General features: G+C 51.3%; 7 protein-coding genes across 12 annotated transcripts; 6 read left to right on the plus strand and 1 right to left on the minus strand.

Moving 5' to 3' along the window:
- Window positions 1–19940: 19940 nt before the first annotated feature.
- LDB1 (LIM domain binding 1) lies at window positions 19941–25807 on the plus strand (the record flags this gene model as incomplete). The annotated part of the gene is made up of 11 exons (XM_084264632.1): window positions 19941–19992; window positions 20416–20518; window positions 20935–20979; window positions 21206–21281; window positions 21621–21723; window positions 21901–22073; window positions 22391–22513; window positions 22688–22771; window positions 23087–23210; window positions 23644–23792; window positions 24129–25807. The coding sequence occupies 11 exons, from the start codon at window positions 19941–19943 to the stop codon at window positions 24357–24359; spliced, it is 1263 nt and encodes a 420-aa protein (XP_084120758.1). The 3' UTR covers window positions 24360–25807.
- Window positions 25808–29933: 4126 nt separating this feature from the next.
- Window positions 29934–40295, plus strand: LOC311192209 (prominin-1-A-like; the record flags this gene model as incomplete). Its single annotated transcript, XM_084264633.1, has 24 exons — window positions 29934–30063; window positions 31330–31391; window positions 31598–31803; window positions 32245–32365; window positions 32499–32562; window positions 32934–33023; window positions 33291–33481; window positions 33562–33636; window positions 33920–33983; window positions 34239–34398; window positions 34665–34817; window positions 35300–35423; window positions 35582–35673; window positions 35888–35972; window positions 36088–36231; window positions 36491–36562; window positions 36780–36869; window positions 36986–37039; window positions 37374–37454; window positions 37772–37840; window positions 37930–38019; window positions 38278–38390; window positions 39567–39584; window positions 39948–40295. 24 exons carry the CDS (start codon window positions 29934–29936, stop codon window positions 39997–39999), a joined length of 2400 nt encoding a protein of 799 aa, XP_084120759.1. The 3' UTR covers window positions 40000–40295.
- A 3138-nt stretch (window positions 40296–43433) lies between these two features.
- On the minus strand, window positions 43434–46260 carry HPS6 (HPS6 biogenesis of lysosomal organelles complex 2 subunit 3; the record flags this gene model as incomplete). Its single annotated transcript, XM_084264820.1, has 1 exon — window positions 43434–46260. One exon carries the CDS (start codon window positions 46258–46260, stop codon window positions 43801–43803), a length of 2460 nt encoding a protein of 819 aa, XP_084120946.1. The 3' UTR covers window positions 43434–43800.
- Window positions 46261–47073: 813 nt separating this feature from the next.
- Window positions 47074–173986, plus strand: ARMH3 (armadillo like helical domain containing 3). The gene is made up of 26 exons (XM_084265144.1): window positions 47074–47086; window positions 53965–54076; window positions 54550–54606; window positions 54735–54881; window positions 57013–57120; window positions 58201–58293; window positions 59122–59196; window positions 59868–59954; window positions 65201–65257; window positions 66336–66379; window positions 67503–67563; window positions 68939–68985; window positions 69227–69302; window positions 71947–72040; window positions 77380–77481; window positions 81169–81227; window positions 82545–82610; window positions 83717–83786; window positions 85305–85365; window positions 88079–88167; window positions 102590–102672; window positions 103177–103303; window positions 105936–106011; window positions 139832–139910; window positions 165599–165715; window positions 171653–173986. Exons 2-26 carry the CDS (start codon window positions 53975–53977, stop codon window positions 171743–171745), a joined length of 2070 nt encoding a protein of 689 aa, XP_084121270.1. The 5' UTR covers window positions 47074–47086; window positions 53965–53974; the 3' UTR covers window positions 171746–173986.
- Window positions 173987–181943: 7957 nt separating this feature from the next.
- KCNIP2 (potassium voltage-gated channel interacting protein 2) lies at window positions 181944–225791 on the plus strand (the record flags this gene model as incomplete). 6 transcript variants are annotated; one of them, XM_084265646.1, is made up of 9 exons in its annotated part: window positions 181944–182016; window positions 221634–221751; window positions 222874–223045; window positions 223766–223835; window positions 223930–224000; window positions 224516–224623; window positions 224990–225094; window positions 225368–225430; window positions 225744–225791. In XM_084265646.1, the coding sequence occupies 9 exons, from the start codon at window positions 181944–181946 to the stop codon at window positions 225789–225791; spliced, it is 828 nt and encodes a 275-aa protein (XP_084121772.1). The 6 variants fall into 6 exon arrangements, with proteins under 6 accessions (XP_084121772.1, XP_084121773.1, XP_084121775.1 ...); XM_084265647.1 differs by having other exon boundaries at window positions 221634–221733; XM_084265649.1 differs by having other exon boundaries at window positions 221634–221733; window positions 222925–223045.
- A 5497-nt stretch (window positions 225792–231288) lies between these two features.
- OGA (O-GlcNAcase) lies at window positions 231289–255516 on the plus strand. The gene is made up of 16 exons (XM_084264385.1): window positions 231289–231522; window positions 235239–235290; window positions 235632–235729; window positions 236909–237039; window positions 237715–237886; window positions 238799–238897; window positions 239034–239318; window positions 239863–240021; window positions 240798–241408; window positions 241782–241956; window positions 245464–245549; window positions 246417–246521; window positions 248061–248146; window positions 249111–249303; window positions 252345–252504; window positions 253250–255516. Exons 1-16 carry the CDS (start codon window positions 231336–231338, stop codon window positions 253384–253386), a joined length of 2736 nt encoding a protein of 911 aa, XP_084120511.1. The 5' UTR covers window positions 231289–231335; the 3' UTR covers window positions 253387–255516.
- Window positions 255517–257958: 2442 nt separating this feature from the next.
- On the plus strand, window positions 257959–262586 carry NPM3 (nucleophosmin/nucleoplasmin 3; the record flags this gene model as incomplete). The annotated part of the gene is made up of 6 exons (XM_084265383.1): window positions 257959–257992; window positions 259527–259612; window positions 260860–260979; window positions 261237–261330; window positions 261736–261867; window positions 261981–262586. The coding sequence occupies 5 exons, from the start codon at window positions 257959–257961 to the stop codon at window positions 261834–261836; spliced, it is 435 nt and encodes a 144-aa protein (XP_084121509.1). The 3' UTR covers window positions 261837–261867; window positions 261981–262586.
- Between the last annotated feature and the right edge of the window lie 5966 nt (window positions 262587–268552).

Genomic DNA, 268552 nt, shown 5'->3' on the forward strand with positions numbered 1-268552 from the left:
GCAGGGGAGGCTCAGCGCCGCGCCGCCTCCGCAGGGAGGACAAGCCCGCAGGGGCTGCGCAGCCCCCGGCCCTGGCAGCTCTCGCTCGCGGGTGCTCAGGGAGCAGCGCTCCCCCGCGGGGCCTCCTCCCACAGCTGCACCCGAGGCCCGAGAGCCTCCTGAGTCCTCCCGTCCCGTCCCATCCCCTCGGACAGAGGGCGGGGTTGGGAGCCAGGGGTGGGGGGACGGGAACGGGACGGGGCCGCGGAACCGTGGGCGGGCGCCGGCGCCTGACATGGCGGCGCCCACCCACCCGGGGGGGGGGAGGGAGGGAGGGAGGGAGGGGGAAACGCGGGGAGGGGGTGACGCGCGCGTGCGCGGCGGCGGGAGGGGGGCGCGCACGCACGCACGCAGCACGCACGCGCCCGCGGGCGGGGGGGGGGAGAGGCGGGCATCCCGCGCACGCGCAGAGGCGCGCCCGCCCGCCCGCCGCCGCCGCCGCTGCCGCCGCCGGCGCAGCCGCCCCCGCTCCCGCTCCGCCGCCGCGGCCCCCGCCCCGCCCGCCCCCGTCGCCGCCGGTCCGCGGCGCGCCTGCCCGCCCCTGGCCGTGGCCGTGCCCGCGGCCGCGCGGGGCTGCCCGCCGCCCGCCGCGCCGGAGCCCGCGGCGCGCCGCCCATGCGAGACCCCCGCGGCCCGGGCAGCGCGCAGCGACCCCCGGCCGGGCCAGGCATGTGAAGATGTCAGTGGGCTGTGCATGCCCTGGTGAGTGCCGCGGCCACGGGGGGGTCGGGGGGTGTGGGGCTGAGGTCCCCGCGGCACTGGGGTTGGCTGCGGGGCTGGGACCGGTTATGAGGTTGGGGGACCCGCTGGTATTGGTGCTGGGAGCTGGCGGTGGGGCTGGCGTCCCCACGGCCTTGGGGTCTAGTCGTAGGTCTGGGGGCCCAAAACGTGGGGACTGGGGGCTGGCTGTGGGGCAGGGATCCCCACCGCGTTGATGCGGGTGTCTGGCTGTGGGGCTGGGGGCTGCCCCTGGGGCTGGGACCCCGTAGCGCGGGTGCTGGGTCTGGCTGTGGTGCCAGGGTCCCCGTGGAATGGCTGCCGTGAGCCAGCTATGGGGCTGGCGTGCCCACATGGCATCGGTGCTGGGGTCTGACTGTGGGGCTGGGTCCCTGGGCACAGCTGCCGAGAGCTGGCTGTGGGACTGGGGTCTCGCCAGAGTGGGTGCTGCGGTTTGGCTGTGGGGTTGGGGTGGCTGTGGCATTGGTGTTGGGGATCACCTATGGAGTGGGGGTCAGCAAAGAATGGAGATTGAGATGCCAGCACCATGGCATGGCTGATGGGTCCAGCCATGGAGATGGGGTCCCTACAGTGTGTCTGCCCCGGTCCGCAGGGCATGGAAGCTGGTGTCCAGCTATGGGGCTGGGACCCTACAGCATAGGTGCTGGGGTCTGGCTGTGATACTGGGGTCCTCATGGATTGGTTTCTGAGGTCTGCTCCTGGGACTGGTGCTTTATGGCATGGCTGCTGGTGCCCCATGGCACGGGTGCCAGCACCAGCCCCAGGGCTGGGACCTTGTGGGCTGGGTTTCACAGGGGTGCTGGCTGTGCATGTGGGTGCCACCATAAGGGGTGACCCCAAAGCAGCGCTCGTGGCTGTGGCAGTAGCTTTGTGGGGTGTCCCTGCACCCCACGTGGGTGTGGGGTCCCTGGAGAGGCTTGGATGTATAGTTGGTGGGTGTGGGTGCTGGGCACCCATCCATCCCAGCCCCTGCAGGCTGGCAGGGCTACTGGGGTACCCCAGGGGGTGTGACAAGTTGGCAGGGTCTCAGTGCCTGGCAGAGTGCTCCTGCAGGGATGCTGGCTGGGGTGCTCTGGGTCTGGGGCACACTGAGGGCAGCTGGTTTGGTCGCGTCACCAGCTGCTGGGTGCGGGATGTCGCTGTGCTGGGAGCAAAGCAAGGCAGAGGTCCCCCAGGGCCACCGGAGCCTGCTCCAGCACCTGGCGGTGGAAGTGGGGAGCCCTGCCTGGGGGCCATGGCTTCGGGGTTCTGCCACTTCCCTGGGCAGCAGGCACTTGGCATCCCTGTGGAGGGACAGCGGGGGACGCTCCTCTGCCCAGCTCCCACCTCAGCTTCCTGGTGCCCTGACTGTACAGCGGGAATCTTCTGACAGGCCAGGACCCCTGTGCTGGGGTGCTGGCAGGAGGGAAGGGGGGGGCGCAGCAATACGCTGTGACAGCACCTGGTCCCCACGCATCCTCCGGGGCTGCCTACACCGAAAGGTTTGTGGCTGGATCCTCAGGGCAGGGAAGGGGGGGTGCCCCTGCGTGGCGGCCCCCCGCCCCTGCGCTGCCTGCGCCTCTCCGCCGTGTTTCCATGAAGGCAGGCGGCCCCTTCCCCCATCCTCCTCCTCCATCTCCCACTGGAAGCTGCCAGAGCGCTGCTTCCTCAAGCAGAAAGTCACGTGAACCTCCCTGCGAGCCAGGCCAAGCAGCCACAGCACCCGCCCCGCAGGCACCCCACACCCGGGGGCTCGGACCCCCTCCTCCCCGACACAGTCCCCTGGCCTTGGTGAGGGTCCCACCTTGGTGGGGCAAAGGCAGAGCAGCAGCTAACGTTGGGGCCCTGGCACGTCCCCCCTGGGAGCTGGCCCTGTGCCACCGGGAATGTCATCGCCATGTTGGTGGGCGCAAAGCGGGGGTCCTCCTTCGGCACAGTGCGGTGGGGGGGGGGTGGCAGTGGGGTTGCCCCACGGCCACGAACATCCCTGTGGATGGCTTCATGTGTTGTCATATCCCCCCCCTCACTGTTCTCTCCCCCGTGGCTGGGAGGACACGCGGGTGTGTGCAGTGTGCGTGCACACACACACACACACACACACACACGTGTGCCCCCCCACCCCGGCTCACCCCCCCCCCCGCTGGGGCTGGGTGGCACATCCAGAGCCTGCGCCCCCTCCCCCTTCCCCTCCCCGGACTGTTTATCGGAATATAGAAAAAACAAGCTCTGCTGCTGGCCTCCCGCCAGCCAGAAACATTTAATGAGCCGCTCTGCCCAGGCTGCTCTTCGGGGCTGCGTTAACTTGGAGGAGTTTCCCGCCTGGGAGCTGCTGCCAGGGGGGTCTCAGCCACCCCCCCCTTAGAAACTGTGCCCTTCTAGGCGGGGTGACGCACACCCTGCCATCCCCGAGGGTGCATCCTGCCCCGCTGAAGCTCCTCTTGCATCCCTGGGGATGCTTCCCTGTTCCTTGCCTTCTCTGCAAGAACTTAGGGGTTTATGGGGCTCCTCAGCTGGGAACCTTGCACCTGAGGATGGTGGGGAGCTGCTGGGGTCAGTGGGGGGCTGGAGGGGCTTTGGCCCCTAGGCCAAAAATGGAGATGCGAGAAGGGAGATCATACCAGGCTCAGAGTGGGGCTCGTGGGAGCGAAAGTGGTGGCCACCCAGTGCTGGTGCCACTGTCCCTGGGGCTGCTCAGAGCAGGCACCGGCAGCCTGTCTGCTCAGCTCATCCCTTCGCACCAGGCAGGTCTTGGCATCCAGCCCCCCGTGGGGTCCTGACCCCCAGAGGCAGTGCTCTCCCAGCCTGCTCTGCGCTTTATTTTTTAATTATTTTTGTTATTATCATTATTTTTCCTCCTGTAGTGGCGGTGTTGGTGCGGAGAGGGGGAGGAGGGGAGTGGAGCTGTGCTCCCTCCCTGCGGGGCTGGCTCGGGCTCTGGCTGCACAGCAGGGAAGCGATGTTCCCGAGGTCAGCAGCTTCCCCGGGCTGCCTTGAGGGGAGCCTGCCTGTGCACCCCTCTGCAGGAGGCAGGACTTCCCGACCCACGCGCTTTGCATCCCAGGATGGATGTGCCCGGCTGGGGGACAGCCCATTGCCATTTCCCTCCCTTCTGCCAAGCTGGCGCCGTTCGTCCCCCACTGTCACGAGGCCGAGCCGTGCCACGTGCCTCCTGCGACAGATGCGCTGGGAGAGGAAAGGGATGGGGGAGCGGGGAGCCAGCTGAGCGCTGCAGTGGGGGGGATCGAGCAGATGACATGTGTGGGCTCCAGCTCCACACCCCCCCGGGGCTGCCTGGCACCTTGGCAGGGGGTCCCAAGGCCTCACCTTGCATGGCCACGTGCCCTCGCCCAGGCTCTGCTCTTGATGCCAGTGATGCCCACCTCCGTGCAGCAAAGTGCCCGCCCGGTAGCTGCCACATCACCTGCCCATGCCCGGCACACACCAGTGAAGGCAGGATGGGGTTGTGGCTACCCAGTGCTTGGCAAGGTGGTTCTTTGGGATTTGGGGTGCTGGCGTGAAGCTGGATGTGTGGCAGCACCCTTCGGGACCAGTGCAAGTTCATCTTGCTGTCAGCTCAGCTTCAGCCAGGAAAACACGGATGGGTTAGTGCCATGCCAGTGGGCTTGGTGTGGGGTGTCTGTGCTGGGCTGCAGGTTTTCTCCAGAAACCATGATATCTGGTCAACACAAAGCGCTGTGAAAGTTCCTCCCTTGGGGAGCGGGTGTGTACCAGCCGGCCTGATGGGACCCCCAGGGCAGGGAGGTGTCCCCACAACGTGGGAGCACTAGAGGCCAGCAATGCCCTAGCCCGGTGGCTGCGTGCCCCCAAGGCAGGGCAGGAGCTGCTGCCACACAGGTGTCCCCTTGTCTGTCCCATGGGGGTTCAGCTTGCTCCGTTTGTGCCACCCTCTCCTCCCCCACCTCTACCGTGGGATTCCCCAGCCACATCCGTGTTGCTTGTACACAGGCAGCGTGGGGCTGCGTGGTGCCTTGGCAGCACGCGTGCCCATGCACGATGGCTGCCCGCCTGTCCCGGGGTGTGCTGCACCGCCGGCACAGCCTGCTAGAGCCCCAGCTCCCAGCAGGGTGACACAGTTCCCGTGGGGCCACCATCAGACGGGAGCGGGTGCACCCCTTGTTTACCTCCTGCCTGGGGAGCAGCAGCGGGTGTCAGGGTGACTGGGCTGGGTGCCCCCTCCTCTGGGTGTCGGTGGGTGCAGGCAGGATGGGGCTGGGTGACCGTTATCGGCCTGCCTGCAGGCTGGGGCTGTGGTTTCCTGCCGGTGCCGGGGGCGGGGTGGGGGGAAGGAGGGTGCTGGGGAACTGGCAGGGCTGCGGGGCCCCACCTGCAGCAGGAATGATGTCAGCAGTCTGACTTGGGACCCCCTGTCTTGGGGGGTTCTGTGGGCAGGGATGGAGTGGCCACAGGTCTTTGGGAGGTTCGCTGCAACATGCTCACAGATGCTCAGGATCATGGGCTGCCCACCAATGCGGGGTGTCCCCCCTGGACAGGGGTGCTGGTGGGTGCCAGGAGGGATTGAATGTCTGCAGAACTGTCTGCCTGGCATACTCCCCCTCTCTCCCCCTGATGCCACTCAGCCCCTTCCCTCCCTGGCAGGTCGCTGCTCCAGGGTGAACGTTGGAGCGGGGTGTAATCTCCCCTGCTGCAGGGCCTGCCCGGCCCCAACCCCACCCTGCCCGTGAGGCAGCTGATAACGCCCTGCACGCACCCCTCTGTGGTCGCTTGCTCGGGGGCCCCGTGGGGTGCAGCTCCCACCCCCTTTTCAGGGTCTCGTTCCTCCTCTCTCCTCTCTCTCAGGTCTCGGAGGTCTCGCTGCACCAGGGTGGCAGTGCCTGCCCAACAGGACAGGCCCATGGTGTGGGGACAGCAGTCAGGAGCTGGCGGCGTGGGGAGCCCCCCTACTTTGGGCAGTCCTGCACCCCTCCTATGCACGAAGGGGCTGGTGCTGGGAGTGCAGCCAGATTTCTGGAGCTGCCGCCTGAGCCAAGCGGGGACGCCGGCCATGCTGGGCATGGAACTGAGCGAGGGCTGGCAGGGTGTCAGCCCCCCCGGGTGTCAGCTCCCCGTGGTGGGGACAGCTCCCTCGCCCCCTCCCTGCTCTGCAGCAGTTGCTTGTGCCAACTTCTGCTTTGCCACATTCACCCTCCTCCAGCCAGGATCATGCGCAGTGCTGGGGGCTGTGCTTGAGGGCAGGGGCTGCCCGCTGCAGGCAGCTGCCCACCCCCCCTCCTCTGCAGGGCAGTGGGTGTGAGCTCTTGCCCACCCTGGCTCCTGCCTCCCCACCGTCAGGAACAGATGGCAGGACGCTGCGTTGCAGGCACGCAGCTCCGCCGGGCACGGGGCAGGCCTGGGCACCCCAACCTGCCTGCGCCGACTGGCCCGGGGTGAGCCCGGGGCAGCTGCGGGCAAGGGCAGGCAGGAGCAAGGCAGTGGGAGCTCTCTCCCTGCCTGGGCCGGCAGCACTGGTGCAGTAGTGTGAAGCTGCTGGAGGAGCCTGGCGTGGGGCAGCGGTGCCTGGAGTCAGGAATGGAGGTGCTGCCTGGGAACTGAGGGGTACCAAGCTACTGAAAATCCTCGTGGAGGGACATTTCCTCACCGAGATGCTGTTGTGCTCCTCCCAGTTTGGTGGCCCCTGCCAAATCCTCTACACCTCCAGCCCTAGCATGCTGAGGTGCCCTGCCTGCTGCCAGCACGTGCGTGACAGGAGGCTTGGACTGTGGGCAAAGTTCCCCCTCAGCCCCAGGCTGCCCCCGAGTGAGGTAGATGAGGCTGGGTATCTGCTCTCAGCAGCTGCTGGACCTGGAGCTGTGGAAGCCATGTCCCCATTGCATGGTGGCCGTGTCCCTGCTTGGCCTAGCTGGTGGGGAGGAGGTGGCCACTAACAGGAGGGACACGCATGTTAGCAACGAAAACACGGCAGTGAGAGGAAGCAGGAGCGATGCATTATTGATGGAGCTATTTGATGCTGCTATATTCGGAGAGCCGCTCCGGAGCGCTCGGCAGCACCGCACAGGGGGGTGGCGGGGGGGGGTGGGGGTGGGCTCTGCCAGTGGAGACTTACCTGCTTTGAGTTAACCACGTGTGGTCATGGCCCCAGAAGATGTTCCCTGCCTTCTAACATGGGAGGGCGTAGTGATGTGTGGGTACCAGGAGGGATGCCAGCCCTGTGCTTATCCCCAGGGGCTGGGGGTCTTGGAGGGTGGCAGCTCCCAGCCATGCAGATCTCTGTGGAGCTGAGCCGGCGGTGGGGGGGGTGGAGGGGGGGGTGGTGGGGGTAGTCCTGCTGTGACTCAGGAGGCAGAGGGAAGGGGATGGAGATGGAGAGGAAGCAGCATGCCAAAGACTGGGGTGCTGTTCTGAGGTGAGAGTCCCTGGACCTGTGGGGCTGGGTGTCAGGGGCTGTGCCTTGATTTTACTTTCAAGCAGGGGTGTCTGTGCCTTAGGGGAAGTGAAGGTCTTCTGGGGGGATAGCAGGGAGATGCAGGGTGCTGGGTCTGTGCAGCCATGCTGTGCGTGTGTCCCTCTCCCCACCGCTGCGATCTCAGGCCCAGCTGGGCCGCGGGGACCAGCCCCAGACCAGGAAAGGGGCTGTAAAATGAACCATTCTTGTAACATGAGAGAATCCACCTGGAGACTCCAGAGGAGCCTTCCCTAAAACCCTGCAGCTCTGGCAGGCTGGCCAGGGGCTGCTGCCAGAGGGGCCGGGGCTCATTGCTGTGGGTCGCTGCACTGGGGCCGAGCTCTTGCAGGACACGCATTGCGATGTCTCAAGGACAGCCCGGGAACACTGCGGGGCATTTCTCTGGTGCTGGTGCCACGGGGAAACCCCTTGCCAGCAGGACCTGCCAAAGCCTGCCTGCAGACTGCGCCTTCCCCTCCGAGCTTGTGGCCAGCCAGGCAGTGCTGCGGCTGGCCCACCACGCTGGAGCGAGGTGTGGTGTGAGGGTGGGTACCCCGTATGGATCCCATCCGCTTTGGGGTCCTGTAATCCTCCTCCATCTCTTCTTGTTGTGGAAGGGATGAGCACAGATATGTGCACTTGGTTGCTGCTCATCCAGTGCTCGTGTACTCAGATCATTTTCTCTGTCCCCTGCGGGATGTTCAAGATGTGACCCTGTAACTTCCCGCCCTGCCCCAGCAGCCGGCTTTTCCCCAGCCCCTGGGCTTTCCTCCTGCCTCAGGGTGTCTGGAAGCAGTTTTGATTTGGAAGGGTTAATCCCAGGAGCCCCCAGGATCTGCCGCCTGCCCGGCATGACTCACCGTCGAGTTTCCAGCCTCCCCCAAGCCTCTCTCTGGGGGAACACTGGAGTCGTGCCTTCTCCAGCCAAAAAAAGGGGCCCATCCTGCCCCCAGACACCCCCTTGATCAGGGTGTACATGGCTTTAGAGGGGGAGAGAAGCCACAGGGAGTGAAGTATGTTACTTTTTGAAAGGCAGGAGGGTTTTGGGGGTGTTGGTGGCTGCTGCCTTATTGAAAGGGGTACTCTGGGGTTCATGCCGTGCTGCACCTCTGCAGGCTGTGTCTGTGTGTGTGCGACAGTGCCCCGGGTCTTGCAATGGTCTGGGCAAGTCCAGGAGATTTGGAAGTGCCAGGCCAGTCCACCCCCCTGTGCAGGCTGTGCTGTTTGCAGAGTGAGCTGATTTTTATTATTATTATTTTTTATGTAAGCATGCGTCCATGTCCCTGCTGTGTGCCTGCTGGGGCCTCAGCCGGGTGTCAGTGCGAGCCTGCCCTGCCCCTGCTGCCCAGCTTGCCTGGGATCCCTCACACGCGCTCTGCGGGCGCACCGAGCCCTGGACAGGGGGATCAGAGAGGCTCAGGCATCCCCTGGCTGCTGTGATCCCCACTGGGCTCTTCCTACCCACCTGTCTGGGATGTATCCCTCTGCTCACTCCTGTTCCTGAGCTGCTACCAGTTCCGTGGCCAAGACCTGCACTGGGTGTTGGGGCAGGCCTGGGCTTTGGGGAGTCTAGGCAGACATGGGGCCCTTGCTTGGGGGAGAGTGGAGGCTGGGATCCAGGGGATGCAGCGCCCCATCACAAAAGCCCAGGGAGCTGGAACCACCCTCCGCTCCCCCCATGCTGTGGGCATGAGCACGTTGTAAGGAAAGGGCTCCCCCCACCACCGTCGCCGCCACACACGCTTCCCAGCTGCATCCCAGCCCTTCTGCTCTCCATCCAGCATCTATTTAATTATTAACTCAGCTATAACCATAAACAGCTGGGGCTGCTGCAGCCACGTGGACCAGTCCAGCGCTGTCGTCAGAGCCGAGCAGGGACACGTGAGCAGTCCCGGAGGGCTGCTGAGCCGCGGGATAAATTGCTTGGGGGCATGTTTGCCGTGGATGCGCCCGGCTGTGGAGCCCAGGGACCGGTGGGGGCTCCTCTCTGATCCCCATGGCAATGGCACCAGCACCGGGAGTTGCTGGTACAGGGGCAAACCTCCCATTTTGGCAGTGTTTTGCAGTAACGGCAGTGTTGAGCGCTGGTGGCTGGCTGTTCCTCGTGCATCCTTGAGCCCCAGAGTGAGAGCTAGGTGAGGGCAGGCTGTGCTTAATGGCCTGCCTTGACCAGAAGGGCTGTGCCATCCCATAGCTCTCCCTGGCATTATATGGCCAGCATGATTTATTGGCCTAATGATGGTGGGTGGCAGCCCGCCGCAGCCTCATCTCACCCGGTGCCACACAGATGCGGGCTGGCAAGAGGATGGGCAGCAAAGGGGCAGTGCCCTCCCTGCCTGGTTCCCATGGCACCGAGAGTGTGGGTACCTCCAGCTGCACTTGCCTTTCTCCGAGTGGGGTTTCACTGAGGTTTTTGGGTTTACCGTGAATTTTTCTCTCTGTTTATCTGGGTTTTACAAAGAGTTTTGCTCTGCTGATCCACGTGACCCTGTAAAGCAGTGTGCCCTGCGGGTTCGGCTGTGAGGGGAAGGGGAGATTAGGCACAGCAACGTGATGGAGTGTGGAGACGGAGCCTTGCTCGGCCGATGGGTACGGAGAACAGGAGCGGGGGGCTGCTGCTGCAGAGCCTGTTTCTCTTCAGTGCTGGTCCCATCTGGCAGCACTCCGGGTTGGGGAGCAGAGGGCTGCCTCCAGTCCTCGGGTGCAGGGCTTTGGGGGTGCACAGTTATGGAGGGGAGGACCCCCCCCCCCCCCCCCAAAACCTGGTGGCTGAGGTTTTGTACCCAATATGCATGTGCCGTCGGGGGGATGAGCGTGCTTGGCGGGACCCAACCGGTTGTGCCTGCGTTACCCTGCGGCTGCTGTTTCGGGGAGGGGATGAGGTGCGAGCCTGGCCGTGCGAGTGAGGGGGTGTGGGAAGGTGTGCGTGCCCCAGGCGTGGGCTCACACCCGGCTGGGGGTGTGCTGGGAGGCGTTTGGGGAGACGTGCAAGTGCATGCCGGCCCATCAGCGTGCAGTGCACGCCAGCCCACGTGCGCAGGGTGAGATGCACCAGCGTGTGCTGTCACAGCCCCCGTGCTGAGCCTGGGTCTCCCACCCAGAGCTGGGGGTTCCTGGGGCTCTGGGGTCCTGGCTCGTGTCGTTGCTGCCTATGGGGCTCTCTAGCTGGGATGGGAGCGTAGGTCTGTGCCGGTCTGATTTGTCAGGGTGGGGAGCGGGGGCTTGCAGGGAGCAGGTGCGGGCGCAAGGGGAGGGATGGAGAAAATGGAATTTTAATATTTTTTTTTTTTGTGATGGAAATTTTCATAATGGAAGTTTTTTTTATCGAAATGGATTTTTTTTTTTTGTAAAAAAACTCCAAATTGGAAAAGGTTGGAATTTTGTTAAGGAAAGGACACCTTGGGGGTCTGAATGCAGTTGCAAAACAGCGCGTTTTATTTTCAATACCCCCTCCTAAAGGAAACAGTTGTATTTATTTCTTTTCCTCGCCAGAAAGTGGGGGAAAGGGAAACGAGTCTCAGGAAGAAAAATCCTGAAAAACTTCAAAGAAACCCCAAGCCAAACTGGGGGAAAAGTCTATTTTTATTTAAACTTTCGCAGGTGGGGAAGAAACCCTTCCCCGGCTGGTGCCGAGTTCCTCAGCGGGACCCGGCTCCCGCATCCCGGGAGCGCCGGTGCGCGGGGTGGGTGGATGTGGGGGAAAGAAGAGCTCTCCGGGGGACCCCCCCCCACCTTCTTTTGGCCGTCACCCCCGGTCCGTGGGCACCCACCTTCCCCCTAGCCCCCGGCAGAGAGGGGTCGGGGCGGCGTTGGGCGGAGCGGGGGGTGTCGGTGCGGGGGGAGCGGTCTCCGCCGCCGCCGCAGCCATTGTGGTCCCGGCCGCGGCGCAGACAAAGGAAGCGCCCCCGCCCCGCCCCGCGCCCCGCCCGCCCCGCCCCGCCCCCGCGGCGGCCCAGCGCCCGCCCGCCCGCCGCCCGCGCCGCCGCCGGACCCCCGCCCGCCGCCGCCGCCGTGAGTCACCCCGCCCCCCCAGCCCCCCATCCCCGCGGAAGTTTCCCGGTCCCGGCCTGGGTTCCCCCCCCCTACCCGTTTCTTTCCCCCCCCCCCAACCCCTCCCGCTCCCGGTGGTGGCCCCGCTTGGGCGGCGAAGGGGAGGGCCGGGGTCCCGCCCGCGCCGCCCCCGCGCCTGCGAAGTTGTGCGCGGCCGCACCGCGCCGCCGCTCCCCGCACGGCCCCCGTACAGCCCGGGATCCCCGCTGCAGCCCCCTGCCTGCCCCCCTCAGCTTCCCCCTGCTCGCCCGCCCCTTCTTCCCCCGCTCCAGCTCCATCCCTATCCCCAGCTCCCCTCTCCCTTCCCATCCCTGCCCAGCTTCCCCGTCCCTCTCCTCTTCCCCTCTGCATCCCTGGCCCCCTGGCTTGTTGCCTCCTCACCGGCTCCCTTGCCCACCCATTCCCCGCTCCCCTGCCGGATACCCCCCCCCTCCCTGCCCGTCCTCCCAGCTGCCCTCTCCATGTCCCGGGTCTCTGCTTTCCAAGAGGCACCCCCAGCCCCACGGGGTGCTGCCGGCAGCCCCCATGCCCTGTCGTGCCCTGCTTCATCCCAGCCCGCGGCTCCCTTTGTTCTTCCCCCAGCTCCTTCCCCTGCCCGAGCCCCCTGACAGCTGCCCCGCTCTCTCCCGGTCCCCCGGTGCGTGCTGTCACAGGGGCTGTGAGGCCGGTGCCCAGCTCGGGGGGCTGCACACCCAGCTCCCCTCCCTGCTCTCTGCAACTTCATCCTTGCCTGTGGCTCAGAGGGTCCCGCCAACCTCCCACGGGTGCCTCGAAGGGAATAAAAGGTCCAAGGGGTGCGAATGCAGGGGGGTCAAGCATCTTCTTGCAGGAGCTGCCCCACAAGGGGGTCCAGGCCCGGGGGGCTGTGGGCACAGTGGGCTCATCCTCCCTGGCAGACAAAGCACCAGCTCAGCCCGGGGCAGCTGGAGCAGGGGGCTGGGCGCAGCATCCTCGGGCCAGGGAAAACTCAGCGCTGCAGCTCCAACGCCAGAGTCAGTGTGCATGCTGGGGCTGCAGAAGGGTGCTTTATCCGAGGGGGGGTTGGAGCGTGTTCCCCTGAACCACCCCCTCTCAGGAACGTGTGCCGTGCCGAGCTGCACTGGGTCTTGGGTGCCTGGCTGGGCTCTGACCTCCTGCGATCCCTGCCAGCCTGCGCACCCAGGATGGGCGATAAGATAAGCACCCCAGGGAAGCACTGCCGGAAGCCGGTCCCCGTGCCGCCCCGCCGGGGCTGCCTCTGCTTGGGCAGCTCCTGATCCCCAGCTGGCAGTGGCAGGGGCCTGGGGAGGCAGCAGGAGCCTGAAGGAGAGGTGGTGGCTGGTCCCTGGATGAGGAGTGAGCAAAGGGTTGGAGGCTGCAAGGTTCCATGGGGAATCGCCTTTTGGGTCGCAGAGCTGTTCACCCTTCCTGCATTGCAACCTCCCAGCTGCTTCCTTCTCACCGGGAGGGTCTGAGCTGGCTCATGGGGGCTTGGCGGGTGAGGCAGGTGTGGGAGCAAGCACCCTTTCCTGGGGCCTCCCCAGATTGTTCTCCCTGTGCTTTTGATAGCACTTGGTCTTGGTTGTTTCTGCAGCGACCCTTCCAGCCCTGGTCAGGTATCAGCTCTTACCACTTCTGTTTATAAGCTTGGGAAAATTTGGCTGTCCTTATTCCTTCTTTAAAGCCTCAGGTTTTGGAGTGTTCTTGTTGTGGGAGAGTCGTGGGTGTTGCTGAAGGAGAACTGGACATGGTTTCTGCCCTCCTGATCTTGTAGAAATCCCAGGTCTGTGATCCGAGCACATCTTAAATGCTGGGGAGAGAAGCACCAAGCAGAACAGCACGTGAGCTGTGTGGCTTCCAAAAGGGAAAGAAGAGTTGCGATCTGAAGGGGAACAGGCTGATGTTGGAGGGTTTAGTGACACAGGGGCTTTGCTGCCATTCATGGGGGACTTTTCCCCTCACCCGCAGCAGGTCACAGACCATAAGAAATCAGAAGAGCCCAGTGAAAGGCCATAGAAGTTCACTTGTGAGCAGAAGTGCCGAGGACCTGGAGCTTCCTTCAGCTTCTTTTCAGAGAGTGGTGAAGCTGGCAGCCCTGAGCCTCCCCAGCCCCCCAAGATGTGGGAGTGGAGGGTGAGGTGGGCAGCCCAGCCCCGGAGCCTCTTCATGGCCCGAGTGGTCTCTCCCAGTGTGCCAGCCTTCCCTATGCTTGCAGCTCTGCACCGGTGTGAACTTAACAGTCTGTGTAAAAAAACATGAACCCCAGGTCCTGCGTGGTGGCAGAGCAGCACTTCTGGTCCTCTCCTTCAGAAACCTCCCATCCTTTGAGCGACCCAGCGACAGGACGCTCCCGCTGTTGTTTGCACTGCACGTGTGTGTGTGTGTGTTAGCGGGTGCAGCGCTTGCCAGGGTGAGGTTTGCTGTCCCACAAGTTGCTGTTGTGTCAGGCAGACTGGTATTGCGACCAGGGATGCCTGGCCAAGTGGGTTTCCCTGGGGCTGTGCTGTGATGGTGGGAGATGGTTTCTACGGCACTTTGGTGCTGGGGCTGGGAGCTTGGGCTGGGTTGCTTGTGCCTCCGGAGCACCAGGCAGGCATGCTCAGACGGACCCTGTCCCTTCACTCCCTGGGGATTTGGCCCCATCCAGCGCTGGTTGTCCAAAGCCCCGCTGCCAGCGGCAGCACGTGCTGCCAGCACAGCGGTGCAGTGCGAGTCCAGCGACTGCAAGCATTTGCTGTGTCCCAGTGCTGCCAGCAGCCAGGCCCGTCCTTGCTCAGCTGCTCCCGCGTCACCTCTTAAACCGCGTCCTAAAGAGAGGGAAGTTCATCCTGAGCCGGGCTGGGGGGCAGAGGTTTGCCCTGACACCTTGAAGTAGCGATGCAGCGACTTTGCAAGCTGCAACGGGCAGGTTCCCACCATCCCTGCACCATCCCTCCCCTCCACGGGCATCCCGGTGGAGGTGACTATGAACAGTCTGGCCCTTGGGGCAAGCGCTGCACCCCAGCGCCGAGGTTTGCCCCCCAGGCACATGCCGCTCCAGTGCGGCCAGCTGGAAGGCGCCAGCTCCCACCGCATCCTCGTCGAGGGAGTTATCCAGCCTTTTTTCCCCCCCACCCGGGAGCAGGCGGCTGGCCGGCTGCCAGGGCTGCGGGGCTCCACCTAGGATGCAACATGGAGCAAGGCGGCTGTCGGCAGTGGGGACCTGCCGTCTCCGGAGACTACGCGTCCCAGCGTGCAGCACTCGGCGCCGTTGGCAGCAACAGGGAGCGAGGTGGAGCGTTGCATCCCGGGATTGCGAATCTCCATGCGCCACGTGGGGGCTGACAGCCTCCTGCGCTCCGAGGTGGCCACGCTTGGGGGTCCCACGGGTCTGGGGGATCAGCCCAGGGATCCCCCTCAGCAGCCGGAGGGACAGACCTCAGCCTCTCGCTGCCTGCAGCTCCGAGCTCCAGCCCTCCCAGGCAGATCCCATACCTGTGGAGGGCTGCATGGAGCAGCAGCCCCACAACGCTGTGCAGAGCTGTGTGGTTTCACTCCAGCACGTGCATGGCAGGCAAGGAGCTGGGAGCAGGAGCGGAGATGCTGGCTCCAGGCTCCTCAGGGCCATCGCCGTGGTTGGGTACAGCTGTGATTTTTTTTCTTGCTGCTGCAGAGCCTAAAAACCCCGTGAAGATGAAAATCCTGGTTTGTCAGGAGGCTTTTTTTGGTGGGGTGCTGACAAGGTGGGGGTTTTTCCACCCCGTGTTTCCCACACCGTGTTGGTTGGGTGGTTGTTACCCCAGTGCCTGCTGCAAGAGGGACGGGAGCCTGGCTGCTGCCAGGACCCAGCAGGGTGGCAGGGCCCAGGGGTGGAGCCAGTGGATGAGAGGGCAAGCAGCCGTAAATGTGAAAGGTGCGTTCCTGGGGCTGAGCCTGGCAGTGTTTGATTATGGATCGTCTTTGAGATGACGAGCCGAAAGGAGTAATTAGGGACAGTGGGATATTTCCCCGAGAGTCGCAGGAAATGACTGCCTCGTGGTAAGTTGATAGTAGTGGAGCTGAAACTGGGTTATCTGTGGGATTGCATCTGGGGCTTGCAGCCTTGGATGTGATTCAATTTTCAGGCTGTTTTGCAATTGGCAGGGCGTGCTCGTCTCCCGTTTTCCCTCCCGCAGAAATCCCCATCCACGTGTTTGAATCATCTGAGGGCCTGAGCGGGAAGCAGGGGGAGACTCCTGTCATGCGTAGGCTTATGGCAGGGCAGTGGGGTCCCCCCAGATCCCTGCTGAGTACCCAGCTCCGCAGGATGGCTTCCCAGGATGCCCTGGGTTCTGGCAGGGCTGAGGCTGCAGGACCGCTCTGAGCCTAGACCTCCAGATGAATGTCCTGGCCAGGGCTCTCTTCACCAGGTGTTTTTTTGGGCAGTGCCACCTTGCAGTTTGCATACCGTTTGTTTGTCACTTTGTAGTGATTAACTGCAGCTAATTATTACTTCTCTGGCTGCTCCCTTGCTTTGTCTGCTGGGGAGGGGGGGGGACTTTCACGCTAATGTTGGAAAATGTGGCCTGGAGCTGGGCCACGTGTCCCTCCCACTGCCTTGTGCGCAGGGGACAGGTTCCTGGATGCTACCAGGTCTGTGGCTGGCATCATCCTGCAGTCTCCTGTTCCCTGGACAGTCTGGTCTCCTGGGAGCTTCAGCTGGGGTCAGTTCTGCATTTCCAAGGCACGCAGGAATGTTGCACAGTGAGCTTGTCACCCCGTGTGTCTCCGGCCGGGCTGTGGTGTGTGCTTCCCGGGGTCCTGCCAGCCCGGTCGCGGCACTGGGGTTTGCAGCTGGCCTCACTCCATCCCCGCTGCTCTGGAGAAGAGGAGAGAGAGAAAAGGTGAAGGCAGGTTTGTGGGACTGCTCTGCCCGCTTCTGCGTGTCCCAGTCACTTCGGATACTTCTCTGCGTTGCTGCTCCAGCCCTGCCAGCTTCCCCAGGCAGGCAGAGCCATGCGAGTTATTCCCGGCGCTGCCCTGCGCCCGGCTCCGGATAGCCCTCTCCTGGATAGCACCCTGCCAGCGGGGCCGGGCTGGGACGATGGATTTCCTGCCGCTATCACGGCTTCCACACCCCGGCGAGGCAGCCCTGCGAAACAATGCCGCTATTTACACTTTAAAGCCTCGTTAGGCAGCCAGGAAGCAGCAGGCACGGTGCATGCCGGGAGGCAGCGGCAGCCTGTGGCGAAGGCTAGCCCCCTCTTCTTCGCCGCCGGGCTGCTGGGAGGAGCAGGATGCTCCCCGGCTGAGCTGTAACCCTCCGGCCTCTTTCAAACCCTGGTTCTTTCTTTCTTTATTTATTTATTTATATTTTAAAGCCTCCGGAGGCCCTGCCTCGTTTCCCAGCCTTGCTGCTTGCACAGGCGGCGTTGGGGCTGCCTGGCTCCTCTCTGGGACAGGGAGCACCCATCCCTGCCGACGGCTGCAGGTGTAGGAGTGAGACGCTGGCGCTGCGCTGCCTTTGTCCTCTGCAGCTCTTTGCTGTCTGCGTGCGAGGTGGGGTGAGAGGAGTGCAGGGGAGGTGCTTTTCTCCCTGCCAGGCATCAGGGAAGGCTCCGCGTGTCCCCTGCCCGGGCAAGCAGTGCCCGGGCAAGCAGCTCCCCGGCTGGTGCTGGTCTCTGCTTACGGTGCTGTGCCATCTCCTGGCTGTGCAAGGTGCCCGCTGTGCTTTTGGGAAAGCTGACGTGTCCCAGCTCTGGGGGCTTGGTTTGGGTTTTAACTGTTCCCTCTGGGCAGTGCATAGGAACAACTTTCCCCATGGGGGCTGGCAGCTCACAGGCAGGGAAAGCAGGGGAGAAGGGAGGCGGAGGGTTGGGCAGCGCCAGGCTGTACCCAAAGTCACTGGCAGAGCACCCACCTTCCCTTCCCTGGGAGCCTGCCTGTCTAGAGCTGCTTCCTTGCCTGAGCTCTCCGGCAGCTCTCTCTGTGCAGCACTAGCCAGCTTCAGCCTGGCCTTGGCAGAGGGTGCTGAGCTGGGACACCCCTCCATGGGGTTCCCTTCTCCTGTGCCTCCCCGCCAAGGAGGATCTGTGGGGCTGCCCACCTGGCCGTGGGCATCTCACTTTGCCAGGACCTGCCCGGGCCAGTAGCTCACCAGTTGCAGTGTCAGCCTGATTTTTTCCCTTGTCTGTGTTTTTGTGGTGCTGGGTGAGCTCCCGGCGACAGCTGCGGGAAGCCTCTCCCCTTGGCTTGGGGTCTGCAGCATCTCTGCTTGCACCGAGACTGCCTGGATCCTGCCTGGATCCTCCATGCTCAAAGCAGGAGGCAGAGCAGGACTGTGGAGACACATAGGCTGGGATCAAGCACTGGACTTGGCTCAGGAAGGGCCGCATCCTGTGGCTCTGGGTCTCTGCACCCACCAGGACAGAGCTTGCAGGGAGCTGGGGCTGCATGAAGGGGAGAGGCGGTGTTGGAGGGATGGCCCGGGTAGCGTGACCCTTGTGTGGGTAAAAGTGGGTGCTGATGGTGCTGCTGTGAAGTAGTTGTGCTATTTTGTGTAGTGTGAGTGTGTGCCTTGAATGCAGAATTCAGACAGCCAGTACCGAATCCTAAGGCTGTCGTTAACGCTCTTTAAAACCACCGAATCCAGTAAGGTATTTTATGCTGCATTACAAATAATACTTGATCAGGAAGGTGGTGCTGCTGAGGCTGCGTGCCCAGCTCCTCTCCACTCCTCCATCCCAAAATCGGCCAGGCAGTGAAGCCCCCTGAGCAGGCGATGTCCATGTTAATCTGCTTGGAAAGGCCCATGACAGAAATGGATGCTTGGGTCTGGGCGGTGGGATGGCTCAGCTGATCTGTCCCATCTCCCTGAGCAGCGTGCTAGGGGAGAGTCCAAAAAGCAAAGTGGATGGAGAGTCATCTGTCCCCTGGTCACACCACCCCAGGAGACCTTTCTGCATCCCCGGAAGTGAGCTGGGGACCAAGGACATTGAGAAAACTCGGGGGCTCTTTCCCACTGTCTCTCCTTGGGTGAATAGAAACAAAGCGTTGGAGGATGAGACCTGCTGGATCTGATTCTTCTCTCTGCCCAAGGCCATGGTGACCAGAAACAAGCAGTGCAGCTCCCCATCTCTTGATGCAGCTTTCTCTGCCTAATGAGCTGGTTTGTTTTGGGTGGAAGATGTGCGCTTTTAGGAAGTTTCCTGTGCATCAGGCACACCAGGACATCGGGTCGTGTAACAGCAGCGTGGAGGAAATGGCAGTGACGTGTTTCCAGCGCAATGGCAGTTGAATTACGATTTCTGTTAGGGACAAGTTAACAGGGATTAAAGCAGAAAGCAACAGTTCCCCCACACCAGCACCAACCTCCCTATCCAAAAAACGTTTATCAGTGAAAGCATTAGGTCAGAGCAAGGGGCTGGTGTAGTTAGCAGTCCTATGAGAAATTGTGCCGTGCCCCACTTAGGCTTGCTGGAGGCAGGCAGGAGCCAGGAGCGGGACCGGCGAGCCCCGGCGGAGCAGCCAGGCTGGCTCCAGCCCTGCAGGACTGGTGCGTCCCGGGGGGTGCTGGGGAGAGGCTGGCTTTGGCTGCCATGGGCAATCACTGGGAGAAGGCACCGGGGCCTCAAGAAGACACATATCAAGTGAAACTCCCATTTCCCCATGTGCATGTCAGATTTAGCCCCTCTATTTTTGACCAGCCTTCACTTTCTCAGCTGGGCAGGCGATCTCTGTGACTGGGGTCTCGGGGTCCCGAGTGGGTGATGGCAAAGTCCCAGTCATTTTGTCTCCTGTCTTGGCCAGCAGGTCACAGCACGCTGGACATCTTGGGGTCCCAGTGCTGGTGGCTTCGTTTGCCCTGATGCTTTTTACTCCCTCCTGCATCCGTCGCAGCTGGGTGGCTGCTCCGATCCTGTCCCATGGCCGGGCTGTGCGGCGGCGCCGTGCCTGGCACTCCCAGGCACTTCCCTCTATCGCTGGGCTCACCGGGTGGCAATGCTGGCAGCTCGTGGGCGTTGGGAAGTGCCCAGCCCAGGGCTGTGTGCGGGCAGGCGGCCGAAGGGGATCCCGCCTTGGCCCTGGCTGCAGCCAGCAGCCCAGTGCAGCCGGCTTTGGGGCCCCTGCCTGCGGTGTGACGGGGGCAGACGTGCCCATGTGTGACGGGGCCGGCTGAGCCGGTGGAGCCGGAGCTGCCTGGCAGCCTGCCCGCCGCTGCGCCCCATCCAGGTCAGCCCATCTGCCCGCCGGGGGGGAGCCACATGCCTCAGCAGCACCCGGGCGCGGCGTGCCGGGTCCTGCCAGCCGCGGGGTGTGCCGGGGCTCCCGCGGGGCTCGGGGAGGGGTGCTGGCAGCCGCTGCTCCCAGAAACCTGCCCTGGCAGTGGAAGGGGGCTGGCGAGCGTGAGAGCCCCTGATCACTCCTCAGGAGCCCCGATGGGGCTGGCCGTGCTGGCGTGGCTGGATCTGCTGGGCACCCCTGTCTCCAGTCAGCGGGCCCTGAGGGATGCCCGGGTTCCTTTCAGAGATGGGTGCTGGCTTGCACACGTTGCACACCCCATCGCACCCCATGGACCCCTGTGGGCTCCTCATCCTTTGTCCCGGTGCTGCGGAGGGCAGCAGGGCTTTGGGGTGGTTTGATCGGGGCAGGGAGCTTCTGTGTGGGATCTCTCCATCCGCGTGGAGCCGGGTGGCCGCTGGCCTGCCCGAGCAGCAGATGGTGGCTGCCTGAGGACCCGCCATCCGTCCCTCCGGGCGATTATTCACCCGTCACCATGGCGATAGAAAGGTCAGCGAAAAGATCCCATGTGATTCCCGGTCGGGTCGGTGGGATTAGGAGCGGCATGGGAGGGAGGGCTGGGGGGAGGATAGGGCCCAGCCAGCACCCCCCTCCACTCTCAGCTTACCAGCTGGACTGTCCCCCTCAGGCACTGTCCCCTGAGTCAGCTGAGAACCGACAAACTCTGGGCACCATTGGGATCCCCCTGGGATGAGGCCAGGCCCCTCCAGCTGCCAGACCGGAGAGCTCAGCCCTGACCCTGTGGGTTCCATCCTGCACAGGGGATGCCAAGAGCCACGTGTGGGGTGAAGGGGCTGGGCTGGGATCAGAGGGGAGCGGAGTAGGAATGGGGCTGTGCTGTCAGGGGCTTGGCTGCTCCTGCATCCTTCCTCCTTATCCTCCTCCTTGCAGTAAGGTCTCTTTTTTTGTGGGGTGTCCCCAGCTAAGCCATGTCCCCCCTCTCTCTACAGGCTGTTCCTCTAAGTCATTCAAGCTGTACTCGCCAAAGGAGCCCCCAAACGGCAACGCCTTCCCCCCTTTCCACCCGGGCACCATGCTGGATCGAGATGTGGGGTGAGCTGTGGTCTGGGGAGGGGGTCTGTGAGGTTGGGGATTCTGTGCAGGGTCTCTCTGTTGGGCTTCCCAGCAGTGTATGGAGCCTGTGGCACATGCATTTGAGTTAGCTCCTGAGAGAGATGGGCTTGGAGCAGGCATGGGTGGAGAAAGGGTCATGTTTGGGGTGAAAGAAGTTTGGTGATGTTTGGCCTGTGGGGCCAAGCCCCTTGTCAGGCCAAGCCCCTGGGATAACCCAGGACATGGAGCACTCCCAGCTCCTGCCAAAACAGCCCCTTCTCCCACCTCCGTCCTGCTTGGCACCAGCCCAAACTGTAATCTTGCCAGGCACATCCCTGGAGAGCTGCTGGTGGGAACAGGGAGGGAGGGAGATGCCCACTGGCGCTGACCTGCCTGCATTTCTTTCCTCCCACCAGACCTACTCCCATGTACCCACCAACGTACCTGGAGCCTGGAATTGGGTAAGCATGGGGGGCTGGTGGGAACCCCACCAGGAGGGGAACTCATGCCTGCGGTGGGGATGCCTCAGCAGGGCTGGCACAGTGCTGGCTAGGATTTGGGAGGGGTGTTGCTGAGACTCGTGCCCAGCCTTGGAGGGGCTGTGCATCCCCTGCTGCGGGCTCAGGACCCTCCCCGTGCCGCCGTGGCTGCCTCCCCCTCTGACTGCTTGCTCTGTGCTCTGGGCAGGAGGCACACGCCGTATGGGAACCAGACTGACTACAGGATATTTGAGCTCAACAAGCGGCTGCAGAACTGGACAGAGGTGGGAAGCTGTGGGAGCGAGGGGCAGCAGGGTGGGGGGAGGGATGCTGCCAGGTGTGTGTGTGTGGATGGGGTCTCCTCTGTGCTGCCCTCCCTCGTGAGCTGCCTTGGCTCTAGGAGGATTCCCTTGGCAGCGGGGTCCCTCCCTGCTGTGCCGGTCCCTGAGTGCCATGCCCCTCATTGGCTGTGGGGCAGCGTTCACCATCACCATCTCCCGAGTGCTCAGCCAGGAGCACAGACCTCTGCAGGCCAAACATGTGGTGGCTGCGCCTGGCAGCCAGTGTCTGTCTGTCTGTCTGTCTCTCTTTCCTCCCTGTAACCTGGCATCTGTCGTCCCCAGGAATGTGACAATCTGTGGTGGGATGCCTTCACCACAGAGTTCTTTGAGGATGATGCCATGTTAACAATCACTTTCTGCTTGGAGGATGGACCAAAGAGATACAGTGAGTAGCAGCTTGAGCCCTCTGTCCCCAGGCCATTGCCTCTCCAGCAGGGGGATGCGGGCAGGGTGTCGGAGCTCAGCTCACAGGGACCGGGGGGACCCTCCCTGTGTGCAGCCCCGTGGCACGTCTGCGTGAGCCAGGTTTACTGATGCTGCTTTCCTCCTCCTCCCGCTCCAGCGATCGGCCGGACTCTGATTCCCCGTTACTTCCGCAGCATCTTTGAAGGGGGGGCCACAGAGCTCTACTACGTGCTCAAGCACCCCAAGGAGTCCTTCCACAACAACTTCGTCTCGCTGGACTGTGACCAGTGCACCATGGTCACCCAGCACGGCAAGCCCATGTTCACCCAGGTACTGTCTGCACCCCTGGCCTCTCCCACCCCTGGCACCTCAGTCCAGCATGCCCTTGCAGCACCTGCAGCCCCACGGGGGGAGGGACACTGATTTCCATGGCTTGTTGAGTGCCACGCTGTAATTCCACATGCCCCAGCCAGCCTGGGAGCACCCCCTTTTCTGCAGAGAACCCCGGGCCGTTGTGGGTTTGGCTTGCGCAGTCTCAGGGCAGGCAGAGGCAGCTGGCTGGGAGGGTGTCCCAGTGTGCAGCAGTGGGTTCCCCGGGGGATCTGGGAAGTGGGGGCAGCCTGTGCCTGACCCTGTGCCCTGTCCAGGTGTGTGTGGAGGGGCGGCTCTACCTGGAGTTCATGTTCGACGACATGATGAGGATAAAGACGTGGCATTTCAGTATCCGCCAGCATCGAGAGCTCATCCCCCGCAGCATCCTTGCCATGCATGTGAGTACTGCTCCAGGAGTTCCCCCAGAACATGGGTGACACGGGGCTGCTGAGCTCCTCTCCCTGCTGCGCAGGTTGAGGGGACCTCTGCCCTGTCCCTTGTCTCAGGCTGGGGCACGGGAGGGCCACCCCCAGCCTGGATGCAGCTGAGCTGTCTGTCTCTCTGGCTCCTAGGCACAGGATCCCCAGATGCTGGACCAGTTATCCAAGAACATCACCCGCTGTGGGCTCTCAAACTCCACACTCAACTACCTCCGAGTAAGCCTGCAAGAAGAGTGGGGGGACACAGGTCCACTCCTGGGGTGGGGGGATGGCTAGGATGGCCACGTCTTGGACTCTCAGGTGCATAACGCCTGGCTGCCCTGGGGTGTGAGGAGGCAGCAGGGCAGTCTCTGCAGGAGCGGTTCTGCAGACAGGCTGCAGAGAGCTGTGGGGCAGTGGGTCTGCTGGAGGGAGCCCACAGGCTCCCAGAACACCTTGGGTTGGCGCAGCGCAGATGGCTGCGTGGCAGAGGGGCTTTTGCTGAGGCCTGGAGTGTCACAGTCTAACCCCGTGTCTGTCTGCTCCCTGCAGCTCTGTGTAATCCTAGAACCAATGCAGGAGCTCATGTCACGGCACAAGACCTACAGCCTCAGTCCCCGGGACTGCCTCAAGACTTGCCTCTTCCAGAAGTGGCAGCGGATGGTCGCTCCGCCTGGTGAGTCTCACGCTGCCGGCTGTGCTGCCTGCGGGTCTCCAGCAGCGCCCGCTCAGGCTCTGCCCTTGGCACCAGCTTCTCCCAACCCCGAAGTCTGTCCCTGGCCTCGTCTTTTGAGGCTGGGGTTGGCAAGTCTGGCAGCTGGCTCCCTTCTCTGCTGGCCTGCCCTCCCGCTGGGGCAGGGCAGGCTGCTGGCAGCCAGCGCTCCCTGCGTGGGGGCTGCCAGCTGCTTGTGGAAAGCAAAGCAGGGGCAGAAATCTACCCTGCACCCTCTCCCGTGCCCTGCGCTGGGAACTCAGGGCAGCTGTGGAGGGGAGGAGGGCTGGCGATGCTGCTGTGGGGGGCACGGTCCTTGCAGGGAAGGTTGCAGAGAAGGGGGTGGGGGACACCTTACCTTCTTGTTGGGACTGACCGTGTCTCCCCCCTCCGCCAGCGGAGCCAGCGCGGCAGCAGCCCAGCAAGCGCCGGAAAAGGAAGATGTCGGGTGGCAGCACCATGAGCTCTGGTGGGGGAAACACCAACAACAGCAACAGCAAGAAGAAGAGCCCAGCCAGCACCTTTGCCCTGTCCAGTCAGGTACCTGTAAGCATCCCGTTTCCATTCTCTCTTCCTCCCCCGGGGTGGAGGGGAGGGCCCCCTGCCCCAGCCCCCTGGAGTGGCTAGGGGGAGACCCCTGGGGACTGCCCCCAGCGCTCTCTGGGTAGCGGGGAGGAGAAGGGGGTGTCCTAGCTGCCTTCCCTGACCTGCAAGGGGAAGAGGATGTGCCACCCTGTACGGTGCCCGAGCCTCTGGTCCCATGATGGAGATGAGGGAGGTGGCCCCGCAGCTGGGAAAAGGGGCTGCAGTGCTGGGGGGGGTGGTCTGGCGGCCCGGGCTCCCCCCACCTCGATTATGTTTCGGGACCGTCTCCCCTTTCAGGATGTGATGGTGGTAGGCGAGCCCACGCTGATGGGGGGGGAGTTTGGGGACGAGGATGAGCGGCTCATCACCCGGCTGGAGAACACGCAGTTCGACGCCGCCAACGGCATTGACGACGAGGACAGCTTCAACAACTCGCCGGCGCTGGGGGCCAACAGCCCCTGGAACAGCAAACCGCCCTCCAGCCAGGAGAGCAAGTCAGAGAACCCCACGTCGCAGGCGTCGCAGTAACGGCCCCCCCGCCGCCCCGTGGACTCAGTCCCAACCGATCTACCTGTACATTTACGACGGAGAGTGACTGGGAAGTGGCGAGGTACCGGAGGCAGATCGGCGCCGCGCAGCCGACGGGGTGCACGGCCTGGGGTGTGTGCCAGGCAGGCAGCCCCCAGCCCTCTCCCCCCACCACCTCCTGTAGCTTCGTTATTCCCCCTTCTCCCTCTTCATCCCCGCATCTTCCCCGGAGAGCTTCTCATCCCCGCCCCAATGTTCCCAGACCCTGTCTGCTGAGCAGGGGGAATTAGGAGGGAGGTGTCGGCAGCAGCTGGTGCGACCAGGAAGCCGTCGGCGTGCAGATGCCCTGCGCTGGGATCTGGTACAGGCCAGAGACCCTCCTGCTCCTCCTCCTCCTCCCCGGGTCCTACAGCCGGGGTTTGCCAGGCAGCCACCTGCAGAGGGGCTGCACGTCCCCAGCCCACCTGCGGCTGGGTAGGGGGTGGGGACGGTGATGGAAAGCCTTCCCTGTGCCACTGGCTCTGCCACGGAGCCTCCTCCGGCCAGGTTCGGATCCTGCTGCGCTGGGGTGGTGTCGGGGAAAGGGCCCCGTGGCATTTCCCTGCTCTCCTGCATCCTCCCCTTTCCCTTGCTCCCCAGGGGCGAGAGCGCAGCGGGGCCATGGGGGCACTCTGTATATACAAAGTGCAGGAGGGAGGGAAGGGGGGCTTGGGGGGCTGGGGAGGACACAGCGGACCCCTGGGTCTGCCAGAGCAGCCAGTGCCCTCACTCCCTGCCCCGCAGCCCCTGCGTTTCTCCCCTCCCTGCGTCAGTCTGCCTGGGGCCCCTTTGCAACCCCCAGCTCCTGGTACCTCCTACTTTTGTCTTTTTTTAAGAAAAAAAAAATAATATTATTAAAATTGTAAGTTTAAAAAAAAAAAGGAAAAAAAAAACGGGACAAGTCCGTGTCCCCCCTCCAGCCCCCTCGCCAGTTCCCCCCTCCCCACCCTGAGCCCCCTCCCCCTGTCCTGACTTTTGTACAGGCTTCTTCTCTTGGGAGTCTCGTTTTATATCCAGTTCGGAGAGCTTCAAACCAAGGAGAGACTTTGCAGACTTCCTTTCTAATCCCTCCAGGGGCCGGGGGGGGGCAGCCCCCCGCCTCCCTCCTCAATGTAAATCTTGTGTGCTGTTGTCCCTGCTCCCCCTCCTCGGGTTCGTGTACCTCGTGCTTGTACATTTCCGCGCTGTAGACAGTGTGTACGATACTGTTCTTTCAATGTGTTATCACTAGAGCAGGTGCCTCCATTGATGTTAGGGGAAACGATGAGAAAAATAATAATTTTTGGGGTTTTTTTGGTTTAAAAAAAAAAGAAGAAAAAAGAAAAAAAAAATAATCCCTTCCAAGGCTTCTTCTAAGGAGAAGATGGGAGGTGCGGGGGGAGGGTGTTTGTGCTCGCCAGCTCGCCCCAGCAGCCTCAGTGGGGGGTTTTGGGGGGAAGCTGGGGGTTGGGGCTGCCTGTGGGCACCCCCCAGCATGGCTCCAAGGTGGGGTTGCAGCGAGCGCTGCTGCCGTGGGAGTGGCTGGGGGGGGGGCTGCCCCAGAGGGGGGGTGTGGGGTGTGCAAGAGTGTGTGCGAGAGGTTTGTGCGTCTGTCTGTGTGTGTGTAAAGGAGCCTGGGGCAGGTGGAGCAGCCCTGCGGTTTGGGGGATTGGCGGGTACACCCCACTCTCTCCACCAGATCCCCTTCCCCTTCAGCTCCCTGCCAGGGATTCCACAGCATGTATCCCACTGTCCCGTGGGGCTGGGGGGGTGTCACTGTGGGGCTGCCCCTGCCCTGGAGTGTTGCCTGACTGGAGGGGGTGGCTGAGCTGGTGGGGCGACAGCCCCCCCCTCCCCCCACCTTTCTGCTGTCCATGGGGTGGGACAGGGAGATGGGAGCCCCTTGGGTCAGCCCTGGCCTCATCTCAAGCCCAAACTCCCCAAGAGATGCCCAGACCAGCTCCTGAGCCCCTCCCTGGGATGCCCAGAGATGGAGCGCTCAGTCTCATGGACCCCCAGCCGCAGGCACGGGGGTCCCCACAGCCCCCTTGGCAGGTGGGGGTAGGCTCCCAGGGTGGGAGGATGGCGGGGAGGGGGACTCTGCTTGGCAATTAAGGTACGATTCTCACCGCCATGCTGCTGGGCTCCTGTGGAGGGTGCGGAGCCCCCCGCTGCCCCTGCCCCCCCACCCCAGGCCCACTGTAATGCTTTTTTGTTTCTTTTTTGGTTTCTTTTTTGTTTCTTTTTTTGGTTTATCCCCCCCCTCCTTTCCCTTCCTCCCCTCCATAGTTTGTGCCATTTATGAGTCATGTATGGTACCAATAAAATGACTTTTCGGTTTGAGGCTGTCTCGAGCGCTTCTTTCCGAGCGTGGGGCCCAGCCGATGTGGGTAAGTCAGAGGGGGGTCCCTCCCCCTGTGCCCTGGCAGGGGGGTGCAGGCACAGGGCTCGCTGGGCTCCCGGGACGATGCTGGCTGGCCTCTAGCTGCTGGTTCCCAGCCAGGCCCCGGCCGACTCCCTGCTGCGCCGTGGAAAGCAGAAATCCCAGCAAGGACGGGGCACGGGGCTGCTGGGAAACGGGCTGTCCCTGAGCCAGAGCAAACAAGCAGGGCCTGCACAGACACCAAGGTGATGGGCATGACCCCTGGGGAGCCGTGGGGGCGGTGCGGTCCTGTGGGAACAACAGCTGCTGAGCAGCTCGGAGGTGTCCTGAGCGGGCAAAGGAGGGACAGGTAGCTCCACGGTTACCCCAATTTCCTCCTCCCAGAGGCTGGGAGGCCCCGTGCCAGCAGTGTGGGGGGGAAGATGCTGGTCCCCATTTCCCCCAGACCAGGGTAGATAGCTGCGTTTTGCTCTCCCCACTGCTGGGGGGTTTGGGGGCAGCTGGGTCCAGCCCCCAGCCATAGGGACACACCGGGCGTAAACTGTGGGTGCCTCATCCAACGTCACACCCCCACACCCCCCAGCCAAGCACATGGCCCGTGGCTGCGGGGACGAGGGCAGATCTGGCAGTAATGGGGGAGGAAAAAGGGATGTGGGTAAAACCAGGCTTTTAAAACGGGGCTGATGCAGCCAAGGGTGGGGGCAGGATCGAACCCACATCTTCAGAGCAGGGCTCAGGCCATCATCCACAGTGAGGAATGTCCTCCCTCCCTCCGAGGGGGCTGCTGACAGGGAGGCTGCAGGATGCTTGTGCCATAGTGGGTTGTGGCTGAGCAGGTGGGAACAGGGTGGCCTCAGTGAGCCCATGATGTGGTGGCACCCCAGGCTGGGGGTGTCAACACCCTCACTCCTGATGTACAGTGAGCTCTAGCAGCCTCAGCAGGATGTCCTGGGCTGAAGGTGAGCCATGTCCTGCAGAAGCAGATCCGATGCAGCTGTGCACCATCTGATGATCTGTGGTCCATGCCTGACTGGATCCTGCCCACATGCGGCCGTGGGAGCTGGGCACACACTGATGAGGGAGTGCAGCACCCAGGGCAGCTTGCCCTATCCCACACAGGGTCCCCAGTGTCTGGCTCTACAGGTTCCCCTGTTCCCAGGGGCTGGCAGGCCACCCAAGGCAACACTTGGGACTGAGGTCTGAGCTGGAAAGCCCAAGGATGCCCATGAGACCCTCAAACCTCCCTCGCCACATCAGCCCCAGCACTGTGAGAAACTTGCTTAGCTCCTGTTTTTCATTTCTTTTAACTTCTTTTTGGAGCTGCATCTGTGTTTTCTATTGCCCTACCCCGATGCCAGTGCAGACCCGGAGGGTCCCACACAGCTCTTGACGTGGGCCAGGCCCGGAGGAGACCCAGGGGCAGCACTGCATTCCTCACTGTGCCACCTTTGCCCAAGGTCACGGAGAGCAGTGATGCCTGCTCCTGCTGAGGAAAGTTAAGCAGTAACCTGGGAGGGGATGGCCAGTGAGCCATCGGCACTGGGGGCGGGGGGGATGGGGGGTGTGTTTGTATGGGTGTGCTGGGCCTGCAAAGGGTGTGCAGGTACAGCTCATCTGGGCTCCCACGGTGCCCCATGGAGAGACCTGGAGGGGAGGGAGGTGTGGGGCCCGTCTGAGGGGTGGGATGGGGCAAGGTGAGCAACGTGGGGGGCTATGGGCTGTGGCAGGACGGGCTGCTGGAGGTGCCAGCACGGGGTCTCTGGGGCAGGGAAGGAGCATCACCTGGGCAGGGCTCCGGGCTCTGGGCAACCGTCTCTCCCAGCTGGGACAGGGCAGGGGCTGAGGTCTCCGGGGGCAGATGCAGGATGTCAGGCTGGGATGGGGCAGGAGCGGCGGTTCCCCCGGGGCGCGTTGCCAAGGAGCAGCGGGGCGAACACAGGGGACTCCGTCCCGGTAAAGGCGGCTGCCGGGCCGACCGCGCGCCCCAGGGAGACCCCGGGGGGGACGGGGCGGAAGGGGCGGCTCCGTCCGGCCCGGCCCTGCCCTGCCCACCCCTCCCGGGGCCGCCCGCGCCGCGGTGCCGGTGCCGTGCCGCGGAGCTCCCGCCGCCGCCAGCCGGGACGCGACTCCGGAGGCACTCGCCCCGCGCCCGCCGGGTGCGTCCACCGCACAACCGGGGAGACTCCCGCGGGCCCTTCCTCTCCCCCGTCCCCGGCTGCAGGTCCCGGAGCTCCGGCGGGACCCCGGCGGGGTTAGGGACCACGGACGGGGGTTAGGGGCAGAGACACGCGTGGCTCCCGCGGCGTGGGGGATCGCTTTGGCGGGCGGGGAGGGGGCGATGGAGCAGGGCAGGGGCCGGCAGACCTCCAGTCTTGGAGGAAAAATCCCTTCCGGGGGCCCCGAGGCTGTCCCACCTCGGGGGCATCGCAGTGGGTGCGGGAAATGCCGGGTTTGGGAAGGGGTTTTAAATGCACAAGTTGATTCTGTGGCCAGAGCTGGTTTGTCCCGAAACCTCGGCCAGCCCAGTAAACCCCATCCCACTGGGATGCGGCTGGTGGAGCGGGCGGGATGGCTCCCCGGGAATCACCGTGGGTCACCCAGCTCCTGAGTGCCGGCTGCAGGAAACCAAAGGGGTATGGGGTGAGGACAGGGGTTTTCCCTGGTGCCTGCATTGGCATGGGTCTGGGATGACCCTTGACTTGGGCATGGAGAAGGATGTGGGGGTGGCAAAGGTGCCGGGAGTTGGCTTGGGCAGGGTGGGGCGGTCACAGCATTGCTGCCTTCCACAGCCAGCAGCTTTTCAACAATCACAACTGAAACTTAAACAAACCATAAAGCCCGAGTGCTGGCGCTGTGTGCCTGGGCCCTGCGGCTGATGCGAGGTGCCAGACAACAGGGTAAGTACTTTGTCTCTCTTTCATTCCCCAAAGCCCCTCTGGTCCTTTGTGGGCACCTCTTGCCTGCCCGCTCCCCCCCTGCCCCTGGTGCTTCTGGGGCCCCCCATCCCTCCTCGGTGCTTTCCCTCAGCACTGTCCTTCCGGGCAGGAGCTGACAGGTGCCTCTATTTTTCTTGCTGTGTTTCCTGCTCGGAGGCAGGGCAGGCTGGGTGGCCCTGTGCCCCAACAACACTAACAGCCCATCTCTGTGCCCAGGCACTGGCTGGGGCTGCCGTGATGGAGCTGGGGAACATCTCGCAGCCTTCGTATGGCTCCGGCCCCAAGGCGCCGGGGAGCAGCACACCAGGCCTGGTGCAGATGGCACTGGGCTTCCTGCAGCTGGTGCAGCCCAACGCCCTGCCCATAGGTAGGTGGATGGTAGCGAGGGGCTGGCGATGGGGTGGGGGGGCTGCTCGGAGCTACAGGGTCCCAGCTGTGCCTGAGTCCTCTGTCCATCCGGCATTTAAATGCCGAGGTACTGGGTTAGGAGTGGTATGTAGGGGAGGGGGGAACGGGATGTGGTCCCTGAGGACTGCTAGCTGTGTCCTGTTCATGTCCCGTCACAACTGTGGGGCAGTCTCAGGGGGGCTCCGGGACAAGCGTTGGTGACAGAGCCCCCTTGCAGAGTCCTGCCCCATCCTCCTTCCAGGTATCTTTGTCCCAGTCCCCAACAAAAGGTGCAGAACAGACCCTGCACTGCCTGTGAGCTTGTGGGGTCCTTGCCTGGCTTTGCAGCTCTCAGGTGACAAGTTGTGCTTGGGCAGGAGCCAGCTCAGGGCCACCACAGTGCGTCCCACAGTGTGTCCCGGTGTCCTCACAGCAGCACTGTGGGCACCCCATGCCTGCTCGCCCTTCTTCCTCCTTCACCTCCGAGGGGATGTGTCACTGGCACAGCTCTAGCCCAAAGTGGCTGCAGGTTGGTCGAGGTGCCTGTGTCTGCAGGCTGGCAGGGGTGATGCCAGCACCCTGTGGCTGCTCGATGCTCCTGGGGCGAGTGCTGCCCACCTGGGGAAGGGCTTTGCCACTCTGGCTGCCGGCACTTGTGCTTCATCCTTTGCTGGGTTCAGCTGCTGCACCAGCAGCTCGCAGGCAAATGTGTGGCAGGGAAACAGCACAAGGCTTTGTGGCTGCGTTCACGTCACACAGATAGCAGGGTGCGGTCACATGGCACCATGTGCCAGCATGGCTTTTAATCAGGCCATGGGGCATGGGCAGGGCAGACCTGGGGATGAAAAGAGATGGTTGGGGGGGGACTTTGACCCAGCACCCATCCATCCTGGCAGGGTTCACTGTGCCACACCATGGGTGTGAGAGGGCAGCCCAAGGGCAGCCAAGGTGGTTGTCAAAACATCCGCCCCCAAACCTGCCCCCGGTCCCTGCTGGGGTGAGGGGCCCGTTGCTCGGTGGATCCCTGATGGGGGCTGGCAGCACCTTTCCTGGGTGCAAAAGGGCTGTGTGATATGATGGGAGAGAGGAACATGCCGTGCCCTCACAGCCACTCTGAGCCACAGTGCTGGAGGTGATGCTGGTGCTGGGAGCCCTGCTCTGGCGTGAGCAGGGTGCGGCGCCTCTCTCGACAGCCCCCCCAGCACCCAGCACCTGCTCACAGCCCTCTTTGCTCCTTGTCCCCCAGAGCTGATCACAGAGTTTGGGAAGTCCCAGAGTGAAGAAGCTGGCAGGGAGCAGCTTCAGAAGGTGAGCAGGCAGCCAGGGCAGGGAGCCAGCAGCGCCAGGCCACCATGGGCTGGGGGAGGCTGGCGGGTGACTGCTCCAAAGCTGGCAAGATGCACAACCCCGTGGGGGAACCCATCCTGCCCTGTGGGGGTCTGGACAGGACCCTCAGAACCGGGGAGCCTTCCAGGGTATCAGTGTTATGCTGCCTCACGTTCTTCTTCTCCCAGCTGCTGCACTACGAACTGGGTTTCCTGGTCTGCATGGCCATTGGGCTCCTCTTCATCATCTTCGTGCCCCTGGTGGGATGCTGCTTCTCCTGCTGCCGCTGCTGTGGGAACTGTGGGGGCCGCATGTACCAGAAGCAGGGCCGGCGGATGGGCTGCAAGCGCCGGGCTCTCTGGGCCTCGGTCCTGCTGGTCTCTGTTCTCCTCCTGTGAGTGCTGGCTGGGAGGTTCCGGGTGGGACCCGGGAGCGGGTGGAAACACCGGCGCTTGGTGGCTGTGCCAGGAAGCTGCCATTGTTCACCGGAGCAGATCCCTGCACAGCAGGACAAAGGAGAGGAAGCAGCAGCTGTGGGGAGCTGGCCCTGGGGGGCCTTGTGTCAGCGTGTTGCAGACCCTTCCCAACAGCTCTGCTGCAGGGAAATGTGGGTGTGCCAGGCACTGGGCTCCCCGTGCCTCAGTTTCCTGTGCCTGTCACTCCTCTGTTCCCTTGGCTGTGTGCAGGCACTCACTGGGGTGCTCCAGAAGCAGGGCTCAGCTGCATGCTTTGGACCTTGCAGCCTGGGGTCAGTGTGGGTAGATTTGGGGGATCCTGGGGGAGACCATCAGTCCTGAGCCCTCTGCGTGCTGACCCTGCCGCCCTTCCCTTGCAGGGCTGGTGATGTCTGTGCCTTCGTCAGCAACACCCGTTTCTCCCAGGCTGTGCGTGACACCTTCCCAAACGTCAACAACACCATGGACAATGTTCACACCTACCTGGCCTCCATCAACCAGGCACGCCAAGTTCCCCTGTCCTGGCTGGGGTGCCTGTTGGGGGGCAAAGAGACCCCCTGTGGAAACGTGACAGTGGAGCTGGCGGTGGGGAAGGGTCCTCACCTGCACTGACACTGCATCTCTGTCCCTCCAGCAAATCAATTTTATCATCGACAGCAGTGATGTCCCGCTGGGCCAGGCCAACCGCAGCATCCAGGGTGAGGGTGTGCGGCAGAGGGGAAGCCGAGGGGTCCTGGGGGTGCTTGGGGAGTGGAGGTGGCTGAGGGTGCTGCAAATGTTTGCTGACCCCAGGGGGGTCGCTGAGCTGGTTCTCAAGGGGATGTCTAAAAGGAGTGGGTCTGGGGGCTCCTTCAGGCTCCTGCTCTGCTCCAGCTGCTGCTTTTGCCTATTCAGGTTCCACTCAGGAGGGTGATGCAGGTGGTGGCAGGGTGGGGGGTCCCTTCTACCCAGTCCTGTGAGGGGGACGTAGTGTTTTCAGCAGCTCTCCTGCAAGTCCTGGGCAGCTCAGGGCAGCCTGGTCCTGCTGCTGGGAGTCCTGTCATTGACACCATCTCTCCCATCTCCACAGACATTGGGCCCAACCTAGGTGGCATGATCATCTCGAGCATCAGGAGCAGCACAGATGGGGTTGTGGGATCCCTCCAGAGCCTCTTGCAAGGTAGCTGTCCCATCCCTGGGGGGCTGGCGGGATTCACAGGGATGCTGGGGCACATGCATGCCTGAAGGGCTCCAGCAGGTTTGGGTAAGTTCCCCAGGGAAGTGGATCCATCTGGCTGCTCCAGCCCCAGCCTGGGCAAAAGCTGGGATTTTGCGGGATGGTGCCTCTACGTTTCAGTTTTTGGATGAGTCCCAGAGGCTCAGCTGGGCGACGACAAGCCCCTGCTGTGCTGGTAGGATGAGGTGTTGAGCCCCACTATCTCCCCAGGGATGGAGGTGCTGCGGGTGGCCTTTGCTGGCATCACCAGCACTCACCCAGATCTTGAGGATCTGCAGAGCAACTACAGCCGGCAGCTGGCCAGCCTGCGGGACAACATCAACGGGACCCTGCAGCGCTGCGGCCACTCCTGTGACAGCGTGTCCCTGGATGGCCTTGCCTTCAGTGCCAACTTCAGCGTGGTGAGGAGGGGCAGGGTGTGGGCCCCAGCAGCCCCCTCCCCAGCCTCCTGCAGTCCTCTCACCCCAGCTCTTCCCCACAGATCCCCAGCGTGGAGCAGCAGCTGGAGGTGCTGCATGATGTGTCTGGCTCTGACATAGCAGCTAGTTTAGAGAAGGTAATGGGTTCCCCTCACACCCAGGCAGAGGGCTGGGTGCTCCTGGCACTCGGGGGCTGGTGACTTGGGAGAAGCTCCGTTGGGAGTCAATTGCTGTGATGTGGAGAGAAGGGCTGGCCAGAGGTCTGCCTTGGCTGGAGCCTGCCCGCTGTCCCTGCCAGCCCCCGGTGGTGGCATGGTCGGGTCTCAGTGTTGAGGGGAGCCCAGCTGTCCTGTGCCACTGGGATCTGGGGGTGGAGGGGATGTGGTGCCCAGCCCTGTGTCCTGTGCTGCCCGCATGCAGGTTAACAGCACGCTGAACATGACCACGGCCAAAGTGCAAGAGCAGTCCCAGGACGTGGTGACAGGTAAGCAGGGCTCCATACCCCATGTGCCGATGCGCCCCTCTCCCTGGGCTCCATACTCCCTCCTCATCCCATTCCTGCCTGGAGACCTCCTCAGCTGCCACCCCTTGCCTGCAGCCCTGGCTGTCCTTGAGTCCCCGTGCTGATGCCATCTTGACCAAAGTCACCCCTGTCCTATCCTCACCCTGTCCCCGGCACCCCAGGTGGGCAGGACCGGGGCAGCAGTTCACAGCACCACTGTGTCCCTGTCCCCTGCAGAGACCCAGAAACAGCTGGGCCGCATCAGGCGGGAGATCGGGAGCTTGCGGGAGCAGTTGCCACTCCTGGGTGTGGAGGAGAATGTCGGGGCCTTTGTGGACAATGCCGCGTCGGTGCTGGAGGAGTACAGGGAACCCATCATCAGCTTCGATCAGCAAAGGTAGGCGAGGCGCTGCTGCATCCCCCAGCTCCCTTGTCCAGAGAGGCTCTGGCTCTCAGTCCCCCAGTTGCTGGAGCTGGGGGCTTGCTCAGTGGTGGGGCTGTGGGTGCAGGGTAGCCAGAGTTGCGCCCTGCAGCCACCTGTGCCCCTCCTCTGCCAGGCTGCCTGCGGGCTTCTTCCTCCCCAGGCAGGCAGCTGGTGGCATGCCAAGCACTGCTGGGGAGGCAGGTCCCGCGGTTTGACTCCTGTCCCTCCTCTTGCCTCAGGTGGAGTGTGTGTGTCCTCCTGTGCTGCATGGTGCTGCTGGTGGTCCTCTGCAATGTCTTTGGGCTGCTGCTGGGGCCCCTGGGGCTGAAGGAAAGCGTGCTGCCCACGCAGCGCAGCAGCCTCTCCAATGCCGGCGGGAACTTCTTCATGGCGTGAGGCTCCCTTGGCTGCCAGGGACGCGTGTGGGAGCGGTGGGATGGGTGGGCAGGGCTGACCTGGGGATGCTCAAGCTCTTAAATCATCAAATTTCTGAGGCTTAATGGCCTGCCCCATGGCAACTCCCCTTGCAAACAGTAAACACAAGGGTAAGCCATGGTGCTGGTGAAAGGTGGTCGAGCAGAGCCCTTTTGCCCCTTGCCAGTGGGGCCCTGGCAGCTCTGTGGGTGGGTGGGGGCTTGCAAAGCTTGAGGAAGCTCTGCTGGGGTCTGAGCCCTGAGGCACAGCCTGGCCACACTCCAGGGGCCGAAGGCAGAGCGGAGATGTGCGTGTGGGAATGGTGGTGCTTCCTGGCATTGTGAGGGGTGGGGGGGGTGGCAGTGGGTGTGCAGGCATTGGCTCTGCAAGCTGGGACAATGCTAGCATCAGCACTGGGGCACGGGGCCTTGTGTGCTAATGATGTCACTGTCCCTGCAAGAGGGGTTGGCTTCAGCTTCATCTTTTCCTGGCTACTGATGCTGCTGGTGCTGATCATCTTTGTGCTCGGGGGGAACGTCTACATGCTGGTCTGCGAGTCCTGGCGCAGCCAGCAGCTCTTCCAGGTGAGCTCCCTGTGGGAAGACATCCTTGCCTAGAACCACTGCCACTTTTCCAAGGGCTGCTGGTGGAGCACAGACAGCACTGGCCAGTTTGAGATGCTTTTCCCAGGTGCCCTGCCCTGCACCATGTCTAGTTTCTCCGTCTCTTTCCTTGCTCTCAGCTCCTAGACACCCCTGGCCTGATCCCTGGCTTCAACTTGTCGGAGCTGCTGGGCCAGGAGGGTGGCACAACAAACTTCTCAGACATGTACAGGTGGGTCCTTCGCACCGCAGGGGCAGGTAGAGCTGCTTGGTGCCTTTAGATGCTCCCTGGGATGGGGACAGGTTGCTCGACCTGCCCCGGCTGTGGGCAGGCACTGATGCCAGGTAAGGAGCAAGGTGCGACTTGCCCGCATGGGTGAGGGCACGGTCCTGGGAGGGGGTGGCTCTTGCCTGCCCCTTTTCAGCCCTGTGCCCCCCTCCCACAGGCAGTGCCAGCAAGATGCTTCCCTGTGGCAAACGCTGCACCTGGATCAGAGCGTGTCCCTGGACGAGCTCTTGAACATCAGCCAGGTGAGTGCAGAGGTGCCAGGGTCCAGGGGGGCAGAGCTGGAAGTGCAGGACTGGTGCTGGGGTGACAGCGAGGGGCTGGCACTGTGGCCTATCATGGCTCCCCTTATCCTGGCAGTACACTGGAGAGATCTCCACAGCCTTCGAGGAGATGAACATCAGCTTGAGCTCCATCTTGCTGCTCAGCCAGAGGCAGAGAGAGTTGCTGCTGAGTGCCAGCCAGGCTGCACAGCCCCCTGACTTCACATCCACCCTGGAGCAGGTGAGTTGGGCTCAGCATGGTGTTGGGATGAAGGGGTCTGGATGTGCATTGAGGGTGTCCATTGCCCCCTCCCTTTTCCTGCCATGGGAGTCCCACCGCAGCTGCCAGGGTGTCCTCTGCCATCCACGTCACTGGGCAACTGGGCATCCCCTCCACCTGGGAGGCCCTGGCTCCACTCTGCTCAGCAGGGATGGGGTAGAGCCTCCCTGCCTCTGAGCCCCATTCCCCATCCTTATGGCTCTGTCTCTGCCCTTTCCAGCTGGATCGGAACTTGACCCAGAGAAACCTCCTGGATCTGGCTGCACAGCTGGAGCAACTGGCAGACAAAGTGGTGAGAGGTCCTGGCACCCTGGGGCCACGGCCACCCTGTCCCTAAAACACTGGCTGTGGGGGTCTCCTCTGCAGCCCCACCTGGCTGCTGAGGGGAGGCCAAGGCACTTCAGCCCTGCCCAGCCCTGTCCAGCTCCAGCCTGGCCCTGAATCAGGTGGCTGTGGTGGGGCAGGGACCCCCCCATGCTGGGGGGCACCACTGACTGCAGCTCCTCCAGGGCACTGACTTGACGGACGACCTGAAGACTGATGCTCGCAAGCTGAGGGACCTGGACAAGGAGATGCAGATGAGCTTCTCTGGGCCACTGGTGAGAGTTGCTGTGGTGGGGAAGGTCTCAGGGGTGATGGCTTGGGCCCCCCCAGAGCTCAGAGCCTGCTGGTGGGGTTTTGTCTGAGCCTCTGACCCTTCTCTCTCCACCCCCAGCAAAGCCTGAAGGAGAACATCCAGCTGGTGCAGAGCAGAGCTGTCCAGCTCGAGGTAAGCTGCACAAGGGGACTGACTTCCTGAGTGCACCCTGCAAGGTACCCTTGAGGTGCCACAGTGGAGGTGGTGGGGGATAACCTGCAGTCTTGGGGGGCTGGTGGCTGCTCCCCAAATGTGCACTGTAGGGGCTGCTTATGGGGCCCACGCCACGGACCCTGCCAGGCGCAGGCTCCCTGTACCCGAGGTACTTGGGCACTACCAGCTTGTGACTGCTGGGGACACCACAGCTCAGAGACACTGCACCCCAGCAATTGCTGCTGGGCAGGAGAGGGGAGATGTGGGGACCCCACTTAGCCCATCACACTGCTGAGAGCACCTTTCGCCCCAGGCACAAACTAAAGCTGCGGTGGACAAAGCCAGTGAAACCCAGGAGTTCCTGGAGAGGGAGATGACAAACATCATCAAGAACGTGAGCTTGCCTTGCCCTGCTTCCTGGCCACCCAGGGGGGTGTGCCTGGACCCCCACACCAAAACCTGCCTCTGCACAGGGATGCCAGGCAATGTCTGGCTGCTTGTCCCGTCCTGTTGTCCTCCCTGGGTTTCCCCTGCAACCCTGGGTGCCCCCTCCCCTTACGGCAGCCCAGGCAAAGGGCTGGGCTAGTGCTTGCAACCCCCATTGCTGCTGGGTTGAGGTACTCTGACAGCTCTGATCCTGACATGGAGGGGACATGGGGATGGAGTGGGCTGAGGGTGCAGCATCTCCATGCTCTGATTGCCCCTTCCCAGGAGACGTGGGCCTTCCTGGAGGAGCTGCTGGACTTCTTTGAGACCTACATCTCCTGGGCCAAGAGCAAGGTGAGTTCCTCGGTGGGGTGGAAGGAAGGGAAGGGTGGACTGCAGGGTATAGTGGACACTGACATGTCCTGTTCTGACCATGTCCCCAGCTGACGGGAGAGGTGGCACGTTGCAAGCCCATAGCTCAGACCCTGGATGATGTGGAGGCCATCACCTGCAACTACATCCTGGACTCTCTGGTGAGTGGGTCAGTGGTGTGTGGGGTGACACTTGTGTATGTGGTGGCAGTGAGATTTCCTTGTGCCCCTCACTCACAGGATGAGGGGTACCCACCTCTGTCCTGAGCAAGCACAGCTCAGCATCTCTCTGGCAGAGGGCTGTGGCTAGGAGCAAAGGCCTGACTGTGAGAAGGGATGGGTGGGTGGTCTTTGGAGAAGAAGGGTAAGAGGCTCTCCCAGTTGCTCTCTGAGCCCTGATGGCTCTCCCTCCACACCCAGAATGCCTTCTGGTTCAGCCTGGGCTGGTGTACCTTCTTCCTGCTGCCCAGCATCATCCTGGCTGTCAGACTTGCCAAGTTTTACCGCCGCATGAATATCGCTGATGTCTACAGGTGAGGAGCTGCCCACCCCCTGCAACCATGCTGGGTCTGGGGTCCCCCTCACACACTGCAAACTGCCCCTTCACACATCCTCTGGCAGCCCATGGTGCTGATCCTGAAGTAATGTGGGCTGGGGGGGTAGCCATGGTGGTGGCTTGGGACCTTCAGTCTCCAGAGATCACTTTTGAGAAGAGCCTGTCTCTCTCTCTGCTCTGAAACCCTGATTTGGGCTGTCAGAGGTGCATGCAACCCCCTTGGAGGAAGGAGCCTGGCTTGCATGGCATGGGCTGCAGCCCCCAGCCCAGCTGGGAGTCTGTCACTGGCACCATTTATTGTGCTGAGGCCCCGAAATAGGAGCATGGCTGGATACCACGTGGGCTGCAGCGCGCTGTGTGGTTGGTGTCATTGCCACGAGGGTGCAGTGCTTGCTCACATGTCCAGGGCTGCCAGCACCCCCAGGCTGCCCCCCAACCCTCTGGGGCCCTCTTCCCATCTCCCCAGGGCCCCCTGACTGGCAGCCCCAGCCCCACCACCAGTGCAGCCACCGACCCCTGAGGGTAGTGATTGGTTCCCACTTGGATTTCCAACTGCTGGGGGCTGTGGCTTGGCAGCTGGTTTGCCAGGGGTTCCCTGTGTGCCTGCCTGCCACCCCTTCACAGCCTCCTGGGGAGCCAGGGTGTGCAGCCGCCCCATGCCCCGGCTCTCCCAGGACCCATGCTGGGGGGGGGTACGTGGTGTGTGCGGGACGTGGTGCTGTGCCAGGCTGTGCCCTGCCTGCAGCTGCCCATGGTTCCCAGGGGTGGCTCTGACACCTTTCACTTCCCCCTGCAGCCAGCAGCTGAGCTGGCTGGAGACACGGACCCTGCTGCCAGGGAAACCTGGGGAACTGAAATCACAGCGGGGGGGGGACCGTGTGCCACTGAGCTGGCAAGTGCATGGCCTCACTCTGCCTTCCTGGGGAAGAAGCAGCCATGCTCTGGGAGCAGCAATGCTTGGCATGGGGTGGGGGGCAGTAGCAACCCAGGCTTGGTGTCCAGATGAGGCAGCTGGGATGCAGGGGACCACAGCATCCTGCAGCCCCCATGTCCTTGTGTGCCCCAAGGGCGACCCTGTCCCACCAGGAGATGCTGTCCAAGGAGGCATCTTCTTTCCCCACTGACACTGTCCCCTCTTCTTTTTCCTTTCCAGGAATGAAGCCTTGGAGATGTAAGTAGCAAGGTCCTGTGTGGGGTGGGGGGCAGGTCCTGTGGCATGAGGGGGGCACAGAGGGAGGGGGGATGAGGAGGGGAACAGGGCAAGTGCAGGCCAAGGAGGGTGCTGGTACCAGGGGATGGGCTGTGGGACCTGTGCAGCGTAGACTTTCCTGGGATCCTGCCATCATCATCCTACACGCCTAAGTCTGCTGCTCCCAGCCTTCCCCAAGCTGGTGGGGTGGGCGGTCTCTGTACCCTCTTTCCTGTGGGACTGGGCAATAAGGGTGGGATGACATTTGGCTGTCTCAGTGTATCCCAGCCTGTCCTTTGCTCCCCTTTCTGGCTGGGGGTGACACAGGTGACTTTGGTTTTGCAGGCCACCCACGTTCAACCTCTACAAAATCCCCCGGGCAGCCACGAGGCATTAGTCCCTGTTGCCTATGGCACAGGCATGGAGGAGATGGATGTGGCTGCCCTGTCTGCTTTGCCTTCTCCTTGGGTGCTGTGGAGCAGCTCGAGACTCCCCTGGCTGAAACCCCCCTCCCTGGTTCCCAAAATGTGACGATGCCCTGCTCTGTGTGTGTATAGGGGGGGCTGCTCCTTGCACCACCCCAGGTGGGACTTCCCACCCACCCTGTGGGCTCAGGGCAGCTTGCCCTGTCCACGTCACTGCAGCCGGTGCTGCTGGCCCACAGGAACCTGCTCACCCAGGCCCCTCACCTATAAAATGTGACTATTTATTTTTGTGGGTAGCCTGAGCTTTTCCAAGGCTGTGATGATTCCTCTGGTGTCAAACAATAAATGAGACATTTGTGTGCACTGCAGGCAGGCGGCTGCACTCTTCATGTCAGGCTGCAATGGAAGGGCACAAAGGTAGGGGCAGGGAGGGGTCCCCACTGCTGGCACAAGCTGGGGCCAGCCTGGGCTCTCTTGCTGCAATCCCCAACTGTGCCAGCTCTCGGAGCCCGGACCTGCCCACGGGTCAGTGCAGGACCACTGCTCTGTGTGACCAAGGCCAGGTGATGTTCCCCCCACCGGGCTGCCCCTTTCACAGGTATCTGGGTGGGTACCAAGTCCTCCCCGTGCAAAAGCCTCCTATCCATGAGGTGCCCCCCATCCCCACACATGGGAACCCTGCTATGTGTCATCTGTGTGTTTCCAGCTAGTGAATGGGGTGCCTGCAGCCCGCACCTCCCTCCCTCTGCTGGGGGCTGTCAGTGTCCCCCACCATGTCCCACAGCAGCAAGAGCTGCATGCACAGGTAAGCTGAGGGCTGCTTGGTCTGTGCCAGCGGTGGGGTGAGTGGAGGTGTTACTCCGTGCTGCTCCTTGGCGCAAGCACAGGGACCGTCCTGAGAGCTGGGCCAGGCAGGGGGGATGAATGAGAGCAGCTTGAGTCATTTCCTTCATTTCCAGGTCCAAGTGTCCCTGGAGTGAGCAGTGGGGCCGAGCTGGCCAGCTCACCCTGTGCTACACGCATCTGCTTTACTGCTTTTCCCACTTGCCTTCAGATCTCATCGCTGTGCTTTCCTTCAGGCGTTATCTGAAGGCTGCACTGGCCCTACCTCCCGCTATCTGCCCCAGCAGCCGGCCCGGCCAGAGCCCTGTGCTCGCCTGTCACCCTGCTGAACATGCCCTGTGCCGTGGCTCAGCCCCGGCTCGCCCCAGGGATGCCCATCCCTTCTGGCCCTTGGCTGGGATCTCCCAGCACCAGTGGATGGCCTTTATCTCAGTTACCTGTTCACTTGCCCTGCCTCTGCTCTGTCCCCTCACCCTCCCAGGCTGTGACTGTTTTGTGCTCGTCTAGGGGCCATGTGTGGAGGTTTCCATCTCTGAGCCCCAGACGGTCCCCACCGCAGAGCAATCCCCACTTCCTCTTCCCTCGCTGTGCCTGGAGAACAGCAGCCTGTGCAGGACCGCTGCTGCCTTCAGTTTCCGCTCGCTGGCTTTGCAGGCACTGCTCCCTCCCTGCTCAGCCTCCAGGCCTCTTCTTCTCTGCAGAGCTAGCACTAGGAGGCTGGGAGCTTGATCCTCCTTGTTCACTGCATCACTGGCCACCTGCCTCCAAACCCAGCCCTGGCGATGAATATCCCAAATTACAGCACAGCCTTTGCCAAGGCACCGGGCTTGCTCTCAGCAGCTCCCCAGGGCAACATCCTGGTCCCCAAGGTGAAGGGTCTGAGAGAGACCTAAATCTATCTTCCTCCTCTGAGAAGCCCTGGGAGGTGGGCAAGAGCAGCATGGGACAGGGCCAACAGCTGGTCTGGAAAGAGGTGAGGGTGGCTCATTGCAAAATACCCACAGCCCCTCCTTCAGGCCAGGCTGCCTTCCACAAAGGGCTGCTGCTAGAATCCACTTCTCTTGTGCGGGAGGGCAACTCACAGTGCCCCACAGCCACAGCACAGCGCCCATCATAAGGAAGGTCTCATCAATAGAGAGCCTCTAGAGAAGCGTTGCAGCAGTTCCTCTTCCCCTTTGCCAGACTTTCTTCCACCACAGGGACTTTCTGAGCCCTCAGCTGGGGGAGGCCCTGCTGCATCTTTAAAGTGGTTTCACAAACCAGGATCCCTCCAATGGCAGCTCTGCCATTGTGTGCCCAGGGCAGCAGGCTCCTGCTGGGGCCATCCTGGTGCTCCATAACTGGTTTTCCAGCCAGGAACAAAGGAATGAGTTGCAGCTCTTGAGAAAAAAATTCTTCCATCCTTAATCCTATCCTGGACCAGCCACAACTTGAGAAGCCCCAGTGGCCTTTGCAGGGGGGGGGAGGGGGGAGGGGGAATGCTTGTGCCATCGAGCAGCTGCAGAGGGGATGGGAGCCAGGTAGGCCTCCTTGTCCCCAGAAACATGCAGTCTTGCTTCTGTTGAAACATGCTGCTTGGGATGGCCCTTCTGGTGTGGTCACCTGCCTGCTGGTGCAGTCCTACCTCCAGGGCTTCAGAACAGCAAAGGATGAATGGGCTAGAGCTCTGAGCCCAGCACATACCAGTGGTGAGCCACACCAGGCAGTACCAAGCTGAGTTGGGCTTTGGCCACTTTTCACCAGACACCGAATGAAACTGCCCTCTTCCTGAGAGTGTGCATCCTCACAGCATCCACCACCACCCCAGCGCTGCTTTAGGAACCTTTATTTTTAGGAGTCTGTCTTCCACACTTAACCCCACTCTCAAGAGGACTAACACAGCCCACTGACCAGCCAGGCAAGAGACAGCTCCTTCCCACCCCAGCCCTGAAGGCACAGCCCCAGCCAAGGTCCCTCTCCGGGCGGAGGGAGACAGGCTGTAAGCACCAGGGAGAGACTGGGACCTGGATCTTCCTCCATGACTGCTCTCAAGTTACACTGACTTTGCAAACAGAGGCACAATATGAGCCAGACAACCCGGACAAAGCCCCTTTGTGTGCAAAGGGCAAAGGTAGAGGAGATGGGAACAGAGGGCCCTGGCCTCCTGCAGCATAATCTAAGCTTCCACAAAGGGAAGGGAGAGGCGAGGCCAGCCCCAAGCTTGCACAGGCTGCTGCCGGCTTCTCAGCTCAGAGGAGACTTTGGGTACGTCTGGGATAGAGAGATAAGGGAATTAGGCTGCTCTCTTCAGCTAAGTAGCTGCAATCAGTCACAGCTACAGGATTGATCCCAGAGGAATTGCAGCGAGACAGCGTGCAGAGCACTGCAGCTGCCAGTGGCGTGCTGGGAACCCCGTACTGCAGAGCTGCACCCCGCTCACTGGCATTTAGCATCTGACTGAGCCCAAAGCTACAGGACCCAGTGACTCCACTGCAAGAAACTTGCCCACAGGCAAAGCTTGGAGCACCACCCAACCCATGGAGCAGAGGATGAGGGGGAAAGACTGTGTTCCTGCCCACCGCTCCACCACCACCACTCCTAAAGGATCAGGGAAGTAAAAGTGAAGTTATGAAGAGCCAAGCAAACTGAAAACAAAGTGCTTTGGGCAGGGAGCAGTTCCGTAGCCCTGCAGTGCAGCCAGCGCTTTCAGCCGCACAGGCACCCAGCATTTGTTCCTCCACTGGGCCACACGCAATTGCACTTGCTAGAAATAGCCAGAAAGCCTGCCCTGGCTTCAGACCAGCCCCCCAGCCACAGCCACCAGCAAATTCTCTGAGATGCTGTTGCAGGGAGGCTTCAGAAAGGAGCAGGCTCCAGTACTGCCAGGCAGGGCAGGATTTCCTGGGGTGGATGCAGCTTTCCCATCCTTGTGCACCCAAGGCTTCCCCGCTTCACGCAGCGTCACCCTGTCCCAGGGCCGAGGGGGAGGAAGTCCTTGCTGTGGGGAGCTGAGGGGCATTATCAGCCGTGGCTTTTGAGGGGGTCTTGTGCTCTCGAGGTGGGGTGGGAGGGGGAAAGGTGGGGCTCTGCAAGGCATCTGAGTACATCTCGTCCTGGACACAGGGACGATGTACAACCCTTTGCAGCAGCGGCTTGAGCAAGCCTACAGTCAGCTGGTTCCCCTCGCTGGAGAAGGGCACTGGGTCCTCCTGGGAGCAAGGGAGGTGCTGCAGGACCACGGTGAGGATGTCTGAGGCAGTGAGGTCAGCAGGGCACAGCGGCCACAGTGTGTCCAGATAAGGGTCCAGCTCCCGGTGCTGGGCAAACTCTGCCAGCAGTGTGGTGAATATCTCCTTGTTAAGCAAGGGGCTGAGCTTGCAGAACTTCTCTGCCACCTCCACCACCCGCTGCCACTGCTTCAGGCAGATGAGAAGGTGCAGAGCTTGCAGCACAGCCTTAGGCCTCTTGCTGCAGAGCAGCAGTTCAAGCTCCATCTCCTTATCTGCCTCACTGCGCTTGTTCTTCCTGGCCAGGACTCCCAGAGCTCTCTTGTACAGTGGCACCCGGCCCTCTGGTCCCTCCTTGCTGCTGTAAGCCCAAGAGACGCTAACGTACTGCTGGGTCAGCTCCACAAAACTGGGCAGCCACTTGGGTTTGAACTTCAGGAAGGAGGCGCAGATGAGCTCGAAGAGTGGGACCACCCCATTCTGACCCACATCCTCCTGCTGTGGCCCTCCCAGGACCTTCTTCCATACCTCTGGGGTGGCCCTGGCTACCAAAAGGCCGTCCCTGTTCTGCTGCAGCTGCAGGCAGCTCCTTGTGGCTTTCCAGGCAGCCTTGGGGAAGGAGGCAAAGACAGAGTTCAGGTAGGCCAAGTTGTCCTTGTCCATGTCCGAATGCAGAACACGACTGACCTCCTGCTCCACCAGTTCCTCGCAGTAGCTCTCTACCTCACTCTCTGGGGCACACACCACACAGGTCTTGAGGAGCTCCAGGCTCATGTAGCTCTGCAGCTCCAGGCTCATTGTGCTCAACAGCTTGGCATAAGTGTCTTGGAGACCTCGGGCTGGCTTCTGCTTCTGGTGGAGGCTGTGCTGCAGGATGGCAGTGAGGGCTATGGGAGCCTGAAATGCACCACCTTTCTTCAACTTCTCCACTGTTAGCTTGGAGCTGCTGAGGCTTCTCCTCTGGTAGTACCGGCAGGCCTCCTCGAACACCATCTCCACTAGGCATGGCTCAGACCTGCTGTTGTCCTCAGGTTTGGAGAAGCTAAAGCTGTAGATGCCAGTATGAGTGAGGAGCTGGATGCTGTCCTCCTCTCCCGATGACTCCAGGACATGTACCTCTTTCATGCTCAGGATTTTCTTTTCTATGAGTCTCCCACTGCTTTGGTCGATGAGGTACAGGACCCCAGCCAGCAGGCAGGCCAGGATGCTGCCGAAGGTCTTCAGCTGGACAGGATTTCCTTGGTCAAAGGGACCTCCCTCCAGGTCAAAGATATGCCTCTGTGTCCCATCTGGCTCCACCATGTTCACAGCACCCTGCGTGCTCACCAGCAGCAAACCCCCACTGTTGGACACAGCAGAAGTGTGAATGTCCAGAGGTGCCAAACCTGAGAGAAGACCCACAGAGCCAAGCAGGAGCTTCCTGAAGTCTGACTCGTTGCTGGAGCGCAGCACCTTACTGTGGATGAAGCCTGCAGAGGGGGCTGTGATGGTGAGCTTTGCCTTCTCGGGATGCCAGATGAGGAGGAATTTGGAAGTGGTGGCAAAGCTGCCAGTGGCAGGCACCAGGAAGATGTGCTGAGGGGAGGCCAGGACCTGGTACTCGGGGCTGTTGTGCAGGACTATTTTCACAGCACCCAGCCACACGCCTTGCTCCCCCATCTCCAGAGCCCGGGTGCAGACGCAGTACCTGAAGGCACACTTGCTCATGTCCGAGTGAGCATCCAGGGGCGGCCTCTCCTCACACCACACCAGGCTGGCTCCCTGGCTGCACACAGAGACGATTCGGGCCCGGGCACCTTGGCAGAGCTCCAGCGTCTGCAGCAGCTGCCAGCCCATGGCCACCACAAAGTGCCAGACCTCGGTCCGGCCGTGCTCCCACACAAGGGCCAGCGCCCAGGAGCCCAATGCCACAGGGCTCTGCAGGAAGAGCAGTCCCACAAGAGCGGGCTGGGGCGGCTGCCAGTTCCTCTCCAGGTCGGCTCCTCCGATGCCATGACGCTGGAAGGCCACCACCCGAGGTAGAGGGGGTGGCCGGTTCTTCTTTAGGACCAAAAGGTGCTGCCCATCGGGGCTGAGCTGGACGTGGCTGGGCTCCTCTACCTGGCACAGCAGCTCCTGCAGCCAGTGCCCGCGGCTGAAGTCGCTGAAGTCGGAGACCTGCCGCAGCATCCCGGCCCGCTTCATGGTGGGGCGGCCGCCCTGCACACCGAGAGCATGCACCAGGCTGAGCAGGGGCACGGAGCTCCTGCTGCCACGGAGCCGCGTCGTCCCCACCGGCACCTCCCGTTGCCTCCCGCTCCCCAGGGTCTCCAGAGACCCTCCGACCGGGCACCCCCTCCCCCGGCCAGCCGCTTCCGCGGGCGCCAACCCCCCGCGATGTACCCCCGGACACCCACCCCCGCCCGAGGGGGCTCCCCGCCGCCCCGCCTCCCCAGGCACCCGCGGCACGCCCCTCCCGCCGGGACCCCGCGGCCCGTACCTGCGGAGGCGGCTGCCTGCCGGGGCGCCCCTCCGCCGGGGTCGGGCCGCTGGCGGCTCAGCCGGGCTGGGCGAGAAGCGGCCCTGCGCAATCACGAGGCGGCGGGCTTCCGGGCGGAGCCGCGCCGCGCCGGCCCCGGCCGCCCCGCTCCTACTTCCGTCGCCGCTGCGGGGAGGGCGGCGGGGCCGCGGCCCGGGGGCGGACTGGGTAGCTTCGCAGGCGGAGGGGCCATTTGCTACCGGTGGGGTGGGTGTGTCGGTCCCCCCAGGGAGTGGCGAGCTCCGTCCGACCCTGGGAGGAGTCTCCCTGCCGCTGCCCTTGCCCGCCCCGCCTGCGGCTGCCGCCGGGAGCCGGGGCTGCCCCGGGAACCGGCGGGCGGCGAAGCCCGGCACTGACAGCACAACCCCCGTGCCCCCCCCCCGCACCGAATGCCGGCGGCGCTAGGACCGCGCGGCGCCGAACCCCTAGGCGCGCATGCGCAGCGCGGCCGGCAGCGCTTGCGCATTGGGAAGGGGAACGGCTCGCCCGCAGGTAAGTTCGGGGGATCGGGGCGGTGCGGCCCCCCCACCCCCGGGGCCGGGCCACGCCCCCTGCCGCCCCTCCCCAGCCGCGGCCCGGGCCTGGGGGCGGGTCGGCGGCACTGGTAGCTGGGGGGCTCTGCCGCCCCGGGGGCTCTCAGCGGGGCGGGGACGCTGTCCCCCGCGAGGGGCCTCGCTGGGAGCCGTCTCCTGGCCAGCGGCGGGGCCCGCCGTGCCGAGGCGTCCCGCAGGTGCCGCTCTCGGGGGTGCTGGGCAGCCTGTCCCCGGCCTTTGGGCAGCCGGTGCTGGCAGCGCCGTGCCGGGGGCTCGGGGCCGGGCGGACCGAAGCCCGCCTCGCCGCCGCCTCTCTCGCGGGCCGGTGCCCCTGGGCTGTGCCAGCCGCCCCCCCCCCCCCCTCCGCCCCATGCCCTGCGCGACCTCCGGCCACCTCCTGGAAACTTGGGGCCTGGGGAGCAGCTCTACACGAGCCGGTCGCCGCAGAAGTTGCGGGTCCTTTCCCTGGCTGGCTGGAGCGATGCCGTTGCCAGTAACGTTGAGTTACCATTGCCAGTAACGTGGCCTTACCACTGCGCTGGCTGAGCGTGGGCCCCTGGGTGCCGTGCAGCGAGTGCTGTCTTCCCCGAGGAGGCCTCGAAGGTGCCTGGAGTTGCCCAATGCCTGGCTCTGCTGGTGCAGCTGCTCCTGGGCCGCAGCGTCAGCTGGCAGCTGAAAGGGTTTGAGTTCAAGATGCCTTCCTAGAATAAGAGCAAGCAGGGCCCGTTCTTTTATCGTTGATCATTCTAATTATCTGGCTTACCTCACAGTCCTACAAGCGCTTGGACCGGCAGAGCAAAGGGGAGCAGTGAACAGTGGTAAAGGAGTGGGAACTCGGTGTGTTTCTTCTACTGAAGGCAGGGGCAGCTTGCTACATAAGCAAGCTTGTGGCCTCAGTCAAAACCCTGTTGCGTACCTTGCTGTCAGAAAGTTTGCTCTTAAGCAGATACTGTGATCTGAATGTGCGATGAGAGCCAATTTGGGCAGAGCAGGTGGGTGGAATATGCAAAGCAATAAGATAATTTGGATCGTTGCGATATGCGGTGATTGCAGTTCACCAGCTGTTTGAGCTCTAGTAGGAAGTGTGACAGGAATTTCAGCGGGGGGAAAAGGACATCGCTTTGCCTTTCCAGTAATAATAGTGTAATCCTCTGTCTGTGTCACCAAGGGCACTTTTTGCTGTGTGCAGAGAGACTGCAGGCAGGGTATATACAACATCAAAATGTTAAAGAGTTATTGTCTAGCATGCACAAAAGAAACAGTGAGGCTTTAATGAGCTGCTCGGCCAAGTATTCATCTGCTCGCCACCCCTGCGGACACACCAGCCATGCAGACGTCCCTGAGGAGGGGAAGGGTCAGCCTCTATTGCTCGAAGTTGCTGAGTTGCTATATTCAGGCTCCCTGCTGGATTTTTGTTGTTGTTTTAGAATCTTAACACCTTTTTATATTCGTGTTTTTCTTCCTGAGTGCTTGTGCCGCTCGTGGTTCATGTCTCAAAAAATGTTACTTCTCTGCTGCTCTACCTTTCTTATCTTGGCATGGCTCTACTCTGCAGTTTCTTAGAACATAGGAGCTTCCTCAGAAGTCGGAGCCAAGGTCATGCAGCTGTGCTGTATTCAGCATGGGCCTTGAATCCACACCGACAGCGGAAGCCATGGGAAAAGGGCAGGGGAAGGTTACAGGGAGAGTGTTTTTCTTCAGAAGGGAGACATCTGAAAAGGTGTCCAAGTGGCAGGAGCTTTCAGGTGGGAGCATAGAGGCAGTGTGGAATATTTCACAGTAAACTAGGTGGGATGGATTCTGAAGGGCTTGAAAAGCGGAACCCCAACGAGACTTTGTGACACGAGAGAGCTGGATGTTGTAGCCAGGAATATGGGGAGGAAGCGTGATGAAATGAAAAAATTAATTGGGGAAAATGGTGTGAACAGATGGAGGTGGAAGCATGTGACGCTTGTCTGGATGGGCTTGACAGGAAGAAGCTTAACTAGTTGATGGTGTGAAGTTGATGGATTGGGTGTTACTTTAAGTGGACAGATAGAAATGAAAGGCAATTATGGATGAAGTGTTAAAAATATAGCTTAGATGTTATTGTTTCATATCATTGCTAAAGCAGGTGTAGTGAGAGGCTCTCCGTATCTGCATTGGGAAGCTGCTTTTCTTGGTTTTCAAGTGGGGAAGAATAGGTCAGTAGTGGTGTAACTTTAGGTTGTGCTGTGTAGAAGCACGTACATCCCTGCTGCTCCAAGTGGGATGGGAGGACCTGCTGGTAAAAATGCGTAGATGGGGACTGTGCTGTGTGTTATGTTCCTCAGTACTGCAGAAAGAGAAGTAGGATGTGTGGGGGTTTTTGTCATGAGCACACCCTCTAATGTGTTTCTCATGATGTACTGCATGGAGGCACCTGGAAATTCTGCCAGAGGGATCCAAGGCTTGTGTGCTGTGTTATGGCTTCCTGTGGTGCTGGGCTGGGAGCTGTGCAGTTGTGGAGGAAGGTACAGGCTGAGCAGTTTTCATTCCAATGGGCAATACACAAACAAGGTTGTAAAGAATGGATGAAATATAAAAGCAGTGTGGATGTACCAGCACAAACCATAACTGAGAAGAAGCTGCAGAAAGGAATATAGCAGGAATTTGGTCATGATGGACAAAATCTAGCCCAACGTGTTCTTCCTCTCTCTGTTTTCACTAGTGGTCTGCCAGGCTGCTGCTGGGTGGTCCCTGGGCTTTTAACACTGTAGCTCAAACTGGGTCAAGGTGCTGTCTGTGTGTTGGGATTCATAAACTCTTGTGCTGGGTGCAGATTGCCTATTGCGTCCAGCGATGGATGACTGCTGGGACCTGTAGTTTAACTCACTGGTGCTCAGGCCCAGTATTGACTCTGTAGATTCATGACATGGATTAAGTGTAAGATTTTCCTGGAACTTCACTGAAGAGTTTGTTGACTACTTGACTTATGAGGCATTGCTTATGAAAAGTGGTAGGTTAACTTTTAGGCAGGGCTTCATCCCTGTCTCTTGCATGATTGAGATAATTTTTGAGCAACTTTCCTTTGGACCTGAGCGATGTACTTGCAAAACTGCCTTGAAAGGCAAAGCGTGATCACGCTGGGTCCCAGGTACAGGCAATTGGTGGTGCAGACAGTGACTGAAATATTTAAATGCTCAGGTTTGTTAGCTGTGGCAATTAAATGCAAAATACAACTTGATGGGCTGCATGCAAGATTACAGAAGTTACAGGTTTTGGATGCTGATGTCGTTACAGGGTAGATGTGCATTAGTGTTCTGTTCGCTGCAGTAGTATTTTTGCTGTTACAAGGTGATCTGTGGAATGATAATAAGTCTGTACAGGAGCTGAGTGGCAGTGTGGAGCAGCCACAGTTTCCTATGTGCATGACTTAAAATGACAGGTTAACTTTTCCTGTGGATATTCTAACAAAAGGCTCACAGAGTTGTGTTCGTCAGAATGTCACATGTGTGCTTGGAATCTCTGCTGTGAGTCCTGGATTGAAATGGAAAGGAGGTGGATGGTTGGGTGTGCTCATCCCTTTCTTCCCCACTGGATCAGCTGATCCCAGGGTTGATGATAGATAAAGCAAGAATCTGCTTGAACTTCTGTCTGCCAAGGCTTTTTATCTTCCTGCCTTTGAGCTGCCAAGACCTGTGCTCTGTCGAGGTTTCTTTTAGTTTCAGATGAAGCATCTTAGATCTTCTGCTGCACAGCCAAGTACTTGCTGTTCTAAAAATGCACATGCCTGTGCATCCCTTGGGCCTGAGGGGCAGCTCTCCTGTGCAGGATTCACTCAGCAGCATGTGTTAATGGGACCGACCTATTGACAGAATAAATTATCTGTTTGAACCTACGATGTGGAAAATGCACTGATGCTTTTAAAATGTGATGTGCTTAAAGGATAATTGTTGACTAGATTTGGTGTCGTGGTTTTCATAAGCTGTCACAGCGTCCTGATTATCTGACACCTCTACAACTTACTTATACATGTTTTGTGCATTTAACTGTTGTTTTTCTGCAGCTAGCTAGAAGGTCCCCATTAGCAAAATGCAGCTTCCTGTTCCTGTCTTTATGACATCTAGAAAATGTAATTGGATAAAGTGAAAAGAAAAAGCCATTTGTACAGCCTGATCATCGTAGGTCGTGAAACATGCACAGCCTAATAAAGCGCTGGCATGAAAGGCGACTTTTGCTTTTCCCCCCTTGCTCCTCCATATGCTCGTTTGTAGAGTAGCAAATTATAAACAAGAACATTATTTAATCCTTGCCTCTAGCAGTTGTCTTTGTATGTGCTCTGCGCAGCTTTGGTTCAGAGAATGTGAATCCCAAGTCCCATTTTGACAGAGACTGGAATTTTCACATGATCGTGGGAGCCCTCTGATGCTCACCCAGCATCCAGCCTTGGTGCCTTGTGGGATTTAGATTGTGCTGTCTTTTGGGAAATGCAGGAAGAGCGTTAAAATGCAGCTCTCCAAGTTCAGGGACTGAGCAGAGTATATTGATCCCTTCCCATTCGCATACACAGTTGATGTGAGAACGCTGACCTAGAAGCACTGAGAGTTAGTTTATTAGCTTTGACACTGGGCTTCATTAGCTGTAATTCAATTAGAAGCACGCTGATGGGTGTGTTTGTATGCCGGGGCCGGTGGCCGCTTTAGGTTCAGAAACTTAAAATTCTAGTTGGGAAATTGTTTTGTGCAATCTTGGGTAAGATTTGTATTGCTAGGCTAAAAGTGACATCGTTCTTGATTTGGTTTTTAATAGATTTCTCTCTGTTTCCAATTATGCTTCTAATTAGAATAATGTCTTATTTCCCATGACAGTTTAAAAATAATGCAAAGTCTGTAAAAGCAAAGCTATCAAGATGATTGAATAATGTTTTCTTTTTCATTTGTTAGTCTGAAACCTTTTTCCATCTTAATTGGATACATAGACCTACTAGGCTACAGGAGTAATTTTGGTATTTACAGGAGTCTTTCTTCTGTTGACGTGTCACATGGGGCTGTTCCCAGTCTCACCCCAGCGCACACACCAGCCCTTATCCAGGCAGCTTTCTGATAGAAAGACAGCACCTCTCTGCCTTTCGTATAGACCTCAGCTTTTCAAGTGTGAGATCAGCTACTCCCTGTCCTACCCTCTGCTTTCCCATCCAGGCAAAGCTCCTTCTTGTCGCACATGGAGCATGGTCTTCTGCAGAAGCTTTCCTTCTCCAGGCCCAAAGATGTTATCCTGAGATTTATGGCTGAAGGGATGGACACCTGGGAGCCTTAGTTGAGAACACGGTTGTGCTTTGACAGCCAAAAGCTGTCTGCAGTGTGTGTAGAAGAGATCTGGAACTGGCATTCAGTAGCTGCTGGAATTTGGTCTTTGAGGGAAAGACAGATCTACATGTGCTGTGGTTGTGGAAGGGGTTCAGGCAGTCTGGGGTGGAGGCTAAATCCAAAGCTGTCTCCATGGCTGCTGGCTCAGAACACTCTGGGGTCTTGGATGCTGACTGCAGTGAACTTACCTCTCTATGCATAATTTAGCATGGCTGAGTGCAGCTACCTCAAGAGCCTGCCCATGTTTTTCTGGAGCATGACTTAAACCAAGCCCCTGCCTGAGGTATGCTGCTGCTGTGTGTGTAATTACCTTTGGAGGTGTGGGAGAAAGGTTGGGAGCTGAGGGATGCGTGAAGGGATGGCTTTCCCTTTCTGCTGAGTGCCTCTGCTGACAGAGCCGTGCAGCGATGGAGGTTAGAGCAGTGCTAAAGCTGTGAGGCTTGCCAGGAGAATCTGTGGTTGCAGATAAATATGTATTTGCAAGGTCAGAGTGGTGGTGTGCTTTGTGGTGTCAGGCGCGAGGCTGAGAGTGCGCAGCAAGTGGTACCTTCTGACTCTCAGCCCCTGGAATGGGCTGACTGGCACAGGAGGTTCAGGGCTGCAGCTCTGCCCGTTACTTGTAACGGCTCATTTTGTAATAATGATACTTCTTTTTTTCATTTAATAGGATAACCAGCAAGCATGAGGCACCAATTAATTACAGTAAAACCTGTTTGTGTTTCTAGAAACCCCTTTGCTGTCAAATAGATCAGGAAATTAATCTGGTTTTAAGAACAAAAAAACTGCAAAACTTCTCCCCTGTGCTCTCCCATTCTTCTCCCCAAACTGAAGCTCATGTCATGCTTCTGAGGCTGGGGTTCTTCTCTGGCTTGATTCGCAGAGCAGCTGGTGCAGCCGAGGGATGCCAAGGTGCCAAGGCAGGGATGGGCAAGGGTGGCAGGAATGCTTTAGGGAGACCTTGCAGCCAAATGTTTCCTAGTATTGGATGCCGCCTCAGAGTGCAGAAATATTTGAAGTGCTGTGGTAGGCACCAAATTAAACAGATAAGAGAAGCCTTTTTCAAATAGTTTCAAGGAGTATTTTTTTGTTACAAGATGACTTTGAGGTCTGACTGGCGTCAAAAAGGACTGGGTATCCATTTGATAACGAGTATCACAGTTCATGCAGTGACATTAAAAGATTGCATGCTTTTCTAGATGTAAACTGCACTGGTCTGGGATCATGAATCTGTTTCTAGCAGAGAAGAATTAAGAAAATTTATCCATAAGGAGCTTATTCTGTATCTGCCTGTGTCTGGGCTTTTGTATCTTTCTTTGAAAGTGGGTATAGGACTAGATGGGACCTTTGATCTGATTTCTTATCTGCTATAGTTATTAAAGCCCCTACTTTCAGCTTGTGAGGGACCACGAGTATTTCAGTGCAGTGAAAAAGTCTTTCATGGCTGAGGCAGGGCAGATATGCCTTGAAGAAAAGTTCAAGTTTTCTTATGCTTTTCTGTCTGTACCTTCAGGGGATACAGCATGGCCCAGACAGAGAAGAAAGGTGGGTTGCTCCGGAAATCTTCAGCCTCCAAGAAGCCATTGAAGGAGAAAGTTGTTTTAATGTATGATGAGATTTTCACGGTAAGGACTTGAGCATCTCTTCTTTTTCTAAGCCTTGTGCTTAATTTTCTTGGTTTAGTTTGTGCTGAGGGTTCTGCACGGTGCATTCTTTGCCTAAGGTAAGGACTGCACAGTGTAGGCACACACTTCAGGCTCTCCTGCTGTGATGCAGAGCTTTGTTCTGCTCTCTTCCTTAATGTCACCTTGTCTTGTTTTCTACCAGGACAATTTGTGATCTGTGGGAAGTCACAGCTTTTCAAGTATTTATAAAAAAATAATCCAGAAAATAACTCAGAGGCATTTCAAGTGAGAACTGCTTCAGTTTGTCCTTCTGTATCTGGGAAGCTGTGTAGACAGAATTCTTTACTGGGAGACCACTTGGTCATCTAGTGGGATGATGTTGACTCTGAGCTGCTCATTACAATAATTTTCTTTAAATTCTGCCTGAAGGGCTGCTGATTGTTGGCTTTCATGGCTGTTCCTTTTCCTTTCAGACAGAGGACCCCAGTAAATGCAACCCTAGGTTTTGGGAGGAGCTGTTTCTCATGAAGGTAATGGGAATTGAACATCATCTGACTTGCTGCTGCTGTTCTGTCTGTGAAGTGGCAGACTGCCAGTGCAATGTCTCCAAGGTGTCACTGGTTGTGTAACGTGCATGAACTGCTTCTTAACCTGACAGGTCAACTTGGAATATCTAGAAGGCAAGCTGGAAGCACTGGATGGGGAGGAGTTAATGAAGATAAAAGATAACATCAACTGCTTGTTTCAGCACTGCATCCAGGCGCTGGGTGAGGAGCACCCAATCAGAGTGGTCAATGCATTACAGGTACTGCACTGAGAAATAGGGGATGCTGTCTTTGCTTCTGAGGAGGCAGTGTATTTGCTCCTGGTAGCAAACATCTCGTGCTTGTTTCTTGGCTTCTGAGCAGAAGTGATATCTGCAGAGCAGTTGCTGCTTATTGTCTGTGGAGGTTACAAGCATTCCTAGTCTCTTTAGTCTGTGAAGAACAATAGCTTGTTTCAGAATTGGAGAGGATTTGGTGATGCAGGATGAAGCAGATGGCGGTGGGGGGGCAGGGGCAAGAGGAGCTTGTTCACATGGCAGGTTGTCAGTTTGGGGGCTCAAGAGTACTCTGTGTAGCTTTGTCTATATTCTACTTTCTCCTGTTCGCCCTCATTTCAACCTCATGTGAATTTCCATATGGATAGGAAGATGAGGTAGCACTCTGGAGAAGTTAGTGTGAAATTCATACAAGGGACTGCTGCTACTGGACTCTTCTTAATTGGAAGCTGTGAAGAATTGTCACCTAGAATTAAGAGACATTTTCCTGCAGGTTGCTCCTGGCCAAAGCTATGCTGTCCCATGTCTTGTGTGGGAGACTCCCCTCCTCAGTCTAGATGTTTGATGTTACTAGCTCCCAGGGTGATTCACACAGTTTGGTGAATGCATTTGTCTCAGCTGTGGTAATACAGGATATGAATTTCAGGTTTGGAGAATTCATCTGTTGGATACATTGAAGAGGCAGTAGGCTGGGAAAAGCTGATTTAGAACAGAATATTTACTGCTCTGGCATATAATTTTATATTATTTTAATTTTTTTAAATTAGATTGAAAGGATGTTATTTAATATTGTAGTTACAGCTACGTAGAAAGTCTAGCACGGCCCTGAATTCCCAAATTTGTATTCAGGCTTTTGGTGAAACTTAGGCCAGGGCTGAAGCCTGGAATTGAGCTGTGTGAGTGTAAATAGGAACCAGGTAACATATCCTGAGCTTGAGTTGGAGAGCATTCCCTCAGTCAGAATTTATTCAAGTGGAAAGTGGTTCTGAAGCCCAAACGTATTTAAGCGGTCGTTTCTTGAGCATGAGCCCAGCGGCCAAAGGTTTGTTTGGCCCAGTGTCCTGTCTCTGACAGTAATGAAAAAAAGGATTACCCTTTGGCCTCTGTACAGTTCTGGAGGTCTGCTGGTTCTGTGAGGTTTGCCAGTCTCCTCCAGCTTTACATTTTCTGAAACTAATTACTTCTCACAGGTGAATTTAAGCTGGAGTCTAACACTGCAGTGGTTATATTCCTCTGCATTCCCCTTTTCACAGACCTGACAAAAGTCACCACAGACATTTCCCTCTTCTGGGGCAAAGGAGACATTTGCTGTCCATAGTTTTTTCCAGAGTGTCTGCTGGAAGCACAGTGTACTGATACCTCTATCAGTCAAGTGGTGTCCAAGGACTCTCTGTGAATCAGCAGTCTGGTGCCTGCAACAAGAAAGGTGGAGCAGATTATATTTAGTGGGGAGGTTCTTGGAGCCTCAGGGTGAGGTAGGAAACTTCAGCCACCCAACAGCCTGGAGACATTTTTTCCTCTTTGACAAAGAGTTTTTTGGTCTGGCAGTGTGGTAGCCAAACAGAAGTCTGCACTCTCTGTAGCAAAAGCATCTACTGTATGGACAGGTATAACGTGATAAACTGTTGTTGGATGTTGTATGTTTTGGCATGATTGAAATAAATTACTCTGGAAGGTTCTAAGGCATCTCTATCTATATACTGGATGCTGCTGCTCCCTTGCAGTTTCCTGGTCAGTGTTTTTGCTGTAAAGCCATGTTTAGCTATTTTTCAAAGGTTGTGGCCCTGTCTGGTACAAACTGGGTCTGAGACAGAAGCAGCAGTAACATTTCCTTTCCTCGGAGTGCTGTGAAATGAGGAGGTGAAAAAACAGGAAAAATATGGACAAATCTGCTCTTCTCTAATATTTTTGAGTTTTCAGCACCCAAGATCCTTCTTAGTAACAAAAAATGTGGACGAGAGGTGAGAGAAAATGTATGGCTTCCAGGCTGGGGGCATTCAATTAAATATCTGTGCTTTGCCAGTGATAGGAGTAGGTCTTAGGGTGGGTTTTGCTATTGAGTTGTACCTGTTGCCTTGCATCTTACCCTCTGATTTATTTTTTTTCCCCTTTGCAGACTTTGTGTGCATTGATTCGGGGTGTCCATCAGAAGAACAAATCCACTTCTGGGTTTGACATCATCAACATGCTTGTGGGTTTCGATAAGGCAGAGCTGTGCATGAAGGTAAGGCCCTGGCACTGCACAGAAACAGCTGGCACAGCAGCTGCCTTGCAGTGGCAGTGATTTGTAAACAGCTGTCCTGAAGTCCTATACTTGTTAGTGGCACAAAGACACTTGGGGTCCCCATGTTTGTTACTAATATAGCAGGGGGCTTTTCTTTCTTCTCCTTTAGTTCTGTGCAGTCGGTGTGGTGAAGAGATCTTATGGTCAGAAAAGTCTGTCACAGGCCGTTAGTACCTAGTATTGAGCATCATACCTTGGGGTTAATTTTCAGCTGATGGACAAATCCTGTGTTCTTCCATTTCAGCTGATGGTCAAATCCTGAGTTCTCAGGTTTCCATCAGCACATGTACCTCTTTAAACGTATTTGATCCACTTTGCAGTAAAGATGTTGAGTTTGGGGAGATGACAAAGCAATCAGTGGTAAAGCTGAATATTCCTGTTGTGTCTTTCATTTCTCTACAAAAAGCAGTAATTTTTTTCTCTCTACAAATAGTAGTACATTAAGGGAAAATATTACATAGTAACTTGCCTATCAGGACTCCATTTTTCCTTTAAGAATAACTATTAGCTGTAACTTAGTAGTTGGGAAGCAATTATTTATGAATATCTGTCAAACAGCTATATAGTATCTATTTTTAATCATAACTAATACGTGTGCTGTTAAATCAGAGGTGGGCTGCTTAGAAAAAATCCCACAGTGCCTGTAAGTAAAATGGAATATTGAAAAAAAAAAAGCACTCCTATTACTGTCTTCCAAGAGAAAGGAAGATAATATTTGTAGAGCTCAGAATTACTTTCTGAAGAAAACCTATTGTTATATGTATATAAATCTCTTATGCATCTAGAGAAAGCTCTTGGAAAATGCTTATGGTGTTATATCTTCAGTCATTAAAATGTAGTTAACACAAAAGAGTGCTGAGAACCAGTAGTGTGAGTATGGCCTGTGTAACAGTTATTGATTCTGGAATAACATGGCTTTATAGTCAGTGCTTTTGTATTTGCATCTCCCAAGAAGCTTTTTATAACAAACATTTAAGATAATTTTAAATACTGGTTTAAAATTATGTGATTGTTCTTTAGAATCTGATGGAGAGTTTGGACTCGCTCCTCTGTGCAGAAGGTTCTGAAAGCCTCAAAAGCTTGTGTCTGAAGCTACTTCTCTGCTTGGTGACGGTAAGTAAATGCCAGCTGTATTATAACTCAGAGGCTTACATGAGCCACGTCTTGAGGGATGGAACTGTCTCAAAACTTGAGCAGAATGCTGCAGTTTGAAACTTAAGAAGGGGAAAGAAATTGTGAATGAGAACTCTGGTCACCCCAGAATGTGCCTTGCTGCTGTAACCACGGTGTTAATACAGACCAGTGGACCTTTGTTACTGCATAAAATAGGTGCCAACTAGGGCAGAAGTCAGTTGGGTTTTTTAGGGCAGATGATAGATAAATGGACAGAGAGCAGAGGAGAGGGGTTGAGGAAAGGCAGTAAGTGTGGAAGTAAACAAGAGCGGTGGTGATGTGAAGAATGAGGAAGCTGGTACAAGTGGCCACTCAGCATCTCTTGGAGATGGTCATCTGTGAAGTATTCTGGCTGTGATAAGCCATAATTGAGTGTGGGGGAGGTCTCCCCTGCCTTGTTTATGATGGGAAAGTGCTCAGTGGAGCATATGCACTCTGTTTTTTTAATTCTCTGCCTCCTGTGTAGCAGCCTGCTTCGGCTGCTGATGGCTTTTGTCATGAAGCTGTGTAAAATGCCAATCTGTACAGGAAAGGGGGAACTCTTAGTAGTGCTTCTTGCCGGAGGGAGGGGTGGGAGGCAGGACAGATTTCTTGTACTTCATGTCTAGCTCTAGTGCTACTCACACCTTGTCTTGCTGACTAAGTGTGAGATTCTGGATAAATGTGTCCATCTGGTAGTAGAAGTGTCTGTTCCCAGAGTGTGCCAGAGGCAGTTCCAGCATCATGGGAGGCTTTGGGTGAGATTTTAAAATTTGTGTTTGTACTCAGGTGACAGATAACATTAGCCAGAACACCATCCTGGAGTATGTGATGATTAACAGCATATTTGAAGCTATTTTACAGGTAAGGGTTCTTCCTTCTACTGCAGCGGCTCTTCTTCTGTCTGAGAGCTTTCAGTGATGTGTCTGCTTTTCAGCTCTTTCAGTGCAGTATTGCTACTGTGTGTTGGTTCCATTCATAGCTCAGTCACACAGACTTTATTTTTTTAAAGTGCTGTCTCCTTCTTACTCTAAGCTGCTGTTTTTAGTCACTACCAAGTATTTAAAGTATTTTCACTTGAGACATTTGTGCATAGATAGAAGCTGAACAGATTTCTGGGCTAATTTCATGGAGAATTCCTGTATCAGAGGCACTTTTTGCAGAAGGCAGTCTGGATATATTGATGTTTTTTGCTGCTATTTGATAAATTATACTTTCTAGAAGTGGAACTGGTCTTCAGGAAACCCAGACAGCTTGCACAGATAATGTTGGTGATGCACTGAGATACTGCCCAGAGCTCTTGAGAAATTTAGTTGTCTTTTATACCCAGAAAGCCTATGTGTGTCCTCTGTGATAAATAAGCTCTGTGTGCAGAATTCCTTGGAAGCATCAACACTCCCTCAACCTTAAATATCCTCTTTCAGTTAGCACATAGTTCGCCCTTACGCGTACGTTTCACGGCCACGCGCTGTCGGAGAGCCACCACAAGCTTCCTGAAGCAGGCCTGACCAGAACAGTGTGATTATTTATTCCAGATCCTGTCCAGCCCGCTCAGTCGCAGGGAACATGGCTATGATGCTGTTGTCCTCCTTGCCTTGCTGGTCAACTACAGAAAGTATGAGGTAGGTATTCTTCTGGATAACAGCAACCTCATTTCTCTCTGCTTTATGAATTTACACTGTCCTCTGGATTGTTAAGGCAGTACAGTACAGTTTTTAGCAGTGCACACTGTAATGATTATTAGGGTATCAGCATGGAGCTGCAGAAGCTTTGCAAGGCAATGGTATTATGCTAACTGTGTCTATCTCTGACATATGAGTATAATCATGATATTCCTACATGCTCATTTTGGGCAAACATGAAAGAAACTTACCCAGGGGATTTGCAACTCCTTCGTGAAAGCATTCTGAGGAAGGTCCTCTTAGATGAGTTACTGGTGTGCCAAACTTGCGTGTTTGCTCCTGTGCATGTGACTGTGTGGTTATACATAATGTCCAAAGTAAAATGAGCTGTCAGTCATCTTGGACTTCAGACTGAATGTGTGATTCAGGCCCCGACTAGCAGGCTGAAAGAGCGCACATCCCCAGAAGAGATGGTGAAGCTGTGACCAAAGAGTGAACTGAAACATCACAGCTAGTATTTCCAAGAGAAGCCTGTCTCTATCTCTTTGACTAATTCATCTCTGCGAAACTTTATTCATCTTCCTTTTTCTGAACTGGTTGTGCTACTTTGTGGTATGTTCCCATTTTTCCCCCTGTTATTCATCACCTTGAAAAAGAAACGTTTCAAGTGTCAAAAACCCACCTCATGTTGTTTTTTCTTTGCATGAGGCAAGATGCTTTAATGCTCAATCTTTTTTTTCCCATAATGAGGAATATCTTAATATACTTAAATTGGCAAAAAATGGGGAAGTGCTGAAATACCCCCTCCTCAACAGAATTACTGAGAGGAGGCAGGCTCCAAAACCTACCTGGTTTTATCAGAGATCTTGTTTTGAATTAAGAATAGACCTAGAGAATAGGCAAAGACAGGAGCTACACAGAGTCTCAAAGTAATCCCTGCTAATTTCTCATTCCTGAGAATGTCATTAGAATCCTGAATTACAGAAGAAAGAGCCCTCTGCTCTTTGCAGTAGCTTTCTGTTGAGCATTGAGTTGGGGTTGAGTTCTTTGGATAACGTTGTCCTGGAGGTCTTCAAACTGGGCACCCAAGAGAAATTGTGTTGATGTTTAAAACAAGTTCAAACCGACCTGCGGCAAATGTGTAGCAGGGGGAGTTTCAGCTTGAGTAGCTCTCCTGGCAAGGCTGAAAGCAACTTGAAGAAAGGTTTTATGATGGCTGCTTGACACTGCCCTTTGTAAGCAGCCTGCAAGCAAAGCCTGTAGTAATGCAGTCATAATCTTTGTCCTTAAGTAGAGTAGCTGCTTTCATTTGCTGTTCTTTGGCCCTTAGAGTCAGTTTGGTGGTTGCCTGGTTCTCAGTGTATTGTAGCATACTTTCATGCCTCAAATCCTTTAGAGTTCTCTTTTTAGTTAACTGCTGCAGTTGGTAGGTTCTCTTTTGTCCTGAACTTCAGTGGTTGCTAAATTGTGTTTCCAGTTGCTTAAGAAAATCTAATTAGGCTGAAAATTCATTAGGTGACTATGATTTTGTCTGTCATTAATGTGAATGCCAGTGGGTTTTGCATCAGGATGTTCTTTCATGTTTTTGGGATGTGAATTTTGTAGTCGGCCTTGAAATTCCCAGAAATTCTGTCTGTGTTTTCACTGTAGCTGAGATCCTGACTTGCTTGTTAGCTTCTGTTCTAGGAGTAAAAGTTATTGTTGTGTCTTTACATGGAGGTTTAAGGGGATGTCCCTGATCTGAAACCTAAACATTTTGAAAAGTTGTTACAAGTATATGCTTACTCATGTCTTCAGCTATACTTCATGGGTATTTTAATCCTAGTCCTGATTTCAGAGACAGTATTTTTACCTTGGTACTAGGGTAAACATATACTAAGGAGAAACATAAGAGTAACTAAATAATCGCCTGTATCAGGAAAATGGTGAAGCTGAGTACACAAAAGGCTGCCAAACAGAGAAAATGCTGTGAGGAGGAGTATTTGATCACTTTCTCAGTGTTTTAAAGGATGGCGACTGGAATAGCAAGTTAAAACATAAAATCAAGTAGTGACTTTCAAAGAGTTAGATTCCTTGATAACACCTAGGTGGAAATAAATGTCTTTGCATCATGTTCAAACTGCTGGAATTGCATATCATATCTTTTGCTAGGCAGAGCTGAAAGAAATTAGTCAAAACATGTTGGGTTTTTCTTCCCCTTTGTGTGCTGGCCTGGCAGAATATAACGTATCCACCATCCCCTCGTGCCCGTTATGTGCACTCACCTCTCCGTGATACTGTCAGCTACAGGTGCTGGAGAGACACGTAGAAAGTGGAAGAGCCAGAGAATGATCTTTTTTTTTTTTTAAAAAAAAAAAAGTCTCACACAAGTGAAATAATTGTAAATGAATCTCTGTAACAAAAAGGGTAATTATTCAAGCTCCAATTCCCTGCAAGATGGCCTGCCGGCAGAGGAGATGGCCTCATCAGGGCTGGCAGCAAAGCTGCTTGAATCATCCCTAATGAGCGCTCAGGGAAAAGTCTTGGGAGGGATAATCGAGTGGACTCTGGCCTTCGTTTGTGTTACAGATGTGAAGATAAGATAAGCACCTAACCAGGGATTATACATGGCCAGCTCAGGTTTTTTTTTTCCTTGCTTTCTTTTCCTACCAGAAAAATTGTTTCCCATAGGTTTGTGTCAGAGGCAGAGGGGGCATGCAGGAGAGATCCCTCTGCCAGCCCTGTGTGCTGCTTCAGATAATGCTCACTTTGTGTGGCATGTCTCACCTGGGGATGGCTTTAAAAATTACCTGGTAATGATCTCCCCCTGCAGCTTCCACCTTCCTTACACCTTCGTTTCTAAGAGATTGTTGGCATCTAATGGTGGGTGGTTTGTGGAGGACATGCTGAGTATTCCCAGGTACCCCATCACTGAGAAAAAGACCCTCATGCTATATAGTGTTTGTTATCAGATGGCAGTGATGGGAAAAGACCCGTGTTCTCTGGAGAGCCAGGAATCATATTTTTGAGCTCTTTCTGGAAGCAGGTGGAGGGAAAAGCTATTTCTAAGTTTGTGTAACTACTTCACTGAAACACTTTGAAGCTTTCAAAATGCTTATCAACCACTTTTTAAGGCTGTTGCATGTTTCTGCATGTTGTGGAGTGGCGGGTGCAGCTCAGACTTCTAAAACTTCTGCTGTGATTCCCAGTGAGAGGGGAGCTGGGCTCTGAACCAGCAGGATTAGAACAGGGAAGCTGTCAGGGTGTGTGGTAGGGGTGCTTGCACAACTTGCTAGCTGATGCTTACTGTAGATGTTCAGACCAATGCTCACAGACAGTAACTGGAACTGTTGGCCCTCAGGGAGGGGCAGGAGCAATCTACATGCCCCGTGGGCGTCACAGGAAGTATCTCATCACACTGGTACAGGCTTGTACACTGAAAGGCACTAGAAACTGCCTTGTCCCATATAGAGAAATATGGGGTGTGGATTGTGCTGGTTAGTCATCTGCCTGCTGCTTATACTTTGGGAAGCCTAAAGGAGGCACAGAGTGTGTCAGAGGAATGCAGTACTTCGGACAGGAATTGTTAAATGGACTTCTGCAGATACAGCAACAGCATTTGTGAAAAGAGAGAGGGCAGAGATCTGTAGCAGGCCAGGCCAGCTTTGTGACCCTGTCAGCCACACAGTGATGGCATCTTGCTGCCAAGAAGCAGGAGACGTGGAGCATGCATCTTGGAAAGTCAAGGGCAATGGGAGCACGATGAGTTGTTCATGGGCTGTACATGACAGAGAACCCATACCCCCTCCCGTAGACCTATGTAGGTCTCAGGGCAGCCTGGTGCTGTTGGTCAGTGTAGTATCTCACAGTTTGCTTCTTTCCTGCATTTGGGGCATTGGATAACCCTGCAGCCTCTAATCCAGCATAGCCCTGCTGCCCTGGAAAAGCCCCATGACTTTTTTTGGTGGTGAGTCACAGGCTGGCCTCTCTCTTCTGTGTGAGAGCTGAGGTGTGAGAGGTTCTCCCTGTTGTATAAGGAGAGTGAGAGAGCGACTGAAATTCACAAAGCTAGAGATGTATTTGTGAGGATGGGTTTTAATCTGTATTTAATTAAAAATATGTGAAGCTTGCTTCTGCTTTACTGACACTGACTAAATTTAATTTCTGAAGGGGGAGCATGGCTGTACAGAGAGGATCATATATTGTTACTCAATAGGAGCCTCTACTCCAGCCTCAAGGAAATGTCTGTGCGTGCTTTGTGCGCAGATGGGATCTGTGTGAGTCCTCTGTCTTTCTGAGACAGCAGAGAGGGCTGTGTGCTGCTGGAGCCGGGCTGACAGACTGGCTGAGCTCTGCTCTGTTCTGATCAGTTTCTTTTCTGAACCAAAGAGAAAGCCTGATCCTCCCAAATCATCAAAAAATCGTGAATGGGTTGTTTTCTGATCACCTTTAATTTTTAACTTGCTGTCAAGCTGTGGGCAAATCAATTGGATAACTGTAACTTGTAAGGCTGCAGCTGATACACGCTTTGTGTTTGATTCTTCCCATCCATTTTGGACTTCATGCATAGGTAAAGCCCTTTCTGCTCTGTCCTGTGTCGAAATCAACTTCATTAGTTTTGGGCTGACACACATAAACCAGGGAAATCAAGTGTATGTTGGTAATCTAAAGTGCTTCCTAAATTGCTAGGACTTATTTTTATAGATTGGAGCCTGTGTGCCTTGTTTAAATTCAAGGAATTTATATTCTTCAGAGACTTGTAGCTCTCAGTGGTGTAAACTGTTAAAGTGTTGATCTCTAACGCAGCAGGAGATGAGTCTGTGACATCGTCATGCCTTCCTGGGTCCTCCTTCCTCAAAGCAATCTTTGCAAGGTGTTGCAGAAGGGAGATACCAGAACGCCAGTGTTCAGTCCCAGCTTCACTGCTTGTTCCTGCTGCATAACAGTGTGTGTGTCACAGATAACAGACTTGCAGGACAGCTGCTCCACTTTTGAGGCTGACAGATGAGCCAGTGGAGGAGCAGAAGCTTCCTCTCATCTCAGTAAAATCAAGAAGGCTGCCTGGCTGATCCAGTAAAGAAGTGTCCCAGGCAAAGCAACCTTGGTGTGTGTTGTGACTCCTGTTTCTTTGTGTGCATTCTGCTTTATAGGACAGGAGATATTCTTCAGAGGTGATTGCATAAGCTTGGAAAAATAATAGTGTTTTTTTTCCTGAGGCTGAACTTAAACCCAGTTTTCTTTCCTCCTCCTTCTCCAATGCTGAGCAGTCAGTGAATCCCTACATTGTGAAGCTCTCCATTGTAGATGACGAGGCCACACTCAATGTGAGTATCTGACTTGATTCCTCTGCGCTGCTGGGGATGCTCTTTCTCCTGTGGTGTTAGTGTAATGAATTCAGTACTCAGGTCTTGAGTAGAAAGAAGGTTTAGGAACAGTGTAGAGAATCACTTACATGTAGTGAATTTCTGCCCTAATGCATGCTTGAAAAATAGGTTGGGCAGCTCATGATTTGGACAGTTTGATCACCAGTTACCTGGTGGGAGTGGTTAAAAAGCCAGGTAGCAAGGAACGTGCTGAAGTTGATCTATTATACATTTATGAATGAACTATATGATTAACTGCTGTCATGTGCCAAAGAGACACAAGATAGCTTATGCCAAAGAAGATCTCATTTCCAGTTCTGTGTCATCTGATTTTACCAGTCCACAAGTCACCTCTTGTAGCTCAGTGGACACTTGTTACCTGTCGAGAGTCTGGCAAAATATTGTGGGCTGTAGCCACTGCATCAGGTTTGTATCCAGGCCTGGATGGAAAGGGGCAGCATGCTATGAGCTGTGTGAGCTCTGGACTTAAAAGCTTGTTTTTAGGTATGAAGTGAAAGGTAATCTCTGTGCTGACTGAAGGGTGAGAAGTTCTGAGTTAGTTAAATTAGCTTGACAGAAGGGATGGTCAGTAGCCATGGCACGATTGAGGCTGTTTGCAAGAGCTGAAAAGATTACGACTGGTTTTGGCCTTTTGTTTAAATTCTGTCTTTCCTCAGACAGCAGCTTTCTTCTGAAGTTCTTGTAGCTTTATTGAGGCTTCTTGAGTGAGTAAGCTCTGTCTGCTGGTCCAAGGAGAGTAAATGTTCTCTGTTGAACTTAGTAATTAGGTATTCAGCTTTTAAATTCTTGTATCTTGATTTTTGGATAACGTTTTTGCACCCTAGCACGTCTTAATGGTTCAGACAGCTTCAGGGGAAATTCTTCATAGCATAAGAAGAATTCATAGCATAGCTAGGTTATCTTGGGGGAAGTGGGGGCAGCACTGCTATGTGTGCTCAGAGTGTGATTTCATGCACTGAGATTTGTAATGTTAAGATTATTTTTTTAATGTTTGTTTGGTTGTTTTTTTTTTTTTCAGGGGATGGGACTTGTAATTGCCCAGGCTTTATCAGAATATAACAGGTAAAACCTAATTGTCTTTTGGTTTTCAATGCATGATAGTTCCTGTACATTTCCACAAAACTTTTGTGTGTGTGAAAGCACTTATTTATCACCTAACAGCTGTGATGTACCTAGGGGCAGAGAATAGTCTTATGCTTCAAGGTACTTCAGCTCAGTTGTTGCTGTCATTGCAAGCGTAAATGCATCTGTAGCAGCTGTGCTGATGTGCTCCAGGAGAGGTCTTGCTGTAGGGGAAGATACCTATTGTATGTTTTGACTAGCGTGGGTTTTATGTCTGTATGAACCTTGTGTAAAATTTTAGTCCCAAGTGAAAAGAGAAATGATTTACTGAGTACTTCTCTGTCAGAAAAACTGATTTAAATGAAGCAAGATCTAAACCAACCAAATGTGTCCAGGACTATCCACATGCCAGAGCAGAGATAATTAAGATGGATGCTCCTGCAAATGGTGGAGGGCACTAACAGCATCTTAAGAAAGGCCAGAAAGCCAGCAGGTAGGGGTAGCATGTTCCCAGCCTCTGATTTGTAAGGAACAGCATAAAATGTGTGAGTTTTCCTAAGAAAAAAGCGCTTCAGAAAAAGTTGTAAACTTACAGCAATTTCACCTGAGCAACCCAGCACTTTTGTGTAGCAGGATTCTCAAAGTATCCAGAAAAATGTTTGAATTTCTTTGAAGGTCTGATACTGTAAGTTCACAGATGATTTGCAAGGTCAGCAAATCATGTAAATGTATTTAACAAGGGTAAATTATTAGAGTAAAGCAGGAAAAAACCTCACCCACCCAATTTACTTCATTCTGACAAAAGCTGTCTGAGACTATGGCCTGTCTTGCTTAGCTCTTTCTTTCCCCCTTCCCCACCCCCCAAAAAAAGGACTAATTTTCTTTGCATGTTGCATTATGTGTGATCAGATTCCTGTACTAAAGACACAATAAATGGCCATGTGAGCTTTGCTAGTCCATTTTAATGCCCAAGGAAGCAACTTAGCTTAACTCTGAGAGTGAATGTTGAAGCTTTCTCTGTCCTATATCCTTATCAGATAAGACTGTCTCATAGGGATTTAGATAAAATAATCCTAGATCCATTCCTAACTCTGAAGCTTCATCCTTATTCTTTTTTGTTCAGGCAATACAAAGATAAGGAAGAGGAGCACCAGAGTGGTTTCTTCTCAGCCCTAACTAATATGGTAAGCAAGGAGGCAGCATTTTTCTAGTCCTAAAATAGGTGCATTCGTGGGAGTTCAGCAGGAGGATGTTTCCAAAATCTGTGAGTTTGGGATATGGGTTCTGCTGGGAGGAGAGGCATTGATCAGATCCAAAGTAAATACAACTGAAATGGCTGGATTCTGAGGAGTGTATTGTTGTCTGGCTGGGAAAGCTCTTTCACAGGATGAGATGTCTGTTCTGGCACTGATAATTGTTTCCTCCTCCTTCTTCACTCAAGTTGTCTTTATTTTAGAAATCACAGTTACTTGTTGCGCACTTTTAAACAGCTACTGATTTTTAAAAACAAGTTGCTGCTCTGTTGGTGTATCCTAGAACAGAGAAGCTGAATATCTTTGGGCAAATTCTAGCCTGTCACTAGCTTTAGAGATCTGTTTTTTTCCTGTCTTGTTTCTCAAGCCTGGGTGCACTGTAGCTGTTCAGTGAGCTTGGATTCTGCAATGGACGGTGTGGGCATTTTCATAGGGCGAAGGCAGCTGTGAAGAGCATCCACTGTTCCCCTTGTTCAGTTTGGCTTTGCTTTAGTCTAAGATCCAACTGACAGCAAAATGTCCTTTAAGTAACTGTAGTTCAGTGTTGACAGCTCTTTGTCAGGAGTAACGTGGGTAAAACTGCTTCTGCTTTGGGGTAAGCAGGTAGGAGACAAGACAGTTGGGCTTGTTCACCCTGGAGAAGAGAAGGCTTCCAGGACACCTTATAGCACCTTCCAGTACCTAATGGGGCCTGCAGGAAAGCTGGAGAGGGACTGTTTTTCAGGGCATGGAGTGATAGGACAAGGGGGAATGGCCTTAAGCTGAAGGAGGGAAGATTTAGATTAGGTGTTAGGGAGAAACTCTTCTCTGTGAGGGCGGTGAGGCCCTGGCACAGGCTGTCCAGAGAAGCTGTGGCTGCCCCCTCCCTGGCAGTGTTCAAGGCCAGGCTGGATGGGGCTTTGGGCAACCTAGGCTAGTGGAAGGTGTCCCTGCCCATGGCAGAGGGGTGGGACTGGGTAATCTTTGGGGGTTCCGTCCAACCCAAACCAGTCTGTGATTCTGTGATCTGTGTTGACCTCTTACAGAACTGCAGACTGGTCCGGGTTGGGATTTGAGATACAGTCCTTTTTTCCTCTTTTGTGATTTGACAGGTGAAGCATTGGTCAGTGCCAGTAGTGCAAAATAAAAATGTGTTTGTAGATCATAGTCCTGTTCCCCATTTGTATTTCACTAGTATTAGAAAGTTGCATGTGTGCCTAGGATGAGAACACCTATCCCAGGGCACTTCTGATGTAGCTAAATCCACATCTTTCTTGTCTAATACCTTTCATTAATTCCTCCTGTGCAATGCTCTTTCTTTCCATAGGTGGGCAGCATGTTCATAGCAGATGCTGATGAGAAGATCTCAGTCCAGTAAGTGCACTATGTTGGTTACAGTATGAATGGCAGCTCAGCACACTGGTCAACACGGTCCTCTCCATCAGTGAGCTGTTCTATTGTAGCAAAGCAAACTAGAGAAAGTTCTCTTGTAACTAAAATGGTGCCGCACCCCTTGGCCTCCAAAGGGGCATGCTTCTGAAAAGCTTTGCTTCTGGGGTCCTCACCTGGTGTTAGTCCTTAACTCTCTGTGCTTTTGCCTGTGTCCTTGCCACAGAACCAATGAAGCAATCCTCCTGGCGCTCTATGAAGCTGTTCACTTAAACCGCAATTTCATCACAGTTCTGGCACAGGTACGTTTCAGTGTGATGTTTGCCCATTTCTTTGTAGTGGATGTCTTTGAAATTAGAGATTCAGAAGTGGAATCAGGGAAAAGGTGTCGTCTTTTTTCTTCTTTTTTAATTTTTTCCCCCTCCTGCACAGGTGCCATAGGTGTAGATGAGCGTGAAAGATCTAAAACAGGCCAGGGTTTATTAGACTTTGCTCATTATACTGTTAGGAAATGCTTCCTGCCTTGCCAGGGATAGAGTAGAGGTTTGAGGGCACTGGTCTTGTTGGAATGAGTTGTTTTCCCCACCAAATGGGAAGGGCTGTGTGGAGTGCCTTCTGTGCCCTGTTGATACTGCCTTGGGGGGATGGAGCGAGTGGACTGCTAAGGATAAGGTTGCTGCAGCTATCAAGAGCGTTTCATCCTCTTGTTAATTTAGCATTGAGGGAAAGAGGTTGATCCTGCTTGAAGTTGGGTGAATTGTCCTGCCTGGGTGTGTGCAGGCTGCATGTTGCTGTGTGTTTAGATGTGCTTTGCTCCAGCCTTAATCGACCTGTGACATTTGTTTCAAATACTGTTTGTTGTTGAGACTTCCTTGGCGAGCCCAAAGAGCCCATCCTCTTTTGCTTGGGAGACTCACTGGAGCATGGCATTGCTCCTTGTGCTGTTTGTGGTGAAGAAACAGCTATGGCAGCCTTCTGAGAAGCAGTGGGCTGCTTCATATCTCTGATCACAAACCTCTGGATTTATTTTTTCCTAAACTCTCATTGAGCTTGCAAAGGTGGTTATTACTTGGAGACAGATGACGAGTCTGATCTGGTGCTGTAGCTGACTGGAAGGGTAGCCTGATGTGTTTAGGAAAACCTTCAGGTTTAGGCTTTTAATTCTGGTTTGTAAGCACAGCTCATAGTCTGTGAGGAAAAAAAATTTACATTAACAAATGAGTTAACACCTTTCCCCAGTTACTTCAGGTCCTCAGAGTGCAGCCATACATCACAGGCTAGATGCTTTGGCATGATGGAAGAGACCTTTGGGGACTCCTGACAGTAGTGGTGATGGAAGAAGTCTGATAGGTAGATCTACTTCCTCTGAAGAAAGCTACTGTTCCATGGGTAGTTAATTGTCTGAGATTCCCTGCCTCTCTTTTCCCAGGTTATTCATTCCTACTACTTGTGAGAGATTTCTGCTCTTTCAGGTCTGTGTAGTACCAACTCAGATGCTTCTGTGGTCAAGATATCCTTGAGGGAGGAGAAACCTTTGACAGGGAAAAGAGTAGAGTGGGAAAAGAGCAGCTGGAGTAGAAGCTCTTAAATTAAAAATAAAAGGATAGATTAGTTAGTTATGAAAATGATAGCTGAAGCAGCTATCGATCAGTGGGTTTAATTGAAGTGCAGGCTGGTGCTCTTGGGGGCTGTAATCCATCATGTATGAGAGGGCAAGGTTGGTCGTGTGGTCCTTTGGAAAAAAACTCATAAAAGCTGGTGGATGCTCCTGTCTAAGTTGGTGCCCGTTGCTTGGACTGCTGCTGTGTGGGCACACAGGAAGAGCAGGGATACAGTAGTGTTGGTCCCTGAAGTGTTGAGGTTTTTGTATACTTAGCAGCTTGTTGCTCCGCGGTTTTTGCTGCTAGGTGGCACTGTTCTCTCTCCACTGATGGTTAGTGTTTGGGGAAAAGACAGGTAAACACCATAGCAAAATCTAGGGAAACAAACCTGGTTTATGTAAGATTTTTCAATGGAAAATTGTATTTTAAAGTTTAAGTCAGCACTTCCTCTAACATACTTGCACTTATAGCTGCTCATACAATGAAGTATTGAGAGACAATGTGTAGGATATCCACTTATGAAAAATCCCATGGAACTGATGTCAGATCAGCAGCTCTGTATCCCTTTCATTTATTTTGAAGTCGTGATCATATATTAAGGCGCGTGATACGTTTATGTAAAACTTGCCCTATGAAATGGACGCTTTCCTTGGCAGCCAGACTTAAAATAGCATGGCAGATTGCCTACAGTCTCACCAGCCTGGATGGATCCAGAAGCTTACAGAGTAAAGTCAAAGCAGTAATTAGGCAGGCAACTATTAGCAAAGATGAAATGGGGAGAGTAACTGACTGATGGAAGCTGAGAGGATCAATAATGATAGTGTTATTTATGTTAGGCACTCTTTTCCTGTGGTGCCTGGGCTTTATAGTGAGACAGGGAAGTAATAAATTGCCATCATCTTTGAATATGAGCAGGTGGAGGGCAGGAGGGAGGAGAATTTGCTTTTAGAAAGAGAAATGAAAGGATCTTGGAGGAAGACTTCAAATGCACATCCATGGGTTGTTTTTTGGGGGAATCGGAAGCTTATCAACAGTGTAGGCTTCTGTATACCTTTTCCCTTTCTGTGCTGGGGAAGGGCACAGTGTCTGTGTTTGAGACAGCCACCACTTTCTGGTGTATTTTTGTTTTGTGGAGTAAAAAAAATTGATGTCCAGTTTGATTGTAAGACATCCAAGATCAGGAAGTACAGCCTTGCTTTTTGAATGAGAGGTTGAAGTTGCTTGAGTGTTCATTAGTCGTGTCTGTTGTGTGAGACCGTGGAACAGTACAAGCAGCAATCTGTACAACTGGTGCTTAGGGAAGCTATTGACCTGTATGTGTCTGGGTGTTTGTGTTTTCTGTTAGAGCCATCCAGAAATGGGGCTGATGACAACACCAACAAGCCCAATTCCGACAACACCTGTCACTCCTCTTGGAACCACCCCGCCTTCTTCAGATGGTAAGAAATGTGGTGATGTCCTGGAGAAAAACAATTAGAAACTGTAAAGACAACTAACAAACATTCTCTCAAGATGGCAACTAATGAGGTCTGTCTGGAGCAGATGTAACCTGGGGGTCTCTTCCTGGAGTGATTTGCCTTACTGAACACGAGCAAGGCTTTTTCTCAAATGTATTTCTGTTTTGCTCTTGTTTATTGCTCAAGGAAATTATGCTGATACTCCTTCTGAAAATAGTACTGTCCCAGTATCTGTATGAAGATATACCCAGCCCATTAGTTATTCTATGTAGGCTTTTACTTAGGAGTTTTTCTAATGCCAGGTTCTTTGCCTGGGATTATTGGTCATTGGAGCAGATTTACAGAGAGTCACAGTGGATTCCTGCTTGGTGTTAATGCACTTGTCCCGATCTTTGAGTTAATTGGGATTTGAATCCAGCCTGGATGTGGAGATATTCCTCCCTTTCTTGTTGCCCTTTCTCTGACAGGCTTTGTGAATGACTGCTAGCCATAAGAGCTTTCATCTAAATGAGACATCATGTGTCCCTGTAAATGCACTTTGAAATCATTTAAAATAAAATCCTTTTCGTTTAAGGAAAGGAAAGATACAATGTAGTTCAAGAGAAGAAATCAAATGGCTGTTGCCATTTACTTTAATGGCATCTTCTAGATCTGCAGAAAGTGTTTAATGAAGGCACGGAGTCAGTTTGAATAGAGCACAGTTTGGAAATACTTCTGGGGAAAAGCAGCCTGTGTTACTCAGATATCAGCTATTCAGGTCATTTGATATCCTAGTTAAGGATGATCCTTCTTGTGGATGATTTGTCTGGTTACCATGGATATCAGAAGCTTCAGTTAAAAAGCCCCCTCTGTCTCGAGTCTCCCTGTGCACATAACATTAAATGTGGAGGGACGGGCATTTTGTGGGCTTCTGTTCAACGCGCTCGTCGCAAACGTATCCGCCCACACACCGCATTACACAACTGACAGAATTTATGCTTACCCTCATCTACAGCTTGCTTGCACTCTCCTGCTTTAATTTACTGGAAAACAAAAGCTCCATCCTGCTTTCAGCAGAGGCAGTGATCTCGTGAAGCTGGAGGCTCCTTGCTGCTTTTAAGGTTATACTAAGTTTAAGGAGAGGAGCTGATCTTGATGTGCAGCAATTACATGGGGAAGTGTTCTTTATTTCTGTTTTCTGTCACCTTGCTGATCCCAATTCTCATTGATAATTTCTTTGAGGACCTCGCCTTGATTTAGTTTGGTGCTTTAATATTGCTGTTATTTTCAAGGTATGTCAGAATTTCCCTCGTTTTCTAAGGTCTTGCAACTCAGCTGTAAAATTTGCCTGTGGCTGAAAGTTAGCAAGAGGCTTTTTGGCTTTGGAATGAAAAGATTGCTTCCTCCTTTTTTTCCTGCACCTAAAAAAAAAATGCATAGTTGAGCTATTTTCAAGTTTATAGCAACATGTAGAAATCCACCTATGGGTTTCAGGTGCTTTTTTTGAGAGTTCCTATTCTGGTTTGAAACTTCCCTGGCTGTTAGCTTACAGTGTGAATTAAGACTTTGTAAAGTTTCAAAATGTGTGTTTTAAAAAAAAAAATCAAGGTCTGTAGTTACAAACCAGGATAAGCAGTGATGCATTCTTCAGAGTGATTTTTTTTCTTTTTTTTTCTTTAAATGAGACTTTTGCTAGAAACTGTTGATCCATAATATGTAAATCAAGTGTGCCTGTCACCATAGTTATCTAAATGTCAGTTTGCTTACTGTTGTTAAATATTCATTCACTGCGTTCATTGTAACAGCTCCAGAAGGACCCACTAGGGATATAAATACATTTTTTCAGACTTTTAGCTAAATCTTTGAGCTATTCATAATATTGGGGGTGAAAAAGCTTCCAGTCTCATTGCACAGACTTTGCCAACAGACTGGGCACGTTAGTAACATGTCAGGAGCCCCAGAGCTTCAAGATTGAATGGACTAAAACAGCTCATGCTTGGGGATGTGCAGCCTTTAGAAGCTAAAAGCTCCATTATCATTTCTTTGATGTGATCTGAACAGCGAGGTTACATTGATCTATTTGGCCTGTTGTTTCCAAGGGCTACAATTTTGTATTCAAGGTGATTGTATAATCCTGAGCTCCATGAGAACCTCTGCTGTGCTCTGGGCTCTCTCAGTGTTCAGTTTAAAGAATATCTTGCGTTCTACTGTTTGCTTGACTCCTCTATCCTTCTGCTTGCCTCAGTTCCAGGGGTAGGTAAGCCTTCTGGCCTCACTACAGGGTTTTTAGATACAAGGCTTGAAATACAAGATGTTGTTTGTTAAAGTAGACCTTTCCCTGGAACAAAACACAGCTGTGTAGAGGATCAAATCGCTCCCCCTCGGAGCCCCAAACCTAGCAATCCAGAAACCAGATGTGAGTAATGCCTCCCTTCTTGCAAGGTACGACCTCCTCATAAATACCTTCTTTTTTCAAGAGTGAGAAAAGCCCTGAGCATTCCTGAGGATAGATGGAAAGAGATAACATAGTTCCTAAGATGTGTGTCCTAGTGGTCTGCAGGTCTGTTTCCAGTACTGAGAGCCCTGTTTTTGGCTGTCTTTATGGCTTGAGAAAAGAGAGTTGAGCCTTCTGGTGATCATAATTCAAGCCACCTATAACCTCCTACATGTGAAAACCTGAGAGATTGAGATTCAGCTCCTAGGCAGCCAGAACAGTAGTGTTACTGTCATGTCAGGACACGCACGTAGAGCTGGAAAACATGCACTGATCTCCTTAAATTTAGTGCCTTGAGCTTTGAGGCACATCTTAGAATCCCTTAAATTTAGCAAACTCTGTCTTAATTTGTTAAATTTGTTTCCCAATAATTCCTGTTGGGAGGTACATTCCACATCTTGTGCCTTGGTTAGAAATCTTCAACTTCCCAACCTGCATTTCTTGTCAGCTTATATCCATTCACTTGTTGACCTTACTTGGGAATGCAGGTAGCTCTTTTCACGTGTTGGGTCGCTCACCTGAGTGCTTTGCTGTCTGCCAAGAAGGACACTCTGTTTCTCTGATCAGTGTACCAGCCTTTATTTAATTTTTTCCAAGTATGAGTTCATCCTCCATGAAGATGGGATCAGTGTGATTATATGGTGCATGAGACGAAGTCTCACTAGCGCCCTGTGTGGGCCATGGCTGTGTTCCTGTCTCTGCTGGAAACGCATTCCTGGGTATGTTGTAGGTGCTTTGTCTTGGTAGCTTGTCGTCTCGTGATCTGATAGTGTACCATGGTATCGCAGCCTTTCGTCTGCAGCTGATGAGCTCTCAGCTTGCCATGGAAATAAATCCCCGAATTCCTGACCTTATGGCTTGCACTGTTGGATTTCATCTTGTGTTTATTGTCTGGTCCTTGTTTTTATCCTGTTCTTTGTGTGCGGTCTGATATTCCTCTGTGTTCACATACTCCCAACTTTCTGCCATTAGCAGATTCATTAGTGAACAACTATTTCTTGTGCCCATGTCACTCACAAAAAAAGAGAGAGATGTTCTCTAAACTGACACCTAAGGAATTCAAGTATTTACTTCTTCCCAGGCTAATAATTTCTCCAACTGCCAGATCTTTGATACACTTTAAATTTCTTTATTGGTTCCCACCTATCTGCTTTGCACTTAATATTTCATACAGAGCTGTATTAAATGCTTTCCTGTCTAGCTCCATCAGTTTTGGTCTGAGCTAATTTATCTTAAACGATATTAGACTTACCTGGCAGGATCTGTAGGTAAATTCATGCTGCATTTATCCCACTTATCTTCCTCCCCCCCTCGCTGCAATATTTCTTGTAAAGCATTTCTGAATGGGGAGGCTGAGAATGGCCTTTGAGGACAGCTCAGGCTCAGTCATCAGTAAAAATGTGGCTCAGACACATGATCAAGATTTGACAGCCCATAAACTCGGTGCTTCAGGTAGTACATGGGGAGTGAGCAGGAGCACATAGTGCAATTATCTGAGTAATTGAGATAGCTTCTTGTAAAGACTAAGGCAGATGATGTCCGGCATTAAGGTGTCAAAAGTACCGCTGGCGGTGAGGAGGAGTGTGTCCTAGAGAAATGCCAGCAAACTGCTGTTCTGCTGCAGGTATGGAAAGTACATCTCTCCTCCCTGCTGTGTTGTGATTTCTCTCGCGCCGAGCTATGATTGCTTCTGCTTCCTGATTTTTATAAAGCTGTTCTTTCTGCCTCTCTTTTCTACCATTTTGGTCGTGCAGTGATTGCTACGTTATTGTCCTGTGTGTTGTCTCCTGTCGTGGTTTCACCCCGGCTGAGAGCGGAGACCCACGCAGCTGCCTGCTCCTTAAAGGAAAAGAGCAGGGAAAAGGGAAGGGAGGGTGGGGTGGGTGAGAAGTAAGGGAAGGGAAAAGGAAGGGGCAAATAACCCCAAAACCCAGAAATTAAGAAGCCCTTGGGTTGGGATAACAGAAAGATAAAATATGACAATGCTAACAGGGCTTTAGAGCAAAAATATATGAAGCTGTTGATACACAATGCAGTTTCTCACCAAACCACACAACTCAGGCCGTGCCACCCAGAGCCGTCCCAGAACCCGACTGTCTCCCAAGAACCGCGCGTCCCGGAGCTGCCGTCAGCCTTCCTGCCGTCAGCCCCCGATATCCTGGGCAGGACGTAACTGGCGTGGAATACTCTCTTTGGTCAGTTGGGTCACCTGTCCTGGCTTCGCCCCTCCTTTCTCATGAAGAGCTGAGAAAGTCCTTGACTGTCTGACAGCAACTAGAAACATCAGGGTGTTATCAGCACTACTCCCATTTTAACTCCCAAACACAGCATTCCATCTGCTGTTACAAATGAATTTAACTCCATCCTGACCAGAACCAGGACACTCCACAAGAGAGGGGACTGTTGGAACTGAAATTCCAAAACTGCTGAAACTGTGAAGGGTCTTTGCTGGGCATGTTTCTTTCCAAACTAGGAAGGGTGTGGATGCTAGCTGTGTCAGTTGTAAGAATTAATTGGATATTGGTTGAGTATATCTTGAGCTCTCTGTTGGGAATGTCGATGAGTGCTAAAACATCAGGCTCATCTCCCTCCCTCGGGGTGGGGGGAGCAGGATGGAGAAGGGTATCACCACAGCTTATACTTTAGAGCAGGAGAAATGTTCTCTGGGGGAGTGGTATCAGTATTCAAAACAAAACCTTTGCTGGGTGGTCATGAAGGAGGAGGAAGTCATGCGACCCTGTAAATATGCCGATCCTGTCCCAGATCTGTGAATCTCTGACTTGGCTCTCTGTACAGCTATCTCTTGTATTTGTGGAGGGTAAAACGTGTCTTATCTGCTTTGTTCCAGTTATAAGCTCTGCAGAGCTGCCTTTGGATGCTGACGTGCAGACTAGCAACCTGCTGATAACCTTCTTGAAGTACAGCTCGATTGTGATGCAGGACACAAAAGGTAAATAAATTCTGTTGATGCAGCTGTGATGTAGCAAGCAGAGCTTCTTCAAGGCAGGAGGGCATAAGAATGCGTCTAGTGACTCCCAAAATAGAAGTTAACTGGAGTCCCTTTAGGGGACTGAAGATTCCACCTTTTGAGAAAATGAAATTATTTCTTACTGCAAGATAAGAGTTATGAGACTAGGAGAAACCTAATGCTGGCAGGAGAGAAGTCAAATATGGAAAGAATGTAATAATAATAATAGTACCTAATAACCAAGCCTGTCCCTGTGCAGGAGGTGTGAGCTTATCTGATTCCCAGAATCTGTCTGTTGGAGAGGGGAAGTCAGGTACCAGGGAGCTGTGCTGCAAAGAACATTTGGGAGCTGATACAGGAGGCAAAGCTCAGCATTAGGAGAAAATCCTTCCTTTGTCCTTTGGTACTGGCTGGTTAAACAGGCAGCTCTTTAATTATAAAGAGGAAAGCAGTGACTCACAGTAATTTGCTTGACAAGATATATTTCCATATTGTGCTTTTTGTTTCTCCTGGTAGTTTTGTGGGGGTTAATTTCAGCTTGTTAGAGTTGAAGTATTGCTCTTCTGCCCCGTGGCTGTATGGACAGGAACATGGGTGATCTCTGTACTGTGTTTCAGCCCGTTACCAACTTCTGCTGTTAAGTTAGGTGTAACAACTGAACAAAACCAGGAAGATAGCTGCAGGGCTACAGTGCATTGATTATTGAAGGTTTCCTTGTACCTGGTAGCTTGCACTGAAATTGTACCTGGCCGTTTTGTTCAGTATGCAAACTATGTCTGGATAAAGTGGATAATTGAGACTAGGAATAAAAGGGACTTCATGAAAATACCTAGCACACCCCTCATAAGCAAGGCAGAGTCAGGTTTACCTGTATCTTTTCTTAGAGATGTTGTGAACAGGTTGGATAGAGACACTCTGATAACAGACCACCATTTTCAGACTATCCATTCTAGTATTTAACTACCCTTATTGTGTGAGAGCTTCATGTGTATCCTGGATTCTTTGCTGTGATTTAATTACTAGTTATCTTCTCCAGGATAGCTACTGAGAATGGATTATTTCTTTCTTCTTTGTGACAGCCCTTATGTATTTGAAGTTTGCTTTCATGTTTCCTCTTGCTTTTGTCTTTAAGCTAAACCACCTCAATCTTTGCTCAGTCACTTCTTACAGATTGCACGCATGAGGAGGGCTTACCGGTGCTCTCATCATTCTCATTTGTTTTTCTCAGGGTCTCTCTTGCTGATGCAAGTCTCTGATGGAACCATTTTATGTTTTGCAATTTAACTTCTACACTTATTAGTCACTGTGCTATGGAAAGTCTGCATAAGGCCTTGGGAACTGCCAAACTGGATTAGTTTCAGATGGAGTGAAATCTGATAGAGGGAATTCCTTACTAATGAAGCCAGCAAGAGATGTGTTTATCCTGGTATGAGACAGGAGTTGATGTTTCTTTATTTACTTTGGTTCTAGCTTGTATGACATGTGAAATTTGCGTGGCTTATAGACTTAATCTCCTTGCTGCCATGGAGGTATGTGGCAATGAGCTCTGCTGACTGATTGTTTAGAAAAGTGTGCCTTCCACACCGGTGCTTATTAATTCTAGCGGGTATATTTCTGTCCTTAGATTTTGATGATAGTCAGGCCCTGCCTGACTTTTTTTTTCCTTTTTGTGTAAGACCAAGCATGTGACAGCAATACAGCAACAAGAGAAGAATGGCTAACTCTAATTTACTTCATGTGTCTTGAGACAGGAGACACTTAGAAGGGAGACTAGACAGTTGTTTTGGTCCTGTCCCAGAGAGCATAATTTAATAGATTGTGTTTGCTAGATCCTCCTCTTGTTTTCTCTCTTGTGTCTCTCAGAGGCAGCTGCCTTGGGAGAAACAAAAGCTCTGCATCATTTTTTCCAATCCGTAAAACAGGGTTCATACTGCTGAACCTCCTCAGAGGAAGTGGACTGCTTTGTTCCTGTGATGAAGGATGCTGTGAGAGTACCAAGTATCTGTACAAGTAGCTGCCTGCGTGGCTGCCCTGTAACTGCAGAAGATGGTGGGATGCTCATGGCACATGGGCTGAAGGCAGAGTCCTTGGTGTTAAACAGGAACCTTTACAGCACGATCCCGAGAGAGAGAGGGGTGGTAGCAGCACCTACAGAAATACACAGGGAGGCCTTAAAATAGGAAAATAACAAGGCTCAAGTGTATCAGAGTTCTTCGAGGCCATTTCTCCTGCTTTGCTGGAGTAGAAAACTTTTCACTTAAACATTTTAGCTGAGGTAAGGAGACAGAGGAGAGACTTTTAACTCTCCCATTCCAAAATTCCTCTTCATCTTACTTAGCGCAGCAGGATAAATTCAGCACACCTCAGGGCACATCTAGTTAGTAAATATCTGTCCCTCAGCAGCATAGAAAAGAAAACAAAGGAGGCAAAGAAGACAGAACAGCTAGCTAAGCCTGTTCTATCTATGTTTATAGATTGCCATATATACACTAACTAGCAAAGCGTTTGCAAAAGTGACCTTCAAAGAGGCAGGAAGTTTGGCTGATGTTTTCTGGTTTGTGTGAAAGTGGTCTGACAGTCTCAGATTTCCCTTTCCTCCAAGTGTAACTAAGGCAGATGTTTGGGCTGGCACGTTTAGTAGTCTTACGCTTTAGAGAAGCAGGCTTAGGAATCTGCATTTTTAAGCTTCCTCAGAATCCAGTTATGTTGTTGTGGTTGATTTTTGTTTGTTTGTTTTTGTGGTTTTGGGGGTGTGTGCTGCAAGTGGTTTGGTTTTTTAGAACAAAGATTTTTGGTTTTAATGGGCTTGATTGGATGATGTCTTGAACAACCTGGTCTTAGCTGGCCCTGCTTTGAGCAAGGATGAGACCAGAGGTTTCTTCCATGCTAAGTTACTCTCTGACTGTATGTATCTTGGTGGGATTTTTTTTGCTATTTCAAGGTTAAAATTGAGACAGAGTGTTAAATAATCCAAATAAAATGCACGTTTTTCTGTCTTAGTCCCTCTCTACTTGTAAGTCTTTCAGTCCTCCAATTGTCATTCAAGGCAAAAGCTGCTTGAAGTTGTAAGGTGAATAACAAGTTGTGGAACATGATCAGGGTGGAACTCCTTTGGCTTAAAATGCCAAGTCTTTGCAGACTTCCTTCTTTCATGACTTTGCACAGAGCAAACTAGGTCATGTCTTTCAGTATTGGGGTTAAAACTCAGGACTTTGAGTGTAATGTCGGGAGTTACTCTGCTACACTGTGCTGTGCCTCCACCAAAGCTTTGCTGCTTGTTTCCTAACCTACAGCAGAGGTGATCTTCTTTCCACCATGTCTAAAAGAGGGAAAAGTGTGTGTCTGGAAATACTACCCCTAGTATTTAGAACATCTGTGGAAGTAAAACTGAACTGACACTGAAATCCCACTGGTAGTTACAGTGTTGTCAGAAGTTCAAATCATAAACTTTGCTGTTGGCACAGACTGGTGAAAAATTGGTGGGATTTAGTGGTCAGGCTGGAGGGCGAGTGCTTAATGAGAGTGGTTAGACTCTTAGCTGTCATGGAGGAAGTAGGAGTGTGAAGAATCTCCAAGGCTGGGCTTTTCCCTCACCACAGCAGCCATCTCACTCTGCAGCATTGCTCAGCTTGTGTGGCTCATGCAGGACTTGTTTTTTCTTCTTTGCAGATGAGCACCGGCTACACAGTGGCAAGCTGTGTCTGATCATCCTGACGTGCATAGCAGAGGTGGGTTTCTTGTGTGACACTGTTCAGCAGCTGGTGTGTTACAGGGCTCTCTCTCTGCACTGTCGACCAGGAGCTGAAGGCGTAGAGTGGTACCGAGTTGTGAGGGGCTCAGGCATATAACTTTCTGTTAACAAATCTGATGCAGTACTGTTAAAATTGACTTGAAACTTGAAAATTGGATCATTTTATTTGGGTTAGCCAACTCCCAGGGATGAAGAAAGGGCTTAGGTTGATTCTTTCTCAGCTGTTAACTGACCTTGTGGTGTGGCTTTTAGGTGAGTAACCTGCTAATGGCTTTCACCTTCCAGCTGTTCATGCTAAACATGGGCAGTGCCATATTCCTCCTGCCTAAGAAGGATAGAGGCCAAAAGCAAGCTGCATGGCTGTAGGTCTCTGCAGGCAAGGCAAGTAGTAATTCTGGTGGTAGTGTGAGAAAGGGTTTCAGAGCTGTGTCAGCAGTCCTGGCTGAACCTGGCCCTGTCTCATGGGAAGTATGTACTAATGGCTTGACTGATGTCCTGAATGGTGATTGAGTTTGTGTGGCATTTGCATTTTGCTTGCTTGCAAGTAAAGACCTTTCATTCGTAACAAAGAATAAAAAGCAGTGATGTTGATAGCCAGTGTAAGGATTCTGAAGTAATGTATCTTAAGGGTGCAGTGTGCAAGTTAATAATCTGCATTTCAGTATTTGTAATTAAATGTGTTTGGCACTTGAGTTCTTCAGGTGGGTGCACAGATCATTCACAATAGGAAATTCTGTCTGTGTATAACAAGGGCATGCTTCATTCTGGTATTTATCATGAAAACTTGCTGTGCTGTTTCTGGAGGAATCACTTTGATTTAAAAGTAGTCTTAGAATGAGCTTTCCCTGAGGGGTGGGCAGCTGATAGACCTGCCTGCTAGTACTGCAGTAACTTCTGGTGTGATGGGTCCATCAAAATGTGAATATAAACCTTTGTCCATAAAGTCACAGGAACTTGTGTGCTGGAGAACCACCTCATGCATTTTACAGTACACGTTAAAATCTTGACACAGTGGTGTGTGGAGTCCAGAGTTTGGGTGAGCAAAGGAGGAGAATGGAAGACAAATTGCTAACAAAACCAGCAGTAGTGCAGATGTTAACTAAAGTGGAATTGGGATTGGGAAGAGTTGTTTTGTGTGGCTAGAGACGAGGGTGGGGACAAGAGGAGATGACAGGTGGCTTTCTAACCTTTACCTCTTTTGGGAGCTTTACATTGAAGCACAGGTGAGAGGCAAATGGGAGGTGTTGGGCAGTTGGTTGGCTATTCATATCTCTTTCCTTGCCCTTTTCAATAGGATCAGTACGCTAACGCTTTTCTCCATGATGACAACATGAATTTTCGAGTAAACCTACACAGAATGGTGAGTCTTTTCCTCCAGATGGTCTGTTTTCTTTTTGGGATGAGAACACCGAGGATTTGAGTTCCCTGTATGTTGAAAACTGTGTCACAGACATCTAACCTAGATTGCTAAGGCGTGTGGCAATACTGAGGGAAATGCAGTTGTTGGGAAATGATTTTGAAATCGCTTTCAGAATGTCTCACTCTTTCAAAGAACAAAGAGCTGGATGCCCTGTCGGTGAATTCAGAGGCTTGTGTAGCTGGGGAGGAGCTGTGTGTTACGAGGTCTCTGAGGAAATTGGTGGCAGAGAGAATGTTCTGCCTTAATCTTCAGCAAGCCTTAGCCCTCGTGTGATACATTAATAGCCAGCTGGAGTGACACCGAGTGCTCTGATTTGCCTTATGCTTCATCCCAGGTGGGGTGACTCACCTTCAGGAAGATTCTTCCTGTTGGTCCCTGAGGAGGAAGTATCCTTACTGACTCGTGATGCTCTAGTTAGGAGTTGCTTGAATGGTTGTCCAAACTTGATGTGTTCTGTCTTTGTGGTACTGGCAAGTTCTACCTCATCTGCCCCTGCAGCAGCACTTGCAAGTGTCACTGGTCCAAGACAGAAACCAGCATCTGTCTAGTGAGCATACAGCAAGGGTGGTCGTCGTTCCTGCTTAACAACAAGCTTGCCATTCAATTAGCCTTTCTGTCTAATTGACTAAAGGCATTAAATACGACACACGCTGTTAAAAATGCAGATCAGACTTCTGTGTGACAATCACTATGTCAACCAAGGAAGAGGAATCGCTGTGTAATTTTTCTTTTTGCTTTGGTTTGGTTATTTTTTTTACGGCAGGGGTGGGGTGGTGTGCCCTCTTTTGGCTCCTGCTCCCCAGTGCTATACCAGTGCCCTCCACTTACACAGCTAGAGAAACAAAACCCCAGTGGTCAGCGTGCTGAAAAGTAGGCACAATTCTGCACTAGCCACAGCCTTTGGGATTAATATAGGTGAGAGAGTGTTTGCAGCAAAAGACAAAGGGAATCTGTGCCTATGGCACGATTTGCATGAAAAATACAGCAATCCACAGAATGTCACTTCAGGCTTCTGCTGACTTCTTTTCATCTTTGTGTGTTTGAAGCCAATGAGACATAGGAAGAAAGCAGCAGACAAGAACCTGCCCTGTCGCCCGCTGGTGTGTGCGGTGCTCGGTGAGTATTGTTAGTGCCTGTGTGCTCGCGGCTCCCCAAGCTGCTTTTGTTCTGCTATAGGAACAGAGATTTGTGGATTAAGGGGAGGGGCATGTGGACTTGAAAGAAGGGAGGGTGGATGTGTGCTAAAGATCCAGCAAGGGAGCGTCTATCTCTACCTGGCTGCCTCACAGTGAAAACAAACCCAAGATTGCTGCTCTGTGCAAAAAATTCTATACACATTTACAGTAAGTTTTGCAGAAGCCTGTTGTCCCCTTTTACTTGAATAAATTACACCAGGGAGGATTAATACAGAGTTTTAGGTGACTGTAGCAACAAGGTCACTGGTACTTTCTAGAAGATATAATGAGGGAAAACCTAGAGAAAGGACAAGTGTTTGAGGGAAGGTGTTTGCTGGACGTTTAGCCTTTTCTGAGAAGAAAACCCAATAGCAATGTCAGTATCTAGGGTTGGTTTTGCCCATGGATACGAAGCCACAGTTGAAAGCTTTTCACGTAGCATATGATTGAGTTCTGACACTGATTGCTGTGGAGACCAAAAGCATAGATGGGTGCAGAAATGGATGAAGCCTGGATCCCTCAGTGACTCTTAAGGTGATGCAGAAGCAGGTTCAGACTTCAGTGTTTTCAGATTGTTGAAGCTGAGACACCACAGCTGCATGAAGAATCTTTCTAGACCTGTTGGACTCTATGTACTCTGTCCCTAGACTGTTTTTAGCCCCTAATGAGTTGTACAGCTGGGCTCTTAGTGCCTTGGAGGTTATATCTCACAAGCGTTACCACTAGTGTGGGTCAAGCCCTTTATGTTGAAGTTGTGTTGGGCAGAGAACATGGTCAGTGTTATTAGCTGAACATTTGGTTAGTGCTTATCAGCCGAACGGCAGTAACTTCTCTCTTTCAATTGTATTTCTACACTCTTTGCCTGTTACCTTCACACTGTGAGCCCTTAAATGCTAGAGACATTCTCCTCTTATTTTTATTTCCCAGAGTGAGTTAAACAGAAGCTTAGCCTATGTTAAGATCAAGCTAGGTTTGATTGCTTCAGAATTTATTGTAGAGAAAAAATAGGTGTTCTCTACAATATCTTCTCTTTAAGAAAACATCTAGGTTGTGCATCATTTCTGGTAAGAATGATTTTCTAAACTGTGCTTCTCAATGGAATTTTCCATTAGTGACAATGCTTGAAATGTAAGAGCAATTCTAAGCGCCAGAATTTGTCGGGTTTTCTTTATTTGACTAACAGTGGGAGAAAGCATATGGGGAAGCAGTGTCTCAAAGCATATTACATTATGTGCCCTCAGATTCCAGTAATAGTTATTTATTTATTTATTTGTTTATTTATTTTTAATTCCAGAGGAAGCTTAATTCTCTTTAAAACAAACAAAAGGGAAATTTCTCATTTAAGCAGGACTGTTGCCTGGTAGAAGTAGGTAGATGGGGTAGTTTGACTTCATTGTTGTCTAGTAGAAGTTAACTGCAGCTAGCTCAGTACTTACTTTATCATTTTCTTTTCTGTCAGATTTGATGGTGGAATTCATTGTAACACACATGATGAAAGAATTTCCTATGGACCTCTATGTGTAAGTGTCTGTGGGGTGACTCGTGACTTCCTTTGAAGTTTGAATTTGGGTGGAATTGTAGTCATGGAGCAATCTTCCGGCTGAAATAACACTTTGTGGCTAGTGGGGAGCAGGATGGCTTTTCATGAACTCTTCCAGCAACTTATTCCACGACTAAAATGTTCTGTGTGCCAGAAAATTGAAAGTGAATTGAATTTCCACCTTTCAGGCCAATTTCCTAATCTACTTGATCAAATACAAAGAGCTTTTCAATCTGAGAGATGTTTTATAATACACAGTTGTTGCAAGAATCCCTGCTTCTGAATCTTGGAGCTGAATCTTGGAGTAGGCACTGAAACAACCGTTTTGAAAAACCAAGGACAACTGACATGAGGCCTGAAAGGCAGCATGGGGAGTGGGGGAGAGATTTAAGCCTGAAATAGCCTGCTAGGCACTAAGGGGTAAAATTTAGCAATGGGGAAAAAAGGAGAGAAGAGGACTGGCTACAGGTGAGCACTCCTTGTGTCTCCCTTTGTCCCAGGAGGCCCCTGGAATGCTTTGTTCTGCCTTAGCCTGGAGGGCAGAAATAGGATTTAGGCAGAGCACTGGCTTTGCGCTGTTAGTACAGTACTGAATTTCCCCAAGGCTTGGAACAGCATTATATTCTGTAGAAGAGATTAAGATACATAGGCTGTTTTCCCTTAAGGTCTCTCTTCAGTGTGTTCTGATTTTGCCCAAATAACCCTGCAACTCCAGTGCTGCTGTGAGGGTTGCACAAGTCAGTTATGAGCTTGAGAGAAATGTTTTTGTAATGGCCATTACAGAGTTAGTTGTAACTGGGTGCAGGACACTGGGATTTCACCAGAGGGGTGTGAAATGCTTGGGCTCAGAAGCAAGGTCACAGCTAGAAACCCTGTGAGTCAAGGTAAGGAGCAGGAGCAGCCATTGGTAGACATCTGTATCCCTTGTTTTTGGCATGTTTGTGCAGTCCTTTCACTGCACTCCTGTCTGAAACCATCCCGTAGCAGACGCAGTTATTGCAGACGAAGTGGGTGTTCTGAATGCACAAACAGTGTCATACTTCTCTGCAATACATCTAAAAGGTGACAGTATGAAGCTGCTCAAGGGAGGGCATATTAACATTTTTAGAGGAAAACAGGTTGCTTTGACCAAGGGTCTGTTTTGGCCTCACACAAAGCTAAAAGCCAGACACCCCACCAGGATGGATGACTTCATGACTAAAGCAGTGTGGCTTGGGAGTCTAAAGGTGGGTAGCTGGTGCTCTGGCTCTTTGGGCCAGGGGTACTAGGACTGTCATGCCCCTCCTTATCCCTTTTCTCTCATGCCTCAGTTTCAGAAGGCTGTATGCTACTGTGTATAACCACAGAGTTTCAGTGCTGAAAGGTGTCTGCACACAGACTGGTATTTTACATTAACAGCTACTGCAGTTATAAAGAAAGGTTTTAGCCACTGCCAGATTCTCTCTGGTCAGTGCCTTAAATAACTCTTTTGTAAAGGCCAAGTTTAGTCTTGCAGCCAAGCATCAGAACTAGCAGGTCTGTCCCCAGAGCAATGGCTGTTCCTGATCAGAAGATGCCTGTCTCTCCTAGCAGGGTTGTTTCCTTTTCTTTGTTGAATTTATGAGAATCCAAACTGAAATACAGCACTTAGTGTGATGCTCAGCTGTTATAAATGGGTTTACATTTGTTCCTCTGAAGTTCGTTTTAGTCCTTACCCCATCGTAGTATTTTTGAAACCATCTAAGGGTCTGAAAAGAATAATGTATACCTTGTGCATGTTATTTCTTAAGGCTTTTTAAAGCCTTCTTTTGAATTCTTCACCCCATTTTGAATAGTGGCCATGCATTTTTTTTTTAAATTAAATTCCTCTGTGTTTGTCTGTGAAATGTCTTTCAGTAGAGTCTTTTCAGAGAGATGTGATATTAATCAGATAACATGGTTTTGAGAAAAAAGGATTTAGGTAAAAAAAAAAAGGATTTTTCCTTTTTGAAACCTTTCTCCTCCCTCCCCCCCCAAATGTCAATAACAAAAAATAGCTTAGTCTAACAAATTCAGATTTGTATATATTTTCTGTCTTGTCCTTAATGATAGCTAATGCTAGAGAATTTCCTAGGAAATTCCAGGCTTTGGAGACTTCACAAGGATGCTAACTGTATGTTGGAGGATTTCAGAGCTTGTAGGTGTATTGCTTGATCAAAATTTGACAGAAATGTGTTTCTCTTTTTTATATAATTAAACTGCATGTCTCAGACTAAAAATCCTGCAGCTTGACCCTGTCATTTTCTTTACCCTCATTATTTGGGCCAAAGGAACGGAAAAGCTCCATTGTGTCCAAATTGTATCAAATCTGAGCAGAATATCTCATACATATGGCGCCTGCTAGCTAAGTTATTCCTTTTGTAGAGCTTATGAAGTCCTCAGGTAAGAGCAGCAAAGAGTGGAAAGTATTAGATATCAAGAGCAAGCTTGCATCTGTAGTTGGTCCAATCATGTTGAGCTTAAACTGTTGTACAGGCCCCTTTCTCTTGCCTTGTTCTGGTTCTTTTTTGTGGGTATTGCTTCTCTTTAGGAGCCAAAACTCTGGAGCTCTGCCCCTCTCTGATAAGCTTTGAGTTTGTCTATTTCCCTGCTGCTGATTTCAGAGATGTTGCCATGTTCTATGTGGAACTGCTGGGAAATGCAGTGTGAGTAATTCTTTGCCCTCTCTTTTCCAGACGATGCATTCAGATTGTGCACAAGCTGCTGTGCTACCAGAAGAAATGCAGAGTGAGGCTTCATTACACCTGGAGGGAGCTCTGGTCAGGTACTTCTCATCTGCAGAGACACTCAGACATGAAAAGCCCAGAGTGGGTGATGTTTAGCTGTGACCACTTGTTCCACTGCTACAGGGTTAAACAGCCAGTAGCAGTTCTGTTCAAGCATCTTTATTTTTGCTTCTTAGTTGCTACATGCAAATTACCTCTTTTGGAAAGCCAGGTCATTATCATAATGGTAGCTAATTTACTTTCTTGTCTGGCCATGATCACCATGGTTTCAAAATGTCTTTGTTTTCCTGTTTCATTACCTGTGTCCCTTTTCACCTGATTGGAGAAATGGAGTAATGTTTTATGCAGTGGTGTTTCTTGGATGGTTTGAGTAGAAAGGAGGTAGGGCCTTGGGTGAATGGAAGTGGACCTTACTTCTCCTTTTTACTGTAAGAGATGGATACACATAAATAGTGTGTGTAGCTCCTGAAAAGAGCAGCCTAGAAATGTCAGTGGGAGGGAAAAGAGGCTTTTAACTCTGACCTTTGCATTAATGCTGGATAGTCTGGTTCATGCCACTGCTATCGTGAGATAGATAAGTATGATGGGGTTTGACTCATAATCTAGTGGACATAGCTTTGTAGGACTCTCATGATGCAATCATTGTGTGGGAGGGAGGTCTGAGGAAGGGAGTAGCAGAATGAGACCCAACAGGCTGCTTTCGTGGATACGGTGCGTGCTTCTGTTCTTACCTTGCAAGCAGTGAAGTAGCTCAGCTGGGAGAGTACAGTTAATCCCCTAGCTGTTGTGGCTTAAACAAGAGGTTTATGAAAATTCAAGGCAATGTAGTCCTAATTATGTATTCCTAGAGCTGTGCTTGAGGATCAGCGACTTGGCTGGTGTAATGCAACTCCCATCAGAAATCTGAGAGAGGGTGGCTATTGAGAAAGGTGGTGATGAGAGGTTTGTGAAGCTGTTCTCAATTAACACTGAGTGCTTCCCTTCAGTAGCTTTGTACAACTGAGTGTAGGGACAGAGAGACGAACCAACAATCAGAGTCACTTTCAGTTACTAAATTTTCACCTCGTGTGACATATGGCCCATTCAGACTTTCTAAATTATTCTTGTAGAAGGTGAAGTGGGTGCCCCTAATTAAGGGATTAACGATTTCTTTTCGGCTGTTTTCTTCAGAACAGAGCCCCTAGGGGCATGGCTTCAGTGTAGTGCTGGCTCAGGAGAAGAGCATGTACAATGTGGCTGTCTGTTGTGAATGGAAATCGCATCTGGCAGTGTGTGTGATACCTTCTCAGCAGTTACCAGTGAACCAGAGCCAGTCCTATTTGACCAGGTTGAGCTGGGTCTTTCCTGGATCCTGGCAGCATGAAACTCTTAAATATAATACCTTTTGCTTGGAGATACTGTTCCATAGTTCGGAGAGCACACTCTTAGGCATGTTTCAACCTTTTACTGTCTCTATTTTGGGGGGGATGGGGGTGTGTGATAAAAATCCTTTCTACACACGGAGATTCAGTATCTTGGGATATTCTTGTTAGCTGTCTCAAATTAGCTGGTGTTTGTATAGTGCTTCTGAAACGTGCCTCAGAAGTGTTAAGTCCTGCACATGCTTTGAAAGCAAAGCAATGAAGTAAAAAGCAGTCAGATTGATCAAATTTCTGTGGAGGGCCTGGAATGTCTGCACACCTGATGCAGCTGAAGAGCTCCATGCTTACTATAGATTTCTGCATGTTTAGGGAGATGCTCTCATGCAAGAGTACATAACAGTAAGAATGTTCCTAATTTTGTCTCTTGTGGGATATTGAGGGGAATGGAGAGATTCTTTGGTAGCTGCTGGGTGGTTTGTACAGGTTGGAAGGGCCTGGGTTGAATGGTTCATGTGCCTGTAAAAGGGCATGTGCTGGCTGCTCTGGGTGTTGCTTCTAGAGTGCTGTGTGTGGCAGACTAAATGCTAATTTCCATCCCTATCTTGATATCTATTTAATAATTAACGCTTATTCCTGTCAAGGCTGCTCATGGATTACCCAGAATGCTGGTGCCTTTGATGTAAAAGAATGGGTATTTTTCTGGTCTCTGTCTGACAGATGATTCCAAACCAGAGCACAGGGACTTCTGAATGAATTTCTGTCCTTTGTGTGGGCATATTCCACTTCAGGCTTTTAGTTTGGATCCAAAACTTGGTTATCACTGCTGTATGAACAGCTAAAATGGAGCAGCAACTCACTGTAAGGTCTGAGGTCTCAGCTTGCCCCATCAGGCGTGCTTTACAGAAGGTCTTCAAGCCCACACTTGTCTTTTTGAATGACAAGGTGTGTGATGACTGAAGCAATGCCCCTGTTGTGCAGTGTGGATAATAGCAGTGGAAACCCCCCCAACAGAGCCTGGTGGAATAAAGAAGCTGGAGGGAACTGGTGTAAGGAAGTGTTGAAAGAAAGGGAGAAAATTCTACCTGGCATGTAAAAGGAGGAGAGTTGTTTCAGGCAGAAAATCGAGTGGGAGAAGACAAAGGGAATACTGTGGGGTAGGTAGTGGTATGGGGTGCGGAGGAACTGAGATAAGGGTTGTAGGTGGCAGCAGTAGCGACGTGTATGGAGCCTTCTGTTCCATTGCTGATTCTAATGTTAGCTAGTCTCTGATTAAGAAAAGCTACTTGTGTGTCATCTGATGGATAGGTGCTCTTCCATTGTGGGTGCTTTGTCTTCAGTATGAAAGGCCAGCAGCACTTTTTGAAAGTTTCTGTGTTTCTTTTGTATGATTTTAAGTTGCAGTTGTTGCAGAGACAAAGCAATGGAGCTGGGTGCTTGGCATCTCTCAGGATATGAATGGGGCTGTTTGCACAGTGACTAATGCTGTTTTTTGGATGCACCATGATGTTACTTCCGTTGGACTTCCCTTTTCAACATCTGAGCTTGAGGAAAGGCAGTATTGGTACTGAGTCTCTGGTTGTGATCCAGCCTTAGTTTCCCTGTTTTATCCCTTGTATTGAAGGGCTGGGTCTCTGGCACAGCTGGAGATTTACACTGTATTGACCAGACAACCAAGAAGGTTTAGCTGACAGAGACTGATGCAGAAGTTTGAGAGCTGGAAGTAGGACTGCGAGAAAGGAAGATCTGTAGGTGGCAAAAGTAGTACATATAACCTGTCTCTCACTCAAAGTAGTGTGTAGATCCCTAGTGAAACTAGGTTCTGGAATATCTTGGAGAGTGCTGGAGAGCAAAAAGCAGTTGTAACTTGATTAGCCTATGCAAATGATTGCTAATTGCAGATATGTGGACCAGATTCTCAGATCCAGAGATGCATGTTGATCTTGGTTCCTCTTCAACAGACCTTTTCAGCAGATTGACTTCAGTTCAGTCATCTGTGGTTTGGATGTGCCTCTTCCCTTTGAGCGCTGAAGAAAGTCTTTAGGTTATTCTTCTGTGACAGTGTACCACTGCTGGTGATTCACCTACAGATTTGGCCAAGATCAGAATCCATAAGTGGATATGATTGAATTATCTGATCCCTAATGGACATTTTGAAATCTCAACTGTTATGCCAGGTGCCTTACACTTTTTAAACACTGATTTGTTGAATTCCAAGTGTGAGGTACTTTATGAAGCTGACAGGGAAACTTTACTCAGTAACAACAATTTCCTGTTCTCAGAAAAAGCACGTTGTGCCCTGTGTTTTTCTTAGATTCTGCTCCTTGACACATGAAAATGAGATTGATTTTTCTGGTCATAAAGGCAGGGTTTGGGTTTTAATTGTTGAACTCTACTAGTTTGTACAGTACTTGAGTGATGGAAGGTGCTAGGTATGTTGTTGTTGTCAAGCGTGTATAAGCTATGCCAAAAGAGTTTTCATGAGTCATTTAAGCTTTTTATATAAAAAGACCTAATTTCTTCAACTCCTCCCACCTCAAAATTAGTAATGCTTGAGCAATTCACTCTGAGCTTAGAGGGGTGCAGGTAACTTCTTTGCAGTTGCTATGGTTTGCTTTAACCGAAAGCCATGTTTAAAGAAACAGAAAAGCAATTCTAATAATATTCTTATAATAGCAAGAGTAGACAGTAAAAAAAAATCTTAAAGATAATAATGAATAATGGAAAAATAGCTATTTATTAGGGCAATTGAGTGTAAAGTAGGATTAAAAGTGAGCTTTCCCATTAGTAAGCACTGAAGATCAGTTTCCAAATTATTGTAACATGAGGGCTACAGTTTCTTATCTTGTAGTTTAGTTAATCTGATAGATGCTGAATGCACAGTTAAAATGAAGGTGCTTCGATTGTGTAGCACTATGAAGAAGCTAATTTTTCTGGTTTTATTTTATCAAAGCAGACTTCTACAATGCTGCTGGACAAAATATACTTTTTTCCTTTTTGCAGCCCCCTTAGATATTTTTGCCATGCTCTGTATTTATAACATGAGGGTGATGCTGCTTTCAGAGTATTTTTGGGTGAATACTAAAGAGGTGAAGGGTGGAACATTTAAAAATAAAGCAGCAGTATTTTGGAGGGGAGGAAAACCCCCCACTTCAAGTATGTATAACAAACACACCCCTACCCAGTGCACATTTAAGGTGGTATTGTTTAGTCACTTGTACTTTGCTGTTTTATTTCAGTGGCTGAAATTTATTACTCATCATATTTGTTACCTACAGCATTTCTGGTTGATCAGGTCTACTTGAGCCCTCTGATTTGTGATGTGGCATCACCCCTCTATCTCTAATCCCTCTATCACTGTCACATTGTGCAGCAGCTACCTGGCAAGGGAAGCTTGTCTTCTTGCAGCTCTTGGGGAGGCAGGATTCTTACACTGCTGTACCAGACAGTGGTTCATTGGTAAAATAGCTGATCCCTGAGTGCCAGGGGAGTGTTGAAAGGTGATAGAGCTGCTTGTCCAGTTAGCAAATGACTTAAAGATTTTAGGGAAAAGACTTAAATACTTAAACTTTTACCTTCTTACAGACTTGCAGAATGTCTTATGTGGCTTTAAAAAAATGCTACCAAGGTTCAAGATCCACCAGCACTGTCTTCTGCATGCTCTGAAGTCTGAAGAGTTCAGAGAAAGCAGCCATGGTATCTGGTGGTATAGATGGGGCTGCTGTGGTAACTTCTGCTCATTGAAGAATTCTATAATAGGGTAATAAAGCAAGAACTGTCTTTCAGCTTTGAAGGATTTTGCAAGCATAAGAGAATGGTCTCTTCAGCATAGCATCTTCAGAGGCAACTAGTAAAGGTCACGTGTAGGGATAGGCTAGGAGGAACAGCAGCTCGTGTGTTTAAAATGCTTTCATGAGATGAAATCTAGGGTGAGTACAAAGAAGGTTTGTCTGTTTGTTAAAGGGTTCTACTTGAACTTACTGTTTTGGGAAGAAAAAGAAGTCGTTATAAGACACTTGACCTTTCAAATACCTTCCAGCAGAAATGCTTTCTGATTTCTCTGCGCTGCTTGTAAACTTTGAAGAGAACTATAGAACAAATGCTGGAGTTTTAACACTTTTGTAGGTCAACATGCTTTACCTAATGCAGGTTTTACTTGGTGCTTACCCTCTTATTTCTCCATGCCTTTTGATAGTGGAAGGCTGGCCCAACTTTTCAAAGTTGGCTGGGAGTGGGAAGGATAGGTTCTCTCTGCAGGGCATAGTGATAGTTCAGCAGAGCATCAGGAGCAGAGGGAGGAAGTGCAAAATGTCCAGGCTGGTTAAAGGTGAGCAGCTGCAGCAGGAATATGAGAGTTCTGAGTTGATGCGGTAGGTCAGTCTTCAGAGCCAGAGGGGATCTTGATCTGGGAGGATGAGATGAATTGGAGATGATAGTGTGTTAGGAGGGATAGGAAGCCTGAGTGTAGGAGGGACTAGTTAGGATGAGGTCTGGGTTTAGGGAGGCTGTGACATGGTGCCAGGTAGAACCTTTTGCTTAGAAATCATTGCATGATCTTGAAAGGGAGCTATTCAGCATTTGTAACTGTTGGAGATGGAACTAAATAACCTTTTTTCTATTTTCTTAATTAAATATCTTCCTGGGACCATTTGTTGTGGAAAACCAGGGAACGAGAGCCAGTGCCTAGCTTAGGAGTGTATCCTAGGTATTTTTTTCCCAGTGCTTCGTAACGTATTGTGTGTTTGAAAGGCTTTTCTTTTCTCAGAATTACGTTTTGACCATTTCACCCGTGCCTATGACTTCTTTCTGTGCCAAGAAGGATGTGGGCAGGATTTTGCAGGTCTCGCCTTAAGGGCAGAGATGCTTAGCTCTAGGATTACAGAACACAGGGAGGTCCTTTAGTATTCTGACAAACTGTGTCATGAAGTTGAAGTTTTGGAATTGGTGTTTATTTCTAAGTGGCTCAGTAAAGCAGGATTAGACTTGTGATTAACTTGCGTTTTATGCAGTGGCCTTGTTGATGACAACTTACCTCCCCTCTGTAGATAGGTGATGGGCAAGCTTTATCTTTGTTCCTTATCTTTGAAACAGAAGACAGATAATATTGGCCAGCTGTTTAGAAGGAAGCCCAGCAGGTTGATGAGCACTCGTGCTGGTTCACTCAAGTGAGGTTTCTGAGGAGGCGGAATAGTTCTGAAAATCTATTGGGGAAAAAATGTAGCTTTTCACACAAGCTAAAGGCTGTAACTGTTATGTGCCATGGAATAGGTAGTGGGAGTTGGCAGCCCTTAGAGTTGCCTATTTTCTTTGCTCATAGGAATGCTGGTCCTGGGTTGGGCGTGTGGTACTATGTTGGCATAAGCTTGATACGGGAGCACAACTGTTAGTCCTGTCGACTGTCACAGTGACTTGAGGAAAGGTTGGAAATGGAAAAATAGATTTATAAAATTATTTTTGTTTGTAGTTGTGATGTGTGGTGTGAGTTGATATTCATTCATTGATTTAATTTATACATCTGTTGGCACTCCCATGTTACTCTAGAGAAAGCTCCAATCCCATCATGCAGAAGCTCACTTGCAGGCAGGAGACATGAAAGTCACAAGGAAGACAGCAAACATTTGCTTGTAGTCTTTTGCTGCCACTCTCAACCAGTGGTCCAATTTCATGTTAAGTTCTCCACATTACCTCCTTCAGCCAAAGCTGAAATGCTTTTGTGATAAGAGCCCGTGGCCATTTGGTGAAATGTACTGGTGTAAACCCCCTAAAGGAGGTAGTGTAAGAAATGCAGGAACTCTGTGGCTTTCTTGTAGCAGATGATGTTCTGAATTCCCTGTATGGGGCATTTTTAGGAAGCATCTGCTTTTACTCAAATCCTTCTTAGTCTTCTATTACTTAGTTCTGGTTACCTTCACTTTATTTTAAGACATTTTAAAACTAATGATAAAGGGTTTGGCCTCAGTTGCTGATGGAGAGAAAAAAGTATAATACAGGATTTGTGGCACTTATTGATCACCTGGTAAGTTCAGGATGTGAATTCTTCATCAACAGAGCCTTGCTTATGTGAACACAAAGGCAATTTAGTGATTTAAGTGGACAAAACCCCAGTAACCTTTTGGTCATCCTGCCTCAGCCTGGCAGGTCTCATCTGGATAAGTTGTTCTGTCCTGCAAGTTACTTTTTAAATAAAGCTAGTTAACACTGGAGAATTAGACTGTGAATCCCAAACAGTTTGCAAGTCGTGGTGATCTAGTAGAGACAGTGCGATGATTTTTCCTGGGACACGGTCCCATCGATGACAGACGTGTAACAGCCAGAGCTGTTCACAGCCGTTCCTCTGTCTCCACAGAGGGGTTTCAGCATTCAGAACGCAGTGATTTATCCCTGTCCCCTTTTTGTTTTCAAGAAGCAGCACACCTGGATCTCTTACTTCGCTGTCTTTCCATGTTATCACACAATGTTTCTGCTCTTTCACCAGATGGTCCTCCTTTTCTGTTTTAAAATCCCATGCAAAAATGTGCAACCTTAACTCCCAAGACTACTATTTAATTAACAGTGTGAACCTGCACTGTCAGACAGAATAGAATTGAGCTCAGTACTTCCCTTTCCTCTAAAGAGACATGAAGGCTGTGGGTGTGTGCTTTTTCAGTTTTTTATTTTTAAGAAAAACAGCATATTGTTCATCTGAGCTTTAGCTGAAGTTGGAAAATTTTGGCTTCTTTCTTGCTGCTTGCTAGATTGCTATCAAGCAGCACTGCTCTGGCATCAGCAATCAGCGTTTCCATTAAGCTTGCAATTTTCACACCGTTGGCTGCGGTTAGGTGGGAACAGTGAGTACCGGGGATGGGAACTATATAAAGCAAGAGAAGGGTTGGAAGTGAAGTGGCCTACTCAACTGATCCGGGGAGTGACGGGTTATGCCAGCATGTGCTCTACCCCTCTGGCAAGCTGGTTTTACTCATTAAGAATACAGGCTGCTCTCATGCTTTACACCCCGAGAGTCGTGGGGAGAAGAGGAACAGCTGTAGATGGCGAAGATGCTGGCGGTGGGGAGCCTGCCAATAGCTTTGGTGGCCTGGAGCAGGAGTGAGCGGTGCCTGCAGGGCAAGCAGGGCAGCAATTAGGGGAGCCGTATAGCCGGGTGCTCCCCCCGTCTCAGAGCAGAGAGCAGGAGCTGAAGCATGTTGGATAGTGATGTTGACAGAGCTTTTATTGCTTCCCCTGAGAGGGCACTGCAGCAATGGGGCAAGTCTTGTTTTCTGGCGCTTGGGCTGATTGACGGGAAGCTGCAAGTGCTGTCCCTGAGTAATTGGTTCACTTGTCCAAGGATGCTGGGAGAGTTTGTGCCTCGGGGGGTTCTGGTACATTAGTTTGTAATAGCAATGTAGCTATTTCCTGGACACGCTTTCTATCCCTACTGCTCTATCTGGAAACTACCTCTTTCGGTTCTTTTCTGTCAAACCCTGTCTGTAGATATTCATCTCCTGCTGAGTTTGTTTTGATCACTGTTCTGCTGAGCATCTGCCCATGCTGAACGGGGCCAGATCTGCATCCTCTTAACACGTGGGTCATCTCAGTGTATCTTATTTAAGCCTTTTGCTTCCCTATCTCTGAGTTATTCTTCAGGTGTAGCATTTATTACAGGTGATTACTCTGTTTGGAGGTCCCTCCTCCTCCTAGCAGCACAGTCTGATACCCTAGCTTAGCAGTGGCTATCCTAGCTTAGCCCTTGTGACTTCCAGTCTGGAGTAGGAGAGTGGACTAGTCCACGGTTATGGTATTGTGTTGTGAGTGTCTCTTGTTCCCCCGCTCTGTTCTGTAGTTTCCCTTGTGTAAGTGGATCATGTTGAACTCTGGAATCTGGAAGAAAGCATTGCTTGACCTATTGCTTTTCAACAGGCACTTGATGTTGACCAGTTAGAGACAGAATACTGAGCATCGGTGGGCCTTTGGTCTGACCAGGTACAGCCAGGGTTGTTCTCATTGCACTGTTTAATCTTCCAGTGCTGTTTCAGACAGAATGGTGCTGTTTTCTATTTATGTTGAGGAACTGAAGCACAGAAAGAGGAATAGAAAGCACACAAAGTGCTGCTTCCTAAGGAATTTAATCCAGTTTCTTCTTAGTTCCAGTCTAGTGCACTAATCCTTACCAGATCTGGCTTACCATGTACTACTACGAGTAGTATGGACCTTGTCTTTACAGTATGTATATATGAACAGGCTGGCTGTGAGAGGTGTAGGATGGTTGCTGTGCTGCTGAAGCACTCGGAGGCAGAGGATTTCTCGACAAGAAGTAGCATTGCCCGGATGTCCTTATCAGCTGCCCCATAGTGATGTGTGCATGGGGATCACCCTAAGGGGGCTGTGGGTTGAAACACTGAATAGACTGTTGTTACAGTTGTAACTCCCAGAAGGAATAGGAAAAAGCACTGTTCCTCCCAGAGTGCCCTGAGAGTTGGAGGGTAGAAGGTTGGAGGATTTTATTAGGTCACAGGATCCTATTAATTGATGCTACACTGCAGCTTCTGAGGAGCCCTCACATCTTTCTCCCTTGCCCCTTTATTGAGAGCCATTACACGCACCATTAGAAGATTTTTGACCTGAGAGCACAGCAGATGCAGAGACAGAGGCCTCCGTACCGTGCTCAACCCATCCAAGCTCTCATTGATGTGTGTCTCAGGGCTGTTCTCTTCTGCTCTGTTGTGCAATAACACATCAGAGCCTTCTGACGCTCTTGGCAGAGTCTGTGCTACATTCTGACTTGCCCAAGGGACGGTGCTGCTTCTACTCCCCTCCCGCCCCTTCATAACCTACCTCCGTGCTCCTGTTGCGTTACACGTGATCCCAATGGTGAACACAGAGACACTAAATAGAACAAAAACTTTGGGTCAATCCCAAATGTGCTGGGGCTGAAGATGCTTCTGCTTGAAAGGAGGCTTACAGGGAGAGGAGGGGGTAAGTCTCCCATAGGAGGAGGACTAGGGGAAGGAGGGAATGAAGGGTGTGTGTCTGTAACAGGAATTGCCTCCTTCCTAGTAGAATAGAAGAAGAGATGCTGGCTGCCCAGTCGTCTTATAGAAGATTGGCTTGAAGAGCAGCAAATAACTGTGGAGTACTGTTGCTTCTCAGCAGACTGGCTGGCCACAGAGCTGATAAGGGAAAATGTCTGTCCTCAAAAGCAGCTGTGTGGTGGAGGAGCTAAGAGCCTCTTTCACTGCAGTAATTTCAGTTTAAGAAGCAGGGAGAGTGTCAGTAAAGCTGGTGGTACCACTTTTCAGACTTTGGCTATAATAATCCTTGGGAGAGAAAATTGCCTAAAAACCCATCTGGATGCTTTACACCACTTGCACATACAGCCAGTCATATGGCTTCATGTGCAATTTAAGGGTCCACTCAACATGCTTTTGTACCTGGTTTTGGGGCTGTAAATGTAGATGTTCAAGGCCGTGTTCTCTTCTTGTTGATTTAAGAAGCATAGCCAGTGTGCTCAGGTCGCAAAATGAGCAGCTTGCATGCAGATCCTGATGGCTGCTAGTTTAGTTTAGTTACAGTTTCCTGCTTTCACTGCTAAAGAGTTCTAGAGGCACTATTGAATTGTGAAATTATGGATGTTTTTGAGGCTTACCGTAGGGGGTGTATTCTGTCCTAGTGAGGGATGCTAAAGACAGGTATCTTTAGAAGAAAAAGGCTCTATAGGCTATTGCAAAAATGATGCTGTTTTCTAGTTAATGTTGAAATAGATCTCATGCTGAAACCATCCATCACTGTTAAATCCTGGAGCACAAATTGGGATAATGTGGCTGAGCCCCAGCGAAGGCCACAGTTCTGTCTGCCTGTGCGGCGGAGAGATTGAACTGCTCCTCCGTTGGGAACAAACATGGATAATTTCCTGGCTGCTGTGAGAGGGCAGCCTGCAGATGGGCTGTGAGAGGGGAACAGTTGATTGCAGCAGGGAAAAAGTGACACATCTGATTTGGCCTCGGGTTGCTCAGGAGTAGCAGCAGCAGTGCCCTGTTGGAGCTCAGGGGGAAAGAGGTGTTCAGCCAGTTGGACCTTTGCTTTCAGGGTTCATTTTGTATGTGTAATTGTCACTGAAAGGCACTGGACATATGAAGTTGGGTCTAAAAGTTGTTAATCCTGAAAACTCCAGGGCATAGCTGTCCTCGTTTTCAGTGAAGGGGCTGCTTTACAAGCCAACTGTGGAGACACAGGTAGCTGTATATATTTATGGGTCTTTTGCCATAGTGTTCCTGTTCCTTAGAGCCACTTGAGCAGAGGGTGGTGTGGAAATAGATCAGTTGCTTTTTGAGCATCAGTGTAATGTATATCCTAATTAAAAGCACTGCAACTTCTTTAGGAACGTGTGATTTCCAAACAGTGGGTAAATTTGTCTGTACAGTGCATGCAGGGACTGTAAACCTGGTGGATTAGGTCTTCTGACCAGCTCTAAGCCCAGCACTGAGCTTCTTCATGTGAAGCACGTCCCTCTTCTTCCTAGTTCTTAGGGAAGGAACAGAATAGATGGGCTGTGAGTGGGCTATGATGCTGTGCAATTCAGGTATGAAGATTGATTTCAAGCAGCGGTAATCTCTTGTCTTCTTTCTAACTGGAACAGGAAAATTAACCATGAGCAAATTCCTTGCAACAGCTGGAACAAACGTAGGAGTTGGTTTTGGGGTAGAACAGAGCAGCAGGTCTCCTTCAAGTGTTGTCTCCAACAAAGGGTGGCGCAAGTGCTGCGGGGAGGTATCTGAGAAATACTGCAGTGGGTGACTGTAGGGTACTTGCCCCATCAGATGATGAGTGCTCATGCTTCATACCACGGTGGTTATGCTTGTTCTTCAGAAAACAGTGTCTCCCCACCACAGGCAGCTTTTGTGTTCACTGTGTTTGAATGTTCAGTGGCTTATGATTGTGCTGCACAACCACCCTTGGCCACAGGGCTTTCTGCAGGGTTCTAGTGTGACAGTGAGAGGCAATGGGATGAACAAGAGGCTTCACTCCACTTAGGAAAAATCCAGAGCCCTGCTGATCTGCTTTCAGAAGTCCCACCTGCTCACAAGATGTGGCTGTGTGGACTTGTGTGGCCAGAAAGAGGTAAAACCATGTTCTGTCTACTAAATAGGGAGAGGGCCAATAAGCTGCTGTGGCAGAGATGCAGGGCAGCTGTCTTCACTCCAGAGCACTGGCTGTGGGGGACTCTACTTATTTTGCTGTGGAGGCTCGGTTACCTTGGAAACCTGTTTTTAGCTGGATGTCTGCTCCAGTAGAGAGCCCATCTGTACCTGCTATTTCTTTGTTTTGAAATGGCTGTTTTACAGAAAAATATCTGACAGGAGTAGTAGCAGAGCTGGATCATTGTGGAATCCAGACTCTGGTTTTGGTCCCAGATTTGACTCTGATGATGGTGTGAGGAGTTCTGTGTCTGGATTGAAGAGATGATAGTGTATCTGCTGCCTGAGGTGGGCTGCTGTCACAGGAGAGGTGCTGCTGCAGATTGTAAAATCCTGGAATAGTTGGGAAAGATAAATCACTTGTATATCTGGAGTTTGCACAGAACTCTTGTTCTGGTTTGCAGTTCAGCATCAAGCCACCAGTTGGTTTGTTAAACTGAAGTAGCTTCTGTCTGTGGTGAATAAATACCCTCACTCCTAGTGAGGTAAATCATTGTAGGCTTCCTGTTTCAGGACCTATATGAACTTGATCGTCGCAATGAACTTGCAGTATCAGAAGGTAGTGGTTCCAGGACTGTATTCAGAATCTGACAACTTTGTTTAATTCCAGATCTTACCAGTCTCTTAACATCTGTCATTTTACTGTAGGTTTTTTTTGGTTTTACCTTTTCTGACTGTTCTGTAATCCTGAAGAGGGGAGAAGGGTATCTAATTTTTGCCCTTAGCTCATTTGGGTTCCCTGTGTTTTATCTACTCCTGTCTTGTAGCCTCTACCTTTGGGCTGAGATGAATGGTCTGTTCAGTATTTGCTATGGGCTTCTCCCAAACTGGAGTTGGTTTTCTTGCAGGTGGCTGGGTAGTGTGTAACAGGGAAAAAACAGAATAATAAATTCTAGGTGAACCTGTAACAAATCAGAGTAGTGCCTCGTGTTACTCTGTTAGATGCAGTTACCAATTAGTAGGTAATTAAGAACCTTTTTAAAAAGTCTGTATAGCATTCTAGCTTGATGTTTCAGGTCATCTAATTCAGACGTTTTAAGTCTTGAAATCTGCTGACTTCAGAGCAGAGAATACATTAAGAATCTGTTCCAGGCAGGCATCAGCTCTCAGCCCTGAGCAGCTATAATTCAGAATAGCTTTCTTTTTTGAAATTTTCAAGAACTTGAAACAACAAGATAAAAAAAAACCCGTTTCATTTTATTCACGTGTATAGAATAGAACTGTTTATTGTAAAGTCTCTTTGATTAAAGCTCTCTTATCCAACCTTTTTGTTAATTCCCACTATCACTAACTGATTTTGGGTGGTTACAGCAGAAGCTTTTGTTATTTTCATAGGACAAGTGTGAACCAGATCTGTAGTCTTTACTGCACAGTCCTAGATAATTGACACAGTAAAGTAATATTATCCTTCCTTGTACCATTCCAGCAGCACTGCCATAGAGCTACAGAAAAACTATGCCATGTTTTTTTATTTTTTGTTACTTTTTTTTTAACTGCACGTATCAACAAGAGTGACAGTTTGGGGCTGACTGTACACATACATCATGTTGGTGATGTGTGAAGCAGAAACGAAGACAGTGGGATTCTCCAACCCCAAGGCTCACTTCAGGATCTGGCAGATAGAAAAATGTCCTGTGAACTAACTGAGCTAACAAGAGGCTTACCTTGAGCCTGAGCAGATTTAATCAGGAAGTCAGTGAAGGAGAGTAAATGTGGGATAGTAAAATAGCTGTAGCCTGTCCAGCACAGTATTTTAGCCACAAAAACTCCCCAAGTAACCCACATGTAAATAGATATATTTCTGAGAGGTGAGCAGCTGACATATAGATTAGTTTCTACTAGGTAATGAAAATGTGTCTGTATTTAAGGGACTTGTTGAGAATTGTTTTGCTTTTAATTTTATTTTAAAAATATATATTGTTTTCTCCTAGCATTGATCAACTTGTTGAAGTTCCTCATGTCTAATGAGACTGTGTTGCTGGCCAAGCACAACATCTTCACCCTTGCGCTGATGGTGAGTACAGACAACACAAATCTTCTTGCTCTAAACAACCTAACCTTGAATGAATCTTAGGAAAGAATCCAGGATTTCTGTCCTGGTAAGAAGATACAAGAACAAGGCCACAAGGCTGAGGAATGTCGTTGCGGTTGGTTATGCTGTGTGTTTGGACTCATTTCTAGGGTCTGTTCATTGAAATACGTAAGTGTATGTGAGGAAAAGCTTTAACTTAATTCTGCAGATTTGGCAATGCTTTTACTTGTTCTGTGGCCCTGTGTATACAAAAATTAGAGAAACCTGTTTTCCTGGCTCCAGATACGATTGTGTTTAAGCTTCTTGTCTGGCCATTCTGTACTCTTAAGGAAAATAACAGATAAAGCAGCAAAGTAATGTATTAATGTGTGATGCACCTGAGAGTTATTTCTTTGAATATTTTGGTCATAGTTTCTGTTGTTTCTGTTGCAGAGTTGATTTTGTGTAAATATTCCTGATGTAACTTCTTTTCACTTGCTTGTGTAGGTTGTCAATCTCTTCAACATGTTCATCACTTATGGGGACACCTTTCTCCCCACCCCCAGCAGCTATGACGAGCTGTATTATGAAATCATTCGGATGCATCAGAATTTTGACAACCTTTATTCTATGGGTGAGTCCTTCCTGACTAGTTAGGACTGCTGATGACTACAGGTGAGGGTGGTAGTGGAGAGGAATTTGTGTTGGGTCTTCTCTGTCCACCTCCTGCTGCTGTGTCTCTCAGTGAGTGGATATGTTTTGTGTACTAGGACATGTTTAGTAAATTGAGAGAGGGATAAACTAGTCAAAGGGATAACATTTTTTTTTTTAATTGGGGCAGAAAGAAGGGAACAGAGTAATTTTTTTTCTAGCAGCCACTTGACTCTGGTTGGAAGTGTGAATTTGTTGGCAGAACAGGGTATGTGGTATTTCATGCACCTTTGTGTAGTTTGCATCTAGCATGTTTGACAGGTCACCCCACAGGTACATGCTGCAGAACCAGCCAGCACAGAAACACACTCAATACAAACAAGAATTTGGAAGAGTCATATCTTCTACACTCACTGCCAAAACAAAGGGAGAAAACAGCCCTCACAAACCTGCTTGCAAATGACAAACGAACCGCTGGACTAGAGAATGTGCCGACTGGCAAAACAGGGAGAAGTTTTGTCCTTCAAAGAGAGAGGCATGCTGGAATGCCACCAAGTGGCACCCAGCAGGGAGAAGAGGACCAGAGGAGAACAAGGAATGCATGGAGGCATAATCAGGCAGCGTATACACAGGAGCCTGCAGCAGTGCTGGTAGAGTGCCTGCACGCTTGAAGCTGTGAAGAAAAGAACATAACTATGTTCGTCACTCTCTCTGTTCTAGAAGGACCTTTCTTCCCCTCACCTCCTGCTCCCTTTGCAGCACGCTCACCTGATGAACAGCAGGAGCTAATATAAGCATATAAGTGGAGTCATGGGCAGTGGGACAGAGATGTTTGGCTACACTGACTGCTCTTTTGACATGGGAGAGAACCATCTTCATCTAAATAAAAGTAGCCAAATCGTCCCTGCAATTGGAAGCAAAAATTAACCGCCCTTACGGACAAACTTCCTAGTTCTCATCCAGTATACAAGGGATCACTTGGCCATTTTTGTGCCCTCTGACCACATAAAACTTTTTGCTAACCCATTTCCTACTCCTAAGAATGGCAGTTAGTAAGATGAGGTGCTTTTACTAGCCAGTAACTTTTCAATCCCGTCCCCTGTGGAAACTGAAGGAAAGGGGAATGGAAGGATAAGGCACTCAAATATTTACTCAGTTGGGCTGCAACAGGCACATCTGACCTGTTGAAACAACTCATTTGTCACATGAAATGTTTTCCATCCTGCTATGCTGAGCAGCCCCCTTTGAATTAATGTTGTACATCCCTGAATGGAAACCCTCTCTGAATACATTACTTCAGATATTCAAGTACTGTTTGACAAAATCATGTTACCCAGAGCTGGCATCTTTTTTTTTTTTTACCAGTGACATGTAACAGTAGCAGAAGGAAGCGAGAAGGTAGCACTATCTCAAGTTGATGAAGGCCACAGCTTAGCCTGGTGTCCTGACAGCTTCCCTTGGCTTGTCAATCCATCTCACTGGGACTACAGTTGCCTGTCTGTCCCCTAGCCTCCGGACATTTGTTAGCACAAAGCTACCTCGTCTTTTAGTTACACTGTTAACATCGTTGAAACTTTCTGTGTTCCAGTGGAGGTGGAATCTAGTTGCCTTGGGTTTTCTTTCCTTTTCCTTGTCCTGAAACTGAACTTGATTCAGATCTTCAGGACTGAAAGCTTCTCTTGCAAGAGTATATGTTCACTGTGCTTATGGATTCACTTGTAGAATGATCTAAAGATGATCTTAACTTGGTGTTTCTAGATGATCTTAACAGATGAGCTGTTTCTCCGCTTCTAAGGCAAAGATGAACCTTTCCTGTGGAATGTAACCCCCAGAAAACCCAAATTAATAGCAAATTCCCTTCTCTTCAGGAAATATGGAAGATTAAATAACAAATGTGCTACAGGATCTGTTATTGTTTTGGTACTTACCAAGAGATGTGGAGGTAACTGCCAGTATAGAAACACTATAGATTCTGACCCAAATACTTTGGGTGCGCTGACAGAAAAGAACTGGACTCCCTAGAAGTTCTTCCTATTGCAGAATGTTTTCAGATCTGCTCACGAGTCTGTCAGAGACCATCTGTGCATCAGAACAGCACCCTTGTTCCTACAGGGAGTGTGTTTTCCCTAGGCTGGTGTGTAATCCCTCTCTGCAGCTCCAGATAAACAGGGAGGTAACGAATCCATCACTGCTGGGTCATGTTTAAATCACAGGATGCAGTCCAGCTTAGATGGAACTTTGACTAAACAGGAGCTGGAGAATAATGGACTGAAAGATATCATAGACCTGGGACACTGTCCTGTTTCTGGAGAAAATTAACTTTAATATGTGGTGATGAAAGCATTCAGGAGGACCTAGGCTCTTCTGTTCCCTCTGCTTTCTGCCTCCCAGTCATTAGCTTGTTCTGCTCACCTCTTCCATGTTCCTTACATTTCTTAGACGGGGTTTGAAGGGAACTTCTGTCCTGAATCCCACATTGTCTCAAAGATGGCCTTTTTTTCTGATGTGATTCCCAGGCTGCCATTTTGTCAGAACAGATTATTATTTTTTGTTACATTTTGGATTAAAAAATTGCTGGTTCTGTGCAAGTGCTGTTAACTGTCTTTTCCTTTCAGTTCTACGGCTTTCTACCAATGCTGGTCAGTGGAAAGAGCCTGCAAGCAAGGTGACCCATGCATTAGTCAATATTAGGTAAGGAGTAGCACTTAATAACCACTTTAATGATTCTTGTGTCCTGTGTGTCTGTGTTCTTATTGTGACACTTTCACATTTTTTGTATTGAGTTTGGTTTTGATTTTGTTCTCTTTGTTGGGCTAAATTGCTGCTCTAAACAGGGCCCACTGGGATAAAGAGAGGATTGCCAGGGTTTGATTGTCCTCTTTCTAATAATTCTCTCAGCTCTTCTGTAGACTGAGTGCTTTCAAAGCATGGCACAAGCTGTAATGAATTAATCCTCACAGCGTTCTTGGGAGAAGTTATACAGTAGGGAGCAATGCTGTGCTGGCAGAGCAATTGTGGACCTAATGGATTTCTGTTGCGTGATTCTGTTGTGATTCTGTGAAGCTATGAAGGGGTCTATAAGCCAGCTGTAATAAGCAGCTTTGAGGCCTCTTTTAATACTGCAAGATTTTTATGTGTGTTTAAAACTGATTATTTAAGGATGTTTCAGTATTCTCTGAGACCTCTTCTTCCTATTCAAGGGTGGAAGTGATGTACTGCTTGTAAAGCTAAGGAATGTCTGGGGTGCTTTTGTGCTGTATTCCTTCATGACAGCAGTAATTTCTTTCTCTGGCTTCTGAAGCAGCTGGTACTGACCAAGCTGGGTACTGGGCGAGAGGCTCATGGATTTGATTGATTGGAAGATGGAAGAATGTTGAGAGACATAAAATTTACTGTTTCTTTCTGGCTTGTAAACAAACCATAAGAGATGAGTATTTATACTGAAAAAATATCTGTCTGTCAGTTCTCCAGTCACCCCAGACACTAGGTGTCTGTGCAACACCAAGTAGCTCAGTACTGCTACGTTGCTAGTAATTGTAATTTTCCTCACTACAAAAGACATTGTCTAGGACAAACTCTCTGAGGGCATCTCTCAAGTCAATATGCATCTTATGTGTCTATAAACCACCTTAAAGGTTCCCTAAGTAAGTCTGTAAGCTTAATAACATCATGTGTGGTTCCAGAAGATTTATTTTGCTATTCTTATTTTTATTTTTTGTAAACAGACATAAATGAACACTTGTGGGCAGATAATGGACTCAGAGTGAAGCAGCAGAACAGATAACTGTTGGCAAATTAATGTCATTTAATGTGACACAAAGCATCTGTCCTGGGAATTCTCTGTATACCCAGGGAGAGAAGCCTAAACTGGGAAGAGATTAAAAAAAAAGCCAGTGGTTGTAGTAGAGGGTTGTGCTCACCTCTGGTTTGTGCAACGAAGATTTTGCATTGGCTCCTTTCCTATTGGCTGAACAGCTGCTTTTGTAAAGACCAACATGTAGCTGGAACAAGACACAACCAAAAAACAGGCACTGTGAAACCCCTCCCTGTACAGCCTGTACTGGATGTGTTCAGCCTGTTGGTGCTGTCTGGAACCAGTGAAGCCTCCAACAAGTTTCTCTTCTAGACTCCTTTTTTCTGGAGCCTTTCCTGCTGCACCCATTTCCTCTTAAAAAGAAAAAAAAAAAAAAGTAAGAGGGTAGGCTGACTTATATTGTCCACATGGTGAAAATGTTACATTTGAAAGGTTCAGTAGCTGTATGGATGTTGGAGCAGCTGTTTGTTGGAGAAATGTACTGTGCTTTTGTGAACGTGATCAAAACATCACACTGTCAAAGTGGTGACTAGGACTAGGTGACTTTTTTTGAGACTATGTGCTGTAGAAAGTTGGAAGAGACTTGTCTGGGTACAGGAAAAATGGATGAAGTGCAGAGCCTGTGATAATGTGAAGCTGGTGACAGGCCTGTAGCACAAGTCTTATGTCAGGAATGGCTGAGGGAACTGGGGCTGTTTAGCCTGGAGAAGAGGAGGCTAAGGAGAGACCACCTTGCTCTCTACAGCTACTTGAAAGGAGGCTGTGGAGAGTTGGGAGTCAGCTGCCTCTTGCAGATAGGTAGCTATAGGACAAGAGGGAATGGCTGCATGTTGTGCTGGGGGAGGTTCAGGTTAGAAATGATGAGAAATTTCTTCTCAGAGAGAGTGGATAGTCATTGGAGTGGGTTGTCCAGGGAGGTGGTGGAGTCACTGTCCCTCACAGTGTTCAAGGAGAGTTTGGATGTGGTACTTAAGGATATGGTTTATTTAGCAATATAGGTGGTAGGGGGACAGTTGGAGGCCTTTTCCAACCTTAATGATTCTGTGATTCCTGAAGACTGAATTGAGGTATTTGCAAGTTGCACATCATGCAGCAGAAGGATGAGAGGATAATTCTTCGAGCCATGCCTCAAGCCTTCTAATGGCTGAAGCTTTCTGCAGTCTGTTGGGAAAGACAGTACTGTTCTGGCCTGTTGGTTGTCCCACTTCTGCAGCAAGGTCTGTAGGAAGACCCTTAACACTAGGGCCACGCATTTCCTTCTGGTGTTGGATCGGGAGTGCACGCTGGAGCTTGTGTTGCAAGCCCAGATTGCCAAAGAGAAACAGGAAGAGAGGATGCTTAAACTCTTTAGGGCTGTCAGGTTGATGGCTTTATTAAAGAAACATGCATGTTAATGCATGGCGATATTTTCTTAAGATTTATCTATCTTATACATTGATAGGGACGTGCTGGTTTGAACCTGGCTTAGCACCCATTGCCTGGATTGCCTGTTTGATCGTAGCCCTTTGGTCTCCCCTCAGAGTGGTCTTCATGTACAGCTTCTTATTGGGATGCCTTTGCTATGAACACAATGAGATTAGAGAAATCCTCCTCACTTTGTAACAAGCTGAGGGAGAAATTCATTATTCTGGAGATCTTTTATGAGCAATGATTACCTATTGTTTGGGGTTTTTCTTCCTGTAATAATGCAGTGCAAAGTCATGCTTTGATTTATATCTTCATCTTGTTGCAACAACAACTAACTAAAGATTGTCATTTCCTTATCCAAGGCTTTTGGTGGGAAGGATTGCAAACATGAAATCCTCTGTGTGTGAGCATGCATGTGCTGGGCTTTAACAAGTGTCTTAAATCCTGGTGTACAACCTCAAGTGTGTTTCTGCCAAGAGAGGAGGGGCGAGTTGTTTACAACTTCTCAAGGCTGTGATGTCTTTGTGTTAGTGGAGTGACTGTAAACCAGTCCTGCTTGTACCCCGTGGTGCTGGATTGGCGAGGTCATCTGATTAATTGCTGTAACACAGAGTCGGGATGAGTAATGCCAGGAGAATCTTTCTTGTTTAACCTCAGCCACAGAGAGAGGTCCCACTTTGTGTGTCCTATTATGGTATTAACTGTACTTTTTAGTTGGGAGCTCATTCTCCACTAGGCACTCTGACTGGTTTTGTTGTTGTTGCTGATTATCTGGTTTTTCTAGTCCCTACTCCAGTGAAAAGAGCAGTCAGGAATATTCTTTTTGAATACTGAGAGATGGGGAGGCTATTCCTGCCTTCTCACCATACCTCTCCTTTTTACACAGTATTCATAGTTCCTGTCCAACCTAAAGAAAAATAAAAATTTGAAGAAGACAGAAAAATAATAGCCTTATCTGGCTGAAATCTTCCATATCATACTGGAATGAGAGATCCCTATTGCTGTGCTATCCCATAATAGTGATCATAACCTATCTGTAGATTTGTCTCTGTGGTTTATATAAATAATTGAGACATGATGGACTGTAGGATATAGCTGCAGCGCTGATGGGCTTGAAATAAGAAGCTGCAGCAGTTAGTGGTTTGAAAACTCACCTTCTCACCTATGAGAAAATAAGCACATTTTGAGACAAGTAATTTTTTATAAGCTAATGAGCCTCTTTAAGATAACATTGTGCAGGTTTGCATTTAATGAGAATTTTATTAACGCAGGGTTCAAAGGGGCATCTTCTGATTGCTTACTCGGTGAGGAAGGTGGCAGCTGAATCCTGGTATTCTTTTAATAGGCTTTCTCCAGGATTTTTTCAAGGTGAATAAATAGATTAACTCAATGATTAATAGTCTGAATTTCCCCATTGTCTGAAATTCAGTCCCATCTTAATTTTTAAAGTAACTTTCTTTTTCTCACTGAAATACTTTCAACAAGCAGAGAGTAAGTTTGTAGTATGGAACTAGTGATGGGATATTATTTTTTTTTAAATCCTGTTTTACGTGCTGTTGCAGCATATGCTGCAAACCTTGTTGGGCTGCTTTCATTCACCCTTCCATCTTGCAGATACTTTTGTTCCACATGAGCCGCCCTGTGTGATAATCTTTCTGTATACAAGAGATGCTGCTTCTCCTAAGGCTGCTTTTGGGGTCGTAAAGGAGAGGTCGGGGATTTGGGAGGAGCACTGAAAGCATTGCATGGGTGTGTATAAAATGATTATGCTTGCTTCCAGTCTGGACAGGAGCACTCACAAGGAATATTTATGATTTTACTTGGGTGAAAGAAGGCCGAGTTGGCCTGTGCTTGCTTGTTGTAGAGTACCTGGCATCCCTGCTTTGAAGCTATAGCTCATGTTAAATTATCAGCACTCCATTGAACTGCACTTACTGAAAACCTTGACAGAGGAGGAGGCGCCATCCAGACATTTGTTAGAAAGTGAGTGGTTGCAAACACATACATAGTGCCTTCAGCATTGTTCTGCATTACAGCAAGGAATTTGGCATCTGTTCATGGGGAAAGAAGAGCTCAGTGCTGCTGAGTTGGATGTATGTAATGGATGGCTGTAGCATTTCTGCAGGATACGTGAAAGGGAACCTGCTGATAGATACATGCCTCTGTGTCGAGCAGAGCTCTATGGATTACTGTCAGCTGAGACTGGTGTGTATGTATAAAAGTGTAATTTTTTTTTAAAGACACTTCCCTCCTTCTCTGTCCCTCTCTGTACTGACTTAATAGAGACACACGAGTTTCTTGCCAAAATGAGTAAGAGAATAAAAAAGGGAGAGCCTAAAGCCTGTTTATGAAGATAAATGGTCAAGAAAATCTTTGTACATATATTAAGAATATGGATATCTGTGTCTAGAGGATATGTATATGTACATACATGAATGTGTGTATCTATATATGGATTTCTGTGTATATATCAATACATATACATATTCACCCACATGCATATACTTATAAACATAAATATTTATATGTGAAACACTCACACAAACATATTGCCTTAATTTCCAAGCTGAAACAAACAAGGCCTTTGCTTGTTTCCAGTTTCTCCAAGATGAACCACAAGTGTTGGCTAAGGATGCTCAGCTGTCACTACTTTGGGCAGCATTGCACTGGCTGCAGGTGTAACCCCCAGGACTGACAGACAGTGCAGAACTGCTGAGCTGGGGTGGGCCAGCGCTGAGCAGAAGCACTCAGGCATGCAGGTTAGCCCAGCCTGGTCTGGAATTCATTCCCTATCGATTCTTAAACCCACTTGTGAGGGCTACGGCTGGTGGAATAACAACTCCATTGAATTGTTCACTGAGGTGTGTTTAACAGTAATGACCTCTGACATGATGTCACTGCTAATCAGTCTGAGCTCAGATCACAGGCCAGTACAAGACAGTCAACAATTTTATTTTTTTTAAAAGCTACAAGACCCAAAGAGAAACTCATAAATGTATTTTATTGGTACTTTAAAATCCTAACGTAATTTGGCCAAGATTAAGGATCAAATGGCTGCTAAAACACTCTAAGAAAATTTTCAAGCTTTATGCTCATAATTTATTTGAAGAATCAGTTCATCACATTTTTCAGGTGGGAGCCTAACAAATTTTGATGCTGGAAAACTGAAATTAAGTGGGTTCTGGATGAGGATTCTGGCCTGGTTCTAGGTCTTTTTTAATGACCTGTAATCACTCCTCATTGAAGGAGCAAAGTTATTTGGCCCTTCTTGTAATTTCATGTGTTTCTTGTGTGCTTTCCTCGTTACACAGGGACAGCACAGCAGAACAGTTCCTGAAAGGCCACAGTGGCTGTAGCAGAGCTTGGTACTCAGAGGTCATCTACTGCCCCGGCTTGTTTTTCACTTGACCTTAGAGTGTTCTGGTATGGAAAGTTTATTTGCTGGGAGCAGTGGATTTTGATGTGAACAGGTTCTGGCATTAGCTGGCACCTGAATGGAGGAAGCAGGTAGATTGAAAGGGAAAGACCTCACGTCAGGCAGTTGTGAGCAGCAACATTTTAACAGAATTAAAAAAAAGAAGCGTTCCTATCTGGGAGTGCATCGCTTCATCTTTCCATGGCACTCTACCTGTGCTTCCAGTAATTGTATTAGCGTGCGGGATTCTTCTCATTTAATTTGGCTTCCATTATGTGATTTCTTCTTGAGACAGTGGTGTTAGTTTTCAGTTATTGCTCTTTATTTACTAGCTGATTCATCGTGGTGTGCTTCTCTTACAGAGCCGTAGCCAATTTCATTCTGCTGTAATTTTCCTTCATTCTTTCTCATTCATGCAGTGGCTTAATTAAATGTTGTCTCTGCCTCTGGCCCAGGTCCAGAGAGCAAATCTGTTAGTTGAGTGGCATCGTATGGACCCGTTCCACTAACACAGCAGCGTGGTTCAGCAAATCAGGTGCATCCCAGGTCACCTTCTTTCTGCCAGAAACTTCCATTTCAGTCACTGCTGCCTGGAAAAAGGGACTCTGACAATGTTGGCACTGGTTTATCTTTGATAAACTCCTTTTTTTTCTGTTTTTTTTTGGGGGAGCACTAGTTTCTTTGGTGTGGGGTTTTTTTTGTGGTGATTGAAGGTTTCTAGAGCTGATGCTGATTTTTGAGCAAAGCTGCTTATATGGCAGAGAAATGCTTCTACCTGAGATGCCACAGCCCTGACTTTCTTTAAGCTGCACTTGAAAGCTATGCTGCAGGGATCACTTTCTAAAATTTCATCCTCACAGGAAGCAATACCTTTTGGATTGGGGTGGGGATGAACTTGAAGTGATTTACTCCTAGGATGGCAGCTTCACTTAACTGACTTTCTCAGCTTCTTTCCGGTGTCTGCAGTTGTATCGGCTGTTTTCATCTCCCTGCCTCGTGTCACAAAGTCAACAGGTTGGACTTTCAAGAGGGAACTTGCAAAAGAATCCACTTCCATGTTTCAGCTGCTCTGTAAGGATTGCTGTAGAGAGGAGACGTCTCTTCAGGGGAGGACTGTTTCCTGGGCAGAGAGTAAACTCTTCTGCAGCATGGCTGCTATTTGACAGCCTTGTCTGAAGTTCAGTGTGTACCTTAGTTCGTGTGGCTGTCTCAAGGTGAAGGTCTCGCTGACGAACTTACCCACTTGTGAACATTTGTGTTCCTGGCCATTAGGTTGGAAACATTTCTTCCCTGAGATCTGAACGTTTTGGAAAGTTACCCAGAATCGACAGGTGACTTAGCAAAGTTTGCTGAGAAATGTTACCTCCTCCTCTACTGAGGTATCACAACCTAGATTTCATCACCTCAAATGCAGCTGCCCTGTGGATAGGATGATTTCTCTCTGCAGATCCCATTTACTGGGTTCGTGGGTGCAAGTAGTGGGCTCACAAAATGGAGTTATTTAAGCTGCTAGCAATTTTTTTCTTGAAAGCTGTGCATTCAGCTTTGGAAATACAGTGTTTGGCATGTAGTTTCAGCTTTTGTGCTTATGAATTCAGGGTCTGGAACTCTGGGAGAACAGTTGGTAGAGGAGAAAAGTGGAAGAGACTGCTCAGTGCGATTGCGGTCTCTGGTTTGATTTACATGAGTGACTTTGCACGACCTGGTCTGAAGAAGTGTGGCACCAGGCAAGACATTCATTCTAGCTGTGCTTGCCAAATACCTTTCTCTGTAGAAACATAAAAATAGTGAAGAATATGTGTTACCATTGGGAGTGGTTTTGGTGTATTTCAGGAGTGGATGTAGTATTTATTAGTTGGAAGTTATTCTTCTGACTCATAGGCAGATATTTTGGTGTTGAATCCCCTTGCTGGGCGCAGGCAAGTTCTGTATGAGTTCAGTAATATCTTAAAGCATGTGCTGCACAGCTAGTATGTGGTCTTGTACATCCCAGGGGGGTTTGTTGCAGCACAAAATTGAAAAAAGTCTGCTGTTTTTTCCCTTTGAATGGTTGTATTGTTTCATCCTGTTTATGAGAACAATCTTAATTATTTCTCTGGTACTGTGGCTGGCCTGAGTTCAATTCCTAATTGATAGATTTCAACCTTACAGTTGACATCTTTGTTGGTAGCTCTAATGCAGCCAGGAAGCAAGATGTGAATAGCCTCTGCAACCCGGTTCCCTTGGCCCCAAGAACTGGCCCTACTGGAGCAAGATTGAAGCACAGTTTGAACCAGCTGTTTATAGCTTGTTGAAACTTTGCCCATGCTGTTCTTATTCTTTGGGTAAATATAAGGGTCTCGGATCTCCACTGGTCTCAAATCCAGCTTTCAAGATTTGCTGTAATGGAAAGAGAACATTAAGCGGCTTTCTTCATAACCCAAACAATGTAAAGCTTAAAGAACACCTTTATCCCTTGAAAAATGATCTAGTGTATTGCTATTTTGCTCTTTCTGTTTAAAAGAAAGCTGTTGCTCACAGCAGCAGCCAGAATTATTATTCCCTCTGAAAGTCTGGGCTGTGGGATGTGTACTAACAAAAAAAAACCCCACCAAAGCAGCAGCTTTTCAAAACCCAGTAACGTGTGTTTCTTACTGTCTTGTACTGGCAGGGGGGCCTGAAATATGGTTTTGCTCTAGAAATGTAAATGCCTTATTCTCTTAATTCTTCCTTTAGGACTAAATTGACAAAGTACCTGCTCATTAAGTACATCTGCTCATTAAGGTAATGAAGTACCTACCTTATAATACGTTGTTAGCATGACTGGAGAACTGCAGTCTGCTTGAAGATTGCACCAGAATCTGGAGCTCCGATCCCAGGGAACTGAGGGGATGGCATCTTGTTTGTAAGACTTTGTTAAAAGGAACATGCATCCTGGCTTGCAAAGTTAAGAGACTGGGTTTTAGGAGCTCTTCCAACTGACGGCAGAGAAGGTTGTTTCACCCTACCAGCGCAGGAGCTAGTTTCACAACTATGTTAAATACTGGTTGGTATACCCAAGACCGAGGTGAAAGTAACGTGTTGTCTAGAGAAAAAAGGGAGCTCTAGTGAGTTGTGGGAGTTTTTATAATCTTTTTCCCCGCCAAAATGTTGCAGATATTTTGGGGTCTAATATCTGTGTTGCCAGTGAGAGACCGTAAGATGCACTGTTTGGGAATCCTGAAATGCAACCTTTTGTTATTACTGTGTTTAGGTTTGAAATTGTTTTCTGGCTCTTGTAGCTAAAAGTATAATTCAGGAAATGATGGTGTAGTGCTTCTAAGACAGCCAGTTCTCCCTTGGCTTTGAGGTCAGATTTCTGTTGCTTGTCTCAGTGGATGCTAACTGTAAAGGATGGGCAGTCAGAAATGCCCATGAGCTGCTGCTCAGCTATCAAAGCCAACCCGATTAAGGTAACGGCAATCTCAGGAAGAATTAATCTGTGATGGGTATCAGATTCTGATATCTCATCCTGATAAGGGCTTAGCTGAAGGATGTTACTCTGGCAAAACTGTCCCAGTGTGCTTCCTCAGCCTGTGCTCCTGTGATTGCCTGAAGCAGCTCTAAGCTGACTGTTGCTGAGCAGGAAGATTCACCTGCCATTCATTCCTACCGTCCCTCCTGCAGGGAGCAACCTGCATTGTGCAGCTGCATGTGAAGGGGGAGGCTGGAGACCTGACCCTGGATAAAACTATCTAAGCAGGAGAAAAAAAAACCCAAAACACCACAACAAAAAAGAAAGCAGCAAACCAGCTTGTTTTAGCTTGGGTCAGTTTTCAGGTCTGGTTCATTGTGTATGGATTGCGAGCGGTTGTGTCAGGCCTGTAGAAGGTGTGTGTACTGGTAGCCTGGTGTTAGAGGTAGCAGAGCAGTCTCCTGGCAGCATCGACCTGATGCACCAGTTTTAGGCTGATACGCTGCAGAGTGTTTTTTATGTTTGCATCCACTGCCACCAGGTCACTGATGTGACTTTGCAGGGCTCTAAGCACGTTCTTGTGTTTGTGTTGGGGTACTGCAGGGTGGCTTAAGAGAAATGCCACTGTAACCAAACCAAAACTTTTTAGGCAATGGTTACTGGGTGTGCAACAGTAGCACCATGACCCCAAAAAGTGAGAACTTGGGTTCTGCCTACATGGCAGGCAGTCTTGAGTGGAAGATCGCTGAGGTATTGAAGGCATCTTGCTGCAATGAACTCCTGGATAATAAGGTACAAAACCATGGTTTAAAATGTGTTTTATTTTGAGGATGGCCAAAAGTGGAATGACCTTAAAAGCTCCCTGGCAATCCTTTAGCCTGACTTTGCTAGAAGACTTTGAAAACCCAAAAGCTTTTTCATGTTGCTGCTTTAGTGATTAATTAGGTCATCACTTTGTGTGTTAATTACAGTGACATTTTCTTCTCATTAGTTGGATTATGGAAAGTTTTTGAGTCTGTGTGGGATGGGAAGTAATGCAACCTTTGTGTCCAAAGGAAAGATGATCTCAAACTTCAGAATGCTGAATTTCAGTGATGGCTTTGGGTACTGTGAAAAAATGAAAACGAAGCTGGCAAGTGCTTTGAGGGCAGGATAAATGACTTTTATTCTAAACAAGCTAGTGATGGTGCCCACACTTTGGATGAGGTATTTTAAACTGGATCCTCTTTCCAGAAGGTTGTGTGTTTGTTAATTAACATAAAGGTCTTGCTGCTGACAGAGGGGTGTGAGTATGATATACTTTATATACAGTCCTTCATGGGGTGCCTCAAAAGGCTTAACAGGGAGCCTCTTAAGCCAGGGCAGTGTACACGAGCAAAAGTCAATTGCTTCTTACTTAGCCTTTTTTATAATTACTTAATGTTAATTTCACAACACTGTTTGCTTTGGAATCTGAGCTGGATGTGATTAACTTTTCATGGACATTTGAGATGAGCTTGTCTGAGGTAGACAGTGCCTTCTAAACTCAGAGAGCAATAGGTCTGCCATATGTTGTTCTTGAACATTTGAAAGCCGTGGTTGTTTTGAGGCTCGCTCACGTGCAGTGATCTTGAGCCTTGCTGAAGGAGTAGAGTGTGCAATTCCCACTGGGTAGCACCAATTTTTCTTCCCTGTTTGGTGACTTCCATTCTCAGCATAAACTTTTGTTCTGAAATCAAGAAGCCGCAAAACAAGACTGCTCCAAGTTCCTCAGTTTGGTCAGGAAATAAATCAGGTTGCATTAAGGGGGGTTCTTCCCAAATTCTTCTCAACAGAAGTGATTCAGTACTGGAAGAGATTGCTCAGGGAGGTTGTGAAATCTCTATCGTTGGAGTTCTTCATGTGTCTCTTGGACAAAGCTGTGAGCAAACTGGCCTAACTGTCCTAGTGCTGATAAAGTTGCACCACGTAATTTCCAAAGGTCCTTTCCAACTGCACCTGTTTGATTGCAGAGAGCAATCTCTTCCGTCAAATGGTAAAAGAAGCAAGAAAACTTGCTTTGTCTGCGTGCATTGTGCCGTACGTTAACTCTGTGTCCAGCTGGTAAAGGTGCTGAGTAGAGCATTTACTGAAGCCAGCGGGGGCTCGTGGTGCTTGGCATCTATTTTCCTTCTCTGAAAGATCAGTAAAGGGTAAAAATTTAGAGTGCAGTATGTGTAGCTGCAGATGTCCAGTATTGTCTGCTCTCTGTGAACTTATCAGTAAATTGAATCCTGCTGATGAGATCCAACCATGCAACTCAGTCATCTGTGAGAAGAAACTATTCTCAGGATGATTAATGCTGTGGTCGATGCTGGGGACGGAAAGCGCGTCTTTGAATAATGCCTATAATGGCATATTCCCCTGTGTGGATGTTTAAAGGAAGAGTCTATGGTTATATGAAATTGAGAGCATTTAAGAAGCAGTTAATGACAAGTGAAAATGATAGCTAGGGTAGATTAATTGTTAAATGAATTGTGCCTGCACTTGCTGTCATTTTAATGTGGCACTGGTCTAATTGTAAGTACGGTGTTTCCTGATGCCTTCCTGCTATGTGACAGTACTGCGCCTCGGGTCGGAGGAGTTTAAAGGCTTAGCTGTCAGGAGTTTTTCTCAAGTGTAGCTATCTTCTTGCTGCAGTGGGGTGGTTTTGTTTGTTTTTTCCCTTTGGAGTATCAAAATGTGTGTTTTGATTAATTTTGCTTTTATAAGCTTTTTCCCCTCTGTTTTTTGACAGTGCAGGAAAGCAGTAGTTACTCGTCATCAGTTTGAGTTTTGTTTTAACTTCTTTTGGAATGAGAAGATACCAACCAAACTTGGTCTTGAACACAGCTCATGGATTTTTTATTTTTTTTTAATTATTACTATTTTTTTAAGAGGTGGTGGTGGTTTTAATTGCACTTTAACTCCAGGACAATTTATTTAACTTTGATTTGGCATGGGGCTACTTTACATTCATGCCTTCAATCTGAGTGGAGCATAAGGGAAATTACCAGGATGGAAGAGGACTGAAAGCAGCCAAGCATAGGTCTTATCCTGTCATTACTCTGAAGAAATCTGTCTTTTGAATTGCTGTCGAATGACAGTGGGGCAGGAAGGTGCTGCCAGCAGCTGTATTTCTCAGCAAGCTGTTCACACACACAGCCCATAGGCTCACTTGTGTGAATTGTATGTGGTTTCTAGATGAAGCAAAATGTTGCCACATATCGTTTATTTAAGTCTAGTGGTCCCTGTTACGACTTAGGTGCACTGAATGGTTCTTGGGGCCCTTTTTTCTGTCTAGTAACACTGTTTTGTTTTTTAGAGCATTTGTTGTGTTTGGATGGGAATGAGTTTGGGCCCAAGGACACCTGAGTGCATGTGAGCTTTCATTGCTTTCAGCCTGCTCCTCATGATCGAACCTCAGCACTCCAGCAGAACAATAATGCCCTCTACACAGCAAGATAGGAAAATACTCTAACAGAGAGAGCCTTTTCTAGGAAGAGAGGAGGACTTCAAATGCATCTTTTGGAAAGATAAACTTGGCTGGGGACAGGTGCAGGCACTTGGTGTGTGCTTCACCCAGTGCTGCAAAGTGAAAACCTGTGGGTGCTACTGTAGTGGGGAATAAGTGAGGTGGAACAGCTTCTGAAGCTAAAGGGAGACTTGTAACGTCAACAAACAGGTGGGGAATGAATAAATAAAAGTTGGAAGTGAAGGGATTTCTAACATGAAAGGAAGTGAGACAGCTTTGCGATCCATTAGGAAATCACTGTCTAAATGGATCTAGTTCCGTTTAAAACTAGTCAGGGCAAGATAATGTTGTACCTGAGGATGGAGAGAGCCAGAGTCCCAGAGCTGCACGAAGAGGTCTGTAGGTAAGAGATGCTCGCTGAGGTTCTTGGTGAGCATGGGTTTTTCCTGTTTGTTTTTGTTTGGTTTTGTTATCAGCTCCAGGGATACAGAGATGGGTCAAATCAGGTTGGTCAGCAGATTAGGACATGATTCAAATAGTCTGGTAAATACCATTGTAGCGTTTTCTAAAGTATAAGGCATTAGTGAAAACTTGTAGCTGGTTTATGTAAGTTATTTGGTTCCTGCGTCAGTGATTCAGAACCTATTAGTGTTAATAGGCTAGCTGGTTCAAAAAGACTGATGCCACTCCCCCCTGTCAGTCAGGGATCACTTCTCCGCTAGAGGAAGACAGTAAATGTCTTCTGTAAAATTCAGGGGCTGGCTAACAAATTGCAGTTTAGAATACATTACAGATGATGAATGTGATCTCCTTAAAGGGAAATCTATTCGTTTGACTTAGTGCTCTTACGATTAATTGCTTGCCAGATTAAATTGCTCCATAAAACGCATGCTACTTTATTCGATCTCTTCATGATGAGATTAGCTGGGCCATGCTGGTTCTTTGTATGTTAATTACAATGGTATTTTCTTCTTCAATTTAATTATTAAATTGTTTAGCACAGCATGCTTTCTCTTAGCCTCAGGAAAGACGTCTGTATTTTTCCTGGGACCAGCATTTTATGACCTTACTGCCCTTTTCCCAGACCACAAATATTCTGGGTTTCCTTTACAGAAGTATTACATGTTATAGCAGATGCATTCTGAGACTTCTCTGTGTTTTCTTTGGTGTGCTGCTGAAACACAGGAATGGTACTAACCTTGTGCAGGTTCACAGTGTGACATTCTAGGGTGAGGAACGAGGAACATCTGAACTGAAGCTGTGAAGACAAATTTCTAGAGCTGCCACCCAAACAGGAATTTTCCTGGGTACTGAAGCTTGGCTTTCTGCTTCTGATGAAAAGTGTAAAGCAGGATATTTGCTGCTTGTCTCACCTGAGAAATCAGTCCTCCACAGTTCACTGTTCTCTGTGCTGCTGAAGTTTTGAGGCAGACTTGTAGGGAACCCGTGGGTTTTCCTTGTTCTCTGCACTTGCTGACATCACCTCAGCTTTTTTCCTTTAATCTGAAAACCTACAAAGTAGAAACACAAGAAGCTAAACAGCAGCACTATTGTGGTTATAGCCTAAAATTATTGGAGACCACCAATGGTAAATAATCTAAGGAAAATCTAAGAAAAAGCTATTTGAAGTTCTCATTATGAAACTTGCCCCAGCCTTTAGGGTATCAGTTCTTCTACCTTCATCAGTCTGGGACCTGACAACCCCCGCCCCACCACACAACATAACCCCCATCCTCTTGCAGTACAAGACCTGGGATTTGCATATATCCTCATGTTCCCACAGCAACATTGTAGTAGCTCTATTGTAAAGTTGTTGGTTTTCTTTAGTTTCCTTTCACTGCCTATGCTGCTATACTGCTCTAGATTAAATAGTCAGAATGTACCAACTAAACTGTTAGCTCTAGTGTTAGACCCAGAGGCTTGAATGATTTTAAAGTGAAGCTTTTCTTTTACCAGTTAAAATATCTATTTTTTTTAAATTTACTTCTCAACTTAATTCCTCTTCCTCAAGAAATAGTTTATTATCTCCTTGGAATTGATTCCAAAGGCAAGGGAAGTTTTTGTATAATTAACCTGGTCTTTCACTTGCTGCAAGAAGAGGGTGCCTCAGAAGATCAGATAAACTCAAACCAAAAGAGATGCTGTTTTGTGCAAAACTTAGTTAAGTTGGGGAATACCTGAAAGGTTATGTGAATTTAAAACAGTGATGGTACAAATTCATGGAAGAACATTCCATTATGTGCTACTAATCATACGGGTACCAACTGCCTCACATATCATCTTGAACTGCATGTGGCTGGAAGTAAGAGTTCTTTCTGGGGCAGCTTCATTTTGTTCTTGTGTGCATTTATGTTGTTATCTGAGCTCCCATTTCCAGACACTTCTGAAGTCAGGACACCAAGCTGGCCTTTGCTGCCTGACTTACTGTGACAGTTTTTAATGTTTACATAGATTTTATCTGTCAGCAGCTTCTCAGGAATCAGTTAGTTACTTCAAAGCCTTTACCAAGGGTAAGGCAGCATGCCAGGGTGCCCATCCCACTGCCTTCAGGTTTGAAGGATTTCATTTTGCGTAGTCACCCATCTAGGTTATATATGTGGTTTGTTGCCTCTGTCAGTACTTGCAAGTCAAGAAGGCTGAAATCCCATGTTAGGTGTCCGAAGGGGCTCATAGTTAAGTGAAGGAGTCTTTACTACAAAACTCCATTTTCACCCAGATCAACTTTGCATACAGAACTGAAGGCCACCAAGCCTTTCTGTGCCTTTCTGCTGCTGTTTGTGGGTGCACAGGAAATACTGTCTTTGGTAATTTAAAAAAGGGATGTCTAAGGAAGAAGGCTGTACTTCCCTATGGGCTGGTCTCCTGTCTAGCTGCCTTTTGTTCTTTTCTGGGAGTGGCAGAAGCAGCATGTAATTTTCTGGAGCACTGGGGAAGAGAGGACTAGACTGATAAACCATGGAAAATTTTTCTTCCCTCATGATTTTACTTTAGAATTTCAGTAATTATTTTCACTGTTCTTTTTTTTCTCTAGAAAGAACTCATGGAGAGCTGTCAGGATCATGAACTCATAAATCTCATGAAAGCAGAACCCGTGCCAGCTGAACAAGGCATGATTTTAATTAAGTCTAACAGGATTTTTTTTGTGTTCCTTGCTAGCCCTGATTCAAGTAGAACAGTTGGGAAGAAAGTTCTTCATAAGTTCAGCAGCCTACTGTTCATCAGCTAAAGGAGACTGGGTTGGTGGGACCTTTTGAGACTTCATTGATTTAAAAAAAGTAAAAAATTGAAGGTCCTAGATTCTTTAATTTGGTTAAGGGGACAAATCCTTTTACTGAGCCTTTGTACAGCAAGGAATTGAGCAGGGATGTAATCCCATTTTATTCTATTGCAGGTTACTGTTCTAAAGGAAGTTCATGTTAGATAATTTATTGTTCATTCCTTTTTCCTTCTGACTGCTGCAGATCCCCATGCACTGCTCTATAAATAGATGTTCAAAAGGTTCTTTTACCAAAATCTCTGAAGACAAACTTTGATTTCACTAAACCAAAAACCCCCCACCTATCATCAATTCTCAGTGCACTGGTTAGATGAGTTACGAAAACAAATGGATCAGGGTGGGAGACCTCTGCTGTAAGTGCATCAAATAATGATCTGTTCTTTGTGAAGAGCATATATCTTTGAAGACCAGCCAAGGTGAATCGAAAGAGCGTTGTCTGGAAACAGGCAGATGTGTGGCCTGTGTGTTTCACTGTCATGTGCTGTTCCATGTTGAGCCAGCTGTGGGCTGTGCCTGTGTGGAGGTGGGGAGGGTCCTTCCCTCACTGGGGAACTAAAGCTTTGTGGCTCCACATGGATCTGTGGCCCAGTGCTGGTCTTGCAGGCCAGTTCTGCCCCTCTACCTGTGCTGCCAGCAACAGGCACCAGCACAGTGGAGGCTGGGCAGTGCCTCCTTTGGAGTAGGGAGCGGACCTGAGTGAGTGCCAAACTGAACTCACCGCCCATCCGTTTCTTCCCCAGCCCATGGCGCCTCTGACAGGGAAAGCCATCTGTGTTACTGCCTCTTTATCTTGGCTTGGGGAGAGAAACGAAGCCGAGCTGTGGTATTGCTTGTAGTGTGATGTTGCAAAGGAGTTTGTGACCTGTGTGTGCAAACCTAGCCCTGACTTTTTAGCCTCTAAATGGGGCAGGTGCAGTACTCATTAAGGATTGGGTGCTGGGAGTGCTTCTAATTCTTGAATTTCTAAGCAAACATCTCCTCCTTCGTCACCAGATATTCAGCTGAAAGGGTTTGCTTGGTGTGGAACGATGCTGCTGTGGAACCCTACTAAGGCCCCATCTGCTAAGAGCTTGTATTGATTTGTGTCTTAGTTTATAAAAGCCTTCAATTCTCCTTGTGTAAATGCCATAAATAATGCAGATGTACTAGATGAAATGTGCTGTAGGAACATCTCAGAAATTATTTTGGTCTGGGTTGAACTGAGCTAATCTAATCATGGTTAGGAGTTTCTCAATAGCTGTGAAGCAAGAAGTATATTGTCTTATTCTAGATTAATGTATTAGTCGATATGCGGGAGTAGGAGGATAGGGATTTGAAAGTGGTAATCAAGTTTATAAAACAAGAGCTTTTAATGTTAAAATATTACAAAAACTTCATCTGAAACTAGTTGTAAATCATAGATATTCACACACAGTAAAAGTACAGTAAAACCCAGTCCTCCGCCTGTGATTTATCTGCATAATCCTCACATTTGTATGCCTCTCTGTCAGAGGGACTGCAGTGCTTCAGAGGCTGTATGTATATATACTAAATAAATCATTTTGCCCACTCATAGCAAACAGCCATTTTGTGCTAGCAACGTTGCAGAATGCATTTTAGTAGGGGACAGCAATGAATAATTTGTCCTTTTGAGATTCCATGGGCTTTAGGGCACCAAAATGTATTTCAGGTTGGACTAGGTCCAGATCTGTATGAGAATTCCTTGGCAGTCTTGTAGAAAGTGTATGGGAGCTTTAGAGGTGACCCGTTTTTAGAAATTTAATTGGATTTTTGCTCTATTTTATGCCAGTTATATGTAAAGGAAGCAAAAAGGTAGAGGGATGTTATATTTGTTAGATTGTTGTTTGGGTTTTTTCTTGTTCTTTTAGAAATACCTAGCATATCAAGGTGATGGAAAGTGGATGATTTATTTCTTAGTGGTCTGTGGTCATGGCAGCTTGGGCTCTTCTCTGCATTGGAGACATCAACTGATGGACAGTGGTTCCTGCAGAGGAAAGAGAATGTATTTGTATGCTCATAAATTCATTCTAATCAATGTTTCCCTGGCAGTTACTTGATGTTAGTTACCACAGTTGCAAGATGAAGAATGTGTTTACATGCTATTAGCATTGTTAATTGTGAAGAAACATGGATAGAGCCTATTTTCAGACCTGAGACTTGTCTCCCTGTCACTTTTCTGCACTTGATGGTTCCAAAACTGCTGATGTGATCAAACAGCACATTGCAGAGTACAGCTATAAGAAAATTTCAGAACTCACTAGTTCTTCAAATTGTTGAGTGTCAAACACTTTGTCTTGGCCAAAGCAGATGAGCCATATGAGCCAGGTTAACCATCACCAGACAGTTTTTAGGAATTTAGGGTCATATGTTCAGCATTCATTACCAGAGGAGCCTCACGTGCCCAAAGGAACTTGGAGAGCTCCTGAATATCAGCACAGGGGAAGACTTCAGAAGTCATTGAGATTGCTGCTGGTCAGATTTGACTTGAAATTTTTCCTGTTGGTCCTCCAAGTATTGTTTGCTGACATGCAAACACTGTGACCATCTGCACAAATAAAAAACTTGTGACAGTGGAGAGAAGGGGTATTTAAGAACCTTTGTATGTTGGTTTTACAGCAGAGATTATTGAAGTTCCATGGACATGTGAAACTCGTAGTGTTTGTCTTGGAACTGGCATTGGTAACAATGCTGCAGATTCCAAGAACTAAGTGATGTGACAAAGCACTTGTCATGGAGCATCCCCAGAAGGGATGTTGAGGGTTCACTTCCTTAGGTGACGAGTATGAAAGCAATGCAATGGGATAAGATTCTTAGTGATCAGGAAGGACATAGGAATTTCTCACAGATTTTGCAAGTTGCTGGAAGACTGGCAGAAGGTTAAATCATGAAGTAGATGAGGCAGTGGGATCTGAATTGCTTTTTAAGCTGTTTAACATTCAGCTAAAAGGGTTTATTTGACCCTTAAAATATTAGCAGGAGCAGGAAAGTGATTTTACAAAGATATATATTTTGCAATTTTGTCTGGTGTCTGTTTGAAGCAACGTATTGAAAACCTGGAGAAGGGACAGAGAAGCCTCAGTTATGAGAGGCTAGTAAAAATGCTTTGGAGATTTCATTATCTTAAGCTCTTTAAAGGAAAACCTGAGGTCAAGCATCTTTGGGAAGATAAAATGCTAACATTAAGATGAGAAACTGCAACAAAATTGAAACTGCAAATTAGGTACCCATTTTTTAATAGGCAATTAACTATTGCGTTAAACAGAAGGGATCGGTTTTGTTCCCCTCTATCTACCTGAACAGATACCTTTGTGCAAGATGCTCTAGCTAGCTGCTGGTGTGAGACTGCATAGTGCAAGGATAATGTTGAAAAATGCAGCAACCTGTGATACACAGAACTTCGGATGAGATGATCTACTGACTTGTAGTTTCATGAATCAGACTGGATCAAACATCTCATTTTTCATTTAAAACTTAAGAAATTCATTCTGGATTCCTGTGCCTCAGACTCGTATTTTTGCTTTGAGAGACTTCTCCTTCTTTATATAAGCCTTACACTTAATGAAACTTATCCATGCAGCAATTAAACAGAAGGGCTGTCCTGAGATGTATTTTGAGGAGTTGTGAAATTCAAGATGCCAGTGGGCTGCAGATTGCCAGCACCCTGATGTCTGTGCTCAGTGAGTCTGGACCAGGACAGAGGAGTTGTGCTGCAAGGGCGTGTGGAGAAATCGCTCACCAGCTTCATGCCCTGGTAAAACCATCACATTTACCACTTACATTTCCAGGCATACATGTTTGTTTTTATATGGGAGCAAGGACCTTGCCCCTTGTGTTTCAGAATGGCAAGAGTTTTATACTAAGTTGTGATAGCAAAAGAAAGCTAGAGTGCAGCATAGAGTCTGGGGGGTTTTATGTCTGTTTCTTACTTAACAAAACAAGTTTTTACTGAACAAGTTTTCCCCAGCCTTCAGTCATGGAATTAATGGATGGGAGCAGTAGATCCATGCTGGGAAGTGGCCTCAAACCCGGAGAAGGGTTAAATACACTGTTAATTTCAGCAAAGCCTCTTTCTTTCAATAGTCCATACACACTGAGTGTTACTGTAGTGTTGGTGTTTTTATACACTGTGATCTTGAGGATGCTTGAGGCTTTAGATCAGCATCAAGACATACTTTGACACGCGGTCCTGCTTATCAGCTGCAGGGCCTGTAGCCCAGCACTCCTAAAAGGCCTCCATCTCCATGTGTGTGGGCACTCTGCAATGTGAATACAACTGCCATTTCCTATAGCAGTGCTATAGGAAACCTGTAAGGTGGGAACTGAATCTTAGTGATGCCCACCACTGGAAGAGAAGAACCTGCTGAGCTCTGCCCAGTTGAGTGGGCTGTGATGAATCCAAACTCCTGCTAGAGCTGGAAGAGAACATGACCTTTAGCAGCTACCTGTCTGACTGCAGTTTCCCTGAAATGACTAAAAACCACTTAAAAGTGATAGTATGATTGATATGTTAAAAACCATTTAAGGAAACAGGAAAGGCAGCCAATACTTGATGTGGCTCTGTCACTGGGTCATGAAGAGCTGGTTTGAGGAAGGAGCTGAAAAAGCCCAGCCCAACCTGTTTGGAGCTTTCTTTAGCTGCCCAAACATTTAAATGCAGAGAATCCATAGGGGCTGCAGGTCAGGCTTTGCCTCTTAATTCTGCCTGCTCAATAATGGCAGAGATGGTTTGGGCCAGTAAGTGGTTAAGATTTGTTGACCCTCAGGTTTGCCGTTGCTGCTCAGGAGGAAAACACACTTTACTTCTGCTCTCCTGTGCCACTTGCCTTTGATGGAGATTGTTTCTCTTGGCTCTCCCTATTCATCACAGCAAAACCTTAGAAGTTGCCTGAATATTAATTTTTCAGGCTTGCTGAGAATTGTGGGAAGGAAAGGTCAGGGAAAGTATGTTGGCTCCTGTTAAGGCAAAATGGCAGATGTTAAGGCAATGAATGGTGTTCTCAGCCTGGGAAGGATAATACACCCAAAAATTTCTCCTGCTGGCACCACCTCTGGCCTCCTGCTTGAGGCCTGTGGCCATATTTATCTGGCAGTGACTTTGTATGGAGCAACTGTACATCATCTGCGAGTATAGAGAAGCAGCATCTGAAGGCTTTGAGATCTGTGGATCTTGGGCTGAGCTTCCTGCTCCGTGGTAAGAGGAGCTCTGCTAGAGAGGGGTGGCAAACTATTAGTCCTGAGTGCTCAGTGCCCTGCTGAGCACATACACGCACCATGCAGTGAAATACTCTGTGCTGCAGCCAGTGGGTTTAGTCTAGAGATAGCTGGGTAAGAAATCGGATTTAACCATTTCCCAGTGGAAAGCCAAAATCAAAAAGCTTCACAGTATTTGTCAATTTTTACTTCGAAATGTCCTCCACTCAATTTTTTAAATTGTTGGATGTTTTCAATAAGAACATTTTTCACAACACCACCCCGCCCCCTAATCTTGTATGTCAGAGTGGGACTGGAACCTTAAATTTTGTTCAAAGTTTTCCATCAAATTAAGGATAAATACGAAATGTTAATGGAGAGGTTGAAGTTCATACAGTTTCATTTAGAATTTAAAACAAGGCGGGTTTCTAAACTTTGAAATATTTTGTAAGAAAGGGATCATCTTCTTGGGTCTGGTTTTGATAATCTTTCTTGTTGAGTATCAGAATGCAGCTTGTGTGAAGCCAAATACAGATCTACCCTTTAGATAGCATTCAAGCATCTCTTTCCCTTTGTTTCTTGTGGTGTTGATGGGGTTTTGGGAATTTTGTTTTTTGAGAGGTTTTTCTTTTTTTTTGCAGGTTTTGGGGTTTTTGTTATAGTAAGCATGTTGCCAAGCTGTGGCACTCTCAAACTGTATGTGTCATTGCTCATTAGCATCAAATGTCACAGCCCGTATCACTTTTGCTCTGTTGTTCACTAGCACGTGTTGACTGTTAAAGCAGCAATTAATCCCTTTGATACTGAATGGGTTCTGTAGTCATCTGACCTGTTATTTAAAATAATAATCAGAGTTCTATAATGACTTGTATGGTTTAATTCCTTTAGGAGTCTTGCAACAGACAAGGAAATTTTGCCATGCAAGCGAACTTACCCAGCACTGGAGACCTGGTGGGGAAAATGCTTTTTAAGTGTAGTCAGGAAAATGATGACTTAAGCAAGTACAGTGTGGGTGAAGGGAAAACTGGGTTTGGTAGGTGAGCAGTAAGCATCCAGATTGCTTTACGTTGCACTAACAGGTTCTCTGCTGCAAAGTTTGACTTGTGTTTGTGTAGCAACACCTTTACAGCATTTTACCTGGCAATAAACACTCTGTCAGCTTGGTCAGAGCGGTGCTTGAGCTGCCTTAAATTGTCAGAAACTTGTGTGTGCCTGCTGATATGAAGCAATTAAGTATGTGCACAGGATGAACGCTAGTCAAGGTAACAGAAGCCATGCAGAGTATTTTCTTCTTCAAATGTGGGGAGAGCTGCAGTATCACAGAAATGTACAGTAATTAGTGGCAGTTTAAAACTTGATAATAGTGCTGAATGCCTTTTTTTTAATTGTATTCCTGTTCCTTCACGTTTTGCTAAGTGTTTAAATTGAGCAGCTTTCCCTTCATAGCATATGGCACTGCTGGTATCTCAACCGTTTCCAGTGATGAGGTGATGCTGCTGATACTTGTTTGCAAACAACTGCCAGGAAAGCAAGCCTGGCCCCTGCGTGCAGACACGAGTGCGGTGAGTGAGATGGGATGGGAATCAGCCAGCTGCCGAGAGAAGTGTTGCCTTTGCACTTTGAATGGAAGAGCTACAAGGAACTAAGGAAAAGTCAAGTATTTTACTTCAAGAAAGTAGTCAGGACTGTGTTTTTGCCAATGCAAGTGTAATAGTAAAATGAGAACTCGAAGTTTTGACAGCCTTCTAATGCTTAGAACCTTCTGGTGTTTGCTAGAGAAGTTCTGAGTCACGTGGAGTTTGTAGGAATTAGTGCAACATGCTTTGGTGACTTCTTTTTTAGTATTAGCTATTTTGCAAATAAGAAGAACATTTCTGGCTCTTTACATCAGGCTGTCTTGTTGTTTTGGGTTTTTTTTCCCCTGCTTGTCCATTTGACTATGATGTGTTTTTTAATGTGGCCCCAGTTACAGTTGCTGAACTTGGGAAGCGGCGTAGTCTCCTCCATCTACTGAGTGTCTACAAACCTTGTCAGTGATGACTGAACACATGGATGTTTTGTGTTTAAAACAGTCTGGGTTGTACAACTCAGCAGTTGGCCCAAGGTCTGGAAGGCTTCAGTGGGGGTGCTGGTTGAGAAATTGTGTAACTTAAGCTTTGCAAAGAAACTAGCTTGAACTGTCTACAGTTACTGTCCTGTTAGAGCTGAGGTCCCTCTCAGGTACGTAGCTGTGTATTAGCTATTATAGAAGGAGAAATCAGAGACAAACCTTTAGCACTCTCTTGAAAGAGAAAAGACCAGGCCTCTGTGCTGCTTGTGGATCCTCTGCCCCCTGCTTTGTAACATGTAACTGATTAAAAAACATGTGGGTTTTCTTTTTACATCATGTTTTTGTAAGAGCCTTGAAAAACACTTGAAAACTTTTAAAGCATAAAAGGCATATCAGTAACAGAACACTAGGAGTTGGGCTTTTTCTTTGACTTGCTTTATAGGAAAACATCAGTAACGGAAAGGTTTGGTGCTCCACTGTTTCTTAGATTGGAGAACCATACTTCACTTTTGAAGTAGAAAATGCACTTCACTAGCCTTGCCTTCAGTAACACCCATACAAAGAATAGAGCAGGGGGGGTGGGGGGAAGTATGTATAAATTACAAAACCAAGGCTTTGAGTGAGAGGTGAGCACAGGTCTTGTGTCAGGTGTGGTGGTGGGTGAGAGAGAAGTGTGAGCATTGGAAAAGAAAATAATTTTCTCCTCCTCTGTGTGACATGGGAAGGTCTCCAAAGATTTGTCCTTCAGAGACCAATTCAGCTGAAGGGATTTTGTTAGCATCTGACTGAAATTTCATGCAGGATAAGGATGTGCAGACTAAAAGCAAAAAACAAAAAACCCCAAACACTCTTGAAGTGATTCTGAGAACCCTTGGTTGGTGTAGGCAGGTGATTTAAAAAGTTGCCACTTGGTAGTTGGGCTGTGATTAGTTGACTCACAGTTCTTCTTTTGTCCTCACTGTTGTCCAGTGAATTGTGAGTGGATGCACACAGGCTAGCTCACAGGATGGCATTTTGCTCTGCAGTCACATAGGATTTAATACCCACCTGTTGTCAGTCATTCAGTTGATAAATAACTTGGTCAACTCCAGTAGATCACTTGCTTCTGATCATCCCCACACTTAAATATAGAGAGTAGAGATCTCGACAGAGGTAGATGTTTGTGAGGTCGTGCAGGTATTGGGATGGAGGGAGCTTGGCTTTCAGGGATGCAGGTCTGGTTAAGGGAATTAAATAGGAAAGAAGATGGGTACGCACGAAACATGTACAGCAGGGAGTTGGATATCTGTGATGAGATGAAGCTGGGCCATAAACCAAGCGCCTTGTCTCAGGAAAACAGACTATTAATCAACTACAAAGCCTCAGCATTTCATATGTGAAATAAATGCCATAGCGAGTTCCATTCAGTCAGCTGAAGTGCTGTTTGGCTCTGCGGTTTCCTTGGGCTTGCAAACCACCTTCACCTCATCCCAAATGACAAGTGGTGACACCTTTACTGAGGACATGACATTCACTCATGGTGGTGGCAGCGGGGTGTCATCAGGCTCCATGCTTCAGTCTCGGTGTGGTATTTTGGAAGGCAAGGCATTGCTTGAGCCGCTTCCATCGGGTGTTTCTCAACAACTGTGGTGTCCATTTGCACCGCCGGCGCTTTGCGGTGTCTGTATTTCGGAGGACGGGGCTGTAAGTAACGGGGTTTGGTCGGCACAACAGCTGGTAAATCTGAAAGGCTGAGATTGTGAACTCTCTTCAGGTTTACACGGCAGCGCAGGTACAGCCATAACTGATACTTGATGTAATTAAGTTAATTAAATATCATTGTGGAACTCAACTTCATTTACTTTGCTAAGTAGGTTTAACTGTAGTTGATTCTTGCTTAGTCTTCCCCCTCTCTCTCTCGTTTAATACCCAGCTACTTCACGACCACATTGCATTGTTCTAACCCTTTACTCCCTCAATCGAGACAAACACCGATGCTTCAGTGCCTTCCCTTCCCTTTGGGCTCCTGTCACAGGCATGGGTTTTGCTGTGAGTCTGTGTTATGTGACCTAAAGTGAGAGGTTTCTGTTGTGCTGCCACAGCCTGCAGACTGGGCATTCAGGGCAATACTTGCTGGCTCACACCTGACAACAATGGGGTAATAAGAGTAATTTCCACCCACTCCGAATAATATGGAGTTGATGGTAAATGTTCACTAAGTTAATTAGACTAGCAGCCATTCTTACTGCCTTTCTCAGAGAGCTTTAAAAGGTCCCAGTGGGATGGTTTAGAAACTTCTTGAATTTCACTCTTTGCTTGGGATGTTGGGAGGCTGGTGTGTGTTGTCCGTGTGGCATTCTGCACTAATGCAACATCCAGTAAGCAAGGCTCTCTGCTTTCCTTAAACATCCTGTGATAAAATACTAATGAAGAGACTGTTAGGCATAAAAGTAATTTAAAATATTTCAGATTTTGATCATGTTTGAGGGTTTGCAATGTCTTGTGTCTCAGGAGGCTTGGATGGCAGTCTGTAATGTGAATTATGAGGCAGTGGGTAGGTGCTGACCCACTTACAGCGCTCGCAGAGAATAAATATTTGCCGAAAGTTCTTTTCTTCACGTTGTAATCAGAGGCTGGCTCTGCAAACCTGTCTGGTAAACCACTGTCAAATGGGTTTTCTTCTTTTTTTTTTTCTTCTGTTTTGTTTTGGGGGTTTTTGTTTGACTTTTTTCTTTTCTTTCCCCCCCTCTTCACCTTCTGGATATCTGTTTCTTCATATCTTGTTGCTTGTTTTGGAGAGCAGGTTGCCTGGTACATGAGGGAGTTAAAAGTAATTGTAGCTGAAGGGCTGTGTTTGGTGTTGAGGTAGTGTTTTATGACACATTTCATTGCTCTAAAACACCTGGCTACTAGAAAGTATCGTGCTGTTTATATCAAAGGATGCTTAGATACTAAAAGACCCACAGTCTGTTTGGTCCATGGACGATATTTTCTACTTGTTTGGCTCACTTGAAGATCTTTCTCTGTACAAATGAAGATATATGAGGTAAGAGGATTGGGGAACATGTGTTGCAGATTGTTTAGACTCTGAGAAAGGTAGTTCCATATTAACGTTGTTTGTTACTGGTCTGTGCAGGTTCTGAGGTAGGACCACAGCCCTAGGGCAGTAGACACCTTCTAAAAGCATACATTAAGGAACCTTCTAAGGAGGGAACCTTCTAAGGAGGGCTTCTCATTTTAGAAGCTGGTTGAAGTTTGATAATTAGTAATGCAGCTGTGGAAGCAGAGACATTGTGTCTGAAATCTCACCTGCTGGTGTATGGTGGTCAGTGCTCACATCCTGAACATGCTAGAGTGAGTTGGAGGTTTTCATACCAGCAGCCCGAGCCCAGAGGGCAGGTTTTATACCTGTGATGTTTCTGTATTCTCTCAAATAGCACCAGTTCTGTTTGTAGTTAGAGGTGAGTAGATATCAATTAACTGCAGCTCCCTGGAATTGAGGTGTGATGGAAGGTTGGCTTTTTAATGCTTTTACTTTAGTAGAAGTAAACTCTCACCTCTAGTAGCCAGGTGTTTCAGAGCCATGAGATGTGCCATAAAATGTGTCATTTGATCTCTCACAAGAAATGTATTCCTTATCAAGGCACAGCTTTGTTATAGAATAGTCAATGACAAATTGCCAGAAGAGCAGGAACACGGATCAGGTTGGTGCTCTGTGCTTCAGTAGGTATTTTAATTCCCAAAGTCTAGGCAGTATTTTCTATTTTATCATTCATATCAGCTATGCCAGTAGTGTCATTGGTTATATATACTCCTGCTTGCTGCAAAAAGGGAATAGAAAGGCATCTAGACTAGTTTCCAGTGATGCACTGGCCACGTGAAAAATGTGTGAGTGGATTAATTCCCGAGTTGTAGCCTCCCATGAGGTCATGCAACTGTCCCAAAAAGAGTTAACTGCTAACCCAGGAGGATCTCCTTAGTTAAGAAGCCAAATGGAACTCATTTACATTGGAGGTATTTGGTTTGCTTAGCTAAAATGTATGGACCTGAGCTGCAAGAAGAGAAAATCAGCATATTCTGCAAGCCCTGATGATAGTGGGTCAGTATCCGGCAAAGAGTGAGGTGGAAAGATGCACTGTGGAGCTCTGTGGTGGGTCAGAAAGCGTATCCTCAGCTTCTGCCTTTGCAGAATGGGGCTTGCTAAAACAACGCTGGGAATTATGAGAAGCTCAGTTGGCATGTATGCAATCTTTTGTCCCCTCCTTATTAAACAAATTGTCCATATATCTCTCTGTGCTGTGGAGCCTGTCATCACAATCAATAGTTTTCAGTATGGCAGAATTAAACAGGTATAGTGGGCTTATTTCTTCTGTAAAACTGCAGCAGTGCTGACTCGTGTTTTTGGTAAGCTGTAAAGCAAGTGCTTTTGACTAAAATACCCTTTTGTCTTGGATTCTCCCCTGCAGTTTATTATTGTGTCTGGAAGATGCCTCCCCCTGTGAGTTGTGGACTTTCAGCTTAATGTCAGTACTCATTAAAGTGTAGGAACAGAAGAAATTTAACAGACTGGAGCTAAACCACAGTAGAAAAAAGAATTTAGTGCACCATTCCAGGGGGTTTTCTTGCTTTTAATTGATGCACACAGCTTAGGGATGGGCAGATACATGTACTTTATAACAGTGCCTTGTGGACGTGTGTTAAAATAATCTAAAACTTCTCACCTCCTGCCAGGTGGGCCTGTACATATGGAGTAACTCAATCTAATTGTTGCAGGCACTGAACAGATGGGGTTTTACTGTCTTGGGTGCTGTGAGTGTGTAGGAGAGCAATGCCAGCAGGATCTTTGCCCCGCGCGGCAGCTTGCTGCAGGAAAGCTGGCTTGTGGCTGGGAGCTCTGCTCCTACAACCAGGGCTGTGACGACACGAACAGAGAAAGAGGATAGGTGGTTTGTGTGTTATCTGTGCTTGTCTGTAGCCTTCTGCCTGAGCAGTTTCCATATTAAAAAACTCGGAGCCCTTTTCACCTTGTTGGTTTAAAACACTTTGTGGAGACAATTCTTCTTACTCCCCTTTTACAGAGGGAGGAGTGAAGGCCTGTGAGAGGGAGCTGCTGGAGCAGATCACAAGTTGGTCACTTACCGATTCCTGCTCCCGGGCAATGGCCAGTGTATCTCAGGTCTCCCTTTTGTATTAAAGCAGCTTTGTAAAAGGGAGTGTGATAGAAAACAATGATTCCTTTTCCTGCTTCTGCCTGCTGCTAGCTGCCGTCATGGTGCTGCAAGCTTAGTGCATGCTGGAGTGTTGGTCTGTCTCAGACACCTGTCAGATTTTGCTGCAGAGGGAAAGCGAGCTGGCCGCCTTTGCCGTGCGTTCGGCTTTATGCGATGGAGGGAGAGATGTACTGTGTAGCGAGTACGGGGTCACCTGGGACTTCCTGATTGCCTGAAATGGGCAAATCCCAGTGAGGTGTTGCTGCTTCTCTGTCCAGCTGTAGCAGCCCATAGGAAGAAGTGAGATTCTTTGTGCTGCTGCTCCTGTACAAGAAATGTTTGGGTAGCCACAAGAATGTTTTATGCCAGGTGCTGCATACTCGACCTGTAAAGGAGGTGCAAAGAGCAGGTTCATGCAGTGAATGATGGCTCAGCATTCCTATCTCTATAATAAGCTTTGCAACCTTTCTGTTCTTCTCTTAGCCTACTTTCAGCACCTCCAGAGTGCTTAATTTCAGTGCTCAGGACAAGAGGACAGTGTTGTCTTATGGGACTCTGGAAATGTAGCTGCTGTCAGGCAGGAGTGGGTATTAGACAGCTCATCTGCAATAACTTGATGGGGAGAGTTTGGAGGTCAGAGAAAACGTGCTGAAGAAGTGCTGCCTGCCTGAGCAGAGTGATTTTGCTTTCCCTGCGCGTTGGACCCGGGCCCGTTTGCTGGGAGGTTAAGGCGGGCAGGGCAGCGTTCCTTCCACGGCAGTGCCTGTGGGCTGGAAGATGCTGGGAATTAAGGGAGCGGTAGCTTAAGGTTGCTGGTGCGTTTCACGTCTCACATATGATGTTACTAGTCGCAAATTAAATTCAGGAATCAATTAAATCTCCTCTTTCCATGCATGTCATTTTGGTTTTCACAGGAGCCCTTTCCTGTCAGCAGACTTGAGAAGCTGTTTTACTCCAAGCTTCTCTGAAGGGCAGCCCTGGTTGTTTCTGTTTATCAAGGAGTAACTCAAGGCAGTTTTTAAAGACATTATAGAAACAAATTTTTAAATGTCATTTCCTGGCTGGAGAACTACTGCAGCCACTGCAGAAGCAAGCCCTGATGCAGTGAAGATGGTGTGGGGGGTGTGGATGCAGCTCAGCTGGAGGTATACTCTCCCTCCCCATAGCTCAAGGTGAGAGCTGCAGTACCATGTTCCTGTTTGAGGAGTGTGTTGGGGGGAAGCCTAATACGGCCCTTATGAAGATTGCCCCACTTCTCACCTTCTAGTCCATGTGTTTTTGAGTTATATCAGGACTGGCCAATTTGTTGCAGCCTCAGGAACACAGTAGAAACTTTCCACCAGTCAGAGCTCCCCAGTTTGCAGCAGATAAACTGCCAGGGGATCAATTGGTGTTGCTCTCATCATCTCTGTCCTGTGATATTTTCACCTCTGTTTTTCTTGATCTTTGCCCTCCTGTTTCTGTACTTCTTCCTTCGGTATTCCTTTTCTGTGGTTTCTCTGCCCTTGGTTTCTCTCTAACTGAAACCTTTCATGACACTCAGTAACAGCACTGTTGTTTTCTGTTGCCAAAGTGCTTTTCTGAGCTTTCCCTGTTCTCAGTCATTTGAGATTGTTGGCTTTCTGGGTCAGAGGCTTTCCACCACTCTGTACTATACAATACCTGTTGCAGTGGAACCTACATTTACTGTCTAATAATATGATTAATACAGCCTGTAGAAATAAACAATTTGTTGGCACTTAGGTTCCCAAATTAGGGTGGAACACTTCATATTTTTTTTTCCTTCAATCATTCCCTTCTTCCCAGAGAAATAACTGTATGCAATAAATATGCAATAAATGCATAACACTGTAAATGCAAGTGTCCTGGGCTCTTCATGCTGAGGAAAATGAAAGTTGGTTCATCTGTGTGTCTCCATGACTTCTGGCATCGTGGTGTCTAGGTAGGTAGTGCTCTGAAGAGTTGCTTAAAGAAGTAATGGGGGATGTGTGTTTTTCCAAGAGCGCTGGCATGGCGAGTGTGTAAATGACTCTCACCAGGAGATCGAGGAATAAAGAATGTGGAGATGGCTTGTGGTCTGCCATAGAGCACTAAGCAGTAACCTCACAACAAGCCATTGGGAGGCATTTTAAAAAAATTTCTTAACCATTGTTTCACCTTCTGCCTGTTGAGCATCCTTCCCTCTCTTGTCAGTTGATGGCTAAACTGTGGATCTGTCAGAGGAGGCAGTGTTGCTGAAGTGACATCTCCCCAGACATCTCTCAGCCCCTAGAGAACCCTGTCCCAAAATCGCTCTGAAATTTGTGTGACAAATGGCAGCCAGCCCTGCTGAGGGACTCAGTGGGATGGAAACATGGAAGTGTACATGCTACCAAGGCTAGCTGGGTACTGCAGCGTTTTGTCTTTCAGTTGGCACTTTACCATTTCCATGCTTTACATGCACTGAAGGTGTCCGTGCCTCGTGAATATCAAACACAAGGGGCTTGTTTCCTTCTTATTTTCTTTTCTACATGATTGATGTGAAGATCTCAGTAAGAGCACAGCATAACACAAATCTTCTCCAAGTGTTTTAACTGCTCCCTTCCCCCTCCTTAAAGGTACTGGCCAATACCCCAATAATCAAGACAGTCCTGGTGTAAAACTGAAACCTGGCCAAGGCTGCGCTGTTACGTGCTGGTGTGAGAACTAACGGTGGCAAAGCTGCTGTTCTGTTGCCCATAAGGGGGAGACTGTGCTTGAAAGCTCCAGTCCCTGTTGTCTCCAGGAAAAAATGCCTGTGGAGTGGCAGCTTTGTAAAGTGAAATTCCAGCTGTTACTCAGGAGCCCAATTGCCCAAAAGTATGCCCCAGGAGCAAGATGGATTTTGAGAGCTGGAAGAACAGTGGAGATGTATCCGAGTGGCTTATGTGGAACGATGCTGCTGTTGCACACCAGCTTGGGTTGGATAGGGATGGAATTGCTTGTAGCAGATGTGTGAAGAAGAGCTGTACCACGTGCAGACCCTGGCCTTGGTAGCATATGCTGGGTGGTAAAAACCTGCCTGCACAGAGCCAGGACTGAATCCAAGCTCTTCATGTTCCTCTGTCCCAGGCTGCCTGCAGGTTCGGGAGAACTGCACTGCAGAAAATCAGGTTGTGAAGGGATTCTTCATAGTGCTGTCGTAAATGGCTGAACAGCTACTTCTGCTCACTGAGGAATTGTCTATTTGCCTGTAGGGAAATGAGGAAGGAGAGTTGAATTCTTTCTGGTCCGTAATGTCTGTTGATTCTTAGCGCAGTGGCAGCTGGCTGCTGGTGTCGCTTTCCCTGGGTGAATCCCAGCTGTGATTGCAGGTGCCGCTCCACTAGCTCAGATCCGAGCAGGGACTGGTGAGCAGGCAGCCCATGTTGAAGTGCTTCACAGCAGTGGATACAAATGAATGCTAAATCTGTTCCCTGGTAAATGTTGGAACCATGTGAGTGCACTGAACCCCTCCGAGCTGCCAAACCTTCTGTCAAGCCAGAAGTTAAGTTGTTGTAAGTCTGTGTTCCCTTTTTCTTTCTGTAGCTTGTAGTGTGTCCTGTAGGAGTGTAAATATGACTCCAGCCAGGCATGAAACATCCAACTTGAAAGCCACAGTGTTTGAGAGGCTGGGTAATGGAGAGCGTGATTGAGACTCCAAGGAGCTGCTTCACTGGCTGTCTTGAAATGAGTAGAGTCTGGACCTGTCTACCTGCCTGCTTGCCCTCTTCTGGAGGGAGGAGTGGAGCAGGAAGCCTGGCAGGGGCTCTGCTGAATTCCCTTTACTGATACAACCATCAAGTTTAGCAAGACTGTAGAAGTCCCCCTGTGCTGAGTACATGCTGATGCTGTAGGAGCAGCCGCTGGCGTGACTGTTTCTGCACATGGGCTGCATCTGCTTGTGTTGATGAGGTGTGTGGCTGGGAATGTTGCAGTGAATCTGCAGATTGTTTGGCAGGTTGGCTTTTTGGTGGTTGGTGGGTTTTTTCCTCTCTCCCACTCCCCACCACCTCTTCACTGTTATTCTTTATCTGTATTTAAAGAAGAAATGGTGCTTCAGGTGGGTATTCTTTCCGCTGTCTCTGAGTGGCACCACTGAATATCACTTATTCCTGGACTGAGGCACCAGCACTTAGCTGTGATGAGGTCTGGAGAAAGCAGCTGAAAGCCCTCCTGCAGGAGGAGGTGTGGGGAGGAGGGAACCCATTAGTGTAGCAGAGGGAGCTGGAGTGAATTTTCATGCTGATGAGTATGAGAGTGAAAGCCCTGACTGCTGCTGTGGGGTAATTTGGCTGAGGAAGCGTTCTCCAGGCACCGTCAGCACACATCTGTGCCGAGCACTGACATGGGCTGTTCCCATCCTGAGCATTTCCCTCGGCACTGAGTCTCATGAGGAATATCCCAACTAGACCAGTTGCAAACCCTGGCCTTGGGAGACTTTACTGTCTCAGCTGTCAGGTGCAGCTGACCAGCAGAGAGACTGAGGAAATATTCCACCTGCAGTTTGATTTTACTTTTTTCCCGCCAATTGCTATTTTACTTTCACTTTTAGGATTCTTATACCTGCCTCTAGAGCCACCTAGAAGGGAAGGGGAGGATGTTGGTACAGACTGAGAGAAGTGAGGCAGAGAAGTAGGAGTGATCAGTGTTTCTGCTGCCACATTTGGGACATTGGCATAAGTTATCTCTAGTGATCTAAACTGTGTCTGAGGACTAAAGTCATTATGGGAAGAAGTCAAAGTAGTGGTTATAGTGATGGATGACTGCAAGTAAGAGCCAACTACAACATTTTAAACATAGTGGAGATCCAAAGCAATAAACCATCAGCTTCAACACATCAGGCAACAAAGTTCTATAGAGCAAAATGTCAGGCAATAATGATTTTGGAAGGGAAGAGGAGAGACAGTTCCTCAGCCGGGTGAGGCAGTGATGGCCAAAAGCACTGTCTCCCCACTGGAACACTGAGCAATTTGCAGCATGTTCCCAGCAAGGCAGAGAGCACAGTCCTGTATCTGCTGGGACAAGTGCACCCACGTGTAGGGCAGTGCCTGTGCTTGCAATTTCCAGTGAGCCTGTGACTGAATCTGTATTGGCCTCTCAGCGGGGAGCGTGCCTTTGCAGAGCACGCAGTGCAGTGCGGTGAGGGAGGAACTACTACTTGCAGAACTGTGGCTCCATGTGCACTGACTGAGGCTGGCAGGGAATTTCTGCTGCGTCCCTAAGCTGTTCCTGAGACCTCTGAAAATGTCTCTCCTTTGTTTCAGAGCCATCATCAATCACTTCAATCCGAAGATAGAGTCTTACGCTGCAGTGAATCACATATCACAGCTCTCCGAGGATCAGGTAAGCCAGGCTTGTGGGGACCTTTTTACATGTTGACCGCCCCAGTATTGGTGTTCAGGAGTACCTTGTGCTCTGTGGGACTGATGGTGCTGCAGCATTAAGGGGTGAAGGTGGATGAACATTCGGTTGTGGATGAGAGGAGAAGAAACCAGGCTGGATTCAGCCTGGATTCATCGCACGCAGACCTCTTAGTACTGCACTACAGAAGGACAGGTATGAATGATGAGAATGTGCAGCATTATGTCAGCAAGTGTGGTTGGGGACCATGAGGATGCTGGTGTTTAGAGCAGGGCAGGACATTTTTGGCAGTGAATTTAGTTAACGGAGAACCGTTGGGCAAAGCTTGATTTTCTGTGATCGTGGGGAATTAGAGCTCAGGCAACAGTTGGTAGACGTTTTCTAGGGTAATTGAATTCAGTTGGTTTAGATTTTAAAAGAGAAGGCTTTTAATCAAGAGGGTGATAAGGTTAGGTTTCCCTTCCTTAATTTGGCCTGGTTTGCTCTCTTCGTGTCCTGCTTGTATTGCATAAATGTGGCTTTTTGAAAACGGGCTGGTGTGCGTGGTCTCAGGAAGGGAAGAGATGGCCTATTTCCCAAAATGAAATATTGGGATTTTATGTTAATCACTGTTGGAGAGGTAATGACTCTGCAGGAGACTGTGGTGGGCAAAATACAGACCTGACATGTGAACTGAGGGGATTGTCCCAGACACAGCTGTGTCAGCACCACTGGACCTTTTGAAGAAGAAATTCTGGATGCAGCCTAGGACAGAACTCATTTGAGTCACCTTGGATTCCTCCTTCTGCTGGATGGGATCCCAAGCTTGTGTCTCTTGAAAGGGTCCTGGCTGTATTTTGCTCTGCAATTCATTTCTCTTTCTGCCTGTGATTTTTTTACTCACAACTTGATGATACCCTTCCACGCTTCTCACTAACCTTTTCATTTGTTATCCTACTTAGTCTGTAATATGTGACACCACAAAGTCTCGGGTTGAGCGCTCTACTGATGTGGTGGGGAAAAAAATGTGAACCCTACTGCTTTTTATTCTTTATAGCTGGCTAGAACACTGGTTTTAATTCACTCAATTTTTCTGTATTGTTCTGCCTCTGAGACTCACTGTACCCACAGCTAGGCTTTGTGATGGTTCACGTTATCAATCCTCCTTCATTGATGATACACTGATTACATCAACCTAGGCCCCTAAAAAGAAAAAGCCTTTGATAGCCCAATTTAAAACTGGGGGCTTGGATAGAGGGGAATTTTGCATAGTGCTCAGGTTAGTCTGAGAAAGGAAACAAGCTTTTTCACTGTCAGGTCTGTGTAGTATTCATCACCCAGCAGTTCAGGGAGGTCAGGTTAAAGCCATTCTTCCTTACGTGTTATTCTTTAAATAAAATCTCTAGCAGCAGGCAGATAATAAAATCAGAGGTGATGTATGGAACATTCTGAGGAAGATGATTAGGAAGTTGAAAGACAGATTTCTCTTCTTTTTTTCCTTTTTTTTTGGTTTTTTTTTCCCCTTTCTGCCTTCGTGCTTTCTCTCAACGTCAGGGGAACATCAAACAAAGCAAAGCAATAACAGGCCTGTGTGAACTGCCAGGAAATAACAAGATGTCACTGTGGGGAGGGACTGTGTGGTCACAGTGAGGGTGTTCAGTCAGCGCTCTGCAATTTGTGGCACGAGGGGGAGAGGGATGAAACTTCTTGCCTCCACTTTGCATTGGTCAGTGAGCTCAGTCTGTATGTTGGGCTGTGGTTTCCCCTCCATCGGTAGCAGTAAGTACAGGAGAGGTGATGGCAGATGGCTGAGATCGAGGCCAGGGCCTGACTTTTGTGGGGTAACAGAACTAGTTGTTCTCATTCTGTGTGAGCTGTTCAGCATGGCAAGGGGCCGGGGGGTCAGACTTCCCTTTTGGCTGCTACACTGTGTGTGTGTCTTTTTTCCCCCTTTCATCTGTACCTTTTGTTTTGAACACACATGTGTGTTCACTTACTTCCCCTTCTCTCCACAGATATTTTCCACATAAACCCCACCTTTCTTTTTAGCTCTGATTTTTGAAGTATACCACACTGAAATATTTACTGCTGACATTTAACTTGTGTATCCGCACACAGTTACTACGTTTGGGATTAGTCATTCTCACCTTTGAGTTACTTCTGTAGTTTCAGAGACTGGTATTTCTTTACTGGGAACATCTAATTTTACAGTTTTAAGATCAAACTTTTAATGAAGCTTTCTTTCACAGATACTAGCCTTTGGCCAGACTCTCATGGGGCTGCTCATACTCCTCTGTGGTATCTCAGAATCGCCTATCAATCCAGCAGGCATGGCTCTGGCATAGCTCTGTCTGAAGGGGAATTTCCAGCTGCTCTGAGTTGCTTCAATTCACTTGAGCCTGCTCAGCTTACAGGCTCCTACTTCAGCCTGTGTCAAACTTCCTATGCTGCTCCCTGCCTGTTCTGTCATCCTGTTCATGTCTTAAGATTTTTTTTGGGGGGGACAAAAAAAAATTAATATCTCTAAAAATAGCTAAGTAATCAGCTGAAAGTGATTTTGCTCTTTTTCTTTTTCTAATCCTATTGAAAGCTTTATTACCTTATTAATCACTAATGTCCATTTATTACCATTCTCAGCCTGTCATTTCAGTGCTTTCTCCTTTTATTATACATAAGCATTAATGTTAACATTATTACACGCTGAGAGGATTTGTAGGCCCTTGAAAATGATGGACATGGGATTGTTTTAAGGAAGGACTGTTGCCTTCCTTGGAAGGAAAAGACTGTTTTCTTTCCTTTAAGGAAAGACCACTGTACATCTTCAACCCTAAAGATCTCCAGGACCATAGTGTGAATACACAGACCTGTGCTCTAGGCAGGTCTATCTACAAGACTTAAAGGTGCTGCATTGCTGACTGATGTGCATTTTATCCCACAGATCAGGAATACTGGGAAGAGACCTCTTTCTTTCCATATTCTCTTGAGCAAAGAGTGGGAGATTTCCAGGGGCAGGGAAATGCCAGGGATTTGATGATTAGCCACCTCAGTCTATCAATATGTGATCCTTGCCAGTGCCATTCTGCAAGGAGTCTACTTGCCAAAGCAAACTCATAATCCTTCCCAGTTGTTAGCTGTTTTGACCTCGCTGTAGTTCCTTTCCATGAAACAGGAAATATCTTTAGCCAGTTATTGGCATCTTCCTTCACTTGCTAATTTGTTAAACCTGACTTGAGTGTGAATTTGTGGGTTTGTGGTGTTCTCCCTCTCAACACATTTGGCTCCTGCCTGCACGTCCTTCAAGGAGCTGAAAGATGCTGCACAGTCAGAAAGGGTTAGCCATTAGCTGCCGATGTAATTTTAGCTCTTCCATGCAAGTGATTATTCCCATATCCTTGAAGATGTTGAGGTCCCTTCTGAAGCCAAAGGGCAAAATAGCATTCTGTGAAATGAATTCCTAGGCTTATCTGTGCCCTCCAGCTGACTGGACTGCCTTGTACTTAACACACTGGAGGCAGTGGACTTTCCATGTGCTGTGTCTGATCGGAGAAGCTACCAACATGCCTGTGAGCAGAAGAAGTTGCAGAACAGGGTCAAGGCAGTGAGAAAACAGCAACACACAAGAGTTGCTTCAGAAGGGCAAACTCAAACAGACATCCTGAAAGCACAGGGCAGGAGTAATCTGGATGGAGTTTCACATCTGCCTTTCTCTGGGCATGAAGGAGCAGCTCTTTGTAAGAAGGCAGCTCTCTGCCTCATGGTGATGTAGCTCAATTATTATAGAGAGGCTAAAGTGAGAGGAAACCCAGTACTTCTGGTGACATCTCCTCTGAGCAGGAATGCCTTGTGCTGCCCTGCATACCAAGGAAGTCTTGTGCCAGTGTCATGGTTTAACCTGGCTGGCAGCTAAAACAACCACCCAGTACACACCCAGTGGGAGGAGGAAGAGCATTGAAAAGGGGGAAGAAAGAAAAAACTTCAGTAGTAAAACTTGTGAGTCGAGATAAAGATGGTTTAATAGGACAGAAAAGGAAGATGATGATGGTGGTGATAAAAGAATATATGAAGCAAGTGATGAATAGCATAGTCTCTCACCACCCAAAGCTGATATTCAGGTAGTTACAGACACACAGCCCTACCTGTTATATGCTGAAGCATGACATCATAGGGTATGGAATGTCCCTTGGGCCAGTCTTGGTCAGCAGTCCTGCCCGTGCCCCCTTCCAGCTTCTTGGGTGCCCCCCCCCCCCCCCCGGTATTAGTCTGCAAACCGGAGATGGAAAGTGCTGGGAGCCAGAACAGATTGTGGTGGAAAAACAAGACAACTGTATCACTTTTGAAATTGTGACAAATGAGCGTAATACTCAGGTTGTTCCACAGTGTAATACCTTTGTAACTGCAGTAACTGCAATCCAGTTTGGTCTGGCAGGCTCAAAAAGCCATTTCCCTTTCCTTGAGGTCATACTCCAAATGTTGAACGTGCCTCTCCACCCACTCCCAATCCAATCCATGTGGCCTTTTGTTACTTGGTGGGGTTACTGGGGACTAATCTGAAGTGCAACTTGGGGAGCCTCCACCACTGACTTGCAGAGAAAAATCTCAAAAGGATGTAACCGGTTTTAGATGCCCTGCAGTATTCTAACTCTCAGCCGCTGATGTCATGGTTTATTCAACTTGTTCTGGTTTCTGTAACCAGCAGCAAACCCACTGGCAGGTACATGCCAGCTCGTTTTTTAGCCCTGCTGGCAGTGATGTTAAGAGTTAAAAGCTTGTTGGGATGTGGGCATTTGATATTTTAAAAATGCTGTCTACCACCAGTGCTAGGTACTACTGCAATAAATCCCCCTAATCTCTTGCATTAATATAACATGTTGTGAGGGCTCCAGAAAGGCTTTTAAATGGGTTTGGCATAGTGCTAGTTCACTTCTGAAATGCAGTGAGCTTTAGGGTAGAAGGAATTAAGCTTACTAGTGATGTGGTGCACACAGTAGTAGGAATGTGAAATTCCAGCTAAGGGGTCACCAAAGCAAAGCCCTAATTTAAAGTCATCACATCTTTGTAAATGAGGCAGGGATGTTGGGTTTCATGGTCTCATTACAGACACCTACTCATGATTAATGGCTTGAAACAGATTTTATTGTTTAAATAGAAAAGCTGAGCCATGCTAGGTGAAATTGGAATCCTAGATTTAAAAGGTTCTGTGTAAAAAGTCTTCTGGAGTTGGAAAATGACCAGTTTGCCTAGCTGATGGGGTCTTCTCTGGTTTAGATACCTTTCTTCTTTTTATTGTTTCTTTGGTGTTTGGGTGGTATTTTTGGTGTGGGGTTTCTTTGGTTTTTTTGGTGGGGTTTCTTTTTGGTTTACCAGAAAAATATCCCTGCAGTTTACTAACGCCTCAGACTGCTTTATGCAGTGTGCCAGACTGAATGGGTCTGAAGAGGCTTCAAGGACTGATCAGCTTTGCTGCAAGGAGATTTGAAGCTGGAGGTGAGCTTTGGAGCAGTGACTTTGTGCTGTGTCGTGCTTTTTAATTAACATGCAGAATGCAATAAACCGTGCGTCATTGGAGGGGGATGGACAACGTGTGGTAGGCCATTAGAGGGACAAAAGAAGGGCTTTGTTTTTAAAAACACCTTCTGCTGGAGCGATGTAATCCTATTTTATTCAGTCCCAGAAATCCCAGTAAGAAATGGGAGAAACCCTTTGACTTCCTTTCAGGCTGGACATGAAGATGCTCCGGCATCCTGCCCATTATGGGCAGTGGTTGCTTGGTGCCCCTCAGAGGCAGGGTGACCCTGAATCAGCTTGACTGCTCCAGGTGCAGAGGAGTCTTTCCACCCCTTGTCTTGCTTTCTACCACTTCTGTCAGCTGTCCTCTTCAGCAGATTAGGAACTGCCTTGAAGTACAAACCAGTAACAGAATAAGCCCATTAAACTTCAAAGCAAGGCTCGCCTTCAATTCTCATGGCTGTTTTCACACCCTTGCCTGGCTGTTGCTAGTATCACAGGGACTGATAAGGGCTTTAAAACTGCTGTGGTGTAGGTGACCACTGAATGCTGGGGACTTGTTTTGGAAGAGCTGCTTTCCAGAGCTGCTGCTCACTGCTGGCTGCAACAGGGTAAAGTCTCATGGAGCTAGATAAGGCTTTGTGCTGGGGCTACAGAGGCGGAACTCAAGGATATGAGTTATGAGCCCAGCCTGAATCGCAACTAGGAGTGTGCTGAGCAGGAGCCATAGATTTAACTATGTAATAAGCTCCCAGCCCATAATGTGGGGACAGGCTGATGTAGCTGTAGTTCCAGTGCTTGTCCTGCACCCCTAGTGAATGTGTTTCACCAAACACTTCCCAAATGCCTGGTACGTTGTTTTTATGTGTGGTACTTCCAGGGTGAATTAGCTAGAGGAGGGGGCTGCAAGCTGGGGTCTAAACTTCTTCATAGCTTTCTCCGTGCTGCCTCGAGCAAACCTTGGGCCCTGTGTCCTCCCACGGGAGAGGGTGAGAGGTGTGGAGCCCTTGGGGAGCCAGGCAGCGTTTGAAGCTCCCTGTGACCTGCTGGGAAAGGCTGCTGTGGAAGTGGAAGGCAATGTTACGGATTGCCGTCACCGCTAAGCGCCTGCATAGGGCAGGGAAAGCTGCACAGAGGATTGCAACAGAATGATCAAAACAGTCTGCATTTATAAAGATTAAATTACAACTTTGCACTTGTACGATTAAAGGAGGAGCTGTCAGAGGCTGGCTTGTGCGAGCACACAATTCAATTTGCATTTTGTAAAACTTCAGATTGAGAAGGTTTTTTAATCCCTTGTGAAACAGGAACAATAGACACTGGCTGTTGCCAGGTGCATAATGCATATAGATACTGTGCAAACTTCTTTCATCGTCCTCTGTAAGCTGGATTTATAGCCCCATACTTTGTTGCTGTAGTCCTGAGCTCCACCCTAAGCTTCCTTACACTCAGCCGTCTCTTTGCATGGAAGTCCTAAAAGCAGACAGGCTGTATGTAGCCTGCAGTGCCAGTCGCAGAGGGTGATGTGGCTGTAACCCCTCCTGGAGTCACATTCTCCTCTTGCAAAAGGGCACAAGCTTTGCAGTGACTGCCAGCCATGCTCATTCCAGGGCTTCTTTAGGATAAAAGTCCTGCCTTCAGAGACTGCTACTCTTCCTTCTCTCTGGTAGTATCCTGCTGTAACAGATGATGTTTTTCTGCCTTCCTCCTCTGGATCCTCTAGCTGGAGCTGCAGCTGTTTCCCAAAAGTGACAAATTGGGTCATCGCTCCGATTTCAAAGTGGGAAGCAAATTGAGCTTTGCAGTCTCCACGCCTCCTAGAGCAGGAGAGTATATGCTGCTGAGCCAAAAGGTGCCACACCTGAACAGAGCTCCACTCAGCTGGAAGATTTGTTTTTCTGGCTCTCTAGCACTTGGCATTTGGATGTTAAGACAGTAAGTTCAAATTTCTTGTCCACAGTAGGGAGCTGAAAGGCAAACCTTTTAATAGAGGAGAAAGTGGCACCTCTGATGTGTGTCACTCTTTCTGTCTTCATGGGAGATCTGAGGCAGGCAGTGGGATTTCTTGGGGAGCTGAGATGTGTCATTCAAAGACGGCAAGCGGGGGGCATGGATGTCCAGAGAGATGGAACTGGGGAAGGTGATTCTGTGTCAGCCAAGTGCCAGGGGCTACAAATCGATTTCACTGCCTTAGTCAGAGGGTGCCTGGATTCCCCTGTGGCTCAGTCAAGGCACAGTATGCTCCTGAGGAGCAAAGTACTGCTAGCAGCACACGCTGCGTGAGCGCAGGCCTGGGGAAGGATATTAGTTCATCGCCTGATGTTTGTTTTCACCTGAGCACCTGTTCGTAGGAGTTCCTCTTTCACTTTTTCCAAACCATGGATTTATGTTCCACATCAATACCTGCTTTGCAGCAAGAACTGCTAACAGAGAAAGTATATTCCAGTCTCCCAGACAAGAAGCTGATGAATTGGCCTGGATGATTGTCTGCAATTACCTAGGACTTCTGAAATAAGCTGATGTGATCCAACAACCATCACTTGTATCAGTGTTAAATGGTGTGTCACAGTTGCATCAATGGTGGTTTAAACTAGGAAGCTTTTCCCTTCCATGAAAACACAGGTTAGGGTGACCTCTGGCAGTAAGAGAATAAGTATGGAAAATTTTTCTGATACATCCTTAATATTTGGAGAATGAGGCAGTTTCTTATAGACCGACATCTAATAATGTTGTTTCCAGTAGCCCCTGCATGTACCTTAGCATCCTAGTTGGAAACTTTGCCACTCAAGTCTCACTGTGTGCAGAACCCCATTAATGAAATGCTGTGCTTAAGGCTAATTTGTGCACCTTGGTTTCTCAAGTGAATTCTCCTCAGCAGTTGTAATTCAGCAGACTGCATGTGGGTTGGGTTAAATGTAAAAACACGCAGAGAATGCTGTTGAAATTTTACTCTTGGACTTCCTGACTTCTCAGAAGATGCTGGGTTGGGGTCCTATGTGGAAGCTGTAGAGGTGGAGGAGTTCTTGTGAGTGCTTCTGCTGCTCGCGATGGCATGAGTGAGCTCCGATCCTGCTAATGGACTGACGGCACCTCTTAGGCAATGACAGCTGTTTGCTGCAAAATGTGACAACAGAGAAGGATACTGCATCTTTCTGGCAACGAGATCTGGTGTTGGGGAGCTGCCATGATGTCACTAGCTTACTATTGTTCTTCAGGTCCTTTGGGAAGGTCTGTACTATGTTTCGCAGAGCAAATTGAGCTGAAGCCCCCTGACCGTGTTTAACACAGGAAGAGAATAGTGGTAATACTGTGCCTATTCATTTCTCTGGGCACTGCTATCAGCTTGCCTTTGGATTATTTCTTCCACAACATCTCTGAAGCAAACCATTGCTCTTCCTGCAAGATACCAGTCTCTTCACTTAGGCACTGCGTTATCCTTTGCAGCCTTCTCCTAGTTCTGTGAAAATCAATGCTCCAAACCCACAACGAATCAATCCACATGTGAATATAGAGCTCACACAGACCCTGACACGGGTCTTGTTCTGCCAGCAGTTCTTCCAGGTGCTTGAAGGAAGAGCATGCTCAGCTGGCTAGTGACTGAGTCCCCCTTTCCAGTCCTCTCCTGCACTAGAAATACCTAAGATACACCCCTCCCCAAATCCAGATCCTAGCCTTTGCTCAGCTGTGTCATATCAGTGGTTTGCTGGAGTTGGGCACCTGTCCAACTTGGGTGAAGTGTTTGCTGCTGTTGTCACCCTCAGGTTTATGGGCGAATTTATGTGACAGTATGCAACAGAGCACGGATCTGGATGGAGCTTCACATGACAGTATCTGCAGGGTAGTTTTGTTCCTTTCATTTCTTAAAAAATGTAGCTGTGAGCTATAGAATAGATGTTTTAAGGCTGTGTTTTGTTTGCAAGAAGTACTCTTTCTATTGAACATCTTGAAACACTAGGACAGGAGCAGTCTTCCAGCTGATAGAAACAGAAACGTGGATTTGTGAGGGAGCCAAGGCAGTCATGCTGGAACTCAGGCTTCCTGGCTGGCTGTTGCTTTTTGTATTCAGGTCTCCTTGCTGGGAATTTTCTACCCTGTCGTTAATGCTCCTGCAAACCAACGACTTGATGGAAGCTTCTCACTCTTAGTTCTCACCTCAGCTATAAAGATGTGCTTTTCTATTTTAAGTGATGGACCTATTTAATTACAGTACCACCTACAAGTCGCTTTGTAGGCATAGAAAGGAACCTGGGTTTGTTGCTGGGCTAAACTCCCCTTCTCAGAAGAATAAAAAGAAAGCTACTGTAATGCCTCATCTCAGCCTTCTTCGCAGACACCTGAGCATGACACACTTTTTGCTGGGGAGAATATTAACATGATCTGAACTTAATTTCTCCAGCTGATGACAGTTTCCCACATCATCCGTTTCTTGCTGAGCTTTCCACCCTCAGTAGCACCCAAAGGGACAATATTCCAGGACTGCTTGGGTCCTAAAGTGCACCTGTCATTTTTAGTACGTTAATGTTTCAGAACTAGGACTTAGTGATGCTAGGGCTGGGCAGTTAATGTCACAGTACATGTCTTGGAATGAAGAAGTCAGTCACCATACTGGAACTGCTGACCACTCCTGTCCCAGTCGCTCATCAGGCGGTTGGTTGAACCAGAAACTTGTGGTCCTGTCTCAGCTCCATTGTTAGCTGGAGACATAGCTGGTCCCTCATCCAGAAACCCTTCACTTGAGTGAAGTATAGTTTGAAGATGGAGGCAACTGTTCTGTTGGCAGCCCTAGACTGAAGCCACCATGGTTTTTGTACATGAGGTCACAACTCAGTGTGACCTCAGCTTATATATGTCAGGGAGAGCTATTTCAGTGATGAGTTTGGGAAAAAATGCCTAAAGAAAAATGGCCAGTTGGTTTGATCCTGATCTTTGTTAAAAAACAGGAGGTGCAAACATTTCAGAAGTCAAATCTGGGGAGTGGAAGGATTTTGTTTTGATAGCAATCTCCTTTAATAAAAAGGGAAGAAAAATCACCTGCCTGTACATACACAAAAAAGAAGTGCCTTGAACTCTGGACAGTGCAGTGGTTTAAAGGGTGGATCCAGACTCTGGAGTGTTAACCCTTCCCCCAGCAATCTTATGTAGGTGTACGCAGATGCTCACCTGTGGCTGCAGATTCTTCCGCCCTGCCTTTTATTCCTAAGTCAAGAACAGATGCTGCAGAAACATCTACAAAATATTTAAGGTCACACCTTTCCTCTCTCACTTGCTCTTGGAAAAGGTGATCAGATCATCCTGACGCTACGTGCCGCTTCCTGGCAGAGGTTTGAATGGAGTAGGGCAATGGCGAGTGGCATTTCAGATCGCAGGCTCCTCTTACTCTGTATGGCTCCTGCCATGAATTCCCTTCTCTCTGGGTATTAAATTGTTGTTCTGGAACAGTTTTTGACTTGAGTTTTTCCCCGCCCTTGTTTCTTCTGAAGGGGGGCTGTGTGCCATCACGCTGCAGACAGCACACATGCATTTGAAAGGATTCCTTTTACATGTGCCTCTTCTGGCATTTTACGATCCTGTCTTTTTCAACATGTGATAGCAGAATATAAAGTAGGTCACTTTATTTCCTTTCTGCTTTTCTCAGCTCTGCAGCTCTTGTGATCTTTGAATTCTTTCTGAATATCAGATGTTTTTGGAGGCTCGTGACTGGGAGAGTTCAGCAAGCTCCTAAAGGCTCAGTAGTCGTGTTGGGTTTGGGCACTGGGGACATCTTTCCTCATAGCCCTTGTGTGCCTTGGGTACCCTGTTGATTAGTGCCCTTGACATGTCCTAGAGAGGTGAGGAGGAAGAATGATGGCAGCTTTCCTAATGCCCAACAGTCACTTGCTGCTATGAGGCATCCTGTGGCTGCTGCCAGCCCTGCCCTCCTGTTCTCTGCAAGTTGACTGGAGCTGGCAGTTGTCGTCTAGAAGCAGTAAAGCAAGTGAACAGCTCTACTTATTGCCATTTATAAAAAAGCATCAAACGAGCTCTAGGCACAGTCACAAGCCAGTCCCTAAAAAGGCATGTGGAAGGAGTTTAGTCTCTCCTGAGGCAGGGCAGTTCAGGCTACTGTAGATTTACAGCAAACCCCTAAACTTTAAAGTACCCGAATTTTTCAACCTGCAGACTTGGTTTTGGGTTTTATTCAGACCGCCCAGGGTGGTGGAAGCATCAGGGTTAATTACAGGACTGCTTCACTGAAACGTCTCCTTGCTAATGGTTCTCAGAACTGTAAGATCAGAGTCTCTGCTGCAGAGTAATGCAGGGATGTGGCCCCCTTCAACCTCTCTCACTTGGTTTCTCAGCAGGATAAGTGCAGTACCAAATCATTCTGTGTTAACCCAGGGTGAGAATGGATCCCTATGTATTATCCCACCGTAAAGCTGTGTTACTGTGTGGTCAAATACATGCAAACTCCAGTTTGTAGAGTTTATCAACATGTGAGACCAAGTTGGAGATGCAGAGAGACGTGGTCCAAAGCTTACACCCAAGCTGTCTTCTAGTGGTGTTGAATTCCAGAGGGGACTGCTCAGCTGATAGGCCTGGTGAGGTAGGAAAAGTCAAGTAGAACTTGAACTTGGTGTGTATTAGTATAAGGTGCAGTTTCTTAAGAAATTTGTTAAGCAAGCATGAAATCCTCTTTAAGTATAGTCCAAAATTCAGATGTGAGAGTAGTATCAAGAGGGCAATGCAGCACCATTTGGGAAGAACAGAGTTTAAGATTCCCATTAAAACAAAAATAGTTGTGCAAATAAAACTGCCAGCTGATGCAGTACAAATTAGTGGCTTTAAAATATGGAGAAAAAGCAGCTGAGTTGTTAATCCCTGAACTGAAGCCCTTAAGTCCTTTTAGTGAGTGACTTCTGCTTGTCCTCTAATCCCTTTGAATCATAGAAAACATAGGCCTGGAGTTGCTCTCTGCTCTGTGGTAAGAGGAAATTTAACCAGTGAGCTAAATAAATAAATTGATTAATTGGCAAGAATAAGGAGATGTGTATGCACTGTATCTAATTGCTTTTTCATATTGTCTTCCTCTAGCTCTTTGGAAGACACAGGTTTGTGGGTTGCACATGCAAAAATATGCTAAAAAAAACCCCAGCCCACCTCACCAAGACTTTGAACCTTCAGCTTCAAAGATCATTGTGTGGATCATCCAATATTGCTTTGGACAGTCTCTAATGGGGACGATGTTCAGCCAAGCTGAATTTATTCAGTAGAAATTCAAGCTGAAATTGAACACACCTCAAAATCACTGAGTAAATCAAATCTCATTTCCTTGCTTGCAGAGAATGTGGGCTGTGTGGGCTTTCTTCCTCCTCCTCTTGCTCCCTAATTTTTATTCTACCAGGTCAGAGCTACCTTTTCTTTATGAGAAATACTGAGCAAGTGGCTTTCCTGAGCCTTATTCAAAAACCCATCAGAGCTAATAGCTTTGAAAACAGTTGATGTCCAAGAGGCACTTGGGAGCTCTAAATCCTCACGCAGGGATTTTTAGGCTGTAGAACAATGATGTCCTCCAAGCGCTGCAGAAATTACTGTGGACATGATATTTCCATTACAGATCCTGCAGGTATTTATCTGGGAATAGGGCAAAAGAGAAGTTTAGAGAGAAGGCAGAAGCCTTGTTGATCAACTCCTTATCCCCGAGAGAGTGGCATCGCCTTTGCCTAAGCCTGCAGTAGTGCTGTGTGTACAAATACATCCCATCTCTATAGCCAGCAGGTTCAGCTTAGAGCTGTGACAGCAGAGGTTGCAAGCTTTTTGATTCAGAGGGCAGGCATTGTGGACAAGTAGTTCTCTACCTTTCTGCTCTGCGTACTGATTAGCTCATCTTAAGATTCAACAGCTAGAGGTGCTTTGGAAAAGAAGTGTAAGTTCTGTTCCCCTCGTCTTTTGGAGAGAATGGGTCTGGTGCCAGGAGAAGTCACCTTGTCCTTGACTGTCAATGGCAGGCATGCAGCCAACACAATAATCTTATCTGGCCCATTAGCAATAAACCTCTGCTTTGTGTGTGTCCTTCCTGCCCATCCAGCGCCGGAACCTCTGCGGAGATAACACCCTCGCTCTCACAGAGGTAAGATGCCTCTTTTCACTCTTTTCAGCCGTGGTGTTTTGGGGGTGGTAGGAGCGACTGAATTTTAAGAAAACTGGTGCTGAATAGGTGGTAGGTCTGATGCTTCAAGGATATAGGCAGAGCAAACATTGCAGGGTTCAACACTGAGTTCCCAGGCACGCAAGCCCTTTTTGTCCTCCAGACATCTTTGGATTGCAAGATGCCTCTTTACCGTGGCAGGAATCCTTCTTGAGAGACATAGCTATTATCTTGGGTGCTGAGTGGTTTCTACTGGGTACAAGGAGAAATGAGTAGGAATAACTGAGTGTCAGCAACTTTTGGTGCCTCTGCGTTTATTTCAGAGAGTGCATGTGGACTTCTTTCCCTGAGAAAGGCAGTAACAAGCAGCAGACCATTTGATTTCTCAGAAATCTCTGACCTGTTTTCTGTGTGTGGTCGGTACCCAACTCTCTGCTTCCTATCAGACTCACCTTGCTGACTGACTATTGGCCAGCCATCCTACGCATCTCCATTGTAGCCAAGGATGTTTAGCGTCTCATCAGGCCTGCCCTGGCTAGCGATTGTCTTGGACAATAGCCTCCATATTTCCAGATGTCCCACTAGTCATTTAAACGTTCCTTTTGAACTAACTTAGCAGTCAACTTTAAGCAGCTCTGTTTTTACAGGCAAAAGACATTTTCTATGCTTGCCTTGCATGCTTCCAAGCATAAATGGTCTTGTTTCATTTCAGCTCTGGTCATTGCCCAGAAGGGGATAATTTAACAAATTAAAATGTTTACTTCGAAGGAGTAAAGCTTGTTATTTGGAGATATAAAAAATATACTTAGCATGTATTTGACCACACAGTAACACAGCTTTACGGTGGGATAATCCATAGGGGTCCATTCTCACCCTGGGTTAACACAGAAATTATTTGGTTCTCTTATTTCTGCCCTCATCACAGACATTGTCCTTTCTTATTCCTTCAGGTTAGAGTAGGATCCAAAAGCGTGTCTGGGGTTCATGAGGAGTCACTTTGTTGGGACAAATTTCATTGTCTTGGTGGGACAATATACATCTTACATGTTATATGTCATACATAACTGAACCCAATGTCAGTACCATGCCTTGTCATCAGCACCCTCAGTGCTTGCGTCCAGACTGAAGAGGCTTACCAGTTTCACATTAGCATGCCTCATTTCTGAAATCAGTGCCTCTGAAGGGGGAACTCCAGACTTTGTATTAGTGTTTAGGTGGCCTGCACTTAGATTGACTTAAACCACTTTTGCAGCTGCAGCCAGAGAACAGACATTTTTGCAACTGAAGTTCCCTTTTCACTACAGGATTTTCTGTTTCTGAGGATCATCCAGCAGCTTATAGCTGTCTGTTCCAACTCCAGATTTGCAAAAGCCTCAATAGCTAAAACTTTTATATGGGTCAAGTCACATGAACTTCCAAGTGCTGCTCACCTTTTCTTATTAGCTAGTCACCTTAGCATACTGCTCCTACAGCTTTTTAGCCATCTGTATCCGATCAAATGACTAAGATTTATTTCTTTGGGGCTGTATCTTTGGAAGGAATTGTTGACAACTGAATTCATAAGTCTTTTAAGCTGTAGTAAAAGTCATCTAGGTATTGCCACACAGAAGAGGACTCTTGGAGGATAAGCCTGGAAATGTTGGCTCGAGGCTCAACTGTGGTCAGAAAAGCAACAGAGAATTAGAAATTATTAGGGAGAGAACAAAAATAAAGCAGGGGTACTGCACTGTCACTGTGTAAGTCTGTGATAACCCATGTTTTAAATCTGGTTTATCGATTCCAGTGCCCTTGTTTCAGGAAGATATTGGAGAACTGCAAAGCAGGACAGATAATCGAGCAGTTATTCGCTCATCTGATTTCTTGGCTATCCCAACTTCTTGCTTGTATTTTACCCTCCTTAGAATGGACTTGAGTTGGGTTTTTGCATGCGATTGGGTGGGCAGGTGAGCTCTGGACTCCCTCTTCCATCGCCTCTTCACGCATCTCCTCAGGCCGATGAATTACCGCTTTTTGTTGCTCCGTTGTGCAATTAGTAGCTGGCCTTCTATTGTCACTGTTTAATTGCTTGAATGTAAGTAGGAACTGTGGAACAGATCTTTCTAAGCTCCGCTCCTCCAAATGCATACCTTCCTCCTCCAGTCCTATCTGGGTGTTTCCCTGGCATGTCCTATATTGTTTTGACTTGCTTTATATAGAGAGAGAAGCATCCACTTGGTTTGTGGCCAGTTTTTTAGCATGTTGCTATTTAGCTTTGCTGCTTCCTTTAATTAAATTTATTCATGTTGTGCAAACCAAGTTTAACAAGATTTCTGATCATTTAAAAAAAAAAAAATCCTGTGCTGGGTGGTTAGCATCTACTTTTTCTCAGGAAGTGTTAGACCCAGGGCTGTACCAGTAACATTTGCAGGGGCTGTTTGCTTGCTGTAAAAGATGAAGAAAAAAGAAAAATCAAATGTGTGGCAAGCTCCATGGCTTTTCAGAGCATGTGTTCTCCTTTTATTTGTCTTGATCTTCAAGTCAGGGTCCTGGTGAGGTTTTTTTTCCAAAGTCAGTGTCTGTAATCATGATATACCGTACCGGTCTGTAGTGGCAGCGTGAGGAGCACAAGCTCTCCTGAGTCCTCTATTGATTTCCATGAACCTGAACAGGTGACAGGCTCCAGAAACCTCCTGTGACTGCAGATGTTTGATTAGACCATGTCCAGAATAAGCTGCCCTGTTGTTTCTTCAAAGTGGAATAGTCTACCTGCCTCTGGTTTTGATTGAACAGAAAGGTTTTCGTTGCGTACACTGTTTTAATCTGTTCTCTGGACAGCCTTACTCCTGTGTCAGCTGTCCTCTGGGCAAATCTGAATTTCTTTACTAGGAGTGAAGTTCCTCTGGTGTGCACCAGCTATCTGTTGTCACCTGGTTGAGGCAACCTGAATGGAAAGTTGTGTATTTGAGTCTTGGTGTTTGCCAGGATGCTTTCTGGCTGCTGGCCCTAGAAAGATTTTTGTTTCTGACCTTTTTTTAAAATCTTCAGCTACTGTTTTTCAGGTTCTTGTAGCTGTCTTTGATTCCTGTAACAGCTTTGTATGTCCTGGCTTCTCAGTTCAACTGGAGCAGCAACTCACAATTTAAAACTCTTTTATCTTGTTTTGGGCACTAAGGTTACTGGTCTGTCTTTGGTCAGTTAACTGATGCTGCAGAGCTGCTGATGATTGGTGTTTTTCCTTGGTGTTCAGGGGGACAAGGTCTTTGGTAAATAGAGGGTTGTGCCAAAAGGTTGTACACAAATCACAGCATTCATTTGCTGAATGCCTGTTACCCGCTTAGGCTGAACGGGTGCTATGCACAGCGAGCACAAGGATGCTCTCTTCCTCTTGTCTGATGTTTTGGTGACAGGAGTTGATTTACTGCCGTTCTAGAATGCAGCTGGTAGATAAAAAGCTTCTCCTGGAACAGCCCATCACATTTCAGCACTTAAGTTAATTGTAAGCACAATGGGGAAATAAAAAAATTAACGGTCCGGTCCGTAGCGATCTGCAGTGCGTTTTAAGCCTTGGCAGGGTTGCAAGTGCTCTTACGTACGTAGCAGTGAGAAATGTTTTCATAAATGCCACCAGCTGGAGATAAGGGTTCACAACTCCAAAATGGGCTGTAACTCCAAAATAGCAAATCTATCTATCTCAGGGTTTTATGCTCCTGCCATCATCCTGGCTGCTGCCTGCCTTCCTCACAAAATTTCTAACAACAGGTGAGCTTAGCGGACCACATTCAGTTTTTGGCAGATCTTCCCTTGCAGATCTAAAACACTGCTCTGGAGGGTGCTTATTTTATTAGTTGATAATTTTTGAAATAATTTGTTTCAGGATCTCTGACTTCTTTTTCCCTGCCTGGGCTCTGGAGGTGCCAGCGTCTTGCATTTCATGGATATTCGTCCTCTTGGCAGAAACCTACTGAGCCCATTTTCCTCCCTTGAATGACACAGAATTGCCTCCTGTATTTGCTCTCAAAAGCTTGTCCCTGCAGTTTGGGAAAGAGCACCCAAGGTCCCACCTAGAGCGCCAGGCTCTTTGTGCCAAGTGGGATACGCAGGTTGGCATAATCCCACTCACCATCTGTGAAACTGAGAAAAGCAGGTTGGTCTTTGAGAAGCAGCAGTGTGAGGCCAAGTGCACTTTGGCTCCTTGTCCTTTAAACCCAAACAGGTTGTGCAAAGCGCATTTAAGAGGTATGGGGGTTGCCGTGTGTGTAGACCTGACTTCTGGGAATGACTCAAAGGATTCATGGCACAGGCTGGCTGGCGAGGTGAGCAGGCTTTTTTGCTACCCACCTCCTGGAGCTCAGAGGGTGTCACACTCCTAGCACAGCACTCTGTAGCTATAGTGATGGCTGGGTTGACATGGGTCATCAACTGCATAAGTATCTCCTAGCTATCTATACCTTTTACAAGTTTAAGTCCTCTGCAAGCTGTGCACAGAGCTCGTGTCTGTGGCCATACTTCTCTGTTGTTACTTGCCTTTGTCCTACTGCACAGCCTTTCTGCTTAAAGTAACTGCTGAATCTTGCGAAGGAAGACCTGTCCCTTCAGAGCTCGTAACCAGGATGTGTTGCACATCTACAGCTGCTTCTGTGTGGAGCTGGGCAACAGCATTGGCTTCAGGATGTTTCTGAAAGCTGAATGATTTCCAGATTGGTTGAACCAGTGAGCCTTGGGTTCCTACCACTAGAGCTGAACACCTAAACTTCTCATGGATTGTGGGTGGTTTAAAACATTTCTGGAGCAGATAACTTACTCCAAAAGGGGATGCCATTTCTGCTAGCAGAGTTCAGGCAGTCATTTTCTGAGTGAGCTTATGAATTGTCTTTAGAAGAGGCACCTGTGGGCGGAGGAGAAGGACTGTGACCGAACCCACCCACTCCATGGGTAGAAACTGTTGACTTTGTAGGCTTGCTCCTTTAAAGATCACAGATCTCAGTGAGATCATCGAACAAACATCTAAGCTACTGTGTGTCCTCTGAGCCTGACAGAATGGCTCTATGCTGAGGTGAGGAAAAGGGGATGTGAAATGCCCCCCCTTGATGTTACCAAGTAAAATACCAATAACATTTGATGTACAATCAAAACACTTTGCCTGGTGTACAGAAGTGCCAAAGCCTGATGTCAATACCACTCAAGCGCAAATGTATAACAGCAGTCCTCAGGAAGGGCTTGGGATGTGGAGAGTTAGTGTCTCCTCATGTTTGGCTGGGCACAGAGTGGTGCAGCGAGCACAGCAGGACAGCCAGGACTGACTGGCAGGGATGGAGGACAAACTGATGGGCAAACACTGCTCGCCCCCAGGCTCCTAGGGACAGTGTGTCCAGGCTTAGCCAGCTGAGCAGGGGAAGATTGGCAAACAGGAAGCAAAAGGTGTCTGAGTAGCCTGGTGGGTACTGTGTGCAAGGCATCCCTGTGCTGCCCTCAGCAGTGGAAGGAAAGGCGAGGCACCTTCTCTCCCATCTCCTGGCTTGCTCATCTTTGCTGTGTGCTGCTCAGCCTTGTCCATCTGTCCAGCTCCACATGCTGAACAAGAGACTCCCATGGCTCCTGTCAGCTTTTGTTTCTCCAGTCAGGACTGGGGCAGGTACTCATGGCCCAGTGCCATCCTGGGGCTTGTGGCCAGCTGTGACCACCACTGCAGATCTTCCTCCCTCCTGTGACCTGAGACAGACCTCTCATGTCTTACTGCCCAGCATTGCTGGTACGTGCTGTATTGGTGCACCATGCTTCCATGTCTTGGAGGAAGGGTTTGCCCTTGACTGCTGTCACTTAATCTTTAGGGTTAGCAGAGCTTTTTGCTATGGAACAATCCTCCTTCCTGGAATTTTTCCTGCCCTCAGGGTAGAGTGGATGCTTCTTCCTACTCTTGAGTGACAGTTGTGTGAGCTGATGGGGGCTGTCTTACAGACTTAGCCTGAGCAGCCTCACGTTGTCAGCCCACAGCAGGAGAGGGCTGTAGGTCCTTCACTCACATGTAGTACAAACAGGAGCTGTTTAATGGGGGACATTTGGGGCACTGGAACAGGCATGACAGCACACTGAGTATCTTGCACGTGTGTGGCATGACTACACTTGCATCTCAAGCCGCTTTTTCTTTCCCATAGCATGCACCAGACACACTCCACATCCTCTAGATCCATAGAAGTGTGCTGTACACACAGCATATCTCAGGAATCTGAGTTATTAGACTGTCATAGCAACATCCTCCTCCTCTTCCTCTTAGCATTCATGAACATGGAATTAATACTTCATTAATGGCTTCATCAGCTTGGGGATGAGAGATGGTGTTGAAGCATCAGCACTGCATTTAGCAGTGAAGGTAAGGTAGTGTTGGGTCAGATGTAAGCTCTTTGCTGCTGCTTGTCCCAGAGCAGTTGCTTTTCTTGAAGCTGTTGTGGATGGGAGCTGTGTCCAGCACACATCTGTAGTACTGGTGGTCTTGGTGGATCCTCTCTCTGAACTTGACTCCTGCAGGCAGTGAAAGAGAAAAGGGAGAAGAAGGAGGTGAGTGCAGCTGGGGTCTGGGCAGAGTCTGTTGGGAAATGTGACAGCTCTGTGTGTGTGTTTTTATTTAACTTCTAATTATTTAGTTATGTGCTTTGTCTTTGGCACTTCTGAGGATTAATTCTAGGAAAGACTCCAGCCCACATCAGCAACTTCTGAGTTGCTCTGTGAGAAGTGTGATGCCATTTGGAAAAAAAAAATTAATTTTCCATATTAATTAGAAGATACTACTGTGAAATTTATGTCAATTATCTGGCACTTTATTATGGAGAGGCAATAGCCTCTTTGTAGTCCAGGTGGCAGCAGCCTTTTCATTACAATGAGAAATGTTGCTATTCAGTTGAATTCACTAGGAAAAATGCTCAGGGACTATGAGTTGCTTGTGGAGGTTGGTGGGGAGAGAAAGGGGAAGATTTGTGCTAAACCTGGAGTAAACAAGACAGTTTGAAGACTGCAGTGTGAAATGCACCCCAGGCTTCTACGAGACTAGGGAAATTGTAATGTTTTTTTCTTACAGCCTCCATCCCCTGAGCTGAGGGGACAGACTGCTGGGTTTGCTTCTGGTTTTGTCTAGGTTTTGGAGGTGGGATTGCCATGGGCAATTGTGGGATGTTGTACACAGTCACTCCACCACCTATGTAGGGAGGACAGAAGGCACGTTTGCCCGTCCCTGGCTGCCCTTGCCCCCTGTACTGTCTCTGTACAGTAGTGCGGGTGAGGGGTTGGCATTGCACACCCCATAGACTCACTGCTCCCTCATCCAGCATGGCACAGCTGGGACAGAAGCATCTATCTGGCTTTTGCATCCTGGGAGGACTTGCTAGGCCTGCTCTGGAGAGCCTCCCCCATCCCAGCCTTGTGAGCTGCACAGAGTTGGGGCGGGAGGCAGATGCATTGTAATGTGGGGGCTGTTGGGTTTGGGTTTTTTTGGCCTTTTGCTTGATGTGAGATCATTCAGTCGGTTCTTCATCTGCTTCCATGTTGTGGTAACTAATGACTGTGTTATGGTCACAGAAGGGCTTTAGCAAGGTCCTGGTGATGCTGACTGATTGCACTCTGTTCCTTTCCTGCACTGATTAAAAAGGCAGCATAGAGACCTTTCTTTTTGCCCCTGATTTTCCTTTCTTTGTCTGTCATTACCTGTACATGCTTCAGAACCTCCCAGCCACCGGGTGCCTGGCTGGGCGGCGTGAACTGGTGGCACTCTGATTTTCTCTTCTGCCCAGGCAGAGTCTGCAGTTGCAGATGATGAAAGAGTTTTTGGGTTAAAAAGTTACTAAGCAGCGAAGTGTACCATGGCTGCCAGATAGATGGGACCTAGTTCTGCGTGTTGCCCGTTAGATTTATTGCTGGCGCAGCTCCCTCTCTGGCTGTGCTGCTGATAGAGGCTGTGTTCTCCTGGGCAGGGTGGGGATCAGAGGCTGCTGCGTGTAATCCCCGTGTTTCCCCAGGACAGGCTCTTCCAGACGGTCTCATCTCTCTGGGATAGTGCAGCAAGTCAGTTTGCATTGAGGATCAGTCAGAGGGAGCAGCTCTGGCACAGTAAGCAAAGACCCTGTGTGTAGAGAGAGGTAAAGCAAAGAACAGTCTGAGTGTAGAAAGTTTTGGGGCACGGGCAATTGATTCTGGGGCAACTGGATCCAGAGCTGGTGTCCATGAGACTCCACGGACCCTTTGGAGGCTGGTAAGCTGGTGTGTGCAGCACAAGAAGTAGCAGAAGCCTCTGTGAAATAATGTTCTTCTGGCTGCAGCAGCACGGCACGGGCTGGGTGCTGCAGAGAGTCAAAACACCACATCAGCCCCTTGGTTGTAAGCCTGTCCCCCCACTGTGTTACCTGGAGGGGTGCCCCTGCTCACAGGCTGTTGGTGGTACTGGGAGAGGAGAATTACAGCACATGGGCAGTCGTGGCTGCAGGAGGAAGCGCTTGTTCAGAGCCTGCTGAAGGGTTGGCTTGGGGGACACGTTTCTCTGGAACTTCTGGAAGATGGTTAGCGAGTGAGTGGTGGTGCAGGGGGCAGATTTGATGACAAATTATCTTTAAGTCACAGTGGTGGAGCTCCACTGACTCCTGGTTTGTTGTGGTGGAGTAAATGAGCAAATGCAGCCCGTGGGGCTGATGGTGCAGGTAACTGCAGGAGAAGAATCCAGCAGCCTTCACGTTCCTTGTATTGACCGTGTCTGAGTTGCTCACTTCTGCTGTACTGCTTTTCTTAAGACTCTAATCCCCCTGAGGTAACCTACAAAAAGAGATTTAGTTTGTGACTCCTCTTAATTTATTTTTTTTTCTACTGTAAAGATCCTGTAAGGCATTTTTTAAAAATAGTTTGCCCAACATGTTTATCCTTGAAATCTGAGGAGTGTCACATCTTATCTTCCCTGTTGCTTGCTTAGAAGCTCCTTGGAAATCATCAGTGGTCCATTTTCTTCTATCCTTGCCTGACACTAGAAGTGGTATTCTTCCAGCTGCTTATGAGATTTTAAAAAAATGAATGACTATTTAAAATCCACACGTGAGAGTCCAGCTAAAAGTCCCTTCCTTTTAAAGTTATTGATACTTCACCATCTAGGAATCAAGGTTTTTCTAGTCTCTCATAGAGACCTCTAGGAAGACCAGGTCAGACAAGACCTTGAAGGAGAAATGCTTTAATCTCAAAATTAAATTGCTGTAGTTCTTTTGTGTCTGACAGAAAGGTGCAGACAAAGATCTCGTGTGTTTAACGCAGAAGGGCGTTCTTCCTGCAGTAGTTTCCCTGAGCAGAAGTCAAAGCAGTGCCTAAGAAGGGCGAAGGATGCGAGCGTGCAATCTGCTGGTACACAGAGGATGTGAGGGGTTTTGTCATCTGTGTGGAAAGCTGATGCCTTTCAAACCTTGATGTTAGATGCTGTTAATACCTTCTGCTGCTCTTTAACCTCTCCTCTGTCTAGCGGCTGCATCTTAAAGAGCAGATGAAATCGTTTCAGGGATGGCAGGTCCTAATCTCGGTAACAGTTCCCATCCATTATAGATATGAAGTGAAATGATCTGTGAGTGGGTTTATCTCAGATCCCACGTAGTGTTTTTTTTCTCAGCGGCAGCAAGAAAAGGAAATTATCAGGCAGTGAGGAGAAGCTGTTTATTTTTAACTTACCCTTTCTAAGTTATATTTCATAATTAAAGGAGATAAGGAGAGGAAGCCAATGAAAATACATAGCTGAAGGGATAAGCTGATCTCAAGTTCACTGCAGAGATTACAATAAGTAGTGGGTAACACGGGAGAGATTTTGGGGGCTCTTGTTCTTTCCCTGTCCTCCTCCTAGAGGATCAAACCCAGTTCTTTGCTGCCTTTCAAAGGTGACACAGGAGGCTGATTTAAAGGATGCTGCTTACAGAGCACACTGTTGCCCTCAGTTTACTCCTCCTCATGGTGATTTGAGGATGCACCTGTTGAGTATCTGAAGAGATCTCTACTCAGAGCTAGCAAGGGTGAATCCCGCTTCATGGAGAAGCATGGACATCAGTGTTGGGCACCCCTTATAGCACTGTGCTTGTGGGGGCACAGGGGAGTGAAGAGGAGCCCAAGGGAAGGGTCCTGGTGAGTGTGGTAGCCCTGAGTAAAATGCCTCTGCTCTGAGTTACTACTGAAGAAGCATGTTCTACTCCTCACCTTTCAAACAGGGTTTGTCTCCTACAGCTTATTTATCTTGGTCAGCTTGGCTTCCCCAGATTGGCAGGAGGATAGGCCTCCGGTTCATGCGAGCTGCTAGATTCGTGATTGCTCAGGAGAAACTGTGTGGTACTGTTACTCTCCATCCCTAGTGGATAGGTGCATCCCAGACTAAATTATTCCTGTACCCAGGTGGCTTTCTCTCATCGTTGCTCTTGTCTCTGTGATACTTCTCACCGCTCCTGCACAGAGGAACAAGAGGGCCAGACTGAATTTGGAGATGGCTGTCATTGCAGGGGATTCTTTCTCCCTGCCAGTGAGCTGACAAGCAGCATTAGTAAATGAGTCCTGGAGAGGAGGCTGCATGCTCTTGCAGCAGCATAACGCTGACAGGCTGTACTTAAGTAACCTTGCAAAATACTGATTGCTACCCCGAGCTTGGCTCTGCAATGCTGGAGGACAGCTGAGCCGCAAAGAGACTCGGCCGTGTGACCGTCTCACCTGAGAACCACTTCCAGGACCCTTTTTTACCCTCAGTCCTCATTTGGATGATGCTTCTACCACCTTGGGCTTTAGCCTGTTTCTGAGTGTTTGCGTGAGTGTCTCTGTACTGCTGCCACGTGCAAATTTTGGGGGAAAACAAGAGAGAAAGAAGGTTTTTAAGGGAGTCTAGGAACCCTCGTGTAAAGAATATAAGGACACCATTCAGTCCTCTAAAGGGCAGGAGCTGACAGCTGCCTAAAAGTGCAATTGAGAGCTGTCCTACATCCTCTGCAGTGCTCTTCTTAGGATCTCTCCTGAACTGTGAATGCCTCGGGGTAGAGTTCTCTTCCTTTTGCACCTCACACTATGGAGTCCTCCTGGCTGAGGCTTTTCCAGAGCAGAGGCTACTGTAATGCAAGTGTCAGATGTTGCTATTCTTTCTGTGCTGCTGTTTAGCTCTCAGATCGAGTGGTAACAGCCTAAGAAAGAAGTTCATGTGTTGAAGAAAGTTGTTTCAAGCATATGTTTTGCCCAGGAGTGCTTAGCTATATGATTCCTGGTAGGAATATTATCACTACTTACCATCTCACAAATGCTTTGAGGAATGTGTTTGTCCATGCAGTGCTTTGAAACTAAAAAGCATTGTGGAAGTCCCTCTTGGTGCTCCCTAGTTAGGAAAAGGAATAGTACAATAGGACAGAGACATGTAACTGAATTTGCAAGTATAGCCCAGTGCTGGAAGCAGACGATGGCAGTAATGTAAGCTGGAGGGCTTTGTTTGCTGGGAAGGCAAGATAATGAAGTATCTGCTGCTCAGGAAGACCTGAATTTGTGTCTCCTCCTTTGCAAAACCAGAGTCTGTACCAGAGTTGGTTTTCCCTTAGTGATGTCAGAACTTTGCTCCTGTCAGGAAACAAGTGTGGTGTCCTGTGTGGAAGCTGACCTGGCAGCTGCAGAAGCTGGTGGTTTAGCAGGTTGTGAATAGCAATTAGCGAGCCAGGAGGGAGGTTGCTGGCAAAACTAGTGTTGGGAGGACCATGGGGTCAGGCAAACCTGTGTTTGCATGGGGGCTACTGTGGTGTACACATGCTAATTAGCTGTTTAATTTAATGGGATCATATCTGTTTCACCCGGTGACATGATAGTATTTGGAATGCTGGTGCTGTCATAGACTCATCCACTCTTGCCATGAATGAAGAAATTCTGTAAGTTTGAGGGCTGCTCCTTACTGGTATTAGGAAGACTTTAGTGCCTACCTCCATGGGGTTAGTCACAAGGCAAATATTGGCTGTTAAAGCTGTACCTGTTGCAAAACCAGGTGCCATCTACCTCAGCCTTGCTTCTCTTGGATGGAGGCATCTGTGGGTGCTTACTTCTCTGCTGTGTTTGGCTGTCTCTGCAGGTTTTGGAAGTGGTGCGGTCCAACTACGACACACTGACCCTGAAGCTGCAGGACGGACTGGACCAGTACGAGCGCTACTCAGAGCAGCATAAAGAGGCTGCCTTCTTCAAAGAGCTGGTAAGCTGCCTTGGTTCTGCAGAATCAACAACCCTTTTCCAAAGCTTTTCTTATGGCATTTGGGGTTACAGCTGAGCAGCCCTGGTACTCCACTGGGCTGCCTCCAAAGATGGAGCAGGAATAGGATCAGGATCTGAACAGACAGTGCATGTCTCAACCGTTGTGAAAGCTCCCTGGAGCTCCCTGCCCTGTAATACGTGGCTGTGGAGGAACCACCAGACAGCTCAAGCCAGCAATGGGTCCGTCACTGCCCTCTGCTGTGGGGATCCACTGAGCTTTGTGGTGGTAAATTTGCATGGTGGTGAAGCTGACCGCTCCCACCTCATGCTTATCATGCAGAGCAGCTCAGCCTTTAGCTGTTGTTAAAGGGGACAGCAAAGTCTGAGCAGAACGTGTGGTGCTGGTGAAGCACATACCTGCTCATCGCTTTCCTCCATCACTCACAAAATAGGGTTCCCAAGCAAAGAAAGCAAAGGCATTCCCTCAAAGTGTCTCCTTCTGCCAGAGGAGAAGGCTAATGGTAGGAAGCCTCACAAAAATAATGTAGCAATGACAAAACTAGGTCCAAATAATTTGGGTTGGTAGTTACACACAAGCCAGCTCGATCAACCCTGCTCCAGAGAACCCTGACACAACATTTCCTTGTCCGACGGACGCAACTCCGGTGAGGCAGTGGTTTTGTAGTGGCTGGTATCTGAGTGGGGAGCCTGGTTTTCCTCCCTTTTGAAGCATTACAGCTTCAGCAAAGGGAGAGATCTCTATCTCTGGCAGCTTTCTCCATCAGTTTGAGAGCTGATTCTCTCTCACAGCTCTGTCCTTGCTGATTGATGAGTAATTGATGCCTGCCCACTCCGTCACGAGTCTGCACGGGTTTGGGAATGTTATGCCTCCCTCTGTCTACTCCGTTCCAGAGCAAGTGTGCTTGAATTGGCTTTGCTTCCTTCTATGGAATGCTTTTTAGTGGCTTTTCTGGGTCATTTCAGCACTGCCATCGGGTAGGATATGGGCAAAAACACGTGCAGTCAGTCTTGTGCCCTTTTTCTGTGCTCTTTTGCACCTGTTTTTGTGTTGCTGGCCTGCTGTTTGATACCATGTCTGGGATACATGCAAAGAAACTTGGCCATAGCCTTCCTGTGACATGAGCTTCTCCTGTAACCGTACCGTGGAAATAAGATGCATTGATGTTTCTGTTGTCATCTGTTCTGTCCCAAGGGCTCCTTCCCTCTTCAGCCAGCATCTCCTTCCCCAGCCTCTTGGCCACGTGACTGCTCTGCTTCCTGCGTGCCCCACTTTCCACTTGGCCTGGCAGAAGCTCAGGCTGATCATGCCAATTGATTAAAATGACATTCTCAGTCCTAAGATCATCACAGCTACAAAACACTTCAGCTAAAATTACTTCTTCCTAGCTCGTTTGTGTTGTTTTTTTCAACTTTTTCCAAATCCCAGTTTTGTACCGTTTAAGACTCTGTTTAGTGTAACCAGCCCCTCCTCGACTCCCTTCTGAAAATTGCCCGTTCAGGTACCCCTGGGACCGTCTCCTCAAGAGCATATGAAAGCCTGAATAATTACTGTCTAAATGTGCTGATTTGACCCAGTTGTGAGTCTGTTTAATCCACATTTCTCTAGATGCCCTGAGAATTGGGACCCTATTAAATGTTCTTTACTCACAGCTACAGAAAATCCCCTGCATTCCATTAAGCTGTTCCCTCAACACAGCGGGGAATCAACCTGATATGTTATGATTTGTCTTCAGCAAACCCAGCTGGTCTCCATCCTCCGTGGTGGTTTTCCTCTAGGTGCACTGTAACTGATGGCTTTATTAATTGTTCAAACAACTCCTCAAAGAGGCCCTAGTCTGCCCTGGCCTCCCCATATCCTCGTCAAACCAGATACTTGGCTTCCTTTTTGTGAGGCTTCCGAGCCTGTACTTGGGCTTCTGTTGCTGGTGTAATAATACCCCCCAACCCAGTGCCTTGTGTTGAACTGCTGAGAGCCACAGGATTTTGTGGAGGGGACAGAGTGACATTGCTGCAGTTTTCTTCATGGGCTCTGCCAAAGGAGTTGAGCTGGTGGTGAACTCTACAGGTTTCCAGCGTGGTTTCCAAGCTTGTGCTGGTTCCATCAGGTCTTCCTGAACAGGATCTGTCTGCAAATAGTTCTGTCCAGATTCTGCCTGGTTTTCTTACCTCTGTCGGTGCGATTGCATTAAAGCAAATCCTTCTTGGTGGGGAATGACACGCAGGAGCCATTTTTCTTTCCAGCTGCCTTTTCATCTCTCTGTGCTCCCATTAAGTGGGTGAGCAGAGACTTCCCCAAGCCATTCTCTTGCCTCCTTTATGCTTAGAAATCTTGTTCTCACTCCTTTGACGTGCTTTGCTAATGCACTGCTTCACTTCCCTGGCTTTCCCTCAGTGCTGCTCTTTCTTGCTAATCCCAAAGAAAAACCTGCTTTCTTCTCCCATTCACTTTTCAAAGCAGCTTTCAAAGGCCTCCGATACTGCAGCCGCATTGTGGAGGAAGGTGATGTGCAGAGTGTTTTATCAATTGGGTTTTCTGGCCTGTTGTGCTGCCTTTGAGGGGCTAAAGGAAGGAAGTTAGGAAGTTTTCTAACACATTTTTTCTGTTCCTTTGAACCCTCAGGGATGTCGTTTGAGGTCTGTGCTGCTTTGATAGAATGAATAGTCTGGATGTGAGCTTTTTGGGCCCTCGCGTTGCAGCTGGAGGAACGTGTGGAAGGAGATTCAGCATCTTTCGAAAACAGTTGGATAGGTTTCAGCAGAGTCTCAAAATAGTCTGATTAGGGATTGATTTCTACAGGGGAAATTACACTAATTTAACTTTTAATTAGATGTGGTAGTCAGTGTAAACCTTCCTCCCATTGTACAAATTTCTTAAGAGCTGCTTGTTGATTGGAAATGGGTTTAATTGGTGGAACTTGCTGTGAAGTAGGAATGTCTGTGCAACATTGCACATGCCCAGCTATAATGACACAAGACTAGAGCTGAATAATGTTTTCCCTCACATGGTTAGTGCCACCACTTCGTCCGTTCTTTCATTTCCTCCTTGTCCTCCAAATGATGTCAACACTTTGTGCATTTCCCCTTTCTTCAGTCAGTGGGCTAAGTGTGATCCAAGCTGCAAACAGGGAGAAAACAGTTTTAAAAGCTCTTCTGGCCGTAGTGTGCTTCAGCATGCTCCATGCAGAAACAAGAGGGGACACATGTTCTGCTTTTACTTCCTTGCAGAATGAATGTTAAAGCTCTGAGCTGATGTTCCAAGCCTGGTTTTGGCCCCTTGTTTAAGCCACTCCACAGACTTCTGGTTGCTTCGAGGCTGGCAGCCAGGCCTGGGCCACCTGCTGCCCCACAAGCTTGGAGAACTCCTGGGGTGTAGCCTCCTGGATGGAGTAGCTCAACCAGACTGCTGGAAGCTTCTGAAGTCTGTCCTAGTTACAAGCTGATACCTCCCTGTGTGACCATCGGGTCTTCCAACCCCAAAAGTGAGATGAGCTCTGGCTCCCAGTGCTGACCCTGGTGCTGGAGGCAACTTGGTTGAACTCTCGAGCAGTTCTCACCTTACAGGCTGGTTGGCTCAGAGCTGCTCTCTGAGCAGAAGAAATGCTGAGCAGAGTTGTGTAGAAACATCCCAAGTCATCTTCTGTGTTGTTACCATGCCTGCTCCTCTCCCCAGCTCGTGTTAAAGCAGACTGAAGTCTATCTAGCCCACTCTTGACCAAAGTTTGTGTCTAAGCTTCTCTCAAAACCTGAAGCTGTCTTTAAGTGAAAACAGCTCCATGCTGGCCCCAGGTGATCTACTCCACTGCTTCACTGCCCATAAGTTTAAAAGTATTTCCTCTTTTCCAGTGTAAATCTTCTTTGTCTTAAATTAAGCTGAGTATTTCTTGCTCTGTCCCTGGGGAGCCAGAAAAATATTACTCACTGTTCTCTTTCTGACCTCATTTTACATAGTGGAGAGTGTTTGCTCTGTTCCTCCTAAACCTTCCCTTTGCAAACTAAACAGGCTTAATTTCTTGTGCTCTACCCCACAGCTACAATTTCTGCTAAGTCCTGTGTTCTCATCATGTGTCACTCCAGCCTCACGTTCTGGGCTGGTAGAAACTGCTGCTGCATCGTTCTTGGGCACCTTGATGTATATACAAGTTGGGCATCCTCTACTGTGGGTGCCTGGTCCCTGACAGCACCTCCTGAACCCAGGAGCTCGTTTCTGCTTGTTCTTTCTGTTGTTGGGACCCACAGAAAAATTTCTAGTCAGAATAAAGATGCTGGTTTACACTGTGTGTAGCAGCTGCCCCTTTTCTGTAGGCAGTTACTGCTCCACATCTGCTTAGCCATGTTGTTCCCCTCCTGTCAGAACCCACAGGATCGATGAGGTAGGAGCACCTGAGGAGAACTGTGACCAAATTGTATCAGTCTATCAGGGCTCCTGTCTCCGCAGGGAGACAAACCAGTGTTCTGGAGACCGCTTGCAGCAGCATTTAACATGTAAGGCAACAACAGGTTACAGCCTTAAGACATGATCCCAAACTATTTCAGTATGGAGTTAAGTCAAGAGACACCCAGAGAAGGGAAGTGGGGGATGCTGTGAGGGAGCAAAGGTGCTTGGGGTCTCTGCCAGGCATCCTGATGAAGGAGAGTTTGTTGTTTCTGCAGACACCTTAAAACTGAAATGCTCTTTCTTCAGGTGGAGACATCTTTGTAGCTTGCTCGGGCTGTTGAGGTCTGTGCAGTGGGGCTCCCTGGGTTCATTTCACAGCTTTCCCTGTTAACCTTTCACGTCTGGGTTTGTTTCCCACACTTACATATGGTGCCTTCTGGGGAGCTTTTCTTCTCCTTGCCTTTCTTTTTTCTCCTCACCAGGGCAGCAGGCAGGACCATGAGCAGTGTAAACACTGCAACCTGCTCTTTCCAGCCCCAGTGTTGGATTCCTCATTCTACTGCCATATAATTCATCCCCCAGCGCTTTTAAAAAGCACAAAACACTAACCAGGTCAGCAACAACCTTATTATCACAGGCTCCGAGTCTCTGGGAACTGTAATCCTGTTGTTTGGATGAGCTTGTGTCAGTTTTGCTCTCTGTCACTGCTGCACAGCCTCTGACACAGATGATGTTTGACTTTGTTTTCTCGTTGCTGAGTGCAGCTGAGGCTGAGCCCGGTCTGGGGCCTGCGTGTTCGGCCAACGAGTCTGTGGGCACGAAGTGGGCAGGGACGCTGCTGCACAGCAGGGCTGCCCAGCTCTTCCTCCCAGATTCTGTGGGTAACCAGAGGCCTGGGTATCATTAAGGGATAAAGGTGTCTCTTCTTGAGAGGCAGCTAGTGAGCCAGCTTCGAGTGTAAGGCGCTCCGCACAGAATACACACAGCTGGCTCTGGACCCATGGGTTTTCTGCCAGCTTGGGTGATACTTTGTGTTTACAGCACAGTAGCACAGCCCCTGTCCTTTCCTTGACTCCATATCTTTGGCTCTGTGGGTTCTGGAGCAGGACAAAGGCCATGGTACTACAGTCATCCAGGAGTCTGCTGGCTGGTGCTCCGGCAGGCACTGGGTGAAAACGCTCTTCCTGCTGCAGCCTGGAAGTGCTGGCTTTGCCTGTTGCTGTGTCCCAGCACAGGAGACACATCATAGCTCGTGCATCTGGACAGAGAATCCACTCGCATCCCTGTCTCATTTAGAAATTACTCCCCTTACTGGGATGTCACTGTAGACATTCTTGTCATTCCAGGAAGCAGCTAATCCTCAGGGATTTCCTGTGAAGCTGGAGCTTCAGTGAGAGATGGCTAAAGCAAGTTCTGTGGGACTATAACAGCATACAGAAAGGTTTCATGTTGAACCTGGAGGTCAGCAGTGTCAGAGTTGCCATGTTCATGGGGAGACGGGAAGAGTCCCTTTGCTAAAACATCTTGTTTTGTCTCTCTCAGGTTCGGTCCATCAGCATCAATGTGAGGAAGAACCTTGCTTTCAACACACTGAGCCAGGAACTGCTGCTGAAGGAATTCTCCACCATCTCCTGAAGCAGGAACGCAGCCGCTGCTCAGGGCTGACCAGAGATGGGCCTGTCTGAGCAGGGACACTTCAGATCTGCAGCCAGTCGCCCCTTGCCTTCCGCTCGCAGAAGGGACTGCATTTCTTCTAGGGGAGAGCCTTGCTGCTGTGTGTTTGATCTCAAAGGCATGTGTTTCAACAGGACTAGGGCTGAGGGGAGGTGATGGGCGTGTCGAGGAGGAGGAGGAAGCGATCTTGTAAGGTGCTGTGGGGGTGGGCAGCCATTCCCATGACATAGCAATGGGAGATTCCCTCTGCAGCCTCAGGGAAGATGCACTGGAAACCTTTGTAGCAGAGCTGGGTAGAGCTCACAACCAAAATAATAAAACCAGTCCAGCTGTGTGAGACAGTTCTGGGTGACATTGCTCGCCTGCTCTGCGGGCAAGGGCTGTTCTTTTCCATCAGCCTGGATTAACCCACCTACCCACAACGTAGGTCAAACCCACTGCCATCCTGTTGGGAATGGCTTTGGGGTATAAAACAGTTTCCCCAAGGAACAGACCCTGCTCGCTGCTGGTTCCCAGTGGCAGGAGGTGTCACTTGAACCAAGCTGTTGAGTTACTGGAGGAGAAAACTTGCCTCCAAGGCTGTTGGCTTACAGGGTCTGGTTTGCAATAATGCAGGTCATCAAACAGCACTTTGTGACTGGAGACCGGCTCTTCTCGGGGTCACTGTTGCTTCCAGTAGCCCAGCTCATCTCTGCTTTTGAGGGTCATTTTTAGATACTCCACTTTCACAGGGCAGGGGACAGGTTGACTCCCTCCTCCCACTCCCCTTACTGCCCAGCAGAGACTGCACTGCGACAATCCTACTCTTCCTCACAGGAACATCTGCTGGCACATGTTTGCAGGTGTCTGGTGATCTTCATGAGCAAAGTTGTCCTGACCTTTTCCCTTGTGTGTAGAGCGCAGTTAAAATGCAGCTGGAGAAGCAGTTACTTCACTTCCTCGCTTGCCCTCCTGTCTTCACCAAGCGACTTGCAGCAGCAGCCTGCTGAAAACTTCTGAAGGAAGAGCTCTGGGGTGATGCTCGAGGGCACTGGCAGACCTTTCTGCTCCAGAGCCAGTGTTTTGGAGACGCCCAGGTCTGTTGGAGCCTGTTTGGAGTGCTGTGTCAGGCTGACAACTCAGGAATACGCAGCATCAGCACCCGCTCCCTGCTCATGTGCTTTCAGCTTCCAGCAATGATCCTAGAGTCTGTCCTGGCTTGGTGGACTGAAGCAGAGGTTGCTTCCATCCCAGATCCACGTGTTTTTTTCTCCTCTAAACCATTTTTTAAAACAAGAAAGTGCCTAGTCCCACTCTTAGCCTCGTAGGTTAGAGTAGTGTGAGTGATGTGACCATCATGCTCATTTACTACCATTTTTAGGCCAGGCTTAGCCATGCTGTGGGGTTAATTGCGTTAACGTTTCGTCTTTACCTGCTGTGAGCACAGGAACCCAAAAGCTGTGTCCTTGGCTGCCCGCTGGGCATGGTGCCTGGTGAAGGCCGTGTATTGTCATGGGGAGCACCAGCATCTCCCCACAAAGACACTCTGCCCCAGCACGGAACTGTCTGGCTTTTATCAGCCAGGCCAGACGCTCCCTGGCTTCCCTGCCGGGCGAGAGCGTGGCGGTGTTTACATGTCAGCGGGACGGTGCCGGGACAACAAGCAGGCTCCATAAAATCTTTCCCCTTGGGAGCAGGCTGGGACACGGAGGACCAGGCAGCTCTCCGGTGGCAAATGAGTTACAGTGTGTCGCAGGGCACTGTGCTCTGTGTGTGTGGGGAGCTCTTGCCAGGCCGCCTTACCTCTGAGGGGGGAGCTTCTGCTGAAGGGGGGGGTTTGAGCTGCTTCCTTGAGGTGTAGCCTCAGCATCGCTGCCGGCAGAGCATTGGGTCGCCCAGCTGTCCGTGGGCCTCTTTCTCTGCTCCCGCTCCGGCCGAGGCTGGACAGGTAGGTGAGAGGTGGGGGTGAGTCCTGCTCCTGCCTCAGCATCCTCTGGGATCTTCACCTCTGGGCTCAGCCATCGAAGGTCTCATCTGCCCCATGGTGCTCCCTTGCTGGGATGAACTGGGAAGCCCAGGCTGTAACTGGGCAGCTCCTGAGGTCAGCCCTCATCCAAGGCTGAGCTGGGAAGGACTGTGCCACACAAGCTCTTGTCACGCTGTCACCGAACCAAGCACTGCAAATGGATGTACATATGAACCTAGAACTCAATAAACAGCAGAGCCCTGTCTGTCCAGCGTGCGGTGTTTGTCCTTCCTCGGGGTGGGGATGGGAGTGAGGTGGGATTACAGAGGTGGGCCCGTTGCTCTTTGGTGGCATGCTGGCTGAGGCAGGGCAGGGCTGCTTGTCCTTGGGCTCTTCCTGCCTGTGCAGAGGGAGGTTGTGGTGCTGCTCCCTGGTGCTTCCTCCCTGGTCCAGGCTGCAGTAAGTTGCACTCTGCCTCTTGCGTGTCCCTGGGGCTGCCAGTGAGTAAAACAGGAGCAAGGCTGGGAGCCCGTGGATGTGAGCGAGGGCTGCAGGGATCTGCCTGTGCACCGTGGGGTGCGCTGTCTGCTGCTGGTGTCAGCAAACCCCTGCTCTCAGATTCTGCTGTGGATTCACCTGCTTTGTTGAACACCACACTGCTACTGGTGTTTCGAGGCTGGCTTGAACTGAGCATGAAGTCATCTAACGCTCGGCCTCAGGACGTGGCCAAGGGCCCCAAACTTTCCCGTTCCTGATCTGAGCAGTTGAGGGTATTTTATTATATCTAATTCCTAGCGCAGTCTATTATTGGAAGAGCTGGTTTTGAGGCATGGGGAGAAATCAGATTGCTGCCTTTAAATTAGGCAGTCGCTGCAGGGAAACAAATATTTTACAAAATAATGACCAAATTCTGGAGGAGAAAAATTGAGTTTGAGCTAAATTTTGGAGGGAGTTATTAAAAATTGATTTGTAAGTGCCACTGTGATTTTTGGTATCATCTCTTCTTCCCGAGCTCTTATGGGTCGCATTTTTCATGCAGCCTTCAGAAAGAGGTGGCTCCTCCAGAGCTGAGGCTCCCCTGCCCAGGCTGGGGGTTGTCACAGGAGGCAGCCTGCTTTGGGCACTGGGTACCGATGGGAGCCTGAGAGGGGAGTTGGCTGTGTGTGATGGTTTGGCTGCTGCCTGGAGGTGCCAGGAGCAGGCAGTACCAGACCCTCGAGTCACATACAGCAGCCAGAGCGCAGGGTGCACCTTCACCCACCTGCTCTGGTTGGTTTGCAAGCCTCTGAGTCCTCTTCCTTGTCATGGCCGTTCCCTGCCATGATCCCACCCATGCGGTGTGGGGGCTGTACCCATAGGATTGAGCTGCCCTCCATGTCCTGTTGCCCCTCAGGACTTACTTTTTTCTCTCCCCCTGTCCTGAAGAATTGGTGTTCTTCCCCAGCTCTGGGCTCCTGCCCGTGGTGGGTGCTGCCAGAAGCCTGCTGCCCTGAGCTATCTCTAGGTGGCACTTGTGCAGGGTGTCAGCCCCCACAAGCTCCATCTGGCTCCCCAGGCTTCTCCCCTGGGCTGGAGGTGATAACCCTTCCCAGCTCCCAACACGCTGGGCAGAGAGCAATGCCACTACCCTGCCAAGTCAGGGCTGGTGCATGGGCCAGCGCTCTGTGGTGAGGTTTGCAGCTGGCTCTTGGTGCTGGCAAGCAGCTCTCCACCTCTGTGTCAGCATCGATGCCCAGTGGGTATTTATTCCCATCTCTGGTTTTTGGGCTCCTCCTTCTTGCTTGGTACTTGTTGGGATAAGCACGGGCTACACCCTGGCTGTGCTGAGCGGGGTCGTGCTGGACGGAGTCTTATCCCCGTGGAGGTGATGGGGCTTAACAGGAGAGCAATAAAGCCCAGCTTTGGGACCTGAACCCGGACAAAGTGGCAGGATAAGTGCCCCGGGACTCACAGAGGAACTAGTTAATGCCTTGCTGACATTTCCACAGAGAGGGAGCGTAGGGAGAGCAGGCAGACAAGCAATGGAGGAAAGCCTGGGCTGGGAGGCTGGGGAAGGGCTGTTTGCTGGAAGGCTTTGGGGAGCTGCCCTGTCTTGGGGCTGCTGGGAGTCCTTCGTGCCAGCCAGAGCCCTGGCTCTCCCCACTACAGCAGGGTGTGGGTGAGTTTGGGGGAACACTGGGCAAAGCACAGAGGCAGACCCCAAATAAATGGAACAGGCTGCACCCTTGAGGGAGCATCCCTGGATGCTTGTCTTGTTCCTGTTGCCCACAGCCTGGAGGACAAGTGTAGGGTCCTGGCTGCTGCAGCTCCGTGCTGCACTTCCCTCTCCCAGCTCGGTGGCTGCTGGAGCACAGGTCAGGCCGTGCTCCGTGGCCTCTGCTCTCCCGTGCTTTTCCTCCAGGGCTAATTGAATCATGTGGCTGGAAATTGAATCCAATTGAATAGATTAAATGAGCCAGGCTTGCCGCAGCACAGCTCAGCCTGGTCGGGCTGCTGCCAGAGGCTGGGAGTTCCCAAGAGTCCCATGGGGGCACAAGGGGGCTGTGGAGGCTGCAGGGAGACAGGCGCCCACGGGCCTGGTTCTCCAGTTCTCCTCTGACAGATGAACCTTCAACTACTTCCCTGTGATGCGCAGCCTGGCCGGGTCCCAGGGCCCACAGGTCACCCTGCTACAGACATGCACAGGTTGGGTTTTGCTCCTCTCCTCTCTGAAGCAATTAATGACTAATTAGCTGGAGCTCCCCTGCTCCAGAGTTCAACCAGGGCCCTCCAGGCAGCATTCAGGGGTGAGGATGCTCTAACAACCCATGGCCGTGGCAGCCAAGGCTGAACCCTGCTCAGCAGCTCCCAGCTGGTTGCTCTCCCAGTTGACAGCAAGTGATGCTCCAGCAGCGCCGATGGGCTGCACACCGACCCCACGCCCTGGTTTCAGCCCCTGTGCTGTGGTCATTGCCAGAACAATGAGATGGGAGACACAGCAGCCTGTGGAATCTGCAGTGGCAGAGTGGATGTCCTGTCCCGTGGAGGTGAGGTCAGGCCCAGGGCCCTGCCCTGACACAGCAGGAGCACATGTGTCCACAGCACAGCCCTGCTCAGGGAGGAGAGGCACACTTGTTCTCATAGCAGGCCTGAGCTGCTGGAAGGGCCCCTGGTGTGGCACCCAGTGTGGTGTGAGTGAAGCCTGGAAATAGGATCTGCTTCCTCTTTAAGTAAAAGCTGAGCCCACAGGCACTGAGCACATAAGCATGACATACTCTGTAATGCTGGGAGGGCTCAAGAGGCTTGGGGCATCTCCTGAGTCTTCAAATGCTCCAGTCCAGTCTCTGCTCTTGAAAACAAGAGCTTTGCTTCACCCAGGTTCTGTGTCCATTATGCCAAAGTGGCAGAGAAACATTCAGGGTGGGCTCAGAGCCCCCCACAACCTCCCCAGCCATGCTGGGGAGTCCCTCCTGCCTGGAGGCGTGGGCAGAGGTGGCTTTCGAGGATGCAAAGTGTGATGCAAAGTCCTTTCTCCCTCCTGCACACCCAGATTTCTCCCACCTGCTGGTTTGCCTTTGACAAAGGAGGTTCCCTTTCCCCTGCAGTGTTCCTGCACGCGAGGCTCGCCTGGCAGCTTGCAGGCATCTGTTCCTCCTCTAGCTCTGCAAGACTTCCAGCAGCTGAAGCTCCCCTCCGGAGCTGAATCTCACACGGCTCCCACCTACCCGTGGGGAGGGTTAGCAGAGAGTTATTTTTCCCTGTGTGTGTCCTGGGTGATGCCTTGCTGGGGCGTCACCTCCCCAGGACCTGCCGGTCTGCTGCAGTTGCTCCCCTGGTCCCCAGGACCCCAGGCCTGCAGTGACCAAGGGTCTCATCTACATCTCGTGCCATCCAGACCCATTTCTTCTGTGGATGTGGTTAGTGAAAGGTCTTGAGTGAGGCCATTTGCTCTACCTGGAGCCCCCCCCAGCCACTCGCTTGGCCGTGGGCATCCCCCCTCTGGGCTGGGGGCTGGGAGAGGAATAGCCCCACGCTGATCTCTCCTCTCCATCCAAGTCTGCTGTTTTCCAGCAATTTTGAAAGGGGTGAGGCTGCCTTAAGGAGCTTTCCCCTCCATCCCTGGAGCCAGCCCTGGGTGCAGTGTCTTTTGTCCCAGCCTGGGCGCTGCCCCAGACCCCTCTCTGCTGGGGGAGCAGACCTGCTCCTCACCACTGAGCATAAATCTGAGCCCAGAGGCACCAGGCAACCGCAGCCAAAATAAGATTAATGGCATCTGCTGAGAGCACATCCCGAGGACTACTATTGATGGCCATGGCTTTAAAATACTGTTAACAGTGGATAAAGCGCCGTGATTTAGAGCACTCGGCAATTACATCTCTGTTTGAAATTTCCTAAAGACAGGATCAGACTCCCGAGTCCCACACGCTGCTTTTCCCAGAGAATTAATAGGAACGGAGATATGCAATTAGACAACGCGCGGGCTGGTGGGGCAGATCGATGCCTTGTGGTTACCTAATGAAGTGTTAAATTGCATCTTCCCCTCTCCCTGTCCCCCTGTAACAGCCACAGCAGGCTGTTTGCAGAGGGCTGGGAGGGCTTGAGCCTGGGGGAGAGCCCCCCCCTGCCCCTCTCCACCCCAGCCCTTGTTTCATGGCGGTGGGGTGCAGACCCCAGCGCTCCTGCATCCTTCCGTGGATGGGAGCGGTTTAGGATCATCCTGGGCTTTGTGTCAAGCCTGGGGTTTTCAGCAGAGCCCCGTGGGGACACGTGCAGCAGCAGAGAGCAGGCCTTTGCTCCCCAAGCCTGGGGGTCGCAGCTGGAGGCATGGATGAGGTGATCAGTGCTGTTCAGCAGGGTGAGTGTCCTGGAGGGGAATGGGCATGGTTGTGGCTCAGTGCTGTCCAGCCTGGGTCTGGCTGTGGCTGGTGACAGCCTGGTAACACTGGAGCATCCCCAAACTCACCTCCTTCCCCAGTTCCCCCCCGACAGGGTGGTGTTGGCCAGGCGCTGAGGTGGGGACAAAGCCCGTCCCCTGTCAGCGTGTCCCTGTGCACACCGCCTGTCCCTCTCCTGGCTCAGGGGAGTGCTGTTAATCCCGTGCAGATGTCTCTTACCCAGTACTGCCAGCGCTGGCAGGGTGACGGATGCGCCACTTAGGGAACGTGCTGGAGCCCGTGCTGATGTGAGGGAGTGATTTCCATCACGGTGAGGGTGGATGGGGGGTGCTGGGGGGACGCTGCCTCTGAAATACACACAGCCCGGGGTCCCGCACCCCTCGTGCCCCCAGCTCACACCCTGTTCTCCATCCCTGTCCCACCCTGATGCTGGTTCTGCCAAGCCTGGGTTTCCCCCATGGCTCTCTGCAGCTCTCCCAGAGATGAACTGGGGCAGCTGGGTGCTTCTGCAGGACCCCTGCCCACCCCACCATTTGCCTGGCCCTGGGCATTGGGGTACGGGCTTCGTGGTGAGCTGTGTCCCATGTGTTGTGGAGCCTGTGCCACTTCCTAGCTGGCCTCCCAGTTACCCCAGTAACTACCAGAGCTCTTCTCATCCTCTGGAAACAGCTAATCCAGCGCAGTTTGCAGCAGCACAGACCACCAGCCCAGCCTGCAGACGGCTCCTGCCCACCCTGAGCCTGCTGGCTGCTTTCATGGTGGACATGGACTTGGCCAGCAGCACCAGCAGCAGCAGCAGGGCTGCACAAGGCACAAGGGCGCTGATTAAAGCCTCCAACAGTGCTTAGGTGATTGTCCCCAGCCAGGTCCAGCCCTTCTGCACCTGCCACACATCCCATGACGCAAGACATGCTCTCTGCACCCCAGGGTGACTTTGCTGCTGCCCCCATGCCTGGCCAAGTGTGTTTGCTGGGGTGTCTCTGCACCCAGTGCCCCAGCCGCAGGGCTCCTGCATGGGTCTGGGGGAGGGGAGTGGGCAGGGACCAGTCTCAGTTCTGCAGCAGAAGCTGGCAGAGGGCTGCTCCCACCCCAGTGTCCTGCAGCCCCCAAGCCCCCAGTGCCCAGAGGAATGTTTAGGGGAGGACATTGCATTTTTCCCAAGCAGAGAAAGGCTCCAAGGCTGTGAATCCTGGCAGGATGCCCAGCCCTCGTGTCTGCTAAGGAAAGAAGCCGTGACCAGCAAGCAAGAGACATGTGTACCCCGTTTCCTACACTGCTAGGAGGGTGACCTGTGTCAGCCTGGTCTTGGGGCTGCCCCACGCTACCCCATGGTACCCACCAAACCGCCCAACTTTCCCTCCTCTCCCCAGCCTGGCAAAGCATCTCTCTCTTGCCTGCAGGAACAGCACTTAGCTAGGATAAAAATAGCCATGTTTGCCTCCCAATGGACCAGGGATGGCAGAAGGTGAAAACTTCCCCCGTGTAGCTCTGCTGGGCCCGTCACATCTGCAGTGGGATGGACCCGCAGGAGGCTGTGGATGAGGTGGGTGAGCTTGGGCAGGGCTCAGCCCTCCCAGCCCAGGCTGCTTCCCTGGGACTCTGCCGATCCTCAGGGGCTGCAGAGAAGACATGGCCAAAGAAGTGATGGAGAGGAGGGAGAGGAGGGAGGATAGGGAGAGCGAGGAGCCACAGGATGGACAAGCCCAGAAATGTAGGGGGGGTCCCTGGGCTGGCCAGACGCTAGCACCACCCGTCAGCTAAGTGCAGGGGGCATCGCTGGGGCTGTCCTGGGAGTTTCTCTCCAGCTGGTCAGTGCATAAAGGCTCCATGGTCGTGGCCAGTCCATGGGGAGGGCTGGGGGAATGTGTTTAGTTCTCCGAGCATTTCTCCACTGCGTTTTCCTCGCTAAATGGCTCTTATTTTTAGATCCAGGCAGTTGCTAAGCATCGCTGCCTTGCTAAGGCGGCTTCTTTCATGACTTGACACCAAAGCACGCTGACAACACGCTGCCGCGTGAGCACGGCCCTCCCTCCTCGCTGCTCCGGATTCCCTGTCTGCCCCGTGGCTCCTGCGGGCTGGGAGGGCTGGGCTGGGCACCGGGGTCAGGATGGGACGCTTCGCCTCCTCCCAGAGCCCCTGCTCACCTCTGTCTCTCTATGTGAATCCGAGGATGAAGAGAGGAGAGGCGGGAAGGGCTGGGAGCTTGGCAGCCCCCGAGATGTGCCCAGGACTGCTGTCACAGTGCAAACAGGCAGGGCACAGGCAGCAGCATGACAAGACCCCCCACCTACCTTTGCCCATGGTGGGGACTCCCCAGCACAGCCCATGTTCCCCAGGATGGCATCAGGCACAGATGGTGGCAAATTACCGGGGGCAGCAGCTGGACCTCCAGGCCTGGGGGGGCTGTGAGTCCTCCTCTACGCAGCACCATGCCCCAGGGTGTGTTGCCTCTTCACCCTTTGCCCTGGAGCTGCAGGAGAGGGGGGGAAGTCTTGCTAAAAGCTCAAGCCCTTCATGGGAAACCCTGCTTGGGGTGGGAGGTGGCGAGGGGGGCGGCTGCTCTTGTGCTTGGCAGCAAGCAGGTGCACCTGGGCCACCTTATCCACACCTCTGCTGCTTCTTTTGACCTCTGCACGTCCCCTCCGCTGCTGACCAGGTTTCCCACCCAGCTTCACCCCGAGGCGGTGGGTGCAGCAGCCGCCCTGGGTTGGGCAGAGCCAGGGACCTCTGTGGCTCCCAGAGCGCAGCCGGGTGTGGGTACCGACACGCAGAGCTTGGGGGTCCCTCGGTCCCCCGCAATTGGCTGGTGGGGGTCTGCACTCCTCCCGTGCCCCGTGTCTTCTCCATCCCGCCCTCCTCCTCCGTCCCGGAACAGATCCCGAACCCTGGGGCTCTCCTAAACCTCCGGAGCCCGCACCTCAAGCAGCCCGGAGCAGCTCCCTCCCTGCCTCTTCCCCGGAGCTCCCAGCGCCGCCGGGGACAGCCCTCCCACCCCCCGCCCCCGGCCGTGCCTCAGTTTCCCCGCGGCGACGCGGCGCAGGGCGGCGGGGCCGGGCCGGCGGCTCCCGGGAGGAGGCGGGGAAGGACGGGGAGGGAGGGAGGGGGCGGCCGTGCCCAGCCCCGGCGGTGGCGGCGGGGAACGGGGCGGCTGCGCGCTCCTGCCTGCCGTACCGAGCCGTGCCGAGCCCAGCTCCCCGACACCGCCGGCCCCTTCCCGCTGCCGCGGTGAGTGCCGCGGGCGGCGGGGCAGGGGGAGGCGGCGGGCGCGGGCCCCCCCTGCCCGGCGGCGGAGCCCGTGCGCCCCGTCGCCGCTGCCCCCGCCGCTCGGCGGGGCGGGAAGATGCGGAGCAAGAGCAGGAAGGAGAGCTTGTCCGACTCCCGCGACCTGGACGGCTCCTACGACCAGCTGACGGGTGAGTGCCGCCCGCCGGGGAAGGTGCAGCAGCCGCTCGGGACCAGGGCGCGGGGGCGGCCCCGGCCACCCCGACCCTACGCCGGGCACCCCGGGCACCTCGGCCCTCCCGCTTCCAGACCCGGCTGAGCCCCAGCCCCCTGCCCGCCCCGCTTCGCCGCACGCCTTGCCCGGGGACGATGGGGGGTGGGGGGGACATGGGCGGCCGCGACCCCGGCGCTGGAGCAGGGGGACAGTCCCGGCCCCTGGGCGGGGATGCTCTGGGGTGTGGGGCAGACTGGGGTCGGTCCAAGCTTGGCGGAGGTTGGTCCGAGGCAGGTTTGCAGGGAAAGGCCCCCGCTGAGGGGTGGGATGCTTGCATTGCTTTTGGTCACCCCCAAGCTCACCCTCCCTCTCTGCTTCTTCCGAGTCTCTCAGGGCTCCAGGGTTTGGCGCTGGGCTCTCTCCGCCATGCCTTGGATCCCCCACTGCACCCTGGGGTGGCACGGCAGCACCCTGGCAGCACCCTGGCAGCAGGTTCCCCCGCTCAGCAAGCCCCAGCACCACCACAGACCCTGGTGTGTTCTCCACCTGTCACCCGGCATCCCTCAGAGCATCTCCAGAGATGCTCTGTCCCTGGGACAGGGTGGCCATGGGACAGGGAGGTCAAATATGACCCAGCTATGACCCCATTGTGTCCCTCTCCATTCTTTGTTCCAGTGGGGAATCGTCTGGCTTCCCACATCCCACCACAGCATCCATCCACCCATCGCACCTCAGCCCCACTCTCTGGTAGCAAAGCAGCTGGGCTGGGGCTGACGCCCCTCCCTCCCCACACGCTCTCCCTAGATCAGGCCAAACCCCGTCCCCTTCCAGGGTCTTTGTCACAGCAGCAGCGAAATGGGGCAGCAGCTCCCGCTTGCCTCCCGGGACCCACGACAGAGCCAAACCTGTCCATAGCCCGTGGTATTGGGTGCCCTCGTGCCGCAGGCACCGGGCTGTGTGCACAGGCGGCTCCCTGGAGTCCCGGTGATGCTTTTCCTGCCACGGTCTGGAGTGTGTTTCAGGCTTTGCTCTGAAGTTTCGAGGAGGCGGTGGTGGTAGCAGGGCAGGAGCCCCGCTCTGCTTCCCTGAGCAGCCCCACGCATGGGGAACGCTGCTTGCTGCCTGCCCAAACGTGCTGCAGGGAAGATATTTTTGAGCTGTGTAGGAACTTGGAACCCACACACAACTTTTGGTTTCTCCGGTAACTTTAAAATGCCCATATGGGTTTAAATCAAACCTAGGTTAAAAATAAATCCCAGTCTCTCCAAGGCTGAGACCTTTTATGCCTGGGTTTACCTCCGAGCCAGGCGTTCAGCAGGAACCTGGGCGGAGGGGAGCCATGCTGCTGTACCAGCCCCCTGCCCACGGGGATGAGGCTGCTGGGAATAAGGCTGGAAATGTCTGCCCAGCGTGGAAAACGGAGGCCCCAGGAGGACACGTCACTCCTTTTCCACCACCATCGTGTCGCTGACCTGGTGGGGCAGAGCTGCTGGTAGCACCAGCTGCAGAGATGGAGCTGGTGGTGGCGGCACCGATTTCCCCGCGTCGGCTGGATGCGCTGAAGCCATCCCTCCCTGTGGAGGGAAAGTTGTTTTTCTCCCAGAAAGAGTGTGGAAGTGATGCAGACAGGAGAGGAGAGGATGCAGACTTAGATCTAGGGAGGCTTTTATAGCTCAGGCCCCTGCCTGCTAACCTGACCCAGGCTCTCCCAGTTCCCTGGGGATGCAGTGACAAGCTGGGACACCCATGGGGCTCTACTGAAGCCCTGGAGTGGAGCTGGCAGTGCCAGCATGGACACTGCAGGTGGGAGGGCTCCTGCCAGCACCCACTGTTTGGTAGCTCAGCCCTGCCTGGGGACAAACATGGGCAATTTGGGGTGTTCCTGCAGCCTTGGGTACCCCACCCACCAGGGTCTGGGGAACAACTGACATGGAAGAGCTTTTAACCAAGAGATGATTTGATGTCAGACGGTGTGACAGCCCCATGGCAGCACAGGCAATCGCTGATGTGCACAGGGACAGCAGCCAGTCTTGCTGCCTCCCCATCACTCCCCAAAACCAGCAAGACCCCCCCACCTATGCATACCCTGGGAAGGGTTAGCAATACTCCCTTCAAAAGAAAATAAGAGGGACTTCAAGGGAAGCAGGACCCCCGGCTGTGCACAGGGTTAGAATCACCCCCAACCCCCCCTTTTCCCTGGCAGCACATTGATTTGTAAATTCAAAGAGCTGCTCTAAATGGGGGTGCAGTGAGAGCCCCCCACGCACCATGGCATCCCCAGGGATACCCAGCTGCCCCAGTCCCCGGCCAGAGCAGCCGTGGGCTGTGCGGGCGCGCGGCACGTGGACGTGTGTGTGAGGCGAGCGCCCGAGTGAAGGAGGGAATGAAGGCTGCGAGCGGCAGGCAGAGCCAGCGCCGGCTCCGTGTGCCGGGGGAAAGCCGGGGCCCACTCAGCCTGTGCCTGGCCCCGGCGTGGCGGTGCGGGGTGAGGGCAGGAACAGGCTGTGCCGGGGTGCTGAGCCCGGGGCTGGGCGCCAGCCTGGGCGTTAGAGAGGAATGTTTGGGTTACGCCACGAGGAATTAAACGGGTCCATTTCTGGGATATTTAGATGACGCTAGCGAGAAATAAAAGCCATCCATAAATTACATTATTCCTCAGCCCTCTAATGACAGGCGCGATTAGTGTGCAAGCAGAGCCCGCAGCCAGTGCCTCGGGACAGCTCTGGACATGGCCCTCCCTGTGGGAGACACGGGAGCCCGGTCCCACTTTGGCCTCAGGAGCGCAGGTACCACTTCCCCAGCCCCAAATCCTGTCAGCCTGAGAGGGAGGGGGGGATTGGAGGTGGCTTTCCCTCCTGCACTCCGAAGGGTGCGTGGGCAGTGGGGCTGCCCCAGCCCCAGGTGGGGAGCAGGGGTGGGTGGCCCAGGGCCACCTCGTGGGATGAGCCCATCCCACCTCGTGCTACATCCTGCAAGTGGGATGTGGTGTGCCAGCATGAGATAGGCACCCGGGCTCTTTGGGGTGGGTCAACCCCCCCCCCCCCCCCCCCCGCTATGTTTTTGGAAGGATGAGGGATTCACCTCCAGGGCTACTGGTTCCCCAGAGGGGGTTAAGAGGCTCACTTTTCACACCCACTTTTTCACCCCTCTTTCTCCTTCCCATTATCACGTTGTGGGGTCTCAAGCAGCAGCTTTGCTCCACCCCAAAGGCAGCCACAGGGTGTGCAGTGGGTGACCGACTGCTACAGAGATCACCTGCCAGAGCTTTGGGACCCTCCTGCCTTCCCAGACACGGCTGATGGGTGGGCACTCCCCAACCCATATCACTTTTAGCAGCCCACCTGTGAGCTGAGAACCGCAGGTACAGGTGCAGTGGCAGCGCAGCCTCTGGCCGAGCTCCCCTCCCCATCTGGAGGGAGGGGGTTTCAGAGGCATCTCTCCCGATGGCAGGAAGGAACGAGAGACGGTCTGAGCTGTTCCCCACAGACACCCTGAAGGGAGGATGGGTTAGTGGGGTTGGCAGGAGGACAGCGGGAGCCCGGCTCTGGTCTCTGCTGGGGGCTAAAGCCCAGGAGCTGTGCCCAGGGATGTGTCTGCCGCTGGCAGGGACCAGGCGATGGGCAGATCTAGGGCTGCGCCAGGGGCTTGTTCTGCTGCCAGCAAACCCAGCAGCTCAGCTGCGGCTGCTCACAGTCCCTGACCAGCCAGGCAGGAGGGACATCTCCACGAGCTCGCTGTCCTATAGGACTTCCACCTCCAAGGGGCATAATTCATTTCCCAGGGTGTGAAGGGAGTGCCAGTGCTAACCTCTCCCAAATCATTTCCTAGGGTGTGCAGGGGGAAGCGCTGGGGTCTGCAGCTGGAGGATGGAGTGATGGGGCTGATGGGGTGGGAGCCAGGGCAGGAGGCAGGCAGGGCCAGCTGGGCTGCGAGTGTGGGGTGGATCCTGGGGGACACACACTGAGATGGGGACTCTGCCTGAGACCGTGGCTGTGCCTCATCTGCACCCAGAACAAAGCTCCTTCTCCTGCCCAGTCACTTCCCGAGCAGTGCAGGAGCACCCCTGGGTGCTCAGCACTGCCCAGGCAGGTCTGGCTGGGCCAGGTGTGGCACCCCTGTGCCCAGCAGCACCCATGGGGCAGCCCCTCCTCCGACAAGCAGCCCCACGGAGGGATGACACACCCCGACGTCCTTTCCCTGGGGTGTCTGGCCATTGGGAAGTGAGCCTGCTGCCTGTCCCCCTGCTCCCCTGCTAACCTGCCTCCTCTGCGCTGCTGCTGCTGCCCCACGCATCCCCCGCTTCTGCTTGCCACTCTTGCTCCGTGCCCTGGCAACGAGGCTGGGCTGGAAGCTGGGCTGACCCTCAGGCCAGGTCCCCAAGCTCCCCAGGAGGCTCCCAGTCAGGGTGGGGCACGGTGGGGGAATGGGTTCCCATGGGGTCCCCTCTGTACCAAAGCGCCCTGCCCTCGACGGATGCTGCATCTTCCCGGGGGTGAGGGGAGCGTTGCCTGATTCTGCCTCATCTCTGTCTGCTGTCTCCCCCTCTCTGGCATCTGTACCCCTCTCCCTTGTCCCTCTTTGCTGTCCTGGCTTGTCTGCAGCCCTTCAGTTCTGATGAATCCCCTCTCATGGGGTGTTGTAGCCTCTCCCAACCAGAGGCTGAGATCCCAGGGGTCCCTGCCAAGGTGGATGCTGCCCGGAGCCCACGCCGGGGCTGTGCCACGCGTGGGGCAGGGGACGCAGGGGTGATGCTGCTGGGTACCGCTGCCTGTGGGCAGGTTGAATTTTGCAGGTGGAGAGGCTGGAACTGAGGTTTTGGCAGCTGCTGCTGCATCCCCGCAGGCAGAGGGAGGTCGGAGCCCGCGGGGAATTGGTGGCACAGGATTAATTGACAGGAAGTTCGTGGGTTTCAGTCGGGGTGGTTAAACGGCTGATTTCTGCAGATGCTAATGCATAATTCATGGGCTGTCGCAACTTCGGCCAAGGTGTACAGCTCCTGCCGGCGATGCGTGGGCAGGGAGGGGTTTGCTCCTTCACCATCTCTGCGTCCAGGCGCCGAGGAGAGGTTTTTTTCCCTGCAGCTGGCAGTGTTGTGGCCAGGAAAGGTGTTGGTGCTGCTTTCCTGCTGTGTGCTGTGCTGGGGCCGGTTGCCCTCAGAGCTTTGGGAGTCAGAACAGGAGGAGGTTTGGGAGGGTGAGCAGAGCTCGTCCCTGGAGCTAGCTCTGGTTTCCACCAGGCCATACTGGGTCAGTACATCCAGGCTGGGGCTGAGCCTCATGCCCTTGCCTTGCAGCCAGGGTGTCGGAGGAGGGTCGTGCCAGCCCTGAAGGACAGGGGAGACCCCACTAGTGGATCTGCCCTCCCCTCCATCACTGGCTCTGCTCATTAGTGGTGTTTTCATTAGGAGAAGTGGTTTGGTTTTGTTTAAGCCAAATTGCTGTGCTTGGGAGATGATAAATCCATCTGCTGGCAAATCGCTCTCCTGCCGCCGGGATGGATCCCGGCCCTGGGCTTTAATCGCGCTGCAGATGAATGAGCCTCTGGTGAAATGAATCTCCCTGTCGTGCCCCGTTGGGGGAGGCTGAGCCAGGCAGGCTGCCTTCCTGATGCCACGGTGAGGGGCTCTGGCTTGGGGTGGGGGATCAAAATCCTCTGCTGAGGGGGTTGCAAAACCCTGGGGATGGTTATTGCTGAGCAAGTGAGCTGCTGGGGCTGGTGCAAAGGGCTCTCCTGGGGACAAAGAGGGACAGAGGCCCCTTTCCATAGGGCAGGGGCTGCCAGGGGGTTCAGGGGTCCTGTTCAACCCACCGTCCATGCTAGGATGCTCTGCCGGCAGCTGGGGCTGGGTGGGTACCCTGCTGTGGGGGTGAGCGGCAGGACAGCACATGGGCCAGGACTGGGGATGGGATGCAGGGGATGGAGTGGCCCTGCTCCCAGCAATAACCTGCCAAAAGCAGTTTGCAGAAGGTCTGTGGCAGCAGGGCCATGCTGGGTGGGAGGCTCTTACTGGGGTCCTCCCATCCCCAAGCTGCTGTAGCTCTGGCTGCTTCTGGCTTTTAAGTAAATTTTTCTTCTGCTTCAAAGGGAAATGGGTGGTGCAGAGCCCAGGGAGTGGTGTGAGTAATTAGCTTGTTTGGAGACAGAGCTCTGCGGGACGGAGCTGGGGGCAGGACGGCTGCTGCGTTCAACAGGAGCTGACAGGGATGGGGGAGGGAAGGGGGGCCTGCTGTCTTTCCTGCCTCTGAATTTGGGTCTTCTTCAATGTTTTCTCTCTGGTCCAGACAGGGAGAGACTCCTACAAACACCCTGGGCAGGGACGCTATACTGTGCATGCCCAAGGTCCCGTGGCATCGTGCCTCTCCTGACTGTGCCTGACAGCAGCCCCAGGGCTAAGCTCTGTCTGGCTCCAGGTGACTCCAGCACTGTTTTGGCAGAGCCACTTTGCTTTTGAACACATCATGTCAGGGATCCCTTCTGTTCAGGCAGTCCTCCCAAACCCAGGACAGTGTTAGTGTCACTGCTGGGGGCTCTGGGGTGTGCCAAGAAGGTCAGTGTCTCATCCACGCTGCTCCTGCTTGCCCCATCTGGGGACATCGGGGGCCTGAGGATGCTGAGTTCCAGGGGATGTACAAGCAGGTCCACCAGCTCTAAACAGGGCTGCTTAGAGCCTGGCTGTACCTGGGACAAACTGGTGGCTTTGTCCTGCATAGGAGGGAGCGGTGTGGGCTCTGGCTGACCCACAGAGAGGTCCAGTGGGGCCGATGGGGTGCTGCAGAAGCAGAGTTGTTTGCAGGCAGGCAGGGGATGCTCAGACACTCAAGGGCTGGTGTGAGGTTGGCATTGGCGATGGATGGCTTTGCCTGTGGTCCCTTTCCCAGTAGCAGGTAAGAAACAGTGATGGAGTGACTAACTCATGCTAGTGGTGTGAATCCACTGACCTAGCTCTGCCCTGCAGAGATGGAGAGACGGACCAGCCAGGATGGGACCCCCATGGGCTGTCCCTGTGAGCCACCAGCCGTGGCAGTGGGGTTACTTCTGGGAAGGGGCTCAGCAGTCTGCAGCAGAGGGCAGGGGTCAATCCCATCACTGAGGCTCTGCGGGGCAGGAAGTGGTACCCAGCTCCTGGCTGCAGGCGCTGACCCCAGCAGCAGGACTGGGATGCACTGGCTCCCTTAACTGCCCTCTGCCCATTGCAGAAAAGTGATTTTCAGGGATGGAGCATCAGTGATGGTCTGGACAGCACCTGACTCACAAGGAAGAGAGTTTCCAGGGTTTTCCCCTTGGCAGAGCTGGGGCGGGTCCAGCCCAGGAATGCAGGGAAGCACTAGCAAACTCCTGCACCGGTGGGTCACCCTCAGTTGCAGCAGGAGCCTGGCTGCTCTCACAGGGTTCCTACAGCTCAGCCAGCCACGGTGTGGTGAAGTGAGACTCGGGCTGCTCACTAACGAGATTAGATGGGTGAGCCACTGCTCCTGGCCCCTTTGGTTAATCGCTGCTTCCTAGATTTAATTTTTTAAAATTGCATTGCTTACAGAAAGCCCCTGAATGGGTTTAGAGGCAATAATCCACCAGTCCCTCCGTCACTGCAAGGGTCCCCTGGGGCTACTTGACAGTGGGCTGTTGAAGTCCTTGGTGTGTCTGCACGTGTCTCTGGTGTCCCCAGGAGGTGGCTGGCTGGGCTGGCCAGGCCTTGATGACTCTTGATTTACTCTGGGAGAAAATATAGATGAATTTTTAATGGTCTGATTTAGCGAAGCCTCCAGGAGGTGATGGAGGAGAGGATCAGACACCAGGCGCTGCGCTGCAGCCCTGGTGCTGAGTCCCCTTTGCCCCCCACTCCTGCCCAAGAGCCATGGCAGGCAGCTGCCCACCCTGCACATTGGGCTGTGCTCCTAGGGGCACGTTGGATTTGGGGGAATCCGCTGGTAAGGCACAGCACCCTCAGCTCTGTCTGTACCTGCATGGGGGTCTCAGTTCCTCTCCTGACCCCGGAGTGTGGGGGTACAGCCACTGGTGACAGGTTTTGGGGTCGCAGCACAGGTTAGCAAATGGGTTGCAGGGCTTGGGCAGTGCAGCAAGGGATGCTGTAATACGCTGTGCTTACAACTGATCCCAGCATCCCTTGGGGACATCTCAACCCTCTCCTGGGTGGTGGGACCTGCCCTCAAACACCTCTTTCTTTCCCCCTTGACTCTCTTTTCCAGAAGTCACATCTTCTGAGCCCAGCCCCTGCCCGGTGCTGCTTGCACTGACCCAAACAAATTTCCCCCAGTGCCTGCCCTCCCTGCTTGCCTCCCCTCCCCTCCGCCGTGCGAAATGAGTCACTCCCAGGCACCGGGAATCATTCATGTCATTCCCCCCTTTGCCGCAAAGTCATTAATGCGAGTGGAATAATTTGTTGCGTAACGGAGAGGCTCAGCGGGAGCGGCGGGTGACGCCTGGCCCTGGGCTCCCCACCACCCCAGCCACCGCTGTCCTGGGAGAAGGCAGCTCCGTGGGAGGATCCCAGGTCTTGCTGGGGTTGTTGCCCGTGGTCACAGTGTGCAGGCAGCGATGGTGTCGGCTCCCTGAGACTTTTCCCCCAAAAACCCACTGAATCCTGCCAGGACCCCAGCTGGGTGGGATGGAGGTGTTTGGTGCGGCCTCAGCATCTGCTCCCCCTTGCATAGCTCCTCCAAATGTGACTTAACCCAGCTGCTCCACAGTGACAGGGGCAAGAAGAGTCCCCTGCATTGATCAGGGTGTGTTCTGTCACACCCTGCACCCCTGCCACGTCGCTGCCTCGTACCACGTGCTGCTCGGGCTCCTCTGAGCTCCCCAAGCCATGGGGTCACAGCCACTTCCCCCTGGCAGTCAAATCCCTCACGGCTTTATGCTTCAGAGCTGAGGACCCCAAAAAGCCTGGGTGGGGGTGCAGGCTGTGTGGGATCGTGCGTGGCTCAGGGCCCTGCAGCCCTGAAAGGCAGCCCTGGGACTCACAGTGAGGTCCTGGCTGACCGTTGCTGGCAGTAGCCAACCTGTGTGCAGGGTGCAAACCCAGGGCTCCCTCCTGGGGACCTCACAGCCTCCCACACAGGGGACTGGTTGGAGTTTGGAGCGCTCCCTGCCCTCACCCACCCCAGCTCAGGACTGCGGATGCTGAGAGCCCCGGCCCAAGTGATGCTGGCCGAGGCTGTGGCAGATCCAGTCTCTCCCACGCACAGGGAGAGGGGAGAAGGACAGGGAAGAGCCCTTTCATCTCTAAAAGGCATCATGGAGGCTGCCCCCCGCCCAGGGTTAATTTCCTTCTATCCCACGCTCGGCCAGGCATTAAAGATGCTGCAACAGGAGAGGGGGAGCCTAAGAGGATTGGGCTGAGAGCAGGAGGATTTAGAGAAGGGATGTGGCTGGGGGCTGCACAGGGGCCGGCAGCATCCCACAGCGCCGGGTGGGTAGGAGGGAGGAGGCAGCCATGCACCCCTCGGGACCGAGGCACCCCGGTGTGTCCCAGCCACGACTGTGGTAGTACCCAGGGGCTCCCACCAACCCCTGGAAGGGGTGGGGAGGACACAGGGCTGCTGGGCTGGGAGGGGGCTGTGTGCTGCTTGCTTGCAGCGTGGCCGTGCCCCGTGCGCTGTTTGTTTTCTCAGCCCGCCCTGCTGTAATTACAACCTGCTGTCACTCTCCAGATAATACATCTTTCCTTTTATCACTGCTTAATTAAATAACTGTGGGGAAGTGAGGGGCTGGTAACCCCTTGTTTCCTGGCATGAAAGGTCTCTCAGGGCTGGGTCAGGCGGGCTGTGCCCTGGCTCAGGGTGGGAGGGGGGGGCACGGGTGAGAGCAGGGTGTGTGCATACCCCTGAGAGGAATGGAGTGCTGGTTTTGTTGTTCTCTGGCACAGACGCTTCCAGGCCATCCCTCAGGAGGTGCTCTGGACACAATTGCTGTCACCCTGTATGTAATTCTCCCCTCTGAGCCGTGCCCACTGTCAGGCTGGGAGGTGGGTGTAGGCAGGGTGCCTGCTGCTAGGCCAGCCGCCTTTGCCCCTGATTAGTTGGTGCTAACGAGTGTCCCTGGCAGCTGCTGCTGGGTCAGTGAACTCCAGCTGAGTATCTCTCAGGCACTCCCCCTGTGAGAGTAGATGCAGGGCTCCTGCTTCCTGCTCTGCAGAGCATCCTCAGTTGTGCCTCTGCTGCTCAGCGTGGAGGTGGGTCCCTCTGTTCTCTCTCTGCCCTTTCCCTCATCCCTTTGCTGTGTCTCCACCTTTGCCTCTTCCCCTGGTGTGAAGGACCCAGGATGCCAGCTTGGGTACCAGCCATGTTGCCCCTACAGGTACTGCCCCTGTGCCTTGCTCATCCGGGTGCCCCATTCTCCCCACCCCAGCAACCCCACAGAGGTGCTGTAGCACCAGTAACGGTGTCTGTTATGGCATCTTCAGGGGCAGGATGTGGCCTTGTTTAAAAACGCGTGGGCTGGGGCAGTGGGAGCAATCCCCTGGGCACTGCCTGTCCCTCTGTGATGGGCTGGGGAAAGGTCTGCCCTGACAGGATTTCCATCTGACAAAGCACTGCACCAAGCTGCAGCAGGGCAGCCCAGGCCGGGTGGGGTTGATGAACATCTCCAGACTGCTGGCAAGCCCTGAGGTTTGTGTTTGCCTGCAGTGAGGAACCAGGGCTCTGTGCACTGGCGTTGAGATGTACAACACGTGTGGCTGGGGTACCCTTGACAATGTTCCCTGCTTGGGGACTGGTCTCCTGGAGCTGCGGGCAGCCCTGGGTGTCAGGGGGGCTGGCTTGGAAGTGATTGGTTGGGGGATGGAGAGATTTTGGGGGCACTATGGATGGGGCTTTGTGGCAGGATGCTGTGGGGAGAGGAGCTCCCTGACCTCATAGGGGCTGCATGCAGGCAGGGGAGTGTGGGGTGACCTGCAGGCTCAGGGCAGTTCTCCTGGTGTGCTGCCTCTCCTCACTAGCTGTCCTTCTGCCTGCCCTGGATTTGCAGTCCAGGAGTTGCTGTGCACAGATCAAAGCCTGGGGGCATCTCTCATCTCGCCTTACCTGGGACCTGCCTGCCCCCCAGCCCAGAGTACAGGGGGATTTGGAGGTAATCCTGGCAGAGAGGATCCTTCTGGCTAATTATAGCAGAGCCTCTCGCTTCATGGGAACCACGGCGAATTGTCCCTCGAGCCCAGGCAGCGATGGTACAAATCTGCTGCTAATTAGACTTGAAAGTCCTCCCGTGAGCTCAGGCGCAGGATGGATATTTGATTATTAACATATTTATTTCTGAGCTTCTCAGCAGGTCTTGCACTGGGAGGCTGTAGTGTCGTTGTGTCTGTGTGTCATGTGTCCCCCCACAATCCCATTTACTTCTTTCAGGAGTGCTTGGGGGCTCTGGGGAAGGGTTAGCTGTTCAGTATGCTCATTTTGGGAGGTGTCCCACCAAGGTGTGTGTTAAAGACCCCTTGCTGATGCTGGGGAGATCCCAGGTGGGAGCACAGTTCCCAGGCTCTGCTCTGTACCTCCCACCAGCCCCTCTTCTGGGCAGGATGCTCCTGACCCTCGTGCCCAGGTGGGCACCCAGGGATGTCTTTACCCACCTGCTCTCAGGCCCATTGGCTCCAGGCACTAGGTAGGCAGCAGGAGGGGTGAGAAAAACCCAGTGGCCCGGAGCTGGTGCTGAGCACCACGGCCCAACACAAAGCTGCCTGCCACGGCACCCCCAGGGAGAGCATCCCTCCCTCCAGCAGAGGCAGACGAACTGTGATGGAAACACTGCCTCTGAAACAACCGAAAATAGCTTTCCTGTCCCCAAAATGTCAGTTTAAAAAGGCAGTCTCTGGGGCCCCCCGCCGGGCTGGCAGTGGGCTGAATGTGTGCCCTGGAGATGCCAGGTGGGTGGCCCTGCTACCCCATGGGGCAGGGAGTGCTGGGCAGAGAGCCAGAGGACTCAGCCATCACTCAAAGTACAAGTGGGGAGAGGGTCGGTGCTGGCATGGGGAGCCATCAGCCTGGCTGTGCAGCATCTGGAGTTGAGGCTGGAGAAAGACATAGGTGGGCTGCAGGCTGCTGGCGTGGCAGTGCTGAGCTTGTGTGCCCCCCCTGCCCTAAGCCCTTCAGGTCCCCTAGCCAGGTTGTCATCTTTGCAGGGGTTTCAGGGCAGTACCAGGAGCTGTTGGCATGGGAATGGGCAAGGAGCTGTGGGTCAGAACCCCAGCTGCATCTGCACCACTGCTTTGCTCTCCCTCCCTGCCTCATCGCTGCATCTCCCTGTGCGGGCAGGCTCTGCGCTGGGGAGCAAGGGACAGGCACCTTGCCGCAGCACTTGAAGTTATTAATAGCAGTAAACATGCTCAGTGCCTTCAAGGCAAGCCCATTTTGGGGGAGATTCCTGCCGTTTGAAGTATGTTTCCCCTCCCTGGGATCCCTTGGGTGCCTTATCTCCCTCTCCCAGCTGTGCAGCACGTGCCAGAGCCCTTGGATAAGCCACCGTGCTAATAGCCTTTCCCGTGCCACTCAGCCCGGCAGCTCCTGGCTGGGTGGTGGAGGGTGCCCCGCTGCCTGGCCCACAGGCAGCCCCACGCTGCCTGCACAGGTGGGAGCTGAGAGCCCATCCCAGCCCTCCTCCACTGTTTCCTCCTGTCACCATGCTGAGCTGGAGCTGTCGGCGGCCGCGCGAGTGCTGATTGCAAGGAAATTAGCCTGGTGCCATCTCCCGTTTATCGGAACCAAACCTGTGCGTGACTGCACGGGGATCGTTCATTTGTCACCGTCACTGTGGCTCGGTGTGGGGCGGTGAGCGTGATGAGGCTGGAGAGGAGCCTGCCAGGGGGGACAGGCAGCAGCCTGCTGGGATCCCAAGGGCTGTGCCCTCCCCTGGAGCAGATTTGGGAGCAGGGCTGGCATCACTTGTGGCCAGGCTGTGATTTTTTCGCAGACACATGGTTCAGGAGACCCTGGTGAGACTTGGAGTGGCAGCTGGGACAGGCCTGGGGATGCAGAGCTGTGTGCTGGGGATGGAATCCCTGCTGTTACTCATGTGGTGCGATGGGAAAGGAGCGGGTGGGTATCCAAGGGGCAGAACTATGTCAACTCAGGTAAGGAGATGCTGTGGCTGTGTTGTGCCCTGGTGCAGGCTGTGCATCCCCAAGCAGTGATGTCCCTGCTTGTGAAGGCTGTGCTACTTAGAGGTCCCAGGGTCTGTGCTGCCCCACTGCCTGGTATATCCTGGGTGCCCCCTCTGCTGCTGTGTATTGCAGACCCAAGAAGCTCAGAAACGGCCCCAGATGCCCCAGGCAGGCTGTGCTCTCCTTGCTTGCCAGTGGGGTCTCCACATGTCAGTCCTGTAACTGGGGCTGGGCTCAGCTCTGAGCTCTTTCTTCCCCATGCCTTGGTTTCCCTGCAGATGTTGGTGCTGGTTTTTGCCCTCCCTTTGCAGGGCATGGAGATTCTTGGGGTGCTCCCCAGAAGCCTGGGTGGGGGTAATGGAGTCCATCTTCCCTGCCTTCCCCTTCTCCCTGATGCCTGCTACCCTGTGTGTGGGGTGATGAATTATTCAGCCCCAGTGGGCAGGGGGTGTCTGCGTCCATCTCGTGATGCCAGTGGGGCCGATCTGCTGCCGAGCACAGAGAGCTTTTCTGTGTAAATCCCTGAAATATTTAGCAGAACTGGCTTTAAAAATGCAACTTGGGAGGAGCTAGTGCCTTGGTGTAACTGGGCGGGCTGGGGCCCACCATGGGTGATGGTGGGGGTGAAGGACACACCGGGGTGGTTCCTGGGGAGGTCTGTCCCCAATCTTTGCCCCGCACTTACCACCCTAGTTGCTGGTGGGACTTGTGTTTGTCCATCCAATCACCCATCCGTTGGGTCTTTCTGCTTGTCTCTGCCATGAGACCATGGCGGGGAGTGGGGTGCCCCTTCCCTTTCCCTGCACTGCAGGGGTGCTTTTTGGAACTAAATGCTGGCTGGGGCACATCCCAGTCCCTGTCCCGTGCTGCCCATGGCCTGCTGTGTGCCGGCTGCTGTCAGGTCAGTGCTGGGGGACTGGTGCACAGGGCTGGGCCAGGCTCCTTCCCTGGCAGCTCCTTCCCGAGCAGACGGATCATGCCACATGCATTTTTCACAAGATCCATCGCCTGGGAATGAGCCGAGCTGTCGCCGCAGGTTTGTGATCAAAGCCAGACATGTCCTGGCAGCCCGGGAGGAGGGTGGCCCTGCATGCCACCCCTCTCCATCACACAGCTGATGTACGCTGCGTTTACCCTGGCTGATCAGTTTGGGGAGCTGGTGGTGTTGCAGGTGTGTCACCCTTGCATCTCTGAGGGTACTGGGCTGGCCAGTGTCCTTTCCAGCACAGCATGGCAGTTCCTGAATCAAGCATCTAAGGATGGAGACAGCTACAGCACAAAGCTCCTGTTTGGCTTTTTGCACAGCCCTACACACTGAAATTGCACCTTCTGCTGGGAGTCAGAGTGAGCTGGGCTTGCTGGCAGGCAGAGTGAGGTAGGACAGGGTTTCTGCTTGTCCTGGGATGTGTTTTGGGCCAGGTTCACAGGGAAGCAAGAGAAGGTAGGGGATTCAGGGAGCTGTACTGGTTCAGGATGGGGAGCCAGCTGGCTGAGCCACAACAGGGCTGCCTGGTGGGGCAGCCTGGGCTGACAGCAGCCCTTCTTTGCCTTTGCAAGCTCACCCTTTTGTGGATGCTCCTGGAAGGAGCTGCGTGCTGCCCCACACTATACACTGCAGGGTGCGTGGGCAAAGGCAGTATGGGCTCACAGCTGGAGCACACCACTCCTCCCAAGCTGGCTGCCCCTCACAGAGCCTTCCTCCCACCTCCTTGCTCGGTTTACTCCTGTCCCCGTTGCTCCCCTGGCCCGGGGGCAAGTGGGGTGCAGTGGTGGGTGCCTGTGGTGGGCCCATACAGCATGGCTGGGGTGTGTTTCCCCCTGCAAGCATCAGCAGAGCCCCCAGGCTGCACTTCGCAGTGACAGCACATCCCATGTCGGAGCTGCTGCAAATCCTGCCTGCTAATAGCTATGCAAATTACCTCATTAGCTGCCTTATTTACTTTCTCTGGCATCGGGTTTTCAGCACTTCCCTGAGTCCCGGAGGCTGCAGGTCCCCAGGGCTGGGAGGAGGCAGGAGCAGTGGTGGGACCCCACGCAGGCCTGGCAGTGTGGAGCCTGTCTCTGGGTGGCTGCTGTGTCTGGCTCCCAGGGAGCTACCTGCCCCGACGTGATGTGGCTGTGACCAGGAGCTCACATGGCTCACACAGATGATGCTGGGATGTCCTCATCATCATCATCTCGTGGTGTGCCCTGGCTCTGGGGTGAGTGGTGCTGAGCCCTCCCTCCAGCCAGGAGCTGCTTCTGTCCATACCCAAGCACCCCCAGGTGGGGCTGACGTGGCTGGGACGTGTGTGGCCAGGCTGGGATGTGTGTACTGGCGAGAGCTGGATTTCTGGGCAGAGAGGATAGGGTGCCTGCCCAGCCCCTGCAGACTTTGGTGGTTTGAGGTTCAGCACAGGGCTGCAAGGTGTCCCTGACAGCCCTTCCTCCTTGAGGGAGGTATTGGCAGATGCTGTCGCAGGGGTCTGCCCTCTGCCAGCCCCAGGATGATTCAGGAGAGACCCCAGATGCCCTGGTTGGGCTGGCTCTGGGCTGGAGCTCTGCTCCGGTCCTGTTTCTGGGGTGTGTCCTGGGCTGAAACATTTTGAAGCTTGGGCACCATCCAGGGCTGGTATAGGCAGAAACAGCCCCCAAGCACCAGCCCAGTTTGGTGCCCCTTGGGGATGTCCATGTCCCCAGGGTGTCTCTGCCCATGCTGGGTGTTGCAGGCAAGCATATCCTTGCCTGCAAGGATAGCTGTCTTCTGGATGCATTTTCCAGGGGTGTTCATGTGCCCACGACACCCGTGACAGTGGGATGAGCTTTGCACGGGTGCCAGGGCACCCACATACAAGTGCTGGCCCTGAGACCTTGACCCAGGCACCCCCTGGGCTTGTCTGTGCTGTGTGGAGTCTCCTGCAAGTGTTGTGTCTGGGCCCACCCCCTTCTGTTTATCTGTTATTTTCCCTTTCTCTTCAGCTGTGCTAATGAATATTTCATGGGCAGGAGCCAGCGTGAACTCCCCCGGCTGCTCCCTGCCCCCAGCGCTCCTGCGGCAGGTACCAGCCCAGATGTCGGTGCCTGAGGAGTGATGAGTCTGCCAAGAAGCCACCTCGGGAGGAGAGGGCCCGGGCAGGGAAGGAAGCGCTGGCGTGGGCAGCCGTGTCGTGTCCCCGTCCCTGGCCGTGCTGTCACTGTCCCCTTCAGCCAGCGGAGCGTGGGGTGCGCGTCTGCGCACGGGTGGCTCGGCGGCTCCCCTGCCTCCTCGCCCTGGCGCTCCTGGCCCTGCGCGGGTGGCCGCGCTTGCCTCCGCGGCCCCACACAACCGCATGTGTCCCCCCTCCTGTCCCCCGGGCGCCACCCGCTGCCACAGCCGCCCGAATGAGCCGTGTCCCCGGCTCACCTCCCGGCGGCCCCGCCGCTGCACGGGGGCTCCTCTTAGCGTCAGGCGGCGGCAACGGCGCCGTGGCCCGGCTCGGGCCGCGGGTCGCAGCGTGGCACGTCACGGCTCGGGCCGTGGCCCCACGGAGCTCTCGTGTGGACTCCGGAGCATCCCAGCTGTGGTCATGGCAGAGCCCGCGGGCAGGGACTGGGCGCAGGGATGTGGGGGGCAATAGTGGTATCCAGTCTCCTTGAAGTTGCCCTTTGTACCCTGCAGAAAGGAGCTGGGTCAGTCGCTGGTGCAGGCTCAACACTGGGAGGTGTGGGTCAGCTGCTCCTCTTGCCAGAGACAGAGCATGTTTTGGGGAGAGCAGGGAACATAGCCTTCCTCCTTCCCACTGCTGCAGCTCCGCAGGTGCTCTGGGGGCACAGGTTGTCTCAAAGTATCGCTTTGGGAGATGACATCCTCTGCCTTGTGGGGACCCCGGGGCTGGGGGATCACTGGCCTCCTCATGGTGGGGCACAGGTTTGGGAGAACCACAGGCAGGGTGGACTGGGCAAGGAGGCTGATGAGGTGCAGCCTTTCTTTCCAGCAAGAAAGGTTGTGTAAGGGCTCAGCAGCCCAGATTTCTGCTGGACTCCTGATTGTCTTGACAGGGAGGAGGCGGGTCAGTGACCAAGGGGCTTTGCTGCCCTGCTACAGGGGCAAGACACACAGTCCCTGGTGCCAGCTGGGAAACTGTGCTTGGAGGGAGCCCGAGGATAGGAGCAAGCTGGCTCATGTCTGAGCTATTCCCTGTCCCTGCAAAATACCAGCTGTGGGTTGCTGGGTGCAAGCGCCAGGGGCAGAAGAGAGTCCCCTGGCTCAGGCTATGTGGTCCCCATGAGCTTCTGCCTCCGTGTCAGCACACAAGGGTGTTTCTGGAGAGCCAAGGGCCAGTTTGGAGGGGTGAGGATCCTTTGGGACTCATTCTCCAGTTCTGGACTGGTTGTAGCACCTGGGATTGCTAATGGAGGTGGGGTGAGTAACATTGGTGCCAGGCTCTTCCCTCGCACTGTGTCCCTCCAGGCTGGCGTAGGGTGGTCTACATGTGCTGAGGAGTGGGGGGTAACATGAGCTCCCCAGCCCCGTATGGCCATTACGACCAGCGTGCACAGGCTGGTACTTGCACCTCCCACCTGCCTGGGACATGCTGGGATAGAGCAATTTTCCTCGCCAGGTGGGATCTGGGTCCCGAGGACCTGGACGGTGATTTTGGGATGGATCTGCAAACTTTGTTTGCTGTCACGTCCTGTGGGCTCTGGCACCCTCCTGTGGCTGTTCTGCCACCTCTCCTGTATCCCACGGGCTTTTGGGATACTGCGGCCACCGCGGGCTGTATTGTGCTGGCTGGTGCCCGTGGAGATGCTGTGGAGCTGTCCCTCTCTTCCAGCGTGCGGGGAGCTCTGCATCTGCAGGATGCGGCCTTGTATCACACAGCTCATGGGGACAGATTGTTGCAAGAAACTACTGTCCCGGTGTGTTTGCATTGTGGGTCTGTGCCAGGAACAGGGCTGCTGGATGCTGTAGATAAGGATGAGTCCCAAACCCTTAACCTGGCCCTGGAAGGTGGCAGGAGGGGGCTGGGCACTGCTGGCAGCCCACGTTTCTGATATTTTGTCTGGGGGTGGGTGGTCTGCAGGGGGTAGGCTCAGTCAGGGTGTTGCATTCACAGACTGACCTGTGCTTCTGTGTCCACTGAGCTGCCCACTCTGCCTTGGCTGGCCTGAGCTGCCCCCTTTCCCCTGTGGGGTTGATGTCCCTTGCAGCCCTTTCCCAGCCTGGGGCCTTGTGGGTATATTACCATAGGGTTGCAAGCCCGTGCTGTGCTGTGTGTTGTGCCTTGCTCTAGTATCCCCAAACCTGGGTCAGCCCCACAGCGATCTGTGCAGCATCCCCTGGTGCCTGTCCCCCCTGACCCCAGGGCACTCTCCACCATGGTGTGAGGACTCTCTGTTGGGGGCTGTCCCCTTTTGCAGGGCCATAGCCAGCATAACAGGCAGGGAGGGCTTGATTTGGAGGGGATAGCCCTTTGTTTGGGGAGTAGAGGGTGAGGTTACCCCATACCAATCCCCAGGGGCACTGCTGGCTCTTCCCTTGGGTGTCCTTGTTGAGGCATTGCTAAGGATTGAGCAGCCTGACCACTCTTGGTTGGATCATGCCTGCACCCTCTTTCCCATCCCTAAGGGAGCAGTAGCTATAATTTCCATCAGGTCCCTTTTTGTTCGCTTCCTTCCCCCATTAATAAGAGATGAAGCTTATGAGATAATAGAGCCTGGCTGGATGCAGAACGGAGAGATCCTGCTGGTGTGGGGTGTGGATTGAATGTGGAGAGGGAGCTGCAGCTGGGAAAATGGGACTTGTGGAAGGGATGTTGTCTTTAGTCTGCACAGAGCATCTCAGGCTGGCTCTGGGAGCAGGGAAATCCCACTGCCGCCACACGCCAGACTGTCTTCTGGCTCTGACATACTGTGCAAGCTAGCAACTCGCTGCCAAGATGAGCTTTGGAGCAAACAGCTCTCAGACTGGGTGGTCTGGGAGCCTGACTTCTCTTTCTCCCATTCTTGCACCGATCTTTGTCTCCTCCCCTGTGTGGAGCCAGCGACAGTGAGAGCAGATGCCTCCGGCTCGCAGTGCCTGAGGGCTGATGCCCGGGGATGCAGGATACTTGCAGTGCTGGAATGCTGTTGCCACAGGGATGCAGGACACTCGCAGCACCGGCTGGCCAGAGCAGATGATTGATGTCTGGGGATGCAGGATGCTCACAGCGCTTGATAGTTGGAGCCAAAGGCTGATGCCCAAGGATGCAGGATGCTCTCGGTGCCGGCTCCCCTCCGGAAGGAGCATCCTTCCCTGCTCTTGGAGAGAGGCGGCCCTGGGATGCAGCAGTGCCTCATTGGTCAGCGGGACCTGTGGAGTCTGCGGGTTGCCATACCAACCTGCCTCTGGTTCCCGGCCAGCCGGGGCGTGAAGTGCCGGGTCGAGCTGGTAACAAGGGGCGGACCAGGAGCCAGGGGCAACCCGGGGCTCTGCCAGCCAGGGAGGCGTCCATCGCCTCTTCCCGGAGAGCTGGCTGCCACCGCTGGGCTCCCCGAACCCGAGCATCCCCCTGCTGCCACTCCCCCGCTCTCCCTGCAACTTTGCTGCACGGAGGGGGCTGCCACGGCACGGGGAGGGGTGGGGGGCTCGCCCGGGCACCCCTCGCCCTCTCTGAACTTGCAGTTAGATTTTCTGAGCCTAAGCCCTGGGAAGGGGCATCGCCGCCGGTCCCCCGGCCCCTCCGGATCCCCGCCAGTCTGCACAGGAGCATCCCAGCACAAAACTTCTCGGCTGGCTGCCTGCCGCCTGCGAGCGGGGCCTGACGGCTGCCGAGCGCTGCCTGTGCCCTCTCCGCCGGGCTGGACCTGCCGCTGATGTCCGCAGGCTCGCTCCGGGCAAGGAAGGCTCTGTCCTCCCCCGGGCACCGGCTGCAGCTCGGAGGAGCCCCGGGGGGCTGTTCGCTGGCTGGGAAGGGGTGCGACTGGGTCCCTCCCCAGGGCTGTGAGCTGGAGCCATGAGCCACTGCCAGCAGCGCTGCAAGAGGCAGCTGGGCCGGGTGATCCGCTTCTTCTACCAGTTTGTCACGGGGACCCTCTCCCAAGGTAGGTGCTGCCCTGGGGGGTGTGGGGTCTCTGTTCCGTGGGAGTGGCTCTCTGCCTGATGGGCTCTGTGGGGTTATTTGGGGAGGGAGGGGAAATGCTGTTTAGATGCTGAATGGTGCTGAGCAATTGAGCCCCAGGTGGAGGAGTTGTTCTGAGCTCCATGTGGGGCAAAGCTGAAGATGCTTGCAGGATGCAATGAGAGCCCCTGAAGGTCCCCTGTGGACTTGGGGTGACAAGAGTGTTTTACTTGGGGAGGGGACTGGTGCACAGTGGAGTGTGAAAAAACTGCTGAGCAAATAAGTCACAGCTGGTTCATCCCTTCCCTGCCAGGCACCTGCCTTCTCTGGGGCCAGGGCTGCACCCTCCATCCCTCTGGCAGGAGAAACCCTGGCTGTGTCTGTGGGCTGGGGCAGGGACACACCCTGGTGCCTGCATCCGCCCGCGCTTGCATCCTGGGATGCCACCTGGTCCTGGAGACAGAGCTGTGTGCTGTGTGCTCCCACTCTGCTATCACAACATGGCAGGATCTGCATCCCCCTGCCAGCCTTTGTGCAGCACAGCCAGCTGGCCAGGACCCTCTCCTGGGTGTGTGAGCTCAGAGCCACCTCCTGACCCCCAGTCGGTGCATCTCGGGAAGCTTGTGATGTGCCTGTGTGCACTGGGACCCTGGGTGCCCAGCTCCTGCCTGTGCCAGGGACAGGTTGCCTTCCCCATTACCTGGCCCCACCAGGGACCCCCAGGCTTCCCCTGTGGGCCACAGCAGTGCTCTGAGGGGGATATGCCTACTAGGAGCATGGAGAAGGCCTTATTGGCCCAACGTGTCAGCGTCATGCCTTGGAGTGGGGCTGGGACTTCACTGTAACCCAGCCTGTCTGGAAAAAACCCTCCCAGGCTCTGTCTCCTCCTTGCCCAGGGGACCCCCTAGGTCTTCCCGGCCTAAGACTACCTCTGGGGACAGAGGGTGGTGGGGGCACACTGGGAATGCTCTCAGCACAGCACTGAGAGCTGAGACATGGGAGCAGTATCTCCCTCTGAGCCATGTCCAGCTGCCATGCCCCCATGCCATGCCCATGGGGACCAGAGCCCCGTGATGGAGGGTCACCTGGCCCTAGGAAACCCTCCCCAGAGGCATTTCCCATCACTTCGCAGCCCCGTGGACCCTTCAAGGCTCTGTGCCAGCCCAGAACATGGCGACAAGGGAAGAGCTGCCAGGGTACCCATGGGCTTGGCTGAGCAGCATGCCAGGCTCCAGAGGCTGGGTGTGCCCGCAGGCAGTGGTGGTCTGTCCCTGATAGTTGGCTCCATTGGGTACTGGCCAACTGGCCCAGAGCTGAGGGGCCAGAGGATGAGTCAGCTGGGTCTGGCCTCCTCCATGTGTGAGGCACAGAGCTGCAGGTTATGGAGGGGTGGGGAGGGGACCTCCAGGTGTTCCCATCCTCACTACCTGCACAGATGTCCTGCAGGTCCTTGTGCTGGTGTCCTGGGCTTTGTAGCTGGGCACTATGGGGCTGGGTCTATAGCTGGTGTCCCCCTGGGATTTGGTGTCCAGGCTGGCCATGTGTGGTGCTGAGTGGCCCCAAGACCTCAGCCCTTGCTGCCCCTGAGGCTCTGCCAGGTGTGCACAGGGCTGGCATGGCTGCAGAGGGCATGGCTGGCCTTGGGGCACTGGTGACCACTGCTTACCCTCTTCTCAGTGTCCCTAAAGCTCTGGGACAAGCCAAAGTGGGGTGAAACCCAGAGCTGGACAGCTCTGTGTCCCAGGCTTGGAGCTCACACTTGGGAGCGGGATGTGGGGCTTGCACAGCTGCCTTCTGCCTGCAGCATCCCCTCTTCCCCAGCCCCTGCTTTGGCCCATGTGGCACATGGGTCATGAGGATGCTGTCTCTCCTCCAGTCACTGTCCTCTCCCATTGGCCACTTTTGGGGTGGCAGAGAGCCCCTCTGCCCTCCCTGTGTAGGTGAAGGAGGTCCCATGGAGCGCACTGCAGAGAGCACTGGGTGCCTGGTTGGGTGGGCCCCAGGGTGGGGTGCCCTCTCAGCTGGGTGCCCTGGGGAGTTAGCCAAGGACGGGTCGCCAATAGGGGGAAAGAGAAATGACTCAATCAATTAACCAGATTAAAACTGTGACTTCACCTCCCAAAAATAGCATTTTGCCAATATTTTAATGTGCTTATTAATAATCTGCTCGCGCTCTGATTAGCAGCGAGGTAATAAGGGATCAGCTGTAACCTAAATTTAACTCTCCCTAATGGATGATGGCCCCGAGAACCAAAAAAAAGAGGAGAGGCTCCTATCCATCAGGCTGCTCCCCTGGCAGGTCGGCAGTGCCCAAGGAACCCGGGCAGCTGCTGCCCAGCTGTGCTCAGGGACCATCTCCTCTACTGTAAGGCACTATCCCACCCCCCATGGCACATTTTGGGGGGATAGTGCCTTAGTGCCCTGCAGCACCAGGCTAGCAGCACTTGAGGGGGCACCCAACTAGGGTAGAGCCTGGCTGTGGTCAAGGTGTGTGGTCCCCTCCCAAAGAGAGAGGTCCCTTGGCGATGGATGACTGCCCCGCTCCCTCCCCATCTGCTCCCGTCCCGCAGCGGGGGACAGTCCCCTGTGCCCAGCTGCTGGTGGTGTGAGGAGGATGGGGACAGGGAACAGCTGCCTGGCTACCTGACAGCTCTGGGTGCTGCCTCACGTGTGCCTGCTGTGTGCACAGAGCTGCTTTCTGGGCAGGAAACCCCACTCCTGAGCACTGTGCTTATTCATGGTGTATGGCTGGTGGGGTGGTTAATTTTAGCTGGGTGGCAGGGCTGTGCTGCTGGCAGCACCAGCTAGCTGGGGCAGGGGTGGCTCAGCTGGGGAAACTTCACGGCTTTTATTGTCACAGCCCAAGGTGGGACAGGTCATGTGGACTCAGTGCCAGCCTGGGCTGCCCGTCCTGGCACTGCTGTGCTGGGGACAGAGTTACAGGGCCTGCTGCCCTCTCCAGTGATGAGCCAGGGTGCATGCTGGGGTCACTTTGCCACCCTGTCCTGTGTACCCTGAGGATGCTCAGAGCAGCCAGTATTTGGAGAGAGAGAAGGGAGGGGAGGATGGACCTGGACACTTGGATTCTGTGCCCTGAAAGTGTCATAGCTGGGGTGATGCTGTGCTCCTCACCCCACACCTGGGTGGCCACATTCCCTGGTTGTAACTGCAGGGTGAGATGGGATGTCTTGTATGTGAAGACGTGCCAGGGTGAAACACTTGGGACCAGCATTGTCCCCCACCATGTGTCCCATGGGGCTGGCACAGAGGTGTCTTAGGCATGTATGCGGCTAATTCCATGGGGTTTGGGGTCTGTGAGTGACCCATGGACAATGCCCAAACCCACAGCGGCATTGCCCAAGTGCACCCAGCATTATAGAGCAGGAAATGGGCTGGTTGGTTCTGACTCCAAGCTGCGAAAAACAGATGCTGATCCCAGGCATCCCTGGGAAGGTGCTGCTCTGGGGCGCAGGGATTGAGATGCCAGCACCTCTCTGCCAGATTTACCTCTCTGGGTCTGGAGCCCAGTGTCCCAAGCAAGGATGGGCACAGGCATCTCAGTGGAGATCTTGGCGTTAGCCAATCCTGAGCTGCAGCATCATTCCCTGGGGAGCCCCGTTTCCAGGACTCCCAGCTCCCCCTGTGGAGTAGCAGTGAGGGGCCAAGCCCTGAGGCTCCTGGGTCATCAATGACCTCAGGGCAGCGGTTGGGCTGTGGCAATACCTGTGGCCACATGTGTAGTGAGCCCGCTTTGTTCTCTGTCCCCTGCTTCCTTCTGCTGGCTGATGGTACCACACTCCACCCCACCCCCCCACCACCGCCCCCCGGGCCAGGAGGGTTATTTTTAACTGTTTGCCATGTGCTGCCTGAGTACAATTAAGGTAATTGGTTTGGGAGCCTGGCTCTCACACAACGCTCCCAATTACCTGCCTGCCTATACGGCCCCCCCGCCTCCTGCCCGCGGTGGCTGCTTCTCTGGTGGGGGAACTGCCGGGACAGGGCTGCCCCAGATAGTGCGGTGGGGCTGGGTGGGGGACACAAGTGGGCACAGGGGATGGAGCCATGGAGAAGACAACCCTACACAACGACAGCCTGCTCTATGCCTCCCTGATTGCCATCCTCCTCCTCATCTCCTATTGGTTCACCACCCGCTGCTTCAAAATCATCAGCGGCATTGAAGGTACGGGGCTGGGGACACAGGGGGGGACAGGGTGACGTCGGCCTGTCCTGGACCCTTCCACAAGCCAGGTGGCAAAGTGAGCCGGGCTCTTGGTGTGGGGGAAGGGGATCAGGGACATCTCATCTCTGTCTCTCTGGGGCACCTTGATCTTCTCCTCAGTCACTTTATTTGTTCCTCCTGGCCCTGGTCCTGGTCCTCCGTGTGTGAGGGCAGCTGGTGGCAGCCACGGCTGAGCCGCAGCACTGCCCAGGGCTGCTCTAGGGGTAAGTGGCTCTGCTGTGCAGTTGGTGTCTGGGTACTGCTGCCCCTCGTTGTGTGATGGGGTTGCAGACAGGCTCCCCAGTGCCTCCCACTCTGTTGAGGGGGCGTGGTGCTGATGCTGGGGGCCTCTATCTGCATTTTGGGGTCCTTAGTCCCTTCGGCCATGACCTACATCTTTGCTACTCAGCTGGAATGTTGGGGAGCTCTGGGGTGTGGCAGAGAGCCCAGTTTCCCCATTGAAGGGTCTCTCCAAGCCCCACTGCAGTTGTTTCCGTGTGCCAGGAGCTTTTCAGAGTAAGACCCCAAAGCAAGGCTCAGGGCAGGAGGCGTGGCACCAGCTCCATGTGTCTGGGGTGTGCAGGGATTCTCCTGCCCAGGGCATGCATCTCTCCATCCATCCGTGTGACCTCTCCCTGTACTGCTCATCCAGGGCCTTGTGGCTCTTCTGAGGGCATGGTCAAACATTGGCTGGCTGCAGGGGTGAGGAGCTGTCCCTGGAAGCAATGCCTCTTGGCAAGATGGGGGGCAAATCCCTGTCCCTCTTTTGGTGGGGTGTGTATGTTTTGGATGACCTTTCGAGCCTCCCTCACAGGCGGCTGCGGGTCTGGCTCCATGGGCAAAACCCACGTGTGATCCCATGTGTCTCTTCCATCCTGGGAGCAGCTCCAGATGGAGCAGCATCCCTGAGCATATGGGTGAGCTGAAAAGGTGGTCCCCTGACACTCCCAGCCTGTTTGGAGCTGCCCTTGGTGAGAGGGGATGTGCTGTGGGCAAGCAACCCTGCTGAGTTTGGGGATGCTGGGAGCTGGGCTCTGGCACAGTATGTGCGACTGGCATGTGGGACTGAGATGTGGGACTGAGATGTGGTGCCTACACAGGTCCTGGTGGGATCCTGCATTATGCTGGCAGCTCACAGTGGAGGGGTTTTATTTACAGCTCCAGTGTGTAAATGAGTAATCCTGATGCAGTGGCTGGTGGGTGATTTATTGCTGCTCCGCTGGGAAGGTCAGTTGGCACGGGATGGGCACAAGGGAAGGCCAGCTGGCACGGGATGGGCACAAGGGAAGGTCAGCTGGCATGGGATGGGCACAAGGGAAGGCCAGCTGGCACAGGATGGGCACGAGGGCTGGTGGGGAAGCGATGGCTCAGTGGCTGACTTGCCACTGCACCCTTTGGCCCCAGCATCCCAGGATGCCAGTGGAGACACATGAGGGTTGGATGACAGTCTGCTCACGTGGGTTGAGCAGGTTTGCTTTGCTGAGGGGCTGCCCCAAACCTTCTTTGCTGGGACAAGTCCTGGCTCAGGCTGGAAGGGTTCCTCTACCGCTGTCTGGCCAACATTAGGTTGCATAAATAGCCCCATGGCTTTGCAGGATGGGCATTGGCCCTGGGAGCAGCTGGAGGAGTGAGGAGAGGATATGTTGCAGCTGTGCCTTAGCAAGAAAACTGGCTTTAAAAGTACCATTGGCAGCAGTGGGAAACTTCCTCTGAGAGTGCAACAGGTCTGTGCTGCCCTGTCCCCAAAGGGACTGACTCGGGGGCAAAGCTGGTAGCCAGCCAGGTGAAATCCAGGCTCAGTGCCTGGAAACTCACCTCTTTCCAAGAAAGGAAATGTCAGGTCTGAAAATTTCCAGACTGAGGGATGTTTCCCTGGGGAGGACTTTCATCTCTCTCCCCAAGCTGCCTCTGATGCATCGCTGGCATCTTCTGCTGGCGTCAGGGTCTTGGGACTACACCCCGGGCAGGCAGGAGATGCCAAGCCTGGTGGCACAGAGCCTCTCAATAGCTCAGACATGCTGTGACCTGGGACTGAGCCACTAGCCCTCTCTGTCCTCTGCTAGGGGATAAACCTGCAACCTCCTGGGCTGGGAATGGGGGCATGGGTAAGGGTCTTGGACCTGGGAGGAGAGGAGAAGGGGAGGCATCAGTCAGCACCTCCACTATCCCCTTTTTCCCACAGGTGTCCCAGGATGATGTTTCTTCCCCTGTGACACATTTTCCCCTCCAGCACAACAACAGGGAGGGAAAGGGGCTTTCTGCCCCAGTCCTGCCTTCAGGGCCCTTTGTGCAGACAGGAAGACCCCAGAGCTGGGCAGGGGGTCTGTACCATAGTCTGGGTATCACCACCCCACCCATACGTGGGGCAGCCAGCCTTTGGGGGGCACCGGTGGCAGGGGATGCTCCCTGCCTGCTACACCAGTGCTGGAGTTGGGACTGGTCTTGCTTCATGCCCCATGTGGGACTCATCCACACAGGGGTAGGCAGTGCCAGTGGCATCCCTGGGGGAAGCTGCGCATCCCAAGGGGTGCTGAGCCCTGGCGATGGGGCAGGGACCAGCGGGCACCTGGCTGCCCGTTAGTCCCTGTGGCCTGTGACTGAGCAGCCAGGCAAGGGCTGGGATGCTGTTAAAAAAAGCGTAGGAGCTAAATATAGCCCCGTCGGTCGGCTGTGTGTGGATGTGTGCTGGAGGCACGCGGATGCCTGGGTTCGCCCTCTGCCTCCAGCTGCTGCGTGACCTTGGCTGGGTCCCTCTGTCCTGCTGAGTCCCCAGCCCCTGCCTCCACTCCTCCCCTGCCTGTTGCTGTGCTGCCTGTGGGTCCAGCAGCGCTCGCAGGCATCCTGTGCGGTAGCCCCTGCTCTCAGCCCATTCCCCCAGCCCTGCTCTCATCTCCCTGTGGCTCTCCCAGTGAGACAGCCAGACCCACCCACCTGCTCGGAAATGGGGCAGCCGGACCTGTTGCCCCAGACCCTCCCCAGGAGAGGATTGTGGAGACCGCTCAGTCCTGGTGGTTCCCATGAGGCAGGCATGCAGAGGGGCACAGAGGACAAGTCTGAGTCATCCCCATCCTGGATGTTTAGTCAGTGCCCAGCGTCCTGTCCCCTCCCCGTGTGTGTGTGCCCCCCCCCCCTCTGGGAACCGAGTGCCTTTTAATATCTGTGGCCCGTTTCCTTAGCAACTGCATTAAGCAAATCGATGGAGGTGGTGTCATTGGAATGGGAGGGCATGCCTCCTTCCCCCCCCACCCCCCCATCCCCTCCACCACCCCCCCCCCACGCCTCTCTCTGCTCATACTCACAGACACGGCCCTGTTCTGCCTGGGCTCTCCTCTTGGATGCTGGCTCTTAGAGCTCCTGCCACAGCCCCATGCTGACCCCTTGCTTGCCCACGGCTGATGGCAGGCGCCCCTGAGTAGAGGGGTAACAGCTGATCCCCCCTCAGGGACAGCAGCAGGGGTCCCTGGGGATGTATGGTCCGGCAGCCACGGCACTGGGGTGAGGGGGCTCCAGGATTCGTGTGGGGAGGGGGTGTGAGGGTGTGGGGCCATGAGAGACCCCCACCATGAACCTGGAAGGCCTTGAGATGATCGCAGTGCTGGTGGTCTTGGTCCTCTTCATCAAGGTGCTGGAACAATTTGGCCTCTTCGAGCCTGTGTCCTTGGAAGGTAACGGGTGTGGGTGGTGCTGGCTCCTCTGGGAACGTGGTGGGCAGCCGGTGGGTGTCCAGAGCTGCCCCCAAGGATGCTCTGAGGGTGCTGCATCCATGGGACAGTCCTGGGACGCGGTGTTCATCTGCTGCTTGTAGGGCCGAGCAGGGGGATCTTGGTGCAAGGCATGGGGTGTCCTGACTACTCCGTGCAAGGTCCCAGTGGCTGGGGACAGGGGAGGGGGCAGGACTGGCAGGGTGTCTGCTGCATGGTGGTGACTTCAGTGTGTGCTGGTGTGCCATGGACTGGGGCTGTGTGTGAGCATGCAAGTGGGCACTGGGGTATTTTCCAGCAGCAAGGTGTCCCCAGGGTCCGTGGTCACCTCACCCTGACCAGCACACCCATGAGAGAGGTCAGGCTCAGCACCAGCCTGCAGAGCAGCCAGGCTTGGGCAGGATGGGTCCCTTCTGCAGTCCCTGATCCTGGCTCTTCCCAGAGCCCCCCCATGGCCCTTTTAGCTGGAGACACACGCAGGGGGTGCTGCCCAGCTGGGGAGGGACCGTGGAAGGTGCTGAGCTGGGGTGGGGCTGGGAATGCAAGGGCTGGTCAGTGGAGTCCAGATCTGCATGGGAGACACTGTGCCTGGTGGGAGGGAGTTCAGGACCACTTGGCTGGGTGTTCCTTGGACTCCCAGGGGTGATGGTTGCATGAAAGGTCCCCCCAGCCCTAGTCAGACCCTGCCCGTGCCTGCAGACACCTGCGGCTCTGGGAGTCAGGGTATGCACAGGGTGAGGAGGTGGAGGACAGTTTCCCTGGTCCACTGACACTATGGGATGCTCTGCTCTGGTTCTGCAGCACTGGGTCTTGCACAACAGATGCCGACTCCCCTCCACGAACTGTGCCAGGGCACCCCTGGGCAGCCCCCCTGAGCTGCAACTGCAGGTCAGCTGTGCCTGAGGGGCAGAAGAGAGCGGGTGGACAGGGAGATCTCTCCCCCAACCCTGCAAATCTGCTTGTGGGACAGGAAAGCATAGTGGGTGGAGGCTTTCATTGCTCCTTAACTGCTTGCTTTGTCCCTGGGCTCCAGCAGCAGCACTCCTAGGGTGGATCATGCCAGGAGGGAAACTGAGGCAGGGGATGAACTGCCAGGCATCCTGCCTGTGAGCCCTAGGGGAGGGGGCACAATGACTGTGCCCAGATTGGAGCCCACCCTCCCCAGTTCTTCTTGTGATTTTGGGGGTGCCTCCCTCAAATTCTGCTTTCCCCCCTTCCCTGTGCTTTTGCTTCCCTGTGCAGCTGCCTGAAGCTTTGGACCAAAGCCGGTGGCATCAGTTGCTGCTCTGCAGCACACTGACTCCCAGCTGTGGTGGAAAGGGGAGAGGCAGAGACCCCCCACTCAGCCCCTGCTGCAACCCTGCTGAGGGGCACAGGAAAAGGCAAGGGCCACCCTTGGCCTGTGTGGCTGCTCCTTGTCTGGGATGTTTCCTCTTGTCCTATCACTTGTTACTAGGGAGAAGAGACACACACACCCCCTGCCCCTGGTGACAACCTCCTTTCAGGTAGTTGTAGAGAGCGATAGGACACCCTCAGCCTCCTTTTCCCCGGCGCAAACAAGTCCAGTTCCCGCAGACACACCCCACCACTTCACTGCCCTTTTTTGGACACGCTCCAGCACCTCAATGTCTTTCTTCTAGTGAAGGACCCCAAACTGATCACAGTACTTGAGGTGCAGCCTTGCCAGTGCTGATCACTTTCCCAGTTCTGCTGGCCACACTATTCCCAATACAAGCCAGGATGCTGTTGGCCACCTTGGCTACCTGGGCACACCGCTGGCTCATGTTCAGCCGGCTGTTGCCCAACACACCCATATCCTTCTCCACAAGGCAGCTTTCCAACCTCTCTTCCCCAAGCCTGTAAAGCTGCCAGGGGTTGTTGTGACCCAAGTGCAGGACCCAGCACTGAGCCTTGCTGAACCTCACACAGTCGGCCTTGGCCCATCGATCCAGCCTGCCCAGATCCCTCTGTAGAGCCTTTTCTACCTTCCAGCATATCAACACTCACGCAGAACTTGGTGTCATCTGCAGACTTACTGAGGGTGCACTCAACCCCCGTGTCCAAATCATTGATAAAGATGTTAAGCAGAACTGGTCCCAGTATTGAGCCCTAGGGAGCCCCAACTGGAGTAACTCCATTCACGCTTCAGCCTGGCCATCCAGCCAGTTTTTACATAGCAAAATATACACCCCTCCAAGTCATGAGCTGCCAGTTTCTCCAGGAGAATGTTGTGGGAAACTCTGCCAAAGGCTTTAGTAAACTCCAGACAGGTAACATCCAGGGCCTCTCCCTCATGCACTAAGCAGGTCACCTTGTAATCAGAGATCAGGTTAGTCAAGCAGGACCTGCCTTTCATAAACACACGCTGACTGGTCCTGATCACCTGGTTGTCCTGTACATGTCATGTGATGGCACTTGATCTGCTCCATACCCTTCCTCAGCACTGAGGTCAGACTGACAGGCCTATAGCTCCTCAGATGCCCCTTCCAGACCTCCTTGCAGACAGGCATCACATGTGACCTCCCTGGCTAGCCAGGACTGCTGATAAATGATGGAAAGTGGCTTGCTGGGTACTTCTGCCAGTTCTTTCAGTACCCTTGGGTGTATCCTACCTGGTCCCATCGACTTGTGTCTATGGGTCACACCCCTCAGCCCAGGAGGAAGCAGGTAGGAGACTTTGCTCTCTGAGGAAGGTCCCCGGCAGTGTCTGGTGCTGGGAAATGCTCAGTCCCCTCCCGGGGTTGTTTACAAGCTGTGCTTGGGCCAGCAGTGACAGCCCAGGGACTGCAAAGAGCCTGAAACCGTACACTAATGGCTCAAATCTGCTAATGGACACAGCCCCCACCACCGCTCCAGAGCCATCAATACTGCCTGCCACACTTCCCCTGCCCCAGCTGCCGCCCTGCACTCTCCCTGCTCATCCCTGCCAGTTCCCTGCCTCTGGCTGTCTCCCTGCCCAGGCTGTGTCCCAGGGATGGGCTGTGCCAGGGGGTGTCATGCCTCCACAGTGATGGGCTGGGGATGGAGCATCTCCACAGGAGACTGGAAAAATGCCCTAGCCTGGGGAAGGGTTCGGTGGGAGCATCTTGTGTCAAGAACCCACCTGCCCCTGGGGGGACCATGGAAGGGAAACTCCAGGATTGGTAGGTTCCCAGACTCAGCTGGATGAGGCCCTGAGCAACCAGTCCTCCATTTGGAGCTGTCCCTCCTCCAAGCAAGCGCTTGGATGGGAGTGCTGGCTGTCTGCAACCCCTCACCCTGTCCCTTTGGCACTGTCCCCCTCAGATCCCGTGCAGCCAGGGCTGCTGTCTGGCAGCAGCAGCAGCAGAGCATCTCCCACGGGTGCTCTGTGCTCCAGGGACAATCGATGCTGGAGCCAGTGTTGTTTACCAGCAGGTTAATCACTGATGGGCCATGTCACTGCCCTGTTCCACTGTGCCCATCCCCAGCCCTGCACATCCCCCAGAGGTGCTGCACATGTGCTGCCAAACTGCCCGAGGGGCTTCCAGCCCCCCTGCCAAGAGTCTGCTCCAGCCAAGTGCATGGGAGGGGGCAGGTGAAGAGAAACGTTATCGATTTTGGCTGCTGAAGTGCAGCATCAATAATTCAGTGTGGAGCAATTGGTCCCAGCTGGGAGGAGGGGTGGGCAGGAGGTAAAAGGCAGGAGAACCACCCGTGTAGCCCAGTCTCAGATGAATATTGGATGAAGCTGCAGATGGCTGTCAGCAGGATAATTGGTGCCTGCCTGGGGCTGTCCCTGCCTCAGCCAGGTCAGGGCCTGTGCACAGGGCAGGTAGGATTGAAGGTGTCTCCGAGAGCCTCTAATGTGGTGTTTGTTGCCCCCTGCTTTTCAGATGGGCTGATACTATTGCCCCAGAGCTGAGGGTGCAGAGGGAGAAGTGGGGCTGGGGAGGGTGCCAAACCCTTCCAGAGCCCGGGGGGAAATTAGGATGAAACAGCAGCCTACCTGGGGCCAGCTCCTGGTGCCTGGCTCAGGGAGAGGGTCCCTCTGGAGAGGGAAGAAAAGGATCATCCCTGCTGCACTGGTGAGAGTGAAGCCCCTGTCCAAGTTCTGCTTTCCTCCAGCTTTCCAGGAACCTCTTTGGCAGGAGCTCAGTGTCTTGGCTGCAGGAGGGACAGGTTGTTCGGGGCACAATCCAGCCTGGTGGGTTTGACAGACCTAAGAGGTCAAGGGGAGCGGGCTGTGGGTGGGTTAGGTCTCGGAGCATTGAAATCCAGCCTGGGACAGCTGTGGGTGCTCCAGGTTGAACTTTGGGGTTCCTTGGGCTGGGCTGCACCAGAGATTTTACCATGCACGGTGAGTTTAACCCTTGCCTTTCCTTTCCTAAGGGCTGGCAGATTTTTCAGCCAGCTGCAGCATTGGGCAGGGCCTGGTGGCTGAATCAGGTGAGAACTTCTCCCTTATGGTGAGGATTTGCAAAGCGGGAGGGGAAGGGGCAGAGGTCTAGTATAGCTGTGACCAGGCTCTGCGTTTGGATCCTGGCACAGCCTTATGCTCTGAGGCATGCTGTAGCTGGGCTGCATCCTGACAGTGCTGGGCTGCATCCTGCCAGTGCTGGGCTCTTGGAGAAAGTCTCTTGGGGACTCTACGTTTGCTCCTGTGTAGCATCTTCCACATGCTCTGCACCCATGGACATCAGCCCTGGTCATCACTGTGGGCGCAGGATGGGCTGCGCTCTCTCACCTGGAGAAGGTGAAGCTGGGGCAGAAGGGGACTTGTCCCTGGGTCCCTTTGGCTGTGACCCCCACGTCTGGGGCCAGGGCAGGACAGCTTTCCCAGCACTGAGCTCCCCAAGGACTGCAGCACCTGTGGCAGGCACCCCGCTGACTCTGGCACTGCATGGTGTCACGTCCCGCTCGGCCCAGCCAGACCTAATTAGCTTGTTGAATCTCTTCTCCCTCCGGCCTCGTGTTAATCACTTTTCACATTGCTTCCCTCCCAATTCCCTCTGGCCTGGCTTGCTCTTTCTGTTGCTGATGTGCCTGGAGATGGGAGCGAGGGGACATGGAGCAGGGACCCCACTCTGCTGCATCCTGCTCTAGAGGCAGGGGCTCTGAGCCAGTGGCTGGAGGGGCAGGAAGATCACTCAGTCACAGGGAGCAGAAGCCATAAAGCTAGAGAGCAAGGGGGCCTGCTGGAGCAGCCCTGCTCCACTGGTGGAGGATGAAACCTTGGAGTCTGGTATGAGAGGTTGACTTGGGACCAGCCTGGAGCTATATGGTTGTGCTGGGCTGCTGGGTGCTGTGAGAGCTCGGTGGGGTCTCTTTTACATCTCCCCTGAGAGGAGCAGGATTAGACCCCAGGATGGGGCACAGGAGGGAACAGAGCTGTCCTGCCAGAGCTCTGTGGGCTTGTGGTCCCTGGGCGCAGGCAGCAGGAGGTTCCATGCACCATCCGTGCTTGGATGCAGCATCCCCTCCCAGGGATGCAAGGAAATGTCTTACTCCCCATGGGCTCTGCCCCTGGGGCTTGCTGTGCCGCTGCAGCAGTGGGTGGCCAGAGCAGCAGCAGATTTTAGGTGAGAAATGCATGGAAAACCAGCTCAAGGAGACTCTCTAATAATGACTGCAGCCCACAAGGCAGGGCTTTGGGTGGGCTGCCCTCCCCCCCTCCAGGCAGCACCCTGGAGTGGGACACGTTTACCTATGACAGCCCCCTGCTGCATCTCCTCCAGGTGCCATGGGGGCACTGGAAGGGGGGGGGGGGGGGCAGGTTTGGGATAGGGCAGAGGGTCTGTTCTGGGCAGAGCTGGTTGCTGGGCTGGTCACTGGGCTGGGTGACAGCAGTATCGTGGGGGGCAATGAGCTGGAGGTTCTCTGCACACTGCTCGGCTCTGGGGTCAGTGCCACCACCTGCTGCTGTTGGGGTGGGACTCAGGGCAGCCAAGCCTCCTCCACGTACCCTTTGGTGCCAGCTCTGCATGCCTCCGTGGTTTCCTGTGCTATGGGGTGTCTGTGCCAGGCTGTGAAGGTGCAGGGGTGTCCCGGGGTGAGAGCTGACCCCGAAGTCCCTTGGACAGTTGTGTTTGCTCCCTCCTTCCCTGCGGCTTGGGTGCCGTGAGGGACCCTGGAGGGTGACGGGGAGGGAAGAGGGAGGGCCAAGGCAGGTATCTCCTCCCCTGCCCTCCCTTCTCCTCCCTTACTGGGTCTCTTGCTGCCAGACCTGCCGGGGCTGTGTCTGGGGGATGTCGGTTGCTGGGGCACCCTGGGACCCACAGGGTCTGCAAACGGTGGGCATCATCCTGCTGCTCTGCTCCAGCCTCAAGCTACTCCATGCCCTGGGCATCATCGACCTGGCCAGGGGAGGTGGGACAGGGATGGGGTTGCAGTGGGATGGAGGTGTTGTGGTGCAGATGGTTCTCACCTCCTGTGCCAGGGGCTGCAGGGTGCTTGGGGGAGGTTTGGAAGGATTAGTCTGTTTTGGGGCATTTAGGGGGATATTAGGGTGTGTTTAGGTGTATAGGGCATCTGGCAGCATTACAGTGTAGAGAGCTGGGGAAGTGAGGGTGTCTGGGGGTTGGGGTCTGGGAATGTTGGCACTTTGGGGGGGGGGAACTGGGGTGCAGGGGTATCAGGGATGCTGAGGTGGGAATATCTGGGGATGCTGGGGATGCAGGATGTTAGAAAGTTAGAGTGTCTGGGAGCATTAGGGTGGGGGATATCTGTGTCTGGGGCCATTGGGGGTGCAGTGATGTGTGGGGTGCTGGTGTACTGGGACTACCTGGGGTATGGTAGTCTGGGGGTTCTAGGCAGCAGAGGGATGGGCTTTCTCAGATGATGGGGAAGAGGGCTGCAGGTGACTGGAGCTGGGGAGATGGATTTGGTGGCTATGGGGGGGGGGGGGGGGGAGTATGGCTAAAAGAGGCTGGAGCCCCTGACCCCTCTGCCTTCCCTGTGGGGCTGTGGGAGGGTTGGAGAGGGAAGGAGATGCTGTGGGTTCTGAGTGCTGTGGATTGGCAGGTGGGTGCTGAGAATGGGGCTGGATGTGGCCAGACAAGAGGGCCCAAAACATGTCAGAGTGAGTGGGGGATATGCGACCTGTTGGATGCGCCTGGTGAGGGTGGGAGTGCAGAGAGCAGCGCAGTGCTGCTGCCTTGTCGCCTTTGGCTGCCTTCCTCTGCTGTGCCATGGACAGTCCAGACTCAGACAGGGGCTGCCAATAGACTTTCCATCGATGCAATTCAGAATTTGTTTGCATAACGGGGGCTGCAGCTTGCGTCCCCTCAGGCAGCCAGTTCTGGGGGTGGGAGCTGTGATGGGTGGATGTGCAGAGGGGTGATCAGAGGAGCAATCAGTGGCTGAGAAGAGTGTTGTGCTCACGCTGTGTTTTCAACCCCCTTGTGAGGGAGGGTGTCCCTGAGCTGCCTGGGATCTGGCTGAGGCATGTCTAGGCTTTGTCCCTGTGCCTTACAGGGGAGGGTGCGGATGGCATCTGGGTAATGGGTATGCAGAGCACCAGCTGTCTTACCCGATGTGCTGCCTGCAGCAAAGAGGAGCTGCTGCTCTTCTGTGGTGCCTTCTGGCCCGTGCCCCCATCTCCTTTCAGGATGGTGCAAAGCTTGTGTAGCTGCTCTCCTCTCTCTGGCACCACAGGGAACACACTAGCCCTGAGTCTTGGCTGTCCTGGGACCCCCAGGTCTTGCTTGGCAGCTTTGCTGCTCACAGGTCCTTCAGCCCTGCCCTGCCAGCTCTGGGTGTCCGAGCTGAGGCTGCCTCTGTCCCACCCCAGGATGGGGACTCTCCTCTGTTCCCCCTCCCTGGGAGATGCTGGCTCTGATTTCATTCCCCTAATGAATATCCGTCTGGCCCCTGAGGCTGCTGCAGGCGCCTTGGCCCTGGTTACAATGTCACTGCTGACTGATGAGGGTCGTTTGCAGAGCTGTGGCTGGCGGGACCCATCCTGACCTCCCCCGAAGTGCCTGGGGGAGCTCTCTGTCTCTTCCTCCTGCCTGCCTTCAATGCAGACCCTGGAGACTGTGGTCCCCCTGAGCAGGAGGCAGCACTGCCTGAGGCTGGATGCTGCAGAGGAGGGAGCAGATCTGGTGGTCCCTGCTGAGAGCTGAGCCCTGCACAGGGATGATAGTGAGCCACAGGTGGTGTGGGCAGCTGTGCTTGGCATCACTGCTTGGATGGGCCCAGAGCCATGGCCTGGCAGGGGGAGCTTGAGGATGTGCCTCTGGCCTCCCAAGAAAAGGTGATGCTCTGGAAGAGGATGGCATGTTCTGGGAACTGCTGACCCCTTCCCCATGCTTCCCTGAGGTACCAGCTCCTCATGACCTTCTGATTGACCCAAAGTTGCCCTCTGGGGCCAAGCAGGGGGTATGGAAGCTGCACAACCCTACCCGTGGCTGCTGGTGCTCTGCTGCCACCCTGGGATGGTGCTGTGTCCGGGCACTGACCTTGGGGACACTGTGGGGGATCTCACAACCATGGGATGCATATCTTTCCTGCCCCCCATCATGGTGATGCATTCATTGTTGGCACTGCCTGTTGGTTTGTTGTTATAGGGTCTTTTCAAGCAGGAAGGTGCTGTGGAAAAGTGGGTGGCCCCAGCCAACAGTCACCATGAGGGAGCTGGTGGCTGTGGCTCTGTGGGGAGTGCAGGGACATGGTTATGCACTGGGCTGACCCTGGCTCTTCCTTTCTCTCTGGGAAGACCAGGGTGCCGCCTAGGCTTGGGTCCCCTGTGGGAAGGGGGGGTGTCCAGCAACATGTAACCCCAGGACATGGTAACACTGGCTGGATCCAGCCCCCCAAGGACAAATCAGCTTCTGGTGCCTCAATACAAAGTGGTCCATGGCTGGGGTCATCCACCTGCTGTGGTCCCTCCAGAGCCAGCGTCCAGCAGCCTCTGGGATGTATTTCAACAGCACATGGTGGTGGGGATGGGGAAATCCCTTCCCCTTTTGGTGCTGCCCAAGGACAGAGGCTCAGTTCACCTGTGTGTGTTTCAGAGTCCCTGGGCTGTGGAGTGATGCACGGGAAGCGACAAGCACTTAGCCCTGCAGACCTCCCACAGCAGACAAATCACTGCCAGCCCCTTCTGCCCCTTGGTTCTGTGCCAGATGCTTGATGGTTCTTGCAAGGGGATGGGAGGCAGAGTGATGCCTGAAAAAGGAGCTGTTGCTGGTGGGGACAGGGCTTTGTACTGTGCACATTCCATGTGCCTAGTGGGGGGACATATGGCTGGGTTCCACTCCCTGTCTTTGGACAGAGCTGCTTCCCAGCAAGGGGGAGCACAGGGAGTCCCCAGGTTTGCTTGTGGTTTGGATGCTGGGGACAGAAAGGGGATGGTGCACCCTCCAGTGCAGAGCCCTTGGGTGCACTAAAGCCAGGACAGCAAAACCCCAACCCTGGTCACTCTCCTCCTGTTGTTAAGCTGCATGTGCTGAACATTGTCCCTCCCCTGCCCTGGGGCCCCAGGAATCGGGCCCTCTTCGGTTTCCTCCTTAAGAAAACGCCCATGTTCTTTATTTTTTTTCTTTTTCCTTCTTTATAACAAACTAAAGTGTAACTTGCACCCGACCTGACCTACTGCACGTGCCTATACCTGCCGCCCCTGTGAGTCCAACCACAGTTTACTCTCTGTTGCATCTCTTTCTCGCTGTGTGGTACCCCTCCCACCCTGCTCCCTCCCCTGGTCCATCACCCTGGAGTTGGGTGTTGCTCTGCCCACCCTGTCCCTTCCCCCTGGGTGAAGGGGCTGCTCCTGCCTCCCAGGTTTATTCCCTCAGCTTGGCTCTGCCAGAGGGACCTGGCCCCAGAGCATCCTTGGAAGGCTGAAAGGTGCAATTTCCCTTTCCCTCTGTGAATTAAAGCCCTGGAAAAGTAGCTGAGCCAAAATCATGTTTTAGGTACGAATGATGCTTGCTTCTAGGACGCAAAAAGTCTCTTTTCTTCAGCTGCCTGCAAAGCCCAGAGCAGACTGGAGCCAGGCTGTGCTGCCCTGCCACCACCAAGATCCTAGCCCTCACCCTTGCCCCTGTCACCCTGTGACAAGTGCCATCCCTATGTGTTTGCACATTGATGGCACACTGCTGTGGATGGCACTTCCCCTTGGGGACAAGTTTACCCTCTCTGAGTGGCTTTGTGTGATGTCCTGCTGGGACAATGACCTCCTGGAGCTGTTCTTGATGGAGCTGCCTGTCCCAACATGCTGCCTTGGTGAGCTCAAAGATCCTGCCTGTGGGCACTCAGAGACCAACCTGCCTAGCAGGGGCTGCTGGATGCAGACCCACATCCCTACCCTGGAGCTGGGTGCCATGCAGCACCATTTCCCCAGCACCTGGGGCACAGCTCAGCCCAAGGCTGAGAAAGCTGCTGAGAATCCCCATCTGCTATCCCCCTAGAGAAACAACCCCAAAACCAGCTACTGGGACGTGTAGTCATCATGACCTGCTGCTTGCAGATGTCCAGGGCGTTTGGAGCAAACATGGTGTCAGCAGAGCCCCAAAGGGACTTTGCACCTTTCGTCCCATTGGTGCCCCACGCTGCCGTCTGCCTCCCTTTGGGGGCTGGAGCCCAGCACAGCCTTCATCCCCTCCTCTTCCTCCCCTCCCCGCCTGCGGCGTTAGTCCTGCTCTGAGTTTGCTGGCTTGAGGCACTGCGGGGCCCTGCGGGAAGGGAGGGAGCGGGTCTGTGGCCGTGGGGCAGTGCCAGCTGGGAGACATGGGGCTGAGCAAAGCCACTGGGGTCCAGGTGGGGAAGAGGGACTGGTGGGGGAGTCTGTGCATCCAGGGGACCCGCTGTTAATGCGGGGCCACTTGGCAGTGACAGCCATAGCCCGGGCTGATATGGGGAGCCCCTCACCCAGTCCCATAGCCTGGCCGAGGCAAAGCCCTGAGCCCTGTCCCTGTCTGGCTGTCTCAAAGCAGGGCCCCAGGCTCGGATCCCACTGTCGCACTGGGGCGGGGGTGCATGACGCAGTTTGGGCTGCATGGCTGGGATCAGTGCGTGCTTCATACTCAGCCGTCGCGTGCCAGCAGGATCAAACCCGGCCCCGAGCTCTGGGGAGGATGCAGTGTCCCAGCTCAGCTGCAGGCTGTTTCTTGGGCTCCATCCTGTCCTGTACAGCCACTCAGGCAGGGGAAGATCCCCAGGGAGCAGGTACTTGACCTGGGGCTAAAGGGCACAGTCCAGTCCTGCCACCTCCTGGGTTTCTGGACTGCTGGGTGTGTCCCCTGGCATTCTCTGACGGGGGGGTGCAGAGGTGCTGGCTGTGGGTAGCCCAGTAGGGTTATCCCTTTGCTAATACCATCCTTCCGAAGGAGGAAAACTCCAGTGCTGGGTTTGTCCTGGGATGAAGCAGAAAGGCTGAGCACAGTCTGGGCTGGGCTTTGCCTTCCTGCTCCTCCTGTGCCGCGCTGCATGTGCTGCCTCCAGCCCCGCTTGCCCGGTGCCGGGTGCCCAACCCTGCTGCCCGCTGGGTCCAGGGGGCCACTGCTCTGTTAACTCTTCTTCTGCTTGGTGACTCCTTCTTTCTTCCAGGCAACCCGCCGGGCCAAACTAAAAAAGCGCTGAAGCAGCGATTCCTCAAACTGCTGCCCTGCTGCCGGCCCAAATCCATCCCCTCGCTCAGCGAAAGCAAGTGCTTCTTCTTGCCTTTGTGTGTGTGTGTGTGTGTGTCGCCAGCGGTGCTGCTGCCTGCCCTCCACCCTGAGCCTGCCCACGGGAATGGGATGCCTCCACCACTCCCCTGGCCTGGGTTTGGGGCTGTCAGGATCAGTCCTGTCCTGGAGGGGTCCAATCCGATGGGCTCTGCACCCAACTCTGTCCTCGCCTGCTTCCAGGCTGGTTTTTCCCCTCCAGCTCCCCAGAGTGGCTCTTGCAGGATACACGGCGGCGAGACCCACTTTGGAGCTGGCTTGGGGCAGCAGGACCCTCCTGGCACTGTTTTAAGGGCTGGTGGGTTGTTGCTCGAAGCTCAGTGTCAGTTTGGAAATGGAGGTGTGATTTGGAGGAGGGGGGCAAGAGGGGCTGAGCAGGGAGTGAGTGCAGAGCTGCCCAAAGCCCCCTACCCACCCTACACAGGTGCTCTTGGCCCCTCAGCAAGTCCAAGCCCTTGGCTGGGGTCTCCCCCTGCCTGAGCTGATCCCCCATGGGAGAAGAGGTGAGTATGGAGGGGCAGAGGCTGATATGCCCCATGGAGAGGGGGGGTACCTGCTGTGGGGCCACAGCCCCTCTCGGTTGCAGTGGGGTCAGGGGGTGCTGGCCGCTGCAGGCTGGGGGCATGCAGCTTGCCAGAAGGTGGGGAGAAGCCATCAATGAAGGAGGGGCAGACAGGATGGAGGCTAGAGAAAGCCAGGGGTATTTGGGTCTGGGGGTTGTGGGGGCAGCTCTCCTGCTGGACACAAGTCCTGGCACAGCCCAGATCTGCGGGATGCCCAGGATCTCAGCTCCATGGGGCAGAGGCCTGTGCCAGGGATAGGAGAAGGGCAGGTAAGGGTGCTCTCAGCGGGGAAGGGGTGGTGGGGTAGGGAAGTGGTTTTCACACCCCCTTTCTGCCCAGCCTGGGCTGTACTGGACACTGAGGCGGGGTGGGGTCTGTTGCCTGATGTCAGCAGCTGGTCTGCCCCCAGGGTGTCTCTGAGTGTCCTCTGCTGGCATACACCCAGCTCTGCCTGAGCAGGGCACCCCAAAAATGTGTCACCCTCAGCAGGTGTGAGAGGGTGGGGTGGGGTTTGCAAGGTGCCTCTCATGCCCCTGCCACGGCAGGGAGGGCAGGCAGGATGATGCTGGCCTCAGCTGCCCTCTCTTCCCCTGGGTTCCTTGCAGACAGCGTCGAGGATGAGTTTGAGCTCTCCACTGTCTGCCACCGCCCCGAGGGGCTGGAGCAGCTCCAGGAGCAGACCAAATTCACCCGCAAAGAGCTCCAGGTCCTGTACCGAGGCTTCAAGAACGTGAGTATCCCTCAACCAGCTTTGCCAGACCCCCACTGACTGCCATATCCACCTCAGAGGGTCCTTCACAGCCAGCAGTGCCTAGGGTTTGCAAAGGCATTCAAGACTTTGGGGTTGAAATACCACACCATAAGTCCTACCATTGTCAACCCTGCCTTGAATTGTTTCTAGCTGGTTGCAGAGACCTGAACTTTCCAGGGACTATAGGAACGACATTATCAAACTGGCCCTTGGGTGATAGAGTCCATCTCCAAAGGCAGCAAATTCTTGTTTCTGCCTTGGGCTCTGTGGAAGGACTCAAGTTCACCTGGGTTTTGTGGCCCTGGAAGGGGCCACAGCTTTCATCCCCACCAGGTATCAACTCTGGTACCCAAACATCCAGTTGTGTGATCTTCTTCAGCAAGGGTCACTGCCTGCGATTGATGGGCACCAAGACAGAGTGGTCTCTGCCTCCAAACAACTTTGGGTGGGAGGAGCAAGGCATGCACCTTCCTCCAAGTGTGATCCCACCTCCGTTGCAGCTCGGTGGGGAGGACTGATCCTGTGCTGCACCTCCCTGGGTGCAGCCCACGAAATCAGGGAGATGCTTCAAGTAGCCTCACCAGTCACCCCTGCCAGGCAGCACAGGGCTGGTGGGACAAGACAAGGGAGATGCAGGGATTTTTGGGGGGTGCTCAACCTGTCTCTGCAATGTGGTGACGCTGTGACTTGCCCTGGCAGGAGTGCCCAAGTGGCATTGTCAATGAAGAAAACTTCAAGCAGATCTACTCACAGTTCTTCCCACAGGGAGGTGAGTGTCTGTCCCCATTCCATGCCCTGCATGGGTGCATCTGCGGGGTTGGGGGGCTGCACAGCACCCCCTCACACTGTCCACCTCCTTCCAGACTCCAGCACGTATGCTACCTTCCTCTTCAACGCCTTCGACACCGACCATGATGGCTCCGTCAGCTTTGAGGTGAGTTGTGGGTGAGGAGGTGCCGCTGGTGGGGCAGGGTGTCACCCTTTGGGTACCACGAGCCGAGCCGAGCACTGTTGCTGTTGCAGATGGACGGAGAGCTTTGCAGGGGCTGGCAGAGTTTATTAAATACAGAGAAGCAGTGGAAAAACACTGAAAGGCAACAAAAAAAGTGTTTCTCTAGTTTCTGGATTGTGCTTCATAGGTACCTAGACTGGCAGGTGGGACCATGGTGGGGACTTGCCCAGGCTTTGGCTGAATGGCATGTCCTGGTGCATGTAGTCCTCTTGGGTGTTGTGACCCAAGGAATTATTATGAGGCAAGTTTGGGGACAAGTAATCAGTTTTCCCTGGACTCTTTTTGATACTCAACCTTTCCCTTGCCAGCCCGGCCTTAGCAACATCTGCTTTGGGGACGAGTGCCCCCTCTGTGGGAGGGACAGAGCTGTGCCCTCTGTGTCCGTGAGACCTTTTGTGTCTGTTACTCCCATGTGCCTGCCTTGCCCCTCATTGCAGGACTTTGTATCTGGGCTGTCCATCATCCTGCGGGGCACCATTGATGACCGCTTGAACTGGGCCTTCAACCTCTACGACCTGAACAAAGACGGCTGCATCACCAAAGAGGTGGGATGGGAGTTCCAGGCTGGACCTTGGGGCCAGTGCAGGTCTGCACCTGCCAGGAATAAGGGCAGGACTTGGGGGCATTGGTTGAGTTCTGGAGGAGAGGTGTGGAGGGTCAATATTTACTGAGCTCAGGTTTGCAGAAAGGTCCTTCCTGGCCCCCTGCCACTGGTGAATCTCTGGGGTGGGGGGTGGATGATGGGGTGTGCTGATGGGGTGTCCCATCCAGAGCCCCACATTATGGACAGAGCCAGCAGGATCACATCTGAGCACCCCATGGGTCCTTTGGGAGCATCATGACAACAGTGTGGGTTTGGGACCAGGAAGAAGCAGAGCCCTGTATTGACCCTGCAACCCCTTTCCCTCCAGGAAATGCTGGACATCATGAAGTCCATCTATGACATGATGGGCAAGTACACCTACCCGGCCATGCGGGAGGAAGCGCCCCGGGAGCACGTGGAGAACTTCTTCCAGGTGAGCTGAGCACATCCTGGGGAGGCAGAGTGCCAGCATGGGGCCAGTGGCTGCCCAAAACCTGGAACAGTGAAGGAAAAACCCCACACTGGGAATGAAGCAGGGCTGTGTTGGAGCCAGGGAGAGAAAGGACCATCCTGGTCCTGCTGGGTGCCTGGGGATGACTGGGGCAGGAGTGTGCTGTGTCCTGCCCCTGTTAGACCCAGGCCTGGGGTGCTGGGCTCTCCCTGGGACTGTCCCTGCCATCCTCCCCTGTGCTTTGCTTGCCTGCAGAAAATGGATCGAAACAAGGACGGCGTGGTGACAATCGAGGAGTTCTTGGAGTCCTGTCAGAAGGTAAAGTGACCAGCAACTCTGCTCTGGGCTTGATCCACCTCCCTGTCTTTTGGGGACCTCTGTACCTCCATCATCCTCCTGGCAGAGAGGGGATGAAAGCAGAGCTCCCAGGGGCAAGGCTGTGGCTCTGCTTTAGGAACTGGATCTGTGCTGGCATCCTTGTGCAGCGAAGGAGAGCCATGGAGAGTAGGGCTTGGAAACTGCCTGCAAATCCCTGGGGCTCTTGTCTCATGGGTCAGAGCTGCCATGAGGGTAAAGCTGTGCATGGGGGAGCTGTCCAGATTGATCCATGCTTCCCACCTTCTCCCCACAGGATGAGAACATCATGCGGTCCATGCAGCTCTTCGACAATGTGATTTAGCTCCTGGACCTGCTTCCAGCTGAGCTCTCCTGCCACTGGGCCCAGAACCTGCTTCTCTTTTGACTTTTCCTTCAAGCCTTCCCTCCGCCGGCTGCACAGACACCCCATGAGAAGGGGCCTCCCTTCCCAGAGACATGGTCGGCTCCAGGATCTTTCCTTCCCCTGGGCCGGCTCTGCTTTCCTTGGGGGATCCCAGGCAGGTGCTCCTGGATGTCAGAGCATGGGCACAGCTGGCACGGGGCGAGCATTTGGCCTGGATGAACCTCCTTGCACCTGTTCCCAGGAGGGAAGCTGCAGCTTTGGGCTGCGATAGAGGCTTCCCTTGTGCACAGCACCCCGTGCTGCCACAGCTCCCCCACCCCTGATCCTCCTCAGCCCCAGGAGCCCCCAGCACTGGCTCCAGCCCAAAACCTCCAGCGACGCTGTCTAGAAACCAATAAAGTCTTGCAATGGGTGCCAGCACCTTGGCTTTCTCCCCTGCCCTGGCCATGCCCTGCCACAGGGAGCGTCTGGCGTGTCAGCCGTGAGCCGCTGGCCACCCTCCTTGCCCAGGCCCTAGCCCGGTGTGTGGGCAGAGGGGCTGTGCCTGGAGAAGGCAACAACTGCACAGGCACTCGGGGTTCATCGCTGCATGAGCTGTGGGGAGTAGCCCCTCACCCCGGGGCATCTGTTTAGCCCTAGGAGGCTTATCCTGATATGGGGAGACGGGGACTAAAGGGATCCCAAGGTGCCTTCTCGTGGCACTGGTCCCCCAGGATAGAGGATGCTGGCACACAGGGGACCTCAGGGACCCACTTCAAGGCTCCAGTGGAGAGACATCCTTCCCACCCCTCCCCGAGGGAGGTGGAGGAGGGATGTGTGCTGGGCTCTGGCAGCCACCTTGGCCCTTGGGCCACAGAGCCACACTCCCAGCATCATTTGCTCCAGACCTTCCCCTGCTCCCATGCCCCAACCCAGCCCAGCCCACCTACTGCCTGAGGGGCCAGGGAATGAGCAATGGGACAGAGAGGTGTCCCCACAGGCAGAGCCCTGGGTCACCCTCAGGGAGGCTCAGCCCCTTCTCCTGGCATGGCCACATGAAAGTCTGCCTGAGGACCCCAAGGATGGAGTCAGCACCCTGGGGCTCCCCATGTCTTTGTCACCACCAGCTCCTTGGAGCTGGGTCTGTGCAGGCAGGTCTATCCTGCCCGTATACCCTTCTGAGTTGTAGCTGGGACAGCAATGCCCATGGACCAATGACCCTGTGCCAGCCACAGAAACCCCTCTGTGCAATCCCCCAGGCACTGGGAATGCACCTTGCTCTGCTGCTCCAGCCTCTGCATCCTTAGCAGCTAAGGGAGATTGGGGTTTCACTGAGCTGTGGCATCTGGGATCAATGGGGAAGGGATGATGAAGGCCAGTACCCATGCTGGGCTGGGCCCCAGACCTAGGCTGAGCCCCTGGTGTCGGAGCCGTTAGAACCCTCCAAGCCAAAACTATGGGGCTGCTCCCCAGTGGGACAATCCCTGGCCCAGCCCTTGCAGACATGATGTGTTTTTTAGGTTCATTCAACACATTGTCATCTCACAGTCCTGTTCCTGGGTTTGCCGTGGGGCTGAGCTCCCACTTGCAGTCTCCCAAGGGTGGGAGGGCAGGTATCCCAACTCTTACCTCTCCCATCTCCTTCTCCTGTCCTCCCTCTTCCCAGGCTCTCTGGGGTACCCACCATCCCCTGCCACACAGAGCAGATGCCGCCTCCTCCCTCACGCTGCAGGTCGCATGGCGTGACCCCCCCCACCCTGGGGCATGGTGACCCACAACCCGCTTGGCATCTCCAGTCTGTATATTTTGTATTATAACAATAATATGGGTTAAAAAAAGAAAAAAAGACAATAAAATCTAACCACAATCGCTATGCACACCACTGTTACATCTTTGCTTCTGTCAGCCACCTGGGAGGTGCAGAGAGACAATCTGAGCATCTCTGCAGAGGGTTAACAGCCTTTCTGGGGTGCTGCGGCTGTAGGATGCTCTGCATGGGTGCTCTGGGAGGTTGCATGGGGGGCAGGGTGTGTGCTGGACTGGCTGGGGTCCCAAACAGCCTGGCCTTGCCATCAGTGGCCCCATAAATACAGTTTTGCCTTTGCTAGGAGGCTGTAGGTGTTAGACTGACAGGGCTGTGTCAGGTCTTAGGAGTGGGGCTGTCAGGTGTGTTATCAGCTTGTCAGGAGAGCTGCTGAGTGAACCCAAGCTTGAGACCAAGTGGCTCTAACGAGGATGGGGTATTTAGGTCGCAGCTAACAGGAAGGTGCTTAGCTATTACTTGAAGAGGTGGGCCTGGACCAGAAAGGGGTTTTTCTTATGGGTGGGAATTGATGGGCAATCACTGATCCTTGGGAAAGTGCAGTCTTGAGTCCTGGGAAAAATGGCTTGAAGGGAAAGGAAGGTAAGAAAACAGCAGAAAAACAGGATAATGGACCTGGTGTGGGACAGTGACAGTCTCCAGCATTATGCAATCTGTGATCCAGGAACTGAAAACTCAATACAAAGAGCTGCCTGGAGGCCCAAAGATCTTAAAAGGATGGGCTCTGACTATTTGGGTGGCCATGGGGAGGAGATTGCCATTTGTGGGACAAGGAAAGCTGTGAGTCTGCCTGTTCTTTCATGCAGCAGCATGAATGGGCTTGGGTGCACTTTCTCCTCTGCCCCACCCTTCCCAGCATACCCTACCCTGTGAGCTCTCCTTGGCTGGTTGCTATTTTGGGTGATGCCATCTGCAGGCTTGATGTGCCTTCTTGTGACATAGGGATGCTGTGAGCCAGTGATGGGGTCCTTTGGCACCCTCTCCCTAGGCTGAAGGACATGAAAAGGACTGGGGTGGCATGGGGGGAAAAAAGGGTGCTGTGGGGCTCAGTCAGCTTTCAAATGCTGCCGTAGCCTTTCTGCATTAAATGGGAATGGGCTTGTGTGGGGATCATTGCCAGTAGCTTGTGGCAGGGGAGTGCAGCTGGAGGACAGGGTCAGTCCCTCCAGGTGTCATCAGCTTGTTACAAGAAGTTGCTGTGTGAGGCAGGGCTTGGGACCCAGCATCTCTTGTTGGGAGGTGGCATTTAAGGGTGAGTAACTGACAAGTTCTTGGGTCTATGCTGAGAACAGAGGTAAGAGCTGACGGGTCATTTGCAAAGGGCAGCCTTGTGTTGTTTCAAGCAATCTTTTCCCAGATTTCAGAGGAAAAAAAGAATAGTTATGTGGGGAAATAGCTGAGTAACTAGATCAGGCAGCTGATGCAGCCTGGGGCAGTGATTCACTCCAGCATCCTGAATATCCCCGAGAAACACAAACATCTTGTAAAAGGATGCAATCCTGACACTGGGGAAACTGCTACAGCAGGATTATTTCAGCATGGAGCTGCTGATGTGGTACCTGCTTTGGGGTCCCTTCTGATTCAGCAGCCAACTGCTTGGTTCTGCATTTGGCAGTAGGAGAGTACTTTGTGTGTTCCACCCAAATTCTGTGCGTTTCTCCTCTCTAACCCTTCCATAAAGGCTTGTTATGTGCTAATACAATTTAGCTAGTTACTATTTAGGGTAGCAGTACAATTGCTATTTTTGCTCTTTGAAAGCTTTAGATTGGATGTGACGGTAACTAGAGATGCTCCTTGGCCAGGGGCTTTGCTGCAGCTTCCTGAGGGTATAGATGGAGCCAGGAATGCAGCCGTCTTCAGTTTCTTGTCATGCCAAGATATCGTCAGTGGAAATAAGCTCAAAAAGCAAGAAACAGACTTTCAAAAATGCAAGGGAGGGTTTTGGGAAAGCTAAAGGAGACGGTGGTGTGGCTTAACCCCAGCCAACAGTTAAGTGCTGTGTGGCTGCTCACTCACTCACTCCTTCCCACCCCGTCCTTGGTGCCATGGAGAGTGGAAGGGGAAGGAAAAAGTAAAGCTCGTGGGTTGGGATAAGGACAGTTTAATAGGATGGCAGAGGAAGAGGAAGAACAAAAATGCTAATAAAGAATACACAAAATGGGTGATACACAATGCAATTTGCTCACTGCCCGGAATCCACATGCCCAGCATGTCCCTGAGCAGCGATTCCCCCTCTTACATACTGTGCATGACACTGTTCTCTATTGAATACCCCTTTGGCCAGTTAGGGTCAGCTGCCCTGGCTCTGTCCTTTACCAGCTTTAACTCTGCACCAGCTGAAAACCAGGACAGTTGGGTGGAGCCAAACAGCATCTAAATCAGTGGGGATGCTTTTAATTAGTTTCCATTACTCTTGTTCAGGTTTGGCTGAAACATGACATGGCTGTCATGGCATCTGCAGGCTTTCTCTAGCCCTTCCTCCTGAGCTGGGGTTTCCAGCAGCTTTTGCTGGCTGGTACCTGCTGTGCTGGGGTCAGCTGGTAGGGTTGCCTCCCCAGCCTCTCTCTTTAAGCTCATGGGAGGTCACAGCCTGGGACCTGTGTGCCTGTTGCTCCCAGCCCCAAGCTGGCCGGAGCTTTCCCCTGGAGGGATGCCCTCAGGTCCCTCAGCTTGGCAGCCCAGCCTCCAGCATCCTCTCAGCCCCTTCCAGGCGTTAAACACCTGCGAGCACAACACCAGCCAGGCTGTTACCGAGAAAGGAGCGGCTACGTGGGGGGCTTCTGCCCGCACATCCCCCCCCCCGCGGCCCCCTTCCGCCCTGCGGCGGGGATCTGCACCGAGGGCTCCCGTCCACGCCGCAGTCCCGGCGGGCCCCGCGCGGGACCCCAGCAGCGCCTCGAGAAGTAGGTCGCGGCTCAAGAGAATCAGCGCGGACGCCTCCCGCCCGCCGCCGCTTTAGTTCTGCGCAGGCGCACTCGTGCTCCCGCCCGCGCGGCTTCCGCGCGCTGTTCCTCCACAGCGCATGCGTAGAGCCGAAGTAAACACTTCATTTCCCAACCATCCACCCTTCCCCCCCCCCCCCGCCTCCACCCCGACACCGCTTCCCTACACAAAGCCCACAGCGCATGCGCTCTCCCCCACTCCGGACCTGCGCGTTGCCCTATTGCCGCCTCTCCCCTTCCCCGGGGCCTTTCGTGCATGCGCGGTGGGCACGCGCTAGCTCTCCGCGCAGGCGCCCTGGGCAGCCGCGGCCTCGACCCTCCCCCCGCCGGCCTGGCGAGCAGGCGCAGTGCGCGCCCTTCCGCGTCCCGCGCATGCGCCCTTGGTAGTCTCTCCCCTCCGCCCGTTCCCTGAGGTAACTCCTTCCTCTCAGTCCGTTGTTCCCGCTCGAGTGGCGCGGTCCCGGTAGAGCGGCGAGGGAGGGGGGGCGGGGGGGTTGTTAGGCCGTGGCGGCCCGTGTCGTTCTTTCCGGCGGTAGCAGCTCCTCCGGCGCTCCCTCTGCGCTCCTCCGGACTGCGGGCAGAGCGGTGCGGACCGGTTGGGGCCAGTTCCCCGCGCAGGCGCAGGGCCCCGTAAACAGGAAGCAGCGGCGGCCCCGGAGCGGCGGAGACAAAGGGGTTGTGGAGAGGGGAAAAGAGGGACTCGTGTTGGCTCGGCTTGGCCCGGCCCAGCGAGCGGGGGTCCTGGCGGCGGGCGGCAGGATGGTGCAGAAGGAGGGGCAGGCGGCGCTGGAGGAGCCCCAAGGCAGCCCCAACCCGGCCGGGGTGCCCGGTGCTCCCTTAGAGCCGCCGGGCGCCGCCGTGGGGCCGGTACCGGGGGGCGAGGAAACCGACACGGAGACGGAGACAGCGCTGGGCTCCCGCCGCTTCCTCTGCGGCGTCGTAGAAGGTAAGAGCCCTCAGAAGAGGAGTCCGGTTTCCCTGGGAGACGGGAGGTATGGGAGGACGGGGCGGGGGGTATTTGGGCCTGCGGGAGACCGCGGGGCGGGGAGGAGATTGGTCCCAGCTGACGTTGCTGTTTCCCCGTCTCCTCTCCCGATCCATTGCGGCGCCCGGAGGGGCTTGCTCAGCGAGCAGGGTAGTGCGCGGCTCTTGGCCGGGGCTCCCTCCGCTAGAGAGGGCTGGGGGGCGGAGAAGCCCCGCGGCTCCCGGGCGGGGCTACTGCCCCTGGGGCTTGCGGTGGAAGCTGTTCGTTAGCTGAGAGTGCCCTTCGGTGGCAGCTGTTCGGCGGGGTGAGGGCGGACTTGGCACCCCCAACGGGCCGATGATGCCTCACGGAAGCTGAGGCAGTGGTGTGGCTCACTTGCTAGTACGTGTCTAAAGAGGGAGGTAGGACAGGGAGAATAGCTGCGATTATCCCAGCTGAATACTCTCTTCCTGAGCGTTACAGGCTCAGATTCAGTATCTTAGGTAGGGAATAGGTGATCCCGTAGACATCTGTTCTGGAATCAATGTTAAATGCACCCTGTTCTCTAAAGTGTTGTAGCCTACTGTTTTAATTGTGTAGAACAGTTGTCTTTTGGTATAGTTGGAGCATTAAAAGGTTTAAATTGTTGAAGAAGCTGCAGAATAAAGGGTCTCTCTTTACATTTCTCAGTTACTGCAGAGTTTATCTACATTTCTGAAAGGTTAAGATAGCTGGTTGAAAGCCAATAAGAAAAATGGTTTATTCCCATCATAATAGTTGGTTTGGAATTGTTCTAAGTTCCTGTAGACTACTATTATTTTTGTACCTATAATAGATCTCCAGTAGGAGAACAAAATGATTAATAAATGTAATGGAGAGGGAAACAGGCAGTTTATCAAATGCAGTATCTGCATTGCTTGCAAAATGCCTTTTGTTCATATCTTGAAATGATCATTTGGCTTCTGCAGATGTCACTTTGTGAAGTGCTCTTGGCCCAGTTAATGCCTTTATTTTTTAGCAATTAGTAGGGCTTAAATACAGTGAGTGTGCAGAGAGTTGTCTTTAACTTCTTAATACCATAAAGATAGATGCTAAATTGAAGGTTTTGGAGACATATAACAGTGAACAGAAGTGCAGATTGTAACAGCATGTTTTCTCATGATTCTACTGGTGCACCTTGACCATGGATCTCTTGTTCATCTGTCAGCTGCTGCATATACCATTATAGTTTTTCTTGTGATCTTAGTTACGCTGTTGATTTTCCTCTGCATGTATTTCAGTGCAGGCATTCTTGACTGTACTGTGCATAAAACATAGCAAGAAAATGGCCCCTGCCTAGTGAAGGAGTCTAACACTAGTTAGGAGTTACTGGTCTATCTATATCTATATATACGGGGAGGGGGGAAGGGACAGAGGAGTTTTTTTTAAAATGAAACCCAGAAAACAAACAACAAAAAACCACCCCACAAAACCACCAGCACCAACGGGTTGAGTGAGGTAAACGGTAGTGGGTGAAAACATCTGCCTCTTTAGTGACTCATGAGACTTGGAGGGATAGGAGAAAAACAGGGATTAACTTCAGAAGTGTAGATAAATACTTAATCATAGTGCAGTGGTTAACACAGGCTTTTGAGGTACGGTTGAGATTAAAGCAGCGAGGTGGAGAGTTTGGGCCTTTTGTAGAAAAGGTGGGGGATTAGCCAAATACTGTGCAAAAATACTGGGAGTCCACTCTAAGAATGTGAGGAGTTTATGACAGGTATCAAATTCACTGTTTTGGTGAGTAATAAGATCTAAGAGTCCTGGATGCAAAACTCTAGTACTCTGCCTCCAGGAAATCCTGGGTTTTAGTGATGGAGCACATGATACCTGGGATGAGGTATTTGGCTTGATCTGTTGACTTTGCATCAGCCTGACATATACAGGCTTGTGTAATCCAAAACCAGTTTGATTTTTAGTTGGAGAGATCCAAGAACTGTCATCCCCTTGTGACATTAATAATCTAAGAATGTGGTGACAGATGGAAAAGTATCACTTTGGATTAGCATGTTCTCTTCAGCCTTATTTAATTAGCTTTTGTTATCTGATTATTTGGTTTTTTATAGCAGGCCCCTGCTCTGCTTTAGGCTAGCAGACCTGGAACAGTAGTATAATGGGTAAAGCCAAAGTGTTCTGAATGAGTTATGAGACATAGGTGGTATTCATTAGGTACTGCAGTCTTTCATTCCTTCTGTAGGTTGTTGAGCTTCCTCAGGGCAGTATCAGTCAGAATTAGGTAATGCTAGCGAAAATGAGAAATTTGTCCTGGGTTAAATAAACTGAGAGGTTTTCATGCCTTGCAACTGATCTCAAGCTTGTTCCTCTGTTAACTGTTCTGTCACTTTGCAGTTCGTGAGGAGTAGTAGTTACGCAGCTCTGCCACTTTGTGGTGCCAGTTAGTCTATGATCGCTCTTTGAGAGACTCATTTTTAAACCTTGAGCCTACTTTAAGCCTCTTAAAAGAGCGTTGTTCACTTAGCAGGTAAAGGAAATAGTTGTTAGTATATAGAAAATGCTTCAGTTGCATCAGTTTCGAGCACTGAAAGGTTGTAGGAGGCTGGTTTTGACCTCTGTGAGACCAAATATTTAGCGACTTACAATTGTGAATAGCTCTGAAATGAGGATACTGTCTACCTTTTGAGCTGGTGTTCTGTGGGGACCTGTGAGCTTTGTGTATTAGGAGCATCATTCATCACTGAGTGGCCGTGCTGTTTGAAAATAAGAGCTTATTAAATTTCAGTGTTATTTTAGTCTGGGCTTTGCACAAACCGCTGAGCTGAAGCTTTGTTTTGAAGTGCCCACTTGTGGTGGAACTGTTTGCACATAGGTCTAAGTGAATTTACTTGACTAAGAGTGCATTGAGAGTGCTTTTTTAAAGTATTATGTTTCTAGAATAGGAGATTAGTTTTAAAACCAGAAGCAGTTACAATTTCCATGGAATTCCATAACTTTGAATATATGCTATTGTAAAATCACTCATGTGATGCTTTTATATGATTATTCAAAGACATCATCTTAGCTTGTGAAGATGTGGGAATTGTAAAGACACCAACTTGCAAGTTAATTTTGACAAGGAGCCTATTAAACTGAATAAAAGGAATGAAATCCTAAGCATTTAGTTGACTCATTTGTGCATTTTTTTTGAATTACACATCATCTACCTCAGGGTGTATTTATATACTCTGTGTGTGTATTTAGCATTCTAAACTGTACTGACAATTATGTGTGTTTGAGCTGTTAAACTTTTTCAAGTGTCTTCAGTGTGCACGTTACAATCAAATCTATTTTGTAGGTGTCTGGAGTGATAATTTAATTAGGTTATGACTGTTCAGTCTGCTCTTGTAATAATGTAGGCTTGACTTGTCAAGGGCATATGCTCAGGAATGCAGTTTGGATTCTAAAAATTAATTGCTTCAGTGGCCAAAATTATAGGACCTTAGATCATAAGAAATTAAATAAGTTATAATTGTATTTATGTTTTAGATCAGTTTAGTTTATTACACTTTCCTAATGCTAACTAGATTTTATATTTCCCTTTCTGATTTGGGAAGCTTCTTTATGAATATAGCAAAAGCAGGAGAAAATAGTGGATTGTTTATATAATGTTTCATGGAGCAGGAATAATGTAACATCTAACTGGATAATTTTGTTTCCCATAGGATTTTATGGAAGACCTTGGGTTATGGAGCAGAGGAAAGAACTTTTTAGAAGGCAAGTCATGCTTCCTCTTACTGCAGCACATTCCTTTGCAATATAATCATAATCTTCAACTTAAGCCTGAAAAGAATTGCTGTTCTAACCTGGGGCAGCATTTTGCCTAATATCAATATTCTTGGGGGCTCTTACTCACCTTTCCATCTTGCCCAGACTGAATTTGTCCAGCATCAGGTATGCATGCTATTATGACTTAATAGTATAACCCAACCTTCAATGAATAAAAACAATAATTGCATCAAGTAAACGAGTTAAAATTAGATCAAATGAAATGTGGAATTCCTGAATTTTTAGACTTTTTCCTCCCAAGTAAGGATTTTTTTTTTTAATGCTTATAGACTTCAGAAGTGGGGACTAAATACATACCTGTATGCTCCAAAGGATGACTACAAGCACAGGATGTTCTGGCGAGAAATGTACTCTGTGGAGGAAGCAGGTAATTGCCTTTATTTCCCCTCTGTGTTTTCTATAAATAGCCTCCTGAATGAATGGGTCATTACAATTGTGTGTGCTTAATCACAGTAGCCCTTTCCAAAGGTGTGTACAGACCTGTTCTTAATACCCTGCAGATGTATTTAGTGGAGCTTTGGTACAAATGTGGATTTATTTCTCTTAACTATAAATCTACAGATGATTTCTAAAGCTGTTCTTAAGGCTTTGTCTTACAAGATGCAGTTTTTTTCCAGGGAAAGGTTGCTGAAAATTATTCCTCTGGCTCTTGAATGTCTGAGCCCTATTTTGAAGTGGAAATTATTTGCTTCAGAAAAGAAAAAAAGATGGTCTCAATGAGAAGAGTACCAGTCAGAAAAGCAGCTTCTGACTATTTAGTCAGAACATAAAGGACCTGTTTAAGCTGGTGTGAGGCTTTTTATGCACCTCCAGCATATAAGGGATCTACTGTGGTTTATTAGTCTGTGGGGTTTATGGGGACTATTATTTTCCTTGGGTGAGGGGAAAAATCATACTCGCTTGAAAATAATCTGTCTTGGAGGCCACTTTGAGTCACTACAGAAACATAATCTGAACAACACTGCAAGATAATTGCCAATAACAACAAAGATTATTAAATATTCTAAAAAGAGTTATTTTTATTAATTGTATGGAAGATTAAATTCAAAGTTTGTTTCTTAAAGCAACTACTTCTGTATGTTAGTGTTCAAAAAAGCCATTTTTCATGTTCTTCAAGCTTCAGTTGTATGAATAATATGTGAATTGGTGTCATGTGAGATGATAGTACTATGCTGAATTGGCTTTTAGAATATGTGACAAAAGTGGTAAAAGTGAGTAATAAATCTGTTGACACGCATACTGTAAAAAGAGACTGCATCCACATTTGTCCCTCAGTATTGAAATAAAGAGGAATGTTTATACCTTTTAAAAATTTTACATGGAAAATAATAACACAAGGACAGTTGTTACATTCCTTTTGGTTTAATTCCTTAGAACTCTTCCAAATAAATTTGTGGGTTTTGCTGTGTTAATTTTCAGACATTCCAGCAAATGGTGATGATATTTTATTAAGGGAGCAGAGGCATCTGCCTTTTCTAATTTATTTATATCTGAGATTTTTTTTAAACTGTTGATTCCTTCTGAAATATTTGAATTTGATTTCCAGAGCAGCTAATGACTCTAATATCAGCTGCACGAGAACATGAAATAGAGTTCATCTATGCAATCTCACCTGGACTTGACATCACTTTCTCCAATCCTAAAGAGGTATCCACATTGAAACGCAAGCTGGACCAGGTAAGCATGGCACAAACTTACCACAGTTGCTCTGATACTTCATCTGAAAACTGCAGTACCCTACTCACTCTTGCAGCTTTTCACTAGCTTCTTTAATGTTTCCAGTAGTAGTGTTAGTTTGGATGCTTCTGAACAATTTAAATTGATGTGTTCAGGTTGCATTGCAGAAGTGGACAGTGATCATTTAGATTTAAAAAAAAAAAAGTCTGGTATTGGATTCTGAAGGCTTGTTTTGGGAACTTTGTCTTCAGAGTATTTTAGGACCTTGAAACCAAGATGCATTTCTAAAGCTAGAATTCTTATCCACAGAAATTGCCTTTGGAGGCAGACCTGACATACGGGTTGTCTTTGTTCTTATAATTGACTTCTCTCTCTTCTTCAACAGCTATTACAAAGTTAGCTTTTTTCTCCCTGCTGTCTGTCCAGTGAGATCAGCTAGGGATTGTCAAAACTGGAACGAATTGTGGGTCTTTAGAGGTCTGATCTTTGAGAAAGCAGAGCAGTAGGGCAGAGAGAGACATTCATTGTAAATAGATATAAAAGTCTGTCTTGCCTCACTTACTTTTTCTGCCCCATTCCTGTAGCTTTTCCATTAAAAATCTGCAGTTTGATTTTTAAAGAAAGAAATACAAATAACTTAAAAATGAAACCTTTTGCTCTTGTCTCTTGTATTAGGTTTCCCAGTTTGGCTGCAGATCTTTTGCACTGCTCTTCGATGACATCGATCACAACATGTGTGCAGCAGACAAAGAAGTTTTCAGTTCCTTCGCTCATGCTCAAGTCTCGATCACAAATGAAATTTATCAATATCTAGGAGAACCAGACACATTCCTCTTCTGTCCTACAGGTAAAATGAGATGAATCATGTAGTTCCGCCTTAAAGGAGAGGCCCTATTATCTTTCTGATTGTAAAACTGATTTAATATTTAATCACTGCTTCAAGGAGTATTTTGGGGTTGTTTGAAGAAATTGACTTAGAAAGGAAGGTTCAAGTAGTTGAAATACATGCTGGGGTTTTGCCAAATCTACATGGGTCTGAACGGCTTAATGCCAAGCTAAAAAGGCAGCTTGACAGAATGGCTTGAGAAGTTTGAACTGAAAATTAGGTTAAAGGAAGACTTTTATTTGACTTGTACCATTTTTTTTTTGGCTTCTTGATATGGCTACTTGCTCGCTTTTACTAGACACCAGGTTGCTTTATTTATTAAAAAAATAAGATTAATTTCACTCGGGTGTAATCATTGTTGAATAATTCTGTGCTTCTGTGATTGTTCTTTTAAATTGCAAGCTTTCTCCAATACCTGTAAGAATATTATAAGGGAGAGAGAATCAGTGGTGTGGGTTGGTGCATGGAAAATTCAATTCAGTTGCCATGTTATCACTACACTGTGGTGGTTTGGTTCTGTTGCAGACCTTCTCTTTAACTGAGATTTTTATGTATTAGCACTTCATAATCAGTCTATAATTCTCTTGCACATTGTCTGCTGTAACCTGCCCTTCTATTATAGACTATTAGTTTTTTCCTAACTTTGATATTTGAGCAATTCAAAATAAATTTTCTACCTTTCTTTTCTGACCTTTGTGGTAAGCATCACTCATAATGTTCTTTTTACTGAAGACTTTTGAGCCTTTATTGATTGATTTATAAATGTTTCTCTTCTCATGGTAGTATTGTGTCAGTGTGTTCATGGGACCATTGAGTGTATTGTCACATGTGTGCATCCTTCTACTAGCAGTGACATTCTCTTTCCTTGTACAGAATACTGTGGAACTTTCTGTTATCCAAATGTTGCCCAGTCACCATATTTACGGACTGTTGGAGAAAAGCTTCTCCCTGGCATTGAGGTGTTATGGACAGGTAAACATTGTTTGAATTCACTGTTGGTGTTAAAAATGATTTTTCCTAACTATTCAGTAAAATAAGCTGTCAAGTACTTGGGGAATGAATGTTCAAGTATATTCATAGCCCTCAGATTACCCTGTTTCCCTCTTAGGTCCGAAAGTTGTATCCAAAGACATTCCAGTAGAGTCCATCGAAGAGGTTTCGAAAATCATCAGGAGAGCACCAGTTATCTGGGACAACATTCATGCTAACGATTACGATCAAAAGAGGCTTTTTCTTGGGCCTTACAAAGGTCGGTCAACTGAGCTCATCCCTCGACTAAAGGGAGTTCTGACCAATCCAAACTGTGAATTTGAAGCCAATTATGTTGCTATTCACACGCTTGCAACCTGGTACAAGTCTAACATGAACGGCGTGAGAAAAGATGTGGTGATGAGTAAGTATGCCTAACTGTTTGCCCCAGGATCTGTGCTTAACCATATAAGCCATAATTTATTTAATTCTAGCCTTTCCATAGCAAGTCTTTCTTTCTAAGATCACTGAGCATTTTCTGTCCTATAAGTAAATGGCAGTTACCTGAAAGATAATGGGCATCTAGATTTTTCTATTGACTTCCAGGGAAGTATCTGTAGCATACGCTACCAGAGAACTAAGTCTTGAGAGGTGTTTGTGCTTGTATAAAGAGCACTCTCAGCAAGCGATTTCAATGCCCAAATTTGATATAAGTGTCCACAGGTTTGATTTAATTGGAGTAGAAGTGGTTCAGATCAAAAAAGGAACTCTGAATGCCAGGAAGTCTTGATATCTGTGTATGGTTTCTGTGATGGCGTTGATAGTGAGCACAGCTTTCCATTTTGTCTAACTAGGATGTAATGCTTTGTCCTGCTTTCTGAAGTAAGGCTGTTGAATGCCCTCTCTAATATGACTGGTTTTATTTTAAATGAAACTTGCATGATAACTCTTTAAACTTGCCTCTGTAGCTGATACTGAAGACAGTACAGTTTCTATCCAGATTAAATTGGAAAATGAGGGGAGCGATGAAGATATTGAAACAGACGTTCTCTACAGCCCGCAAATGGCCCTGAAGTTGGCCTTAACAGAATGGTTGCAGGAATTTGGAGTACCTCAGCAATACAGTAGTGAGTTTGATTTGGTATTGTTCTGGGATGGTAGAAAAATAGGGCTTCAGTATTTGCATTTAGCTTAAAACTATTTTACAAAGAATAGGAAGAAAAGTAGTCGTCTTTGGAAGTGGGTGTTAGATTATTGTAGACACCAGTTCTGCCTAGAACAGTCTGTGTTTTTAAGGTGGCTTTATTTTTCTGAATTCTAAAACTCAGCTGGCATGAAAACATTGGGTGAGGAGTAGTAATTAAGGTGCCATCTTCCTCAGTTTTCACAGAATAGTTTAGGCTGGAAGGGACCTCTTGAGATCTCCTAGTCAAACCACCTTGCTCAAGCAGGGTGAGTTTAGAGCAGGTTGGCCATGCATATCTCCCTTTTCCCTAGATTACACTTTTGCAGTTGAAATATGTAACTAAGTACCAGTCCTTCTACCTTGAAGTGTTCACTTTATCCAAGTAAAACTTTAGAAATTGATGCAGGGGGGAAAAGTTAATTTTGAGAGCTTTTTATTCTGATGGCATAGTCAGAAATGCTCCTGGCACCACATAAATATTAACTAATTTCCATAACATTTTCCCCATCCTATCTTTGCTTATCAGTTACATGGAGGGGAAAGTCCTGGTCTGTAATTAGTATTACAATGGCAAAAAGTGAACAGTCAGAGTAGCAAAAGAAGCTGCATTGGTCAGATGCCGTGACAATAGAATCATCAATGGTTTGCAGAAGTTGCTGATTTGAACGTTAGTTGGCAGATATTGAAAACTCTAAACTTGTTGTTTCTTATTCTCAGGTAGGCAAGTGGCCCACAGTGGTGCTAAAACTGCTGTAGGGGATGTAGGGCCTCTGGTGGCGCCATCCTCTCTAAATGCAGCAACTGTGGTTACCACGGTTTACCAGGAACCCATCATGAGTCAGGGGGCAGCGCTGAGCAGCGAGTCACCGGCCTTGGTGAAGGAGGAAGAGAAGAAGCAGTCTGATGAGGAACCAATGGACATGGTGGTAGAGAAACAAGACGATGGAGACAAGAATGCTAATCAGATACTGACAGATATTGCTGAAGCCAAGATGGCAGAGGAGCTGAAGCCAATGGATACCGATAAGGAGAGCATAGCTGAATCAAAGTCCCCAGAGATGTCTATGCAGGAAGACTCTGGTAGTGACATTGCCCCTATGCAGACGGATGAACAAATTAACAAAGAACAGTTTGTGCCTGGGCCAAATGAAAAGCCTCTCTACACAGTAGAACCCGTGACTTTAGAGGACTTGCAGCTTCTCGCTGACTTGTTTTATCTTCCTTATGAACATGGGCCCAAAGGTGCACAGATGCTGAGAGAATTCCAATGGCTCAGGGCAAATAGCAGTGTGGTCAGTGTTAATTGCAAAGGAAAGGATGCTGAAAAAGTGAGTGTGACTCTTGTTTCTCTCCTTTTGAATCAAAATTCTAAGCAGTGTTGCCTGTTGTCTGTAACAGAGATTGGTGTTCTGCTTCCTGAAAGCTGAAGAGTAATGTATAACTAATCACAGGTCACAGTAACTTTAATTCCTTCAGTGGAATCTACTGTTTTAAGCTGTGTAGTGCGGTGTAGCTATGAAGGCAGGCCAGTGACTGCGACCAGTGAGTGATTCCTGTGTTGGCCTCACTTCTAACAGCCATGCCTAGCCAGATAGTTCGTGCTGGTAAATGAAGTAATGAATACTAGTCTTCCTCCATGTTTAGGGTACATCTCCTCCTTAGAAGGGTCTGTTTGATCTTACGGATCTTTTGCCTCTGTAGATAGAAGAATGGCGTAACCGAGCAGCCAAGTTTGAAGAGATGTGCAGCTTGGTGATGGGCATGTTCACTCGCCTCTCCAATTGTGCCAACAGGACAATCCTTTATGACATGTACTCCTACGTCTGGGATATCAAGAGTATTATGTCAATGGTGAAATCTTTTGTGCAATGGTTAGGTAGGTGCCTTGGGAGCCATTATAATCCCAGATAGTGTATTTATTTTTTTGTTTGTTTTTAATTAGCCCACGGGGAAAACAAAGTATCAGGCAAATGCGTTCTCTTGGACATGGGGTCTGGTTTGGCCCTGTTCTAAAGGTTTTCCTGTCTCACTATTTGAAGCAATGCTAGATGTCAATTTGCTTTGGTACTATAAGTGAAGTCTGCTGGATGCTTAAGATTGAAGACCTTGATTTTCTTCTTGGGCTAATGAAACTTGAATCTCCTCTGACACGTAAGTGTTGACTTTAACTTACTCTTGACTGAATGCACACTGGACTATGCCATGTAACTCCCTGGATACCCTGGCGTATGATTGGAAATGACACTACGAAATGTGACCACATCAGCCATCTGCTGCTTGCTCTGTCTTGATAACATCATTGCTGTCTTCAACAGAACAATTGCAGAAGTGACCTTTCAGTGGGCCTGGCCAAGAGGGAGCCGATCCTCCCAGCCCTGTGCGCATGCGAGCTTTAGCATAAGGCTATTCTGGTGCAAAACAATTTCCTTTAAACACTTTCAAAAGTGTTGAAATTTTTTTTTTTAATTTGTTTTTTGGTATTGGGTGGAAATTGTAGAGCTGTCTAGACAGATTTAGTCTGAGACAAAAACTATTTTGAGATCAGTTTCTTTTTTTTTCTTTTATTAATGTGTGGTGTTTTACTTAGGGGTTTTTTGGTGATTTTTTTGTTTTCCTCTTAAAAGATTTTTGCGGGATCCTAAGTTGGCAGATAGCACCAGCATGGCCTGGGTAGTTCTAGTGACCTCATTTCACTTTCAGGTTTCAATCCAACTGTAAGGAATATGCTGTGGACTTGCTTGACATACACAGCAGGCAGCAAAAGCTGATGGTCTCACGTCACACTTCCTGTAGCTGTCTCAAACCTCACAGTGGTTAACCATTACACAACCTCGGTCTAGTCCTAGTGTTTGGATTGCCTTCAAATGCTACTCTTAAACATTGGCAGGTTTAAGCAGGGACAGAAAAGACCTGTTAAGTCTGTGCTCAGAAACTTCCTCTGTTTTGGCTTATTAAATATCTGATCCCTATACGTATGGTTGATGAAGAGCTTTTAAGACTGCCTTCTGCAAAGTACAGAGAAGAGTACTACCTTGGGCGGAAAACTCAGCAGCATGGTAGTATGTTAACAGCACAGTGCTGTTTAAAAACCTCAGTTCATGCGACACAACTCTCCCAACTTTACTGTTCTTGCAGTATGTTGACCTTTAGCTAGAAAGAATGCTCTCTCTTTTACAACTTAATCTGCTTAAAAATCCAGGCCAAAACTCTAGAAGGAAAACAATGATTCTTGTCTAAACATTCAGGGCCCAACCTAAGACGTCATTTCAGAATTATCAAACTGCTACCGATTTCAGCTGAAATCCATTTTCATTTTCATCATTGCTGTAAAGTTGGGTTCAAGTCTTTAAATGCATTAAATATTTGGAATAGTTCACATTAGAAGCCAACTCTGTAAATACTAGCTCTGTTAACTTTGGCACTGTTCTGTTCCAGTACTCAAACTGGTATTGGATAGTTGAAAACCTAATTTTAGTATGTTTTTGACAGTGTAATACTCTTGCTAACAATGCTTCTGTGAGAAGCGATGCTTTTGTCTTCAGCTTGCGTTTTATCACTAGTGCAAATACATATAGAACAAAGGTCTTTGATAAATACATCATTATATAAAATCAGGTACATTATAAATCCAAATTAGTTTTCACAACGGTGTGCTCAATGGTCCACTGAATGTTCTTTCTCTTCACCTCTGCTCCCAAGTCCAGCTAGCATTCAGTCCCTAAAATTAGTGTGGCTGTACAGTACTATGGATTACTAATGACTTCTATTGTCTTCTTCCCCATTGTGTACAGATGGGAGAATCCTCAGCACAAGTTTCTACTGCTATTGGATGGACAGCGCCAGATGTTCACAGCGCGTCGTCATTAATTAATTAAAATGGAAAGGTTTTGTCTGTGAGGCAGCTCAGGTAGATTAGATGTGCAATAGGCATGAACTGAAGTCACATTTGCGCAGCGACTAAGGCATTAACTATGTTTTTCATTTATACAGCTCTTCATTCACACAGCTCTTTACTGTAATAATTGGAAGTGCTAGTTAAGTTGTAGTCTCAAAGGACAGACAGATACTGTCTTCCAAGTTACTGACTAAACCTCCTTATGAAGGGTATGTTTTTACATGAGAATTCCAAAATGTGGGAGCAAACCAAATTCAAATTCTGATGCTTGGATCGTTTCTGAAATTTATCATCCTTAGGGTAGTTTGTATTTATATATTCCTAAACTCTCTTAAATGTCAGACTTGGCACACTTTGGGACTCTCTGACTAGCACAACATACTTGTCTGTACTGATCTGAGACTGTTACTTGAACAGGAGGTAGATTGCTGTCCACAACAGGAAAAGAGTATATGTGCTGCTCGTCTTGTCAGAAAACTAGGCGGGTAGTTGAAACCTCCACTCTAGATAACAGTGCTTTTTAAATTTCATTTTCCTCTACAGAGTTGTCTTTTCATATTAGTAGTTGAAGGCTGTGATGCCTTGCTGGCAGAGCAGTATTAAAAGTCAAACAGCTAATGGAAGTTACTTTTCTAAAGCAAGCGTGACTTAAAGCTGAACACTTCAGTGGGCCTGCTGTGGCTGGCTGATGGGCAGGAACCCTGATGCATCTAATATGCTTGAGGAGAAACAAAAGTAAATCAAAAGGCAAAAAAGCAAAGCCAGTATTATCTGTGTCCATCAGGGTGTACTAGTTAAATTGTGACTTAATGCCAGTTAACAATTCTTAGCATCTTAATGTGCCGGTAGCATTGGGAAGGTACAGCCTGGATTATGTAAATCTGTGTAATCTCTTGCAAGAATACAGCTTCATACAACTGTCCTGGCTGCCTGAACTGTTCCAGACTGTTTGCATGTATTGCCAGTCCTAGTTTTCTGACTAGATTATAAACAATCATTATTAAAATGTGACTTCAGAAAGGTCCATTTTTTTTCAAGGGGCTGTGATAATGGCATTTATTTGATCTAAATTTACAATAATAGCTGTCGAGCCATGTAGCTTCCAACAAGTCATCTTTTCATAGATGAAGTGGAGGTTTCTGCCACGAATGCACAAAAAATAATGTATAAGAAGTGTGGAAGCTTAAATAATTGTGCATGGCACCATTCTTGTGCCTTCTGGTCTCAGCGAGGTGGGTTAGCTGACTCACCTTGCCTGTTCTTAGACTGCTCTTTTGTAGGTAATCAAAGATTTGGAATGCTGTAATTTGTGTGCAAGCACAAAATGTTGATTAATCATACATTATTCCAGCCTCCTTCCCCAGCCCTGGATTTTCTAGCTCAGTTAGAGAGCTTTTTCCACAAGTGTGTGTTAGCTTTTTGGACATGTTAGACACCCAGGAAATCCCCCTTCTCGTAACATTCTCCGCTTGGATCTGATCTCAACAGGGTGTCGTAGTCAATCTTCAGCACAGTTCTTAAGTGGAGACCAAGAACCCTGGGCCTTTAGAGGTGGTCTAGCAGGAGAGTTCCAGGTATCAATATGACTTCACAACTGAATGACATTTTTCTTTGTTTTATGAGAAACCTTTTGTTGCACATCAGAGGTCTGGAAGGATTGGTCTGCCGAAGGCTTTCTGGTCCAAAGCCCATTAGCCTTACAGCTTGGTTTAAAATAATTTTCCTCCCCTCTCTACAGTAATTTCTCAAGGAGATGCTGCCTGTCCCACGCGCATGCGAAGCGCAGCGGCGTTAGTGGTACCTCTCACATTGTTTCTTTGCAGGTCGCACAGCATTTTTCTCTGCGCCCGCAATTGCACAATGCGCGCATGCTTGGCTGCCAACGGGAATTCCATGAGCAAAAGGGTAGTCATCCAAATTCTGGTTCCTGTCTAAAGAAAGCTGGAATGCGCTTTGTGGCAGAGATTTCGATTGGCAAATACTCTTAAATCAGCGTTTATGCCATGTTCAGATTTGTTCATGGATTTTTCAGGCGCTATACTTTTCCCCCTCACAGGTGCTCTGCGCGCAGCAAATTGAATCAGCGCATTGCTTTTGGGATAAAGCGTCTCCTCTGGCCAGTTAACCCTCTTCAGACCAAACCTTTCCTCCTGACATTCTATGTTCTTGTACAGAGAGAGTGTAGATACGATTGGTAAAAAGTATTTTAAAGCAGATAAGACTTAACAGACTCTTAATGTGCTGTTTCAATTGCATATTTTAAAACACCAATTGGATATTTTCTATTCAAATAAGGTCTTTGCATTTGTAAAGCATACCAACCCCACCTTCTTCTGGGGTGCCTGCAAGTAGCAAATGTTAATGTGGGAGTCTGCAGTGCACACCCAAGCGTGATGAGTTTTGTTGTTCATACAGTCATATTAAGTATTTTGTTTTCACAGCGTTTGCTGCCTATTGATGGAGCAAATGACCTCTTTTTTCAACCACCTCCATTAACACCCACTTCCAAAGTGTACACCATACGACCCTACTTTCCTAAAGATGAGGTAACTGCTTTTGACACTTGTCACTGCTTTGTTAGCCATGCCTTGTCTTTCGTGGCAGTACTGGTTACCGCTGAGTCCCTTCATTCTCTAATGCAACAGATGTCCTAGTATCTTGCACAAGGCACAAATTGCAGGACAGCTGAGGTCAACTGGCTTGCCTGTGGTTCAGGAATGTGCTGGCAACAGCACAGCTATACCCACATCTTGATTCACAGCCTTACTACCCCACCACTTTTTTAAATCTCAAGTGCCTTATTTGTTTCTGAAAGGCAAGTTAAAATTGTTTGCTGCTGGAAGAGGAGTTATTGCAGTGGGACCCCATTCATCAGCTTAACCTTAGGGGGAGTGTGCATACCTGTTCACTCAGTAATTATTGGTATTCTCAGGACTCTATGGGCAGAATGATGATGATGTATCTCAAAATGTGGTTGTAAAATGTGATGTTATTTCAGCCATTTATACTGGTTTAATTATGATTGTAAGCTTTTTTTGCCTGGTTTTGAAAGGACTGTCGTCAAATCTGCTTTGGAGTGTTTGATACTTTGAAACCCAGAATTCTGTATTAATCTTTATTTACTGGAGTGGGTCCCCCCTTCTTTTTCCTGAACAGATCTGCAGTGTAGGTTTATTTCTGTTAGCTTTGCAAGAAGAATACTTGAAACTAATGCATCAGCCAAGAATGGATGCTCTTTGTGGATGCGGTTTAAGCTACCTAAGGACTAACAAAGCTTGAACTTTACATTTCTGTAGCCACACTGAGAGGAAACATGTTTCCTTCGAAGCGTAAATATTTAGGTTGAATTTGCAGCAGCTGAAATGAATCATGACTTTGAGGCCAGTCATCTCCTTTACCTGCTAGTTTTAGGCTCTGCCCTGGGCAGCAAAGAAGCATTTTCCCTGCCTTAGTGCAGGACTGCTGGTTTGTTCCTTTGTAGGCAGCATTTCTAAGCCATCTAAACAACTGGTGATGCAGCTAATCATGCGGTCACAAAGACTGTGTCTTCTGAGGTAGAGTTCCCTTTTTATAAAAGGAGGCTGGAGACATGTCAAATGGAAAGCCTTTTTGTTGAAAACCCTAAGCTTTCTTAAAGTTTGACTGATGCAAGTTTACTCTGTCAAGAGATTCAGCTGAAAGCCTTTTAAGGTGCAGGAAGTCAGGGTGTGTCTGTTCTTCACAGCCATTGAATTGTTGCACTTGAACATTGGAGGTTTTAGAAGGGCACTATGTTGCAAGGGTATTGGTCTTTAGTGAGTGCTTGGCAATTAATCCTGTTGTTAATCTTGTGCTGTTACAACCTGCAGGAGGTTGGCCCTCCAGCCTTTCTTTTCCAGCCACTGAATTTAAACAGAGTGTTTTTGACAAGCAACTCTAAGAGATACTTTGGGAATCTAAATCCTATGGATGGGTGTTCTTTTATGTAACTTAGATGCCTGTCAGTACTAGTTTACAGTGGAGCTGTTAATGAAATATCTCAAAACCAAAATTGTTAGCTTTTGAATGTGACTGATGGCTTGAAATCATCTGTTCTCTCCTCTTAGGCATCTGTGTATAAAATCTGCAGAGAAATGTATGCTGATGGAGCTGATCAACCCTTCCATAGCTTACCAGATTTAATTGGAGATAAGTACGTATGGGGAATGAATGGCCTACACATGTGGTTCTGAAGGATAAAGTCCTGGCACTGTATTTAATTTGAGTTTTGAAAAGTGTGTGTGTGAAGAATGCAAAAAGCATTTGATTAAAACCAAAAAAAAATCTACCCTGTGTAGGTCACGGGAAATTGGGGCTTTGGTTTCTTAAAGACACCATTAACAGTTCTGTCTTGGTTTATGCTCTTTGTGCCCTGGTGTCACCTGTTGTGAGCTGTTAGAAAAGAGATGTAGCTGAAATGTCTGCATTAGGAAACCTGTGCATCATCATATCCTATTGTTTCAGATTTTGGAAAGTATGTAATGAGAGTTTTCTTAGTAGTTACCCTCTGGTATTTTTTTCAACCTAGTCTAATTCTACAGATAATTGAAACTTTTTGAGGACCCATCTCCCAGCTGACTGACTTGATTTTTTGGGGTTCTCTCCCCCTCCCCCCCCCCGAAATAGGTGTTACAGGCTGTCTTTATCAACTTCAAGAATAAGCAATGACGAGTGAGGTGAAGCTTAAAGGCATTAAGTCTGGGCTGTAAAATGAGCTACTTTGAGTTTTGAGCGGGGGGGGGTGTTTGTGTCTCAAGTGATTGAGAAGCTTGCTGCTCTGTCAGTGAGACGAAGGTGGTAACTGGTATCAAAACACTTGAAAGAGAAGATGGTAGAACAGCGAGGTAATGGCAGCAGAGAAACTGAGGGCTAAAGGTGATGCTTGGGTCAGAAGAGCAGTGTGTGCAGTTACCTTGTGGGATCCTGAGGTGCAGATGTCGCTCGTAGCTGAGTTTTGACAGCTGATGAGTCTGTTAATGCTTTGTAGGAACTAATTCCATGACAGAGGACTCTGTCGCTTCTTTGGATGATCCTAGAGTCTCCTCCAGAGTAGCTGATGAGCATACTTGTTCAAAGTGACCTTCTTTTGACTGAATTTTGGACCTTTCTTTCTGCAGGTTAGTAGGAGGTCTGCTCACCCTCAGCCTGGACTACTGCTTCGTCTTGGAAGATGAGGATGGCATATGTGGCTATGCTTTGGGAACGGTTGATGTGACTCCTTTCATCAAAAAATGCAAAATGTCTTGGATCCCTTTCATGCAAGAAAAGTATACTAAACCAAATAGTGACAAGGAGCTGTCTGAGGCAGAGGTTGGTGTAACCCACGAGATCAGAAGTGTGTGCTGAACTTTTTTCTTTCCACAGCAGGTCTTAGTTATTCTTACACGGTTTTGATCCTCTGTGTAATTCAATTTTTGTACCTTTCTGAAGTATTTGATGAGTGTGGCATCTTCTGTCTTAGAAGGTGACAGTAAAATTATTCACTGCCGGTGGGGTACAGCGATGTTGTAATAGACCCAGGAGGTGTAGCAATCAATGCAGTCAATGTAAGCCACCACAACCTAGAGAAAATTGTATTTTTGAAAACAAAGGATTGCTTCTGCTGTGTTCTCCTGCAAAAGGAGATATTAGTTTCCCCATGCTGCAGGTGAGGCTAACCCCTGATAGTCACATCAGTTTAAGTATGGAAAATGAATTAAAGAGCACTTGGTTTTGATGTTAAAATCTATGAGCTATATGTGGAGTGTGACAGCTGTAAATGGTGCAAAACAACATTTTACCTTTAGCAAGTGCTAAAAATCAATATCTTGAATTGGTTTTGGAAGAAATTAGAAAAGCAATGTCACTGAACTGTCAGAAATAGTGAAAAGTTCTAACTGATGCATTCCTGTCAAGGAAAGAAATGTGTTTAATAGGAAGAGGTGCTGATCCACACCTGCAAGTGGAAAGCGTGGATAAAGCTGTAGTAGAGGGAGGCCCAGAAACACAACTTCTTAGCCTTTCTCTTTCCCTCTGAAGAGAAGAAGAATAGTTTACAGATAATATATTCTCTAACAAGTTGTCTGAATACAAAGGCTGATGTCAGACTGGTGAGCCTCCTAAGGGAATCGTCAGCTGGTAAGTGCAGGACAAAAGTGGCACATGTGGCAGTGTGCCCTTGCTTTAGTTGGCTGGAATGTACAATCTTACAGGAGCTCATGGCTCTGAGAGCACAGGCTTTCCCACAAGCAAAGCAAGGTTTCCTGGGAACGGAATGAAATACTTGTCACCCTGTTGTGAAGATGTCAACTACTTATAGGCATGTTTTGGGAAAAAGTGAAGCACATTTAAAAAAAACCCAAACAACCAACCCCCCCCAAAAAAAGCACCTTGCAGCAAATACCAGTGTTCTGGGATAGGTGAGACAAAGGACTACTGCTGTTGAAGTGGAGCTAATTCTGCAGTCTATAGGTTTTATGAATTGAATTCTTCAACATTTGCACAGTGCTGTGCTTTCAACTGTATATGTAATTTCAGATTTTGAAGGAGACACAATGCATGTAAAAGTACCAGAAACTAGCCAAGGCTGTAGTAGGTACAGAAAGGGAGAAGGGGTCTTGATTTCCTAAAGTTTAAAGGCAGACTTCAGAGGGGAAGCAGAAGATGTTTTGCACTGATGACCTAGCTTTTCCACTGAGATGTTGAAAAACATGTTCTGCTTCCTGGTTCGTTGCCCCTGGGTTTCTGTTGCTCCTACAGTAACTGAGAAAGAGTCTGTTTATTGAGACTGTGGCCTTGAAGGATGCTCCTGGGAGCGTAGGGGAGTTTTGTGTACATGGCTCTTGAGATAAAATCCTCCAGCATCTGTTTGGCCTTTTGATGCTATAAAGGAATATGGAGAGTATTCAGTAGCTGCTTAAAAAACATTGTTATTGAAGGTCATGTAGGGGGAAAAATTTCTCACAGAATAAGTTTCCTTGGCAGACTTCTTACCTCTTGATAACCTCAGTCTCCACTTTGGCTTAAAAAGCTTCATTTTCTGTACTTTTTAGATAATTTCATTCAAATCATGGACTTCTGATACAGTTCAGATGTTCTCTAGTTTACTTAAGTGCATCTTGAGCCCCAAACTTTGAGAGAAAATGTTTTGTTTCACAAAAGAGAAATCCATTCCTCTGACTTGGATCATGCTGTTGTGAGCTTGTTGTGCAGTTTTGTCTGAGCTCCTGTCAGGGAAGTTTATCTGGTATCTGCTTTTCCTGACATTAGTTATTATTGGTCACAAGAGATGAATGCATCATCTCTCTAACTTCTTAGCCCCACCTGTACTCTGCTCCTTTATAACCTGTTTTACCTCTTGTAGCACTTCTGTGGTGGGAAGAAACAGATAATCACCTTTGCCTTGGTTCTTGAAGGCAGCACGGCTAGCTTTGAACGCTTGCTGTGGGATTGTGTCTTACAGCTGTGACAGAGAAAAGCCCAGAGGGAGCAGGCGTGGGTCTGAACCTGAAATAGCTCAACAGGTCTGAAGTAGTAACTTGGAACAGAGATTTTCTCCACAAGAGTTTGAGAAAGGGCAACTCAAAATTTGAGGGGGTTGCATTTAAACTTGACCTGAAAAAAATGGGGGTGTTGCTAATGTTGTGGTTCCTTGTGTCATGAAATCTTAGTTTGGGTTGTTAGGGAAATAACTTTCAGTTATGCCAGAAACAAAGTCAGGTGGCTTGTGTGCTTTGAGCCAGTGTTCTGAAAAGGTTTTATAATTGAGTAACCAGCAGGGAGAATGACTTGGGCATGTTTCAGATTTGGCTTTGTCTACTTCTGCATTACCTCACTTGACTGTTCCATTCCCAGTTAATGTCTGGTGTCACATTCCCAGAGACCTTCCTGGGTGATTGAAGTAGTCTTTAGTGATCAACAAGTCATCAAGAAAGCCTGTGTCAAGCTAGAGATAAATCTGTCTTGGAACAAATAATCTAAGGTAGTTGCATGGAAGTGGGAGGTGTGCCCAGGCTGCTGTGAACCAAAGGTTACATGTGGATGGTTAGGACACTTGGAGCTAAAGCTGCCCCTGTAAAATACAAAGAAAGGGAGTACCTGTGCACAAACTGTTAGTTATGGGTTGGCTCGTAGCTTTGGTCACTGAGAAGTCATGCAAGGGGTCTGGTCACCTTTGACAGTAAGAATCTTCTGTACTCAGCCTTTTTCTCTGGAGTGCAGTGAGCAACTCAGCAGGTAAGGAGCAAAGTGGCCATGAGGGTTGAAAAGCCTTTGGAGTTATGTTCCATGAGCAAAGCAGCCTGCCTTAATAAATGTGAGTGAAACTGAAAAGGTGTTGAGTGATTAAATGCCTGCTTCCTATTGCTTCTCAGAAAATAATGCTGAGCTTCCACGAGGAACAAGAAGTGTTGCCAGAGTCATTTCTTGCCAACTTCCCGTCATTGATAAAGATTGATATCCACAAAAAGGTGACAGATCCAAGTGTGGCCAAAAGTATGATGGCCTGCCTGCTCTCTTCTCTAAAGGCTAATGGTAAGCTGCTTGCACTCAGAAGTCCTGGCTTGCTAATTACACGTTGGTTGTAGGGTGGAACTTGGGGATGTTATACTGGCCTATTGGCACGTCAGCCTGACATGTTTGGTTCCCGCCATAGCTGGCGCTCTAGGTTTAGGTAAATAATTATAAAAGCTTTTGGATAGCTAACTTCTGCTGCTGCCTTCAGTAGAAGGTAGCTGTTCACTTTAGCTATTACCCTGCAAATTAGAAAATAGGAAGAACTAAGGGAGCAATTTGGCAATGAGAGCACACGTTTTTGCATCTTGGAACAACGCACAAATGTTTATACTCCCCCTGCTGGCACTGGTAATGATGCTTTGCCTTATGTGTGGCAGTGTGCACTCATGGGTAGTTACTGAAACTTCGATATGGGGAAGCACTTGGCTGCCTGCCTTACTGTGCACCTGAGGTTCACAGTTCCTTTGTGCTGTGTTCTGAGCCAGCGTCGGAGTTTCAGGATGCTTTTGTGTGACATAAAAGGTGTACAGAGGGGAGACAGTTTGTTCAGACTGACAAGACATCTGCAGTGTGCAGCCCCTTTATGAGATGGTCACCTACATTGCCATAAATCTGCTCTCTTTTGGGCACTATGCTCCATATGGAATTGGGTCAGTGGTTTCATTGGTTTTAAAATAGGTGGGGACTCTAGTAATTCTTACTGTAAAAAGCACATACATCAACTCTTCTCCTACAGTGTTTTGTTTCTCTCTTCCTTTTTCAGGCTCCCGTGGGGCTTTTTGTGAAGTGAGACCAGATGATAAAAGAATCCTGGAATTTTACAGCAAGCTGGGTTGTTTTGAAATTGCTAAAATGGAAGGATTTCCAAAGGATGTTGTTATCCTTGGAAGAAGCCTGTGAAGTGCTTGACAGCAAACTGTTCCAGTACTGTAGTCCCTTAACAGCTGGGCAGGTTGTGGTGGGGATCTTCCTATGGTCTAGCTGCACAAAGCCAGCAATAAGCCAGCTTGGTAGAAGGGGCTATGTGAAAATCACCCATCACACATTCAGACTGTAATTTGTTGGAAGAGGATAATGCTGCTGAAAACACTGTTTTAACAAAGAGAAACCTTGTCCTCTCCTGGTCTTGTGTGAAGTGCCAAGGAATCTTGCATGGGCTATAGCTTCTCAGAGGAATCCCTCTCAGTCAGCGCCGTGGTTGACGACAGTTCTCTGCATTCACATGTCGACAGCAGAGTGGTCTCTGCCAGAAGTACCTATGAAGTTGCAGGGTTTTTTTCTGTCGTAGGGTAGGATGTGCAACTGGAAGTTGCAGAAATGGGAGGGATTGCTTGTGTCAATCAGCAAATTTAAAGATAAGTTGCTACAGTTCTATTTTTGACTATCTTTATGCTTGTTGATAAAGCAATGACCCTTTGTCACTTCTGATGACCGTTGGTTCAAGCTTTGTGCTTTGTTAGGGACAAATGTGCAGTGGTCTGTGGCAGAAGTCACTTAATGACAAACGTGTAAATTCGGTGTATATAAACCTAGCGGTATGCTGACTAACTTTTTGTTTACTGGTTTTTGTAACTTTTTCTTTTGAAAAGTGAAAAGGTATAGGTCCAAGATGGCACTTTTGAATAACCTAAAACCACATTGGAGAACGAATCTGTCCTCAGCACTGACCTTTCTTACTGTGCCTCATATCCAGGGCTAGAAACTGACCATCTTGGGTAAGGGGTGCGGATCCCAAACGGTCCTTCCTTCGGCTGGCAGATTGTCTCACTGCTTGAGGCTATGGTCGTTCTCCTGGGACTGGAACACCAATCCACAGGGTGGTCTGCTGAACCCCTTCATTTTGGTAACGTTCACAGGGCAGTGCGGCTGAGAGACTGGGAGAGGGAGAGAGCTGGCCCACAGCTGGGACTTGTCCTTGGAACAGTCACAATGTTTCAAAGCCTGTTCGTACTAGTTTGATTAAATCAGGGTCTTGAGACCTGCGTATTTGTATCAAATAACTTTTCTATAAGAAATGCCACAATAAGCACATTTTTACACATTATTTAAATGGTTACCTACTTTTAAATGCTCCAAGAGTTTAATGTTTTTACCCAGGTCTGGCATGTTTGGCTGTGGGATGGAATCAACATAGTATGGGATCCGGCTGTGAGGTAGTTGCATTGTTTATGAAACTGGTATTTCACACAAGCCCCAGTGTCCCAGGTATGCAGTTGGCCAGTGGTATGCAACACCTCGCTTCTTTCACCTGCTGCCATCAGCTGTCTTCATCTTCCTTTTCCATTCTCCTGGGTTGTGTCAGTGGTGCACAAGGAAGTTCAGTTCCCTTTACAAGCCTCCAGCTACACAGAAGTAGTTAGGCAGCCTTTAACGAACAGCATTAAGGCTGCAGTAATGTCTATGACCTGTAAAGAGATGCTGTGCTTGGCCTTCTGGTGCAGTCACGTGCAGGGGGTGTTTGTTGGTTTTCTTTTTCCTTTGCAGAATGTGAACAATTTTTTAATGCGGTAGCGAAGTATTTAAGTTCAAACAAGTTCATTTCATTTCTAGAGAGAGGTACGGTGTTGTGCTATGGGATTTCATGTAAGTCAGAGCTGAATGCCACTAGTTTTTATACAGCTTTGAGTGCATGTGTTGAGTAGCTGATACCTTGGTTTATCAGGTGGGAGAGTTTTGTTTCTTCATGGATACCAGAGTCAACTTATTTTAGCTGGATGCATAACATTACAGCATAGGATGCTTGTGGCCTTATTTCTTGGCTTTTAAGGAGTTGCCACGTTTTCTCTTCCTATGACTTTGTTATTATTAATATAGAAGTTAATTGTATAAGCCTATGGAATGTCAGGCCAATACCATCATTCTAGGATTGTAAAGTGATATGTTGACATATCTTTCATGGTTATGAATTTTCATTAAGGTTGGAATGCCACTTTCATTAATCTGTTTTTAGATCAACAGTATCTGTAGCAGAAAAAAAACGACCTGTAAAACTGTATTTGAAGACCATGCGAGAAATAGAATAAAAATTGAGAAGTGAATGTAAATAAGAACTGTGTGTTTTGTTGTCCTGGTTTTGGTCAGGGTGGAGTTAACTTCATTTGTAGCAGTGGATAGAATGCTGTGTTTGAGAGTTAAAATGAAAGCAGTGCTGATAACACCCTGATGTTTTTAGTTGTGGTCAAGCAGTCAAGGACTTTCTCAGCTCTTCATACTTCTATTCATGAGAAAGGAGGGGCAAAGCCCGGACAGGTGACCCAAACTGGCCAAAGACAGTATTCCATGCCAATTACGTCCTGCCTGGTACAACGGGGGGCTGACGGGAGGAAGAGCAGGGGGGGCTCCAGGACGCGCGGTTTTTGGGGACAGTCGGGTTCCAGGACGGCTCTGGGTGGCACGGCCCGAGCTGTGGGTTTGGTGAGAAGCTGCATTGTGTATCAACGGCTTCATATATTCTTGCTCTAAAGTCCTGTTAGCATTGTTATATTGTATCTTTCTGTTATCTTAGTAAACTATCCTTATCCCAACCCACAGGCCTTTTAGTTTCTTGGTTTTGGGGTTGTTATTTGCCCCTTCCTTTTCCCTTCCCTTGCCTCTCACCCCCCCCTTCCCCCTTCCCCTGCTCTTTTCCTTTAAGGAGCAGACAGCTGCGTGGATCTCGGCTCTCAGCTGGGGTAAAACCACAACATTTGTGTGTGAGGCTCCAGAGCCAGAAGTGGTTCAGCAGTGTGTGTTACCTCAGTGCTCATTCACCGTTCTGTGGGGGATGGAGGTTGCAGAAGTCTCCTGGAGCCTGCCAGCAGAAACAGGTGTCACACCAAGTTGCTTGGGGATGTCTCACGCTGTAGGGGAAACGCTGTAGCTCAGCTGTCCAGCCACAACCCTAACTTACAAAGCCAAATCCCCGGGATAAGTAAAGCCAGTCCCTGCTTAGAGAGACAGCCGAGCAAAAGCCTGGGTCAGGGGTATTAAAAGCAGCTTTTTCCGAAGGTCAGTTCACAAGAGTTCACCCACCTGCTCTGGAAGTGTGCTGCTCAGGCAGTTCAAAAGCTGTGTGTTGTGGAGAGTGTGACAACACACAAGCTGAGTAGCTAAAATCTCTTCTACCCCAGGAAACGTGTTAAGAAAAATGATAGTTTTAACATGTCAGAATTGCAACATGCTGAACACAGCTGCCTTGGGTCTGTTGAACCCTGTTTCAGGAAGCTGCGGCAGAAACAGCAACATGACCTGCTGTGTCAGACCCCTCAGCCTGGGAGACAGGCTTGGGCTCTGATGTTGTGCCAGGAGCTCTTTAAGGGAGCATGAAGCAGAAACGGGCTCCCTTGCCCCCACCGCTGCAGACAGGTCGGGTGGGTTCTGTGGCTGTGGAGAGCAGCCACTGCGGGAGCAAACGCGGCGCTTGCGTAACCGTCGCTGAGCCAGCACTTGCCGTTTCCTGGGGACAGGGTCTGCGTTTCAACCCCCTTCAGTCGTGTTTCTCTTGGACCGACTCCGGCTGGAGCAGCGCTAAGGGCCGGCTGCTGGAGGGCTCCTGCCGCGGGAGCAGAGCCAGCTTCTGACTGTGTGGTGTGAGCTCATCGTCAGTGGGGTTTGGTTTAATTCAGCTGCTCCCTGCTTCCACCTCTGCAGCATGGACCAGGCTGCTTCCCTTTCTGCTTTTGGAGGCTGGTCCAGCCCTCTGCTCCCTGTGGTAGATTTTGAAGCAGGATCTTGCCTTCTGCCGCAGTCCCCAGTGTCTGGTCATGCTGCTCTGGTCCTCGCCCATCCTTAAAGGGATAGAGATGAGCAGGTCCTTCCTCTTGTGCCCCTGTCTCTGTCCCCTCCACTACCCTTCTGCATTGTTAACCTGCCTCTCCTGGTTCTACTGGTACCCCAGCTCTCCCTGGTACCCCAGAGCTGGGATGGTGCCCATGAGAAGGATGGTAGATGGACAGGGGGGAGGAAAGGACCCTTTTTTTCTGGCGTGGTGCTCCCACAGCTGGCACTGCAGTCACTGAATGTAATGTCCTGCTGAAATGGCCTTGGCTGGAGGCCCAGGATGCACAGGAGCCCCCCATCTGAAGGACATGCTGGTGTCTTTCATCTTCAGGACATCTTTTGGGTTGCTCACCATCCTCACAATGTAAGACCCTCTCCCACCCTCCAAAAAACTCTTCTGAGGGAAGAGGCCAGGTGAAGTTATTAGGGTGCCACTGGGGCAACAACCCTTCTCTTTCATTGCAAGGACACAGAATACCGCCCCTAGCACGTAGCCCCTTCCCCGCACAGCCGCCACGGCGCCCGAGCCCTTGCAGAAAGGACCCCTCGACGATGCTGACGCCAGCGGGGGGTTCCCCCACGCGGGATGGGAGACGATGCTGTGGGACCCTTCGATTCTCGTCATTCGCAGTCGGGGGCGGGGCGGCGTGACACGGCTCGGCACGGTCCGCCCCCCTCCCCTCCTCTCCGGTCCCAGCGCCGCGCTGCCGCCTCATGGAGCCGAACGTAGCCGGCAGCGTCCTCTTCGGTGAGCGACACCGGGGGCCTCGGGGCGGGGAGGGGGGTGGGGACCCCGGGAGAGGCTGGTGCAGAGCCCGCGGTGTGGTAACAGGCCGGTGCGGGTGTTAGGTAAGAGAGAGGGTGGCGGGGCAGACACGTGCGGGCGAGAGATGGGGACGGAAGGGAGTCCGGGGAAGAGAGAGAGTTTGGGGAGTAACGGGGGCGGCGTGGAGGCTGGAAAGACACGCGGGTGGAGGATGGACCGCGGGAAGGGGGTCGGGGGGAATGCGGGGGGGCACTAGGGACGCGTTGGGAGCCAAAGAGGCGCATACGGGCGGGAAGAGGCGGGACGGCAAGAGCGAGTCGCGGGTCTGGAGAAACACGTGGAGGGCATTGCTGAGCCCTGGGGGGTGCTGGGGCCGGACCCTGCGCCGAGACTCGTGTGGCGGGGTGTGGGGTGCGACCAGCGGGATCCTGGAATTTGGGCGGCCGGGCAGAGGGACACGTGTGTGGCCGGGCTTGGGAGCGAGCGGACACGCGATGGGGTCCTGGGGCGGTTTGGCTGGAGCCCGTCGGGGTGCGCGGTACCGGAAGGGACCGGGAGTAAGGGGGGGTGGGTGGCAGCCACCCGGCACCCGCCGGCCTCTCCCGCTCCTCCGGTTGATCCCCCGCGCTGCTACGTCAGCTTTTCGTGGGTGCTCTTGGCGCGGCGGCCGAGCCGTGTCCCTCCTCTCTGGGAAGAGGTTTGGACGGGGCTGTTAAACCCCCGCAACACGTGGCCCGGCGCCGCTCACCAACGTGGGTGCTACAGGCGTGCGCAGGCGTGGCCGGGCCGCTCCCGCCCGGGGCGGGTCACACACGGGGTAGCGAGGGGGGTAAGTGGGACACACACACCCCCCCCCCGGGGGGGTCTTTTGTGCACCCGGGTTTCAGCCCTTGCCCCGGACAGGTGAGCGCGGCTGGGGAGCGGTGCTGCCCCGGGCAGTTCCTCGCAGAGGACAGGCTCAGGTCTGCGCTTTCCCCGTGCCGGGGAATCACCCCGCACTGAGCAAACGCGCCCGGGGCGCTCTGCCTCCCCACAGCTGGCTGAGTCCCCATCCGAAGGGCTGAGGATGGAATTTCGCATCTCCCTTTTTTGCGTGGCTGTTCGGCCAAGTATGTAACAAAAAAATCTGCCTCAAGGCTTGCCTGGGGGACCCCAGCTCTTCATGTCCACTCCTGTTGCACAGCTCGATGAGCCTTGGCTGTGCCCCTCCCTGGAAGGGATGAGCCTCACCCTGCCTGTCTTTGGGTGCCCCAGGCACTACTCTACTCCGTGGCAGCCTGGCTCGGGATGCCGGGTTTCATCCCTGTGTGGTGCTGAGCCAGGTGCACAGCTCTTGGGGACGCTTCATCCTGGAGCCCAGGGTGCCCTGGCCCGAGGCTGCTCCTGAGCACAGGGAAGATAAAGTGGTTTAGGGAGGCTGTGAGTGTGCCTGGCTGGGGCTCGCCCTGGGAACACTTTGCCCGTGGTGCTTGGGGCTGTGTAATGGCTACAAGCAGCTTCTCCAATCTCTTTGCAGGCTGTGAGCTGACTGCCAGTACCAAATCCTACACGTTTCAGGTGGATGAGGAAGATGACACTGACCACATCTTGGCTTTGTCTGTGGTAAGAGAAATGAGAGTTAACTGTGCTTGTCCTCTCCTGTAGTGGCCCACAACCCCACCCCTTCCCAGTCTCATTCCCTTTTTCTGGCTGGGCTGGACCTGAGGACTCCCTTGGCTGAGGTCTCTGCACTGGCTGGTCTCAGAGCAAGGCACAGGACTGCCATGTTTAAGGAGATTCTTGGGCAAAGCGAAAGGAAGCTGTTCAAGAGAGGAATACTCCAGTGTCGTGGTTCTACCCCGGCTGAGAGCCAAGATCCACGCAGCTGCCTGCTCCTTCAAGGAAAAGAGCAGGGAAAGAGGAAAGGGGGCGTGAGGGGCAAGGGAAGGGAAAAGGAAGGGGCAAATAACCCCAAAACCAAGAAATTAAGAGGCCCGTGGGTTGGGATAAGGATAGTTTACTAAGATAACAGAAAGATACAATATAACAATGCTAACAGGACTTTAGAGCAAGAAATATATGAAGCTGTTGATACACAATGCAGCTTCTCACCAAACCCACAGCTCAGGCCGTGCCACCCAGAGCCGTCCCAGAACCCAACCGTCCCCCAAGAACCGCGCGTCCCGGAGCCCCCCCTGCTCTTCCTCCCGTCAGCCCCCCGATATCCTGGGCAGGACGTAACTGGCGTGGAATACTCTCTTTGGTCAGTTAGGTCACCTGTCCTGGCTTCGCCCCTCCTTTCTCATGAAGAGCTGAGAAAGTCCTTGACTGTCTGACAGCAACTAGAAACATCAGGGTGTTATCAGCACTACTCCCATTTTGACTCCCAAACACAGCATTCCATCCCCTGCTACAAATGAAGTTAACTCCATCCTGACCAAAACCAGGACATCCAGGTGTGGGGTGAAGAAAAGTGTCTTTTCCTTGTATTTGACCTTGCTGGAGCCTCCCTCTAGAACATGGTCCCACTTCACCTGCTGGGGCTCTGGCTTAGCGCTTTCCAAGTCCAGGTAGATGCAGGGCTTCATTCCTGCTTCTATCTGGGGGTCACTTTCTGTCCTGGAAGCACAGAACCTGCCAGCCTGGGTCAGGACAGCAGAAAACACAGCCCAGGTGGTCACAGGAACAGCTATCCTGGAGGGGGTCAGGGGGCGGGTGGGTTCTGTGCTCTCCCTGTATTGCAGAGCAGCATCCTTGCATGGCAGCTGGGTTGTTAGCATTGCTCTGTGTCACTTGTCCCATGGAGAGCCCTGGCTGTTCCTGCTGCATCCCCTGAGAGAGCAGTATTCACAATCTCTGCTCCCACCCAGGTCTGCCTCACAGATGGTGCCAAGGATGAGTGCAACGTGGTGGAGGTAGTTGGGCGGAACCACGAGAACCAGGAGATCGCTGTGCCTGTGGCAAACCTGAAGCTGTCATGCCAGCCCTTGGTAAGAAGTTGTTTTGAAGACTCAGGTGGGGGTGGCTACTGAGAATACCAGACATCTCTGGGTGTTTGTGGACCTTTTCCCTGGGATCCTGCCCATGAGCTGGTCTGTGGCTCACAGGGAGATGCCCTGGGTAGCCTTATTGGACATGCTCCCAGAAGGACACGTTTCACTGGGCCAGGGGCTATGCTGGGGACTGCAGGACATTCTGCTTTTTGTCTGCGCCACTAAACTGGGCTACATCTCTCATCTCCTTGCAGCTCAGCCTGAACAACTTCAAGCTACAACCTCCAGTGACCTTCCGGCTGGCAGCAGGCTCTGGCCCAGTACACCTCGCCGGCTGGCACCACATCAGTAAGGACGTGTGGGTGGGCAGAGGGGCGAGGGGCATGGACGGGCTCCCTCCAGCATGAATGCTGTCTGAGGAGCCCCTGGGGGATGCGCTTGGTGCCACCCAGCGCATGTGCTTGGTGCCTCTTGTGCCAGTTCCCCAGGGCCTGTCTGCACGTGGGATTTCTTCCCTGCCATAAAGCCTTGCATGGGAAGAGGGGCCGGGGTGACCCACACTGTCCCCTGTGTCCATGGCGGGCTGTCGCCATTCCCGTCACACCTCCCTGTAGCTGGGGTGCAGCCTGTGGCACACAAGCTGCTGGTAAAACTGCTCCAGTGCCCTTGGGCTGCTCTGCCCTCGGGGTGTCTTGAGGGCCAGTTGCATTTGCCAAAGCCATATGCTGGTAACAGAGTTGCCATGTGTCCCAGTGCACAGGGTAGATGCTTCCTTTGAGGATGACGATGACTTGTCTGAGGAGGAGGAGGAGGAAGAGCCGGAGCTTGCTCCTATCATGCCAGCCAAGAAGTAGAAGAGGAAGCAATACGGTATCTCCAGTCAAGGTGAGGGGCTGGCAGCCTCGGAGGAAGGGTCAGGATGGCCCCGGTGTGCTGAGCACAGGTGGAAGCTGCCCTGCTGCAGGAGGCTGCTGGCTTCAGTCTGGTTCTTTCTCCAGGTACTCACTGGGACTTCTCTTCCCTGACGGCTTTTACCTGGGACACCTCTTGATAGAACCTCAATGTTTGCTGCTCTGTTTTTTTGTTGGCTTTCTTTTCTTCTGTTATAATTTTTTAGGGAGCAGGGGCTGCTCCCAGCACTGGGGTGTCTCCTTTCCCACAGCCCTGGGAGGTTGATCCCAAAACTGGATGGATGCTGCTGGTATATCCCTTCTCCCCCATCCCTTTGCTGGGAGTTGGGGATGGAGGAGGTGATCCTTGCCCTGTGCCTTTTAGCTGCCCCAGACCTCTGATCTGTGCACCCCCTCTTCCTGGCTCTGAACTAGTCAGTCCTGGCCCCTTCCCCAGCAGATGGATGTGAAGCCCGTGATGGGACAGGCACTTTCACTGATTCTGGTGTGTTTGCCAGTGTGTTTGGTGTTTTTTATACACTTGGAAGCATGAAACTGGGGCCCAGGCTGCATCCTCTGCTGTAGTTATGGTGGAGTGGGAGCTCAGAGACTTTATCTGTGATTTGGGGGGAAGGTTCTGGGTCAATCTGCTTTGTAAAGAACTGTTTTTACACCCTGAATAAAGGTCACTGAAGGGAGTCACTGCTGGCTGGCAGGTTCCTCCCACACACGCTTCAATGGAAGATTCTCCTCTCTGTCCGGTCCTTGACTCTTGCTTCCCCTGCTGATGCTGTGGAGCTCCCAGGAGGGACTAGGGGGCTCCTTTCTCTCCCCTGTGAGCTCTAAAGGGTTGTGCCCTGTAAGCCGGCTCAACACTACACCCAGGCTACAGAGGGAAGAGACAGAGTCTCAGGCAGCCGTATGGGACAGGGACCCAGCTCTGCATGTGCTCCCAAAGGTAACCCAGCCGGTAACTCCTGCAACGCTGCCCTGGCTTGGGACACATTGGCCCTGGTGCTGGATGCTGTCACAGTGAGGTCCTTGTGTCCTATTCTCAACCCAGCAGCATCCTGCAGAGGGGTGAAAAGCTGGTGCCTGCAGGGTATGGGGCAGGTTCAAGCTCTGACCTGTGCTGGGGAGTCACGTCCCCCTCTGTCTGGGTAGCTGGGGGTGGGGAGCTTGATCCTCTGTGCTCCAGTCAGGTGTCACTTGTTACTCCTGGGAGCTGGTCCTGCCCTTTAGTGTTTTTCTGTCATCATTGCTGCATCTGATCTTGCACCCCTGGCCCTTGGGTTGATGCCTGTCCCAGCTCTCCCTGGCTGTGATGCTGTCCTGTCCCCGAGAGGCACCGTGTGCTGCTCTGCCCCTTGGTGCCCTGGGACAGTGGGGTTTGTGTTGCACGGACTCCAGTAGGAAATCCTCAGCTTGGGCTCCAGCCTTAGCTGTTAGAGGGGCTGTGCATCCGCATCCATCTCCCCCCCCCGCCCCCCAAACGGCCCTTGACCAGCACGGAGGGAGGTTTGACGCCCCTTGCAGCAGAGGGGACAGGACGCTGGCATCCCAACCCGCGGCGTGGGGCCGCGTCCCTGGGGGCCGTGCCTGCCCGGGGGGCGCCGGAGTGACAGAGCGGAGCCGGCCTGGGGGCGAGGCACCCCCTGACCCCCCGCGGTACCCCGCAGCAGTGCGGGTGGGGGGGAGCGGCAGCGGCGCTACCCGGTATCGGGAGGCAGTGGGCCCAGCGCGGGTACCGCTAGGTGGCAGGCGGGCAGCGCGGCGGCCCCGGCCCCGCTTCCCCGGCCCGTCCGGGGCTCCGCGGTGCAGCCGCTGCCCGGCCTCTCCCCTGGCCTCTCCCGGCTGGGGCTTGCCCCAGGGCAAGGCCGCCCTCTCCGGGTCTGGGCAGCCCCTGAGATGCAAAGGGCACCCAGCACCCTGCTCCCGGTCCCTGGGTGCTCTGTTTGGCTCTGGCCCCGCGGGGAGCGTGGGTGCCAGCTGAGCCTCTGAGGAAGTACCCATCCTCCTGCCACCTCAGGACAATAGGGTGCCCCCGGCTGGCAGTCTGTGCCCGTGCCCTCAAGCGCTGGGAGATTCCCCGACAAAGTTCACCGCCTGTGGGAGGCAGCGCTGGAGCATCCTTCCCGAGGGCTGGAGCCGTGTTTGAGAGGTCCTGGCGGGGCACAGCACGCTACTGTCCTGTCCTGACGGTGCAGGAGCACAGGGTGGCGAATGGAGCTGTGGTGGTGTCGGTGCCGAGGTGCTGGTCAGACCCTGCCGGGGCTGGCACACACAGGACCTGGTAGATATTCTTGGCTGTGTGCACATGGGAAGGGTCACGGCTAATTTGTCTCCTGGGCTTTGGTCCATCTTACTCTCCATGGAAGAACAGCTTGGCTCATGGGAGATAAGAACCAGTAGATCATTTTTAACAAGGTGCTCTTGGAAGGGTGGGATGGGGGAGGTGACTGGCTTGGAGCCCAGTGCGGGGGAGTGGGGGGATGAGGGGAGGGAGTGGGTGCAGCTTGGCCCTGTCAGGGTGGTATTTGTGCTTCACGTGGGGTGGGAGAGACAGTGCTGGCTGAAAAGAAGGACCGTTTGGCTCCATAAAGGGTAGAAGGAGATGGTTTCAGGGTGCTTGTTTCCTTGGGGATGTCCGGGTAACTGGGACAAGGGGCTGTGGCAGGAGGGACAGTCCTGCCAGGGGGTAAGGGTGGCACCATGAGGGACGTTGCTGATGATGGGCTTGAGGAGATGAAGCTTGTTCACCTGCTGCAGGCCCAGCCCAAGGCTGAGTGCTGCCTGGTTCCCAGCATTGCCGCTGGGTGATGCTGGGGGAGAAGGAACACCCCAATCCTGTAGAGGACAATGGAGGACCTGGGGATGTTAGCACTGCCAGGCCCCTTTCTAAGGGATTTGGGCAGGTTTGCTCCCCCTCCCCAGCAATGTCACAGCCTTGATGCGCTCTGCTTGGAGAGAAGGAGATAAATGCTGAGATGGCAGGGCGGGGAGGGGGATGCGCTCACACACAGCGCTTTAATGGGGAAGGATGGGATTACAGGGGTCACGCTAGGTGAGCAGCTTCCTTCGCAGAGCTGATGGTATCAAAGCAGGTGCCCCCGGCTGCAAATACCTTGGGCAAACAAACAGGGCTGTCTAAGATCAGGTGAGCGCGGGCACAGCCAGGCTGGGGGGTGCTCAGGTGTGGCGGGGGGCAAGAGGCTCTCTGTGCACGGGGAGTGAAGCGTGAGGCTCCCAGTGTGAGGGCTGTCTGGTTTTGTATGGGGAGGTGGGGTGGGAAATGAAGTTGTGTGTCTACATATTTATGTGGGCTCCTCATGCTGGAGATGTGCATGTGGGTGCAGAGCACATCTCTCTTCCATAGAGTGATGGGGGTGCCAGGACCCAAATGATGCCCCAACCCAGGTGATGGCTCTGGGGATGTTCTGGGAGGTGGTTGGCTGTGAGTATCCCTCTTCTCTTCTGTGTTTTGGGGCTCAGCCTGTCAACATTGCTCAGGATGGATCCCTCTCTATGCCGGCAGCACCAGGGAACCCTGGCCCCGACTGAAGCACGCAGCATAGAAACATGGCCATAGTACAGCTTGAGGTGGAGGTCACCATCCATGAGTGCCATGGCCATGCACCCACAGTGCCACACTCCCCATGACCCTCCCAAACTGGACTGCTCACTGCAGGGTCTGGCACAGGTGCAGCCCTGATGGGCTGGGGTTTGGGGCCCTGCCTGCAGCTGGGTGTCTGTGCTGGTCCAGTGGCTCCCAGGGGATGCTCTAGTTTCAGAGGTCAGGTTTGAGTTGTTTTTTCATGGATGGAGAAGAGGGATGGGGAGCTGCTGTGCTGAGCGTGGCCAGGTAGCGGTTTTCCTTGTGGTACCTCAGATGGTGCTGCCCCCGTGGTTTTCTTGCCGGGTTTCCGTGGCTGAGAACTCGGCCCGGGGCGACACAGCTGTAACCGTGCTGTAGGTGGGGCTGGTCCCCTGCGCCATAAGCTCTCTGGTGCTGGCTCCCACACTGAACTAGGGTAACACTGCTTTTCTCTGAGGCTTAGCTGCCTGGGTCGTGGAGGAAGCCAGTGGGACCCCCCTGGAGATGGAGCATCCCGTTATCCCAGGGCGCAGCAGCTCTGCAAGCTGGGGCAGAGAGCCGTGGGGTGCGTGGCACCTCAGTGGCAGCAGGAGCAGGCAAAGGGACAGCAGAGCCACCCTCAGCTGGGCCCACCCTGGTGGTGGGTGTGATGAGTGTCCTGTTCTCTGCTGTGCTACCCCTATTCTGGCACCCTAGGGCTGACCCCAGCAGAGTCGGGCCAGGGACATACTGCAGCCAGGCTGCTGGAAATTCCCATCCTCACGCACCCTGCGGACTGCAGCTCTGCTGGTGCACTGCATGGGACCATCCCTGTCTGCTGGAGAAGCTGAAACTCAGGTCTGGGGTCATGTCCTGCTCACTGATGCTGGGTCGTCTCCGGAGTGCCTTGAGCTGGCTGAGACCCTGGATGTGTGGTCTCTCACCCCATCAACTGCTCTACAAGAGGAGAAGCAGCTCCTCCAGCTCTCAGCTCCACAGCAGATGCCAGTGGCTGGTTTTCCATGGCTGCACATCCTGGTGCAGGAGGTTGCTTGAGGCCAGGCTCTGCTCTGGGTGTTTGCAGGCTGTGATAGCTACTCCATGTGCCTGCTTGCAGCGAGGACGTGTGTCCCCAGCTCTACAGTGCTGCCCAGAACACAAGAAGGGGCTGTTTCCATGAAGGTGGCACTGCTGCAGCAGTGGCTTTATAGTGGAACATGCTGGAGGGGCATGTGGGGACGTCAGAGCAGAGGCTGTGCCATGACTTCGGTTGAAACCACAAACACACAAAGCAGGTGCTAAGAGTGAATGTGGTTGGGCTGCAGTAGAGAGCCCCATGAGGGTCCATCACAGCTGTCCCACACGGTCCCCTCCTGCATCCTGCCTTGTGTCAGGGCGGCATTACCAGCCCTGTGCTCGACAGCCGCAGCCGAGACACCCGGAGGTCACAGGTGCCCTGGCCTTCGACCCCTCCAAGGTGCGAATCTAATCGTGGGCTGGGCTGTCCCTGACACTGGCAGGACTGTCACCGCTGGACACACGTCTTTGCCAGGTCTGGTGGCAGCTGGGGAGGATGGGTCTGCCTAGAGCTGCTGGCCCGTGCCCCAAGGGGATTTAGGATCTGCCAGAGGGATTGTCCCAAGGAGCTGCTTCACTGCAGGACGGTTCCCAGCCCCGCTGGTGGCAGATGCTCAGGTTGTATGGACAGGATTTGGCCTTCACAGCATCGTTGCTGGTGATGGCTCTGCACAGGGGCTATGGGACACCTCATACCTACTCCATACCTCCTGCTCCTGCTCCCTCATGGGCTCACAGAGGCGTGAAGAGCCTGAGCTGCAGTGCATGAGGTTTTGGAGGATGGATGGGAAGAGCTATTGCTGGTGGGCAGAGCAAAGGATTAATTTAACATGGGGGATGGCGACCTTGTCTGTGGCAGGTCTGTCTGACTAGACCGTCAGTGCTCAGCTTGCTGGGAGGAGGCAGCATGGTCTAGCAGCAGGGCTGAGACCTTGGCAGATTGGATTTTGGCATCTGTGGAAAAAACGGGAGCAGAATCATTGGAGAACTCTCAGACTCCATCTGAACCCCCTGGGTGCTTGCTTCTATGTTTGGGCTGGCTCCCTGAAGCTCTGACCCATCCCTACACACCCTGGAGATGGTGTTTGTGGGAGCTTGGGCATCTTGTGCATCACAAGGCCATGCACCAGGATGGTGTGGAAGTTCCCTACCAGTCAGTGCCAGGGAAAAGCCAGTTGCAGGCTGTGTCCTGGCTGTGGATGTGCCTGGGACTGCACATTCCCTGTCTTCCCAAAACGCAGAGGTGTGCAGAGTGGTACAGAGCAGACATGGCCCTGGGCATGAGAGTTAGAGAGGGGAACAGGAACTGTGAGCAGAATTTGGGGCAAACATGGGTCTGGCCAGAGAGCTGAGGGGCTGCAGCCAACATGAGAGAGCAGCAGGTACCATGAGGAGTGTGCCCACCTTGCCGCTTCTTTGGGGTTCACCCTTGCTGGCCACATCACCCCCCTCCCATATTCCCCCAGCTCTTGCTGGGCATGTGGGGTGTTCTGGGGGCTGGCTCTCTGGGGCCAGGGTCAGGACAAGCTGCAGCTCTGCTAGGCTGGGATGTCAAAGGGGCCATAACCCTGGTGTTTTGCAAACTCCTGGGGTCAGCAGTTCAGCTGCCACTGACACGGGGCCTGGAGACACACACGGGCATTTTGGGTGGATGCTGTAAGCAAACAAATGAAGGTAATGTTACAGCTGACAGACAGACCCCCCCGGCCACCGCTGTTAGTTTTAGGCTTAACCCCCCCCTGCCACAGGCTGGGCACAGGAATCCTCTTCCTAAGATGACTCAAACCAAAGCCAAATCAGACAGCCTGGCAGGCTGGCAGCCAAGGCTGGACCTGGGCAGTGAAGGGCTGGCATTGTGCAACTCCATCTGAGCTCCCCATGGCCCTGAAGGAGCCCTCTGACTCCATCCCACAGAAAGGACAGTGACCCCCAGCATTGAGTGACAGTTCCCACCTTCCTGGGTGGCCAGTGGAGCCCCCTCCCATCCAGCCTGGCTTTGACACCACCGCCACCCCCACTTCCCCCCCTT

The sequence above is a fragment of the Gallinula chloropus genome (genome assembly GCF_964237585.1).
Source record: "Gallinula chloropus genome assembly, chromosome: 5".
Lineage (NCBI taxonomy): Eukaryota > Metazoa > Chordata > Aves > Gruiformes > Rallidae > Gallinula > Gallinula chloropus.

Coding starts and splice junctions, on each gene's coding strand:
- ARMH3 (XM_084265144.1), top strand. CDS start 53,975: ATGGCCCAGACAGAGAAGAAAGGTGGGTTGCTCCGGAAATCTTCAGCC. Junction 54,607..54,734: donor AGGAGCTGTTTCTCATGAAG/GTAATGGGAATT, acceptor TTAACCTGACAG/GTCAACTTGGAATATCTAGA. Junction 106,012..139,831: donor CATGCATTAGTCAATATTAG/GTAAGGAGTAGC, acceptor CCTTTGTTTCAG/AGCCATCATCAATCACTTCA.
- OGA (XM_084264385.1), top strand. CDS start 231,336: ATGGTGCAGAAGGAGGGGCAGGCGGCGCTGGAGGAGCCCCAAGGCAGC. Junction 240,022..240,797: donor AGTACCTCAGCAATACAGTA/GTGAGTTTGATT, acceptor TCTTATTCTCAG/GTAGGCAAGTGGCCCACAGT. Junction 245,550..246,416: donor GTCTAGCAGGAGAGTTCCAG/GTATCAATATGA, acceptor TTGTTTTCACAG/CGTTTGCTGCCTATTGATGG.